The 288358-nt window shown below is 44.5% G+C and overlaps 1 protein-coding gene across 1 annotated transcript; it reads left to right on the top strand.

The window, feature by feature from the left end:
- Positions 1-103215: 103215 nt before the first annotated feature.
- PLCL2 (phospholipase C like 2) lies at positions 103216-265462 on the top strand (the record flags this gene model as incomplete). The annotated part of the gene is made up of 6 exons (XM_084247014.1): positions 103216-103832; positions 191733-194219; positions 196601-196804; positions 222515-222590; positions 251820-251929; positions 265283-265462. The coding sequence occupies exons 1-6, from the start codon at positions 103509-103511 to the stop codon at positions 265460-265462; spliced, it is 3381 nt and encodes a 1126-aa protein (XP_084103140.1). The 5' UTR covers positions 103216-103508.
- Positions 265463-288358: the final 22896 nt, after the last annotated feature.

Raw genomic sequence — 288358 nt, 5'->3', positions numbered from 1 at the left:
ACTTGCTGAGAGTATTGATAAAAGTGCTGGCACGGTGCCTGGCACCATGCTCAAGGAAGGCATCATCGCTGTTCTTAGAAGTGGAACAGGGAAACAAGATGAGAGGAAACCTGTGTCCCTCATTCCAGCCTCTTTCCCCCAACTACGATCATTTCTCAGTTTTAATTTAAAACTTCGCATTTAATCTGAAATTTGAATCTCGTTAGCTCTTTCTATAGCACTTTCCCACATTCTAAATAACGGTTGACTAACCACTGATTTTCTTGGTAATTCATAAGAGAAAAGATATTATAGGGGCACTTTGGAAAGAAAGTTTAGTTTTCCTCAAAGAGCACACAGACTTTTTTTTTAAAGGATGGGGCTGCACTTTCCACTTGGGTAGCCTCTGAACCCATGGGGTTCAGAGCCAGTGGCGCAGCGGTTGAGCTCTGGGCTGCGAAGCTGCCCGCAGCCTCTGCAGCGCCGGTTCGATCCCGGGCTGCTCCCTGGCCACTGGAGGAGGGTCCCACATGGTGCGCAGACCTCTCCTGCCGCCCGCTGCTCCCCTCAGCAGTGTACTTCGGTCCTTCTGCCTGCTCTGCTCCCTGCTCTGGCTCTGGTGAATTCTCTCACCCTCCCGCGCTTCTGACTGTACCCAGCGCTTGTATAAATAAATGAATAAATCGTTAAAAAAAAAAAAGAATTTAAAAAAAAAAAGAAAATTAATAAAATTAAAAATTCAGTCCCTCAGTTGTGCTAGTCACACTTGCAAGTGCTTCCGTGGGCCTGATGGAGACTGCACTGAGCCGTGACAGGAGGGGGCATTTCCAGTGTTCCACTGTGCACGTGCTACCTGGCTTATGAGTGCTCAGTAAACACGGGATAGAAAGTAAGGGATGAGATGCAGTGTTGAAGACAAGATGGGGAGGTAAAGAAGAGAAACTGTATCAGTTTCAAAAATTTGTGAAGAACTAGTCCTGCACTTTCCTGCACCGAAACCACTAAACAGTAAACAAAACTGCCCGTAAATTATCTGTGGAGAATGTGAGAAAGAAATCTCAATGAATATATTTTAGCTATTGAAAAAATTCCTGGTATACTTCTTTTTACGTGGATTGTAAAGAGTCTTCTGGATCCTGAGTTGAGAGGGTGGTGGCTTGGACCAGGCTGCTGTCAAGAAAGTTGGTGAGAAGTGTTAGTTTCGGGATAAACATTGAGACAGAAAGATGGTGCCACGTGTCCTGCAGACCAAATGCACAACGCAAGGAAAGTTACTTTGGGCTGCTCAGCCATGGGTGTAATGGGGTCAAACACACCCCAATGTGAAAGGGGTTGGCCTGACTGTGGGTCCTCACCCACATGCTTAAAAGGGACTTATGAGACTCAACCACAGGTACACTCAAAAAGGGTAATAAAGGGTTTCTTTACAAAAAGGGGAAATGAAGAAATGAATAACTCAGGGAGAACAGAGAGATAAATTGAATGCATCCTACTGTTATAGGACAGCCCTTTTCCCCCTAACACTACCAGTTCTGCTGATCTGGAACCCCAATGGCATGCTGAATGCCTGTGAAAAACCAAGCACCCCCAAGGCACACATGTCTGGTTTTATACCAAATCTGGCTGCTTAACTCCATCCTCAGTTCCCAGCAACCCTCCCTAAGGTGATGGTGACATTATGGGATTTGTAGTCCTTAGTGTGTTGGATCTCTTTGGTCTGGGGTCCAGGAGGGAGGATATAAAACCTGTTTGTGGAGTTTATTCAGGACATCCTCTCCCCCCAACAAGCCTATTAATCATCTAGTTATTTCTTTTTACCTTTTTAAATGTGACTACTAGAAACCTTACGATTACCAAGGTGGCCTGTACCGTATCTCTATGGAACAATGCCAGATAACTTGTCTTAGGAAGAAAGGAGTTTGCAGTGTTCCTCCCCATTGTTTTTTCCAAAGGTGATTCAGAAATCCTTAGTGATGTGGGCTGTATTCTTCAGGAGGCTTTCGCACTGTAGCAGGAGACTCTGAAACCCATCCTGATACAGAAGCCAGATTACAAGGCTTTTGATTGGTAGTTTTTCCCCCCAACTACCAGAGTAAAGGCAGTAATTATGTCCACATTGTCTGACTAAATGCTGCTGGCGTGTGGCATAAGAGCTTGTTTCAGGCGGCTCTGGGAGAGCTGAGTGCTGTCCTCCCTCAATAGATAATGAAGGTGGGGGCTGAGCCCTCACAGCTTTCCTGTGTGGCTGACACCTCCATGCCAGCTCTGCATTGCAAGATAAGAGGAAAGAATGAATCTGAGAACCCCTGGGAAGTGAGGGGGGACCCCTGCTGTTCTCTAAAAGGCATTCTAAGAAAAGACTTCACAGAAAATCAATTGCTATCACTTAAGACCTTTCCTTTAACTCACTCTGTTCCACCCTAGGCTTATTTTTTCTTAGAAGAGGACAAAGCAATGTGTGAAAAATTATATACCATTCCTGTGGTGTCTTTGAAACAAGTTTATAAATTCCTAATATGCATTCCTATTAGTTAGGAGACTCAAAGAAAAGAGGGTGTCAGTAAAAATCATCCACTAGGACAGGTGATGGTTTTGGAAGCAGGGTGCACGAGCATTGTTGGGGTAGGTGATCCAGGATCCCAGGATCGGGAAGAAATGAATCTGAAGAAAGGAAAAGCCTCGAGGTGAGACACAAATCCCCACCCCCCACCACCCACCCTGTGTGGATTCTGAATGAGGCTTCCAGACTCCCCTTCAGGCCTTCACTTCTCTGTGGGTGGAGGCTTTCATTCTCCATGGGAACCCAGGGAAGATTTGAGCTGAAATGACAGTATCCTGTTAGTTCATGGATTTCCCCCTTTGCGGTTTCTGCCCACAGCCCTTCTTATTTTTAGATCAGATGTTTTAAGTATGTCAGCTTCTTTTACCCCAGCATGCTGTGGGTGAACAGTGTGGGGTTGATCTCTCCAAAGTGTCAGAAACCTTTCTCATATGCCCAGAATAGCCTCTTCCTAAAGGTGTGACCTTGACACGGAGAATTGAAGGTCAGCGGACACCCTGTATGCCACAGGAGGCCTATTCTGTTACTTAAAGAATGTAGGTTATTTTACATTAAGAACAGCGAGGCCCCTGGGAGCTTTTTGTCCTTTTGCCTTTTCTTAGTTGATTAAGAAGTCACTGCTTCCCCTTTTATGACCTGGAAATAATGTAATTTGGAGGGTGTCATCCAGGTGTTGGTTTATCAGTGAGTGTGTCCCCTCTGTCTGAGGAGCTCATCTTTACTGTCCTCTCCTTGTCTGTCATTTGATGTCTCCCCCTCTCTCTTCTTAGCACCCAGATCCCTAAACACAGGATAAGTAGCTCTGGTCTGCTCTATTAGTCTTGAGAATTTACTGTGTAAATTGTCCATCCAAGTTACTAAGTCTTGACACGTTGGGCGCCAAATCTGTTATAGGACAGGGAGAGGGGCAGCCCAAACCCCGCAAACCTGCCTATTCTACATGGGTTCTGCCATCCGCCGCATCAACACAAAACACATGAGACTAATGGGAAGGATTTTTAATGCAACTAGGAAACAATACAGGTAAGGCAAAGAGTCTAGTTTCTAAATGAAGCACCCAAAGTTACCCGTCCCCTCGTGGGTAAAAGTCCATCCATATGGGATCGACCCAGAACAAGGCCCCAAAACCTGCTACAAGTCTAAAGCATCTTCCAGTGGGGACCCACAGCAAAGGGTCACAAACAACCGGACAAGCCCAGAAGGAAAAGAGCAAAATCAACATCAAGATAAAAGCTGCCATTGTCCCTTCCCCATGGGTCTCACCCACATCTGTGTCACCCAGTCCACAACCAAAAGACAAGCGCAGTTTCTTCACGTGTCTCTAGGCTCCATGCGCCTCCTCCAGGTCTCCTTCTGGCTCCATCCTGCTTCCTTCCTCAGTCTCTTCTGCAGCTTCTCCTCTTCCTGCTCAGCTCCACCCTCCCTTGGGTGGGGCAGGGAACCTCCCCCTTTCCTGGGGACCACCCTGTTACACTTTTCTTGTACTAATCTGCCTGAAGAAAAATTGTCCATTCAGCCTCAGAAGAACTCAAATTCGGGTAGGTGGAGTTTTTCCCAGCGCTGTGATAACAGCGTTGATCCTAGAGACAAACAAAGCCTGGGGTTGTACCCAAGTCTGTTGTTACATCCCAGTTGTGTCATCTCAGGCTGTCTGATCTCTGGGTGCCTCCCTGTCCCCCTCTAACTGAGAGCACTGATAACTGCTGCCCAGCGGCCATGGTAGAGAATGAGGTGCCGTGTGTGCTGGAGTAAGGGTCTGGCACAGGGGAAGTGCTCAGAAATGCTCACTATAATAATAATTAGCTATAATTCTAAGGAACAAGCTACAGGTAAAATAAGCATGGCTGAAGTCCACAGATACTAGAATTTCACATTACTCAATTGGTCTTATTTTGTCATAAGGGACTGTATAGTCTATTGGTTACGTGGCTTAGAGGCCACCAATTCGTCATTTCCTTGGTGTGCATAACTAAGAACAAGAACAGTATGCTGCTTTGACACACACACACACACAATTCTTCTTTTAAAACAGTTAAGTATTTAGTAAATTAAAGCAGTAATTTCCAATTTTGTATACATTACAAATGTAGCTAGAAGCTGCCAGTTGGTTTTAAAAACATGTCCCCTGCATAGCTGGGTGTGGGGGTGAGGAAATATGGAACCATGCTGAATAAGGTCCTCTTTCTTCTTCTGTAAAAATGCTGTTATGGAAGTTATTGCAGGTAAACCTTAGCTTAGTAGCTGGCATGTGTTACCCATTATTCTTACATTCTCAATTATCACAAATCCTTGGCTGACTGTAACTGGTGCTTTCCAGAGCCACCAGCTGCAAAGACTGAAGAGACTCTGGCATGAGCATTTTTGGTGTTGAGGTATTAATAGTCCTTGGCCCCAAATCACCCATGGGACCATAGATCTAAAAATTGCATAAAATCTGTACCTGCTTCTAGGCTCCCAGAGTGTTTGCGCTGGGGGAACCTGAGATTGTTCCCACTGATCTATTCAGGCTGGTAAAGCTGTTGGAGGTTGCACTGCCTGCCTGTGCCTGCTCAGCTCAGGTCTAGAATACAGTGGAGTCCATTACAGTTGTGCCCATTAGAATATTTACTCTGACTTTCCAGGGATCTTCCTTGTTGCAATATAAGAGTTTAGCAGGAAGTTTGCAATGGGGCATGTGGGAGCAAAGCCAGGCTAAAATCTCAAGGCTTTGGCTGGAACATTGCAGACAAGAGAGAGAGGAGCCCTTGGTTGCTGGTGGCTCCTGGGAAAGAGAGCAGGTAGTAATGGAAATAAACGGAGTTGTTGGGAGGATCTCAGGCTGCTCAGTGGCAGCTGGCATCAGGGCATGAGTGTGGCCCTGATCAGGTGTGGCCCACGGAAGTCAAAGAGCATGCTCTTTGGATCCAGATGAAAGCCGTCCACGCTCCAGACCAGAGAACTGCAAATTGAAATAACTGAGATTAAAACTAGGCTGCCCCAGGGGCTTGCCCATGTCACTGTCTTTTGCATCTGATCTTTCCCCTCCTTAGAGGGCACAGTGGGAGCCCGGAGAAGGCGCAGGAAAGGAGCTGGAGGTGTGGCCTCAGCTGCATTAGCTGGCAATTCTGTGGGTATAGAGAAATTCAGGGGGATGCTGGGGACTTGAAGTATGGGTAAGTAAGGCAGTCTGGAATAATAATGGTCAATTATTGAGTCATTTCTTGGGGGACTCAATAGGCAAAGTATTTTCTGTGTATTTTCTTGCTCTCAGGGGACAGGTGCCTGGTTATCCCATTACTCAAATGAATGAGAGACTCAGAGCTCCCAGCACTTTCCCGAGTCACAGTCTCGCAAGGTTAGAGAGCCAGGATTCAGACCAAAGCCAGTCAGTCTCCAAAGCCATGGTGAGCTCCAGCTCACGGTCCTTGGTCCCCACGCCCCTGTACAGATCCTTGATGTACAGAATCTTGATGCCGTCCTTTCCTCCCCATTGTAGCATGTATTACAAGCATAATTAAATAATTCCATGGGTAGTCATTTGTCTACTTTCTAGAAGATTGGAAGCTCCATGAGGCTGGGGGAGGACTCTGCTCCCTACTGCTGTAACTCTGGCCCTTTTGTGCTTCTGGCCACATGTTGGATGCTCTTACTTTCTGTGGAAGGAATGAGTGGAGTAGTTTGGGGTAGAGTATATGATAAGATTCAAGCACTGGGGCCTCCCTGGTGGCGCAGGCAGTTGAGTGCCACACTATGAAGCTGTCCACAGCCTTTGCAGTGTGGGTTCGATCCCAGCCGGCCGGCGAGAATCCCACATGGCGCAGCAGACCTCTGCTGTCTCACCTGCTGCTCCCCTCAGCAGTGGATTTCATCAGGCTGCCTGTTCTCTTCCCTACTCTGTCTCTGGTGAATCCTCTCACCCTCCCATGCCTCTAGCCTGTACCCTGGTTCTTGTATAAATAAATAAATCTTAAAAAAAAAGATTCAAGCACTAAGGTATAAGATATATATTTCGCTGGATGTGGCAACTGATAGACTGTGCAAGGGAGGGAAGAAGGTAGACAGTGCCAAGGGATAGAACCCATGGGTTTTTCCTGTGACTAAATTCAGTAGAATGGAGAAAGAAAGAAAAAGGGGCTCAATGGGACTATAATAAGTTCGTTTTCTAAAATAACATACTAAGGATAAACCAGGTATAAGTGGATAGGAGACATTTAGAAATAGAAACCCAGAAACTGAGAGAAATCTGGGGTACAATTAGGGCTTGTAGATGTGAGGCTGCTCCTCTGGTCTGGGTTCTCCTTTCCTGCTTTCAGTGGCATAACTGGGCATGTGGGAAGGCTGCACCCCCTTACCCCAAATCAGCCACAGCCATGTGACTGGATTTGGCTGATGATATGTGAGCGAAATACATGTGTTATTTCTAGGTGGAAGCATTTGACAGCTAGTGTGAGCTCCTCCATATGCTCACTTACTTCTTCTGTCCACCAGCTGCATTCCAAATGGTGCAGGTTGTCAGGCAGGGTTCTGCAGCGAGGACGAGGAGGAGAGCACCCTGCCAGCATGTGGTGGGCACCCAGTATAAGTGAAGTAATCCTCTGATGTTTGAATCCACCAAGATTTGGGCAGTGTTTGTTATAGCAGCTTAACCTAGTCTACCCTGACTGATCAAAAGCCATGTACATTCAGTCAGTTCCATACTTATTTATGAGGTACTGTGTTAGGTGCTGGGGATACCATGGTGAGCAAGACAGGTATGTTCCTAGAGGGGAGAATGTGGAGAAGAAAAGAGAAAAAGAACAGGAGTTGGGGGTAGGGCTCAGAAGAGGACCAGATGGAGCTAGGTGGCAGGAAGGCACTCAGAACAGGAGGAAGCAGCAGGATCCATAGGAGACACAGCCTGTACCCAGCCTCGGGCCCTCATGAGGACTAAAAGGGCAGGAGGAAGTCGGTGCTGGGGTGACTTTTCCCAGACTTGCTTCCCTAATGCAGTCGATCTTGAAGCATGGCTGAACTGTAGCTGCCTTATGTGGGAACTTGTTAGGAAGGCAGGATCTCAAGCTCCACAGCAGAGCTTCTGAAGCAGGGATGGACCACGCCCTCCGGGGGTTCTGAGCTGCGCTTTAGTCAGGGAGCCTCTGCTCTGCTGCAGCTCCAAACACATGACCAACTTCCTTCCAAGAGCAGGAAGGGCTCCTGGGACCACCAGAAACCCTAAGTTTTCCAGAAACTCCTCTAGTGACTCTGGTGAGAATTAACTGAGTGATGAGGTCCCTGTGGTCACCTGGGAGGATAGGACACCAGAGGCCAGGACGGGAGGGGATGGACGCGCTGTCACATGACAGCACAGCACCTGAGGAGCAGCAGCTGAGCTGCCTTGGAAATGGGTGTCTCCTGGGATTGTGCTGGAAGCCAGACAGCACGCGTCAGGCTGGGAGCCCTGGTCCCTTTGTGTTTTCTGCCTCTGTCCCATAGAGGCAGAGGGACAGGGATGGTGACAGACTGCAAGGCCCCTGCAGTGTGACAGGCACTGCCAGGTTTGCTCTTGTCAGGGTTTCAGCTCATCCTCACAATTACTTGAGGGAGGTAGGTGGGTGTTCTTGCACCGAATCAGATGATGAAAGGAGGCTTAGTGAGTTAAGGAACATGCCCACCGGGGACAGCAGGTGAATGGTGGACAGGGTTCACCAGGCCCCCCAGAGTCACTATTGTTCATTCATTGCCCATTTGCCTCTGGAGTCCTCCAGTCTGTGGTTATCCACATACTCCGGTAGGCGCTAAGCTGTGTTCTGAAGGATGTGTGGATATTAGCAAAGGGAAGAGAAGACAGAAAATTCTAGGCAGATAAGTGGCTGTGAAGAATGCAAAGTATCAAACACATGAGGCTAACTTGTGCTTGCCACTCAGAGCATAGGTTGTGTGTGAGAAAAGGTGGCAGCAGCTAGGGAGAGACTGGATCTTGCAGGCCACATGTGACATACAGGGATCAGAGGTAACACCTGTGAAAATGGGTGACAACCAGTGTTCCTATCTCAGATAAGAGTGTCTGGTGCAATCAGACATGAGTTTCCTCTTTCTCTTTCCTCTTTCTGTCCAAACCAATTTTAAGGTGGACCTCATAATCCCAGCTAATTAATTCCCTATGAATAAAATTTCATCCTAAGATATCATGGTAAAATCAACAGCAATGACAAAGAAATGTCATAGCCTACAGCAAATAAAAAGCCCCAGATCACATAAAAAGCCATTTTCAAAGCGGTAATTGCTGTCATTTATTGAAATCCGACTGCAAGACAGGCAGTACTTACTAAGTGCAGGCAATTTACATGTAATATTTCATTTATTCTTTATAACCACTCTATGAGGTAGATGGTAATTTCCATATTTTAAAGACAGGAAAGTGAAACCCAGAGAGGTTAAGTCACTGGCTCCATCATACAGAAAATGGCAAGGCACAGAGACAGAAACAGCCTTGGATGCTGGCACCCACGCTTAACCTTTTGTCTCAGATGATCTGTGGAAGTCAACGGCCTGTGGGCTGGGAATCAGCAGGAGCATGAATGGAGGCAGTGCCCTGGTGTGGGACAGGACCGAGCCCCCCCCACACTGGCAGTGCTTCTGTTTTAGATCCCATCAACCTACAAGAACTTAACCCAGGGTCTTCCATTGCAACTTTTTAATTATGAGCACACCTTTACAAAATTGAAAGGCTTCAAAAACACCAAATGATTCTTTTCATAAGAGGGGCTCAATTGCAGAGAATTTAATATTTTACAAATGTGAAAGGCTCTTTCATTCCTTTGGGCTTTCCTGGGTAGTAATATTCTCTCAGAATAATCTGGGGCTGCCCAAGACAAGCAGAGAAATAATTTGCTGTGCAGAAGCTAAAGTCTTACTTCATCAGTGAGTGTCACAGGGATAGACAGCAGGTGCCATCTCTCTTGGGCTGCTCCGTGTTTGCCCATTTTCTTGGCTTCATGTCTATGTTCTTGCTCTTCCTCTACCAAGGGAGCGAAATTCTTTCCTCTTGTCCCAGACACAGTCATCATATCTATACCCAGCCCCCAGAGTCTCCTCCTCTACCTTAAGGTCTGACCTCAGTTAGGATGGGCTAGGTTATGCTACAGTAATAAACATCAGAGGTTAGAAACTATTAGAAACCATTAGAGGCTAGAAACTACAAAGATCATTCCTGGCTTACCACATAGTTACCCAGAGTCAGCTGGGGACTTGCATTTCACCTGTGTTGTGTTGTCTCCCTTAACTCTGACAACAAGGCCAGTATTTTAAATTCCAGTTCATAATAAGAAAGCAGTGACACAAGGGTTAAGAGTGTGGTGAGAAATTCATCTCAACCAAATCGATTTGGACTTTGTTTCCAGCTGCTGACAAAATGGTGACACCATTTTGGATGCCCTGGTTGCTTCAGAGCTTTGATTTCAAAACTGCAACCAAGATTTAGTCATTCAAAAGTCTTTTTTTCCCCCTTAGAAAGCACAGCTTTGGTAAATTAGAACCCTTGTTTGACAGTTATGAATTTCAAAGGCCTGCTTAGAAACGCAGAAAACCAAGAATCATAACTGTAAATTCTCTGCAGTAAGCCTTCTCAAGTAGAAACCCACAGGCCTCCTGAAGCAGTAAGGAGGAAGGTGTGGAGCGAGACAGAGATGTGTCTGGGCATGGAAAACAACAGCAGCTAGTGTACTAAGACAACACACTTTCCATCCGTATCAGAAAATATTCCAAAGGAGCCAGTTTTCCCCACATCTTCCAGGCTTTGTGTGTCTATTGAGATCTACAAGATGACAAACTTTCAACCCAGGAAGTCACATCCAGAGATTTTCTCATAATTACACTTCTGAGGGCCTCCCCTGGTGGCGCAGCAGCTGAGCGCTGGGCTGCGAAGCTGCCCGCAGCCTCTGCAGCGCCAGTTTGATCTCCGGCCACCAGCGAGGGTCCCACATGGCGCGCAGACCTCTCCTGCTGCACCTGCTGCTCCCCTCAGCAGTGTATTTCGTCAGTCTGCCTGTTCTGTTCTCTGCTCTGGCTCTGGTGAATTCTCTCACCCTCCCGCGCTTCTGACTGTAACCAGTGCTTGTATAAATAAATAAATAAATCTTAAAAAAAAATAATATCACTCCCTAACAGATGAAGTGGCATATAGATGCTACTATTTTCATAATTGCCCCATAGTATTCCTTGTGAAAATGAGAAATTTCCTATCAAGGTGGGAATTGGATATAATTCTTCTTGAGGTAACATCTTTTTATTTTCTCTCCAGGATATTTTTCCCATTGATGTAAGGATCGTGATCAAGTTTTAGAGTACCTGCTGAAATAGTTCGGTTTGATAAGTCGATTCATTTGCAAATCCTCATGTTAGCCTTCCACGGGGCTAAATATTTTTTCCCTTGGGCTAGTTAACCCAGTTGATTACTGCTTTTGCTACTGATGTCAAGATTAAGTCTGCAGTCTTCACGGGGTCTAGTTACCTGAGATGTGTTTCAGCCCTTTCTAAAATACATGCACTTAGTTGCCAGGAGAACCATGCAATGTAAATAGGTAGAAATACATAACTTCTAGAGACATTCAAGGTCTTTGTGAGGAAAGAGGGAGAAGTGTTTTTCCTTTCTGGAAGCCAAATAAAAATTTGGAAAAATAATAATATTTATCTTTTGTGGGTTTTTTTTTTCTTTTCCCAAACATTTTATTTTTTTAAATTTCAAATATATAGAAAAGTTGAAAGAATTTTAATTTATCTCAGTAGTAGTAGTTATCTCACTACCATTTATATTTTGCTATCTTTGCTTTATCACATGTTGAAGTGTCTATCTGTTCCTGTATCTAGCCAGTAAACTTTCTGTTTTTGATGCACATCAAAGAAAGTTTCAGACATCAGTGTAATTCAATTCAAAATACTTTTATTACTATTTTTTTTTTTGCCCTTAAAAGATAAATTTATTGTCTTACAATTCTGGAAACTGGAAGTCTGGACTGGGTCTTTTGGGGACTAAAATCAAGGTGTTGGCAGAGCCTCATTCCTTCCTTGGCTTTAGAAGCCCACCCATTTCATTGTCTTCTGCAAATTAAAGAGACCACCTCACTCCTTGGCTCATGGCCCCTTCCTCCATCTTCAAAGCAAGAACTGTAGCATCTCCAAATTTTCTGAACTCTGCTTCTACCATCACATCTTCTCTGACTGTGACATTCTCCCTCCCCATTTCCTTCTTATAAGGTACCTTGTGATAACATTGGGCCCATTTGGTTAATCCAGGACAACCTATCTATCTCCAGATCCTTATCACATTCCCAAGTTCCCTTTGCCATGTAAATTAACTTTATTAGTGGAATTGGGTTGTAGTAACAAAATGTCATACTGGGTGGCTTAAACAACAGAAATTTATTTTTTCAGTTTTAGAGGCTGGGAAGTTCAAGATCAAAATGCTGATCCATTGGGTTCCTGGCGAGGGTTCACTTCCTGACTTATGGAAGAGACAGCCTTCTTGCTGTGACCTTGCACGGCTGAGCTTGTGAGGACTCTCGTGTCTCTTCTTATAAAGATACTAATCCTGTCAGATCAGGGTGCCACTCTTATGACTCATATCCTCTTTTAAAACTTAATTACCTCCTTATAGATCCTAGCCCCATATGTAGCTACACTGGAGGTTAGGAGTCAAATCTATGAATTTTGGAGAAAGAGATAAAATTCAGTCCATAGTAGTAACATATTTATTAATAGGCTCTGAGCATTAGGACATGGACATCTTCATGGAGGTTGGGGGATGGGGCATTGTCTGATCTACTAGGGCATAAAAAACTTTTTCCTGTTTAAATCTCTCTAGAGACTTAGGGAGCCAACCTACAGATGACATGTTCAAGGACTACCTCCTGGGGCACTCCTGCAAGTCAAGGATATGAAGAGGAGCTAGAGAAGGCACCCTCAGAAGGAACAGTCAGTGAGGCAGGAAAGGAGGAAACCTAGCAAGTCTCCAATAGGAGAGCATGTTTCTGGAAGAGACTGGCTATCACTGCTGCTGACAGATCAAAGGGATGAAGAAGGAGGCTTGGCCACTGGTGGGTTTATCAAAGTGAAGACCATGGGGCACCTGTTCTGGTGATATGGTGGGGTTGAGTGCCCGGGTAGAGTAACTTCGTGACAGAGGGGAGGAGAGGAAGTGGGTACAGTGGGTACAGTGGTGAATGGAGGGGACAAGACCATTTCAATGAGCTTTTTCAGGGAATTCTGGTAAGAAGCGGAACAAGGAAAGGAGTAGTGACTTTTGTGGGCGTCATCATCACCAAATTGCAATATTTGAAAATATTGGCTGACTCCATTCCCAAGCTCCAAAAAGTAAAAGTAGAGGAATAAGAGAAGGAGAAAGCAAGAGTCTGCAGTGTAGACTGTCCACCACGGTTCAGCACTAAAGGAAATCACATGAAGCCGATGTCTACATTCAACAGTACCACACTCTTTCCTCCTTCCTCTGGACTCTCTTCTATTTTATCTTACTGTTCTCTTCATACATTTCTTATTCATTCCTTCCTTCATTTCACAAACACATAAGTCCCCATACCATTGAAATTTGCCTCTACAACAGGGATTAGCATGAATCGGTTAATGATTAAGTTCCCATGGGCACTTGGTGTATGTATGTGCCATCACAGCCTGGTCAGGAGAAGTGAATATTCATCACTAGTCTCTAGAAAGGCGTTTCACATTGTGGGTATTATATCCTTACCTTGTTCTATATAGAAAAATAAACTTTAGGTGAATTAAACTCTAAATATAAAAGACAAAGACATAGCTCGATTAGAAGAAAATGCAGAATGTATTTTCGTGTGGTGTTGGAATGGAAAACGATTTCTTAAGGTACCAAAAAGTGAAAACCATACAGGAGATAACTGATAGACTTAATGATACCACAAAGATTTCTGATGCCATCAGCAAAGTTAACCAGTAATAGATTTGGAGGGGACCAAGTGGCAACAGCTAACAAATATTTCAAATATACAGAGAACTCCTGTGAAGCAGTTACATGAAAGGAAAGAAGATTATTGTCACAGATCCTGTTAATAACCTGCCCACATCCCTTGGTCCACTTCTGAGCTCACCTGCTGCTGTGATGGATCTTTGGTTTCCTGCATCACATGGCTTCCCACCTCAGGTCAGGAAACCTCTCTCTGTCTTATGGCCTGAAGACCCTCTCCGGTAGAGAAGCATGCTCCACTAGGTGCAGTCCAAACAGGAAGTGCTGTCGTTGAATCCCCCAGGGGTGGCGTACTACCAGTAAAGACTGAGGGGAGACTATAAATAGCCCAGCTTCTCTATTTCTTAGCAAGACAATTCTGGGGTATTGAACACAGTTCCTCTGAGGATCCTTTGCAAGACTGAGCCTCGATTGCCCACAGTGGTATCCTGCTCATAACCCACCCTTCATTGGTTTTGCTTCCTTCTTTGTCTCAGTACTGACTCTCTCCCTTGTGCTTCCTAATAAATAATCTGCATTCACATCCTTGTCTGAGGATCTGCTTTCAGGGGAACCCAAATTGAAAAGCTGACTGGATGCCAAGTGGATAGAATCTGGAAACCAGATTAAGACAGATATAAATAAGCATTTCACAGAAGGGGAAATAAGGAAGGTTAATAAGCGTGGGAAGAGATGTTCAACTCCAGTAATCAGAGAAATGAAAGCTATATAGGGAACTATCACCTCACCCCCACCCCAAAATAGGGCAGACATTAAAAATCTGAATTTTATTAAGTGCTTGTGAAGATGTGGAGAAACCAAAAGAACAACTAGTACAGCCACGGAGGGAAACATTGCCAGTGCTGAGTGGATTTGCATATCTGCACACTCTAGGGTCCCATGAAGCCCCCCTCCCCAATCCATGTGTGCGTGACCCACACAAACATTCACACCCATCCTGCCTTGTGTACTCATCAAGTCGGTCTTCTGTGCTCCTGGTAATCCGACATTTCCCAAGCACATCTTGCTCCTTGTCAACTTCTCCTTCCTAACCCGACGACTTCGCTTCTTACTGAATTGAGGATATAGAAGTAAAAAGAAAGATGTTCCCGTGTGCTCCTGTCAACAGATCCACCAACCTGCCAGTAAATGTGCCCTGTCGCATACTGCCCTCCCTTCCCAAAGCAAACTCCTCCATGTTTCTTGCCGCCTCAAGAAACCTTGCTCCTGAACCTTTAGGGCCATTTACATCTGCACTGTGTTATCTTCATCTAGAAGGAGGCAGAGAAGGAGGAAGAGGAGAAAGGAAAAGGAAAGATAATGTCTCTCTTTTACCCATCCTTCTCCATGTTTTGTTCCATTTTTCTCCTCCCCTCTGCAGTAAAATTTCTCTAAGGAATTGTTTGTAATTCTCTGTCTCCCCCAGAATGAGTCCATCAACATCATTTCACATTTTGATGGTGTCGTCCTTCTGAAGCCTTTCTTCACTGCTCCAAGGACGTTTCTCTCTGGCTTGACTCTTCTGTCTCATACCCGCTACTTTTTAATAAAACAAATACGGTAAGAGAAAATAACGGCTCTTCCATAGAGCAATGATGATGTTAAGAACTGAGGGTTTTCTTTAGTTCAGTTGTTGGAGAAAAAAAAATTAATTGTTCTTAGAAAGGATTTAAGTGGGGACTCTGGGACAGGCCTCCTAAGAGCTACAGGTAAGGCTGAATGGGCTGATCCTAGCAGGAAAGCTTTGTGGAAGCAGTGTTACCTTCACACACCCTAAAGGATGGAGAAGAGCAGTAGGAGGACATCCCAGTGGGGCAGAAAGGGAAGAGCAGGGAGCAGGAAGGTGGAAGATCCAGGCCAGACCTCCTAGTCTTAGCAGATGGTTCGTGAGGTGGGAGCTGGGGTGGAAGAGAAGATAAAAATACTAAGATCAGATGGTAGATGCCTTGGGTAAGATTAAGGAATTTGGAGTTGGTTCCAACACTAATAATATTAGTAATTTCTGGCATTTATTGAATACTTACTCTATGTCAAAATGCTTTTTCTAAGTACTTTATATTTATTTCACTTCATTTTCTCAGTAAGTCTATAATATATCCTATTCTACTGATGAGAAAAATAAGTCAAACAAAGCTCAAGTTGGCTGCCCAGTGTCACACAACTATTGACGTGGAAGCCAAGATTTGACCTCAGGAAGTCTGACTCCAGATCACCCACTTTTATAATTACTACTGCGTTGTATCTTCAGTAAGGATCACTTAAGTGTTCTGAGCAATATCGCAACATAATGGACAGGATTTGTGAGGCAGGTTTACCAGCAGTATGCACAGTCACTTGCAGAGCACAGACACTGGAAATAGGTGGTCCATGAGGAAGGGGTGTGGCAGTAATGTGGGTGGGAGTTGGCAGGGAGCTGACAAGCATGCTACCAGTGAGATGACACAAGAGGGGGCCCATGAGGTAGCGAGTCAGCCTGGCCTCAGGGTGGTCTTGGGACATTGCCTGTGCTAGTCCTTGGGCTAGGCTCAGAGGACAGTATGGTGAAAGGGATGGACAGGTAATTAGCTAATAGTAAGTGCACTCATTACTACAGGAGGAAAGGAATGTAGTGATCCAACCTAAAACAGGAGGGGGGGAAGTGTTCTCTGCAAGTAATTATAGCTCCTTACTAAGATAATAGATACTATGCATCAAGTAGCTAATATTTCATAACCTTGAAAAAATAATTTTGGAAAAAAAGCAGTTTAGAATATCTCTCCAGAACCCAAAGATAAAATATTTGTCTTTAGAAAACAGATGCCCTTTTCAAGTTAATCATCTTTTACCTGGAAAATCAAAGGAGGCAGTTTAATGATCACCTAATTGGCAGATGTAACTAGAACTATCAGAGATAATTTGGTTCTCTGATGCACGGTTACATAGAAAAATAAGGTCTGTGCTTGTGGATAATGAATATGTTCTCTTCAAGTAGGTTTTTAGAAGTCAGAATGAAAACACATTTTAACTGGAAGATCAAGATACAAATCAAGAAAATTCATCTCCAGGGAGAGGTTGCCGAAGGTGTAGCAATTTTTATGAGTTTTATGAATATTTATATATTCACATGGAACATACTTTATTTGCCTGACTTAGTGGGTTATTTGACTCCCTTAGACATCCTTTTATTCATAAAATGTAATTGCATTGCTATCAAAATGACTGTAATATCTGATACCTGTGCAGACATCTATCTTCTCTTTTTTAATGCAGGGATGCTTATGAAATAGATGTCTTCCTAGAAAGTTGTGCTTAAATGACATGTTAGTAATGAGAATCAAATGTTCCCAGCCACCTTCTTTTATTCCCCTGGGAGATTACAGAATCTCTCCCTGGCTCTTTTAATGTCCCTCCTTGCTCCTTCCTAGCACATCCAGAATGAGCTTTCAAAGTAGGTCTGATTGTATCACTACCACCTTCATATTCTCTACTGGTGCTGCTCCTCACCATCACCTGGGAGATGCCTGAGGGTCAACATTATAACCATCGATCAGCACTGACCGAAACCACAGATTACATGAGTCTGTCTGATTCTGGGATATAGTTTGGAAAGTTACTTTAAACAAATGTGTTTAACATGAGCTTTTTTTTTTTTTTTTTCTCAATTGCCTCTTTCTCCCAATGGTAGTTTGCCAAAAATTCTAGTGTTTATGTTTTCTGGTTGATGGGGATTTATTTTATGTGGGAATTGTCACTCTTGTTTTGAAAGAAAAAATAACTTTCCAAAAAAAAGTGTCAGTCACATGTTGGGGCTGTGAGTGGCAATCACTTTTGAATTCAGCAATTCTTTCTTTAATACAGCAAAAGGAAAATAGCATTATTTCTTGTTTTCCTGATCTTTAAATATCAGCAGCTAGAGTCAACATGAAGGAGCGAGGCCAGGAAGAAGGAGGCCGGTCTTTGGAATACCCAGAGTTCCAGTAATAGCCCACAAGCTTATAGAATATCTTGATTTAGGAATTTAAGTTGTTTCAAAAGCTGTGGGTCTCACTTTTCTTGGGGTGTGAGACTTAAATGGACGAGGAAACAGAATCATCACATATGTTATAGGTTCCTCAAACTGCAGTATATTTTTGATACCTCTCCAATATTTTAATTTAATAAGGCATGTTTTATATTTTAAAAGTTTATCAATTTAAACATTTTCTTTTAATTCCCTGAAGCCAAAAAAATGGGCATTTTCTTTCCAACCATTTAGAGTGACATTTACCTGTTCTATATTTCCTTGAGGTCAGAGGCTCCTGTCTTCCCCTCCCCCAACCTTGAAATACGAAATTAACAAATCTTGGAGCTAAAAGTAGTCGATGAAAGGCTGTGGAAGCAAAATGTATGGTGGTGACAAGCTTTAATCTGAATAGAAGCCAGTTCTATTCCCAAACTCTTCCCAAAATAATTTATCCTTTAGAAAAATTTAGTCATTAAAGTCTAAACATTAACCAGGAGTAAAGGCTAAATTTTCACCCATTTAAAAATGCTACTTCACAGTGTATGTTAACAATTAACACTTCACATGGGATTGGTCTTGTTTAAAACATGCAGTAACTCTTCTAGTTAAGAAAAGTGCCTGTGGACCTGATCTTAGTAGCTTTCAGGGAAATTAGAATGGATGGGGATAACAACTAGGCTTTCACATAACTGTCAATCAAGGGATGTTCTGACAATTGATATTCAGTGTGATATGATCAAATAAGAATGCAATCAATTAAGTGGGGGCAGAGCAGAGGGTTGGGGAGTAGTTCCCAGGGCGATGAGAGGGTATAGCAATGCCATATGGGGCTATGGTGTTTCTGCCCAGTGGGGAGACTTATGTGGATGCCAAGGAGGAAGTGATGCTTCCTGTTACAAAGATGTTAAATAGTACCTTCCTTCACCCTGGGTATGGCAGGTGCCACCCAAAAGTAGGCAGAGTGCTCAGAATAAAAGAGTGAGTCTTGCAAGATATTGCCATTCCTATCAGGGCAGGTTAAGGAGGGAGCCAGCATCTGGGCAGGCAGAGCTTCTCAAGGGAATCAGTCTCCTTAACAATCTTAGGATGAATGTTCAGTTCTGCTTTGCAGAGAGAAATATGAAAGCAATCAGAGGGCGAGAGAGGAATATCACAAGGAACACACAAAAGAAAACCAACATGCTTTGGGAAATAAAGAAGGGGGATGTCGTTTTCTAATAGTAGGCTGGTGCCTCTCTCGGGCTGTCGGTTACTGGCCCCCGAGGTGCAATCCACAGAGAGATTTAGAGAGAGCACTTAGAAAAGCTGCTGGGGAGTTCATATTGCTGCAACAAGTGTGATTCTGGATTCTTGTCATTTATCTTGTACTGGAGTTTTCTTTGTGTTGGGTTGGAGGCAACAAGAGAATGTGAGAAACATACCCCAAAGAGTACTCCGGCTATATACAAAGGCTTGAGAGAATGGCTGAGTAGGTGGATAGTTGGAGTTAAACTAAGGACAGACATGAGCCTGGAGGAGCAGAGGCAGAGTAGGGGAGCCCTGGACTTCTCTGACTGAACAGGATATAGCGCAATTGATTCCTGGTCACAGTCACATGCTAAGTCATGGGTGGTATGATAGTTAATTTGTCAATTTTAACATAAATGTATCCAGCATCTAGAATACCATTGTCCACTTCATATTTATGATTTAAATGGTTAAATAATTAGAACTGGCTGCAAATGAATAATGAGGGGATGACAACATCTTTTGTTTAATAGTGATTCTTGATATGAATCACCTACACACATCTTTCTAAAGAAGTGTGTGAATGATTTTTGTAGTTCTTTTCTTTTCTTGCTGGATATATTTGCCAGACAACTGTCTGAGCCATGTGGCCCTGTGGACCATTTCTGACAAAATGCTATGCTTGGAATGGCCACCCCTGGATGTGTTGAATCCTTCTAGAGTATTTCTTTAACCATTGAGACCTAATTCTAAAGGGGTGTGCTACAAATAAATCTTCCTCTGAACCTGACAGGCTTATATATTTCTACTTCAATAAATTATAGTTAATAAAAAACAACCACCTACAGTATCAGAATTTATGGCTTTGTTCCTGGGTTCTTATCATTTATCTTATATGAGAGCTATATGGTTTTTTGGTTGAAGACAAGAAAAACATGAAGATAGATGCCTAAATTACTCATGTCATATAAAAGCTATGTATCTATTTGAGGGAGGCTCTTGCCTGAGTGAATGGGGGCTGAGTATTTAAACTAAGGATAGACATAATGGAATCCAAGAGAGCTGAGGCTTGAGTGGAAGAAGTACATAGACTTAAAGTCGGATGGGGTGGGTTTGAGCCTTGTGTTTGCCTTTTAACTGACTGTATAATGCTGAGCAATTCAGTTAATTTCTTTCTGTCTTAATTTTCTCATCTATAAAATGGGGAAATGTACATGCTTTTCTGGATTCCTTTAAGTCTAAATAAGGGACTGTCTGTGAGATGATATTGTGGCTCTATTGTGTGAGTTAGGAATTGGGGGAAAACAGAATAATCCATGGCCTTCAGCAGAGCAAACATTTTCTGTGACGGACCAGGAAGTAAATATTTTGATTTAATGAACAATACCGTCTCTGTTGGTGCAACTCAGATCTGCTGCAGTAGTGAGAAAGAGGCTGTTTGTAATATGTGAATGGATGCCCTAATAAAAGTTGGCAGTGGACTGGATTTGACCCAAGAGTCGAAGTTTATCAACCTCTGAAGTAGAGGCCTAGACACTTAGATTCTCATTCTAGATCTGCTTTGACCTAGCCTGGGGGCTACTGTGTACATGATTTCTAGACTTTTACATATGCTCTTCTTTCTGCCTGCAAGACTCATCCCCATCATGTTGCCTGGCTCTCACACACACCTGAGATTTCAACTTCCATATCATATCCTGTAGGAAATCTTTCCTGATCACTCATATAACATTCTAAGTATCTGTTCGTATAAAGCTCTTGAGTGCCCTGTTCTAACACCATCATTGCATGTATAAAGTCGTATACTATTGATTGACTATGAAATGTCAGGGTCATAGCTTTATATATCTTTATCTCCAGTGCCTAGTACAGGAACTTGGTGATCAATAAATATTTGCTGATAAATGAACACTGCTTAATAGATGGAAGACCCATTGCAGAGCTCCACAGAAGTTTATAGACCAACTTAAGGGAGATGATGCCTGGTAAGATTAATATTTATTTTGATAGCTCACCTAACCGTCTTCAGAGGCCCCGGCCCAAAGTTCCTAAGGACAAGAATAGCAATGCCACAAGTTGGTGAGTGACCTGACAGTCTTCAAAATCCAAAAGGAGTTACTGTCTATCCACCCATCCACTCAGCCTGACAGCCGTTCCCTTTATCTGCTCATTCATCAAACAGTTATTAAGTTCTTGTTCTCTTTCAGGTATTCTGTGAACCACTGGGGACACAAAGATACCTAATCCCTGACCTTTAGAAGTTAAAAGCCAGTTCAATTGAACATATAATTAAAAGTTATTGCAATAAAATGAATCAATAGAGTTATGAACTATTTGAGGAACGTGGGGCAGGAGCAGATAATTTATGCTGGTTGTCTTTATCTTAATTCCCCAGCAATTACAAAATGTTTACAAATAGATAATGTGGCTCCAGGTGGTGGGGTTACCTCTCCCCAATGTTTAAATGTTGCTTCCCACATAGATTCCATTCCCATTTGCCCTCCTCTTTATTAGGAGCTTATCTCTTGAGGCCCAGAATCTAATTTGTAACTGAAGATTAGAGCAGGGTATATGGAGGAGTGTGAGTTTATCCTGCCACCAATGTGAGGAGAAGCTACTTGTGCCTCCAGAATAATTCCACTTCTTGCCTGGACTCTCAATTACCCACCAGTTTCTATTAAGCCTCTTGTTGTTGGGCCCCCAGGTTAGGCATTAATGATAATGCATACCATCTGCAGTGTTTTACACTTTTCTAAAAACTTCTTCATAGAATTTCAGGATTAAACATTAAAAGTCCTCATCCATCTAGCCACTCTCTGATGTCCAGATCTTTTTAACATGTGCTGAAGTCTAGCTACTGCCATATAAGATAATCTCTGATCTGGAGCTACGTATTTTGGCAAGACAAAGCAGGCTTTTAGTAAATACCTACTCACGACATGCCTAGAGTATCCCACTTCTGAGATTTAGTTCCCAAATCCCCTGATCCCATACATTGCTCTTTACTCTCTTGACACCCTTGCTTTTCTCTTGACATCCTGACTCCATCCTTCCAGATCACCTCTTCACTTGGGCTCTTTTTACCTTCCTCCTAGTAGGGGGCCACAGCAGTCCTTGGGAATGCCCCCTCTGCTAAAGTTAATTTGGTTGCTTTATTCCAAAGTGGAGTAGCATAAAAAAATACCATTATATACTCATTGGTTCTGTAGGTCAGGAGTCCAGTAGAATTGGTTGGCCTCTGCTCATAATGTCTGGGGCTTCAACTGAAAAGTCTTAAAGGATGAGAGATGGAATCATCTCAAGCTTCGTTCACTCAAATGTGTAGTGGTCGAGGCTGCCTGTTAGCTCGGAAAGCTATTTATGGTTGGGAGGACCTCAGTGGTAGCTGGAGTGTTTACATGTGGCCTTTCTATGTGGCTGGTTGACTTCTTTACTGCATGGTGACTGAGTTGCACTGGCAGACTACCAACAAAGAAGGAGCCCAACAGAAGATGTAAACTTTTTCTGACCTATCTTCAGAAGTTACACAGGGTAATTTTCTCCACTGGGCAAGGTAGCTACAAATACCTGCCCAGATTCAAGGGGAAAGAATATTGACATTTGTTCCTGGATGGAGACAAGGCAACATGACATTGTGCATATGGGATGGCAAATATTTTGGTGTGATAGCCTGGAAATACAGTCTGCCATGTCCTTCTAGTGTCAAGAGCTCTCTTCCTATGCCCTTCCCAAGGGAAGTGCCACCACTAGAGAGCATCATGGACACAGTTCTGTAGTAATCAATATTCCTTTGGCATAAATTAACATGATTGCCCTGGGACTCAAACTTTGACCTTAATTATCTGTACTTGGGGCCACAAACAATGATTATATTCTAGTGCATTTAAGAAAGTCTATCTGGTACTCTGGGTGGGAGGAGAAGGGGAGATTGATCCCTTAGAATAACCATTCTAAATTGTGATCTCTCATTCCAGCTATCAAAAGTATAATCTTCTCTGAACAGACATTATTTTTTTTTGATTAATAAATTGTTGGGATGCCCAAGTGAATACATAATCCAGATGTGGTTCTCCATTCCACGTTAGAAAGGGATGAGCACCCCTCCTCATCTAGATATGGACTCCTTTTAATTAGTCTGAGTCTTCCTGGGATTTATTATTGTGATTTTTTTGTGGTCATATGGTACTGATGACTCACACCCAGCCTGCAGTCAACGAAAACTCCGACGTCATTTCACATGTGCTGCTACTAATTTCTGTTCCTCCTCATGCTCTTGGGTTGAGATTGTTTATTTTTAGGTCAAAGTTCAAAAATTTGAATTTCTGTTAGACATCATCTCATTAAATGTATTCCGTCTTTCCAGCTACTAAATATTTTTGGAATTTGAGCATTATTTGGTGGATTATCTCTCGCTCCAAAGCTTCACATGGCCTCTGCCATCAGGTCTTGCATCCAAATCATTGATAAAAATGTTGAATAAACCTGTAATTTTTCATCTGAAGTGCACAACCACCATCAGAAAACTGGTAACATCATCTCTGCTTTTGAGTTGAGGGAACTAGAACTCAGAGTGGTTCAGGGATTTGTCCAAAGTTTCATTACTCATAGATGTGATAAAGGAGGAACTTGAAACTGTATTTTCTGCTCTTTCTGCTACATTCAGAGATTCCTGCAGCCCTGGATACTTGGCTAAGGAGGGGTAAGGGAAAAAGCAAACAACATGTAAACCATGTGGAATCATAGAAATACATATATACCCTTAGAATGATACAAAAGGGTAAGTTCTGACAATGACTTGTGGGGCATTTCTTTCTTAGCCTCCATTTTCTACCGTGATGCATTTTTCCCCTCCTTATTTGCAAATACTTACTTTGCAATTGCAATTTCAGAAAGCCATCTCAGACTGTCTTCTTGAACTATAACACATGCAAGGTGAAGGTGAATCAAGAATGAGGCTGAGTGAGTAAGGTAACCTATTGACTGTGTCTGTCTGAAATGATCTCAGCTTTAACCCTAAAAGTCCCAGGAAATTCCTAAGTCCTGGGAAAGTCAGATCGCTTGTCATCCTATGAGTCAGATAGGGTAATGCTCTCCAGTCTTTTTCTTTTAATGCTGTGGCAAGAAAGAGATGACCACAGGTTGTTTGACGCTGCTGAGTAGGCAGCTCTGTGTCTGAATACAGGGGAAGTGCTGGTTTCCCAGCTCAGATCTTAAGATAGAAGCTTCCCCTTCTCTTAGAAATCCTTCTCTTGAGCCCTGAGCCTTCATATAAGAATCCCAATGACTCCAAGACTGCCATGCAAGAGAGTCATTGATGGACACTGCAGTCACTAGTCCAGGCTGAACACAACCGTCTCTTCTACCACCTCCCTGATGAGTGAGACCAACCCCTACAACAGCTGACACCACCTGTGAACTCTCCAAGTGATCTCAGTTGCTGGAAGAAGAATTTCCCTATTGAGTCTTATTTTCAAAATCATGAAATGTAAATAAGATGGCTGTTTCTTTAAGTGGCTACAATTATGCAGCTAGAGATATCTAGGGTGAATGCCAAAACTGACCTAAGTAAGCCATACCTAATCTTTTCACTTGCTGTTATAAGAGTGGCTAATCTCCAAACAACTACTCTGTATTAGGTCTATGCCAGCCTTGCCTGACCTCAGCAGGCCTCTTCTGGTTGGGCAATGGTGCAAGGTGAACTGAGAGGTTGGCTTTGATGCTCTACATTCATTCTTCCTGCATCGCCTTGGCAGGCACACTCCCTTCCCTGTGAGCTGGTTCATCTCTGTGCCATATGCTCCAAAGACTCCTTTATGATGAAACTACAGCTTTCATCCCAGTCTTTGGGATTTTGTTGGCAATAACAGACTGCGTCCCTGAAGGCTACAATCTCCACCAAGTGAAATCTCACACAGGTGCCCATTTATCTGGAGCAGTAAACACTTGACTGCTCTTCTCCAATTTGGCTCCATGCTTGCAAATCTGATTGATGAGACTGTAGGTTCCTGGAGGGCAAGGACTGTGTTTTAAGTGTCCTTGGGTCCCTAGTAGCGTCTCTTTGGATGAGCAAATACATACGCACCATTTTGGCAGCACCAGTAAGCTCTGATTCTGCTACTTCCCTGACCTTGTGTTTTTTACCTAAGCCTCTTTAAGTGCCTCCACATTCCTAGAAAGGATAGGTTTCAACAAAGAGCAGCGTCCACTGCTGTTAGCAGGGAGAGGGGTGAAAGGATTTTGCATCATTTTAAGACTCCTCAATTCTCATTGAATAATTTGCTTCTGATTTTCTTCCTGTTTGAAATCTTTAAAGGTCCTTGGATCATGGGAAGAAGGTGGCAAACATGTTCATTTGGGATGCACTGGGGTGACTGGAAGCATGTCAGGGATAAGGCTCACAGAGTCAGCCGGTGAGTATCAGCTCTATGGGAGAGTGTTCCTGAAAGAAAAATCTCAGGATGTTGGAGCTGCAAGAAACTGATGGGGAAAAGCAGTGTAAGAACTCAGTGGTGTTGATGGTAAGAGGGTTAGAAAGAGGACTTTAGTTTTCAGCCTCTCTATCCAGTACCCTTAACACTACGCTGGGTGGGGATAATGTATTGGTAGGTTTCCAGGTCAAGGTGAAGGGACCACCTGCCATGTTCTCCCCATGTGCTCTCCAAATCCCATTAAAATGATGACACATAAATTTCAAAGGAAATACACCCCCAACAGTGTGGCGAGGGGGAGCAGGGTGATCCTTACATGAACAGTATTATTAACGAATGTCTGAAAGGCAGATGGGGCAGGAACACATTGACAGGTAAACATGCAGAGGAAGCCACCCCTGCTCAGTGGAGATTGCAGCTCAGCCTGGAGCCCTTCTCCCGGAGGAGTCCAGGAATGCTGGAAGCCTGGCGTCACCAGGTAGAGTGAGTGAGCGTGGGAGGTGGGATAGTAAACTGTGGAGGGAGTGTTCATTGGAAAACTGCTGTGCAGAACTGTGCAGTTTGCTTCCCCTCACCACTCATAAGCATGAGGACTTGCCTCGCCCACATGGGGGTGCATTCTGCAGGGGAGCTGGCTGCCACGGGTTCAAGCCACCCCTGGGAGTGTTGTTGACTAAAGGTGGTCGTTGGCTAAAGGGATGCAGCGAGGCCTTGAGAGTGGAGGGCCAGAGATCCAGGGGACAGCCCTCTTGATTCTGGCATTTTGATGGGATTCTCAGAGCTCAGCTCCCAGTCTCACATGCTTGCCCTGTGCTCTCGTGATATTTCCTCTGTGTGCTCACACCTCCTCTAGTGTCTCTTCCTCTTGTTATGACAACACCAGTGCTGCTGGGTAAAGCACCATCCTTATGATCTCATTTAACCTTAATTAGCTAAATATAGTTACCTCTCATAGGTGGTTAAGGTGCCAGTGGTTAAGGCTGCAGCATATGAATTTGGGGGGCATAATTCAGTGCATAGTACCTCTCCATAGATAGTTGTTGACTAGACCATGAAAGAGCTACAAGGTGGAGTTCCATACAGGTGTAAAAAATTTGAGGAAACTTGCTGAACTGATATGGACCAATAACCAGGATGCATTCTTGACTAATAAAAAAAGCAAGGTGCAAAAAACTTTATATTTTATCTCGGAAAATATGTTCATGCTTGCATCTATGCAATATAATCTTTGAATATGTAAGAGTTAACTTCTTAGCAACCAAACTGTGCAGTCCTGTGCTGATACTGCTAGTCCTGTGCTGATAGTACAACCCTTCAATCTTAGTTCTTCCTACTTCCTTAATCAACTAATTACCATACTCTGCAGCTTAACAAACTTGGATTTGTGGGTCTACTCAAAACTTAGTTAAATTTTAATAACCAAGATTTATTATCTAATGATGCTTCTAATTAGTTGTCACAGTCACAGAGTCAAATATACTGTTTTTCTTTTTAAGGGCTCAGGGACTTAACTTGACAGGTAATATTTCAGGCTACAAGTAGCAGAAAACTCAATCATAAGTTGCTTAAACAAATGGAGGTTTCTTTTTCTCTGCAACAAATGCTACACATATAAGCAGCCCAGAATACTGCTTGATGCAGGCTCTCTCCTTTCTGCCCACTCTCCTTTCTGCATCCTCAGTGTATTGCTTATTGTCTCATGGTGGCAAGATGCCTGCTGCAGCTCCAGGCATCACATCCGCATTTATTAAGTCACACATAAGAAAGGAGGATGGAATGGTGAGAGCCTATTTTGTCCTTTTTTTTTATTTAATCAGGAAAGCAGAAACCTTCTTAGAATATCTTCACCCCAACCCCTTGAGATCTCTCTTACATTTCATTGGCTGGAACTATTCACATGGCAACATGAAGCTGCTCAGGATGAGTCATGAGGAGACAGAATTGTCACAATTGACTTAAATCAGTCCAGCGTCATCACTTGTGGCTGAACACATTACACCTAACAAAGATGAGGTTTTATCAGCAAGGGAAGGTGACTGACATATCTGTTGTACTTATAGAACAGGGGAAACAAGAGACTGTTCTTTTCTTAGTGCAAATCCATCTTTATTTATCTCTGCCCATCACTTTTTTTCCTGCCATTTTTTAGAGAGTGATATTTTTAGATAACCACAGCTAGTGTTTAATCTGCACTAAATAAACACATCTTTACTTCTAGCAAGGCCACTGAAGACAATAGTTGTTGCATGAAAAGCTGAGCACATCAGGTCACCATGTGACCGGTTTGCTCAAACACCAAAAGAGGCAGGCAGGGCACCTCTGGAATCCTGGGATTGTGAGGACTAACCCTGGCCTTGGTACATATTTCTGTTTAATAATGCCACACCTGTGATTACTCACATGGAGAGCAGGACTTGAGGGAACGGATTTTGATAAGGGTCCCATGATTTCATTATGCTGTAGCAGAACAATTTCATCTTTGACCCACTCTGCATGTAGGATCTGCTCCTGCAGCCCCCTGGAGGGCCTCCCTGCACTGCCAGCTGCCTCAGCCATCAGCCAGCCCTGTGCTCAGCAACTGGCATATTCCAGACTCCAGATGTCCCTCTGGCCTCCGTGCCTTTGCCTCTCTGTGTGCCTTGTGTAGGCCTTTCCATTCCCCACCTGCTGAAAGCCTGTCTTTCAAGATCTTTCTCAAAAGCCCACTTTTCCTTCCCCATCTCTAATTTCTTTAAGTTTGAGCATCCTCAAAAACAAGTCTTGTGACAGGGCTTGGGCACAGATACAGATACTATATTTGGACAAGTGAAAGAGTGGAGAAAATGAGATGCGGAAGTGAAAAAAATCCAGTGAGTGTGTCTGTTGGTGGGTTGCTGCTGTGTGTAAAACCTGCTTTGGAACTGGCCTGCTGCAGACTGGCAAAGCTGGGTATTCGCCAGCCCTCCATCCCTCATTGGCCGAAGGTTCCCGCTGGGGGCAGTAAATCCCACCACTTCCAAGCTGGAGTAAGACTGGCCCTGGGGTCATTGAAGGCTCTTCCTCTGACCAAGACCAAAAAGGCTCAAGGGCTTAAGGGCGGGAGCTGTCAGACTGCAAAGTAAAGGTCCGTCACAGCTTCAGGTGGACTTCAGGGATCCAGAGGGGGTCTGGGGCTGCCCGGCTGTGTGATGCATGCCGCTCTTGCCATCTTCCGTTAATTCCTCCTTTCAGGTGCCCATTGATGCTGTATGAATTCTTCCATAATAGTCTCAAGTGCTCCATATTTGTTTCTCTAGTATATATTAAGCACATTTTATGTTTCTGTTTTACCTTGAACACAAGAGGCAGGTACTGTCACTATTCCCATGGAATAATGAGACTGCAAAGTCATGGGGAGATTAACTCATTTTTTCTTAATGCTCCTGTCACCTGTTTGCCCTTCTAGACTGAGCGCAGAAGGGCTCTCGGCCATTGCGCGGTTGCTGTTTGTGCACTCACATCCCACACCAACTGGCATGTAGTAGCTACTTGATAAATGTCACTTGAATCTGATTATTCCAAATCACTATGGAAAGTGCAACAGACGCGAGGCATTGAACACTCATTTTGAGAACAGCTTGTCAATAATCAACAAAGCAGCCCTGGGCATAGCTGGAATGATCAGGTACTGAGTCTATCAGGAAGTCCTTGGGAAGAAGGATGTGTGGGGCCACTCAGATGCAAACTCTGCTTTCCGGTGTCTCGGGATTAACCATGAGTCTCAGTGATTCTATTTACACCTGCATTTTTTGTTTTATAATTCCAAACAGAATTAATCCTTAGCCCTTACCCTCTGATGCAATGCTAAGAGATTGTTTTGAACACAGTTTAGTCTCTGTCCAGCATATATTGAAAATAACCCAAAGTAGCTGTCAAGGCATAAACAACTCAGGAGGAAAGCATTGCTGTGGTTTTACTGAACAGATGGTCTGATGACGTCGGTGTCTCCAAATTACCTGCAGCCAAAACAGATGGAAAAATTAACATCACAGCCCAAGTTTGATGGCAGGCAGGGAGCCACAGAGAACTTCAGGGGAGAAGAGCCACATGGGAGGCTTTCTCTGCTTTGTTTTCAAGTTCTATTGGGATCTTGTCCTCTTCACAAATTCCTGCAATAAAATAGTAAGAATGATCACAGCTGATCCCACACATAGCCACCATAAATGCAGGAGTAGAAGACAAGGCGTTCAGTAATGCCACATAAAAAGTGAGATTGACTGAAAAGAGGCTCTCCATGTGCAAAAGTATGGAATCCATGAAAAGAAACATCTCAGAGGTGCAGTTGAATAGCATGGATCGCTGAACACCATCACGTGACTGCATGGTCAGCCCTGGACACATTGTCTTCTGGAGGATTTTCCTCCACTCCCACTCCAAGAGGCAGATTCTAATTAACATCTTCACCTGGACCTACGGCCCAGCCCTTCCTCTCTGCCCATCTTATTTTCTTGTTGAGTATCATGTTTTTACCTTTTCCTGCCTCCCATTGTCCTGGGCCCATGTTACCTTTATGCAAAAATGTCAGATGCATAAAGTGATGTCACTGTGGGTTGGCTAATTTCTGCCGGATTCCCTTTCATTCAAGATCTGAAACCTCAGAGTCAAAAACAAAGCGCTCAGTTTACCAAGGAAGAAGTGGCCTCTAGAGTGTGCCCGCTAGTCTGAGGGCACAGGCGTGGGTGAAGACAGAACAAGAACCCCAGAGGTCCTTGCTTCTCTGCTCCTAGGAAACCATGTGGCCTTCACAGCTCACAGAACCCCTAGTGGCCTAACTCATCTCTGTCACCCAGTGCTGACCTCGTGATACTGGCTTATGTGCGTCACTCCAGGCGAACTCAGTAAGACCTGAAAAACAATCTTTTAAAATTAATTAATTGGGGCCTCCCTGGTGGCACAAGGGGTTAAAGCACCACACTATGAAGCAATCCGCAGCCTCTGCAGCACAAGTTCGATCCCTGGCCGGCCAGGGAGCTACCCACATGGCGCAGCAGACCTCTCCTGTCTCGCCTGCTGCTCCCCTCAGCAGTGTATTTCAGTCAATCTGCCTGTTCTGTTCCCCACTCTGTCTCTGGTGAGTCCTCTCACCCCCCATATCTCTGGCCTGTACCCCAGTTCTTGTATGCATAAATAAATAAATCTTTACAAAATTAATTAATTTTCTTATATCATTGTTAATTATTGCACAGTATTTGCTTTCTCCCCTCAGGTGTGTTCCCCGCAGTTCTTCCTGCACCACAACACCCGTGACCCATCCCCACAGTCCCTTGTGCTCATCCCTCCTGTTTTGGCCGCTCGCCCTCCCCATGCCCTGCTGTATGCCTCAGATATATGATCGGCTTGCACGTTTTGACTTTTGAAAAACAATTTTTAAATGTGTTTTTCTGTGACATTCCTGACAGTTGTCATGGTGTTAGGGCATTTTGGCTTAAGTTCAGGGAAGCAGAGACAGAAAAGTACAACTAAGAAAATCTCAGCCTGGCTGCTGGGAAACCCCAACACCGAAATGCCCCAGTTCCCGTAGTTCTACCATGCTCAGTCACTGGACACAGACCTAGGAGAGCGTGGCCCTGCGGGGCTGGTGCAGATCCACGCATGTGGCAGGTGGAGGCCATGAGCTCAGTGCCCTGGCCTGAGTGTGTTCTTTCTTATAGGGAGATTGGAGTGCTGGAGGCCACCCACCTGCCAGCAGTCAGATTAGCTGGTTTCAGCTGAGCCCTGAGAAAGTGAAAAACTATCTTGCGTACGCCGCACGACTCAGCCAACTACCTGGTTATACAAATGTATGAGGGAGGGTTTTTATTGTAAGCTACAGAACCCTCTTTAACTGTTGAAGCAGAAATGGCTCTCACAGGTGCTCTAGGAGGTCTGGAGGGTCTCCCTCGGGGAGCATGCAGCCTGATCAGTCAGCATTGCTCCAGTGGAAATCGCCCTGTACACAGACACCACAGACCACACCACTCGTTTCTAGAATTTCCATCCCTGCTGGCTCTGGCAACCCAGCATCTCTGTCTCCTAGTAAACATTCTGCCTCCTCTGGGTCATTAGTTTACAACTTGAAGTCTGAGAGGGGGACTCAGCTTAGGGAAGCCTGGCTCATGTGCCTTTAGCTTGAAATCAAGGCTGGGCAATCAAGTCTCAGCCTTATTTGTCACCACCTCATATCACAGTCTCTTAATTTCTAAAAATCTTCACACCAGGTTAAATCCTCAAAGTTACAGATTTTCTTTTAGTCATATTTTACGCTGCTTCCTTTTTATTCCAATGGGACTGTGTGACTGCATAAGGAAAGCACCTGCAAATTTCTAGATTTGTATCATTTCAGAGAAAGTACATGACCCCAACCATGGAGCATGGATTCTTGTTAGCTTATCTCTTGGAAGGAGGCTCTTGCTGAATTTGCTCCTAGGTTAGAGTGTCTGCCTTACTTTGGGACACAGGTTCTTTGTTCACAGACCTACGACATGATTCTCCAGTAGGCACTAGCAACATGACATATTCATGACTGGAAGATTTGTGGAAGCAGGAAGATTTGTGAAGTGGGTCAAGGATGGGGAAATCCAGCCCAAGAAGAGGGACATGAGTTGAGGTAAAGGGATATTATAGTAAATTGTGTTGTACACAGCTAAATCATCTTATGCATGGTCTTCTGCAATGTATCTTTGCTTTTCACCTGTCCAGAGGTGAGTCAATGTCCTTTTAAAACTGGGCTGCTCCTGTGACTTGCTTCGACCAATGGAATGTCATGAAGCTGACATTGTACAAATTGCAAAGCCTAGACCTCAGGGGTCCTTGCAACCACGCCCTTGTACATTTGAAGCACTGCCCTGGGGCCACTATGACCTGAAGAAGCCCAGATGAAAAACCACCTGGAGAGGGAGGCCAGTAGCTGGATGCTCCTCCTGGGTCTAATCCCAGCTGACTATACGTGCAAGAACCCAGGTAAGACCAGCAGAAGAACACCGGTCAACCCCAGAATCATTTTAAAAAAGGGAAAAGAAAGAATTCTTATTGTTTTGCCCCACTGAATTTTGGAGTGGTTTTTTAAGCTTCAGTAGACACCTGAAATGATATAGTGGAGGTCTTGAATGCATTCTGATAAGAGAATAACATGATAATAAGTTAATAGAGAGTTAGTGTTTTTAACATTTAGTGAGCATCTAGTGTATGCCAGGCACTTGATGTATCAAATTTAATCTTCCTAATAACCATATGAGATAGATACTACTATACAAAAGAGGAAACCAAGACATAGAAAAGTTAAATAACTGGCCCCAGGTCACATGACTGGCAAGTGACAGGTGATAGACTTGACTTTGGGTCTGCTTGATTCTAGAAACCTTGCTCATGACCAGACCCCTACACTGCCACTGGCATTTACAATGAACACAGATCCAAATAATAAGGGATAAGCAGAGACAAGGATATAGCACTCAAGTTATATAACTCTTGATTTCTGCATTTATTTCTTAGCTAATGATGGCTTTTTTCAAGAAGGGAAGAATGATTTTCAAAAGGGTGATTTTCTTCCCTATTCAGGTTCTGTTTCAACCATTCTTTCCTTGAATTTTTTATTGTATGAAAGATGGGTGTTCTAAGACTGACTCTGGCTATAAAAAACAGGGACAGGAAAATTTGAACACTCTTGTGAGAAATAAATAGATCTGCATTTACTAATAGTTCCTATCAAGGCAGAATGCTATGAAATCAGTCATTGACATTGATTCACTCAACACAAATATCTCCAGTGATTATGAAGTTCCAGGCATCGTGCTAAGTGCCAGGAAGACAAATGTGATTTTCCTAACACTCAAGTGCTGGGTAATCCGGTCAGAATAGAAAACTAATCAAAAGCCTAACACGTCAATTTTCTGGTAATTTTTTCCAAAATTAAAGAAAAAATATCAGAGAATTAAAAGTTGCTTTGAGTTGATTTCCTAGTTACAGTGATAGAGCTGTAGCAATTAAGTTGTTCTCAACAATCTCCTGTAGAATCAAAGCTTACATGTTAACATACCACATGTTTATTCATTTCCAGTAAATGCTAACTGCTGTCCCAAGTTTATAATCCAGAATTTGGTAGGAATTCATTTCTTCATGGAACCATAAAGAATACTCAAATTATGAATGACTACATAAGACAATAATCGAGAAACTCCTGTAAGGCAATGCATTTCCCTCTACTCCGTCTTTGTTGCCTCTTAGAATACACATAAACAAAAAAGATATACTCATGCCATTCACAGAAACATGGATGGAGCTGGAAGGGATCATGCTCAGTGAAATAAGCCAGAAAGTAAAAGAAAAATACTGGTGATTTCAATTATAGGAGGAATGTAGGGGATCCAAATAAGGGATCAGGAAAAAAGTAATTATAATAAAGTAAAAATCAAAATCAATAGGCAACTATAAACCAGAGACATTCTGCAGGGGAAGGAGAGGGAGCAGGATCAAAATGGGAGGAAGAGCGCAAGGGACTCTGGTGAGGGTATATGGGTGAATTGACGGAATTCCAGAGGATCTATTCCCGAGATGATAAATCATACATTGTATAAAAATAAAGAATCATGTAAAAAATATATAAATAATTTAAGAAATACATTACAATATGGTAGCAGTATTTCCTGCTTAGAATTGAGTTTACGGGTAAAAGCAGGCAGACATTTTCTTACCTGCAAACCTTTTATACTGTTCAAGTTTGTTATTTTGTGTATGTTTCTTAAATAAAAATACTCAAGAAAAACAAACAAACAAAAAGAATGCACATAAACACTCCAGCTTAGAACTATATTTATATTTGATGACTGTCTTTATTTATTTTTGAGAACTCTACTAGAAATGAGAACTCTACTAGAAAACTGGCTTCCAGGGAATGTTTCGAAGTAATGGGCAGGGAATGTTCTGACCTCTGCTGAGCAGACTAGTACAGTTCCTTGTCTTCCTGTGCCTTGGTCTCATCTGTAAAGTAAGCCTGTTGGGTGAGGTGGTACCTAAAATCTTTCCCAGCTGTAAACTTGTTCTTTAAAGACCTCTTGTTGGTTATTGGCTGTTTTCTGTAACTCCTTATGGCATCTTCTTAAAAAGTCAGAGACAAAATTCCTCAGGATTCTTAGTATAAGCTTGATCACACTTTTTCCTCTTGATCTTCACCTGGAATTTGAAAAGGGTTTTAAAGCTGAATTTCCTATATTGTTTTCCAGGATCTGGAATATAGGAACATGGGGGGGGTGTAGTATAGTGTGTATGTGTTTGTGTATAGTACTGCGCTTACCCTTTGGGGGCTACATGAGAAGATGGACACAGTTCACTGTAATGAGACTGATGTTTACTAGGATGCAGGAATTTTGAGAGAATTCTGGCTTTAATGCTAGCCACCTGCTAGCCGTATTTATTCTACCGCAGAACATGGGGTCCTCCATATGTTTCTCTCTGCCACTGGGAAAGGGAGTTATGGGGTAGGAGTTCAGAGATCTGTGTTTCAGTCCTGATTTGGCACTTCAGTGGTTAAAAGAGATCAAAAGAGAAGCTACTTGTCCAGGAATCATCACAATGGCCATGAAGTTACCGGGCATGCTCCACGCTGCCCTAACTGAATGTCCTTTCACACTTACAGCTGCTGGAGCCACATTGTCTCCATACCCCAGGAAAGAGCGCCGCTATTACCCCAAGCAGAAGAGTTGCTGAGATGGATGACCTGGATGGCTTTTCTCTGTGAGCGCATCCTCAAGAGGAGACCTTTCTACAGTTTCTGAGATCATGAAGTGAGCTGACGGTGTAACAGGATGGTCCCCAGGAAAGGGGGAGGTTCCCTGCCCCACCCAAGGGAGGGTGGAGCTGAGCAGGAAGAGGGGAAGCAGAAGAAGAGACTGAGGAAAGAAGCAAGATGGAGCAAGGAGACCTGGAGGAGGCGCATGGAGCCTAGAGACAGGTGAAGAAACTGCGCTTGTCTTTTGGTCGTGGACTAGGTGACACAGATGTGGGTGAGACCTGTGGGGAGGTGACAATGGCAGCTTTTATCTTGATGTTGATTTTGTTCTTTTCCTTCCAGGCTTGTCCAGTTGTTTGTGACCCTTTTCTGTGTGTCCCCACTGGAAGATGCTTTAGACTCATGGCAGGCTTTGGGGCCTTGTTCTGGGCCAATCCCATTTGGATGGACTTTTACCCACGAGGGGACGGGTAACTCTGGATGCTTCATTTAGAAACTAGACTCTTTGCCTTTCCTGTATTGTTTCCTAGTTGTATTAAAGTTCCTTCCCATTAAAGTCTCCTATGTTTTGTGTTAATGCGGCGGATGGCAGAACCCATTTAGAATAGGCAGGTTTGTGGGGGTTGGGCTGCCCCTCTCCCTGTCCTATAACAGATTTGGCGTCCAATAGGACGCCAAACAACTGGACACAAACAACTGGACAAGCCCAGAAGGAAAAGAGCAAAATCAACATCAAGATAAAAGCTGCCATTGTCACCTCCCCACGGGTCTCACCCACATCTGTGTCACCTAGTCCACGACCAAAAGACAAGCGCAGTTTCTTCACGTGTCTCTAGGCTCCATGCGCCTCCTCCAGGTCTCCTTGCTCCATCCTGCTTCTTTCCTCAGTCTCTTCTTCTGCTTCCCCTCTTCCTGCTCAGCTCCACCCTCCCTTGGGTGGGGCAGGGAACCTCCCCCTTTCCTGGGGACCACCCTGTTACAACAGCACGAGACATGCGAGCCCCTCTCCCTGCTACAGCAGGCCTCCCGCCCTCAACACTACCGCGTGGTAGGCAGGGCTGTGGGAGCCTTTCCTACATACTGCAGGATATTTAGCAGCACCCCTGGTCTTGACTCATTGCATGCGAGTAGCACCTTCTCCTCAAGTTATGATAATCAAAGACACCTCCAGATTTTGCCAGATGCCCTGTGGGTGCACAACCAGCTCCAGCTGAGACCCAATCCTCTGAAGGGAGTGCCTTTGAGGTATGGCTCACCACATTGTCCAAAGCAGTCCTTGAGAAAAAGAATCGATGTGAGTAGTTTAATTGGGAGGTGATCTCAAGGAACATCGTGAGAGATTGTGGTAGTGAGTCAGGAAAGGGAGGAAAACCAATAAAGGGGGTACTCATGAACAGATCACTGCTGTGGGTGACAAGGCCTCTGGAACCTAAAATTGTCTCAGTGGGGAGCACAGAAGCTGAGGTGTTCATTCTCCATCCAACCATGGGCAGTATGTCACCCTTCTGTCCTGACTCATCCATCCTCAGACTTTTCCCTTTAATTCAGATCCTCTTTAAGCCCTATGATACCAATACATGCATTTTTTGAATGCCTGGTTAATAAAACTGTTTGTGTTGAATAATTCTATTTTTTCAATGCTTAGATCCTGTACTAGAGCTAAGCTAGAAAATGTCCTGAAGTCCTCCCCAGCACCAACATTCGAGGACGCTCCCTGGTGATTTGAGGCCAACCCTGAGGAAGCTGATGAATAAATAGAATGAGCACAGCCTCTTCCAGAGGTGTGGGGTGGGTGGAAAGGCACTCATCTTTTATCTTGCAAATTGAATACGGAAATAATTGCAAGAGAACAGGTAAGGCTTCCCACATTGTCAGTTTTCACTAAACGCACTTTTGTAACCATGACTTCACTTCTGAATTGACATTGCATTGGCTCCTCTGACAGCCTTAAAGAGATACCATCAAGACTTTGTCACATAAATTGAACAATTGAGACAGAGCTTAGGCGACAATAGAATGAACTTCAACTGGAACATGGTGGGGCAGAGAAATTAACTCTGTGCCAACTCAGCCTTCCTGAATCTCCTTATCACCTGCCTTAAACCTGTTATTGAACTGTTTATCCATTTGGAGCATAAGGAAGACTTGTTGGGAAAGTCAACATTGTAGCCTAGAAGGGAGAAATAGCTGCTAATCATCTCAGCAAATGATACACTGGTGAGTCTTCCTTCCTTTTTTTGGTAATGGCATTTGTTTTCTTAACACTAAGACAGTTTAAGATAACTCCTGTGAATCAGAAGATTGTATTGCTTTTTGGCAATGAAAGCTTCAATCTACAAACGCTGACTTGGCCATGGCTCTAGGTTTTTCTCCCAGGAGTTCAAAGCACTAGCACTTAAAGTGCTATCTTATTGAGCTGTGTAATACCGAAGCTAAAGATGAGAGGGAGGGTGAGCACATGTGTGTTTTTATGACGAATGGGGACATGAGCGTACAGAAGATAAGAGGCTTGACCAAAGCTACCCAGAGCTATGAGCACTGTGATAGGAGTCCCCCAAATCCTAGGGCTATATACACTCCACACATCTGGTTCCTGATCCTGTGTGGATTTGCTCTTTAAAAATGCAGGAAAATAGGTTCAGTAATCTAAGCACCATGGGCCAGATTTGAGGTCTGTGGTGTGATCTTTCTCCTGACCCGAACAAAGAGCAAGGATTTAACACCAGCTGAGGCCTTTTCTCTTCTTTTAAATATTAAGAAACAAAATAATCAGCCCCTTTCCTGCCAAGCATGGCAATGCAAAGACCAGCCAAGCCCACCTTTCTTGAAAACCCATGATCTGCTTTTCAAGGGGAAGATGAAAGCGCCAGGAATAGACAATGGTTCAGAAACACTGGCTGACTTTTGAATATTCATGACTATTCTGATGCAAATGAATATTTCAAATTGAGCTGTTTTTGCAGAGGTGCTGTTGGAAATGTATATGCTTATGAAATTGCTTTTCTGGTTCTGCAGATCCCCAAGAATGACTTCCTTTTCTTATTTATAATCCTCCCAGATGATTTCCCAGGTGTCAGCCCTGGGCTGGAGTTTTAAGTGGTATCTTTTCGCCAAAACCTAGGGCCACAGTTCAGCTTACCCTGCTGGGCAGGCCCAGCTTTGTTTTACCGGAGCTGGGTCTGATAGGCCCTCCTCATTCTGCCAACGGCCAAAGAGGCTTATCACACATCAGATTGTTTTTCCCTTAGAGGTAACCTCAAACCAAAGCTCACTGTTCCCTGAAGAACAAAGAGAGTAAGAACGTTTTGCCACTGCTCCCTCGGAGCTGGGTGCTCAGGTGATCAGGAAGCCAGGAAGCCAGGAGGCCTGTCGGAATTTGCTGACTTTGCATCAAAGGGTCTCACCCTGATGGGCGTTGGGCTTGGTGTGCGGACTTGAAGAAGATCCCTAGGCTGGTGGGCTGATGGAGACTTAGAGGCCTCTAAAACACAGTGAGTGTTCAATCTCCTCCAGGGGAGTCCTGGGATCTCCCGTCCCTTCAGGCTACATTCAGGAATAGTGGCGGAATAGTGGTGGGCCCAGGGAAAGATGGGGAATGAGAGGGAAGAATTCACTGTTGGAGGGAAGAAAAGGGTCCTGGCGAAGCCAAGGGCAGTTTCCGGAGAGAAAGGGCAGTCGCTGAGCTCTGTCCAAGACCACTGAAGGAAGCCTCCGTGGCGCTTCTTGCTGCCAGTCCCAGGCTGCTGGGGTGCTATCTCTGGCACCATGAATTTGCCTGGACTCCTTGCACCACGTCCAGCACCCTTCCTGAAAGACCACGGGCATGGCCTCTGGCTCTATTCTTTGGAGAGTCCCTGGAAGTATACCTTCTCACCGCCCAGAGTTCCTTTCTGATTCAGCCTTCCACCACGTATACTTCATGGGCCACACTTTGTCTGATTCGTGTTTATTCAGTAAGTGCTGTTCTTAATGTGTCCCGGGCCCTGTAGTGGGCTGGGAATAAGAGGTGCATCCATTATGGTCCCTGTCTGTTCAGTGCCTCTGGCTATGGATCCAAACTTATTTCCTACCCCCAAACTGTCTCTGCGGTAGGAATACCCTCACCATATCTTCTAGAATATTTCCTTTATCTTGAGTGCCTTCTCCTCTTAGCTCCAATGTTGCAAAACTTATGTTCACTTCTGAGGCATGTAAGAGTCGCCTTTTCCATTCAGCATCTCCAGGTTTTTTCCTTATCCTCCCAATTTCTGTAACATACTGGCTCTGTGTAATTTAGCTTATAATTTAAAGGGCCTTACTTTATTGAGTGACTGTTCCGGGGTGTGAGCTAATCTTTGAGTATTGGGGTCATGTTTTACCCTGATATCGAATCTCTTCTTAACCTTCCATTCCCACCCCAGCACACAGCACAAAAATGAGTACATACTAAATCTCCAATAAATACTACTGATGATTAGTCAGGTGGCTCTGGTGGGGACAGTGTTCTGACAGATCCCACAAGTGGAGATGGAGAGGTGAAAGGAGAGTGAGGAGGTTTGTTGCAGCCCAAGCTTCTGGCCTGGTAGACATTCTAGTCATATTTGTGGCAAAAGACCTTGAACGTGATATGAGCAAAGATATCAGCATTTCATACCTAAAAGGTAGAAAATGCATTTATATAGAGATTAGATCTTACTTACTTCTGGATCAAGAAAAGTTTCTATTCCATAAAACAAGTTGTAAGAAACATCAAAAATAACCCTCAGGAGACCTTTGGCAAATCACTGAACCTTCTGAGCAACACTCTCCTCACCTCTGAAATGAGAATAAGAACAGCTCCTACCTGATAAGGATGTTGGGAGGATTAAATTAGAACATGAATATATAAACCATTTAGCACAGAATCTAGAGATGACTAGATATTGCATTGATGATTACGCTTATACTTGTTATTGTTGTCCCATTAAACCAGTATTTGCTCAAGTCTGAGAAGTGAATGATCGGTGGAATATAAGATTATTTTAGGTGGTGCATTGATTGACTTTAAAAAAAAAACTTAACATTAGTAGGAAAAATGTTTTTGTCACATTTATGATTTCATGGACATTATTTCTCTTTTAATTATTTATTGCTACAAAACAAACCAACCCTAAACTTGGTGTCTTTAAAGAACAGCAATTTATCTTTTTTTTTTTTTTTTTTTTGTGCCTTGTGAACTGGGCTAAAAGGTCAGTTCTGCTCTTTCTCACTCACATGTCTGGCACCTCCGCTAGGATGACGGGAACAGTTGGGATTAGCTAGGAATCTCTCTCGCTTTCCATGCGAACGCTTCAGCCAGACAGCTGGACCTCTTTCCACGGGGTCAGGGCTCTAAGAGCAAGCATTCCAAAAAGACAAGTCCTCTTGTGCAAGGTCTTATCAAGTCTCTGCTTGGATCTCACTTGCTCATGTCTCTGTGGCCAAAGCAAGTGACACAGCCAAGTCCAAAGCCAGCGTAGGCGGGATTGCACAAGAGTACGAATCCTGGGAGCTGATGTTCATTGGGGGCATCAGTGTAACAGTCAGACTTCAGGCTTCATGCACACTGAGTGATGCTGGGATCTAGAACCATCTGCATCCAGAATATAATCTTAACCACCCCTTATATCTCCTCAAGCAAAATGTTTAGATTATCTCCATTGTCAGTGACTTAAAACAACAAGCATCTTATTGTGCTCATTGACTTTCTGGGCCATGGCTTCATATTGGTCACATCAAAGATCACTAATCTGCACTTCGTGGTGTTCAGGCATACTGAGAACTGGGTGACGTGCTTCAACTGGGGTCATATGTCTGGGGTCATGGCTCTTCCTGTCTGCTCGTTTCCTTAGGGATCCTCCATAGACCTCCCCCAGACTTCTGTACAGCATGGTGGTTTCCAAGTAGTCAGGTTTCTTGTATAGTCGCAGGCTTCTCTTCAGAGAGCAAGGTAGAAGTTTCCAGGCCTCTTAGAGATTAGGCTCGGCACTGTCGCTGCTTACCTCTGCCATGCTGTGCTGGTCAAAGTACAGGCCAGTCTTATTCAAAGGAAGGAGAATGGACCCCGCCTCTTGATGAGAAAAGCAGCCTGATTGTGCAGGAAGGGAAGGAATTGATGGCAATCGGGTTCACAGACTTTATACTATGGTCTGCTTAGGGACTATAATATGCATCTCTTTTTTTTAATAGAATATTACTTAGAGCATTTTTAGGCTCACAGTAAAATCAAAAGAAAGAGACAGAATTCCCTTATGCCTACTGCCTGCCATGTGCAGAGCCTCTTCCACCACCAGTATCCCCCACCAGGTTCACTGCCATGAACCTACAATGATAGATCACAATTACCCAAAGATCATAGTGTACATTGGGGTCCATCCTGGGTGTTGTGCATTCTACAGGCTTGAGCAGATGAGTCATGATGTGGAACCATCATTATAGCGTACCCATGTCTTCATTGCCCTGCCGATTCCCCACACTCTGTCTAGTCTTCCTTCTGTCTTCCAAACCTCTGGCAATTTTTATCATCGTCGCAGTTTTACCTTTTCCAAAATACCATGTAGTTGGAATCATCAGTATGTAGACTTTTCAGATAACATTCCTTTGTCTGGATGTGCTACCATTTGGGGAGTTTGTTTTGTTTTTTTCATTCACCAACTGAAGGACAGCTTTCAAGTTTGGGCAGCTATGAATGGAGCTGCTATAGGTGGGCATCCTTGCGCCGGTTTGTATGTGAACATAAGTTTTCAACTTATACCTGGTTGCTGGATGGAATTTAAGGTTTTGAAGTTAGCCAGTCTGAAGAAAAACCATGATATGCAAATAACCACAGTTTGGAAAACACCTTTGAACTGGAATATTTCACCTGCTAGTGAAGTTCATTTCCTCATTTGTCTTTGTTTACCCCAAACACAGAGGATCCTCATTTGTCTGTTTGCTTTGTCATTGCTGGGGGTGGACTTGGTTTGGAGGCTGCGATGTGCCAGGTGCTCTGGAACATCCTCATTCGCGTCTGGTCCCCAAGCACCACAAACTCCTGGGATTGTGGCCAAATCAGACACCTGAGCCACCTGCCAGGCTTTGAGCTTCTAGGGAGAACATCTTTGATTCTGTTTTGATTCCCAATAGTATTTTCCACATTATCAGATATTTCAACAGAAATCCCATCAGCATGGTGCAACTTTAAGGCCAATTTCTGGCAGGAGTTGGTACAAGAAATTAGAAAATGAATCATTGGAACATTTGGCTATACAGTGTGTGCATCTGGGGAGATTGTTCTTCCAATCTGCCCCACAATCAAAGAGACTTGGTCTTAACCTGGATTCTTACAATTAATCAGAACCATAGCAATGTTGAGAGACTGATTTAGACTCTTTGCAGAATTTTACTTTGTATTTAGTTCTAACAGATTAATGTGCATTTCCCCATTGTCCTTTTTCAGCCTGGCAGCCTAGTGTTGTGGCAAGATTGTAACCAAATTGGGTAATGTGCTGTGGGTCTCAAAAAAAAAATTCCAATGTTGTTTGAGGGTTTAGAATTGGTAGAATAATTTTAGGGTTCTTTTCTTTCAACTCTGTGAGTGAAATTTGTTGGAGGAAATTTTTATTCAAAAATAGCATCCAAAAGATTTAAATGTTCCGAATGGAGTCAGCACCAAGTCCAAAACACCAAACAAAATGAAAATCCCTAACCATTTTCCAATAGCATTTCCTGAAGAAACACTTCAGAAAGGTCCGGATATATTTAGGATTAAGTTGGCTTAAATCACATGCTGCCCATAAACCTCAATGTACTAGCTTCTCCAGTTACTGGCTGCTCAGCCATGACAGTTAAATCAAATCTTGATGAGAAAAAGGCTCCATTATATATATGAATGTACTTTATTCCACTAATCAGCGAACGGCAGACTGGGAGGCATTCAGAGGCCCAGAAGAATAACGTCAAGGCTGATTCAATCCCTCACAGATCAGAGCGCGTGGCCATGACTCCAGCTTTTGTCACACAGACAAATACAGAGCACCTCTGTAAGTGTCCTTTATGCACATAAAATCACAACTTCAGATGAGCGGACATTGATTTCTCTCAGCCCCATTGCATTTATCTCGGGTTCTTTTTTTGCAGAGCATGTGGTCTGGTCAGCAACTCCAACACAGCTCTTTCTCCTACAACTAGAAATTCACAAACCAGGGCCACACTTTCTATTACACACTTCCTACTCAGTAGTGATCAGCTGCATTTTAATATCACATTATTTTTCTCTGACATGAACACCCCTCAATAACAGTGTCTCGATTAAAGGGGCTTTTTAGGAACCTAAGTTCATACTTATATTTTGGATCCAGTTATTCTTAATTTTTCTCATTCTTGATATAAGCTAAAGTGAGAACAATGTTGTGATAATTCCTTTGTACCATTAAAATAGTCTTAGTTTAACAATGACACTCAGACATCCATAAAGCCAAAGCAAGAGTATGCAGGGCCACAGTAATATCGAGGTTTCCTCAGAAATTGCACACAACTAAATTTTTTCTCAGAAAATGGCAAGAAGAACTAAAATTGCATAGTGGTTTTTCTCTGTCGTAGCCTTCCTTGTTAAATCTTGAGATCCTGGCAAAGAAAATTGTCTATAATTTCTTATTATAAACCTATAAGGTGGAGTGACCTTGCATGCTAAATTTCCAATTAAGAGATATGAATAAAGAGTCACATCAAGTTTCACAATACTGACCATCTGTTCCCAAAGCCTGCAGGTTCTTCTCAGTGCAAGAAGCAGTTCAGTGAATGAGGCATCTAATGCAGATTTTAGATTTTATTACCAGGACTGGATTAGAAATCATACCACATATACTTTAATAGATAGTATTTTATTGCCTTAAAATTGTTTTATTGCTTTTAAAAAATGATTGCAAAAAGTTCTTTAATACTCAGAAATCATAAAGTAGAAAGTGAGTGTACCCTAGAATTTCTCCATTTCTACCCCACCTCAGAGATCACCACCTTAGACATATATGCACACAAGCATATTTATTATCCATTGTGCTCTTATGTGAATTCATTATCTCCATTGTTCGTTTGAAAAGATAAATCGTACTTTTGTCCTTATCGATTTCTAAAAGTTCTTTATATGTAATATTTAACTGCATTAAATTTGTAGGTGAGAGTGAGGCTGAGTGTTGTGAGCAGTAACCAAGTCTTGTATAAATAGTTGAATAAGAACAAGCCCTCTACCAAGCAAAGCCCATTGTACCAGGTGCTTTATGTCAGCTGCTTTTATAGACCATTGTATGCTCATTGTTAGGAAATGCCCCTTTCAAAGATTGGATTGCGTTTCACCAGTGTCTCATCTTGGTTTTTTAGGGGCAATAAGGTTTATAGCTGGAATCTGTTCCTTAGTAGAAATCTTCTGTCTGGTTGTACATTACAAAAGTGCATCAAGGAGAATAGTATGGGAAAGCTGGCAGGTGAACTTTCAGCAGTTTATGTCAAACACAACCTCTGCCATGCATTAAGAAAATTTTATCAACAGTGACACATCATGTTGATAGTTTGCACCCTGGGCATGATGTGGCGAATGTCACACTCTTCCATATACAATTCAATGGCGGTAACTATTTCTTCCTTTCTGTGTTCTGCCCTTCAGGAAAAAAACTGATAACCACCATCTACCATGCACAATATCACCAGGCAAACCCAAATTGAGGGATGTTTTACAGATTGTCCAGTTAGCATTCCTCAAAACTGTCAAAGTCTTTAAAAAAAAAGAATGAAAATCTGAGGAAGTCTCACAGTTTAAAGGATCCCAGAGAAAACTGTCTTGTAAATATAATTAAGTTTGCTCAGGAAAAAAAAAAAGAATGCAAATATTTGAATGGGATTATTTCCCTAATAAAGTCAGGAAAATGCTCACATGAGTTAGGGTGGTGACAGCAGCACTTTGAACCTTGTTCATCTAAAGAACTTTGTTAGTCTAACAAGTCTGAGTTTTGTTAGTCTCTGTTGCAGAAGCAACAAAGCAAAATCTCACTTAGGGTGATCTTCCAGGGAGGCTGAATTTAGACTTTCAGGCTGTTGGGCCAGACAAGAAGAAATAATGGCTGGTAGAGATCACAGAGATGACTTCTGCAAACCCTAGGTTGTGCAGATGAGGAAACTGAGGTCCAGGGAAAACAAGCCATTGACCTCAGGGCCTACATGTACCGACCTGGGACCATATCTCTTTCCAACTTCAGTGCTCATTCTTCTCCCTCTGCTTCTTCCTGTTTCCACTTCACACAAAGGCCTCTTTGGTTGCTGTCATTCTTTTGTTCCCCAGCAGCCCTCATTTGGGAATGCCCCATATCTTAAACACTCAACTTGGTGTGAAAGATAGAAGAACACGTGAAATTTGGGATCAGGTGGAGCTGGGTCTGAATTCCAACTTCCTTATTATCTCTGGGCCTCAGTTTTCCTTCATTACAAGTCTCATCTCTCAGGATTAGGTGAGATCCTATACATGAATCTATAGTGTGGTCCTGGGGGGCCTCAGTAATTGAGTTTCTTGTCATAGCATATGGCTTTGTATATACAAAAGGCAGTAGCCGAGAGGCCATGGGCCCTTAAGTAGCATTATATGAATTGTGTAATAATTATATTCATGAAGCTTTTCCCAACCACAGCTCTTCCTGGGAGCCTGCTATTTCTGTGGGCCTTCTTCCTCACTACAAATTTTTCTGCATTTGAGTCAGGGATAGCCGGTGGGGAGAGACTGCTTTTACATGGCAAATTAGTTCATGGGACTCCTCCTGTGGCAACCTGGAAGGCATAGCCTGAATGAATGCATCATCATTAGGGTACATTTTTTAAATTGCAGACGGGGAAGAATGCACTTTGGAGCCTTGAAGTATGTAGCTTGGTCTCTAAATATTACTTTGAAATTAAATTATCTCTTTTTCAGAGTTGATAAAAACTGAGATAGAGTTTCAGATGGTATTTAGTAAGGAGACCGCCTTTTGTTTGCATTTAAGTAAAATGCAGGTCCTGCCATCTGTGAGTGCTTTTATGACCTGCCTTGAATACCAGCCCCGATTTCCCGCACCTATCTCGGAAGCAGGATGAGAAGTGTGGGAAGGCTAGCCACTATGAGATGCTTAATCAAAGTCTAAAAGATCTTTTCCTAAGAGTAATGAATCAAAAGCTTTTATTGTGAGGTTATTAAGAAATAAGTGCCACTTCATCTTAGTCTGGATTCCTTCTAAAGCTCTGAAGCCTTCTAATGTCACCAGGACTTGGGTGCAGGTAGCTTATTGGGAGACTCCCCTGAAAGCAGAACTAAGGGATCCAGATAAAGGCCAAAGAGGGCATGTGAATGAGTGGGTTGATTTCTGCCAGTCTTTCTAAGATAACTGTGTCAAGCCCATGTCAAAGGTGTCTCAATGTTTTGTTTTGTTTTTTTAAGATTTATTTAAATATACAAGAACTGGGCCTCCCCGGTGGCTCAGCGGTTGAATTCTGGGCTGTGAAGCTGCCCGCAGCCTCTGCAGCGCCGTTTCTATCCCCGGCCACCGGCGAGGGTCCCACATGGCGCATAGACCTCTCCTGCCACGCCTGCTGCTCCCCTCAGCAGTGTACTTCATCAGTCTGCCTGCTCTGTTCCCCATTCTGTCTCTGGTGAATTCTCTCACCCTCCTGCGCTTCTGACTGTCCCCAGTGCTTATATAAATAAATAAATCTTAAAAATATATATATATAAGAACTGGAGTGAAGGCCAGAGGTATGTGTGGTAGTAGTGGTAGGGTGGGAGTAAGAGGATTCACCAGAGACAGAGTAGGGAGCAGAACAGACGGATTGACTGAAATACACTGCTGAGGAAAGCAGCGGGCCAGACAGGAGAGGTCTATTGTGCCATGTGGGTCAGCAACCTGACCAGGGATTGAACTCCTGCTGCAGTGGCTACCTGTAGCTTCACAGTGCTGCGACTTAACGCCTTGTGCCACCAGGGGTACCCAATTGTCTCATTGTTGAACAGGGAAGTGGAAGCATCTAGATCATCACCTGTGGCATCAGCACCCCTCCATTCTTTGTTGTGTGACTGTCGAGCTTCCACAGTGTGTGACTGTCGAGCTCCCTTCTCAAGGGAGGTGGACCACAGACACTGCAAAGTGTGCTCAGTGCAGCTCGGGAGGTGGGCCTGGAACTCCTCACAGTTGCACTGAAATCCCATAGCAGGAGGGGCTGTGGCATAGTGCCTTAGACCATGTGCTGCTGCCACACGTTCTTGACTGTGCTGTCCAGTACAGTGACCTCTACCCAATCACATTTAAACGAATTAGCATAAAAATGCAGAGTTCTCAGATGCACTGGCCACGTTTCAGGTTATCAGTAATCACTTGTGACTCATGGCTCTTGCATTGGACAGAGTACATGTGGAGCATGCTGTCATTCAGAAAGTTCGTTCAGTTATTCTAGAGGATGACTTCCTGGGTCTCTTCCATTCTGAAGTCTCCTGACCAAGCTGTATGGCCGAATATCTATTCATCAGCTTAGGAGTTGTCTGCAAAATGCAAGTTTGTTAAATCCCAGTTTTCAATGATAGGCTATCTTCTTCTTACTTTTCCTCATTTCAACCCATTCATTCAAAATAGACATGGTGGTTCATTTCTCATTTCAGTATATACGTTCAAAAATAGTTTGGTGCTGAGTACATGGGCTGTAGGGTCAGACTTCCTGAGTTTATCCCAACTCTGCTTCAGGGCAATATATTTAATGCCTCAATTTGTCATTTGTAAAATGGGGGTAAAATGGTACCTATTTCAGTGGTTGATGGGAGGATGCATGATAAGTAATTGTAAGTGCCTAGGAAGGTGCTGGAAACATGCCCTCAGATGAGCTGTTGTGTTATTAACGTGCTGTCATTATTGTTATCAGGGGCTGCAGTGCTCAGCAGTACAATTTTGTGTTAGGGCTGGGGAGATACGAAGTCATTCAAGCAGGTGTGGAGCATGGTGGGTAAGGGACCAAGCTCTGTGGCATCAAATGTGGGCTCAGTTGCTGAGCTTGGTCTTGGCTATGAGACTTTGGGTAAGTGATAAAACTCTCTGGTCATCTGTCAAAGGTGGGATGACAGCCATGGTTTATGCCGGGACTGGCTGAGATGATGCAGGTACCTCAGTTTAGCTCTGAGTGAACACTAACTACAATCTGACAGTAGAAGTAGTTAGAGAGAGAGAGGAAGACATTTAATGGTTGGCAGAGCAGAGAAGACAAGACATGGTAGGTGGCTATGTGTGAAAAGTGCTGGAGAGTGTAGAGACCTTAGTAGGGAAGCAGGGGTTTGAGAAAGGGCAATCTCAGAAGGTTCTTTGTAGTAGGCTTCATGGACCTCTGGCCTGAAAAGATGGGCAGGGACTGATCTGGCAGGGATGGAGGGAGGAAGCTTTCCAGATAGAGGAAGGGACAGGCCTTGAACACCAAGCTGTGCCATCTTATTGGGTGGACAATGGGGACTCATTGAAGGATATTGAGTTGGAGAATAATCTGATCACTGAGAATCGAAGAAGGAAGTGAGAAGGTAACTTCGCAAAGCGATAGAGCTGAGTGAAATGTATCTTTAATGCAAGCCTGGCTCTGTCCTAAGCACTTGCTTAGATGAACTCATTTTAATCTTCATAGCAATTCCAGTGGATGGGTACGGTTATCCTACCTGGGTTATAGATGGCACAGAGAGGTTAAGTCACTTGCCAGAGATCACACAGGGATAAAGTCCAGGTCTAGAATTCAAACCCAGAAAACTTGGCTCTGAGCTTGCACTGTTCATTTGAGCTTTTTGAGATGCTTGCACTTCTCTGAGCATTGGGAAGGAGAGAGAGAAACTGAATGTATATAACTTGAGAAATGGTGCTCCTCTGGAAAGGAATGACGTGGGGATTTAAAGCATAGCTGGCCCCTCTGAAACATCAGAGAAAGGGGGGCTGTGAGATGAGGGCCCTCAGGGAATGTTAGACATTGTCACACAGAAGAGCTGAGCCGGATCTTGCAGAGGGATGGTGCTCACCAGGCTTATAAGGGGGAAGTGGGCTTTTGAAAAGGTGTGCCTGACCACAGGACCTAACAAAGGATTCGGTGTCCAGCCTGGCTCTCTCAGGGAAGGCAACGCAGCTGGAATTGGAGTGGCTGGATTCTATTCCATGCTGCCAGTCCTTAGCTTTGTGGCTTTGGATATGTCACTTAACTTCTCTGTGCTTCAGTTTCCTGATTTGAAAACCTGGGTTATCCACCTCATAGGCCTTTTGTGGTGATTGAGCCTGTTGGTTTATGGAGAAGGATTAGGGCTTAGGGTAGTCAGCCCAGGGCTTTGCAGGTTTTAGCTCTATAGTGAAAAACAGTAAACTAATTGCAAAAGAACTTATTTTTCCAGCAATCCCAGAAATCTTGACAGCTTGGGACAGGGTAAAAGGAATGATAGTGGCTGGTGGATTAGGCCACTCAGGATGATCCCACAGCCAGTGGCAGGGGTGTCAGGGCATTCATTTGACTTCTGGTTGTACATGTATAAAGAATGAATCTACCTTTGGTCAACTAACTCCCTCGTGTTTCTGGTGGTAAATTCCAGAGTCAACAAGGAAAACTTCGGACTCAGCAGCTTCCTATCGTGAGAACAGCCATAACCAGCTGAGTGCTTACTAACAAGATACCGAGTCCGGGGGAAATATGTGGGCTTATAAAAAAATGCCAGACATGCAGACAAGGGAACTTGGCCAATCTGTACTTCCAACCACAGAGGCTACTAGCCCCTCATCAAGGTTTTGGTTGGTTTAAAAAACCTTTCCAGCAGATTTCCCATTTCAAGACACATTCTGTCACATAGAAGTCTCTACCCTCCCTTGCTCCCACGCCCACTTCCGTTTTTGATCAGGTAACTCACAAATCAGCTTTCCTTATTAGAGGAAGTTGAAATGTTTCTATTTAAGAGCATACGGGGGCCTCCCCGGTGGCGCAGCGGTTGAGCGCTGGGTTGCGAAGCTGCCCGCGGCCTCTGCGGCGCCGGTTCGATCCCCGGCTGCTCCCCGGCCACCGGAGGAGGGTCCCACATGGCGCGCAGACCTCTCCTGCCGCCCGCTGCTCCCCTCAGCAGTGTACTTCGGTCCTTCTGCCTGCTCTGCTCCCCGCTCTGGCTCTGGTGAATTCTCTCACCCTCCTGCGCTTCTGACTGTACCCAGTGCATGTATAAACAAAACAAACAAACAGACCAGCAAACAAATAAATAAAGCATGCCTCTATACAAAAAAAAAAAAAAAAAAAAAAAAAAAAATATTAAGAGCATACGGTGCTGCAGTTTCAGGATGGAACATACTCAATTAATAATAATTCAGCATATCAGCAATATTTCTGATTCAATCCTCCAGCATCTCAGAGGAGATGAGTTTCAGAGGTACATCTTTTAATGTTGGGTAACTAGGTTAGAGGACCCCATTCTCCCACGGGTCTGGGTAATTGGAACTGATAAGGTTCTGGGAAATGGCGAAGGCATTACCCCCCCCCCCCCGCCCCCGCAGATTTCCAGTGTATATCCGCACACCCCCATACCGCTACAGGCTTATTCCACTCATTAAAGATCATTTGGACGTGCAGATCCCTCTTTTAAATTTGCATACCTCTTATAAGAATTCTTGCCCTTTTGTCTCCCCCACCTAGCTGAATCAGAACCCCCAGGGGCCTCTTAAATTCCCTGCAGAGGAATGAAAGGCCTGTAGAGGAGAGGGGAAGTTTTGCATCTTCTTTGCATATGTGCTCAGGATCTTGTGACCCTCCAAGCTGAATAGTACTGAAAGGTGATCACTTGGGAAACCTCATAAACAGGTTGCAAAATAGGTGTGTAAATGAAGGAGAGAGCATGTTAGTGTTTCCAAAGTCAGCCAGCGATGCCTCTGCCAACCAATAAGGCCTGACAGTCTCTGTTTAAGCAAGGATGAGACAGGGCAGGGTTCCTCCCTGGGTATTTCAGAGGGAGTGTGGTTCTACTCCAGACCTGGGAGACAAAACATTTCTATTGTTTCATGTCAAAAAGAAATCAATCATTTATTTAACAAGCACTTATATCAGAGGTTCTTGAGCTTGGCTGCATATTGAAATCAGCTGGGGAAACTTAAAAACTCTGTGAATCCCAAGCCACAGTACAGACCAGTTCAACAGGATCCCTGGGGATCCCTGGGGCTGTGCCCCAAGCATCAGGAGTTTTGGAAAGTAGACACATCCACGGTACTCGTACACGGTACACGTCACGCGTGTCTCGGACCCTGTGCATGTTAACACCTTTAATCCTTGCAACTCTCTCCTAAAAGAGGTGAAGACATGCTGCTCACTTTACAGATGAGGAGGTAGAGGCATTGTGAAGTCCTACGTTTTGTCCAGGATCGCACAGTGACTTTCCAGGGTGTGGATTTAACCTGGCCCATCTAGCTCCTTGGCCCATGCTCTTAGCCAACTGGTCTGTTTCCTCTCACAACAAAGGCAACTCAAGCCCCATCCTGAACAGTTGCGTGGACCAGAGGATGGATGGAGACCTGTATCTATTTCCTGGGAAGCCAAAGAAAAGATCTTCCCAAGCAATACCATGTTTGCACTTAGTGATTTAAAACGTTTCTACGAGAAAGTGCAGACATTGCTGTTCCTCCCACAGACTGTCTGAGGGTAGAATTTCCAACCTTTTCTTCCCCATATCCACCCAAAAAGGTTGAGAGCTAAACTCCAGCCAGAATTAAGTGGAGAGTGGGTGTCATTTGTCAGCTGGGCCTTCTATTTGTGGGGAAGGTCCAACCCGTCAGGTTGAAGGCTCACTGATGTGTGTGGCGGAAGACTCCCCATATGCCTGTCTAAAATTAGTCAGCTGCTTTATTAGAGGAACTGAAAGGCTGAGGAAAGAGGATGGGATTGGAAGGTACATTATGTTTGGATCTGGTTCCTTTCCCAAACCAGCCCTGGGACCCAGCTCGAGTGACTTCACTCCTCTCTGGGCCTCTGAGGCCGCTTCTGTACAATGAAGAGAGTTGGGCTCAGTTTTAGGTCCTATCTCGGTTCAGCCAAGACACATGTTTTCTTTGGTCCTGACAGTGTTATCAATTTTTTTTAAAGTTGATTGCCAACATTTAAAAAAAAAAAAAGGAATCATTTACATACAATTTAAGATTTCCAGCTTCTCTTGAAAAATTCAAAGACACCCTTTTTTTTTTTTTTTGCCACACTGATCCCTCTCAGCGCACTGGGGCGGGAGTTGAGAGAGAGACCTCTCTTTTGTTTTGTTTTGTTTTGTTTTTATAATAAATTTTATTTTTATATTCCCCATACAATTGCAACCTCCCCATTCTGACCCCAATCCCTCCCCTCCCACCCCTCACCCCCCAAAAAGTGTCTCTGGTTCATAGTTTTTTGTTGATTTTGATTTTCACTTTCTTATAGTTATTCATTTTCCTGGTCCCTTATTTAAGTTTTCTAGATTCCTGCTATGAGTGAGACCATCCGGTATTTTTCTTTGAGACCTCTCTTTTGAAGGGACAGTCTCTCACCTGGGTTCTTCATCCCCATGCTCCCTAAAATCTCTTTTTCCTTACTTGTCTGACCCCTACAGACACTGAAAGACAAAGGGTCTCCAAATTCTCTTCCAAAAGTTGAGATTCCTTCACTCCTGAGATCTTGAGTGAGGGACTCTTAGGCTCAGTTAATATTTTTATGCAAAGATAGAGATGATCAAAGTCAAATTAATAAATGGCAATGTTGTCTGTGAGATATTGACCTCAGATATCTTTAACCATGACACACATAATTTACAATGCCCGGCCTGCTCCCTCTGCATTTTTATATTCTGGCTCACTGTTTGAAGGCATTCTCAGAAAGGAATCAAAACCCATAAAAGGCCAAAGAAACTGTGTGGTCAAGAAAAGAAAGGACACAGAATAGTGTGTTCTCAGAAAGACAGTCTGAAATTACTGAGGAACTACCTGTTCTTCAAAACAAGATAATCTGAAATAAATTCCAGGAAAATATGTCAGGCGGGTGCTGTATTCCATGTCATCTTTGCACAGATCACGTTCATTAAAACTCCTGCTCTTGTCAGGAGGTGATGTTCTTGGGAGCTGGGCTGTTTATATGGGAACTTTCAGAGGCCCACATAGTCACTTGAAATCAACATAGATTTAAGTATCATTGACTCTCAGAGCTGTTCATGTGGGATGCAGTTGATAAGTGATTTTTAGTTCCTCTGATCACTCACAACTTTCTCTTATGCATTTCCTTATTTCTTACAGGACTATATACAAAAATAAAGTATATGTGCAAACATCAAATGGAGAAGAAATACAGGAAATGAGAAATAAATATCTCTTCTCCCTTATCTGAATTTTTCTTTTTTTTATTGTGCTAAAATACATGTAATATAAAACCTACCATTTTAGCTACTTTAAAGTATACAATTCATTAACTTAAATTCAGTAACATTGTTTGCTTTCTTCTGTATTGTCATCACAATATTAACCAGGTTTTTTTTAATATCCTCTCAGAAAAATATGTGCTCTTCTTTCGTTATTTATGCAGATTAGTTTCCCATGTCTTGCAAAGTTTTCAACATCACCATGGAGCAATCTATCTTGTTCTTTTTGTGCCTGCAAATATTCCATTTTTATGGAGAGGTCATAATTTACTTAACCAATTCTCTGTCAATGAATCCTTGCATTTTCTTGATATTTTGGCTATTTCCAAAAAAGAAAAAAATAAACTTTAATGAACATATCTGGTATTTATATCTTGATCTTTGGCCTATACACAAGTCATGTCTTGTGGATAAATTCTTACTAGCTCGTAAACTGGAACATTTGTTTGGTTGTTATTTCTCTACCTGAAAATCAAATAGTTTGATTACTAAGAGTTTTCAGATTGGAGAGAATATTTGTCATAAACTATAATAGCATAGGCAATAAATTGCAGCAGTAGCTCAAACTATGGAATTAGATGACCTAAATCCAAATTTAGGCCCTGCCAGTCTGACTGGGAGGCCTTGGGCAACTTGCTTATCACATAAATTTGTTCAATTTCTTCATCTGGAAAATGGAATTAATAATAGTACCTGCCTTTTCATATTGCTGGGAGGACTAAATGAACAGTACTTGGCATAACTTATTTATTTTGTCCCAATCATAAATTTGAACCTGACATTTCAAGAAATACAGCTTACAAGATATTTGCAATTTGGGGATATTAATCCATACATTTTATTCTATAATTCAATGGCCAAGTGTCTTGTAAATAGACAAAACCCATCAATATACCAAAACTATCCTATGAAAGGCCTTCTTCACATGTATCCAATCAATTTTTGTTTTTCTGTTTTCTTAGGGAAACTTTGGATTTCCCTCGTTTTTCCCTTATACTGGCACCGTAATCACACATGCTTTCCCTGAACTTACTCTGGGTCAAGGCCAAGGAATACTCTTTTGGGAGCATAATTCTTCACACATTCTAAACATATGCACATCTCTCTTGTACTTCACATATAACCTTGACTTTGCTTTGTTGAGTTAGTTGACATGACTCATTTTCTTTTAATAAATGAAAGAGTGAAAAAAAAAATCCCTCTAACATCCTTCTCCCTCGGCTGTGCTGCCTTGGGTGAGCCCATCTCCTCGAGTAACCACTAGGGACTGGCTTGGATCCCAAAGATCTTTGTGTCACAGAGCCCAAACCACTCACTCTTTGTTCCAGCCTAGTTCTTCCTTTTTGTAGTCTTATAGAAATCTCCCATCTCTCTTTATTGCTCTGATTAATCTTTTTCAAATATTGATAAATGATGGTTCAGGTAGAGGAACGGAAACACTGCCCAGGCAGAGGTTGTCAGCAGGAGAGAGGATAGGGGTGGTATGTGCAGGTAAAATCCATTCAGTGTGGTGGCGGTAGTAACTTTTGATCAAACCCTCATCCTGGGGACTCTTCCCAAAGGATAATATTAAGAAGTCTTTTAGCAGTAGTCACTGCTTTGTGGCCACAAGAGGTCCCCTGTGCCCAGGATTGTCAGGTGGTAGGAAACGATGCAGTGACTATGGTCAGGGAAACAGTAAGGACTCCTGTAGAACCTCATCTTGGAGCCTGAGATTTAAGTTGATTTCCTGTTAGAGATGGAGAAGGATTTTGTGGTGGTGGTTTATTTATGCAGTGCTTTGCACTGATTCCTGGAAATGTTTGCATCCTGGTACAGGAACTCTGGATACCCTGAACTGTTCCCAGTATGGCCTGAACCCACATCCACATGTTACAAATTCATTGCATAAGGAGGTGTTTGATGTTTATCTCCCCCATAAGGTGGGGAACTTCTCGGTAGCTCAGCCACATCCATGTGTGCTCTGCTGTATCTCTGGTGTCTAGAACAGGGTCTGGCATGAAGTAGCTTCTCAAAATATTCATTGAATGAATCAATGAATGAGCAGTATCTTCAATCATCTTGTCCCTTGTGGCTTCCTGAGGTGGTGGAGACTAGTGACTACCACACCTGTGCCCTCCTCTGCTTTCCCAGCTTCCTTCGCAATTAGTCATGGCCACATGACTGCTTTTGGCCAGTGGAAAGTGAGCAGAAATAACATGTACGAAGGCAATTCAAGGATGGGCATGTATTTTTCATCACTTCATTCTGCTAGCAGGTTGAGGAATGCCATAGGTTCCAGAAGGCATCCTACAAGAAGGATATGGCACATCCATTATATGGCTGGCAGGCCCCGAATCTGATTTATGTAAGACTCACAAAAGTAAGAAACCTCATTAAGTTAATAAGAGTTAGCTCTTGTAGCAGCAAGTGTTACCACTCTATCTCACGGTGCTTTTCTTGACTTTTCACAAGTATAGAGCTTAGCTATACCTACATGGTGTTAGGCCATTTTGGGTAATGATTGTTGGAAATTGAATATTGTCCCTCAAGTTTAATTTTCCTTGCATCCTGCCTCCTCCTTTTGGGGTGACTAGATTATGCATTTTAATAATTTTTTTATTTTTTAAAGATTTATTTTTATGCAAGAACCGGGGTACAGACCGGATGCGCGGGAGGGTGAGAGGATTCACCAGAGATAGAGCAGGGAACAGAACAGGCAGACTTAAGAAATACACTGCTGAGGAGAGCAGCGGGCAAGACAGGAGAGGCCTTCTTTGCTGTGTGGGATTCTCGCTGGTCAGCCAGGATCGAACCGGCACTGCAGAAGCTGCGGACAGCTTCACAGTGCGGTGCTCAACCACCTGTACCACCAGGGAGATGCTTTTTCAAATATTCCCATTGCATTGGATGCACGGTGGGGAAAAGTGGCACATTTCATCTTTTTCAGAAGGCACTCAGCGCAGCTGGACCCGCAGCCCTCCTGACAGTAATGGAGGTGACCTAGTCAAGTTCTAATAAATTGGCAGGACCTTCTCCTATAACTCTTTCAGTGGTTAGAGACAAAAATGTGAAATCTTTATTCAGCTGGAAAAGGGGTGTTTGTCAGCTATTTGGCAGAGAAGAACGTTGTCAGGGTTCTGTCTAAAATGTTCCTGATTTGATTTATTCATTTCATCCTTTAATCTGCCCACTCATCTCTCATCTCACATTCTTGCTGGCCAGAAACTAGTCTGTAGATCTAGAAATAAAGTGGGGAGAAAGATGGTTAGGATAATTAAGACCATGTTTTATTTTTAACACAAAGCCAGCAAACCTACTATTTTTACCCATTATATCCTGATTAAAAGAATATACTTAGAAAATCAATAAAAATAGTTAAAATAAAATGTCTAAATAGCTAAAATAAAAATAGCTAAAATAAAATTTTAGTAGGAAAATGAACCCCAGGCTGGACAATTTAGCCCTAGAGAGCATGTGTAGGGTTCAATGCTAACCTTAGCATCTGTTTACCCTGTACTGACTCAAATACTGTGTAAGACTTTGTAATAATAGCAGTAGCTAACACTGAAAACACATATGCCTTCCCCTTCCCACAGAATAATTAACTCATTTAGTTGCCCAGGGGCAAGTGTTGCTCAGGTCAATTGGACACAGAGGTACTTGTGGTAGGCCCAGGACTATACCTAGGCACAGAGGATCACCCCAGGCTGCAGTAACTCTCCATTCCCTAGTGCTCTGCTGGGATGCTGTTACCCCTCACATTCCTGGGGGATTCTAAGAAGGTCTTGGAGGTCCCAGAGGATGCTCTGAGTCTTGGAGGGACCCATGAAAGTGGAGCCCAGAAGCTTAAGTTTCATTAGCTTCAAGGTACATCCACCACTGCTTTTAACATGTATCATCATCCTTCTGTGGTCCAGAGAGTTAGGCGTTAGGAAGACCATTTTACAGGTCAAGAAACTGATGCTCAAACTAAGGAACAAGTTGCTTTGCCCAAGTCCTATAGGTGGCCAGTAGGTGGGAGTCAAGATTCCTGCCAGTTCTGCCCCTCACACATATTTTTAGCTGATCGTGCTTTGGTCTTTCTGTCCAAGAGAGGACATATGACATAAGACAGCAGAGGAAGAGGTTTGGCAGATGATTAAAGTTCATAATCAGTTGACTCTAAGCCAGGAGGATATCCTCAATAATCCAGCTAGGCTTGAATCAGTTGAAAAGTCCTAGAAGTAAAACTGAGGCCTCCCCGAAGAAGAAATTCCACCTGAGAATTACACCTGCTCGTGCCAGCCCCTCCCGACAGCCTGCCTTGTGGATTTCATCATTACCTGGCCAGCCCTTATAACCACCTGAGGCAATTCATTGTAATAATTTTTAATTTTTTTTTTTAAAGAGGCACGTATTTTATTTATTTATTTATTTGTTTCTTTGTTTGTTTATACATGCACTGGGTACAGTCAGAAACGCGGGAGGGTGAGAGAATTCACCAGAGCCAGAGCAGGGAGCAGAGCAGGCAGAAGGACCGAAGTACACTGCTGAGGGGAGCAGCGGGCGGCAGGAGAGGTCTGCGCGCCATGTGGGACCCTCCTCCGGTGGCTGGGGAGCAGCCGGGGATCGAACCTGTGCCGCAGAGGCCGCGGGCAGCTTTGCAACCCAGCGCTCAACCGCTGTGCCACCAGGGAGGCCCTGTAATAATTTTTTACTCTCTCTCTCCCACTTGTCCTGATACTCTGGTTAGCCCTGACTGACACACACTCCTTCCTGCCTATGAAGTAATCTGTTTCCATCTTATGCATTTTTGCCAAGTTTCAATGTGCAAAGAAAGACTCAAGTAACATCAAAATTAGCAAAGCAAATTGGGGAGTCCCACCCATACTGAAATCTGAGACAGGCTCGCCTTTGGAAATGACTTCAAAGTTTCTGGGAATGGGTAGAAAGCAGGACTAAAGCTCAGATGGGAAGATGAGGTGCCATCCGACTGGCTGGTCCTGGTTTGATAACAGACCAAGAGGCCTGGGATAGCAATTCTAGCAGAGTCACCCGCTCCTATCAGCAGGATTATATCTATGAGGCCTTTTGTTGCTCTTAGGTAAGCAGTGTTTCCCTTTCAGGCATCAGAGGTGGTGTCTGGCTCTTATCAAAAAAGCCTTCTTGGAAACAACTGAGAAACAGCATTATCAGTATCTGTTCTGGGCTTCAGTCTCTGCCCAGGTTTCCATTTCCTGGTTTATAAAGTTTGAGGAGTGGACTTCCCCAAGGTTTTTTCCATTGCGTGATTTTTGTTGAAGAGTCCAACTGCTTGCACTGTGAATTCGAGTGGTCTTCAAAGTAAAGCATGTTTGGTCATGGGTTTGGGTGGGTTCTAGTTAGAGACCTTGAATTGTGGAAAACCAGCCTTGTTAAGAGGCCTACCCCAGAGTATAGGGGATGCAACCCCCCAACATTCTGCAGGCCTACCTTCTGAGAAACATTTGTATAATTAGGGGAATTCTTTTGAAGCCAAAAACTCTGCCAACTGTTTATCACAGTTTCTTGATTTGGTTTTTGAGCACCAGATTGTGAGGAAAAATACCTTCACTGCTAATGTAATATTGGTTTTCTCAGATTTTCAGTGAGTGAGCAGCAACCTGAGACCTCCGGGGTCAGTGTATGCAAAATATTCTGGGAAAGGAAGACCCTATAAAGGAAAGGAGCAAGGGATCCTCCAAATTTGGATTAAGATTAGTTTGAGTTTAAAAATTCACCAGGAAAACTGAAAAACGATTTTTTTCCAAATTCCACCATGGAAGTTTGTGCCTATAGAAAAAAATCAGACCACCTGAAACCAAGGCAAGGACCAGAAAGAGGCTGGACACGTCTAACCCCACAGAACTCCCATGGAGGCCTTCTGTGGAACATGCTGCAGTTTCTAATCAAGCTGTCAGCCCCAGTCAATTACAGGATCGAATGTTCTGTCTGCACTTTGGAATGGCCAGGGGCCTGCCCGTCACTCACAGACCAAAGAACAACTTGTTTCACAGGATTTTTATGACTTGGTCCTGAAACTGTATAGATGACATAATGAGGAGCAACATACACATTATTACTTTTTTATATGGAATTTTATCCATCTGCTGTTTGTTTATAAAATGATCATTTGGAGAGTATAGCTTCACACTTCCCCATGAGCACATGCTTCACTCTTCTTCCACCAAAGCTCCAGCACCACTACCCTGTCCCATAGCCCTTTCTGGCCCCCCCAATCCCCTTCACCTCCTCTCTCTCCCTCCCCTCCTACCCCCCCCCCCCCCAGGTAATCTAGGCTATTGTTCACCGAATCTAGAGTTATTTTTGTTGTGTTTTGCCAGTTCATTTTCTTTGGTCCTCTATATTCCACAAATGAGTGAAACCATCAATAATTGTCTTTTGCTTTCTGGCTTATTTCACTTAATATGATCACCTTAAGAGTCACCCACTTTGTCCCCAAAAGGAACTGTTTTATCTTTTTTAAAAAAGATTTATTTATTTATGCATACAAGAGCTGTCTGGGGTATAGGCCGGAGATGTGGGGGGTGAGAGGATTCACCAGAGACAGAGTAGGGAGCAGAACAGGCAGATTGACTGAAAGACACTGCTGAGGGGAGTAGTGGGTGAGACAGGAGAGGTCTGCTATGCCATGTGGGTAGCTCCCTGGCCGGCTGGGGATCAAACTTGTGCTGCAGAGGCTGCGGACAGCTTCATAGTGTGGTGTTTAACCCCTGGCACCACCAGGGAGGCCCTATTTTATCTTTTTTTAATAACTGAGTGGTATGTCATTGAGTGTACATACACCACAATTTCTTTATCTAGTCATCTGTTGATGGGCATTTGAATTGATTCCACATCTTGGCTATGGTGAATAACGCTGCTGTGAACACAGGAAGGCCTCAATCCTTTTGTATTAGTGTATTCTTGGGGTAAATACCTAAGAGTGGGATTATGGACCATAGGAGTTCACTATTTTTAATATTTTGAGAAGCCTCCAGGCTGTATTCCACAGGGGCTAGGCCATTCTCCATTGCAAGCAACAGTCATACGACGGTTCTTCTTCCACATCATCAACAGCACTTGCTATTACCAGTGATGTGGGCCATTCTCACAGGGGTGAGGTGGTATCTCGTTGTGGTTTTGATTTGTATGTCCATTCTACATGATGTTGAGTGTATTTTCATATGCCCGTGGGCCATCTCTATGTCTTATTTGGAGAAGTGTCTGTGTAGGTATTTTGTCCATGTTTCGACAGGGTTGTGTGTAGTCATTGCGTTGTATGAGTTCTTCATATATACTTTGGAAATTAAACCTGTGTGCACCAATTACTCTTAAAAACCTTATAGTTTTGAAAATCCTAATAGCGCTCATTCAGACCACTCCAGGTGTATGTAACTGCTTGCACACAGGTATCCTCAGCACTGCTTTTGACTTTGAAGGAGAGTCCTCTGAGCACAAGGGTTGGATCCATTGCTCTAGTCTCTGCAATCCTCTGCCCAGGCAGTATCCTTTGGGAACAGGGAAAGAACAGGCTGTGCAATGCCAGACCCTGCCCAGCCTCTGCCCTCAGCGTCATGGAGTCCCGCCAGGCCCACAGTTGGTTGGCCACACACTCCACCGCCCCAGTTGTCAGCAGTAAAGACATCTCCAGCTGTCCCGGACGAGGGGGATACAGAGAAAGGAGCCGGGCCTGGCGGAACATATGCCTGAACCCTACACATGGCCCTGTGCGGCCTCATGGTTTACTGAAAAGCTCTCTGGAGCTGTCTCAGCAGTTTTCTTTTCTCATGTTTTTCATCCTGGCTGCTTTTTCCTTTCTTGCTGGTTAGTGTTTGCATTTCCTCCAGAATGCACGGTTCCCATCTTATCCAGCAGAATTAAGGTAATCTAACTTTTGTTTCCAAAAATGGCATTTTTGCCACCCTCCCCTCTCCGCTCCCACCACCTCTGTCTTTTGTCTTTGGGAAATATGGGTATTTAGTCACATAACATAGAGATTTGTGTACCACTGCTTTCTTTTAGAGTCACCCGGTCCAGCTCTGACTCAACAAAATACTCACCTCTCAGTTGGTAGTTCTAAAGTAGCAGGAATTTAGAAAACCTAAATAAGGGACCAGGAAAAAGACTAATTATAATAAAGTAAAAAAATCAACAAGCAACTATAAACCAGAGACATGCTACGGGGGCGGGGGGGGGGGAGCGGAGGGAATAGGATCAAAACAAGAGGGGGTGGGATTGTATGGGGAACATAACCAAGATGAAAATGTATACATCGTGAAAAAATGAAAAATGATGTAAAAAATACATAAAATTTAAAAAAAATAATGAAATAAAAATAAAAAATACAGTTATAAAAAAGATACATTAAGTAAAGCAGAATGGCAAGGCACTGCAATTTTTTTTGTTTTTTGCCAACCTGTCTTGATGTAGGACAAGCGTGACACAGGGTCTTAGATCTGCTGCCCTGTTTTCTGAAGCAGACTCTAAAGTTGATATCTGTCCAGCTCATGGCACTTCAAACACTGATACAGCATGTTTTCAATATGATTATCTACATAATCTGGAACTATCCTAGTCTCCATTTCATAAAAGCACACCCGTTGCTCCTTGCTGCAGGTGTCTCAGTATTAGAGAGATCTTTTATTAGACATGTGTTTCCTTTCTCAAGTGTTCCTAAAACTAGCTCAGTGCATTAAGCCGGTTGTGTTGCTTTTAGATGGATTTCCTGAACTGCTGGAATCAAGTACTTTGCTCTCTTTTCTTGACACCCAGCTCCTATTTATAACCAACAGATGACCAGAAGCCAGGGTCAGGGGCAGTTGTTGTTTGGTCAGACCCAGCTGTTGATTGCTGATTGGTAACTGGCAAGGTGTGGCAAGTGCCATCTGGCATGCCAGGGTCCTGATAGCCCTGCCAGCATTTGTTTAATCCTGGCAGAAGCAGTTAGCTTCAGTTTGCTTTGCAGAAGCAAACCTGGCTAATTTGTTTGGGACACACCAGGTAGTCAAATCGGTCGCCTAGTTTAGATACAAGTTGAAAATCGAAAATTGCACTCTCTGAAATCTTTGTCATTCGCCAAGACACATCTCACCTTTCCCTCATATTTAGGATTCAGAGATGAAGTGTGTCCAAATCCCTTTCTGACAAATAGCTTTGAGTACTTTCATAGAACATAAGCGAGAAAACTGGTTACTGTGGCTTAGAGGAATGAATATTTCCATTGCTTTCCAAGCTCTGGAAGAGAGAGATATATTACATCACTCACATGAATTAACATGGCTTCATGGATAGATCAGTATCTTCCAGAAATTAGGTCAACCCTAAAAGAAACCATGCTTTGTATATGTTAAATATTGTTTCAGTATGGGAGCTGGTGGGGGGCCGGGCGTTGAGGGGAATTAGGAGCACAAACTTGTTTTTAAATTGTGGATTATAGGTAATGGACATGATATTGTATGTCCCTGCATTGTAGGGATTGAAGAGCTGGTGGGGATAAAAATGCCTCTTTGGTGTTTAAACCTTTACTGGAATTGATATTCAGGACTCTTGGCAAAGACTTAGGGAGATCCTGCTTTGTACTTGCAAATTACTTTCTCCATAATTTCTATCATCATTAATCAGCAGGCATTGTGTGCATGACATGCTATACAATATCTAGGAAGCAGTCCTCAGGAATGATATTCTAGTCATTTCCCCACCCAGGGACTGACAAAGCCCAGCATCTTCGCTAGCTTTCTGAGAGAGGCTGGAATGGATCCCCTTTGTCAGAAGAGGAAACCAGTCACAGTAAGAATAAGTTTCTCTCCTCTCCTGCACTGCTGGTGGGAGTGCAAAATGGTCCAACCACTATGGAAAGCTGTGTGGAGATTCCTCAACCTACTAAAGATAGAGCTTCCATATGATCCAGCAATTCCAAATTCCTAGGTATTTACCCAAATGACACAGAAACATCAATTCCAAAGAGCACCTGCACCCCTATGTTTATAGCAGCACTGTTTACAATAGCTAAGCTCTGGAAACAACCCAAATGCCTAAAAATAGATGACTGGATCAAGAAGATGTGGTACATTTACACCATGGAATATTACTCAGCAATCAAAAAGATAAACACATGCAATTTGCAGCAACATGGATGGAGCTGGAAGGGACCATGCTCAGGGAATAAGCCAGAAAGAAAAAGAAAATACCAGATGGTCTCACTCATAGCAGGAATTTAGAAAACCTAAATAAGGGGCCAAGAAAAAGACTAATTATAATAAAGAAAAAATCAAAATCAACAAGCAACTATAGACCAGAGACATACTACAGGGAAGTGGGGAGCAGGAGAGGAGGGATTAGGGTCAAAATAAGGAGGGTGGAATTGTATGGGGAATATAACCAAGGTGAAAATGCATACATTGTGCAAAGATGAAAAATGATGTAAGAATTATATAAAATAAAATATATTAAATAAAAAAAAAGAATAAGTGCCTCTCTGGGAATCAGGATAACCCTTGACTTCAGTTTCTCTCTTGGAAGCACAGGATCCAGGCAGGTCATTCCTTAGGGGAGGGCACAGGAGGTCCTTTCCAGGAGACAATTATTTTACAACTGAGAATAAAAATTAGTCAGTTACCTTGCTCATGAGTTTTCCTTGACACTCTCAGAATGTAAACTTTGATAGCTTCATGTTCGGAGACCCAGTTTTTAAGGGAAGGTACATGATTTTGTGGCTTAGAGCATCCACATCAGGGTCTCCTAGGCCGAAGATTGAATTCTAGCTCCCCCACTGACTTCTTCAAAACAGTTTCCTCATCTGTAAAATGGAGTTGGTGGGATGTGGGGGTATGAGGTGGTACATGCTCCATCATGTCCCACTCATGTGGATTAGCTACTTCACAGCGTGCCTCTGGGGGAGCCGGTATGTCACCTCTAATCCTGGCATAGCTCAGATGCTCCCTGGGCGCAGAGCACTGAAGAGAAGGGCTGCCGGCTGCCCGACCTTGGGCTGTTGCCCTACTACCCACCCCATTATTTCTGGACAGATTCTGTGTGAAAGACCATTGTACAGAACAGAACAGGCAGACTGATGAAATACACTGCTGAGGGGAGCAGCGGGTGAGACAGGAGAGGTCTGCCGCACCATGTGGGACCCTCGCTGGCTGGCTGGGATCGAACCAGCGCTGCAGAGGCTGCGGACAGCTTCATAGCGTGGCGCTCCACCCTCTGCACCACTGGGAGGCCCTCGGGGTGAGTTTTGATATGAGAAACATCACACGCAAAAAGAAAACTCAAACCAATAGTCTATTTGGTCAATAAAATGTGTTTTACTGTCAGATTCTTAAAGAGAGAAATCAGAAGAGTCACTATAAATGGTTAGTGAACATGAAAGAATATTTGGATTTCATTGGTAACTTTAAGAAATGAAAAATCAAAGGACAATGGAATCTAATTTTCACCTATCAAATTGGTAGATTGAAAACCAAGAAAAGATACTGCTTGTGAGAATTCAGAAAGATAGCAATCCACTCACAGCTGCTGGGAAATTTGGTGCAATTGTGGGAATTTATTTGCTACCATGTGATAAGAAGGCTCTAAAATGGTCAGGTCTTCCACTGTAGTTACCCATTTTAAAGAAATAAATCTTTAAAAAATGAACAAAAATGTTCACAGTGCCTACAATTTTTTTTAAGATTATTTATTTATGCATGTAAGAACTGGGGTGCAGGCCAGAGATACAAGGGCTGAGAGGATTCGCCAGAGACAGAATGGGGAGCAGTACAGGTGGATCTACTGAAATCCATTGCTGAGGGGAGCGGTGGGCGAGACAGGAGAGATCTGCTGCGTCATGTGGGTTAGCTCCCTGGCCAGGGATCAAACTCAGGCTGCAGAGGGTGGCAATAGCTTGATAGTGCTGAGACTTTAACCCCTGCGCCACCAGGGAGGCCCCAAAAGCTACAATTTTAAACAGGAAAAATTAGAAACAAGCTCTTTGCAATGAAAGGGTAGCTAAATGTGCTACTTAGAATTATGTTAATATCAAAATGAGATTTTAGCAATAATTTATGGCCACACCTATTATTTCTGAAGAATTTACTATCAATATATACAAAGCCCCATGCTAAGCAGCTTGATTATATATTCTCTCATATGTATGTTCATCCCTTACTAGGACAGATTAGTAATCTATTAACTTCTCACAATTTTATTTATCATCTAATTCAAACCTATTTGACAAATTGGAAAATTGAAAAGATGTTCACTTGGGAGAATATGCTTGATATTCTCTTAAGCAAAAAGGAAGAAGTTGCATATATGGTTGAGTTTTAGCTCAACTGTATGAATACAGTAAATAACCCATAGTGTTATGTGTAAGAACCACAATTCCAAATTGCTTCAAAGGCAGGTTGACTTTGTTACAGAGTTCCTCAGGTGGAAGGGGCTGGGCAGTGGGGGACAGCCAGCCTCTAGTCATCTTTCATCTGGGTTCACATGATCACAGGGCTGTGAATATTTAGCGAGAAATGTACCAAAACATCAAGAGTGGTTTTCTCTGCATTACGTTTTTATTAGTAATTTATGCTATTCTGTCTTTTCCAAATTTTCTACAAGCCTGTGAAAGACTTGTTTAGAAAATAAAATGCTTCTGAAAGTTCAAAAAAAATGAAAAAGCAATTTGCTTTACTAATTTTTTTCTATAAGTTGGCATTTCCTTCTTTGCTATAGTCCCTTTAGTTCTGACAGCTCAGTAATTTAAGCAGGAAAGGGAAAAGGCTAAGCCCAGCCAGTGGTGAGAGAGAAATGAGAGGCAGGGCTCCTGGCTTGAGGGAGAGCCTCGTGATGCTTGTGGTGGCATCTGCGGTTTATTTGCATGTGTTACAAGTGAAAAAAAATATCACAATGAGGTTGGTAAAGCCTTGAGCGTTACCCAATCTCACACAGCTAACCAACCAAGTGCTTAAAACAAAGAAAACAAAGCAAAAACTACTTGCACAAAGAAGGCAAGTTCAGGGGTAAAGCCCCTTCCCCCTGTTTTCTCAGGTACTCCCCCAGTTTGGAATGAAACTAATAAGGGGACAGTCACTCTCTGAAGAGAAGCAAGAAACGGGACTCTGAGCTTCCTGGGCCTCCTTGTTCCGCCTGCAGGATCAAGACCTCTGAGATTCTGATGTTGCCCCCAGAGCAGGGTGTGCCCGTATCACCTGAAGAAACCCAAGCAACAGAGGAAAGTCTTCGGAGTCCTGAGCACGGGGGAACCCCCAGTGGGGTGGGATGTCAGACTGGGCTGGGTCCAACAGGAAGCGCCCCACTTTTGTTGAGGTGATGTGCTCAGCAGCAGAGGGCCCGCCCTTGTTTGCTAAGGCTTTCCTGCTGGGTTTTGTGATGGGGTGGCTAAAAGCAGAAGGTTTAGAGAGTCCCCCTCACTGGCTCAGGCCTGAAGGCTGAAGTTAGTGTGGTCAGATATGTCCTCTGGACCTGTGCTTCCACTCCGGAGGCAGCCCGGGCAGGAACAGGGCAGGAGGAAATGCCAAATACACCAGGGTTACAGATGGGCTCCTGGCAGCCAGACACTAACTTTGCAAATAGTGCCTTCCCATTCTTCAGTCACCAATTCATTCTTTTAACTGACACTTGGAATTGTTGTAGGCACCGGAGATACCAAGAGAAATAAAATAGCATGGGTGCCCTCCAGGAGCTAGGAAGGAGGCAGTCTACAAGCCCCCTGGTGGTGGGCACTATGGCGGACAAAAGGCCAGGGCATTTGGGGTACTCCCCAGAGAGAACCTCAGTTAAGCCAGGGGGCTTGAGGAAGTGGCAGTGCTGCACTTGGTGACAGTGTCTTACCTTGGTGCTTCTCAGATTTTAACAGGCAAAAGAATCAGCTTTGGATCTTGCTAAAGTACTTGCAGATTATTCTCCAATAGATCTGGGGTACAGCCTGAGAGTCCACATCGCTAACACTAACAAGCTCCAGGTGATGCTGATGGCGCTGGCCCGGGGTCTGCACTCTGAGTGGCAAACCCTAAGTGAGGTCTAGGAAATGGAAAGGACATTCCCAAGAGAGGGAGTACCCCCAGTGGGCCCTTTAAGGAGTGGGGAGGCTGACTCTTGAGAAAAGTTGAGGTTTTACTGGATGGCCTTGAAATAGCTGTAGTCTTGCTTTTTAATTCTAGTAGGGATTTAATTCATTCTTTAAAACTAGCCCCAGATCCGATAACCTAAGGATCATATTTTCTCATCTGACAGATGCCTTTGTGCTAATGGTCTTGTTTCTTAGTAGTCTTTTCCTGCCACGTAGGTGATAAGATCTTGGAGCAAGCCAGTGGTGAATGACCAGGGTTCAAGTCCCAGGCTCCATGAGCGAGGCCATGACTTTCCCACTAATACACCGCCTGATCCAAGTAGCAGCTAGCACTCATTACATATTGAATTTGAACTGAATGAGTGAATATTAATACTTCAGACTGGGCTCCACAGGAGAATTGCAGAGTGGTTAAGAGCACAGGCACAGGAACTACAACGCCTGGGTACAAATCCTTGCTCTGCTCTGTGCTATCTGCATTAATCTGGGCATACCCTGTGGCCTCACTGAGCCTCAGTTTCTTGCTCTGTAAAATGAGGGTGATAATAGTACCTGCCTCAAAGAGTTTTATGAGCATATGACATAACACAGTACATATAAATCACTATCGGCATTTCTATGCCTACAAAAAATGTGTTCTGTTATTTCTGTTAAGATAGAAATGTTCTGGTAGAAGAGTGTGGTGCCTTGATGGGGGTGTGGTATGGTAATCTACATCTGAAGGGGGGGATCCTGTACCTCTGGATCATGTACATACACTGTAGGCCACTGTTACCTCAAAAAAAAAAAAAAAAGGAAAGAAAACGAAGACCTGAAGTTGACATTAGGCAGCTTGATCATGAATTGAGTAGTATAGTTTGGTGTATTTTGACTTATATAGTTTGAGCGTGTTTGTCGCATGTAGAGTTTAAGAGTGACTGTTATTTAAAAGATAGTCATTTAAAGACATTTAAAGAGTGGCTGTCATTTATTAAAAATAAATACTGTTAATATACTTATTACATAATGACAGTGACTTGTATTATTTTTCCTGAAACTGAAATAGGAAAACCTACCTCATCACAGAAATAAGGGTCCTGGCAGGATACTTCAAGTGGAGCCCCTACATAGGAACCGATTTCATGAGGTGACTTCTAAATGTCTTTTTTTTTTTTTAAGAGGCATGTTTATTTATTTATTTATTTGTTTGTTTGTTTGTTTATACAAGCACTGGGTATAGTCAGAAGCGCGGGAGGGTGAGAGAATTCACCAGAGCCAGAGCGGGGAGCAGAGCAGGCAGAAGGACCGAAGTACACTGCTGAGGGGAGCAGCGGGCGGCAGGAGAGGTCTGCGCGCCATGTGGGACCCTCCTCCGGTGGCCGGGGAGCAGCCGGGGATCGAACCGGCGCTGCAGAGGCTGCGGGCAGCTTCGCAACCCAGCGCTCAACCGCTGCACCACTGGGGAGGCCCATGAGGTGACTTCTAGTTAAGAGAATTTTAATCTGTCTCTCTATGAAACAGGCTGAACTGGGCTTCAGAATTCCAGGTGGACCATAAAAATAGGAATATTGGCCAATAGCAGCCAGTAGAAACAGTTACACGAGTGTGAAGACCAGGCACCTCACGGCCTCACTGCTCAGTGCTGTTGTGGATTATTTACAGTTTCAAGTGACTATTGAAAAGTTCAGGGGCTAATACTGTCTTTTCTTTTTCTCTGTGAATGCTTAGACCTGCACTGTTTAACTCATTGCACATGTGACTATTTACATGATTGAAGGTGAAAAAAAATTAAAACCCACTTGTGCTACCCATTTTCCGCGTGCTCAATAGTCACATGTGTCTAGGAGTTAACTAACCGAGATACAGGTATAGAACATTCCACTGGACAGCCCTGACTTAGAGTGTGTAAAATTTTACCTTAAGAGTTGCAGATTGTAGGGCCTCCCTGGTGGCACAAGGGTTAAGATGCAAACTATAAAGCAATCTGCAGCCACTGCAGCAAGAGTTCGATTCCTGGCCAGCCAGGGAGCAACCCACATGGAGCAGCAGACCTCTCCTGACTCGCCCGCTGCTCCCCTCAGCAGTGTACTTCGGTCAATCTTCCTGTTCTGTTCCCCAATCTGTCTGGTGAATCTTTTAACCCTCTACACCACTGGCCTGTACACCAGCTCTTGTATGCATAAATAAATAAATCTTTAAAAAAAAAAAAGAGTTGCAGATTGTATTGGAGCTATCCATAGATGGCAACATTCAGAACTCAGGCAATGAGGATGTTACAGAACTGAATGCAACAATTAGGCAACCTAAAGGGTAAATTTGGTGTTAGACAAAATTTGAGTCTACATTGTTTTTGTTCAATGGCTATTAAATAACTAGCTATTTTCTGTATATAAAGTACTAAACTAGGGGTTTTGAAAAAGTTAGCAAAATCCAGGAGATAAAATCACTAACCCATCTTCTAGCAGTTGAGTTGCATAGGTACTGAGTGTGTAGATGAAGATTAACTAACAGTTCAAGGAGTTAAAGAAATCTAGTTAAATGCAGTGAGACTGGCATGGCTTTAATAACGGAGGTGATATTTTGACTTTGACACAGCAGGAAGCACAGATGGATACTCTGAGCCCAGATTATAACATGCTAAAAACCAGGTACTCTAGGTGAACTAAAAATATTAGGCAGTCAGGTTGGAAATAGGGCTGGGCCGTAGTTGAGAAGGATTTGAATGCCAATCTAAAATGGTTCAACTTTATCCTGCAGACCATGGGAGTTATAGAAGGGTTGTGAGTCAAAGAACACTATTACACAGGTAATATTTTACCAGCATGAGTCTGACAGGGGTTAAAAAACTGAGCTAGAGGAACCAGACAGTTTTGCAACCAGCCCAGAGGTTGTGCCAAAAACCCAAGCAACACATAATAAGGTCCTGAAATAGGTCAGTGAAAGGGGAAATAGAAAGAGACAGTAAAAAGGAAAACTGAATGGGTTTTGACTGACAAGGAAAGAGAAATTCGGACAAAGAGACTTACTTGCTTTGAATGTTTCTGACCTAGGAAATAAGTACCTGTTGATTTGGAATTTGGGAGGGAGCTTCCAGATGTCACTTCCTTGGATACTATCACATACCGTCTTGAAGGGCTATTGAATGTTATTTGCATTTAGTCAATGATTGAATCCTCCAAGCATCACCTTCTTCCCCAGAACTCCTGGTGTAGTACCATGCATGGGCAAAGTGCCCAGTCATTGAACAGCTATTCTGCAATTAACTCTAGAGTCAAACTCTGTTGTCTAAACCTACCATTTAAATTTACTGAAGTAAAGAGAAGCAGGAATTACATGTTTGTTTTCAAATTAAAGTACTGAGAAAATGTTCCTTTATTTTGGTGAGTAGAGATCAATACCTACACAATGCCAGTTGTCTGCAAAATGGGAATGCAAATACCTAATTCATAAAGTGCTGAGGATTAACATCTGATTAGCTGTCAATAAATGTCATATGGTTCTAACCTAGTGGGATTGGAAAAAATCCACACATAATTTTATGGCTCCCACTGTCCCCTCTCTCACACGTTGGATGCCATAAAAGGAGGGAAGTCCTGAGCCCATTCCAGATCACACGGGAAGAACTGTTGAAGGTCTTGTTTGCTCAGGGAGTATGAAGCTCAGGAAGGACCAGAGAGATAATTACACCCTCGGTTTCTGGTTCCCCCTTCATCCATCCCGGCCTCATTTGCACTTTAGGACTGGAACCATTTTCAGTGGAGCATGAGAAGAGAAGAGAAGAAGCATAACAATATTAAAGGAAAAATTCCAGGAGGGCATGATGCAGCCCTCTGTATGCCATGTGACTCATTTTCATCAGCACAAGATCAGTGAGGCTTCATGAAGTTCAGCATAGCAGCTGGTGTGAGAACCCACCACAGGAGGGGCATGGCACCTTGGGGTGAAGCCCGCAGTTTTTTCCCTGCCTGCCTTCCATTTAGCCCTCCTTTCTGTGCCTCACCCAGCATATCGCAATTAGATAAAGCTGTTTAATGGACTAGTTTCATCTTGTCAAGGACCCACAGGGAACTCCTTTTGCCTGAAGAGAAAGTCTAAACTCTACTGCTGGGCTTCCTTCTAGAAACCTCATCCACCATGTTGATTCAGCCATATATTCTTCTTTTCCTTCGTCCACTGAGGAAGATACGCACTGTTGCTGGACTGCGAGAGCCCATGCATACTTCCCTTCTGTGCTTTGACCTCTGCCCTTATCCAGGGTGACTTCACTCTTGCCATCTGCTTTGCTAAATTGTTTCATTCATCAAGATACGGCCTAGATACGAAGCCCTTTCTGATTATTCCAACCTGTAGACATGTCTCTTTTTTTTTTTTTCTGGACACCTACTGCGCTTACTTACAGTGACAAAAAATTGACTAACTCTAATCATCGCATGTTTCTTATTTGTGCTTTTCCAACCAGATTGAAGTCAGGGTTTATGTCTTACATACACATCATATCTTCAAGATTGAAGGCAAGGGCTCTGTGGCTTTAACAGCCTTAACTTTGCTTTAGGGTTTTCAAAGTGAAGTCAGAGAGATTTGACTAACAGCAGATGCTTCCATCTTTTCCCTCCTGCTTTCACCTGTTCCCAATCTTGGCTCCCATTACAGAATCCTGATTTTAAATGCTTTATAGATTGAGTACCAGAGTAAACTTGTTTGAAGAAAACATCCCTTAGCTAAAGTTTGAGAATCGCAGGTCCCACCCATAGGGGGTGAGCTGACCCATTGTGGAACGTATTCTAGACAGACTGTAAGGGCAGGAATGGCCACTGAGCAGGTTTTTATTGGGATTACCAGGTACACGGCAGGTAGAGGCTCTGGGGGACCGGGAGGCTGGCAGGCCTCCCAGCCCCCAGCAGGTGTTCACTCTGGGCTCTCAGGCCTTCTCTCAGCTTCTGCTTCTCTAGCTTCTCTCTTGGCTTCTGCTGCTTCTTTTTCGGCTTCTCTTTTGGCTTCTGCTGGTGTCCCTGTGACGCCGCCCTTAAAAAAAATCCCAGTCTCAGCCCAGGTGAATCCCATCTACCTATGCCCACACCCTATTCCAGGTGCCCGCCATCAGGCGTGCATTCAGGACCGCAAGGATCCATCATCTATCCTGATGGCAGGAGGGCAGAAAAGCCTGATACCTTTCACCTTACCCTACACAGACCCTTTCTCATTCATGACTCACGAAAAGCTGAATTCCTTGGGGCAAGTAGAGGGTGGAGCTCAGCCCTTGGGAGATACACCCCTTCCCCACGCATAGAAAAAGTAATTTATTCCTTCGGGAGATTTGAAATGCACTGAAAAGTATAAAGAAAATAAAAGTCATCTCTGTTCCTACCACCCAGCAAGAACTATTGTTAATCTTGGTTCACTTTTCCAGTCTTCAGTCATACACTCACATGGATGCAGTTTGTCATAGTTGAGATCATCCCATGTGTCGAGTTGGGTAACCTCTGCATCTCACATTCTGTGATCACTGAAGAGCCTCTTAAATATATTTGTCATGGTTCATTCTGGCAAGCTTGTGCCCCAGGAAGCTGACTCTGGGGTGCAGTTTGGCATGCAGGGTGTTTCTTAGGGGGAGCCCTGGGAATCACCTGCTGCAAAAGGCAGAGAGGAAGGGGGGATGGACAGAGGGAGAGGCTGAGCTGTGATGTCAGTCTAGCCTTAGCCAGCTGTAAGGGCAGGAATGGCCACTGAGCAGGTTTTCTAGGATCCAGCAGACCGGGTAAAGGAGGAGTCAGAGTCCTCAGTGGTTTTACAGGGTTTTATTGGGATTACCAGGTACACAGCAGGCAGGGGTGCTGGGGGGCCAGGAGGCTGGCAGGCCTCCCAGCCCCCAGCAAGTCTTCACTCTCTCTGGGCTCTCCTCTCTCCCCTCCCCTCTCCCCTTCTGCTGCTTCTTTCTCGGCTTCTCCTTCGGCTTCTGTTCTCTGCTTCTGCTGGCGTCCCCATGATGCCGCCCTTAAAAGCCCCATCTCAGCCCAGGTGAATCCCATCTACTGCTGCCCACACCCTACTCCAGGTGCCCGCCATCAGGAATGCATTCAGGACCTCAAGGATCCATCATCTATCCTGATGGCGGGAGGGCAGAAAAGCCTGATACATTTTTCCTTACCCTACACCAGCTCTTGGGGAAAGTCTGGGGCAAGGATGGCTCCTGAAGGAAGACCTGAACCTTTCTTGGCCCAGTGTACTCACTGGTGTCAGGCCACCCCTAGGAGGATGCCTGGCCTGAGGCTTAGCGGCGTTCTTCTGCCAAGGCAGGCCTCAAAGAGGGCTGACAGACGAAGGCTTTGTGGGGCAGCCTCCCAGGAAGCTAGGAGAATAACTCACCCCTCAGCGGGCTTCTGGGCAGCCTGCACTACGCTCCTCACACCACACACATCACAGTGCCTGCCGGCTGAAGCTGGGGTTAGCTGACCTCACTTTGCCCACAGTGGCTCAAGGAGGTGATTTATTTTTTATTTTCTTTATTTTTATATCATTTTTCATTTTTGCACAATGTATGCATTTTCATCTTGTCCCCATACAATTCCCACCCACCTTGTTTTCATCCTATTCTTTCCGCCCCCCCCACCCCCATAGTGTGTCTCTGGTTTATAGTTGCTTATTGATTTTGATTTTTACTTTATTATAATTTATCTTTTTCCTGGTCTCTTGTTTAGGTTTTCTAGATTCCTGCTATGAGTGAGACCATCTGGTATTTTTCTTTTTCTTTCTGGCTTATTTCGCTGAGCATGATCCCTTCCAGCTCCATCCATGTTGCTGCAAATTGTATGAGTTTATCTTTTTGGATTGCTGAGTAATAGTCCATGGTGTATATGGACCACATCTTCTCGATCCAGTCCTCTATTTTTAGGCATTTGGGTTGTTTCCAAAGCTTAGCTATTGTAAACAGTGCTGCTATAAACATAGGGGTGCAGGTGCCCTTTTGAATTAATGTTTCTGTGTCCTTAGGGTAAATACCTAGGAGTGAAATTGCTGGATCATACGGAAGCTCCAATTTTAGCAGGTTGAGGAATATCCACACAGCTCTCCATGGTTTTGGACCAGTTTGCACTCCCACCAGAGGTGCAGGAGAGTTCCTTTTTCTCCACATCCTCGCCAACATTTGCTGTTGCTAGTTTTTTTAATATGTGCCCTTCTTACTGGTGTGAGATGGTATCTCCTGGTAGTTTTGATTTGCATTTCCCTGATTACAAGTGATGTTGAACATTTTTTCATATGCCTGTTGGCCATTTGCATTTCAAGGAGGTGATTTTTAATGATATCCTCACTACCAGTAAGGAAATGAAGTATGAGGTCCCACAGCAGATTAGTGGGGGAACCAGAGTCTAAACCCTAAGTTCTTACTTTGTTTTAGTAGACATAAAAGAAGTGTTTCCAGGTAATAATTTAAGTGTAATTTAATTTAAGGCAATATCTTACCACATTTTGAAGTGATGAGAGAGGTGGATTCCCTTTACATCTTCAGGATGCACTAGAAAGGCGATTATTTCCCTCCATTCCTATTTACTTATTGATTGATTGACTCACTTGTGTATTTTCTTTATCGAAGTAACACTGGTTTACGACAGTTACATATGATTTAGGGCAACAGACTCACACCTCCTCACCACCAAAGCACGGATCATCTGTTAAAGTTACGCTTTAAAGTTGTAAATAATGGACAGCAGAGGCTGTGAGGGGTTACTTATAACAGGTTTGACTGCAACTTTTTATTCAGAGCACAGAGCATCCACTGGTGTTGCTGTGCAGCCCCCTGTCCTGCCTGGCCCTAATTTCCTGCACGGGGCAGAGCCTCGGTTTCTGCTACACATGGGCTGGACAGTGACGCAGGGCGCAGTGGGGCTCTCCCCGGTCCGTCTGCATGTTCCACTTTTCTCTGAAAATGTATTCCAATTAAGGAATGATAACAGCCAACCTTTCCTCCATTATACTGTTACAGATGTTAGTTTTGCTTTTTATGTGGTTTTTCTTTGGTTAAAATCATTTTCCATTCTTACCTTCATACAACCATTGTAGTAATTCCCCCCCCCACAAACCTTCCCAGGTTTTCCATATTTTTTTAAACAAAGTCATTCCCCAAAGAGAAAAGCTTCCCCAGGTTTTTGTATGGCTCTATTCGCCATCCTTTACTCTCTTACACATGCTGCTTATTAGTGAAAATGAGTATCTGGGGGAGATCTTTCTCCTGTATTGATTGTCTGTATGTACGTATCCCACTTAAGCATCAGCACAAAAATTAAAATTCACGGTCAGTTAATGCTGGGGAGTGTTCCCTGCTCGGTAAGCGGTTGCCAGGCAACCGTGGGCCTGCCTTCCAGAGAGGCGGAGAAAGCTCCATCAGCCGCACTTCAATAGCTGCATTGGCCTTCATTTCAAACGTGCTGAATAATAGGACCGTGCAATTTGCCTCCTTTCGCCCAAGTTGCTTACTTTTCTTCTCGAATACAAAATGTATCTTGTTTAGCACCTAGTAACATTTGCAACCATATTTCTCTGCCAGGCATTAAAAAAAGAAAAGGTGTTTCCCACTTTGGGAAATAAGGAAGTTCTGATTTTTTTTCTTCGTATTTTACAATTTTCCTTTTCGTTCTCTTCCCTTCCTTTTTTTTTCCTGGTTAAGAAGACACATTATTTATAGTCTGCTAACCCAACATCAAGGCAAGCGATAGAAAGGCTCAGGAAAAAAGAGTTCAGTTTATGAAACACCCTCACCCATTTAGAAAAACATCTTTCATAGTTTTAATTAGCTACCTACGATTCTTGAGCTTCTCAAACACACACTCACACACACACACACACACGTTGATGAGTCAGAATTTCTACAAATATCTTGTGCCTCAAGTAAATGAAAGAGGATGGTTCTGAGGTGTAGGGTGGGCTGGGCATTGCAGAAGGTGTCCGGGGCCTGAGGAACAGATGCCAGAACTGATCTAAGCAATAGGCAGTGCCTGAGGGACTTGGCAAGAGGTCAAAGGGGACAATGTTATTGTTGACTTGGAGAGAGCAGCTTCCCACTCAGGGCCTGCTCACACACAGGGCTGAAGTTAGACCTCTGGACACATCTTCACGCATACAGGGACTCTCTTGGAACAGCTGCACTCAGCCTTGGGGTTTCTGGGAGTGCATTTTTGGTCTCACATCATTTCCTGTCTTAGGGATAAAGAAAATGGACTAGCAGCCAAGACTGGCAAGCTGTTTCTGGCTGTGTGTGAACCAGGCTTCAGGTCTGCAGCATCAAAAACTCCCATGCTTTCCCCCCTCTTTGAGTCAATTAATTTTCATCTGCCTATTCTAAGTTTGCAAGAGCTATTGAGAGATTGAGAATTATCTTTAGAATAGATTTAACAGGGTTCCGGTCCCTTTGCAGATTTATAAAACATAGACCAATCTAAGGATACCAGCCTCCAACTTGAGGTTCTGAATGCTCTTCCTTGGAAAACACCTCTTCGCTCCTGTCTTCCTTTTTGTTACTCTAGGTCATTTAATCCTTAACTGTCCTGAGGCTGGGCACCAACCCTGCCTGCTAACTGGACTTCCTGCTGGCAGACTGCATTTACCCCGTCTACTCATTGTATCCTCACAACCCTCTTCCTTCCATAGCTGTCATTTGCAAATCTTCTCCAGTTGTTTGTGCTTTCTCTTGAGTACCACGTGTCTACTGTTACTTCAGAGGGTCCTATCAGCTCTCTTCACACTCACAGACAACAGACTGCCCAGGTCAGCATATCTGAAAATGGAAGCCAAGCCCCCTTGGTAGTCTTCAGAAGGTTTTGTTTTTTCAGATGTGGAAACTCTCAAAATGTGCCAAGCAGTGCCCGTATAATTTTTTCAACTGAACAGCACTCCCTCCATTGTGCTCGTGCATTTGAATTTTTGAAGCCAGCACAGTTTTACATGGAAGTTGTAATGCCCCATCCCAGGGAAGAAGCATAACCAGGAGAAAGGGAAGAAGAAATCAAGGCAAAGGGAGAGTTAAACACCCAAGGGAAAGGAGAAAATGGAGGAGGAGTCATCAGTAGGAAGATGGAGAAAAGATCAGAAGTGAAAGAAGCTAGTCAGGGTCCTCAGGAGAGAACTTCGTGATCTTTGAGGAAAAAAAAAAGTGAATTAGAGAATCAGGATGATGGGAAAAATGAAGGCCCAGAGTAGGGAAACTTGGGTAAGGCTTTTGGGATGAGAAAAGTGCACATTGGAGGTAGTAGGCAGCAGCCAGGACAAGAACTGTTGTAGGCTCTGGGATCCTCTCACTTTTTTTTCCCCGCTTCCAACATTTGCCATCCTCTCCCTTTACTCTTGGATGTGTTGTTTCTTTTTCCCTTTCCTGAATCTATCTATCTATCTGTCTGTCTATCTATCTATCTATCTATCTATCTATCTATCTATCTATCTATCTATCTCCCTCTTTCTCTCCTCCCCCTTTGATGACATAGTACTCCTGTCCCCCTCTCTTATCTTAAAAGTGTTTTCCCTCTTGACCTATTAATAGGCTGTGAAATCAGTGTTGTGGTTTATAACAAACATTTCAAAACATTGAAATAGAATAGAGAGGTTTCCACTTCAATTCCTTTGGCTTGGAGAATAACAGGTCATGATTCAATTTTTTGATTTTTTTTTAATATATTTAGGTTGAAAAATGCACAAATGAGCTCTAATAAAGGAGCTCTGGACAAAGTAGTCAGGACATACCTGGTGAACTTGAGGGAAGGCTCAAAATTGATGGGTGTATTAGTCAGTTTTGTGTGTCACTTGCTCAGGCTACAGTGCCCAGTGCATCAATTAAATATTAATCTACATGTTGCTGTGAAGGTGTTTTGTATATGTACAATCAATGAAAGTAAAGGGAAATATCTCTGATAATCTGGGTGGGCTTCATCCAATCAGTTGAAAAACCTTAAGAGGGGTAACTAAAGTTTCCCTGTAGAAAAAAATCTAGCCTGCCAGTTTGGTCTATAGAGTTTGGATTGCCAGCTTCAACAATTGTATAAATCAATTCCTTGAAAATGCTCTTTTGAGAGCTATCTCTATCTGTATCTATACTGCATGTTAACTAACATCATGGAAGAATGTCACAAAAGATTCACCATAGGGGAAAGTCATAAAACAAAAATGAATAATTATAGCTTGATAGCCATAGAATCTTGGCTACAATGGAATCAGTCGTGGAACAACATAATTATGAAGTTCATTTTAAAAAAGTAAAGACCATATATTCTTTAGAAAATGTAAGGAAAGAAAGGTTGGGCTTAACTGAGAATGCCAGAGAGGCAGCAATTTTAATTTTTTATATACGACAACAAAATTGATATGTTTTTAATGATGCATTACAAGTATAAGTTCTCTTCCTGAAAAGCAGTCTTTAAAGAAAACAACTAACGGACCTGGTTTATTTCGGTGCAGTGCTGGATGTGGTGTTCCATAAAGATTGCGTCCTACAGCTGTGTTGGCTTTGAAAAAAAATCAACTTTGTTGATGAGTATCAGGTTTATGGTATTACTAAAAGCATGTAGTTAATAAGTCAATAAAACTGCTGGGTATTAGTCATGCAGTTTTGATCCAGAAAAACTCCATAAAGATAATATACAGGCACACAGTCTGGTTTAATGAACACACTGACTTCCAGCTTTTCTGATGTCTTAAGATTTTGTGTCATGTTCAATAGTTAGCATGTGAACATCTCTCAAAGAAGACTATTTTTTAAAAAAGATTTATTTATTTATTCATACAAGAACCAGGGTACAGATCAGATGCGGGGGAGAGTGAGAGGATTCACCAGAGACAGAGCAGGGAGCAGAACAGGCAGACTGATGAAATACACTGCTGAGGGGAGCAGCAGGCAAGACAGGAGAGGTCTGCTGCGCCATGTGGGACCCTTGCCGGCTGGCCGGGATCGAACCAGGCGCTGCAGAGGCTGTGGACAGCTTCACAGTGTGGCGCTCAACTGCCTGCACCACCAGGGGAGGCCCACAAAGAAGACTATTTTAATGGGTTACTTATCTTATATCCTAAGTGTGCTTTTGCTATTTTCTAGATTTATCTTTCAGGAGGAATAGGGAAAACAGGAACTACATATGGAAGAAGCCCTTTAGAAGGGCTAAGTAAACTATCATTAGTACAGTTAGATTAAATGGATGTCAGTGACTTAAATATTGCTGCTGCTGATATATTTTAATTATGACAATTGCAGTGGAAATAAATAACATAGATCAAGTCACAACATTATGTAAAACTTTAATTTTTAAAATTTTTTAACAGAAAAAGTAGAACTTATGACATTCTTGATGGTAGGGATGTTGGCCTACCATCTTTCTATTATCACCATCAGCATAGGAGCTGTTACATAGTAGGCATTCAAAAATGTCTGATAAATAAACTCACCAATCAAGTAATTAATTGGAATGATTGGCTGAGGAATATTCACTATGTTCTGGCTTTGGACCTAATAAACAGTTATTAATTAAGGTGATGGGTTAAAATGAACTCTGGTTCTTCAGTGAATAACTGACTCTGACTCAGAAGCCAGATTAAAATTAAATGTGATGGAAAATTAGTGATCTGCTCTAAGGTGGTGAGAACTCCTTTGTGGCAGTATATGGAGATAGAGTGATTAAATGAGAGAAAACTCATTGTCACCATCTAGTCCTCCTCGTACCAGAATACAGGGAATTTATAAACTATGTGTACATTTTCTCTTGAGGAAGATATTTATATTGTCTGACAGATGAATATTTTGTACATATGATCATCTCATTCTTTAACTTTGCAAGAAGCAGATATTGTTATTGATAAATACTGTAAAGATCTTCTACTTTCATCAGTCACTCTTCTGTCAGTAATACCTATGCTCTCAATTCTAGCCCTCAAAATGGGTAGCTCACAGTAGGTTTTATTGTTTTTTATGAAAGGCATTAAAGACTTAGCAAGATTTGTCATCTTTTCATTTGGTACCTTTATATACATATATTTAGGCAAATTATTGTACACAGTCCTCTAATTGTTAGTCACAGCGAACTCAAATTCTAAAATCTTCTTGAAATATGTTTTTCTAGAAGCTATTCACTTTCAGTTGTCAGCCTCCAAAAGTTGTGTTTGAAGAGCAGTCAGGATGCATTTCTAGTACATAAGAATTAATTTGTAGTAAAACACTCCATTTCTAGAAAATTGGCCCTTTTACTCAACAAGTAGAAACTGCAAGAATGCCCTGGGTAAGTCCAAAAGGAAATACAAAGTATAAGAAATAATTCCTTCCCTGGGCCTTCCTGGTAGTGCGAGGGGTTAAGACACAACCTATGAAGCTATCTGCCGGCATTACAGCATGAGTTCGATCCCCGGCCAGGGAGCAACCCACACGGTGAGGCAGACCTCTCCTGTTTTGTCTACTGCTCCCCTCAGCAGTGTATTGTAGTCAGTCTGCCTGTTCTGTTCCCCGCTCTGTCTCTGGTGGATCCTCTCACTCCCCCACACCTCTGGCCTGTAACCCAGTTCTTCTTTGCATAAACAAATAAATCTTTAAAAAAAAAAAGAAAAGAAATAATTCCTTCCTTTAAATAATCAGGTCTAATTGGTTGATTTCTCTGACCTGAAGAAAAGAGTATATTTTGGCAAAGACTAGCAAAAGAAGTATAATTTAAAAATGAGACAAAAACTGGGACTAATTAAGAATAATTCAAGAATATTTATTATGGCTAATTTCATTGTTCTAGTGGTGCAAGCCAATGTAGTAAGATAAGAAAAATATATAATTCATTTTTCTAAAATAAGCAAAACCAGAAATGTATATGTATCTCTCAGTGTGAATATAACTCAATCTGAACTGTTAAAAGTGATTGTTTTGAGAAGTGAATAATGAAGTGTAGAAGAAGTTGACTTTTACTTTTACTTCTCTACATTTCAGTGTAACTAGAATTCTGTATTTTACCACAAATATGCATTGAAATTTGTTGTGTTGTATTTTTAAGTTAAAAAATGAAATAACCAACAAAATTGTGAAACATGATCTCAATAAGCAGAAAGAGAAACTAAATTGGGTTATTAAAACAGAAATGTCAGAAGCATATTTCAGATTTTAACAACCAGAGGATGGAGACATACAACTGGAAAGCTGATAAGATGATAGCTTGAAATAATGAATAACATAGATGAAACTTTCACTGGGGGGACTATGTGTTACAAAACTAAAAATGAGCTTTTGCATGCACTAGGAAGTGGCTGTATGATTAAATGGTTATTATAGGATTGAAAATGTAAATATATACATTTTTACATTTACAGATAAGTACATTTAAACACTGCTTTTTAGTGTTTAATATTTAATATTTAAGGAAGGAGCTGATATGATCTAATTGACATTTCCTCGATGTTTTTATTTGACAAAATTAAAAAGTACCAAAAAATTGGAAAAAAGATACAATGAACATCTATATTCTTATCCTCTAATATCATTAGGTGTTAACATTGCATTCCTCTCTCTCCCTCTTTCTCTCTCTCTCTCTTTCTCTCTCTCTTTCCCTCTCTCTTTCCACCTCTTTCTCACCATTTGAAAGTAACTGGCAAATAGAACACTTCACCTCTAACCATTTCAGCAGGAATATAACACTGAGCCATCAAATTGTAATAATAGTACTGGTTTTATAACTCTTAATGTGTGCAGGCCCCGTGCTAAGTACTTGACAAACACTACCTTATTAATCTCACAAACCTTTGTTTATTCTGTTTTATTGATGAAGAGTAAGATGAGGCTTAAACTTGTCTGACTGATGCCGAAGTCCATGCTTAAAAACACAAGACAGGGTATTGTTAAGTGCGAAGATGAATGAAACATCAAGAATCCACTGAACTTCAGAGGAGGAAGCAATCATGCGGATGAGAGTGGTTTAGAAATGTTTTGTAGAAATGGATATCCTTGAACTAGACTGACAGTTTTCTCTCTTTTACTATTGTTGGGACGATATGTTCCACTAACACATTTATAAACTAATTTGCCTTTTAATTTCCAACAGTAAAACTAACTGTATGTCAATTCCTACTTCTCATCAATTCTTCCTTATATCTATACATACCACAATGACATACTCTCATTTTTTTTAAAGATTTATTTATTTATGTATACAAAAACTGGGGTACGGGCCAGAGGTGCGGGGGGTGTGTGTGTGTGTGAGAGGATTCACCAGAGACAGAGTGGGGAACAGAACAGGCAGATTGAATGAAACATACTGCTGAGGGGAGCAGCAGGCAAGGCAGGAGAGATCTGCTGAGCGATGTGGGCAGCTCCTTGGCCAGCCGGGGATCAAACTCGCGCTGCAGAGGCTGTGGACAGCTTCACAGCACTATGCTCAACCCCTTGAGCCACCAGGGAGGCCCCACATACTCTTAAATAAAGTGTATTACAATATATATAGTAATATATACAAATGTATATATTACAATATATATTGTATAACTTTGATGACATTAATTATCTTCATGATGGAAAGTAATATATTGCTATACAAGAAATTCTGTGAGTAATTTTATAGGCAATTTTAAATCATAGGAGTTGTCATAGCAGGTCTATTTCTAATGTATGTAGAGATGTTCTGTGGGCAAATATACCATCCAGAAAGCACAAGATCAAAAGCGTGAAACTAAACACAGTTCGTAACTCAACAAAACAAGAGTGAAGTTGTGCCAAAACAACTTTGCTCTTCATGTTTCCCATTGCAGCAACATTTAAAAAAGGATTATTTCTGAAAGTGAGCATGAGTCAGAATTGGGGAATGAGTAATACTGTGCTTTGGACTGTATGAATGTTTTACTGCTAACAGGACATCATCTAGTTATATTTCAGTAAGGCATTGAGTTATTGCCTCATCTTCAGTTTCCTAAACTGACTTCTTTGGAAAAACGTGAACATAATTTGAACGACTTAGTTCTGGCATCCTCTGAATTCAGCACTAGTTTTCTTAAAATATTCTATTTCAATGAATCATAGTTTAATCTCACTTTTACCTGGGTGGATGTCACAGTTAGAGTCTGAGGGTTGTGACAACCTTAGAACAGGTCAACAGTATTCTTTAGCAAGTGGAAAACAAGGTTAGATAGGTTCATTGAAAATCAATATATGCATGAAAATATATTAGATGGGGTACTGCTATTTCAACTTTCTTTGTGTATTTAAATACTACCATGCTGAAAATAGTCATGAGGCCAATGATAAGGATGAATTTTGTCTTAAAATTTGTACATTCCAAGGGGATTTGGGAGTCTCTACATTTTATTCCTATGTATTTTCCTTGTCCTTATTCTTAGATGTCCCCCATTGAGTATAACACTTTTGACTCTCATTATGACTGGGAGTTTTATTAAAAGTCAAGTTGTATTAGAAAGTCAAGGAACTTTTTAATATAATTATTTTTAAGTGTACCTCAGAAATTTTCTTACTAAATTATTTTTTATTAAGTAATGTTGGTTTACAACACTGTTTATGACTTAGGACTACAGGTTCTTAAGAGACAATCAGAGGAATTGAGTATATTTAACCTGGAAGTAAGTAAGTAAGAGGAGTGGGTGTCTTTCAAAACCTGAAGGATGATGGATATCTGGTATTACTCAAGAAAGCAGAACTAATATCAATGGGTGGAGGTTATTGGTAACAACTAAAGTTACCAACAATGGAACAGGCTTTTTCTCTGGCAGTGAGTCCTCTATCCTTCAAGTTTTATAAGCGGAAGCTGAATCACCACATGTCTGAGATGTCATAGAAAGGATGTCTACAAAACTGGGAGACACCTTCATCCAGATGATCTCCAATGACTCTTCTGGGTCTAAAATCCCATGATTCCTTGATCCCGATAAAAAGCCAAGCTATACAAGTGAGCTTTCAGAGACATAGACTAGTATCTCTTTTAAGAGAATTCTTGAGGGCCTCCCTGGTGGTTTTGCAGCTAAGTCTCAGCGCTATCACTTATATGGCCTGAGTTTGATTTGTGGCCAGGGAGCTAACTTATATATGGCGCAGCAGACCTCTCCTGTCTCTCCTGCTGCTCCCCTTACCAGTGTATTTCTGTAAATCCACCTGTTCTGCTCCCCACTCTTGTCTCTGGTGAATCTTCTCCCTCTACCCCCACAGCTCTGTCCTACACCCCAGTTCTATGCAATCAATCAATCAATCAATCAATCAATCAAAGTATTCTTGAGGTACCCCTCCAAAATAGAGAAAGGTATAACAAATTGACTTTGGTGAGGTCAAGCACTACTATACTCTCAGTGCTTTTTAAGACAAAAATTTTGTTTGTTCTCATTTATGGAGTGAAGATTTCTAATTTTTTGACATTGGAAAATCTTCCAGGAATAGAATTATATATCATCTTGCTAGTCTTGTTCTCATGTATCCAAGTCTCGTGCTTGACACATAGTTGATACTCCACAATTATTTGTTATGACCCCTGTTCCCTTAGCTGTTGGGAGTGCTGTCAGCAGATGGTCCTTCACCCTCAGGACTGCCCCTGGCTGGACAGAGGTCATGCCATCTTTCCAGGGCAGCCCATATCTGATAACGAGTCAGTGGGATAGTACAAAGCCTGGCTCCTTGTATGTCCAATCTGGTCAGCTCTGAAGGATCACCCCAGATCCAGAGCACTACCAGGGGCTGCCTGCAACTGTAGGATTGCCCAACTTCTCCCTCAGCCTAATCCTGCTTCTTTCCCTTCCTTTTTGCACATATTGATCCAAAGACTAGTTCTTACAAGCCTTCTATACATTAATCTCCATCCTAGAGTCATTTTCCCAGGGAATCAACTTCAGGAAATGCCCATGCAAATGAGAATCCTTTCAAATTTTGACAGAATTTTCTAGAATACAGAATGACAGCTTTGATAATACTTCTGTGCTCACCTTCTTTGTAGGAATTTCTATTTTACTCAAGCTTATGTGAATGAAAACATTTTTATGAAGTGATGCTGCCTACCCCGCTCTCTCCCTCACCTACCTCCAGTTTTCTTATGTTTTTCAAAAAACACTGACTGCTATTTGATGTAAGATCCAAAGCTGAACTTTTAGAGAGCTTTCAGCATGTTCATCTGGGCCTTGACTTACTGCTCTTTGGCCTTAATTGGTTTCCTTTTCATTTTGGATGATCATTAATCTTCCTGGGAAAGCCTCCAGAGGCTGATAGTGTCCTGCTCTTCACCGATAGAAGCAGAATATTGAGAACTTCATGTATCATCCCTTCTTCTGACAATCTCTATCCTCTTAATTCCCCAGATGTGCAGTATTTAGAGGGAGAGAAAATATGGGAGGGCAAAGATGTAATAGAGCTTTACCCAAGAGATATAACTGGGGCGACAGCTGGTTTGTTAGTGAAATTATAGAGGTACCGAGCTCTGGTTTATCAGCAGTCGATGACCTAAAGCTGGAGAAATACTTCACAGAGGGTGTTGGAATTGTTCAACATTGAAAAAACCCACCATTCCCTGAGGTCCCACTAGTTTGTTGGTGCGTGGACACTAGAACCTTATAGATGCCGCTTTCATCTCTAGGCTTTGCCCAAGTGGACTCACTTATACCTCCACGTTACTTCAGCTCTAGAGGCACACTAGAAATCTGGAACGGATTAGTGGGACCACCATATACTGAGTGTGGGGGAACAGCAAAGCACATACCTTGGAGCCAGGTTCAAATCCTGGCTCTGCCATTTGCTACCTGTGTGACCTTGGACAAGTTATTTAACCTCACTGGGCTTCAGTTTCCTCATCTGTAAAATGAGGATGATAATAATAGTGTATAATTCACAAGATTGTTGTGGGATTATATGAGTTAATATATACCTAGTGTTTAGAACAGTAATGAGGACATACTAAACACTGTATGAATTTTGAAAAGTTAATAGAAATCTGTGGAGTGACAGCATAGAGCAACATGCCATGAAGAGGGGACCTTAACATTGACTCCAACAAAGTGTCTAGAAATCTCCACTAACAATTATAACAACAAAATATAGAGCCACAAGTAGAATGTGAACTTAAATATTCAGAAGCTCTCCTAGTAGCATTTATGTTGCAAAATAGGAATCAAATAATTCTCATGGAATGGTAGATGCATGGAGCATACTAATGTGGGCAAAATGGCCAAATCTATGTAGTACTAAAGGTTTGATTTTTTTTTTTATAGCCCAGAAATACAAAGACATCCAAAGGGGATCAGAATTTTCATAGCCATCAGAAAGATTAATTTTAGTATATCTCAAACTTCCTTAGATTAACATCTGTCTACTCTCGTTAATGGTGCAATTAAATGCATGGCACAGATCACTTATCCATGAAGTAAGTGCATCCTAGCTAGCAGGTATGACCTGGACAGTCATCAAAAATATGTTTAATATATATGCCCCCATTATGTTTCCAGACAAAGGGAGGGAAACCAAACATAATTTTCTCGGTATCAAGGCAGCATTAAGCATAAATACAGAATGCTCAAAATGTCTGGGCTTACAAGACATAAATATGGCAAGAAATGTTCAGGCAACAAGCATTTTCAAAACTGAATCCCAAGAAGAATGGATTTTTTGGTGTGTTATCCACCCTTGCTTAATAGTCGACCTCCAGTCACTTTGTAAAAGAAGCGTGTACAATAAGTGCTGCTACTAGTTGTTTTAAATCTTTGAAGCTGTGTGGGTGTTGGCCAACAATGGAATTAAAAATATGTTCAGGATTGTTTTGATAGTTTTATTTATCAAACAAAAGTAGAAGAATTGGATTTCTGTTCAAGGAAAACTCATGTGTGTCACCTATTCCAGACATGTTAAATATTTGTTTATAGTCTTTGCTTGCTGTGCATTCAAGTTTAAGAAAAAACAACACAAAAGTAATGGGTGAACGGATATGAAACTTTGAGACTAAAGTTAGTAATAAAATGTAAATAAAATTGGAAAGTGTCCTTAGAAGAATAATAACAAACTGCGAGGAAGTCATTGGAGACTTCCAATTACCCTAAATAATGGTGTGGGTCTCCTTCTTCTTATTCACTATATTGAATACGTCCCCAGTAATGATAACAATTTTTATCTGCTAAAAATTAAGAGGATTTTAATGATTTTGCCATGAAAACTTGTTTTTCCCTTTTCATAGCTTTAAACCATTCATTCATTCATTCACTCATTTTATATCTGAACCATTTTCTGTAGCCTTTACAAAACATGTAGTGTTTGGACATTGAGTCTAAGGAATAAAACAACCCCGTTATTGGTTTTGGATCTCAGTTTTTATCTATGAAGGAAGTGTTTGCCAAGCTGAATTACTAAGATTTAAATTCTCTACTGTGGACTCTTTTTTTTGTTAAAAGATTTATTTATTTTATGAATACAAAAGCTGGGATGTAGGCCAGAGGTGCAGGGGGGTGAGAGAACTCACCAGAGACAGAGTGGAGAGCAGGACAGGTGGATCCACTGAAATACATTGCTGAGGGGAGCATGGTCAAGACAGGAGAGGTCTGCTGTGCCATGTCGGTCACCTCCCTGGCTGGCCGGGGAATCGAACTCAGGCTGCGACAGCTTTACAGCACTGTCTTTAACCCCTGTGCCACCAGGGAGGCCTCATCATGACTCTTGATGAGGAGTGGGATTGTGGGAATGAGGAGTAGAGTTGAGTGGGAATGAATTGAATTGGAATCATGTCTTCTGAGGAAGGGTCTGATGTAGAATTTGCCCTTAGTGAAGATGTCTCTAGGACTCTGCTGTAGGCAACATTTTCTGGAACAGTTTCCAGGAGGTCAGTTCATTCCTGAGTAAGTCTCTTTAGGCACAATTCTTGCATTTGCCGGACTTGCATTGCTGTCCAATATGGTAGCCACTCGTCACTTTCACCTACTTAAATTTGTGTTAATTAAAATTAAGTAAAATTAAAGAAATTCAGCTCCTCCTCCACACCAGGCAAATTTCAAGTGATAAATAGCTACACATGGCCAGTAACTGCTATATAGGAAAACAGATGTTGAATATTCCCATTGCTGCAAAAAGTTCTACTGGACAAAATTTTCTAGCCTTATTGTCTATTTTTCTTTCAAACCACTTGCTTGTTCAATAACCAAATAGTTGTTTTTTTAAAAAAACTTTATTAAAATATAATTTATGTACCCTAAAATTCACCCATTTTTAAGTGTACAATTCAGTGATTTTTAATAAATTTACTAAGATTTCTGAAGCACAAAATACAGATTATGATTGGCACGACTATTTTTTCAATTTTGCCAAGGATAGAACATAGCTAACATAATTCCAGACGCCAGGGAGAGAAGTTAATCCATTGTATACTATAAATGGGTGTCCAAGGATATTGGGACTTAATTTTCTCAGAGACCCTTAAGATAAGTGATATAAAACATAATTTGGCAGTGTTTCTGATACCCTCAAAGAGAGATGTAAGTATAGCCGAATATTTCTGAGTCAAGTGTGGTGCAATTCCCTCAGATAACCAAAATTTGGTAACTATCATGGCCATGTTGCAATTAGGCCAGAGTTTCCTTTCCTTCCTTCATAAGCCCAAGTATCTTTATAAGAGAAGCATCTCCCATCCACTGAAATATGATTAGTGTAAAACACACACTGTACTAGTATGACCACTTTAACAATGCATTCCTCACAATTCAGGTATTTTCTTTGTTGTTGCACAAGAACGATTTTTAGTATAGTTGGAAGGAACATTGCATATTGTTTTGTTTGACCTTTGTCCAGTTCATGCAATTTTACATTCCTTTTTTTTTTTTTTTGCACATTGTCAGTATCTATAGAGTTGTTACTGACATTTCATAATGTTGGTTTCATTCTGTTTTCTTAGCCTGCTCCCTATTTTGTGCCATTTGGTGGTTTCCAATGCACTGATGCTATAAATAATGCTGTGATGAAAATGCTTGTTGGGATGGATCTGAATGTTCGTGTCCCATCCAGATGCACATGTGGAAGTCCTAGCACCCAATGTGGTAGTGTTAGAAGGCAGGGCCTCTGGGGGGTGATTAGTCCTGAGGGTGGAGCCCTCATGAATGGGATTAGTGCTCTTATAAATAAGACATTACAGAGACCCCTGACCCCTTCTACCACATGAGGACACACAGGAACCAGGGTCCTCACTGAAAAATGAACATGCTAATCCTTTGATCTGGGACTTCTCAGCCTCCAGAACTGTGAGAAATAAATTTCTGTTGCTTCTAAGTCACCTAGTCTACAGCATTTCATTATAGCAGCTCAACCCAAACAGACTAAGAAGCTTGTATTCATTTTTCCCTTTAGAGTCATTTATGCATATACACATACAATATAGAAACAGCTGATATTCACTATAGAAACAGTCAAGTATTATCATCATCTATATTGTTTTGTCCAATGAGGTAGCCCCATACATTGTGGATAGTCCAAATTGAAATGAGCCACGATCATGTAGGCATAAAACACAATGTAAAAGACATCATTAATTTTCATATTGATTACATGTTGAAATTAATTACATGTTAAAACATTATTAAAATTAATTTCACCTGCCTCTTTGTACATTTTAAAATGTGGCTACTGGGAAAATTTTAATTACCTATATAGCTCACATTATATCTCTTTTGGACAGCACTGATGTAATATCTTGAATTTATTTCTGGATTTTCTATTTGATCAGTTTCTCTTAACTATTTATACCTCGTCCCTTTGTTTTTGATAATTATTTTAATGATGTTAAGTATACTTGAAATATAACATGATTACAATCACAGATCTAAAATAGTGTTTAATATTATTGATTACTTATATATTTATATGATGTGGACTATCAATTATAAATTCCTGTATATTGTGGGCATTTTGACTTCATAATGCATTGCATTTTTTTTTTTTTTTTTTTTTATAGAGGCATGCTTTATTTTTATTTGTTTGCTGGTTTGTTTGTTTTGTTTTTGTTTATACATGCACTGGGTACAGTCAGAAGCGCGGGAGGGTGAGAGAATTCACCAGAGCCAGAGCGGGGAGCAGAGCAGGCAGAAGGACCGAAGTACACTGCTGAGGGGAGCAGCGGGCGGCAGGAGAGGTCTGCGCGCCATGTGGGACCCTCCTCCCGTGGCCAGGGAGCAGCCGGGGATCGAACCGGCGCCGCAGAGGTCGCGGGCAGCTTCGCAACCCAGCGCTCAACCGCTGCGCCACCGGGGAGGCCCTGCATTGCATTTTTTTACGAACTTAAAAATATTGTCATCTTTTCAGTTTTAATTTCCCCAAAGATTTCTGCTTTATTTATTATATAGTCCTTCATTTTTCCATATGGGTTTTATAATTTCTTTCAAACCAAATTATTCTGAGTTACTTCATTAACCTTTTTTCATTGTTTGAATGGCAACTCTTACGGTATTTTTCGACTGCTGTGTCATCAGCATAAAGGAATGGCATTGAATATTATGACTCTTAATTCCTCTGATCTTCTCTTAATTATCTTTAATACTATCGTGGCATGTTTACTTTTACTTTCTACATATAGCTTTATTAACTCGCAAAGACAAAATTTAAAATTTCATTCTTCCCTGTATGTATATATCTTTCTTTCTTATGGAATACATTGTGTTAACATTGGTATTTGGCTTTCACTATTGAAGTATCCTTATTTTTTATATGCAGACAATGAACCAGTGTGCTTATTTTTATGATTAATTATATTAAATATTTTACCATAATATACCAACTTTATATTCTTGAGGTAAATCCTGCCTTTCCTATTTGACACATTTTTAACCTATTACATTTTGTTTGCTAAGGTTTTGTGTCTTTGTTTCATTAATGAGGTTTGCTATTCCAACAATAAAGGTTCACAAATTTATTTAGGAAATATTGTTCCCTAGGGAAAATATTATAGTTTAGAAAAATTTGGGAGCAATTTCAGTAGTATAAGAGGTTATTTACTTTTGAAAAGCTTAGAAAATCCTTCAATTAATGAATCAGGGTCATCACGCCTAACTTTCTATTTATAGATCATGAATTAATAATATTTTCTATTTCTTCATATTTTTATTACATGTTTTTGAGAAGTTATATAAACATAATTATTAAATCAAGTAACAGTATACATACTAAGAACAATTTTTTTAACATTTAACTAAATGTACACTATTTTAATTATTTCTTGATTACATTAATTTGTAATTTCTCCTTTTTCATCAAAACAGTGGTTTATCAACTTTGTCCATTTTGTCAGACTGCAAACTCTTCTGTTGGCTTATCTCTATTCTGTCCCCTTTATCTTTAAAATTTCTGTTGTGCTTTTACTTTTGTTTTGGTTCATTACATTATTCTATTTTAAAGTGCTTTAGTCACAGGCTTATTTAATAATGTTTCTATTATCATTTTATTGATGTATATTTAGAGAGAAAAATTTTCTTCCTACCACACTTTTGCCAGCATCTCAAAGATAATGATGTGTTGAACTTACATGCTTGCTATTTTATAAAAAGATTTTACTATAACTTTCCTTTATGTAAGTTAATATGTAAGTTGAATTTTAATTTCCATTGACTTGTTTCTGTAGAATTGTGTTTTTCTATTTAATTATAATTGTTTTCTTATGTTGTGATGTGAGAATATGGTTTCATGGATTTCATGCTATTGTTTTTTGCATTAATTTTAGTGCTTTTTTTCTGTCCCAGTGTGTGATTCATTTGTATAACTAAAAAGATTCTTTACAGTCCTTTGCCCTATGATTCAGTACTTTCCACATGTCTGTTAGCTCGACTTTATTCCTTGCATTTTTCAGTTATATTGCTTCTCTTCTATTTTTCCATAGATTCTACTGTGTTCTGTTATTCCTGAGATCTACAATTATAGTTACATTTGTACGAGTTTCTTTTTGCATTTGGCCAGCTTCTGTATATATACCTTGACCAGGACTGGTTTCAGGGGCATTTCAACCCATCCAGGCACACAGAATCTTGCTCTCAGAGGGCCCCTGTACTTGTTTTAATGCTCTGCTGTCAATGTCTTAAAATTCTTAGTAATTTCTGAACAAAAGTCCCTGCTTTTTCATTTTGCAATGGCTGCTACAAATTATGTACCAGCCCTGCTTGTTCCTTGTGTTCAATGACTGATGAAATTATTTTTTTTTTATCACAACTGGTGATGATTTGTTGGATTTTCTAAATAAGCCATCCCATCATCTGAGTGAAGTCCACTTCTAGCTAGGGAGCTTCTGGAAAGTCCTCTGGTAGCTCTACCCCGTACGCAGTATGAAATCACTGCTTAAAGTTCTCTCCTTGTGATTCCTTCACTTAATGTCAAGTGTTCTTTTATAACTTGCAGAGGAGCTGGTGGTCAGGTGTCCAACAGATGAAACCCAGGTCTGGCCCCACCAGGCCTTTTTCTGGAAGTGACAGCAGGAGTGAAAGTATGCTCCATCCCTAACCTCCCTTGCTCCCATTTGGCCCAGGAAGCTGCCTTCCTCAACCTCTTAACACAAAGGGGACCGGGCTTGCTCCCTTGGGACTTTAGGCATCTGATTCTTTTGTGCCCTACTCCTTTCTGCCTTAGCTGTGCACATCATTCTGAAAGGGGCAAAACTCACTTTCCCTCAAGCACAGCCCATTGCTGGAGGAGTGAAGGAAGTAGTTGAACCCTCTCAATGCATGCCGGGAAATAGAGCTGCTCTTGTTCCCAAGCAAACTCCCTCACTTTGGATGTGCCTTTGTAGCCTCCTCTGTGAGTGGAAATAAATGTGTCCAACTCGTCCCTTCCTGATGTCAGCATGGAGCACTCTAACCTAACAAATGTGTCTTCTATTTTGATACTTAGGAATATTCCTGTGCCCCACGACTTGTCCACCTTTCTTGATGAGATGGCAGTTTAGCAGGACCCAATTTTTGTCCCCTCCTTGTTTTATGTTTCTGTTTTCTTCGGAATTAATAGCGTGGTAGGCGCTCTAGGAGACTGACACATCTGACACTCTGTGTGCTGATGGGTGAGTGGGCAGGCAAGCTCTCCCTGAGTCAACCTCATGAACAGGACTCGGTCGTTAATAGCCCTGCAAAGGGAATGCAGACCGTGTTCCAACAAATACTCATGCTCGGTGAGTATTGAGCAAACATTTTATTGTATTCATAATGAAAATGAAGGGCACTGGCTGGGGCTCTGGAATTTGGAGACTTGGACATACTGACTGTGAAATGTTTATTGCACCCCAGACTCACCGTTGTCGGGATCAGCGAGAGGGGAGGCATGTTAAATAGAAGATGGGCTGAGACTTCAGGACGTGCCAGAGAAATCTTGTGGGTCTAATTAACCTTTTGGGGAAATGACTTGTGAGCTCAAGTTGTTACCTTTCAACCGGTGTTCATAGCATACTGTAGCGCTTGCAAATGTTAGTCCCCATCCACCCCAGGAGGCAGGTCAGCATTTTATTCCCATGTGACCAAGTCGGGAAATGAAATCTCCAGGGTTTAAAGGATTTGTCTTATGTCGAGCAGTGACCAAATGGGGAGGTTCTTATCCGCCAGGGAGCCTCAGGTCTGGGGGCTGAGACACAGAGCAGGCTGCATCTTCACATCCTGTATTAAATAGAAGCTTTGAATTTCCCTACAAGTGAGATTGAGAACAGCAGACCGGGGGATGAAGTATTGACACACCATTGCAGAGAAAAGAGCTTATGCAAGACTTTGGATTTAAGCTATGTGTTTAAAAGAAAAAGGGGGGTGAAGTGGGGATGGTTGGGACCATATGGCTGATAGTGTCTTCGTGGGGAAACAGATGGATAAAAGAGCATAGAGGTGACTCGGGGTACAAAGTGGCAGTGGAGGCCAGCAAGGCTTGTTTGACCTTGGAGATTATGGTGATGCAATTTTTTATTTTAGATACAACACAGAGTTAAAAATCCAAGGTACCCATTTTCAGAACTAGAAATTGAGGATGATTTAAAATGACTCCACATACCCTAATTGCATTAACATTGTACTTTACTAGACACTTTAATTGCCTCTCACTGATACTAACACAGCAAGTCCTCAGCATCAAAGAAGTTACCATGTTAGGAAAAGGACTGTCGTATAATTCACCAAGTGAAGAATCCACACGGAGGAGAAGTTGTCCTGGGATTTTTGGCTGAGTGATAAGGGGAAACTAGGGAACCTAATTTAAAAGGTAGGAAAAAGGCCAATTATGTGAAAATCTTGAGCTCAGACTGTGGGGAGATAAGATTCCCCAGGTATTTGATTTTATAGCAGGAAATGATAGGGGGTCAGACATTTGGAGAGAGATCCACGTGATTAGAAGAGACCGAAACATTTTCTGTCACACCAAATAGTGATCCCACAAAAATGGAAACTACCAAGAATGGAAACAAACCAACCCTCAACATCTCATTTGACTTTTTTTTTTTTTTTTAAGATTTATTTATTTATTTATACAAGCACTGGGTACAGTCAGAAGCACGGGAGGGTGAGAGGATTCACCAGAGCCAGAGCAGGGAACAGAACAGGCAGACTGATGAAACACACTGCTGAGGGGACCAGTGGGCGCAGCAGGAGAGGTCTGCGCGCCACGTGGGACCCTCGCCAGTGGCTGGGGATCGAACCAGTGCTGCAGAGGCTGTGGGCAGCTTCACAGCCCAGCGCTCAACCACTATGCCACCAGGGGAGGCCCTCATTTGACTTTTTAAAAAGTTAACAAACAAAACTCCTGAGATTAAACACCTAGAATCAGCAGGTCAAAGGAGTTTGCACAGGAACAAGGAGAGGGCTTGGATGTGTCTTATCCTGTATCCTGGCTCCCCCAGAATTACCTCTGACCCCTGTTGAGCAAGCCAGCTCCGTGGTCCTTCTGGGTCTAGGTCCACTCCAGCTTCCCTCCCTGTTGAAGCCCCATCTTGGGGCTTCGTGTCTGTACCCAGGCAGACACGGAGCCACATTCTCATCAACACGGGGCTCGTGATCTGTCTTCACTTGCCTGAAGCCCCCTCTCTATGACTTTTTTGGAGGGTGGCTAATGTTGTCTTGTTCACCCCACCCGCTTCTGGGTAACAAGATTAACCTGTCTGGTCTTTCACATTTGGTCTCCCTGCATCTCTGCAGAAAATCACAAGGTGACATTTGGCTAATTTTTCGCTAATGTGCATCAGTGAAGCTGTCTAGGGAAGCTGCCTTTTGCCAGGTAATTTGTACATCTTAACAGCAGCCTTCTGGAGATTTGGTCCTCTCTTGTGTTATGTACTGCTAAGGGTGAGAATTTCTAACTAATTAAGAAAGAATTTGGGCAGCGGGCCAAGCAGGAGGGGTAATGGTTTTGGTCTGGCCAGCTTTGCTATATTCTACCTGTCAGAGCTAGGTCAGAATTTTTTACTGATCTAAGGCAGGACTGGGACTACTCCTTTAATTTGTTATTTTTAACTACTTTTAAAATTGGAAGGTAATGCATGCAAATGGAAAATAAACCTCCTTCCTACCCTAAAGGCCCAGCCACCTCCCCCAATGGTATCCAATAGTCTTTTCCACACAGCACACATATATTTAGCAGATGTCAGTGACATGAGTACATTTATTTATTACTAATTATAATAAAGAAATGTAGGAAGAAAAATTGGATGGCTTGGAATAAAACATACTCAGCACATCTAAAGAAAGAGGTCTTATGAAATAAGAATGGATGGTATAAGCATATGAGGGACAAAGATGGATTTCAAAAAAAGACTTATTAATTAAAATCAAATTTATATAAATTGTATGTGAGGTCCTAGGTTAGTCAGAGAGTTTAAAGGCAGATCCTATGTAGTGTCAAACTGATAAGCTCAATTAATACAGACCTATAAATTGTGATCTGTTGATTTCAACACATATGGGGAGAAGACTTATAAACAAATTAATATAATATAATATAATATAATATAATATAATATAATATAATATAATATAAGTTAGTGGGACAGGTGGTACAGGGAGCGGAGGCTGGTGCAGAGCTCTCCAGCTAGGCTACTGTGTGCACAGGGCACCCCTGAGAGTAACATGGAGAGAGGTGAACAGACGTGTGCCCCACATAGTCAGTGACTAAACCCAAGGCACGTTGAGTTGGAGATTCTTTTTTTTTTTCCTAAAGATTTATTTTTTACAAGAGCTGGGGTACAGGCCAGAGGCACGGGAGGGTGAGAGAATTCACCAGAGACAGAGTGGGGAACAGAACAGGCTGATTGACCGAAATACACTGCTGAGGGGAGCAGCAGGCGAGACAGGAGAGGTCTGCCGTGCCATGTGGGTAGCTCCCTGGCCAGCTGGGAATCGAACCAGTGCCCAAAGGCTGTGGACATCTTCACAGCACTGCACTTAACCCGCTGTGCCACCAGGGAGGCCTGAGTTGGAGATTCTTGTAGGGTAATCAGACCAAGAATGTCAGGAGAGGAAGGGAGAGTTTCCATGGCACCAGGAGAGTTAGCAATAGCAAATGTTCCACAAAGGTCAAGAAAGGTAAAGATTCAAAAGTAGCAACTGGGTTTGTTAACTAGGATGTCAACCATGACCTTGGAAAGGGCAGTTTCAGTAGAAGAGGAAAGAGCCAGTTACAATGGGCTGGTAAGTACAAAACTTTTAGGAAGTCATGTTTAGAATAAACCTTCTAATGGAGAACTAGTGGGGAGAGAGATGGATGAAGAGATGCGACTAAGAAGGCAGGAGACAGGACAAGGACGAACAGCACCCACCTCTGCCTCAGTGACTGACTTTCCCGCAGAATGTCACTGGCTGTGGGTTGTGGGGAGTGGCTCCTCTTTTCCTTCACAGACCAGCTGTCCTCGTATCCACGCTGGTACAGCTGGGAGAAGCTGCAGTACCTGCGCCTCTGTACTAGCAGCTTGGGAGAATTACCCCATGTAAAGCAACTTTCAACGCGCTACACCACTTTGCTGTCCTGGTAAGGCCCAGCTAATGAAGGCAGGACCTTCCCTCCCGGCTCCAGGAGATCCTATTTGCCTCTGTAGTGCCCTAGAGCACCCAGGAAGACCTGGGACATGGGCCTGAGAGAGGTGGCCCAGGAGGAGAAGTCATTTCCTTTCTTTTTGGGCTAAGGCTGCTATTTAAACCCTTGCATGACAGACACTGAGACTAACCTCTCCTTCGGAGAGGAACCTGCTACATCCTCTGCCACACAGAGTTACAGAAATCTTCTGGTCCAAAAGAACAATCATGGCAGAAGAGTAGAGTCCAGTAGTCACAAAGGACAGATGGCCCCTGCTTTGGGGTTAGTCTAAGACAGCAGAGGTGGTAGGTAAGGAAGAATGCACGGGATGGGGAAGAAGTTGAAGATGTATTTTATAGTCCGTGTGAAATGAAATCCTAGGACTACTGATGAGATGCAGGGTTGTGGATCAGTTGGAATATGGAGAGGAATAGTTGGGACAATGGAAATTGGAACCAATTAGAAAAGCATAACATATTGTCTGACAGCACCAAAAGCCCCACTGATCACAGAAATTGTACACTAGCCAGTGTGGCCATGTGGTTTTTTTATTTTTTTTTCTCCAGCAAGCAGGGAGTTGGGGGGCTGGATGGAGAAAGTCCTGGTTGGATTTATGGGAAGCTGTAGACTGTCACACTAGACACAATTGAAGGACAATGATATGATGCATCCAGGAAGAGAGTGAGAATGTGGTTGAAAGTTTGCCCATGAGGTCCAGGCTGGGTAGGGTAGAAAAGCAGGAGCAGTGATGGAGAGGGTTGGGGTGGAGGTATAAGTCTTTCTAAGGTTGGCAGAGGGGCCTAGGGGGAAATGAAGGCATGGGAGGGGTGAAAGGATAGTTTCTGAGTTTCAGACTTCAGAGATGACATAGTTCTTGAGCTTGGGATGTGGGAATGTTACAGAAGGGAAGTTGGTTGGGAGTTCCCCATTACACACTGGGATATATAAAATGTTGCAGTCATCAGACTACTAAACTCTTTAAAATAAATTTGCCCTTGAAAACCAGATTGATGAGACACACATAACTGCAAATTTTGGAAGGCATTTGCTACCCTTTTCTTATCACGCAGTTAGGAGGTAGGATAGAAAAAAATAGGCCTCCCTATAGATCTTATAAAGAACAATGTGTGGGTGTCCTTCTCTTAAAAGAAAGAACTAACACAATAGCAAGTTTTGTATTTCAGATTTTTTACTTCTCTTGGAAAAAATAAGATGATCCTGCCAGCATTGGGCCAGGATTCCTTCCTCACTAGGTTAACTGAGCCCCCACCTCCGACTGCTGCCCCATATGAAACTGTCAGTTGCTATTTATTATCATGTTCACACTGTCTTTCTTAGAGTTAAGAAGAAAGTGACATTTCTTATAAGCAAAGCTCTTTCAAAATTGGAAAGCTAAAGGTAAATTACCTAGAGTATTTCTCTCTATTTGATATGTAAATGTCACTGTTGAAAACTGTAGGTGACTGTGCTATTATGAACAAATTCTTCTAGCTTTACTCATTACATTACCTGGCTCCTACAGGCATCTAAATATGCAGAGATGCCTATAGAAGAAATACAATCAAAATACCTGAGTATTTACAAAAATAGTGTTGATATAAAACAGTAATTCTTAGAGCCAATCATATTGCTTTTGCTGATAGAATAATCTTATCAAACCCCCAGTAATTAACAGATTCTCTTAAAGCACTACCTAACTCAATAGCCACTGAGAACAATTTAATGAATCCACACAGTAGTTCTTCAGTGGCTGGAAAACATCAATGTAATCCCCCAAGTACCGAACTTCTTGATAGTCATGTTCACTTGCAGAAGATGGAAAGGAAAATAGGTGAAGGATCTTTAGTGTCAGAGGGGAGGAAGAATAAGAAAATGAAAATTTGGGAGAGGTCTGATTTGTCTCCCTGATGCTCATAAAGAAAGGCCTTGCTCAATCTTGTTGAGGGTTACGATAAACATAATCCAAGCTTTAGGAGCAAAACAGTTAATCTAATAATCTTGGATTATTAAGGCAGGAAGCAAGGGCTAGCCAAGGTGGACCAGTGCATTGACATGATCTATTCCTTAAAGCATTTTGGGCACCTGCTTTCTGCTCTAGTTTTCCTTTACATTAAGTCTCGGGAGCAGCCGACTCCAAAGGCTCAGAGGTGGAACCGTGTCTTTAGAGAAATACAGGAAATAAAATGAGATTGGGATTTGGGAAATGAAAATGGCCATAATACATTGAGAGAAAAAAAAATCTGAGAGCCAAGTGCTCAGTGAGTCAGAAAAACTTCGAGAGTTATGATGTTAGAGCTTGCGAACTGGAAACCAGATAGGAATTGGTAACCAACAAGGGTCTCACTGACGGCAAGAAGTCAATAAAAGCGTCAGTGTTATTTCGGGAAAATAAAAGAAAGATATTATGGACCAGGGAGCCTGACTAGCTCATGCCTGACCAGGCATTGAATTAAAGATACAAATAGAAGGCAGTTTAGTGAGTGGTGGCAACGATGATTAAGCTGAGATGGACTGGAATATGAAGAAAACTGAAAAGACAAAGTTGTGTATTGCTAGCACGACAAGATAATGAGATTTAAGGATATCTGTTGACTTTAAACATTTCAAACAAATTATCCATCTGACTCTAACCAGTTGTCTATAAAGAGGTACTAAATTGGTGTAAGTACCCCGGAGGAATCCAGAATGAGCATTTTATTAATGTCTCGCCCATCTCTTATTATCCTGCTCTGAAAATTTGTCTGCAGGACATATTAAACAGTATTTGCTGAGGAATCACTAGGATATTTTGGCTCTTTTCCTAACTTTAACTTCCATGAATTTTACAATGCCACGAAAACACTTGAGCAAGAATTTTGGCAAAATATTTACAATTTCTTCAATAACATTGCTCACGGAATAGGAGAAATGGAAAGCAATCATTTAGTAACTGCAGAGAGACAAGCAACAAGGAGGAGAAACAATTGCTTACTCTGCTGTTTGTGATGAAAAAAATCTGAGTTTAGCTATTAAAAAGCCTGTCGGGAGCCGAGAATTGCACATGTCAGAGGAACACGCTGCTTCGCCTCACTGGAGGAGAAACGGTACCTCCAGTCTGGCTGATTGTGTGATGAAGGAGAACAGCTATAACATCAGCAGGCTTGTGACCAGCGCCTTGTGGGAGACAAGCATTTAGGGGGATAAAAAGGAACCTGGCAGAGGGCTTGGGCTCCTGGCATCGGTAGTTACAGGGCTGCCAAGATGCTTTGGGAAATGCTTTAATTTAAATGCCAAGTCTGTTTCAATGAAGGCTTCCTGGTTTGACCTGTTGGGAGTCCAGAGTGAGATGGATAGGTGCTCATTTTGGAAAGCGTTAGATGAATTTGATGGGGGTTTTATAAAAACCATCCTGGAGGTTTAAATCTCTGTAGGTCCCACTCACCCCGGAGCCTTATGATACCATCAGCAGAATATATGGCTCTCAGCATTTTCCTAGTGATTGCAGGAAAGGGCAAAAGATACCTCCAGGCAGTTAGTCAGAAAACATCAAAATTAGAGAACTTTGAATAAAGGCTTGCACCCTCTTTCCTCCTGGCAACACACTGATACGACTATAAATTTGATAAGGCAGATTAAGAATCTGATTTCAATTGTTCCATTATTTTCCTGCAAAACTATAAAAGACAGAAAAAAAAAAAAACAAAAAAAAACCTTTGATCCCAAAGCCGGGGGAAACAGGAATAGGGGTGATGGGACAGAATAAAATATTAAGATGTTGTCCATCGATGTGAAAATATTTGTTAGCCTGTAGGCCCAGGTTGACAAGAGACGGATGTAAGCATGTCCGATGGTCTGCAAAAGCATGGCTCCAGAAGATCACAAGAATGAAAACGCCCCCAAGAATAACACGAAGGTATTTGAAGTTGCTCGGTGGCAAGGGCAGGAATGTTTATGTATGGAAAGCCCATTTCCTTAGAGGCTACTTGGCAGTTTGCTACAACATCATGCTAATGAAAGCAAAGTCTTTAAGTTCACCCCCCAGTGGACTATCAGGTTCTCCTCCGCGCCCGCCCAGTGGGAAGCGCGTTCCCAGAGTAGGAAACCCTAGCCAGAGAAGAGTTGGGGAGCCAGAGGAGGGCAGGAGGCTGAGCTTGGGAGACTGGGATGGGCAGGTGGGTGGGTCCAGGCTGGGTGGAGCCTCCTCGGGTACCAAAGCTGCGGAGTTTGGGCCCAGTGTGGCTCGAGGGATGGAGATCCAGGGGAGGTATTGGGTTTGGGGTCCGGTCACTCCCCGAGCGTCGTAGGGAGCTGGGGTGGGGGGCGGGCAGCAGACCAGAATGCGAAGGGCCGGCTGTAGTGGCCGGGGTAGGATGCTGCCCCGAAAGACAAGCCTGACCTCGGGCGGGGTCCGCTGGCATCCCTGGTGGCGGGATCGGGAAGGACACGGGGAGCGGGGACCCGGGCGATAAATCCCTGCAGGGCGATCCAGAGGGCACGGCATAGGCTCAGCGAGGGCCTGCGCTCCTCGCTTCGCGCCAGCGCCCCCCACCCCCGCTCCGACCTCCTTGCACCCCGTTGAATTAACCCGCAGCTCTGGAGCCCAAGGGCACCGAACTGGCTCCTGCATGTGAAGTGGGTCTGGTCTGGCCCGCGGGGGACAGCCGGAGGGGGGGGGTCCGGGGGGCCTTCTCCGGAGAGGGCTGCGAGGGGATGAGCCCCGCGCGCCCGGCGGGGGCTGGAGGGAGGCGCCGCGGCCGAGCCCCCGAGCCCGGGGACCTTCGCCCCGGGCCCGCGGCCTGCGCGGTCGTTGCCCCTGCGGGCGCCCGGCTGCCGACTGGCGGTTGCCGCAGCTCCGGGGTGCGGGGGGCGACCCGCACCCCCGCCCGCCCGGCAGCGAGGCTCCCGCAGCCCGATGCCCCGGCTCGGGAGCGCAGCCGCGACGGCGGCGACCTCGAGCGGGAGCCGGGCGGCTCGCGGTGGGTCGAGGGGCGGCCGGGAGGGGCCCCGCGGCCTGCAGGGGGCAGCGCGGAGCGGCAGGAGCCGGGGCGGGCGCGCGGGGGCGGGAGGCGCTGGGCTGCCCCCTGCAGGCGCAGCCCCGGCCGCGCGGCGACGGTGCGGGCCCGGCCGCCCCTGCCCGCGGGGCGCTTCCTCCGGGCGCCGAGGCCACAGCGGGGACCCGGGGGACGTGGCGGGGCCCGGCACGCGGCGGCCTCCGGGGAGTTGGGCTCCGGGCGACCCCGGCGTCACCTCCACCCGCCGGGGCCGGGAGCCCCCCGGGCGGCGCCTCCGCGTGGCCAGAGAGCGTCGGGGCGCGCGCGCTTCCCCGCGCCCTGCGCCCCAGGTGGGCGCCCGGGCCCGCGCGCCCTGAGCCTCTGGGGGGAGCCCCGGAGCCTGAGGGGGCGCCCCGTTACTTCAGGGTTGGGGGTGGCCGGAGCTCCCGAGCCTGAGGGGGCGCCCTGTACCTCAGGGTGGGGGTGTGGCCAGAGCCCCCAAGCCTGAGGGGGCACCCCGTTCCTCAGGGTGGGGGGGTGGCCATAGCCCCAGAGCCTGAGGGGGCGCCATGTACCTCAGGGTGGGGGGGTGGCCAGAGCCCCAGAGCCTGAGGGGGCGCCATGTACCTCAGGGTGGGGGGGTGGCCAGAGCCCCAGAGCCTGAGGGGGCGCCATGTACCTCAGGGTGGGGGGGTGGCCAGAGCCCCCGGGCCTGAGGGGGCGCCCCGTTCCTCAGGGTGGGGGGTGGCCGGGGCCCCCGGGCCTGAGGGGGCGCCCCGTTCCTCAGGGTGGGGGGTGGCCGGGGCCCCCGGGCCTGAGGGGGCGCCCCGTTCCTCAGGGTGGGGGGTGGCCGGGGCCCCCGGGCCTGAGGGGGCGCCCCGTTCCTCAGGGTGGGGGGTGGCCGGGGCCCCCGGGCCTGAGGGGGCGCCCCGTTCCTCAGGGCGCGGGGTGGCCGGGGCCCCCGAGCCGGCGCCCCGCGGCCGGGGTGAGCGCCGGGCCGGGGTTATTTGCGGCGCCCGCGGCGGCGCGTGTGCCGGGGCGTGTCTGCCCCCGGGTGCCGGGAGCGGGGCCGCGGCCGCCGGCGCTGACTGGGTGTCTCTGTCGCCCCTGCAGGGATCTTCTGCTCTTCCTGCCGCCCGGACTCCAGGCGCGCGCGAGGCGAGCCCGAAACAAACATCACAGCTAAATTAAAAAAAAAAAAAAAAAAAGAAGCGGAAGAAGCGGCCGCGGCGGCGGGAGCGGCGGGAGGAGGGGCCGCGCGCGGCGGCCCGAGGCGGCGGCGGGGACGCGGGGACGCGGGGACGCGGCTTTGTGCTGGCGGGTCGCGGGGCGCCCATGGCGGAGTGCGGCCGGGGGGGCGCCGCCGGCGGGGCCCTGCCCACCTCCCCGGGCCCGGCCCTCGGCGCCAAGGGCGTCCTGAAAGCCGGAGCCGCGGAGGGCGGCGGCGGAGGGCGCCTCGGCCACGGGCGGGCGCGCTGTGACAGCGGCGGGGTGTCCAACGGAGACTGCAGCCTCGGCGTGTCCGGGGACGAAGCCCGGGCCAGCCCCGCCAAGGCGCCCCCCGGCGCGGCGCTCGCCGCGACTCCCAGCCCGGCCGCCTGCCCTCTCCCCCGGGAGAGCAAACCCGGCGGCCTGCCCCGGCGGAGCAGCATCATCAAGGTAGGGGGGAGAAGGGCGCGCTCCTCGCGGGTCCCCGGCGGCCCTTGGGGGGTCCGTTCCCCTGGGGGGAAGCGGCGGTGGGAGGAGGGGGTGCAAAGGGGAGCTCTGGGCTAACGGGAACCCCTGGTGCATGGGTGCTTGGCATGGTGTGAGCAGACGCTGGATGCAAATGGCAATTGCAGAGAGGGAGAGGTGATCGGTGCAAGGGGGAGCTGTACTCACACATCCCCAGTTGAACTTGGGGCTGTCACCTTCCCCAGGATTGGCCCGGATTTATGGCCTGTACCTGCCCGGGCAGGGCATGTCCTTCGGTGGTAGCCTCGGCTGCTGACCCACTCCTGGGAGGTTTCTGTCGGATTTTAAGACAGTGATGATGTGAAGACATTTTCTTGAAAATCCCAGGCAGCGAACAGACATTATTTAATCGGTCCTTGGCAGTCTGTCTGGTTGCCTCTTGCGAATGGAGACTCTTTAAGGATGCAGAATCGCCTGTCGTGCAGTCACACGCAGAAATGGACTAGGTTCCTGAACGTATTTCTGCTTTCTGAGGCTCAGAAGCGCTGAGAAATTACAGTTCTGCTCGATTTAATCTTTTCCTTGCTGCAGCAGGCAGGCCTCCAGTTCTGTGGAAGTTCTTTTGGGCAGTTTGCTTGGTTTTGCTATCTTTTGCACAGTGTTATTTAGTAGAAGAAAGCCGGCGATTAGTCTGTGCATTTTAAAACTCAAGCAGTATATTAGGAATTCCTCAGTGTGTGGTGGTTTCAGTCTCATGTTACATTTTGGTTTGCACTGTAAAAATATTTCTCATGTCATGAGGTGAAAAAAATAGTTGATGAGCTAAGAAAAGCTGAGCTTTAGGCAAGACTGGCTCATTCTACTCAAGTTGGAAGCCGATAAGCAAATGTTGCTTTCTGAAATCAAGGGGTTACCAGGACAGTGAGCTGCTAAGCACATTGACAAGGGTGCATCCTCCCTTCCTGTGACTGCTAACTGGGCGAGACAGGGCAGAACCAGTCACGGGAAGCAGGTGGGCACTGGTGGTATTTGGAATTTAATGGGACCTACAGAAGTCTTCTAAGTACCGTGTACTGTGTCTGGCGGTGTTACCAACTTTCGCAGTTATCTAGTGAAATATACCACCTTGCTAGTGGCTGTAACAGGCAGTTGTGAAACTGCTTTTCGCTTTGTCATCTGTTTGCACAGTTTATGTCTAGGCAAGGGGGCATTTGAAGGGCTTAAAGATCAAGTGTATTAACCACCAGGCGCATGCTTTGAGAGTTTAAGGAAAGGGAAGTATCTTTTCGCTGTGTGCCTAGCTTTTAGTGACTTACATTTTCTTTTCCTCTGTAGTTTAAGTAGAATAGACGTTGCTTTCGGCGGTGGGTGATGATCTTATTGACCCATCAGAAGACAAGTGTGTGTCTTATGTTTTGTTTTTTTTGATGCCAGATATTTTGGGTGACTTTCCATTGTGTCATTAATGAAATCTAAGGTGAAAATTCCAGAGAAAATACCAGCTTACCTAATTTTAACTTCTCTTTTTCTTTTCTTTTCTTTTTTTTTTTTTTTGCAAGTGGGACCTAGATTTTGTGTACTTTAAAAAAATTAAAACTTTATTGGTGTCTATAGTAGGGTTCACAGGTAATTGTGACAATGATTTAATTACAGCCACATCAGTTTTGATTTTACCTTTGTGGGAGATTAGAAAGAAGGTTGGTTTGCCAGTTTTTCTGCTATCTGGAATTGAGAACTTTTTGGTGGTTGTTATTTCATTATTGAAGATTCTAGAAGCATATGGGGAAACGAATCATTGGTTTTTGAACTCTGAAACTTTCAGATATCTTTTTCATTTTCATTCTAAAGAAGGAAGTTGATTTCTTGTTCGTAGTTTCATTAGATTGCTTCCTGGATCAATGGAGGAATGACAGAGGACATACATGTTTTCTTTAACTTCTGTTCATTGCTAAAATGAGTGGTTTTGGATTTACCTGTCTCATTTCTTGTTTATTACCTTACACCACCTAAGCCCACTTAATTGACTCCTTCCTCATGCAAGTTTCCAACTTGCATTTACTTAAACATCCATCAAAACTATGGAAACAGTGTTGAAAGTTAATCGATCCTGAGTAAAGGACATCGGCATGCTGTATTTAACAAGGTGACCACTTGGTACGCTTTTCTTTAAGTGGAAAGATCAAGATTTTAGACATTTAGCATATTTTCTAAAGACATAATAGCGTTAAGTCAATACCCCTATACAATAAAGAGATCTTTAACATCGAATTTCACAGAACAGTGAAGAGCACATGAACATTTTTGTCACATGAATGGCAGAAATTATATTTCATTCTTGCTGAAAAATAATAAGCTTAGCAGAAGCCCATGAAAAAAGGCAGTGGTGACATCTTTCTTTGGGCTCCTTAGGTCTTTCTGAATCTGAGGGATAAGTGCGGTCAGGTGATGCGAGGTAGAAGGCGTGGACTAGTGAGCAAGGCCAATTGCAGCTGGCAGGGACAGTCAGGGGGTGGCTGCCAGCTCAGGAGCAGAGTGCAGTGTCTAGAGGGTTGTTTTAGCAGAAATGTTGGGACTATGAGATATGCCTGTCTCCTAGCTTCCATTTTCATTACAGCCTTGACATCCCTCTTAGTAGGGATCCTCAAATCAGGGGGAGCAAGAGCAGCCTCAATGTGATGGGCAAAGGAAGGGGGTCGTGCTGAGAGGCAGGGCATGCGCAGAAGTACACTGTAGGCTGACCAGACTTCTATTTCTCATTTGAAATAATTTCTTGGGAACTCCATCTGTTTTGTAAATATGGTGTTGAGTAAGAAATTGTTGTAAAACTATATTTTCTGCCAAGATAGAGGCACAGATCTATACAAAAAGAGCTCCTTGGTTATGCTAACAGTGTTGATGAAAATTCAGAGAGAGCCGCCTTGGAGAAACTCTTGCAGATATCTTGTGAAGATAAATAAATTATGGACCTCATTACCAGAATTTTCTACTTTTCCTTAGCTTCTTGAAGATAGCATTCTGCTTTCTAGAGTCTTTACAAAGACCTCGATTTTCAGTGAAGGAACCATTATGTTTATCATCTTTAGCCATCCAGTAAATGAAAACATCACTTTCATTTTCTCTTTTCATATTTCATTTCATCTCACCATTCACTATGATCCACACTTTATTTTGAAAGCATTATTTTGATTAATTGTTCGGATGGCATCCATTTTTTCCTGAGTCGCTCAATCCTTTAAATTCAAGAGCTCAGACTCAGGAAATAGTGTTTTAGGCCTTAGGTTTCTTTTGCATTTTAGGAAAATGAATGAAGTTAATATGTCCAGTAGTTTATTATTAGCTTATTTTAATCAAAACTAATTGAATATTTTGGTTTGGTATGTTAAAAAATGCGGTATAATTGGTGTAAAGTAAAATTCACTCTCTGTCCATTGATACAACATTTCACAAATACACACAGTCTGGTAACCACTCCCACCATCAAGAGAGGGGACAGTTCTGTTGTTTCAAAGAATTCCTGCAGTCCCTATCCATCCCCAGACCAGGGGACGGCAGGTGCTCCAATTTTGTTCTAAGTGGGATTATTTTGGTATTTGACAGCACCCACCGTCTGGGTCATCAAACACGCACTGTGTACAAAGCACACGGAAAGGGCTTCACTCTGTTGTGCCTCCACCGCGTTGGCAGCTTACAATTCTGGCATCATAAAGGTCGCACTGGTGTTTTGGGACACCGGATTTGATATTCACATGTCGGAAGGGAACAAGGAACCTCTGTTTTTGCTGGCAGAAGCAGCTGACAGATAATATCGCAAGGCAGCTGTTTACTTGCTGTTGTGGCTTCTTGACCAAAGCCCTGGCTTCGCCGGGACCAATAGTTTGTGACCTTGCCCAAGGTGGCGGTTCTTATTAGCCCTCAGTCTTAGTCACCCCATTTTTGTCGTAAGCACAGTGTCATGGCATGTGGGGGAAACCGTCACTACCCCAATGCCAAATCTCATCCTCTCTTGACACGGAGCACCCCACGGCGAGAGACAGGCCAGCTTCTCCCATCTATCATGCACTTTGAATGAAACAGTAAAAATGTGCATGTGGACGTTATGTTGGCCCATGGTTTAAATAAATAGGCTCCTTGCTGGCAAAAGCTGGGTTGGCTCTCAGTAACCATTTTTTGAATTGGATCTTAAAAATAATGTCTGCACTTGACCTTAGATTTTTCCCCCCATTGGGTGAAAAAAGAAACAACTGCATGCCCAGTAAGTTTGTAAGCAGACAGAAATAGGAAACAGTGGCTGATCACAGTGCATTTGTCTGCACGGATAGGCAGCCCAGACCATGCAGGTCAGAAGCATCTAATGGCCCATCAGCATCTCCCTGCTTTGTGTCGTACTAATGCACTCGAGGCCACGCAAGATAAAAGTTAAAAAACCAGGACGTGGGTGCTGGCTTCAGCCTGCTCGGAGAGCTTGTGTCCCAATTCAGAGTTGTTTTCAGAAATGATCAGAGGATATTAATTAATCAGGCGAGCAGAAGACTTACCCCCTCTTCGTTTCTCCCTTCCCTGTTTTCCAGCCTCTCCTCCAAACCGCTGGGTTTGACTTGCGGTGCTTTTCACCAAATCTGAGTAGACAACTGACAGGAAATTGTTTATTTTATTAATTGCTGATCTCGGCCACTCAAGTTATTTTCTTAGAATGTTCTCTCCCAGAATCTGTTCAGTTCCTTTTATAGTCTGTGTGCTCTGCAAGGGGTCTAAGCCGACTGTTCTTTTATTTTTTAAAATACTTAAGTTACCCACGCCTTAGTATTCAACAGATTAGGGCAATGCTATTTACAGCCCAAGTGCAGATATAAATGAAGTGTGAACATGGCATATTTTCCCATCAGACAGTATCTCCCACATGTGTGCCTGGGAGGACCAAGACACCCTCTTCCTTGCTCCTGCGGTTGGGGTGCTAGTACTTCCTCATCCACCAGGCCCTTGGAGGAGGTTAGCTTCCTTTTTATTCTGTGTGACTGGGCATTCTGAGTGCAGGGGGGAGTCAAAAGTCTTTACCTGTGGTCTGTAGGATCTGAGACTAGCTTTTTTTTTTTCTGCTGATAATGATGAACTGAAAGTGTTGTGCTTACTTAATAGTCATGACTCAAACTCAGGTCAGAGCTCCCTGGGCAGGTTTGTGGTGCCTATTTTAATGATCCTATAGCTTTGGACAGCTCAAAATCTATAATTAATGACAGAACTTCACCACAATAATGCAAAAGTCCAACCTCCTGGCAGGACACTCGGTACCTGCCTGTTTCCAAGTGGCAGAGGAGGGTAGGAGGCGGGCCCTGCTGCCTCCCAGGGCTTGGTCGCCTGGCAGAGGCAATTAGGGGAGATGTGTTGTCACTGATGGTCTCAGCTGGCCCTGCCCCTGGGCTCCCAGGCTGCACTCGGGCCACGTGTTGCCAGGTCTGTTGTATTCAGGGGGCAGAATAGTGGTGAGAAAAAGATGGTGGGGTTGGGTCTTGCATGGGATTCTGCCCTCCCTCTCTTCCGGGTGACCTTAGGCAAGCTGTTGAAGTCTGTGCGTCTAGTTACCCCGTCTCTGAGACCAGCAGGGTGAAATCCCCACTCCTAGCACAGTGAAGGTTAATAAGATGATGTGTGTGAAATTTGCAGAGCAGGTGTGGCAGGTGAGCACTCACTGAGCAGTCCCCGGTCTGTTTTCCTGATTCCTCTTCATTTATATTCACTTTTTAAAGTATTTCCCTATTAAAAATTCTTCCAAAGCTATGATTGACATTTTTCTTTTTTAAATCTGCCCTCCTGTGTGTTCTCTATCGTCTGTCTGTCTGTCTATCTAATTCCCCCCGCCCCCATCATGGTTTCTCTTATTTAGCGTTTACCTTGAAATGAGCAAGCTCCTTTAGCTGCGCTCCCGATGGAGGGCTCCGACAGGGCCATACCCGTTTGGAATATGCAGCCTGTAAGCAGAGAAGTTTCTCAGGCGTGTCCTAGAGAGGACTTCAGGAATGATTTGCTTTTGGTGCCTTTCTAAACCTGCTGCCTCAGCATGCACACAGCCGGGCTGTGTCTGCAGAGCCCAGCTCTGCCACGAGCGGGGTTGGACCACAGTTTCGTGGAACGCAGCTCCGCATGGCTCAGTTTGTCCAGGCCTGTCCGTACTGAGCCCTGTGCCCCGATAAAATTACTGATGGTGTGTCCTTTCCCTCTCAAAGACACCCCGTTTTGGATAATAAATACTCTGGTCACCCTCCTTATCTGCTTTTCACAAACTCTTAGAACCTACTCCAGAGCCCTGGAGGTGCTCTTTATGCTGAACTGGCTGTTATGTTCACACCTCTCTTTGCAGTGCTCCTCTCAGCCACCTCGAGGTCTTCCCAGGTCACCCCCTCTCAGAATGAATTGTGTCTTTCTCTACCTTCCAACCCTGTTTCTTTTTGCCTCAGCGGCAACTTCACCTGTTCACCTTGAACTTATGGAAACATGTAGTTCAGTATCTTTTTTTAAAATATTTTTACATAGAAGAACTAGGGTATAGGCCAGAGGGGTTGGGGGTGAGAGGATTCATCAGAGACAGAGTGGGGAGCAGAACAGGAGGGTCTACTGGAATACACTGCTGAGGGAAGCAGCAGGCGAAGCAGGAGAGGTCTGCTGTGCCATGTGGGTAGCTTCCTGGCCGGGGATCGAACTTGTGCTGCAGAGGCTGCAGATAGCTTCATAGTGCGGTGCTTAACTCCTTGCGCCACCAGGGAGGCCCTAGTTCAGTATCTTGTAGAAAGCAGGTATTTGTATGTATTTGTTGAGTTAATGTCTAATGAATAGCTGAACATGAATGATGTAACTTAGGAATTTGATGAAGATGTTACTCAGCCTTAACGCCAGCTGGTTTTGATTGGAATATAAAATTCAGTGAGCTGTGTACTTCAAAGAAGAAACTTATTTCATGTACATAATTTTGGAAACTATTAATAATAGGAAATACCTTCATTTAAGTTGGATCCAGGAATAGTGTTGGTTCCAGAATTGTTCTGCAAGATGCTAATGTAAATGATCTGTCCCTTTCTGTGCCCCTGAAATAAGAGTAGACCTTTGAAAATTTCTTTTGATTTATGTTCTGCTATCAAAGTTTAAAAAGCATGGCAAGAGAATTTTACTGTTTAATGTTTCTTAAGGCATTTAATCTCTTTCCTGGTGTTTGGTTTCTCCAAGTGTTGTCTAAGTTTTTGCTGAGTTTTTGTTTATTTTTAATGCACTGAATTACTTTCATCATCATTAGTATTATATTATGCTGTCAAAAAGGCTTTAAGAGTGAGTGCTACAGAATTAATAAAAAAAGAAAGTGCAGAAGAATGTAGAATACTGCTAGGCAGGGTTGTAGAAGTGGGGTTTTTAATCCTTCAGTTCGTTTGGTAGAAATTCCATCTTTTCCTGCTTTTCCTTCTGTGAAGGAAAGAGATACTAAGAAGAGATGAACAGGTGAAGAAGAGATACTAAGAAGTGTTCTTTCTATGCATCATCAGCTCTCAAGGAGACAGGATTGTTTACTTTTTAGAGAAAAGGGGCCACTTCTTCAAGGCTTGGGAATTTCCAAGTGAGGTCTGAGCCATCAGAAGTCTGAGCGATCAGACCTCATGAGAATCACTCGAAAGCCTGTACTTTGACTGCTCCAGCTCTTCTCCACTCACCTTCTGAAATATGCTTTGACTTTTTCCTTTTTCCTCCCCCCTACCCCAGCAGCACAGCTTCTTCCTCTCCTTTCTCCTTTGATGGGAGCGACAACTTTTTAGGTGCAGGCGGCGGCGTGGGGACATTTTCTACCTTGGTTTCTTTTTTTTAACAAAAAGTTGAATTGCAGCTGCATACTTCTCAGGGTCTTGGAAGGGGAGAGCAGATACTAATTTACGACACCTTGTTATTTAGAGCTTCTCATGATGTTGTTTATCCCCATTATTATTTTGAAATTCCCAAATAATTACAGGTTTCTAGATGATGGAACACTCGCGTTACTCTGAAATTGGCTTTCAGTTATCTTCTCGGAGTACGCTGAGTAAACGGACTGGCAGCTAGCAGGTATTAACATCCCAGGAACCAAGCAGCTGCATTTAATAGTGAATCTTAATGTCAGTCTGTGGGATTTTTAGGACAGAAGGAGGTCATGTAAAATTCTCCTGTAGTTAGAGATGCACAAGGCCATACTGATTAGTACATTTAGCTCCTAGCTATGGTTGAGTTCATTTATTTGCATATTAGCATAACAGAATTGGAAAAAAAATTGTTATGCAATACTGCAGTATGTGAGTATTAATAGAACAAGATGTGGTCTTCCAAACAGCTATTTTCGAGAATTTGTTTTTTTGCTATAGATAGCTGCATGTGTACTCGGCTACTTGTGTGTGCGTATACGCCGGAGATTCTGCTTCCAGATAGCGAAGATGGGAAGCAAACTGAGTGATGCAGTGGTAGGTTGACAGGTGCCCTCGCGAGCCCTCAGTCTTGCGAGGCACCCAGGGGTGGCAGGTGCCTCCTCTCTTAATTGAAAATGCCCAGGCAGGCGAGGCTGTTTATGGGCATCGCCGATGAAGCCTCTGTTGCTCTTGACCAATTAGTGTGGCCACAGAGGGGTAAGTGACCTCGTTTGCAGCTACCATTAGAATCGCAAACAATATGACTCTCTCCATATGGTTTCCTGCTCCGTTTTCTTTTTCCTCTTCCTTCTGAGCTCTGATGTCCTGTGGGCACAGTAGATGTAATTTTTTAAATAGTTAACATGGTTTAATGTTTGTTCTTGAAGGAAATACAGCAAATTGGTTAGCTTTTGTTTCTGTCAACCCCGGCTTAATAGATGCATTCAATACTAATAAAACCATTCTGATGTTTTCATGCTGGGATGTTTTCATCATGGAATTCCTGATTTAGTACTGATTTTAAAGCGGTCTTTATCTCTGGAGTTTCTGATGGTTTGTTGAAAGAGAGCTGTATGCTTTTCCAAGGCTTCCCCTCCTGTGTGTAAGGTCCCATAAATCACTTCCTATAAATTAAAGCTATATTAGAAGTATGACTTCCACATCGTGGGGTAGGTCTGTATGTGCGGCTTTAGTAGACGCCGTCATGACCTTTTTCTGACTAGTTGAACCAGTGACATAGCCAGCAGGTTTGCGGGGCCTTCCTTGCCCCCAGTGGTACTGACATTTGGTTTTGTGGTTGGTTTTAATTGTGTCTGTTTGCGATGGTTATGTAAAGGTCCCTTACTGTGGCCCTCGGGCCACACTTCCCTGCTGACTAGTGAGCAGTGTTGCCCGCCTTTCCGTTGTGTTCCGGCAGTTTGGATGTTCTCCTTGGTAAAGTGCCTGTTCTTGTCTCCTGTCCTTTTTAACAAATGGGGTTTTGTCTTTCAAATTGATTGGGCGGCCTTCTGATATTTTCTGGCTATGTCTTGTATCTTATTATATTGTATGTATATATCCAAAAATGTCTGGTATTGACTTGTCTTTTCCCGGTCTTAAAGGGCATCTTTTAATGAATAACAGTTTTTAATTTTAGTGAAATCCCAAGTTATCTTTTCAGGTTATTATTTTTGTGTCCTGTTGAGGAAATACTTAGGTTACGATCATGAAGATACTCAGTTATCTAACTTCTGGAACCTTTATTTTTTACATTTAGGCCTACAATCTCTCTGTAATTTATTTTTGTAGATGGTGTGAAGTAGCAATCAAGATTTTCTTTCCTTGTAAATATCCAATTAATTAATTCTACGGTTTATTTTTCTCCACTTCACTGCTTTGGCCCCTTATCATGGGCCAGGTGACTGACCGTGTGCAAGTCTGTTTTCTTCTTGGGCTTACTTGCCTGTTCTTGTGTCCACACCACACTGTCTTAGTAGGTGTGCACCCAGCAGGTATTAACTAGTACAGTTGCATATTAAAAGACACAGACAAAAATGTTCTATGGTAGCATTGACAGTAATAACTCCAAACTGAACTCAAACAGTATCTACCCACCTTATAAAATAACATGCACTGGGGTACTGTACATTAAACAGAAGCGGGGGGCAGAAGGAGGGTGGGAGGACCAGAGGACCAAGAGCAGATCACTGCTTCATGCCCCCTCCAGTCTCCAGCAAATGTTGGGGAGACACCAGACACTCAGGACTATAGATCATCTGATTATATTTACACAGAGTTCAAAACCAGGCAGACTAGTGCTGACAGCAGTCAGAGCGGGGGTGACAGGGGCTGATGGCTGGCGGGCAGAACCAGGGGGGGCTTCTGGGAGCCAGTAATTTTCAGATTCTGGGTGGTGCCGAGTGGGCATTTTGCGAAAACCCGTTGAGCTCACACGCACCCTCTTTCTGGATGTCTGTTGTGCTTCAGTAAATAAGTTGATTCAAACATTAAATTGTGGAAATTTCGAAGTCACATGCTCACTAGGTGCCTCCCCTGCCTGCTTGCCGTCCCCGGGAGACCTGCCACATGCCGGTGAAGCCTGGGTGGTGTGCGGTCTCCAGCCTGGGGAGCAGGGTAGCCAGGGCGGGATGGGGTGGGGGGAGGTGTCACCCGCAGCCACAGCCTTGCTGACACGGTCTTGAGAACCCCTAAGGAGGTGGTCTGGGTGGGCAGGTGACCCAGCAGTGAGGATGCTGCTGTGAGCTTTTGCAATAGTTTGGGGTGGTTTTGAGCTTTTTAATCCCTTCAGGTGCACCCAGGTTTAATATTAGAAAGGGTGCTGCTTATACAAAAACTTCAAGAATCACTCACTTGTGGAGCACCTGTGCTTGGCGTGACGGTTTTCCGGAGAGCACTTTTGGTCTCAAAAGCAGTTGACGACAGAAATCAGTTATTGGGCTCCATAGATAGAAGCGGGAGCGGTTTTATCACCGCTGCAGAGCACTGCGCAGGGTCCTGGGTGGTGGCCGGGGGCTCTAGCTCCTGTCCATCTACACATTCTTTCAGGTGGGGCAATGCCAGGTCTCCCCGTGGGTCATGTTAGGATACACTGGAATTCTTGGATTCTGAAATATGCTCACGTGTAGCTCCATTTCAGTCCAGCTGGATCAGAATCTCTGGGGGTTTCCTAGAGTACCCAAGGGGGAGTTCGAGGTGTAAACCAGGGCTAAGAACAACTGTGAAACCTCGCTCCTCATTGGGAACTTTATTGCCCGTTTAGCTCTGTTTAGTGTGAGAGAACAAGCTGCCCCAGAGTCCTGCAGGTGACCTCAGCTGGTGGGGGGCACCTGGGCTAACTCTGCAGCTGCCTCGGTGGAGCAGTTCCTTCGAGGATTGAGCTGCCTGCTTTCTAAGGGGGCAGGCGACACTGGTGAAGGGAACCATTCCTCAGTCCAGTTTGGAGTCATTTTACATGTGAGGATGACAACTGCCCTGTGTGTGTGGCTCTTGGCCACATGTGAGAATGTAGTTTTGCTCCATGAGAGTGTATTTTTGCTCAAATGAAAGACTAAGTTGTGTCAGTTCCCAAGGCCCTGGGTTGTTCTGGAGTCTTCGTCTACTTGGATTAGTTGTCACTGCACTCCCTGTTTCCTGGTCCACCTCTCAGCATCTTTCCGTCTCTCCTAAGAGAAAAGACATCTGTGTCTCCTCGACATTCTGCATTGTGGGGGAAACTCCCCAGGAGGGATTTTTTATTTTAAGAAAGTAATTTGACTGAGACCTGAGCGCACTTTCCAGAGAGAGGTGATTGCACTTTGCAAACTGGGCTGAAGTGAGCCCGCTGTTTCCGTACACCATCTCATATGGGGCCAGGTGGGACACGTGGGACCCCAGGGGTGTCGCCATGTATGGTGTCAGACACCCTTGCTGTGGTCTCTAGACTGGAGGCCTGTGGGAAAATTCTATTTGCACATAGATTCCAACTGACCCTTGTCATGCAGGTGCCTGTTTGTTCGGGCCATCGTGCTGGAGGAGGAGAACCCCCTGGCGCTGCTGCCTCACACCTCGGCATGGTGGGCTGGCGGTCCAGGGGGCCTGGCCTGGCCTTTGGGGGAGTGTCTGCTTCCTGGACACTGGAGCGCTGCCCTGTCGTCATACAGACCCAGTGGTCAGGGGCATCGCCATTGCACTCAGCGTCTCTCAGATTTGTGTCATCGGCCTTGAGGCAGGAAGGTGAAATTATGGGCGTTTCTAGTTCCTGGCCTTCTTGACTTTCCTGCACGCTTGTCCTCCTCGACTTGCTAGCTCCCTAGCAGGTCACCATGATGGCTTTTGTTTCTTAGGTGCACTTTTTCTCTTCCAGCGAGCATGGGTGGGCCTCGCGGCAGAGCAGCTAGTGCACATCACCTGTGAACTCGGTGGGCGCCGAGGGGGAGGCACACGGGGGGAGGCTGAGTCCTGGGAGACTCTGGCCTCTAGAGCTTGGATGATGGCCGGTTTGGCAGCAGCCAAGTGTCCTCGAGCTCTGCTGATCGTGCTTGGGACCCACTTATGAGTGCCTCTGTCTTCAGGCAGATGACTCTCCTTATTTCGAAGTGGTGGGCACTGTAGCCATGAACGGTGATGTTCCTCGGAGGAGGAAGCCTGCGCTCTTTTTTTGTGAAACTTCGGTTCTCCGTGATACTCACCGAGCCAAGAATGGGAGAGGCCCCTTTTCCTACAGCATAGTCGTCTCCCCCATCTTCTTCCTTAGGAAAGAAAGTGTTATTGCAGAATATTTTTCAATAGTTAAATAGCCCTTTTGTCCCAAAGCATAGCTACCCGTGATGAGTGTGCCCTGAGGGGCCTGGAAGCAAGAACATGAAACAAAGTGAGAGAAATAGGATGAAAACCGCTCTCCTGGGTGCCTTTCTTGGAGGCGGATGAGAGGGGTCCTCTCTGGCTGCGCCCCAGCCTCAGGGCCTTTATTACCCTGTTGTCCTCATCTGTGGCCAGACAGCAAGGTCAGACAGGAGGAAGGTAAATTAGAGGATGTTACCAAAAGTAAGGGGCGAGAAAAAGCTCCCGTGCCCAGGTGGGGTTTGGCAACTCTCAACCCCCTACCCACTCCCCCATTCCTAGGACCGTTAGAGCGCTGGCTCCATCAGTTATGCTCCTGAAGAGCGCCCTGCGTCTCCACCAGACCCCAGATAGAAAGCGAGAGAGCTGCATGGCTCAGTGTTAGGAGCTTGCTGGGAAGGGTGGGGGCAGGCATGGGTGCCTCATCGTGTCCTGCCTCAGCCCTGGGGTGCGTGACTCAGGCTGAGCTTGCAGTACGATGCTGGAGACAGACCCCAGGCGTAAGGATAGGGCTCCCAGTCGGCCCCAGTGCTCTGCTCCTGTTGCTGTCGGGTGCTGCTTCCCGTCACGCCACCTCAGCAGCAGACTCACCTGAGTGCTGGATGGAGCCAGCCTGACACAGCCACTGCGCGGGGCAGCCTGGCTGGGGAAACTGCGGGCCATCAGGAGGGAGCACCTGGGGAGTGGGGACAGCTGAACACCTGCATTTGCCAGGGGCTGGTTTCCACGGGGAGAGGACTGTTGACTGGCCCTGGGCTTTTCTGCTGTGCCCGCACAGAGCAGAACACTGGCACGGAGTGTGCCAGCCAGTGGAAGGCTGAATTCCCTGAGCGTCTCTGCAGAGGGTCAGAGCCAAGCCTGGACTCCAGTCCCTGGGCTCTGGGGAGCTTGCCCAGCTGGAGACCGGGAGCTGCACACGTGAGTTCTGCGCTCCGATTCTCTGATTTAGTGTGTGAGCCTCGGCTTGCTTGAAAGGGTGAATATATCAAGGGGACTCTTCTCCTTTTGCGCTAAGTGAATTCTCAACTACCAGATTTCTCACCTGTCTTTTGGGCACCTGGGTAAGTACTTTCAGCATGACTGATGTGTTCCGTGAAGCCTCTGTAGATCTCAGGAAGATACTGTTCAACTGATGCAGTTTCTGCTGTTTTACTCTTGATTCGATTCTTTACATGTGAGTGATCTTTGCTGTTACTGTAAATTTGCTAATAAATCTTTCCCACTCCGCTCTCCCCCACCACAAACCCCACTAAAAGATTCTACCCTGTTTAGAAGGTCACATCTAGTTCTGTCCACCATGCCCCCGTCCATGCCATATTGTCCATAATTAAAAATGTTGTTTTCGAGACTCCCTGTTACACCTTATTTGAATGTTATGTTTTGGTTTCATATTTTTAATTTAGTTCACTCTGGCTTCGGTTTACTTACTGTTTCAAATTGAAACACTTAACCCCAGGCCCTGTGCAGTGCCCTGGTTCATCATTTTGATTATTTCCCACACCATGAGCTGGTGGCTGGCCTGCTTGTTTTAGTCTGTCAGGATGGAACCGGTCAGGTCTTAATCTCTCACTCAACAGAGCTTCTGTTATGAGGTAGCCACAGTTGTGAAACCAGAGAAAATAACCTTCATTTCTGCCCTGGCAAAAAAAGAAAAGTTCAGAGAAGTCAGGAGGTCTAAGGTAATAATAATTTAAATACAGGTGTTTCTGTGTATGTGCATATTTTCCGTGAACCTGAAGAGAGAATACATTTTTTATTAAATGAAATTATAAAATCACACTTTTTTTTTCTCACAGAGTTGTCAGTTGACGATGGGGACTTTATATCTAGCACCTATTTTAACTTCTAAGAAAACCAGTTCAACTTCATACCTCATTGTGTTCTCTGCAAATGGAAACAAAGCTGTTTGTTGATCTGGTTATTGCATCGGGATAATCACCCCAATGGCTTGAAAGAAGCTTAAAACTCCTGAAGCAGGATGTTAGGAAACCATAAAGTGGTGGTAGCAATAACAACAAAAAACCTGGGCAGATACGTTTATATGATAATAACACCTCATATTTGCATAGTTCTTTAATCTCCAGAAGGCACTTTCCACATTTCATTTTGCTCTCGAGAGGCTCATGCTGGGAACATCATGGATGGCCCTCGCCTAGATCCAGGGGGGGTGGGCGACCAGGTGACATGGCCACACAGGGCTCTGGACCCAGGTCCCTGACCTGCAGTTGCTGCTCCTCTCACCCTCCCGCTGCTCAGATCCCTTCCCACGTTTTCTGCATGTCAGTGGGGAAGGTGGACCTTTATTCCTCACCCACTTAATGAACAAAAATAGAAACTCAGCCTCATCAAAAGCTAATTTCAAGGCAGCGCCCATTTGGGGTGACAACTCTTTGCTGGTTGAGAAACCCAACAGTTGTTTTCTGCTGTGAAAGGAACCAAAGTTCAGTGTCTCACTCGTGGGTCTCTGGCCTGCTGAGATGTACAAATTAACAGCTCCGCTGCTTATCCTGATCAAGAGGGCATCTCTGTCCTTGAGTTTTCAAAATTATAATCATGCAGTGCATATATTTGGCAAGTCAGATCTTTCTGTCATTTCCAGAAAGCAACACTGTCACACAGGCTATTCTGGAAGCCACCTGTTGTTTCAAGAGTTCCATGAAAGGTTCTGCTCCTTCGGGGACCCAAGGCCCTTCAGAGTGTGGGGGCTGCTTCGTGCCAGCTGCATGGGGGAGTCTTTTTCCCACGGCCATCTCCCATGTGCCCCAGGGTGGAGATGATGCTGAGGAGGCCACAGTCATCAGCTTCCCTCTGAGCCAGGGAGCTTCATGGACAGACTTACACCACTCCATACCCAACCCTCCTCCCCTATCTGGGTGGGCAGTGCCACACCAGTGGCCAGAGACTATGTGGGTGTCCATCCCGTCACTTCCTTCCCCCCTTCTTGGCGTGTGGTCTTGCCTCCTCCTGGAGAAAACTCACAGCCTGAGTGTGGTCCCTGTGTCCAAGGCCTCTCTCGGGTGCAGAGAGCAGCTCCCACTCTTCCGCGCTGTCTGTCCCTGCTCTCTGACCCCATCCGCTCCCGCCCCTGTATCTTTAACTTCTGCTTCTCTCGCCCCCATCAGCTGGTAAACATGCTCAGGGTTTAAACAACAAGAGCAGTAGCACTCACCTTCCCATCTTGCGCGCCAGCTCTCTCCAGCTGTATCTCGAGAGGTTACCTGTGATCGACTCCATTTCCTTTCCCTCTATATCATCCTCCACCCACTCCCACCAGTGCAGGTCATGCCACACAGCCGCTGGTCTCCTTCCACAGCCTTTCCATAGCCAGGGCTGCAGCTAACCATATAGTCTCTGGTGGTTCCCAAACCCTGTCTTTAGCTGAGCCTTGGCACTCATGAAGCAACACTGGCCACCTCCAGTGCTGTCTCCCCTCCTTCCCCTGTGCCCAGCCTCCTCTCTGCTCCTTTTTTGCAGCTGTTTAGTTTGGCAGGTGACACCACCGTCCACTTCCTTTCTTTATGGTCAAAGAACCAGCCTGGATGGAAGATGAGTGGTTTTTAAAAGGAGTTGGAAAATTTCAAAATTATAGCAAATGCTTGCATTTACCTTTTTTTTTTTTATGTATAAGGAAATGATTAGTCTGGTATGTATTCAATGGAAATTAAGTAAGTGCATGACTTCTATAGCAAGAGGATGGGCTGAATTGAATCACAGTGGTTTAACTCTGAAGTATAACTTTATAGCTGTCATTCTAAAATGGTTTGGCGAGAATCATATAAGTTTCTAGGTTTCTCATCTACTTCTGTCCTCTATTAACCTTTACAAGTCAGGTATTATTTGACATGCATTGTTTTACTTAAATTTGCAAAGGAAAATTTAATGGCTATCTGCTTCAGAAATGATTTTGTACAGAAAAGGTACGTAAGTGTCCCGGTGAAGACCTCATGCGGTCTCACTTTGGATTCTACTCATCGTGACAGGAAGGCAGCAGCTCTTATTCTGGGACCCATAATTTATAGCTTTCCCTGCTGATTTCTGTTGCTTTGAAATTTGCTTCAGTGAAAGGATTTTTTTTTTTTTTTTTTTTTTTTGGTGCAAAGACATTACTGAGCTGTTTTACTGCAGGGAGCATCGGGCAGGCCGTCATGATGTAACTGCGTGCTCTGGAAGTCATGGGCGTGACCCTCATGTTGTGGAGTTAGGTCTGTCCTGCTTTGGGAGGCACTTAAGTGGCCCCATCGCACCACAGGATCATGCTCATCTGTGTCTTCTTATACTGGAAAATGCTAAAGACAGCAAAGTACACTGGAGCTCCAGCCCTTTCATTTGTGGTGAGACTCTAGTCCCCGCCTGCTCTACAGCGAGGCCCTGGCCCGTGAAAGTGTGGCATCAATAGGAGCTCTGGGTGGTGCCGGGCATTCAGCTGCGCGAGGGGATAGAGCTCTGAAGGTCCAGACAGATCGGGTCTCCTGTGACCAAGTGCGGGGAGAAGCCACACCCAGTGGGAGAGACCTGGCAAAGCAGTGATTCTGGGAAGTGGTCAGCTGGGTTTCATGGCTGAGTGTAGAAGAAAAGAACAGAGGCCGTTTCTTCAACACGACACAAGGGGCTCCCGGGGCTGATGTGTCCTTAGCCTCTACAGCAGAGTTTGGCAGGGGCAGGTGCCTCCTGCCTGCTGGTGGGGGATCCTGGGGTGCTCTTTATCACAACCTCCTGATAGTTTTCATCCGGCAAGCATGTCTGGAATGTCAAAGAATTCTTCTCTTGTCACCTCTTTTTTTGGGAAGTGCAGTGACCACGGACATTTCTGAAATGTAGACTGGGATGATACGGGAACCTTGAGCCCCTGCGAGGGGGCCTCTGCTGGCGGGGCCGCTCATCTTGCTTTTTGTTGAAAAAAGCTCCCAGTGTCCCAGGAGCTGGTGGCTGCCGGCCAGTCCCTCAGAAATGCATTTGATCTCCTGACTGCCAGCCAAGCTGGTAATTTGGCCAGAGCCAGGGCCTTGACCTTCACCCCTTGAACTTTTCAGCTGCTCATGACCAAAAAAATGGGAGCAGACTGTGGTGAACTCTGAGGACAAGGGCAAAAAGGTGTGCAGGCAGGTGCACATGTGTTTCAAGGAAGGAATACCCTGTTTGCACAGGGAGGAGTCACGGGTGGGTCCCCTTATTTGAGGTCCATCTGCAGTGGGAGGGAAGCTGCTCAGAACCAGGAACACGTCTGTCCTGCTGCCATCCTGGGAGCAGATACTCAAGCACATCTACTGGCCAGAGGCAGTGGCACAGCCCGGGCAGCCTCCCTGCAGGCAGAGAAGCCCCGTTGGCTCCAGGAAAAACTACAGACGACCTTTGAAGGTTATTTTGGTTCTGACAGCCTTGTGTTGACATGCAGACTGATGCCTCCCTCTGGATGCAGACGGCATCCGTTGCTCTCCGTGCTCCAGAAATCCCGTGTGTAGGCCCTGGGGATAGTGTAGAGTGAATGGAACGGGAGAGGCTTGGGGATGTTCACTCTCCTTCCCACACTGGATTCCGCCTGGTACTACGTGTCTCCATCCTGCAAGCTGATGATGGACTGTCTGGGACCAGGCCCCCCCCCACCCCCAGCCCCTGCGTCAAGCCAGAGTCGCTGTGTTCTGATGGCAGTTGTTGTTTAGTGTACAGTGTGCTTTCTGTTTTATCTGTACTCTCTAGATCTCTCTGGAAGCGGTTAACTTCTGTGTCTAAAATGAGAGTGAAAAGTATTATTACTTACAAAATCTAAAAATCTGTTATGTGACGGAAATCAGTGTGCAGTGATGAAATTAATTGTATGAAGAATCCTGTGGGTGTGTGCATATGTTTCAGAGAAGTTTTTGTCAGATTTCCAAAGGCATCTGAAATTAAAACAGCAACCAGACCACTCAGAGCAAGGCTGGGCTACGGCAGCAGCCCCAGTGTCCTCTCAGAACTGCCTGGGAATGCCAGGGTACAGCCTACAGGCCTGGAGCCTGCAGAGGGGGGGCACTGATGGGAGGGTTCCTGCAGATGCAGGAGAAGCTCTCCAGGCCCGGCGAAGCACCGCCAACCACCTTCTGCTCTGCTGAGCGCGGTGCAGATCTACCTGGAGAGGCCACTGAGGAGGAAGATCTGTGGGGTAGCCGGCTACATGATGATGCCTGCACCAAGGTACTCTCCTCTCCTCTTCGAGGGCTCCTTCTTCTGTTTAAAAAAAAAAAAAAAAAAAAAAGATATTTTGTAACTGTTAGTATAAAGACAAATATGTTAATATAAATAGCATAAGGTATTTTTCAACTTCAAGGTTTTTTTTTCCCCCCTGCTGATTTTAGGGGACAGTGAAGGCTTTTGGGGGCCCCTGCGCATTGTGCCTGCTGTTTGGTGGCTGCCTGTGCACACTGGTCCCTGATTTTCTGAAATGTGTGAGGAATACAAATAAACACGTACTTTTTACAGCCAATCTGTCACTCTCGAGTAAAATCGAGAGGCCTCACTGAGCATATTGTGAGATTACATTTGGGAGAGAATTTTGCATTAGTGTTGGACTTCTTTCTTGCTCTGTGAACTTTTGCAAAGAAGTTGTTCTTAAAAATTTTAATAAACTTTGAGTTTTTAAATGAAAAAAATTACAGCATTTGCATCCATTAATATCCCACTAAGTTTGACAAGGCTTACTCTTGAGTGTGTGCAATAGGAAAAAGTTTGAGCATTCTTTCTAATTGATGGATGCGTTATATATATAATGCCTTTTATAGAAATTATCTTCTAAAATAAATCAGCTTTATAGAGAGATGTATGCCTGTCTCCTGATTCTGAGAAGTTTTCTATGAATTCTTTCAGGAAAAGTCTACTTTTAAAGATAGCAGGCAATCCTTTGTGACTCGGAAATTTCAGAGTGGCCAGGAAGAGGGTGCTGAAAATAGAAGCTGTGTTTATTTACTCTGTCCCACCCAGTCTAAAACACAGCCCGTGGTGGCAGGCTTGGGGAAGCTGACGGTGACTTGGAGGGTGTTTTTTTTCTTTTTCCCCCTGTTGCAGAGTTGAAGGAAGAGATTGTCCTTTTAATTTCTGAATCCTATTTCCTTTCTTTGGCAACTCAGAGAGAATCATTTTCACATGCCATTACCCAAAAGTCAGCTTGACCAGGTTACTTTACTTGTCAGTTCCTTGTCGCCCCCCCTTTTACCAACATATTTAATCTAAGCTCTGTCCCATGGAAGGAAATTTTGCAGTTGTGAGTTTCACTAATGACCGTACTTTCAAAAATTGGAAGTTTACAGTGTTAAGTTTTGCCATGTTTTTCACCATAGTCTATCATGACAGGTACCTACTGGGTCATTGTATTAAAAGGAGCATAGACTGAGTGCAGTTCTCATAGAAGTTTATCACCTAGAAGAGACACAACTTCATGGGCCTGAACACGAACCATGTGTGTTCAGGAGAGCCCTGGGGAGACGTGCCCAGCTAGCTCCGTGCAACGCCCTGGCCCCCCAGGGATCTGGCGCTACATCGCCCACATGTTTTGCTCATCCGGTACTTGAAGCATCTACCACTCTTGGGATGTTTTGCCCAAAAGTCATTGCTCTGTGACCCCTGTGACCAGGCATCAGGGTGTGGATTGTGCCAGTTCCACAGATGCTGCCCTGGCAGGAGGGACTTGGAGTCCACTGACTTGGTGTGTGTCTCGGCTGGGGTCACCTACCAGCCTTAATTTCCTTACCTCTAAAATGGGTATAATTGATTGACTTCATTGTTTTGCTTTTTTTTTTTTTTTAAGTTGAGACATTGATAGAATTGACATGTAACACTACATCTCCTCCTCAAGTTAGGAAGGGGTTATGTCCTGACAAACTCATTGCTACATTGAAAATATCCTAATGCGTTTAATACCTGTCACCTAGCAAGCATCATAGCTTTGCATAGCTTCCCTCAGATATGCTCAGACCACTGATATCAGCCTGCAGTTGGGCAAAATCACCTCACACAAAGCCTGTTTTATAAAAGTGTTGAACAGCTCATGTAATTTATTGAATACTGTATCAAAGTGCCAAAGGGCTGCCCTAGTTCCAGGTTTGAAGTACAGGTTCTGCTGAGTGCATATTGCTTTGTTCCACTGGAAAGTCAAAACATGGTTCAGCTGAGCTGTTCTAAGTCAGAGACCACCTGCATATTAGTTTCAGGTGTTAACATAAAGCTGTGATATTTGTGTAAGTGACAAAAGGACTGTCATGGTCAGTCTCGTTTGGGAGAACTCTCTGAAGTCATACATGTAAAGCACAACCTTCAGCAAATAGCAGGGAAGGCTTTTGTACTCACAGAGGAGGCTGACACTTGCTATTTCAGGCTGGGCGCTCTCCAGGTGGGAGCTGGCTAGTTTCTTCATCCCCCTTCATGACTGCAGGACAGAACCTCCACGTTTCAGTATATTTCAAAACATACTTAATACATCTTCACATTTTTATTCTAATGATGTCTATTCATTCCAACACGTTACCTCAAATAATGTTTAGCAAATATAAATGAAAATGTAATTTCATGGGCTGATTTGACACTGCTAGGTTGTCATTCTGGGTGTATATTTAACCTCTCCTCTCCATTCCATGGGTTCTCTCTCTCTCTAAACATTTTATTGTGGAAAATAAACATGGAGTGAACACCATGTCTACCTTCAGCAGTTTTCACCTCACAGCTAATCCTGTTTCCTCCATAATCTACCCCCTTTTTCCCATCCTCTTAATTTAAAGCAAACCCCCAGACACTCTGTTATCCATGAGTATATTATACAAATCATAATATCTTTATAATACCTACAATTAGCAACAATTCCTAAAATCAAATACTCAGGGTTTTTAGATCTGTAATCATCTTAAAAAGTCATAGCTTAAAAATATGTATTTAATTGCTTTAAGTTAGGGTCCAAATAAGCTCCCACATACTACAATTTGTTGATGTATCTCTTAAGTCCTTTCTAATCCACCTCCTGTCTGCTCACTCATTCCAGTGGGCAGGGGCAGGGGAAGGTAACATCCCAGGCTTAGCTGAGCTACCTGCGAGCAACACTCAGAGCTGGTGGGGGATTTGGGCAGGTACCAGTGGGTGGGAGTGCTCAGCACTGGCTGTTTGTGTGTGGGCAGCCTCACAAGGTGATGTTGGGGATTGAAGCGGTGTCCCAGGATGTGGTTCACTGCACATTTCTGAGGCTGGGCTTAAAAATAGCTTGATTATCCAGATGATGAAATTAATAAAAATGTGGTCTTAGTAGAGACCATTGGAAATATGTAGGGTGTCACCTCTTTTGATGATGCCTAGGTGGGAATGTTAGGGTAACAGGTGAGAAGCATCCCCACACCTAAGGTAGCCAGGTATTTAGAACAAAGTATGCTTCAGCCTCCTTTCTCGTTTTCCTCTTATTATAAAAATAATGTTTGTATGTGATGCCATCCCAGAGGGCGGGCCGTGGTTATCACTGAGGCCCAGGAGTAATCTAGAAGGGTGTGTTTACCCACCTGCTGAACTTGGTTTGTGAAAGTAGAAATACTTTGCCAACTGAAGAGATAAGCATTTTTATGTTTTTGCTTAATACATTTTAAAAGTTGCTGTCCATGTTGATGTTCTTGACTTGAGTCCTGATGTGGTAACATAAATGTACTCTTCCAACATCCAGGGTTGTGCAGTGTCTTGACAGCGAGGGCTGGGGTTTGAGCTCTCACTCTGTCATTTACTAGTGGACAAGTTCTGTCATTTCTCTATGCCCCAGCTTCCTCGTCTGTGAACAGGGAATAATAGTGGAGCTTCCTTCAGAGGACTGCTGTGCCAATTTAATGAGAATAGGTATGTATATACAGACAGTAGAACCCTCAGTGGTTTTAAATGTCATTCCTATTCCATTACTGTTTTTGTGTTAAATATCTTTTGGGACCATTGAATTAAGTAGCACTATGCAGACAACGATCAATGAAGAGGATTAGGAACAAGAATATTAACTTTTAATGTGTCTGGCATTGAAATTTGTGCATGACGACTAGGGAATTCAGGTCTGCTTCTTTTAAGTTCTGTAACTTCCTTTATAGTCTAGTACTGATTTCATACTGTTCTGGAGTCCTCATGCCTGCTCAGCAAAAGGACGAATATATCAAAAACAACGGTCTTTTCTGATTTAAAACAGACTGTACTGGGTTAAATAGTCTTTCAGTAGTCCAAAAAATTAAAGGTGAGGATGTTTCTTCTTCCAAGTGGAAGATCCCTTCCCTTCCCGTGCCTCAGAAACAAGAGAATGGACCTGGCTGATAATAACTTTGGTTATTTGGTCCAGAGCCACTGGGATATCTACCCCTTTACCAGGTTTGCATCACTTTCTGCTTTCCCTGTTGTTGCCAAGATGAACCAGCTTGGGTCCTGCCCAAAGCCAGTCTCTCCATTCAGGTGGAAAGGTCTTAATCCCTCTTTTCTGCTGACTGGCTCCTATAGCATTCTCCTCCCCTGTCTGAGGAGAGGTTTCCCCTCTCTCCTCGGTCATCCCATCAGCATCAGACATTCTGATGTTTCTGCCATATTCTCTCGATGCCGCTACTCCACTGCCACGGCCCAATTTCTTGATTCTTTTTACAGCAAAACAACTTGAGGGATTGTGTGCCTTCACGCTCTGCATTCCTTGCTCCCATGTTTTCTTAAACCCGCTCGCGCCAGGCTCACCAGAGCTGTTCTCCAGCTTCTGCTGATGGTCCTCAGTTGGGCAGTTGGTCTCTGACCCCTCTTGACTTTACCTGTCAGCGGCATTGGACTTGGGCGATTGCTTCCTTGCTGAACACACAGACTTCACTCCATTTCCATGACTCCCTTCTCTTCCCACTTTCCCCATCCCATTATTCAGGGACTTTTCAACCCCCCATACTGATTCTTCCTCTCCTCTTCAACCACAAAATCTTGTTGTGGTCTTAGTCTTTTTCATCCGTTCTTTCCCCTATTCTCATCCCCTGATGATCTCACCCTGTCTCACGGCTCTGAGTGCCATCTCCATGTCAGCCACTCCCACATGTATATATCCAGCCCAGTGTCTCATCTCTCTGCCTGCTAGATTTCCCCACCTCTGTGCCTCAAACACAGCTCCCCTTCTTTACCCGACCCGCTCCGTCTTCAGCTCCTTGTCTCAGTTGGAGGGTGACCTTCTAGTTATTCAGGCCTTGGAGTCTCTTTGACTTTTGAGTCTTCTTTTTTTTCTCTCTCATAGATTACATCCTGTCCATATGTCTGTCTACGAATCCTTTTGGCTCCATCTTCAAGATATATCTGGAATCTGAGAGTGTGAGGGAGGTATTATCCCCATTGTGGAGTTAGTAATAGACACAGCTGTGATGTGAACACAGGTCTGCCAGCCTCCAAAGCCTGTACTGTTATTTTGCATTAATATATCTTTTTTTATTTGCATAACTTTAAAAATATCATGGCTTAGTGGGAGAGTAGGAGACCATTTAGGACTGAGGAGCAAAAAAAAGAAAATCCCAGAGTATCTTTAGAGTTCACTTATCTTCCTAGTTCTAGGACATTTCAGTCTAACTCATATATTAGAATATATTTCTTCTGTTTGCCCCCCAATTTTATTGGTTTGCCTGTTGTTTACATAAACATGTCATTTTGGGATTTTCACCCCTCCCTGTGTGCACACTCCCCCCAACCCCCACCAGGCTCCCCTGCCAGCATCATCACCCTCCTCTGTCCCCTCCCCACATCACCTCTGGCGTCCATGATCATTTCATAGAGCGACTGTGTTTTCTTCTGAGAAACTCAGGTCTTTTTTTTTTTTTAAAAGATTTATTTTTTTATGTATACAAGAGCTGGGGTACAGGCCAGAGGTGCAGGAGGTAAGAGGATTCACGAGAGACAGAGTGGGGAACAGAACAGGGAGATCTACTGAAATATTTCTAGGTGCCAGGTCAGGCTTCATGAGGTGGCAACTGGAATGGACGTGTTCATGACCGTCAGGCGCTCCTTGGGGTCCCTCTTCATGGACAAGGAGACTGACCAGTGGTCTGCCCCTTTGTTGTCCTAGTGGGTGAACGCCTTGCTTTCTCAAGCCTCCTCATCGGATTAGCCCGACAGTTATTATTGATGTAAAATACCTGAGTTGGATTTGAACGTATGGAAATATTTTGCTGTCTGTTTTTAAAAACAGCCACAGAGTGCTTTAAAATTGTGGTGGACCGTCAGCCGCAGTGACCTGCTTGAACTCAGATGTGAAAAGCAGATATGGCAGGACAGACACACACAGGTAAATGGTGAATTCTGAGACTGATGTGCGTGGATGTCAGCGTCCTCAAAACAAAAACCGCATTCAGTTTGGTAAAACCGCAGTCCAGTCCCCGCCCCCCGGCTGGCTACCCTCTGTCTGGCAGTTGTGCTACCGGGAAAGTGCTGTCATAGGTTGAGTTTGTCTCTTTCTGCTGGAGTCCTTCGTGCGTCGGTCTGTTTGCACTGTTTTTCTGTGAAAGGAACTGAGACCTATTCTGTTGTGCAAGGTGATGAGCAGTGCAGCTCAAAAAGCCAAAAATAGATATGTGGGCTCTGACTGTGAGACCAGGTGCTCATCACTGGTGATTCTGCTTTCTTTCCTGTAAGAAATAGCCCCACAATGCTGGGCCACTGTCGAGTGTGAGATGAATCCTGGTTACAGCATGAACTAAACCACACCAGCCATCCAAATGGAACAGAGCCCTGGAAATTGCTGTAGAATTGAGGCTACCTGAGGGGGCGGGTGGAGAGCAAAGTGGGGAGGGGCCGAGTGGACTGTGGTGGAGGACTCTGGGGTCCTTGGAGTGGGCTGGGGTGGGGTGGTGACAAACCTCTGAAGAGGTGGGAGCCTGTCTTTCTGAATCTTTCAGTGTAGTAAACCAAATCAGTATTACCTTAATTCAGAAAATGATTGAAAGAACAAACCCTCCTTGAGATGTTGGTCGTAGAAGAGGGCCTCCTCTCTCACCTGCTATGTCCCCGGTGTCCCCCACATCTGTCCCATGGTTTCTGGTGCTGGTGCCAGGCTCTCACCACCATATCCTTGGGTCACTACAAGTTAACTTCCCTTCCTCCTGCTCCCCTTTCTCCCCACCTCACCCCCACCTTCATTTTCCACATGGTTTTCAGATTAATGCCCTCTCGTGCTCACTTTTAAACTTCTTCACCCAGAAGGTCAGTGATGCCCTTTGCTTTTCGGCTGGAACGCTGGCCTTTGTCTTGGTTTAAAGCACATGACCCATCTGCCCTCACTGCTTCTCCAGCATCTTCTCCTGCCTCTCACCACCCTGTGGTTCTGGCCAGGTTGGGCCACATGTTGTGTCCTGTGCCCTCTGTGCCTTCTGTGTTGTGTCCTGTGCCCTCCCCCTCCTGTGGAGAGCAAGCCCAGTCCTGCGCTCAAGACCTCTCACTCTTTCGCTGAAATTTTGATTGCAGGTGTGTCCTACAGCCTTTAGCTTGTAGATCTCTGCTGAGGGCTCACTTATGTGGGATATGGTGTAAAATTTTTCTGAATCATAGTGTCAGATATTACTGGAATGTTATGAGTAGTAAACAGATAAATGAGTATTTTCATGGTTTACCACTTGTGATAATTTTATTTCAAATGGTATTTTAAATTTGGCTGTAAGGAAATGAAATGTTTGCGTTTAGTCAAAGATTTGTGAAATGTAACATGACCTTGATTTGAGGAAGGGAAGTTGAATCAGATTGCTTAAAGGATGTGAATATATAAATAAGTAAATCTATTTGTATACATGTGTAAAACTTAGCTTTCATGCAGTTGCTTTTATGACTTTGTTACTAGACAAAGCTCCATCATGTTAATAGATGGGCCGGATTTAAAGATTCATGATTTTGTGGAAGCAAAAATGATCTGCCTGTCAGTTTTGTTCCTGTTATTACAAAAATACTCTAGTTCATGTTTTGAAGTTCAGAGACTGTCGCACTAATGTAGCACCTACCAGAGTTTCTTTTTCAAATATTTTCATCAACCCCTTATCATACATGACCTACAGGGTTCCTCTGTTACCAGGACTCTCTAGCAGGTATGGAATGCGTTGTCATAAGGCTTTAAATTTGGTAACTACAAATCCAGTCCAATTGTGTTTTTTCGGTGTTCACCTTTTTCTTCCCTCTCGTTTAAAGTAGAACTCAGTCTCTCTCTCAAGAAATTGTTTTAGTTGTGGGTTGGAGAGAAAAGGTAACTAACATATCTTAGTATATAGTCTGTAAAGTTTTCATGAGCAAAGTAAAATGCATTTTGTGTATGGAGAAAAAAAATATATAGAAATACATATATAGGAGTATATAACAGTGAGGGAAAGAATCAGAAGCTTACCAAATTTAATTTTCTTAAACAGTAGTATAATCCAATAGAAAAATGAGATTTCCTATGGTCATTAAATTTTCCCATCATTGAAAATGGCACGTTGAATTTAATTCTGAGCCTATGAATTAAAATTTTAACATGCATCCGTGATAAATTTGAATTGTCAAGTTCATCCGACTTTACTGGAGTGAAGCTGGTGTCTGTCTTTATCTTTTTGAATGGATTTTGGCAGATTTTCATGATATTCCATTGATACCCAATTGGAAACACAGTAGAAATGAGGATTGAAACTTCTTGTCAAGTTTGCTAGAGTCTTCCTGTTACAGAATTTAGAGAGTTTGTGTACTTTAAGATTTGAAGATAAATTCATAACATAGCACCTAGAATTGTATAACAGTACTTTCAGATCAGAGATTTTATTTGCTCATAAAGCCATATGAGAGTATGTTAGAATAAATGAATTAAGGCATATTTTTTATAATGTGGTAAAGAAAAACATACATAGGGCCTCCCTGGTGGCGCAGCGGTTGAGTGCTGGGTTGCGAAGCTGCCTGCAGTCTCTGCAGCGCCGGTTCGATCCCCAGCTGCTCCCTGGCCACCGGAGGAGGGTCCCACATGGCGCGCAGACCTCTCCTGCCGCCCGTTGCTCCCCTCAGCAGTGTACTTCGGTCCTTCTATCTGCTCTGCTCCCTGCTCTGGCTCTGGTGAATTCTCTCACCCTCCCATGCTTCTGACTGTACCCAGTGCTTGCATAAATAAATAAATAAATAAATCTTTAAAAAAAAGAAAAACATACATAGACCACCCAACACAAAACATTTGTGAACCTCCCTGTCTATGAGGTTAATGCTTTTGATTCAAGACCTAGAAGTTGTTTAAGATGTTATTGTTTATTCTCACCTTTTTTTTTTTTTTTTGGCGAGTTCCAAGTATTCGTGTTTGCACATTTGCTGTATGGTAATATTAAGCCAACACCTGACACCAAGAAAGTCAGCGTTTACGTGCTGTTCTGATGCCTGAAAACTTCCAGTATGTATTTGATGTTAGAGTTACCTGCACTCCTGTTGATGGGTTGTCATGGCTTTGCAGTTCTTTCCCCAGAGGTTAGACACTTGCTCTGGTTTAGAGGCAGGTGTCACGGCTCTTCTGACTAATATATTTTCCTTGAGGATATGACTTTTCCCTCTTTTTATTTAGTGTCTCATCTCTGCTATTAGAAAATTGCTTCCCATTGATTTATTCTGCTTATGCTCGTCTTCCTTCCAGAAACAGCATTTTGAGCCCTGGGAAACTAATTATCTCTTAAGAAGGTTATTTTGAACTGATTTGGGTCAAGCCAGGTTTGATGTGTGAGAAAGGACCATATGAGTCCTGTGCTCACCCACTCGCCCCTCACAGCTTTGTGGCAGGGACAGAGTAGGGGCAGAGAGAGAGGTCAGGGGCGGAAGCAGGACTCCATGCAGCTTACGTCCAGAGCCCGGAGTGGAATAAATATGAAGGAACTCCAAGCTCAACTTACTCATACCTCAGGAAGTGATTCACAGGCATCTAAAATAGTCTGCTATGATTTCCATTATTTTTAATTAATTGCATCAAAGCGTACTTAAAATTAGTAAGGACCAAGAATCTTAAAAAACATTCTGTGTTTTGATCTGACTGAAATTTTTTGTTTTGTTTTATTTTTGCTTTTTAGTAGATTGCAGCTGATTTGAATACCGTAGCACCAGAATTAACTGACGTCCAGTAGACTCAGCCAACCCCTAGGGCACGCGCACGTGCACACGTGAGGAAGGAGTAGAAAATCACCCAGCTCTTACAAACAGTGAATAGCCACAATATTTTGCTTTTTAAACTAGTTGTTTCTCACTTGTTTCAATCAAGAAAATGTAATATCCCTTGCTGGTTATAGGTTTGCTGACACTGATGGGTTTCTATAGTGAACTCATGTCGTTCATCTCCTGAAAGTACTTTTCCTGAAGCACTGAAGAAAAGAAATAAGAAAATGGTCCCCTGGGGTGGAAAAATGGTCGAGGGAAGTTATGTCTCTCAGAACTATTTCTGATGAGAAAGATATTCTACAGTTTGGCATTCAAATTTGTTAATGTCCAAGTGCCAGGAATCATTGATTGCCAGAGAGCAACCAGCATGTTAAAGGGAACAGTGTAAATGAAGTAAACTGACACCGGATGATTTCCTAGAACTTTATCACATTTTTTATTTTGAGGGGAAAAAATCCAGATAATTGATGACTTTTTGACACAAATTACTTGTGGAGACTTAAAATAAATAGCAACAGCATTCTGAAGTATAAGAAATAAAGATAGTAAAGACACTTAACTTTTCCTCTTGGTGTTCACGTCTGCATACATTTTGCTCTCTTCTCTGTTAGGGTCATACATGATCTGGGTGTCATCTTGCACTTTCAAAGGTGAAGGAGTAACGTGTGTCTTCTGTATCTCCCCCTCGCCCCTTGCGTGTGTTCTTCTTTGTCTTATGAGCCCCGTGGAGACTTCCAGTTTCCTTAATAGGTTGCCTGGCAGGGGCTGGGGAATGAGATAGCTGTGCTATAAAAGGCTCTTCCTTCCCCGGCCCAGCCCTTTCCTGCTCCTTAGCCCTTTTCTGTCCTTTATGATCGGATGTGCCTCGGGTGCAGCCCCACTTTGTTAGGGACGGACATCCTCTGTGCACCAGTGGGCTAATCTTCCTTTCGGTTGGGGGCCGGTCTGAAGGGTCCCGCCTATCTGGCTAGAATTAGTCCTATAGTGAGGTTCAGCTATAATGTGAAGTTTAAGGTTGGTTGGGGTTTTTTTGGGGGCCAATACACGCTCGTCTAGTCATCCCCAAAGTGTAGCATATGCAGCGTAGAACAGCGGCCACTTTATTATAATCCCAGGGTCTTTGGGTTGGTAATTTGGACAAACACATCAGAGATGACTAGTATTTGCTCCCTGAGGCTTGGGGCCTCAACTGGGAAGACTCTAGTGCCTGGGGGCTCACACAACTGAGGCTGATATTTTGATTCCGTAATGCCAGATTTCCCTTCTGAATCACGCAAATGTTTCATCACCTCAAAATTTAGTATCATGTAAGAAAAAAAGGATGATTACCTGAATATCTCCATTTCACCTGTATGTGTTGCACCTTTTGTATAGCTGCAGAATCAAAGGAGGTCCCCCAACCAGTCTTCATTCATGCCCTCAGTCTGAGAAGCTGAAATAATGCTGGAAGATTGTGCCAGGTCATCATGAGGCAGAGCAAGGCATCATCAAAAGATGATGTTAAACACTGTGGAAATATTTTTGGTTGGAAAATGGGCTTTTACATATTGAAAGCACCCGTTAAAACTAATGACCATGCTTGCTCTGAATAGTTTGCTACAGATAGATGCATGCTGGGGTTTTAGCCGTAGCCTCAGAGCACTGAACTCTGTCCACAGCTACAGAATCATCCTGACTTTCTGTGATGGAGGAAATTTCCAGACCAAACTGATAGAACAAATAACCTGGGCAAGTTACGTCACCTCGTGGGGTCTCAGCTTTCTCATTGTAGAGTAAGGAGTTGAAATTTATTGATATGTAATGCACCAACTTTATTGTGCTTGTACTTTTGTAGCACCGGAATGAGGCAGTTATATGGCAGCTCAAAGTTCATATTAAACACAGAAGTCCAAGGGTCATGCGGTTACGTTTCAGAAAGTTATTTACTTCTAATCACTTTATGTCTGGCAACTACATATATATATATAAAAAAGTGTGTTAACTAACCCCCAAAGTTAAATAAATACTATTGAGAAACTGTGAATTAAGTAAAATTCTAAAAAAAGGATACAGACATTATTCTTAAATTTAGAACATTTACAAATTATAATACTTAGATATGAGCTATTTTAGTTAGCATTTTTAGTTGTATTCCTTTGGGCTAAAAACCCAAACTCACTCATTTGGAGACATAGTGTAGGTTACTAAAGGACAATTTAATAGAAATAGAGCAGTCTAGGTGCTGGGGCTTGGTTTAGCAGAACTTTAGTAGCAAGTTCAAGTCTAGACATTGCCGTTGTTTTTATACTGTTTGGGTATAAGATTTTAGGAATTTGTCCTTTTTGTGTAAATTTTCATATTTATTGACATGTTTGTCATGTTCTCTCATCTTACTGTAATCCACTGCACATGTAATTGTGTCCACTTGTCATTACATTTCCGACTATGAATGAGCGGTTTGCTGTAAAGATAACCACTACTGAAGGACAGATAGTACAGTGTCAACTCTCAGTACCAAACCATAACCTAGAAATATGTTTTGGCTATTCCACATGTGTAGTTTTTCTTTATTCCTGCCATTTAGAAGAAATTTACTATGGTAACTGCTATTAAAATTATATCGCACCTTCAAGTAAAGTGTGAGTTAGGAGTTTCAGGCAGAAGAACTGATCAAAGCTTTTTGTTTTAAAGGAGCTTAACGTTACATTTTGATTTAAAAGCTTTTGTAAGTATTGGATATTATATTTGCGGACCAGCCCACACATTAAGTTTTTCCAAGGGCAGGGAGCCAGGATCTGCTTCTTATGTATGTGTTTATAGCAACAAAACCCCTCTACCTGGTAGGTAGAGAGATCTTAGTCATCTAATTTAATCTTATCTTTTAAGATGGACTGTTCCAGAATAAAGTTATATTTGTAGTGAATTTCTCTTTTAAACAATCAGTGCCAAGTAGATGGTTTTATTTTTAATTGACTCATGGGCCTTGATCATATAAGAGAGCTTTATCGATTGGAAATGTGGCCTACCTGCTCTCTGGAGCATTGAGTGGGCAGCGGTCATGCCCACTCCTGGCAAGACTGTAGACTTTCTAGTGAATGGTAAGATCATTGAGCACTGGAGCCGAGAAAAATCTTTTGAGGAAAACGGCATCCGGATTTCCCTAAGACGAGATCCTATTTCACCAGACTTTCAGGATTCTTCAAAGGCTGGTAAGGAGGTGGATGAGAAAAACAGGAGACGCACTGCTGCCTGGACTGTAGAAAAGTGTGAAATCAAAGTGTGGCAGGCTTTGGGAGAACAAGGTTTTAAATTTCCAGAATATTACCATCATTTTCATGTACAAGTGCAGGACTGTTTCCTCAGGCAGGTGCATATCATTTTAGCATGAACTTAACTATTTTTCCTTTCTATTAATCAGGTAGTCATCAAGAAAGTATTTGACTATGAAGGGTTCAGATAGAATCTATTTAGGTGAGTTCATGGGAAATATTAAGATAGCTGAGTGGAAGAATCCCATTTAAGAAACTATGGGAAAAAGAAGTTGGAGAGGGTTAGATTTTAGTAGGTTGGTTGAATTGTTTATGTATTTAGCAGGACCAAAAGGGAGTGTTGCATGCAACTCCTTAAAAAGAATATGATACAACAAAAGCTATTTTGAATCTATGGCAGGGTGGAGAAAAACTCATACTTCTTAAGAGTTAATGAACTTTAAAAAATGAATTCCTGCAAAGCAGATTCTTTACTGTTAGGAGAATTTGCCTCTGCAATTTTTATTATGGTAAATCTTATTCAGAGAGAATTTTAGTATTCAGAATTCACCTTTGTGATTTAGAGTTTGTGATAAAAATGCTAAGTCAAAACCTATATTAAGCCATATAAGCCCCCCTCAAAACTTCAAAACAATTCTGATATTTTGTAAAGGACTAAACATGGTAACTTTAAAGATTTGAGCTCTCTACTTGTTTTTTTTTTTTTTTTTCAAACTGGATGGCGCTTTCTTTGATAATGCCCTGTGTCTCAACAGCTCATTAAATATTACTTCCTAAGATCTCATAATTTCACCAGATATAGCTATGAAGAAGACCAAATTTGGGTAACTAATCTTCCTATACACATATTTGTTAGTAGTCTAATATGTGTAGTGGAGGTTTTAGAAACTTTGATATTAGGTGCTATTAAAATACATCCTGCAGGTAGATTTCTGCTGGCAGAAAATCATAGTTGGCAGCAGGCAAATGGAACAGTTTTCTAAACTGGCATGAAATCCTTTCTTAGCTCACAATAATTAAAATGAAAATAATGTTTTAGCAAAAAATAACCCTTTGGGAACAGCTAAACATGCTCCCTCAAAAGGGAATAAACAGGGTGTGGAGTTTAATAAAAGATCGCCTCTCCCTCTTCCATCACAGCTTCCATTAAAACTTCCAGAGACAAAGTTTTGAATGTGGAACCCTGATTTCCCAATTGATAACTGGCTCTAAAAGTGGAAAGGCACTCGTTGGAGAAAACTTTAATAACCTTCTTCTATAATAAATATTTAAAATTTAGCAACCTCTAAGAATGTCTTATGAAAGATCACCAAGTATAAGAAGATACTCTTTGTGCTCTGCCCCCCTCTTCCCACCAGTGGCTAGAATGTGAAATGTGATTCATGTGGGACTCCTAAACTGTCAGGGTGGGTGAGACTCACTGCAGCAGCTAGGGTAGGTATCTCTACCCTTTGCCCCTTGCTAGTGGGATGAACAGACCTTCATCCAGAACAGTGGCTGTTCATGACCCTGGAGATTGGAAGGCAGGTGCAGGCGGCTGGTCCTCTGGAGGGGGTGTCACATCGGGTGGTCTGGTGGTGAGGAATGGGGAGACCAGGGAGTTAGCGGCTGACAGCTGCGAAAGAAGATGTGTAGCAAGAACACAGAAATATAAAGGTCAGGGAGAGTGGCCAGGGCTACATGGATGGAGGCCTGGATTTCTTTCTACTGCACCCTCTTGTTGTCTTGAGGATCTTTAGCATGAAGTGCAGCCAAACTTTCCATAGCACTCAGCTCTAGTTGGACTTTCCTCACAAGGGAATTCTTTTCTATTCAAGTCTCTCTTCTGGTGTCAGAAGCACCCAGTGGCACAGGGCTTAGTTCACTGGCCGTACATACCTTTTCTATTAGTTCTGCCTTTAAGTAAACATCAGGTCTCATTTTTCATTAAATTTGGGAAGTTTTCAACCATTATTTCTTAAAATACTCTGTTCCTCCCTTATTTCTCTGGGTTTTGCACTATGCATGGGTTGGTATGATTGATGGTGTCCCAGAGGTCTGAGACTCTTCATTTCTTTCATTCTTCCCACTTTTCTACTCCTCACGTAGGATGCTATCAACTGCCCTGTCTTCAGGCTGGCTGATTCTTTCTTCAGTCTGCTCAGATTTGCTCTTGACCCACTCTTGTGAAAATGCCATGTTACTGCACTTTGCAAATCTGGAATTTCTATGTGGCTCTTTAAAAATATATACATTTCTATGTATTTATTGATAATATCTACTTGATGGGACATCATCCTCATGATTCTCTAGTGCTTTGTACATGGTTTCCTTTAGCAATTTGAGCATATTTAAAATAGCTGACTTACAGTTTTTGTCTAGAAAATGGGCTTCCTCAGAGATAATTACTGTTAACTGCCTTCTTTTTCTTGAATTCTTTTTTGTTTCTTTGCATGCCGTATAATTTTTTTGTTGAAAACTGGGCATTTTCAATATTATGTGGCAACTCTGGAAAATCAGCTTCTGTCCACTCCCCAGGGTTTGTTGCTTCTGTATCTGCTGCTGTTTATTTCATGGCTTTTCTGTACCAGTTTTGTGAAGTCTGGATTCCTTGTCATGGTGTGGTCGTCGACATGTCTGTTCTGTTAGCTTAGTGGTCAGCTAGCGGTGGGATATTACAGCTCTGCCTTAGCCTTCACTTTCTGATTTGCACAGAACCTGAAAGTCCATGGAAGGTGAGAGTCCCAGGCTGTTCTGGGCTTTCCCAAGCAAGCCCTTGGCCATGCATGCAGGCCTGTGCCTGTCTTGATTCTGTGCCCAGGAATATGGCTGGCATTTTTAAAGTCCTTTTACCCCATAGCATCTTACTCCCTGGTTTCCTTTTTGGTTAGTGTATTGTTTATCTCTCCTTATCTGTGGCCCAAGCTTAGCAATTAATACAAGTGTTTTTGACAAAAGCCCCCTGGGGGGCCCCCTCTGCACTGGTGGAGTTCCAAGAGAGGTGAGATTAAGACATGCTCCTTGCACTGGGCCACCTGGCAGATCAAAACAAACATCCACAGTCCTTTACTGATAAACTCTGCTCTGCCCCCCGTGGTGATGAGAGGTAAGGGAATGTGAGCTGTTGGCCCCCAGCTGAGGTGTAGCATGGGGATGGACCAGGTTAAAGTATTACTTGGAGCTGGCTGTCCTTACTGAGAATCAGTTGGATGTTTTTTGTTTTGTTTTGTTTTGTTTTTTACCGAAGTAAGTGAGTATTTTCCAGTTGAGGATCCATAATATAATGTTACAAATATAGTGCAAATAAAATATAACATAGAAAAGATAAAAATAAATGTGTGAAATAGACATTTGAAGACAAAAATGAAAATGATTAGGAATGATCAGTGAATGAATACCTGGATCAAATCCTCCTTGTTATTTTATTTTATTTTATTTTTTTAAACTATTTTCTTTTTCTTTTTCTTTTTTTAAGATTTATTTATTTATACAAGCACTGGGTACAGTCAGAGGCGCGGGAGGGTGAGAGAATTCACCAGAGCCAGAGCAGGGAACAGAACAGGCAGACTGACGAAATACACTGCTGAGGGGAGCAGCGGGCAGCAGGAGAGGTCTGCGCGCCATGTGGGACCCTCCTCTGGTGGCCCCGGGAGCAGCCGGGGATCGAACCGGCTCTGCAGAGGCTGCGGGCAGCTTTGCAACCCAGCGCTCAACCCGCTGCGCCACCAGGGAAGCCCCCTCCTTGTTAGTTCAAAAGGAAGGTGTCTTTGCTCTGCCTTTGATCTAAATGAGATGTCCCATTGTCTACTTTGAGCATTTTGGTAAATTTTTGTGACTTGAGAGCCACCAAATTTTAGAGCAGAAGGGACCTTGATAATGAGGATCAGCATCGCTCAGAGTTTCTCAGACTGAACACTGTTGACATCTGGGTGAGAATTTAGTATTGTGGGGTTGTTGTGGACATTGTGGAATGTTGAGCAGCACCCCTGGTGTCTCCCCATAGATGTCAGTGACACCTTTCCCCTCTATCCTCCTCTTTGTGACAATTGAAAATATTCCCAGACTTTGCAAATGTCCTCTGGGGGCAAAATTGCCTCCCCCTGAGAACCACTGGTTTAGTGTCGGCTGGAGTGTGCACCCAGGGAGCACCCACTCTGGACAGCCTAGGAAGCACTGAGTAAAGGAGTCTCTGGGGTCTAATAAGTTTGGGAGACCCTTTTTAAAACAACATCACAATAGCAGCAACAGAAAGCTGTCGGAGCTTTACTGTCAGGACAGGAACAGAAGCCTCCATGTACTTACTTGACTACAGAACCTTTCTCAGAGGTCATTTGACAGGATGTAACACACTTTATTCCCCTGAGTCGGGTCTTCAGGTCTGGGGAGGGGACCTGGCCACACAGGTGCCACAATAATCATTTGCACAGTTGCTGGGTGAGCACCTGCCACATACTAGCTCTGCGCTGGGCACTGAGGACAGTGACTGCACAGGACAGGTGGCCCAGGACCTCCAACGCAGGGCGGCTTGTGTGGGAAAGGCCTTCAAGGAAGCAGAGAGCACACTGGGAAGAACACCTCACCCAATTGATCCCAAGGAGCTGAGGTCCCTCTGGGGGAAGATGTTGCTGGAGGGTTTTGGGTTTCGAGGACAGGCTTAAAGGGAAAGATGGGAGAGGCTTGCGCACAGCTCAGCGCAGAGGCCATGAGAGCAAGATGGTCATGGGCGAGGAGTGGAGGTCACGAGATCATGAGGAGTTTAGGATGGGAACTTGGGGCAGGAGAGCAAGTGCCCTTTACCAGGATCTGCCTCGGCGATGCTGCTGGGGTGGCGGCTTGCAGGTTCTGAAGCCAGGGTCGGTGTAACGTTTTGCTGTTTTCAGGTCCTGAAGAAGCAGCCGAGAAGACAGGCAAGAATCCGAGGCTCTTGGAGAATTTTCCAACGCCCTGGTGCTTGCCAGGGGGCACAGCCTCCTTGAGGTCATTCTTAACTTGATAAAACCCTCCCAGGTCTCCTCGACTTAGCGGCAGCCGCTGACCCTTGTCCTGATTTCTCCATGTGAGCATCCTCCGGCCACCATGTCCTCCTTCTCTGGTGGCCATTGGGTGTTGTTTTTCTGACCATGCACAGCAAACCCTTCTCTTTCCCCATCTCTAGCACTGGGAAGGAGGAATTCCCACAAATCCCAACTTGGAGGATTGGGGAAGCCTATTCCTCCCCCGAAAAAAGAGAAGATATAAGACTCATTTGAATTTGAGGGGCTACTTTGTTCTGGAATCCAAAAGGAGCGACTGGACTGTCTTTCAAACACCATGTGGGGTCCAACCAGTAACCCTGACCTCCTGGGCTCTGTTGCCCACGTCTCTCTCGCATGTTACCTCACGCAGGCCGGGGATTCTCAGGAAGGCAGAAGGCAGAGGCTTCTCTATGTGGTGGGAGGTTACTTGCCCAGAACAGGGAGGAGTCCTGGGACTCTTGATTTCATGCATTGTCCTTCCAGCGAGCGATGGTCTGGCGGGCCTTCTCTCTCAGAGCCCAGCGCAGGATTGTTCTATGGTAAACACTGGTAGCTTCTTCCCTTTCCTTCAGCCTGAAAAATATGTAACATGGTTTACAGTGTCCTTTTTTAAAAAAAAAAAAAAGATTTATTTATGCATTTAAGAGCTGGAGTATAGGCCAGAGGTGTGGGGGGTGAGAGGATTCACCAGAGACAGAGCGGGGAACAGAACAGGCAGATTGACTGAAATACACTGCTGAGGGGAGCAGTGGGCAAGACAGGAGAGGTCTGCTGCTCCATGAGGGTAGCTCCCTGGCCGGCCGGGGATCAAACTCATGCTGTAGAGGCTGCGGACAGTTTCATGGTGTGGTGCTTAACCCCTTGTGCCACCAGGGAGGCCCTACTGTGTCCTTTTAATTGTTTCTCCATTTAAGTTGAGGAAGTAAGCTTGTGTGTGCCTATTTTTGTTCCCCTCATTTTGAAGACAGGCAAGATTTCACGGGTAGATGGAAGAACTCCCAAATGCGAGGGAGTGTGCCTTGCGCGTAAATTCTTGCGGCTGAGAGAAAACAATGGCTCTCCCCCAGAGCCAGTATTGGGAACAGCTGTGTTTGAAAGTCTTCTAATTGTTATTTATTCTATCTGTAGATCTATAGTCCAACAAATGTATGAATAGGACCTTTGCTGATCATCTCTCTTTGTTTTGATCAGAACAGCTATAAATAAAAGAGCTGTGGTGTACTGTTTTCTTAAACTTCTAGGGCTTTTACCATAATTCAGTGTTTTTCCCTATGATAGAGCCTTGCTCAGCCTCTATTCATTCTAAGAAACTGAACCTAGAAAAGTAAACAAATAACTTCACAACCCCCTGGGGGACTTCTCAGCTCTGTCAGCCCTGTCACCTCTCCTGAACTTTAGTCACTCATGGGCACCTCAAGTCCAGTAGGTCCCCAGTGTTTTTCATGATTTTCTCCTCAAGTCTGCTTTTCCTCCAACAGCCCCTAAGTCATTAATGGCTTTTTTATTTTTAATGGTGCAACCTAGAAATCCTGGAACTAGTTCTATCTCCCTTTTTGTTTACCTCCATTGTACATTTGTCTATGCTATTTTCTGAGCAGATATTCTAGCCATGTCAATTGTACTTTTTCCTCTATAAATTCAGGTGGCATGGAAGGGCCATAGCCTTCCATTAATGCTTCTGCATGAAATTCTCTTGCTCCTGGCCAGTTTCTATTCCTCCGCCCGAACACAGCCTCACTCCATGAGCTACCCCATGAGTATCCTTCACAGGAAGATACATTCCCTTCTGACAACCCCTTTTTTCTTAACTGTAATACTCATGACATTTTCTGGTACTTCTTGTATTTGCAGATCTTGTTTTTCTGATAGATTATGACATCTTTGCAGGGTAAGAGCCCATATTGTGCTTAGATCCAGGCCTGACCTGTATGTGTCCAAATTTAATCAGGAGTATTTAGAAAAGGTAGTATAGTGGGCCTCCCCGGTGGCACAGCGGTAGAGCGCTGGGTTGCGAAGCTGCCCGCGGCCTCTGCGGCGCCGGTTCAATCCCCGGCTGCTCCCCGGCCACCGGAGGAGGGTCCCACATGGCGCGCAGACCTCTCCTGCCACCCGCTGCTCCCCTCAGCAGTGTACTTCGGCCCTTCTGCCTGCTCTGCTCCCCGCTCTGGCTCTGGTGAATTCTCTCACCCTCCCGCGCCTCTGACTGTACCCAGTGCATGTATAAACAAAACAAAAACAAACAAGCAAACAAATAAAGAAAAACATGCCTCTATTAAAAAAAAAAATCTTAAAAAAAAAAAAAGGTAGTATAGAAAAGAACACATTTGATGCATATTATTTCTCATTTGATCTTTTTGGACTTTTCCCACCTCTTTTCTCTCATTTGTTTCTCTCACTTAGTAAAAAAGTGCCTAAAAAGTTCTGTTCCTGTAGAGACAATTTAAATATAGACTTTGTATCCGCACACAACACACCTGGCTCCGTTATCAGTATTCTGTCAAAATGTAGTTAAGATCTATCTGTGGACATGAAGGAATAAAAAAGAAAATCTCATCAATGGTGTTCATGAGGAAAGGCATTGGTTTTAGGGTCTGAGGGTTCAGAGTCCAGTCCTGTGAATGACCCCAGGCAGGTCTCCCTTCACAAAATGAGAATATAATACATACCTGGCAAAGTTACCTTAAGGTTTGATGAGAAATTGAATATGGAAAGATCTGGTGTAGTGTTAGACACAGAGTAAGTTCTGACATAGAATAAATTTTCTCAATTTTTAGTTGAATCTGAATCTGTATATATTTGTTAGTCCGGGTTTTGATTATCGTTTTACTAGTTAGTTTGTGTAGTATAGATGCAAGCATATGTGAAGTCTTAAGGACTAGGTTTTCACAATCTATTTTTATATCAGGTTAGCAACATCCTTTTTTGGTAATAAAAACTTATGTTATTTCAGCTGATCGTTTCATAAGACAACGGGACTGAATTTTTTCTGTGCATATAAGAATTTTTGGAATACTCTATTTCTCTCCCATGTTTTGGATACTATTGTAATTAACGGTGTCTTTAAAAAAGACAACTTGGTAATTAAATCTAGCAGTTTTGTTTTGGAGGCGTTTACTTTCATCTTAGTATGAGAGAAAGAAGTTAAGATGTTTTGCGGTTGTCATTATTTTGTTTGGAATTTCTGTTGAATTTTCTCTCCAGTAAATTGTCCTTTGGGAAGGTCCTTCCTCTGGTAACCATATGTCTGTTTATACGGGAGCACATGTTACCTGTTTGGCACCTGGAAATTATGGCTGTAGCTTTAAGATGTAGGAAATACAAATTTAAGGCATGACTTGCAATTATGACTTGTAGACAGTTTATAACCCAATGCTTGTCCTGCGTTCTTGCCTCTGTCATGTTAAAGGAAGAATCCGTTTGAGCGAAGGTTTTTTTTTCCCTCTCCCTTTTTACCCCCTTCTCTTCCCCTTCTTGTTTTTTTGTAGTCTGTTCAGTCTAAATAGGACAATATGGGCCTGAAAAGCAGTTTCTCCAGTTAGTGCTGTTTGAGCAGATTCATAGTTTTGCTTTCTCTTGAAATCTGACATCAGCCCCACTTCTGGGAGAAACCTTCCGAACTGCACACTTCCTCCAAGAAAGTGCACCTAAGGTGGTTGGATGACAGCTGGGGTATCTGTAGTGGCTGCTGCTCAGGACATTCTAGGGTGACGCACTGAGAACGGGAACAGAGCGGACACCAGAGAGAAGGCGGCAGCCCCACGACAGACACTGTAAGCGGCTGCAGTGAAGAGGGGCTGGGACTGCACCTGACTGCCTGAAGCTGGAAGGTGGGAGGAGCAGGGTGGTAAAATGAACCTTTGCTCCTGTCACATGAGTTTTATGAAACATTCATACCTATTTACTTATATGAAAGTCCAAAGTGAGCTATCGTTGAAATATGAAATATGTAGCATATTAACAAGCCTGGACAGTTAATGATTATTTGGGAAGACTCTCCACCCCCATCCTGGCTCCTGTCTCTCAGTTTCCCTTATCACCAGTGTGTTCTCCTACAGATGTTTGAGGTATAGGCCGCCGCCACCACACACACACACACATACACACACACTTTCTCTCTCTCTCTCTCTCTCTCTCACTAACATTGCTAATCTCCTCCCTTCCACTCCTGGGCAATATACAGTTTTTCATTCCTGTTGCCCCACAGCGCTCCTTTGTATTGATGTATCATTTATTTAATCACTTTCCTCTTGAGGTGCATTTAGGTTGCTTTTCATCTTCGATTATTATCAAAGGTGCCGGAATGAAAAAACTATTTTAATAACACTCTTCTTAACTTGTAAAAGCACCCCTATTGTAATGTGCTCTACTAATTTGTCCTAGAAAGAAGAATAAATGGAACTATGAGAATCTGTTTGCAAAACAACAAAAAACACATCTGATAAGGCTTAAAGGGACCAATAGGATCTAAGAGCCACAGAGTTTACCTATATAGTGTGGGAGTTTCAGTAATCTGCCCAGAGTCCTGGGGAGTATGTTTCTGGAATATCTGGGCACGTGTGCAGGAAGTGTCGGTGTTGTGGACCTAGAAGGACTTGGTGCACAAATGTAGGAGGCAGAGACTTCTGTGTCCTCTGAAAAGGCCAAGCCAAGATAGCGGTGACCTGACCCGCATGCTAACTAAGTGGCCCAGTTAGACCCTTAATTCCAGGACAGCCTGGGTAAGTGATTGGTCAAGTGCATGTTGCTATGGACAGTGTGGCCCTGGAGCTTCTGTAACCCAGAGGTGGGCCAGGAAGGAGAGATTTACCTGGACAAGGTGCCTGCTAAACTGAGCTGTAGGGAATGTGTTTGAGGAGTATAGATTAGTACAGATTAGCTAAGGTGTGGAATAAGGTGGGGACCCATGTTCCTGCCCAGAGACTAGATGGTCCATTGGAGAAACTTCACGTGGGCTGGAGTGGAAAGAAAAGAATGGCCAGGTCCTCAGAGGTCAGGCCATCCTTGCTCTCTGCAAGTGTGTGGGAGTTCAGACTTGGCCTGTGGGAGGCCTTTGAAGACTTTCACCAGGTCTCTGAAATTTTGAAGGTTTCATTCTGACTGCCAGCTGGAGAATGAACTGGAAGGGATAGGATGCTACTTAGGAAGCTGTTGCAATAGTTCAAGTAAGGAGTGATGATGGGCTGAGCCAGGCCATGACGGGGCGGGTCAAAAGACAGACATCGGAGAGCACTTTGGACAGTGGACTAACAAGAATTATTGGTTGCAGGACACAGAGACACCCAACCTCTGGTTGTTCATTCCACAAGCAAGTATATAAACAGTGCATTAAATACATGCATCTTTATGAACCGTCCACTTTTTTTTTTTTTATGAACCATGCAAGTGGAATTGCTGAGTCAAAGGAAACAAGATTTTTCAATCTTTTGCTATTGTAGTCAAATTATCTCTATAAAGACTGTCCCACTGTATAGATTCACCAGCCATCCGGATGCTGCTTGTTCCCACACTGAGAGCTGGCCCCAGTCTAATAGGCAGAGAGGACGTATCTTTTTGTTTGTTGTTGTTTTGATTTGTGTTTCTCTGAGGGCTGGTGAGGTAAAGTTTTTTTTTCACATTTATTTAGTAATTGTATTTCCACAAGTTCCATGTTCTTGTTTGTGCTTTATTTTTTTTTCCCTCTGCATCTGTTTGTGCTTTTGATTTCTAGGGACTCTGTAAATATTTAGTCCTGTACCTTTGTCTTTTATGTTTGTTGTAGTGTTTCCCCAGTTTGTTGTAGCATTTCTGTAGTTTGTTATGGTGTTTACTTTTGTTTATGTTGTTTTGCTGATCAGCAAGTTTTTTTTAATGTAATAAAATGTTTATACTTTCCACTTTTGTTTAATGTTAAAAAAGTCCTTCCTCCAACCTGGGTTATATAAATATTGGAATTTGTGTACAGATTCATATTTCTTTTCATTTCCTACCTTTAGATCTTTCATCAGGATTTTTCCGGTGTAAGATGTGTTACAGAATCTGCCCTCATAGTTCCCAAGAGTTAAAAAAAGGAAAAAAAAAATCTTCCCTGAGCCAGGATACCTAGTCTAACTGAGAATTTTAATGCAGTGTGTGTTTGGGGAGGCGGTGGGGGCGGGGGGCACTGTGAGAGATTAGATGTAGGACTATTGCAATTTTTGAGGCATTCAATGTGGTTAAGGGAATAGAATGTTCACAACTAGGAGTGTTTGGGAAAAGTTCAGATCATAAACTATCACCATGGTTCATGCGGTTGCACCTGCATTTCACTGAAATCGCTCCATTTTCCTAGAAACAGTAATTAGTGTTAAAAAGGTTCTAATCTTTTCGTAGTCACAGACTCCTTTCCATACAGAAAGGAACTGCACGGTCTGGGTTTTCCAGGACACCCCAATCTCTTGGCGATGGGAGAGAAAATGGGAACAAAACCAGACTGTTGATTCTTGACCCCCTAGTGCAAAAGTAAAGCCTCAGAATGACTCAAGGAATCTTAGGAAATAAAATGCCACAGTCTCTGACATTCATTACTTTGGCAGGAAGATAAGTATTTCCTAAACTTTTAGAAATTAATATTTCAATGCCTAATGAATGGAACATAATTTAAAAAAAAAATTCTGCAGCTTGATAGTTTTTTCCTGAGAGAAAGCACTGCCTTGTGACTGTTTGGAAGGAGAGTTGGAGATCCGTCTGGGGCTGGGGCTGTTTGTGTGTGTGTGGCTCCCGGGGGCTGTGTTGTCCTCTTAGTGTGTCTCACTGGCTGTCCAGTGAAGCCTTGCTGCCCACTTGACTGTGTTTGCAAGAGTCTGAGGTGGGGTCCGGCTCTCAGGCCACCCAGGCTGCCATGTGTATCTATTTGATAAACTGTAGTTTGTCTGTTCTCTGTGTTTTTGCCAACTTGTTTAAAAAAAAAAAAAAAAAGGAAAGGGAAGAAAGGAGGCTAGCAAACGTGATGTTAAATGTTTATCACTCTACATGAATTTGTGGGAAATTTAAATGTAATTGCGTTTCTGAAAGAACAAAAGATTATTTCCTTGGGAGAATTTTTAAGGGGAAATTGTTTTTTTTTTTTTTAAAAGGCTATGAATTTCAACAATGAAAATGAATATATGTACACATATATATATCTGACTTTATAAAATTTTTTTTCAGCAGGCTACATAATATTTTTTTAAAAAGCAAGAAAGACTGGGCACATCAGAGTTCAGGAAAAGGGTGCTGGAAGTCATCTGTGTTTGTGTTTTGGTGTGGCACAGGTTTTCTGACACTGACCTGGTTTAGCTGTTAACCCTGAAATCTTATTTTTATAATTTGGGGTTTCTAGCTTCAGCACTATTGATTCTTGGGCTGGGTAGTGCCGTGTTGTGGGGGATGCCCTTGTATTTCAGGTGATCAGCAGCATCACCACATGCCGGCAGCGCGCCTCCCCGTGAGCCATGCCAATTGAAAAAAACCCCCAGACTTCGTGCGGCATCCCCTTGGGGACACAGAGGCCCTGCGAGGTCAGTGAGAAGGGGCGAGGGCCTGGCCAGGGTTTGTGTTGGGCTCTCCGCTGGGCCGTGTTCTGCTGGGGACTGTATGGAGGGCGAGAGCCGGTCACGGGCAAGGGACCCTCGCCCTGGATATCAGCGGAAATACACTGAAACTAAGATGGTTTTGTGGAGTCTGCTTGGAGCGTCTGCGAGGTTCTCTCCTTGGAGGCAGAGCTGACTCAGGTCTCAGTCTACTCTGGGCGTGGGGCAGGGCCCGTGCGGCCCTTCTGTGCCTAGTCAACTGTGGTCCTTAAACCTGTTACCTGTGGTGCTATCACATCTGTCAAAGAAAAGGCTGTGTGTTCCCCAGATGCCCGCCCGCCCTTCTGGCTGTGTTGGTGGTACAGGCTGCGGCCTTCCAAGGACGGGACCTGTTCACATGAAACAGCCACCCGCTCCGGAGAATCTGGAAAATCAACTAGCGCTGATCACAGAGTCCTCATGGCCTTTAATGACTATAAGTTATCCACTTGGCTGGAAACGAGTGGTGTGTGTTTCCCTCACATATGGCTCAGTTCCCCCTCCCTGTTGCTGATTTTTAAAGATGCTTCCTTTTCATTAGCTCTGGCCTCACAGATCAAACAGCAGACAAAAGATTGCACAGATTCAGTCTCAAGCCGAGACAGTTGTCCTTGCATTACTTTTGGGTAACAGCCTGCAGTATTATATTAGATTTCTAAAATAATGCAGTGGAAATTACCTTATAAAAAATGAGTTCTGAAAAGTGTCTATTGATTGTGTAATTTGATGTTCCATATTAAAATTTGCCTTACATCATTTTTAGGACTGCTGTCAAGCATAACTGTCTGGCTAATGCAATTAGTTATTCATTCATCGTTGAATGTATTTTTATTAATTATTTAACTGGAGGAACGGTACATCTGCCAAAAAGCATTGCTTCTGCTGGACAAGCAATTGATCATGTTTGGGTCTGCCTTTGAAAAAAAGTTCGACGGTTTTATAAAGCTTTTAGATGATTACATTAAGATGAACACATTAGGATAGATTAAGATGAATTGTTTCTGCATGGTATAAATGCATTGTAAAGGACGGTGAAATAATTAGAACTGTAGTCACCTTTCAGTGATCACTGCTGATAGAGAGAAGAGGTATTACAGAAAACAAAAAACCTTTGGGGAAGGATTACAGAAGTCTCCACCATCCTCAGTCTTTGTCCAGCCTGAATGTTTCTTCGGCATTAGTTCTTGACTGATGAGTATAGGGGGACGCCAGGCCTCAGCGCCACCCACGCTGAAGATCGCGTGTAGTAACAGTTCTCTTCCTAGCAAATTCCTGGCCTTTGTCTGAATGCCTTTCCTGAAAATAAAGCCAGGAAATAATAAACCATTTTTTGGCATTGCAGATACAATGCAAAGGTAGTAGTTAGTTATAGCTGCAAGCCTCCTTGGAGACGCTGGGAACACAGGGGTGCCTCCAAGGCCCCCTCTCTTAGCCCTCCTCTCCTTTTCCTAATGCGCTTTGAGTTCCTCGCCTCCAGATGTGCATTCAGTTTACTGTGCTCTAAAAATTAGAGCAAGGGAAATCCGAAGTGCAAGGTCCTATCTCTAGCTTTTATTCAAGTTTTAAAACTTAGCAGCTAGCCGTGTAGTGTCTTGGGGTCATCTGACCTTGTCTCTGTCTAAGTACAGACATGTCTTGGAATATCGTGAGTCCATGCTTCATGTTTTGGCTTCTTGAAAATCAACTAAAACCCTTACGTGTTTGTGCAAATGTCGAAAATAGAGTCCTCGCTGCAGATAGCACCAAGGGTGAGCGGATAACCACCCGCTGGTCCTTGTCATGTTTTCTTTTCAGGCAGCAGTCTAATAGCTGTTGGAATTTGGGGAGCTCCAGCCTAGTAGTGTTTAGTCTTCTAGATCTGTTGATGTAGAAACAAATAAAGATTTTTTTTTTTAGCCTGTGGATTTTATTTTTGAAGTGCTTATTATAGAGAGGTCTGTTGGTTGGGTGTATTGGGATATAGAACTAATAGGGCTGAAGTCTTAGGGTGCACTCAGCTTCTAGCTCTTGGCTTTGCCAGACTCCATCATCATTTTGTACTGCCTCTAACACGGTGGTCTTCAGGGGGCCAGCTGTTTGTGAGTGTCTCCCATGCATGGCACACACTGATAAACAGACAAACCAGAAACACAAATAAATGAGGCCGGTGTCAAATAAGTGCATGCAGATTATTAAAATGGGTGGGGCAACCAGAAGGTAGCAATTTCCAGAATAAAGTCAATGAGGACAGATCAGGCTGTAGTGGAACAAAAATGTCAATAGGGTTAGACATCTTTTGCTCATAGTAAAGTCTAGGGTCACCTTCCATTCACATGCAACAGTCACAGAGCATTGGGGACCCCTTTTGTTGGCGTTTTACCTTGGTTATTTTCACTCTGTTTCTCTGCAAAGTAACATATTTTTAAAAATCGCCCAAAAATGTTTGCTTCCAGTCAATATAAAGAAGTCGAGAGAAGCTATTCCCATTCAGCAGGGCAGTGAGGGAGCAGAGCGAATTCCCAAGTCTGGGTGCTGGGTGGTACCTGAGGCCTTCAGCTCTAAAGTAGAAGAGTCAGGCTAGAAAAACAAAAAACTCATACTTGAGACAAAGGACCAGCGGCTAAGCTACCGGAAAGGATGACAGGGAAGGGTAGGATCATCTGCACGTGCAGAGTCCCGACGGCGCACCGCGGGGGTGAGCTGCTCTCTCTCGTGTCCCCGCTGACCCCTCGCCCACCTCCAGATGCTCCCTGGCTGGCTCTCCTGTCTGCACACGTCCGCCTCATGTCCTAAGCAGTCCTCCTGGGTGGCAAGCACTCTTTGTCAATTTTATTGCAAGAGAATTCAGCTCTCTTTCCACTGTCTCTCTTCCTATGTCCCCAACTATGTAATCCTGTGCTTGCTTTTGCAAAAGCCGCAACAAAGTTCCCTATTGCAAAACCTAGTGCTTTTAAAATAGGCCTTGGTCAGAGGTAGAAGGGGGTCTGCATCCTAAACTGCTGCAAGGAGTCAGTGATATGCCATCAAGTTATTTCATTCTCTGAGCCTTAGGTCATAAAATGGCTTGAGAATAGCTTCTTCCAGTGTGAAGACTGAATGTGATCAAGTTCGTGATAGAGCGTGCAGCCCATGCCACCGTGCCAGCCCACAGGAAGTGTTTTGCGCAGCTGCCGTTGCTCTTGATCTGGGAAGCCTGCAGTATCCTCACAGTCCCACCCTTGCTGTCCACCTTTCTGCTCGTAGGTTTGCCTCCCACCTGCCTGCAGCTTTCTGTCTCCTTCACGGCCTCCCTGGCTGCCAGGAGCAGAGTCCTTGGCCTCCTATGCTCACATGGTCTGGTGCTTGCAGGCACCCCCATGCATGCTCACACTCTGCTCTCAGGGTTTCTCTGTCGGCTGCTGACTTCACCCCCAGGACGCCCTCAGGCCCCTTCATGCCTAACAAGTGCAAAACCCCACCACCTCTTCCTCTTAATTCTTCCTTTTCCTCCCTGCTGTCCTTAAATCTACTTACAGAGTGATTTCTGGAAGAGGCATATGAGATTATTCCTGTTAACAGCCCTTCCCCCAAGCCCCTGACCTGGTCTGCTAAGCAGCTGGCCTGTTGCCTCCCCTTGTCTCCCCTTTGCCCCCATTGGCACCCCCACCCCCCAGCGGAAAATGTCTGCTGCCTTCCCCTCCCTGCTGAACCACAGCGCAGTTTTTTGCCTCTGGCATCACGATGTTTGCTCTACCTGGAAAGCTCTTTCCTCTTTCTTTGCTCAGCTCCCTTTGCTTGTCTTCAGTGCTCATTCACCGCCCTGAGAGCTGACAGCCCCCCCGCCCTCTGCTCTCCCACAGCCTGCCATCCATTTCTCAGGCTGAGTGGTGATCCATTTTCTAAAAATGTTAAGTAAAGCTGAACAGAACGACCTGGACGAGGCAGTGCTGTTCACATGCCCGCGTGTCAGTGTAAACTGTAGGCTTTATTTAGGGTCACGATACACAATGTTTGGAAAACACACACTTGCCTGGCTGACTGCAGTTGAGTCTGTCTCCCCAGGGTTTGTAAACTCCAGAGCAAGGACTGTGCTGGTCTTCTTGGCCCTGATGTTTTAACAAAGCATGTGGTCCAGTAAAGAGCCTGTTCCTTACAGTCTGCTGGTCCTCCGAGAGGCAGAGGGGAGGGAGATCGCGGAGTGCGTGAACTGGGATGGAGTAAGTGACTGTGTGGGAAGTTGCTTTTTGAGTCCAAGTGAGTTACTGACTCTGGACCCCCAGAATGAAGCCGCGTGGGCCTGTAGGCCAGTTGGATCCTATGCAGGAAACAACAGGGCAGGATCTGCTGAGGGGAGTGTCTTGTTCTTGTGCAGATAGATGCCTTGGAGCACATTCTGTGATTTTTTAAAAAAGATTTATTTATTTATTTATGCATACAAGAGCTGGGGTACAGGCCAGAGATGCAGGGGTGGGGTATGTGTGAGAGGATTCACCAGAGACAGCGGGGAACAGAACAGGCAGATTGACTGAAATACACTGCTGAGGGGAGCAGTGGGCAAGACAGAAGAGGTCTGTGCGCCATGTGGGATGCTCCCTGCCAGCCAGGGATTGAACTCGTGCTGCAGAGGCTGCGGATTGCTTCATAGTGCAGTGCTTAACCCCTTGCGCCACCGGGGAGGCCCAAATTCTGTGATTGTTTAGGGACAGAGCAGCGCTTTTATTTCTTCAGAGCGGCTGAGCTCCTGCCCCATTGGACTGTGAACTGGCTTTCCTGCAGCGGGGAGCAGAGGAAGGAAAGGGCGGGCAGGTGGAAGGTTCCATGGAACCTTCCTTGTGTGTTTTCCTGTGGGGGCCACGGCCTTCCCATCCCGGGACTGATGGGTGCCACTCTCGGGAAGAGCTGAAGTGCCACCAGCGCCCTGGGTTCCTCCCAGCCTCCCTCCTGCCCTGGGGCGGTGAGGCAGCCCCCTCCCTGCACCCCCCCCCCCCCCGCCAGACTTCCACTCTTCTGAGTCTGTCCAGCTTCTCATTCAGTCACCTGTTCTCCCAAATCCAGTATTTGTTCTCATCCTTTCACTGCTACCTTTCTTCCTTTTACCACCTGTCTTCTCACTGTGCCCTCTTCTTCCTCGTGTGTACCCCATCCCTCCCTCCACCCCCTCAAAGGCAAAGAGTAGAAGCAGCCTTGTGCAAAAGTCCCAGAAGCACCTGCAACCCCATGACCCAGCTGCCCTGGGCGCCTCGCTCGCCGCAGGAAGGAGTCTGCAGCAGAAGGAGTCTGCAGCATCACGGATGTCACCTCACGCAGGGCCGGTGGTCCAAGGCCAGCCTCGTCTTTATCTGTGCAGGCCCAGCACATGGCCAGCCCTCAAGGCGTGAGTGGGGCATCGTTTACTGCTCAGCTGGATTGAAGGGGCGAATACCGAGCAGGACGCTGAGGCCACCTCCGGGTGCCTTGCCCCCGAGCATCCCCCTGCTCGTTCCTTCATGTCCTCATCTGCCTCCTCCTTTCAAACGTTGTCATCAGCACTTTATTTTATAATCCTGACACAAATCACAATCTTGACAGAGATGAGATCATTAAAAATACCAGCCAGATAACGTGCCCGCCTTCTTGAGGTCGGATGCCTCACTTGTGAAAAGCTGATTTTCCGAGTCTAAGTGGGTTAGTTCCTGTGGGCAGCTAACTCTGAAATTCCTTTGTGGGCAACTGTCCTGAGGAGGCCACCCCAGAGAAGGGACTCCCAGAGGCCAGAATGCCCGCCCGCAGCCCGCTCTGGGCTCAGGCTTGGCTTGATACATCATTCAGTCGCCTTTTGAATGTGGCTGCTTCTCTAACAGATAGAGGTGAACCAAGGGATCTCTTGGGTTCCAAACTTCAGGTTATTTTTAACACCATTATGGTTTCATGCTTGTAGCTTGTGGCTGGCTGTGGCAGGGCCAGAGTAGAAGTGACTAAGGTATGAATGCTATAGTCAGTCTGTGCTTCCAAATCCCTTGTGCTCCACTCCGTAGCGGTGTAACTGGGCAGGTCTGTAACCTCGTTAAGCCTTGACTCCCTGACTTGTGCCCAGAGCTGATATCCTGACGTTGCAGTGCTGGGTAAGGACGAAGCATGGAGAGTGTGGAGCTGAGGATCGTGACGGTGTGGGGGCAGGGTGAAGTAAGCTCGTGGACTTGCTTACTTAAGGCGTGGTGCCTTATGGATAGCAAGCACTCAGTGCAGGTTAGCTGATCTTTGACGCTATGATTTCTACTTCTAATGTCCTCCATGTGTCAGAAGCCTCCCCAGGAAGCTCAGACAGCTCTTCGTCTTTCCACTTGGTCAGGTCAGAAGCACTTGGCATCACCCTTGACACCTGTTCTGGCATTCACTGTCTCCCCAGGATTCCCGTGTTGAAGTCTTCATTCACTAGCTTTGGACTGTGACTATATCTGGATTCAGGGTCTTTAAAGAGGTGATTCAGATTAGATGAGGTCCTGGGGTGAGCCTTCATGCCCTCTGACTGGTGCCCTTATAGAGATTAGGGTACAGACTTACAGAGAAAAAGGCCACGTGAAGAAGAAGGGAGAAGACAGCCAATTAGGGGGCACAGGAGAAACCCACGAAGACACATCCTGTTAACACCTTGACCTCAGCCTCCCAGCTTTCAGAATTGCAAGAAAAGGAATTTCTGTTGTTTGAGCCGCAGCAGCCCTAGAAGGCTGACGGGAAGCACCTCTCTCGTACCCTGTGTCCAGTCCATTAGAAAGTCCTGTCCGCTCCCCCTTCAACATGTGCCCAGCATCTGACTTTTTACCACTTCACCGCTGTCACCAGGGTCCAGCCAGCATCACCTGCAGCCTGGATTATTACAACAGCAGACAGCATGATGGGGGTCAGACCACACTGCTCTTTTCCCTAAACCCCAGCTTGCATGGACGCAAAGCCTCAGTCTTTATTGCGGTCCTTGAGTCACTGTATGATCTGTTACCTTGTTACCTCCATCTTCGTCCCTTGCCATGTGCTCAGCCAGCGCAGCGCCTGCGGCTCCTGTTCCAGGCACATCACTTGCTTGCCGTTCCCTCTGCCTGACACACTGTTCCTGGTGCTCAGTTTCGCCCCTTTCTGTTCTTTATTCAAATATCTTCTCGGTGGCACACACACACAGACACACAGTCTTCTCGTTTTCCATGCCATGCGCTGTACTTGTATTTTTATGTTTTGGGTTGTGGTTTATTGTAAGTGCTGCCAGGGCTGAAGCCTTGTTGTTTCACACTTGTTTAGCCGCAGGTCTCAGAACACCGCAGGTCTCAGAACACGTCTTGGACCTGCCGTCAGCAGTTGCTGAATGAGTGGATGTTCTTTTTGGCTCTCTCCCAGGCTCCCACTCCCTTTGTGTCCTGCGGTGTTAGGCTTCTGTGATCTTAATATAACTGGGTTTACTACCACTCGTGTGCTGCCCCCGGCCCCAGCCTGTCAACTCCTGGAGTAGAGGCAATTTCCCCATTTTGGACCAGGGTGTCCAGCATAGTCTCCTGTCTGCTGGGCGCACAGTAGGCAGTTAGTGAATGAACGTGCACAGACACTGACCGCAGCAGTGTCCAGACAGCCCCCCACCACCCATTCCCCTCTCCTGGCCTGTCCCGGGGAGCTCATGCTTCACTGTGAGGCTGGCGCCCGGACCCTCTCCCCCTCCACTTCCCTTGGCTCCGCAGCTGAAGACATGCCACCCTTCTCTCTGCCTTTCTCGCTCTCTTAGCACCCTTTCCCGGGTACCTCAGCAGGGCTTCCCTCCTAACATTTTTTCCATCCCCACACCGGATCCCCTGTGAGCCAGCAGATGACGGCACCATCAAGAGCGAGGACAGTGCTGGCCCAGAACGTGCACCGCCTTCGGGCCACCCGTGAGAGCCGCAGGCCTTTCAGCCCAGGTCAAGAGCCTTTCAGGCTGAGGTGGCCTTTGTGGAAATGTAAGGACTTAATTTGGAGATAGAAAATTGGCAGCCGTTGGGTAGAAGAGAGAAAGGGGAGGTGGCTGAAGTGGAGGGGAATAATGAGAAGCAGAAGGGGGAGTTGAGAGCCGCCTCCTGCTCCCCAGCTCTCCCATGAGCCTCACGGACCCTCGGGAATGTCAGCAGAAGTGGGGACATTGTTTGTGCTCCTCAGTTAGCTTAGCTGTCCTTCCTGGGGGTTGTGTAGAGAAAGCAAATGCTTCAAAATTATATTTTATTGAATTTAAATTGTTTGCTTTAATTACTAATATTTCAATAGTAATTTCCCTTTTTTTTTTAAATGTTGCCTGTGCACATTATTTCAGCGACTTTATGGATTAAAGACATTTTTCTGGGCTGGCTTGAAGTTGAAGTGCTGTTTACATTGTGTGCTTCTGGGAGGGTGAATGTGGAATTGTAAACAACTAACATTGCTAGAAACTTTTGGAATGTGACTCAGCGGTGAACCAATTTCTTGCAACCGCTTTTCATATTTTTTGGTTTGGGTTTCACATTTGGCTTATCTTCTCTGTAAGAGGAATCCACCATGACTTCTCCTGTGAGCCCAGACTTACTCTGTGCAGCTAATCAAACAGTTGAGCAGCTGATAAGTCCTGTCATAAACAGTTTGATTTCAAATTTCTTATTATTATAATACTGAATATTAAAAAGACTGATGTTTCTTTTCCACTGCCTTTTAACCGGATAATAATTGGTCAAGCCTTTCTATTCACTTCGCACATTAGAGGAGAAAGTGGTAATGAATAGAAGAGGGAGTCTTGAGTCATTATTAGTTTGTATGGGAGCCCGAACAAAACTGCTGGAATAGTAGACACGTTCTTAGACTCTCACCTTTGTAGGATTGAACCAGGTAAGGCGTGGGTTCCACGGCAGAAGGGATGGCACCTTTGTCCCTAGCACTACATTCAGTCGGTGGGGCTGGCACAGCAAGAGTTTATTTTGAGACAGAAAGGACGGACCATCTGCAGAGGCTGTGGATGGACACATGTCACCTGCCTGGTGCTTCTGCACTTTTGAAGTGTGATTTGTTGCATCTGTGAGCTAGAAGTAGTTTCAAAAACAGATTATCTTCTGCTCTTCAATAGTTTGGTCTCCAGTTTTTTTTTTTTTTTTTAAGATTTATTTATTTATTTATACAAGCACTGGGTACAGTCAGAAGCGTGGGAGGGTGAGAGAATTCACCAGAGCCAGAGCAGATTGCAGAACAGGCAGACTGACAAAGTACACTGCTGAGGGGAGCAGCAGGCGCAGCAGGAGAGGTCTGCGCGCCCTGTGGGACCCTTGCCAGTGCCCGGGGATCAAACCGGTGGCGCTGCAGAGGCTGCGGGCAGCTTCGCAGCCCAGGACTCTACCACTGTGCCACTGGGGAGGCCCTCCAGTTTGTTTTTTAATGTTGCCAGTGAAATTATTTCAATGACTTTATGGATTAAAGACATTTTTCTGGGTTGGCTTGAAATTTAAGTGCTATTTACATTGTGTATTCACTCTAGAGTCCAAAGTATCTTTGCGACTAAAGTATTCAACTACTCCAGTGCTTGGAAAAATTTCTCCCCACCCTTCCTGCCACTTTCCAGAAAGCCCTTTCATTCTTTTTCCTTCAGAAAATTCTAGTCAGTAAAGTAATTGCTGGTCAAGGATATTCCTCCAGTTAAAAAAACTCATTTTGTACAATTTAGCATTTAAGAGAAGGTTCATTTAGAAGTTAATTGTGGTTACTACGTTGTCCCCTGTTTGTTATTTTTATAAAATGCTTCATTTGATTCATTAAGGAACAATTGTCAGGAGTGAATAAAGAAAACATGTATTATAATTGTCCTTTCCAATCATCCAGCACACATTTACAGAAAATTGTTTGGCTTAAAAAAAGCATTAAACTTATATGCAACTATTTATAACAGCATCATTCATGACATCCAGAAAAGTGGAAACAAGCAAAGTACCTGTCAGCTGGTGGATGGGTAGATAGATCGTGGTACATCCACATCAAGGACTATTGCTTGGCAATAAAAAGAAATGAAATGCTCACACCTGCTACATCACAGACGCAGCTCAAGAACATTAATGGTCATTGAAAGAAGCCAGACCCCAGAGGCTCCATAGCTATGCTTTCTCTTGTATGAACAATTGGGGAGGAGGGATCTAGGGAGACCAGGTGTAGATTAGCTGTTGCCTGGGTGGGTTGTGGGTGTTGGAGGGCAAGGGCAGTGACAGCTAATGGGTGTGGAGTTGTTTTTTTAGAACAATGAAAATGTCCCCTAATCAACTATGTTGATGGCTGCGTGGCTCTGTGTGTCCCTCAAAGTCACTGAATTGTCCACTTTACATCATTCAACTATATGGTATGTGCATTAGCAATATATCTCCATGACTGTCATTAAAAAAGATTGTTAGGGGCCTTCCCTGGTGGTGCAACAGTTGAGTGCTGGGCTGCGAGGCTACCCGCAGCCTCTGCAGCGCTGGTTCGATTCCCGGCCATCAGCGAGGGTCCCACATGGCGCGCGACAGACCTCTCCTGCTGCGCCCGCTGCTCCCCTCAGCAGTGTGTTTTGTCAGTCTGCCTGCTCTGCTCCCCGCTCTGTCTCTGGTGAATTCTCTCACCCTCCTGCGCTTCTGACTGCACCCAGTGTTTGTATAAATAAATAAATAAATCTTTAAATAAAAAAATTAATAAAAAAATAAAAAAGATTGTTAGTAATTCATTCACTGATTTCATATAATGTACAGGTACAACGCATGTTTAAAGAGGAAAATATAATGCGTAGTGAGTAAATGAATGTAATATCTGTTGCGGAAAATTCTCAATATCTCCTTGAAATTCTATTTGGGTGAAAACACATTCCGTATTCTGTGGATTACATACTCAAGAGTTTACATATCCTGAGAGTTTTGTTTGAAGCCTGAACAACTATTTGAAATAGTCCGCTGTGCTTCATGAAGGCACTTGCAATATTTCTGCTGTCTGCTTTAGCAGGGACTTCAATCTGTGGTGTCTTCAGGTCAATTGTAATATCTTAGCTAACATAAAAGGCATTTGAGCAGTGCAATTGTTGTGTAGGTTTGGAATGTTAAAATCACTTAATAATTAATTCTGCTTAGTATGTAGGCGAAATGAAGAATAGTAGGCTACAGAGAAATCTCAAGAAGACATTGGGACATCATTTCTTCCTCTCTTGAGGTGGAAGAAACATTCTTGGCATGGGAGATTGAAACTTATTCCGTGCGGTCCGGGTGGAGTGTCTGAGATAAAACCCATCTTTGTGGGTGGTGTTTGCCTGACACATCCTACACACTGAACCGCTTATGTTTTCCTTATTGATTGATTGTAGGCACTCTCTCTATATTGTCAGTATTAATCTCTGTCTCATGTGAAATGTTTTCTTCCAGTGGCTTAGCTTTAAATTTTGTTTATGGTACATTTTACATGGCAGAAGCTTTAAATTTATATGTGGTTGTATTTACCTTTCCTTGTACTGGTTTCAACCTCCATACTCAGTTAAACTCTGCTGTTGCCATCTTGAAAATGTAGCATTTTCATTTTGTACTGAGTCCCACAAATTATGGAGTTGGCCCTACTTAAATGTTATTTTAGGTTTAAGTCTTTAATTACTCTGTGTGTGTGTGTGTGTGTGTGTTTATGAATTGTTTAACAAGAGGTTTTGTTATTTTTTATTTTATGCTTTTTGCTAATGGACAATTATTGCAGCACCATTTCTTGAGTAGTTAGCCCTCCTTCCTTGATATGAGATGTCACTTTTATTATATTATGAATTCCCTTGAATCCATTGTGCTGTCTTTGGAATTTGTGCTCTGTTACATTAGTCTGGCCTTCTGTCCCTGCCGCAATGCTGTGCTGTTTGAAATAGGACATTTTCATAGTGATTTTTGCTATCTGATAGGGTAAGACCTTTGTTCTTTCTTTGTAAGGATTGCTCAACTATCTTATATATTAATTCATTCACTTCAAGTTTTTCTTGTATCAGCCTGTCAAATTCCTTTCAGATTCCATTTGGTATTAGAGGTTAGAGGTTGCATTAAATTTATAAATTAATTTGGGGAAAATAAAATCTTTAAAATATTGAATCTTCCTACCTAGGGACAAGCAATGTCTCTTCTTTAATTACTTTATGTACTGCAGAAAAGTTTTACGTGTGTTTTCAAATTGTTATTTGAGATTTGTTTCTATTTAAGTTTTTCAAACTGATTATTCTGATGTATATAAAGTCCTGTAATTTCTGGTTTTGATCTTTGCTGATATTCTTATAGACCTCCTAGTTTGCCAGTGGGTTTTCTTAGTCCTCCATATAAACAATTAAAAAATCATTTATGTGCTTTGCTTGCTAGTTAACATAAAATTAAGCTATAATTTTCACTTAGTGGTATTTAAATTTCCTGAGTAGTTCTGCTATCCTGTCTTCAAATGCCTAACTACCATAAAATGTAACTAAAAGCCAAGTTTAGGAAAGGATGAACAACAAATCATTAATTACAGGTAATTATGATTTTTAAACAAAGTTTGTAGATATGTCATGTCAACACAGCTTACACATTGTGCCTGTATGCTTCCACATCCTATTTCTGGTCTCTGAAAATGTACTTTTTATACAGTAAATGAGAGTATGATGCTCAAAGCAAAGCTGTAATACAGCAAATTAAAAGTGCAAGCAAAAGAAGAAAAATACATCTATAATGTATTCCCTAAAACTCAGTTGATGGGCGAAGCCATTATTTTCTTTATTTTCACTGGCAGATAATTGAAATGAGTGACACTTTGAATAACTGAGCTAAAGCTCTGACACAAAAGATTAGAAAGAAGAGAAAATGAAACTACTAGCTTAAAATAATGTCAAACCCATGAAGGGTAAAGTTGCTGTGGGTAACTGCAGACTCGATGGGTGGTAATTGGTGCAGCAATGTCCTTTGAGGGCCTAGAGGAGGGAGTAGGAGCCAGAGCTGGGGGGCATTGAGGGCGCAGGAGGACCAGGAACCGAGGAGGCATTCCATCTGACGCCTTCTGTTTTCTGGGTGAAGGAGTTGAAGTCACTGGGTGAGACTGAGGGTGCTGGAATAGGGAGGAAGATGAATATTTTTGGACACCACCCCCCATCCTTTTGGAAATGCATGAGTCTTGGCCTCCCCAGAAATGTAGGGATAATGTCATCTGTTGCCCAAGAAGAGTAATATGATGATGGAGGGGAAAAGGCCTGAGGCAGGCCTAGCAGAGGCCCCGAGAGGCTCAGCACTAGGTGAGGAGGGGGCTTTGCTTGGCAGGAGCAAAGCCCCTGCAGTGTTTGCAGTGCACTGTGCCCCCGCCTGAGCAGGAGCTGGGACAACTCGTGAGGCAGTGGAGATTGTGAAGGAGTGATCTGAGATCCTTGAGGGCTGTGGCCAGCCCTGAGTGCATGCGAGCCCGGGAGAAGCAAGCCAGCGCTGACCACATGATACTCAGACGTTTTCTTGTCGTGGCAGTTGACATTTATGGAGTAGGAAGGGGGTTGAAGGGATGAAGGGGCAGGGGCATTGGAGAAGCCATGATTTTTAAAGACATTTATTTTGAGAGGTCATTATCAGCTGATTGGGTCCTAAGTGGAGATGAGGTCTCGTCCAGACGGGCGTCCTTCCCCGCAGTGATGGGGGCCAGGCCGCTGGCTCCGGGTCCCCATCCCAAGCGGAGACGCCCCATCTAGGATCTGTTTTTCTGCCCCAGGACCTTTCATGCTTGATCTTTCTGCTATTATAGTTCTTCAGTGTAAATAATTCAGAGCCAATTGTTTTTAATAACCCAACTATAAATAATTAGTGAAGAGAATTAAAGGAATGGATATACTCATTGATATTTTCATAAGCCTTACCCTGCCCTGAGGCATTGCCTATTACTGATAAAACTTGACATGGTAAAAATTTTATGCAATGAAATTCAAATGTGAATGGAGCCAAAGCAATTAAAACCGCTTTGAAAAGTAAAACCAGGAGCAACTGATATGAAAAGGGAATTACTAGGGCCTTTCTAGACCAAAAAACTTTTTTAAAATTCGTGAATAAAAGATTTGAAAAAAAAAGTTTCAATGTATTAAAATCTTCCTTTTCTTGATTCCTGAAGATAATTGAATCTAGTAGTAAAAAGTAAAGAAAACGTGTTTACACATACACATATTTACGTATGCAGACATGCTAGGTAAGTATCTGAGGCAATAGATCTTATCAAACTTTAAAAAAAGCAACAGACCATCCTGTTCATGAAGGGAAAAAACAACTTATCTTCAGAGAAGAGTAAATTGCATATTAATAATTCATGAATTGATAATAAAATCAGATAATAAAGCTGCATGTTCTGAGTCTGGGCCAACAACCTAGGCACCCCTGAGTATAGCACTTTATGGCTCTGTGTTAAAATTGTTTGTTTATTAATCATTTTCTTGCCCTTCTAACTGTAAATTCTTTGAACAAGAGAGCACTCTTAGTTGTGTATCTCCAGCATTTACAAAAGTACGCAGAAGGCCTTCTGATAGTAATAGCACAGAATGTCAGGTCTTCGAATAACCTGTGACATTTATCATCATCATCACCACCGTCAGTGTCCCCATTCTCCAGTGAGTAGCTATAGCCTGAGCAGTTAAAACAGTCCTTAAAACTTGTCTTGGGTGGCACACTGCTCCTGAGGGAGGGCCGGGAACTCGGATCTGGGTGCCGAGACTCAACAGCCTCCATGGTCACCATAGACAGGGCGCTGCACACTCTCATCTTCCAACACCCAGGAGTCAGCAATGCAAAGCGATTGAAATGCAGGTCATACTGAAGTCGCCCCAATCCAGTGGATGAATTTTTAATTATATAAATAACCAGAAAATTCTGTATTTTCAAATTACGTGTAAGACAGGGAAAGTTTCACTGAATATTGTTTCTGGAAACAGAGAATCCCAGGAGTGATCAGGGAGGGACGGGAGCCCCAGATCAGCCCCTCCTGCTGCGGCAGCTGCCCCCTGCTATGTCTGCTTTGACCCTGGCCCATGGTCTCATGGATGCTTTTAGTCAACAGGTTTTTATTTAGGGCCTGCCAAGTTTCCAACCCCCTGCTAGACACTAGCAAGTCAGGATCTTACTTCAAGGAACCTGATTAGGAAAGACAGGCAGTCATCAGGCCATGAGAGAAAGAAATCTGAAGTTTTGATAATGACAAGTGTTGGGCTGGAGAAGCGGCGAGAATATATAATGGATTTGTGTGAGACATAATTTCAGAGATCCATGAAGTGACAGTTGTTTTGAAATCTGAAGACTGATTAAGAATTTAACTCAGTAAGAAGAGAGAAGGAGGGAAGAGCATTCTAAGGAGATGAAACAGCCAAGGCAGTGACCCTGTAGATGATGGAGCTTGAAAAGTACCAAAGAGAAGGGTGGGGAAGTTGAGACAGAACTGGGATGTAGGAGTAGGGGCCAGTGGACCACCTGTGAGAGTTTTATCTCTTTGGAGAGGGAAGTGAAAAACATTACAGTTTTCAGCAAGTGGACATCAAGACCACATGCCCCACCTCCAACGGACAGGAGGGCAGAACTAAAGGTCAGTAGCCAGCCAGTGTAGGAACCCAGAGATCCAGCGATGGTCGTGGGGAGGAAAGAAGTAGCTGGGTTGGAGCCTGATTTAGGAGGTAATGTCAGCAGGCAGAGCAGAAGAAAGGGCGAGTGGGTAAGAGATGCTCCTGGGCTTCTGACCTGCGGATAGCCAAGTCCTTGCTGAGGTGGGCGCATGGCCTGGGGACCAGCTCAGTCCAGTTTTTCGCATGCCAAAATCAAGGTGCCTTCATGACTACTAGGAAGAAATGGCTGGGAGGCAGCTGGACATGCAGGTCAGGTGCTCTTGAGAGCTCCCTGCTGTCCCCCACTGGCCACAATCCCTCTTGCCTCTCAGCTCTGGGTGTTCCTCTTGCTGGTGCCGCGAATGGTGCCTGGTCAGTGATCCAGCTCTCTCTGTGCCTGATGGAGCTTGCTCAGGCCACAGGGCTTTGCCCGATAGCACTCGACTCAATAACCTCTGAAAATGCAGTTATTTCTCTCTTTCTCTCTCTCTCTCTCTCTCTCTCTCTCTCTCTCTCTCTCTCTCTGTATGTGTGTGTGTGTGTGTGTGTGTGTGAGAGAGAGAGAGCATGTGTATGGGTAGGGGAAACAGGAGGGAAGGAAGGACAGGCACAGAGAACACAAGGGTGACTTTAAGGAACTGACTCAGGTGGCACGTCTGGCGGCAGCCTGGACATTCAGGTAGAGTTGAGGTTGCTGTCTTGAGTCTGAAGCTTTTTATAAACCTCTCTAGGATACTTGGCATTTCCTTTATTCTCTGTGTTGAAGACAAAGCTTCCCAGGGCAGGTCTGTGCCCCAGTCCACACTGACCCTCTGCAGGACTGGCTCTTTGCAGGGTTAGTGAAGTCATACCCCATGGCCATACCCCGTGGTCCCCCAGGCGGCCCTTGAGCTGTGTCTGGTGCATGTGTCAGGAACCTGTGCACCACGACTTCATTACTTTTAGGTGATGATCCAAGCTTTGCTTTGCTTTTTTGTTTTTGGAATATAGTCAGGGGACAGGAGAAGGAATGAAGATCCTGTCTCTTTTATTATTGATAAGAGCAGTTAAAAAAAATCCTACATAATCATTTGAAGGCTTAAAACAAATGGCTGTAAGAGAGATTAAAAATCACATGGACTTATTTCTCAACACGCCTTGTTTTCATCAACACTCCCAGGATGGCTAGAGAGGCTTTGCTCTGGAAGCTGGTGACAGCAACCCGAGACTACATTTTTCTTATTACCACTTAGATGCCACGCAGGGACTCTTAATCCAGTAAGATGAGAGAACAATATAATGGGATGTATAATAAAATAAAAAGGAGGGGGGCAGGAGCCTGTCTTTGTGCCTTTTGCAGAGTTGGGCCTCGCCTAGATAGCGCCACGGGAAGGGGGGCTGTGCTCTCTCTGAGGGGAGATGTGGGCGGTGGGTGCTCCTGGCACAGTGGTGTCAGGGCCTGAGCTCACGCTCACTGGCCCCTCCTGGCAGAGGCGCAGGCACACTAAGATGCCAGGTGGCACTGTGTCCACGCAGCAAGCATGAATCCAGGCAACAACTGTAAAGGTGGCAAACTTAATGAAAATGGCTCTTTTCTCATTAGGGAGGTTCCTTGGTAGAGAGGAAAGCAAATCTTGCACTTTGCCAAAGCCCAGGAGAACCCCTGGATGCGTTACTTCTGCTCAGCCCTTGCGGTTCTGTTAGACTTCTTTTTTTTTAAAGATTCCTTTTTGATTTAAAGATTTATTTATTTATGCATACAAGAACTGGGGTACAGGCCAGAGGTGGGGCGGGATTCACCAGAGAGGATTCACTAGAGACAGAGTGGGGAATAGAGCAGGCAGACTGACTGAAATACACTGCTGAGGGGCGCAGTGGACGAGTCAGGAGAGGTCTGCTGTGCCATGTGCGTAGCTCCCTGGCCAGGGATCAAACTCATGCTGCAGTGGCTGCAGATAGCTTCACAGTGCTGAGACTTAACCCCTTGCGCCACCAGGGAGGCCCTCAGTTAGACTTTTTAGCTAAGGCAGAGACGCTTGCCCCAAAAGGGTATTGGTCAAGGAAAGACCATCCTACGGGATAGTGAAGTGCTGCTTTTGTTGGAGTGTTTATTCTGTCACAGCAGCAATTGTTTCTGTTGTTGTCTCGTTCACTTTGGGCGTGCTATCTGGCACCGTTACTGACACAAACAGGAATCTTCCAACTTGACTGATATTTCAGAATCATCTGATGATGTGGCTTGCACACAGTAGGGGCACAAGCCACATTTATTTTGTGATCCAAAGCCTCAGTGCAGGCTAAGGCATGAACTCTCGCGTTTTGCATATATGAGCTGAATTTGCAGTTTAGTTTGATTTGAGCTACCACTTTGAAAAAGCAAAGCTTATCAAACTTTTCCTAGCTACATTTATTGTAATTTGCATTTGCTGGAAGTTTATTTTGATAATATAATGTTGGTAACATATTGATCAAAGAGCATAGAATGATAAAAGCCTAATTTGCCCTGATTTGCATTCCATTTTATTTTACTTTTGACTTTTTTTTTTAGGTAACACGGGTTTTAAATACCGTGTGATTCAGAGGTATTACATATTCCATTTTGACTTAAATATATTTTTATCCTTTTAAAAATACCATGTTTTATATTGAGGGGAAAAGAAAGCTTTTCATAAGTTGATATGTTGGAAAAAGAAAACTAACAGTATCTCTAATTGTGAATTCATCTTCATTTTCACTCTGAAAAACAAGTAATTCCCACATGAGTGGGGGCTTTAAAATCCTGCGGAAGCTCCCTGACTTTGGCTATTGGGTTTGCGTGTAGGGACATCGCCTGAAGACTCCTATTTTGTTTGCAGCCTGGCCGGAGACTGTCCTCAAAGGTTAATTTAATTAACTTTCGCTTCTTGGGATTTCTCTTTCCTGAGTAGAAACGCAGCTGCCACCCGCTTCCCTTCCCAACGCTCTTCGCACGCACGGCCCGTGATGGGTTGCGCGGCCTTGCTTCCCTTCCGTTGGGCGTGAAAGCTGTGCAGCCGGGTGTTGTCACTGTGCCTCTGCTGTCTCAGACGTGTGGCATCTAAATGGCAGTTGATTTGCCTCAGGTGTGCGATGACATTTTATCCTAAAGCTTCTTTTAGATCTTCTGTTTTCTTCACCCCAAATGATCCTCTTTTATATCATGTTGTAACCAGATGCCACTTTGGATTCTTTGTAAGTAGGCAAGATGCGCTGTTCTGGGACGCGTTTCCCAGTGGCTGGTTCCAGCCCTCTGGAAGGGGTGCCCGAGGGCGCACGTGAGGCAGAGACACGCCGCTTCGTGCACGGACAGAGCATGTTAGAGACACCCCTGAAGCCTAGGAGGGTCTCCCCACACCTCGGACGAATTGAATGGCTGTTGGCAGGTCCTGGAATAATGGCGTTTCCTTCAACAAAAGGAGACATTTCCTTATAACGCTGATGAGAAGAAGACATCGATTCCGGTGGGGATCCCCTGCTGGTGGGGTCTGCACCTTCTCCCAGGTCTGCATGGCTTTTCTCTGGGTTCTCCACTTCCTCCCATTCCCCCAAGATGTGTATGTGAGGATGGGGGGGGGGGTCTTCCCATGCCTCGGTTGTCCCAGGGGAGTGAGCGCAGATGGGTGTGTGAGCCTGTCCTGAGAAGGGCCATCCCGGCCGGGGCTGCTTCTCACCTCACCCCCTGAGCTGCCAGCATGGGCTCGGGCCACCCTGACCCTGAGCCGGAGCAAGTGAGCTGCAAAATAAAGGAAGTTGAGGGAGGTTCTTTCGTGACCAGAAATACGCTGGAGGAGCTTGACTCCTGTTTATATATCAGTTAGCCTGCGGTCCACATGTTTTCCTTCTATGCCGTTTTGCTTAAAATTACCATTTCCAAGAACCCGTTCACATTGAGTGAGGACTTCCTGTCCTGCATATATCTTTCCCCAAACCGTAAAATTAAGATCTGTTCTCCACTGGTGTCTTTTTTCTTCATCCAACCTCTAGCCTGTCTTTCATTTTACAAATTTATTTAGGCTTTTGCAAGTTTTATGGAGCTATTGTTTATCCCCCTGAGAATTTCCTAAGAGCTTCTGAGCTCTCGCATCCACACCGTTTGCCATTTTTGTTTTCTTTCCCTGCCCCGGGTGTGTATGTGTCTGGGGTAGAGGGGATAGTTTATCACCGTAAAGGCAGCAGCTGGGACCTACTACATTTATCAGAACTCAGGAAGGTGGCCCAAAGCCAAACACACACGTCTGGGTTGAGGGTTTTCTAGCCATTTTGAATTGAAAAGCAATTGTCAGATGCAGAGCCTGGGATGGACGGTTTGATTTAGTGTGGGCCCAGCCGTTTAGTGATGGGGTCTTCCCCCTGTGGCGGGAGCCCCTTGGTGTGGCAGGAGGTGACTCCCCCTTAGCAGCAGCCAGCACTCCTGTGCCAGCCCCGGGTTTCCTCCCACTTCCTTTATTCGGAAGTGAGAAGCTGTTACAGAGCCCCCTGATTTCTTACCAGAAAATAGAAAGAGAAAAGTCGAGTTGGAGGTTCCTAAAAGGGAAATCCATCCTTCCTTATTTAATGACAAAACAAACTTTCTTGAATCCGCAAGCATGTTTTTTATTTCTCTGGGACTGCCTTCACCCACATCTGTCTGTCTGCCAAGTACTGATCTGTTAACCTGCTATTAGTGTGCTTTTGCTTTGAGTTGTTTTTCCAGCATTGCTGTATTTTTCAATATCTTTGATTTGGGGGGATCGATTTTAAAATGATGTAAATGACATATTGAAGAGCATCTTGAGGGGGAAGAAATTCCCTCTAGGATGTAGACGATGAATGGGAGAGATCCTGGGGCTGGAGCTTGGGTGGAGGGTGAGTGAAGGATGTGCACGTTTGGAGGGGTGAGGTTGTACTCCCAAAATCATGTCGTTATGTAAATGGTGGCAAATCAACAAATTTGAAGAGGAAAAAAAAAATCCCTCCAGATCTCATCTGTCCCATACAGCTGTTTCCCCAGCGTGCATATCCGGTCTTGCGCGTATCTGGCATCTAGCACCAGTGCTGTCAGGGGAACATTCTGTTTTGTTCAGGGGTTGCTTTTCATAATCGGGCTACAGTCTCAGATTCTCTCTCCTTTGGATTTATAAGCTGCCCAGCCAAGTTTAAAAGTCTAGGATTTGTGCCCATGGTCCAAAGCAGAACTAAGTGACTCCTGTGGGAATAAAATAATCCCCATAGGAGAAGAGCTTTGGTGTGTGCTGAACCATGGTCTAAACAAACACGGTGGCCACAGTTGCCAACCACTGACTCACTCGTTTATCACTGTAATGCTGATGTGACTGACTTGAACTGAGATGGTTCTAGTAGAGACAGAAATTTTCATGGTAAAAACTCTTTCTCCTTTATCCAGAAAAGTGTTCCAAAACACACTTAGGCAATGTCACTTAAACTAAATGTCAATCAGGCCTCCCCGCTGGCGCCGCAGGTTGCGCTCAGCGCTGTGAAGCTGTCCCCAGTCTCTGCAGCGTGGGTTCGATTCCCAGCCGGCCAGGGAGATACCCATATGGTGCGGCAGACCTCATCTGCCTCGCCCACTGCTACTCTCAGCAGTGTCTTAGGTTTCTCTGCCTGTTCTACTCCACACTCTGTCTCTGGTGAATCTTCTCACCCTTTTGCACCTCTGGCCTGTACCCCAGTTCTTGTATAAATAAAAATAAATCTTTTTTAAAAAAGTCAATCAATGCGGCATCTAGCGCAGACATATTCTGGCATTTTGGAGTCACAGTTTCAAATATAATGAGTTGGGACCTCATTGCAGATCAGCCGCTTGCTACATTTTCCTGTATATTGTGAAGACACTTAGACAAAATAGGAAAGCCGTTTATTTTCAGCTGTTTAGGTAAATTATTATTTACAATCTAGACAGGAAGTGAATTCTACAGTTGGCTGTGTTATTATGTCTTTTTATTCTCAAATATGTGATGAGTTTTTCATCTCTGATACGCAGTTTAAATAAGGCCCCAAAACAAGTGTTGACACTTGTTTTTTTGTTTTTAAATGAGAAATTATATAAACAATCAATTTGGGTTTAAAGATTATGATTTCTTGAAGAGAAAATAGGGTCTAATAATTCTGAAATTAAAAATAACCTATGACTTAGCTACCTTCACTGACTCTTCCTACTATTTCACTTGCAGGTTTTGCTTGGTAGACTTGTAATTGCTTGTAAAGTTCTGGAATTTGGGGAAGACAGATTTTTATTAAGTAATAAATCATCTCCTTGGCCCTCTGATTAGAAGGCTCTTGTGTGGGCTGTAGCATTCGAGTTTGTAGCTTCTAGTGAGTCTTTTCAGGGTTCACCTCTTTGGGTGATCTACCTGGCTTCTAGTCTCCATAAATTAAAAAAGAGAGTCATGATAATTCATAATTAACATGGAAACTCAGAAAGGTGTCACTAATAAGAAGAAAAAATGGTTATAATTTAAGAATTGCCCTTTTGTAGCAGTTTCAGATGTAAATAGATTACATAAAAGAAACTAAGATCGATTGCTTTCATTAAATACAAACGCAAGTAGGTTTATTGCTGATTTGAGAGCATAGGTTTGTGTCATTTGCAAAGGAAATTATTATAGAATTCCTTTAATTCTTCTCTTCAGCAGAGCTTGTAGTAACTTGACCTTCATGTATTTTAGTTATTTTAAGGAAGGCTCCGGAGCCCCTAAGAAGTGCTCTCTTAACCTTTATTCCAGGAATGGAGGCTCCAGTCTGGGTGCCACACCTCCAGTGTTAGTGTCTAATCAGGTACTTTTGAAATCATTGATTTCTTCTATCTCCTCTAAAAATGGAGGCTCTCTAGTACTGTCATTGAACTTGACTCTCCCAGCTTAATATTTATTCATTGCATTAAACTAAACATCCAAATATAAAAAAGAGCTGTTTTATGCTTGAATTTAACTATATATTTTATGAGTATATTCTCCAAGAAGCCGAAACAGGACTTTCTGCTCTGCTGGGGCTGGGGACAGATGAAGGGAGCTGTTGGTGTAGGAAGGAGCCAGCCTGACTCGTAAAAAACTAGGGAGTCTAGTGATCCCACAAGTCACAAGAAAACCTGTGAGGAAGTGTGTGATGTTTCTCGCATCTTTATGCCTGTGGACAGCTGTCCTAGCTGCCCCGAGGAATGTAAGGGAGAGGACAGTAATGTCCACGTCTGGGGGAGTCATGGGGGTCTGCTCGTGACTGGCTCGGCCTCCTGGCCCACTGTCATTGTGCTGTCCCTCCCCTCTTGGCCTGATTGCGGCTCTTTTACTCCTGTCCGGGCACCATAAAACGTTTTTTTTAAAGCTCTAATGGAGGAAGAGCCATTGGTAACCTAATGGTGGACCCAAACAGTCACCTGTCAGAGAAGCTAGGATAGGACCATGCCAGTGATAGGTTCTGACCAGTGATAGGCCAGCAAGAGCCCCATTACATGTAACTGTTGAAGACAGGACACCCCAAATACATGCTTAGGACTTGTAGTTCTCGTGTGTCTTTACTTTAAAAATAGGAAGTTTAGAATAGCTCGTTACATGTTTCTAAAGGGAATCAGGGGAAGGAGTCTGACATTTATCGGGCCTCTATGTGCCAGATTGATTCCCTGCATTCAACTATGCATCTTACTCCTTCAGTAACCCTATAACATATGTTACTATGCTTGTGTATGGATGCAGAAATTGAGGTCAAGACAGAGAATGCATCTAGTAGCCTGAGATCTTTAGCCACCTGCAGCCAGAGTCAGTGTTTAGACGCATCTGTCTGGTGTTTGCCAGCGCTTTGTCCTTCCATGTTTGCTGAAATGCAGGAAGACCTCCTGGAAGGAGGTTTCAAAGACAGACCCAATAGTCCTTCTCCATGTTTTGCGTGCCTGGAAGGCCAGGTCTGCGCTCTGCTTGGTGAGTCTGGGGCTCAGCAGAGGCTGGCACGTGGCAGGCTCTCAGGAAATGTCTGCTGAGTGAGGAAAGGTCACAAGTTCTAATAGAAAACTTATTATTTCAGCAAGTGGCAGGTTTGTCAACAATATGAAATTTAGCAATGTTATGCAATTACTAGAAAATGTGACATTTATTTAACACTCTGAAACTGGACATTACGGCCAGGCCCCAGATAGTTCAATGTTGTTTTATTTTTAACATTAATGAGAAAAACGAATCACTACCAACACTTTACAAAACCATGTTATTTTGGAGCCTGCTTGCTTTATATGTCATTTTGTTTAAAGTCAGTTTCCAGGAACCTACCTGTGACGTTAAGTGAGGACTTACTGTGTGTGAGGAAATGATACAAACTGAAATTCAGGAGATGTCAACAATCTTTAGCAATGGCTAAAGAGGCCAGTGCTGCCTCTGGAGAAAGGTACATGATAAGCCTAGAGCTGCCTAAAGTAATGAGTGCTCATTTGTGCATTTTCCACTTCCCTTCCCATAAAGTTTAAATGTTGAAAAACGACCATTATGGAGATTTTCATAAGCTTTATTTTTTTATATAAAGGACAACAAACACGACCTTCAGTCACATTCAGAGTTAAAAATGAATATATTCAAGGCATATACTGTGTAATTCTTAGCAAAAGAAGTGAAGTTATCATCAACATGTTCTGTAAAAACATGATAAAAATATGAAGGACAAGATAAACACTGGTATTTTATTACTAACCATAGAACCATGGATTAGTCAAGCCTGGGGTCTGATGGGAATTCCATGAGTTTGAATAAATCAAGTTGAAGTTAAAGGGGGATTTTTTTCCCTTAAGGGTGAAAAGACCCATGGCCGCCTCGGGGCCTCTGTTCTCTGCCTCTTATACTGCAGCCCTTGGATCTCCACCTTCCCCACCCATCTGGCCTTTCACCAGAGAGCACAGGCATTGAGATGCCTGTCCATTTGGAAAAGTATATTTAGAACCAGCAGAAACCAGTCCTACCACTGTAAAGGAAAAGGCTTGTTTCCCCCAGAGAAATCTCCCTTCAAGAAAATGCGGCTGTGCTAGCTGCTTTTCCTTAGCGGTTCACTTCACAGTGAGGGTAACACCGCAAATGCTGTGATTTCCTGCAACTTTTGTGGAGACTGGCCAGTTTCCTTTTCCCGAGGGGAGAGTCGGGGAGTGGCTGCCCTGAGATTTTGTGGAGAGGCCGGCCCCAGGGACAGTGGCTGCGGTGGCTGCAGCCCCCTTGGGGTTTGGGCATCAGAGGTTGCAAGGAGCTGCCGTTTTCCTCTGGCCCTGTCTGTGTTACAGTTCTATGAACAGTGGGATTTCGTGGCCTGAAATTATTTTTAAGTGGTTATCCTGACTGAACTGTTGATTTGTATCAACTAGGTGAAAGCCAGTTATAATTTGCATTTATTAAAGCCTCTAAACGTTCAAGTCTGCTTTCAGTGACACTGAAGGGATAAAAGATATTCATCATGTTTATATGTGACCTGCTCGTAATACTAATTTTTAATTCATTTGAAAGTTATGTCTGTGTCCTCGCTCATATTACAGCTTCTTATGTAATGTCAGACATGAGGTCATTTAATTAGTATTTGATGGTTCCTTGTGGTCATTTATTATGGACATGTAATGGGAGACATTTTTTAATTTTTCCCTTCCACCTCCCTCTTCCCCCCTCCCTCTCTGAGGACAGTTATCCTCGCTTTCTCTTTATGTGTAGTGTGGCTTTTGGGGTGATATGAGTGACCACCTTGGGAATTTTTTTTTAGGATTTATTTATTTATGCATACAAGAACTGGGGTACAGGCCAGAGATGCAGGGGGATGAGAGGATTAACCAGAAACACAGCGGGGACCCAAACAGGCAGACTGACTGAAACACACTGCTGAGGGGAGCAGCGGGCGAGTCAGGAGAGGTCTGCTGCGCCATGTGGGTAGCTCCCTGGCCGGCCCGGGATCGAACTCGTGCTGCAGAGGCTGCGGATTGCTTCATAGTGTGGTGCTTAACCCCTTGTGCCACTAGGGAGGCCCCACTGTGGGATTTTTAATATTGGTATTTGTTTGTAATTTTTTAAAGCATAAGACTCACAAATCATAATTTCTTCCAGAAAGTTTACACCAGCCTAGCTTAAATGTTTGACCGCCAGCCCTTCTTTTCAAACATTTGTTTCTGAGTTTAAAGATGAAATGTGCTGAGTGCTTGCTTTGGGCAAAGCACCACGCTTCAATGTAAGGGGGGTTCAGAATCACAGTGCAAATAAGCCCTTCCTGAAGGAGCTTGTCCCCTAGATATGTACCTGCTGACATTCTAGCCCAACCCTGGTAGTGACTGAGCAGAAGCGGCTGGTTAGTCCAAATTGAGACACACGTGTTGGAACTAGATAGGATCTCACAGATGTGTTTAAACAGAAGGCAAGGTAGCCCAATAACTTTTATATTGATGACCTGTTGAAATGACAGTATTTTGGGCTAAGTGCAATACATTACTCAAGTTTATATCATCTGTTTCGTTTTACATTTCAACGTGACCACTAGACATTTTAATTCTCATGTGTGACTTACCTTTTGTGCACACACACTTCTGCAGTGTTGCTGCTTCCTTGCAGAGCATCACTTAGGGAAATTCTCCATCTGCCCAAAGGCCGCTCAGTGTTTTCCTCCTGAATACTCCTGTGCAGAACCACAAACCAGCAAACAGTAACGAAGGGTAACAGGACAGGAAGTCAGAGTATATGTTTCTTATTAGTCCTTTAACTAGCCCATTATTATGTAAATAGGTGACTAGCTAGCGTGCTTTCTTCTTATAAGATATGATTAAAAAATGAAAAATGGTAGTAAACCTCAGGTTCCTGGGTACCTAGAATAGAAATGAAAGGAAAGGAGAGAGGTGGGGGACGAGGGCCGTCCAGCGTCCGGATGACTGTACGAAGTACATGAGGATGTTGGGAAGTATATCTAGGCCATTTGTCAGGGATGATGCAGGCAGAGGAGAAAGTGCAATCAAACACTCCAAAATGCTTGTTAGAGGAGAGAATGGTGTTGATGGCAGTAGTGATGAGATCCACTGCATTAACTGTACATCAAGAACATTCTCCAGCACTTCTGCATGAATGCTCCAGCTGCTTTGGGAGGCAGGTGCTCTTATCACAGCCCATGTTTCAAAAGCATCAGGCCAGGAAGTGAGGGCGCAGAGGTCAGCCTCAGACCCCACTGGTCAGGTGGTGGAAGGCTCCCCCCAAGGCGGCCCACTTCCTTTCTGTTACAAAGGAACAGGCATCCATCAGCTCAGCTCACTGGGTGCTTAGATGGCAGCTCTATGTGCTTTTTAACCATTTGGATCCTTGAGATTAACTTGGGCGTAATTTCAGGTGATCTCCTTCTTCACTGTCCAGTAATCCCAGTAAACAAGACTTGAGGATGTGTGATGTGAAAGTCTCAGTTAAGCCCCGCTTCACTGTGCTTTCACATTTATTGCACGTTTATTATCTCACCCGTGCCTTACCAAGCCCTTTGAGAAATTAAGGGCAAGCAATTACTTTGCTCATTTTATAAAATTAGCAGCTGAGGTTTCAAGAGGTTTATTGACCTTTGCAAGGCTACAGAGCCAGTAACTGGGCTTCTAGAAGGAGAATGCAGCCCTAGTGGCCAGAGTGGCTGCCCAGGGCAGTGAGGGGCCACGCCAAGCCAGCCTCGGGACCTGGCTTTGCACTTAGCAGCCGGAACTTTGAGCACTGACTCACACAGCGTCCAGCCAGAGAAGCAGTATTTCCCTCGAGCATTTCATCGAGGGACCTGTTACAGGAGGTGGGGAACCCAGGAGGCCCATTGGGGAACTGGTAATGCCTCCCAGAGATGAGCCCAGCAAAAAACCATGCCTGAACCCAGGAGCTGTGGCCCCTTAGAAGAGAGATACCCTCCTTTGCCCTGCAAAGAGAGGGGCAGCAACCGCCCAGCTTCACCCTGCCTCCTGCACAGCCTCCGGTCTCTGCCAGAGCCTCAGGGCCACGCTGAGCAGGTCTGCAGAGGCCACCTCCCCCATGGAGCAGAGAGCGAGGGAGCCAGCCGCTTGCCTGGTCAGCTGTTCAGCCTCTCGAATGGAGGTGATAGGTCCTGCCTTATGGAGGTGAGGATTCAAAGAGATGATGTTTAGAAAATGCCTGTGCCTACTAGACGCTCATCAAAGGTAGCCTCCCCCCTCCCCTTTGCTTCATGGGAACAGCCCTTGAGACCGGAGCATCTTAGGTGTGTGACGGCAACATTTGCCTCCGAGCCAAGTTGTGATTCTGGTATATGTCACATTTCACTTCCTTCATTCTTTTTGGCATTTTCTTCTTTCTCAATTCAAAGACATTCCATACATTATTTAAATCTAAGACACTCCCCATTTTGTCCAGGGGGTAGTCGGCTGCAGGGGCCAGGACTTCTTAGAGGGAGCCGATACAGGCCCCATAGAGGGCTGATCCCCATGTTCCTCGTCCCATCTTATTTTGAAAAGTCTTTGGTCTCAAGTTTTAGTCTAATTAAATTAAAAACTACTTTCCAATAATGCCTTCAAAATCAAGACTAAATTACTCAGAAAGCAAATTTATTATTGGAATAAACATGGTTCAGCTCTAACTCCAGCTTTTTTCAGAGAACAAAATGTGATTTCTGTGTGGCCATTATAATTTCCAGTAAACCCAAGTCAATTTTATATCATATTTGGGTTAGGGAAGGAAGGGAGATGCATCAAAGCAGATCAAAATTATAAACTTTTCGCTAATCTAATTTTGGATGCATTTCATAAAGACCGTGAGCCACAGACTCAACTCCGCAATTTTATAAACATTTCTCAACGTGGAGAGCGCATTTTGAGGTGGTGTGGGATAGAGTCCTGGATTGTTAATGGTGACACATGACAGTGATGATATAATGCATTTGTGTTTTGATTTAAATGAAAACGACAATATACATGCATATTGGGGGGGTGCGGAGGCGGATGGTCTGATCCATGGACAAATGCATGCATGGTCTGTTAAGGTGATCAGCGGCCTCACTCCTTGGTACAGTTCCAAGAACTCACACTCCGCCTCCAGTAGCTCCCTAAAAACTGTGTCCCCTCTGTGAGAGGCTCCCACACCTCTGTACCACACCCAGCCGCTGTCACCCCCATTTGTGTATTGTTTTCCCTTAGGTAGGCTGCACAGGCATTGCTCTGAGATTTGCAGGAAGGCCATACAGGAGAGGCCTGAATTGAGAAGGGAAATCTGGATCACAGCATTCGAGGGTGTGTGGTGTGCCCAGGCTGGTGCCTGCGGAGCCCCATTTCACGGGAATTATGGGAGATCAGGACCCTGCACAGCCAAGCTGGTGGTTGCGTCGTGTTCCCAGTGACATCCATGCAGACCAGAGGGGAGCTCCAGCTGGACAAGGACCCAGTTCTAGCCAGACAAGCTAAGGCCCCATCCCATTAAGGGAAGGAGGGTAGGGAAAGCTGTCCCCGCCTCAGGCAGTAAATGAGCAGCCTGAGGTCCCTGCCCAAACCAGACCTTACACACTGGTAGAGCTGGGTCCAAGGGACCATCATGCTGGACAAGGTGTCACCTGCAAGTTGGAGGTGTCCAGATCGACCTCCTGGCAGTCAGGAAAGTAATGTGCCTGTCGCTGTGATTTAACCTTGGTCATGTCTGAATTTCCAGTGCTTAAAACTCAGTAAGGACTTAACACATTATTGATGAATAAGGTCACTTTCAAGTAGAGGGACCATATGTTTCAGTTTGCCCAGGACAGTCCCTGTCTGGTGGCATTATTATTAATAACCACTTTCATGTCCCAGTTTATCTTTTTTTTCCTTGAAGACACTTGAATTTACTAATAAAGACAACCAACATTCTCCTTGTACTTTTATTTACATTTATTAAGCATTTGCTTCTTCACTTTTTCTGGGGTAGCTTTTCTTCAGCGTGACCTCCTCTTCTGGTTTAGAGCAATCTGCTTGTTTCAGCCAGTGTCATCCCTGTGGGGGGGGCTCCCACGGGGCTACCTCCCACCAGGCGCCCTGGCAGCTCTGTGACCCATCCCAGGGCTCTGTTCTCCAGCATGTGCCAGTGACCCAGAAACCACGCCTCAACCTTCACATCCAGCGCTTCTCTCTGTGGGTTCGAGTGTGTGCAATGGAGGTTCAGCGCTCCTTTTGGGAGCCTGCTGTGGCCTGGTCCTCTGGACAGTGACAGCCTCCCGGTACTTGGCTTTTCAGATGTGATCCCCTTGGTGGCCTGGGCAGTTCCCTGAGTGTTGAGGGAGATTTGCAAGACTTTGTAGAGTCAAGTCAAGGGTCAAGTGAGTAGGGAAACCATTTTCAGAGATCACCTGAGGCCACTTTGGGAAGTAGAGTGGTGGGACTGGGGAAATTCTTGCGAATTCTGAAATATCCCAGGTTCAGTGTCTGCCTTGGGGGAAGGTAGTCCCCCGTTGCTGCGGGCTGTGGGGGCTGCAGGCTGTGGGGGCTGCGGGGCTGTGGGCTGCGGGCCTTCTGCCTGGGGCGCTGCTTCAGTGCCCAGTGCGCTCTCTCTGAGCAGCTCCTCTCAGAAGCCTGGGCCTTAGCGAGTCAGTGCCGGTTGCATAATGGGCCAAAGGGTCAGCTTTAAAATGCTCAGGAGTCAAATCCCTCTTTAAAAGTGCTGCTTGGTGGGCCTCCCCTGGTGGTGCAGCGGTTGAGCGCTGGGCTGTGCAGCCTCTGCAGCACTGGTTTGTTCCCAGGCCTCCGACGAGGGTCCCACAAAAAAAAAAAAAAAAAAAAAAAGTGCTGCATGGTGTAGCTGACAGAGTCTTGGAACTTGGAATAAGGTCAGTTCCCTGCTTAGTAAGGGATTTTGGTGATTAGTTTGCAAGTAGACAGAGAATTGGCCCTTGTTTTTTTTTAACCCTTGGATAACTTGAATGAAATAAGATACAGTGTAATTAAATACACCCTTTTAGGCTTAGGTGATAACACCTTTATATAAAATCTAAGCATGCCTTATCAATGCATATACTGGGTTCTCATACCAGTAGCCTGCAGCATGTTAATAAAAAGCCTTCTTTCTAGTTCTAAGTCTCAAAAGTTTGCAGGGTTTGCTTTGTGGGATTGCCTGACCTTCTTGGCTTTATATTCCCAGTTCAGAAAGTTCTGTTTGGAATGAGTTTCATTCCTGCTGGAGGGAGTCAGGACTTACAGCAGTGAGGGCTGGAAATGATGGCCCAGGATTTCATCGAAGCAGTTAAGGTTGCTTGAGTCCCTGGCAGCATAGACTACTTAAAATGCATTAATGATGAGATTTTACTGGTTTTTAAAACTGCTTTTCATTTTAGTTTGATGAGACAATTAATTTGCAGGGGACTTGTGGTTTTAAAAGGGTATACAAGGATTCAAGACGATGGCAGAACCGGACTTTCTGTAGTCCAAGTTGGCACGGCTCTGCCTTGCAACGGCTTGGGAGTAACAGCTCCAGTCTTATGGATTCCTGCCATGCAGCCTTTGTCATTTCTATCGATTTCTTATCCCAAGTGTGGCTTTTAATAAAAAAGTCGGGTTTACTGTGGGTGTAGCACAAAGTGTGTTGGTGTTATTGAGGTAAGTAAAGTGGACACACAGATTATGATGGTCACCTGGGCTACTTAAGGTATGCACAGTGGCTGTGTTAGAAAAATTCTTTATTTGCATATAACGCCTGTAAGTAGGAAAGCAGTGGTTTTGGAATTGACTGACTTTAAATTTTTTCAACAATTGGAAAAAAAAATGGAAGGCAACAATATGTGCTGTGCTATTTGGAGATAATTGTAACTGTTTAAAAAGTTGTTTTAAAGCACACAGGTTCCTATCTGTGTTTGAAATGATGGTGCTTTCAGTGATAATCTTTGAAGTTCATTTTTTCATTCATTCAGGGAGGGGGATAAACAATATAACATTTAAATATGTCATAAACTCTAGTTCCATCTCATTGAATTGTTAAGGCAGAAAAAATAGCCACCCAGATGGGCTGTTGAGTCTCAAAGTTGGAGTAAAAGTGAGGCCTTTTTCATTTCTTGACCTTTTAAACAAGGTGAGTTGTGGTGAGTTGTGCCGTGGGGGGAAATCATGTGGTTATCAGTCTTATGCTTACTCGTACTTTTTCTGTCTGTGGCACAGGAGCGTGCACTTGCCAGGCAACAGAGGGTTTCCGGGCAGAAGGGCTGACTCCTTTCCCACAGCAGCTGGGGCCTCACCCTGCAGTGTAGCCTGCAGGCTTACATCAGGCCTCCTGCCTGCCTCCCCTTATCCTGTCCCATACCCTATGAACGGCTTCAGACATTGCAGGCCTTTTCCTGTCTCATGTCTGTGCATATGCTGTTCCCTCTGCTCACCAATTCCCTTCTTTTCATTTTCCATCAGGATCCAGCTAAAAGTCACCCGCTAAGGAAGAGGTCATGATGACCCTATCTCCTCTTGCTCTCCCAAGAATTTTGTTCCTTCAGAAATATGTCCCCTCTTCCCTGCCTCATTAATTTTTCCTTCTGTATTGGATAAATCCCTTCAGCCCAGAAACCTGCTCTCGTATCTCCCATCTGAACAAACACACACTTTCCATCCCATTCATTTCCCTGGCTCCTTCTTCACAGAATTATCTACACTCGCTGTCTCCATTCTTCACTTCCCTTTCAGTCTCAGCTCATTCCAGAAGTCCTTCGAACTTGCCAAGGTCACCAAAGAACTCTGCTGGCAAGTCTTACGCATACCTCGCTAACATAATATCTAAAGGCAGTAAAGGCGCGTGGGACATGCAGAAAGGAAAAAGTAAAACGGCAGATGTGAATCCAGCTATATAAAAATAATGTTAAACGTGAATGGAATAAATTATCCAAGAAAAGACAGAGATTGTCATCCTAGATTTAAAAACAAAAGGTCTAGCAAGTATTGTCTACCCTTTTGATTCAAAGATACAAAGAAGCTCAAAGGATAGGACAACCATACATAGCTGGAGAGGCTACGCCAATATTGAGCGTATGTCATTTTCCTGACCTCCCCTTTCAGAAGCATTGACTGTCCTCCTGTTATTTAAACATTTTATTCTTGGCTGTAATACCATAGGCTCCTGGAGTCCCTGTGAATCCCTCACTTCCGTTTTCTTCCTCTTTTATTGGTCCCTCTTTCTCCACACAACCTAAAATATTGGAATGCACCAAATTCCATCCGGGCTCATCTTCTCTTCTGTCCCTGCTCCTTCACTAGATAATCTCATGCGGCCACCAGCATGCTGTGGCTTCCAAATTTCCATGTGTAGCTTGACCTCTCTCCTGATTTCCAAATTCATATATTAAACTGCATATTTGACATTTCCACTTGGATATCTGTAGGCATCTCAAATGTACCATGTGCAAAACAAACCTACTGATTTTTCACCAGAAAACTATTCCTTAATCTTCCTCATCTCAATAAGCAGCACCTTTGTGCACCATTTAAGCAAGCTGGAAACAATTTCCATTAGAGTCCTCCTTTTCTCTCATATGCTACCTCCAGTCAATCTGCAAGCATTGTCAGCACTGTCTTTTCAGTTATCCTGACCATCCCTCTCCACCTCTGTTGTCACCCCCATGGCCCTGGCTGCCATCATCCTAGGTCTGGGATGCTCTCTCCCTACCTCCGCTCTTAGCCACTCTGATCCACTCTCTACTTGGTACTGTTTTAAAAGGGCCCATCAGACCACAGCATCCTCCTTCAAGGAGTGGCCTCTAAGCTCAAATCCAAATGCCTTCTCTATGGTTCTATAGGATTTGACCTGTGCCTGAATCTGCAATTTCATTTTCTTCCAGTCGCACCCAGCTCACTGCACTTGAACCAGGGTAGTGTCCTATTAACCCTGGAGTGCTCCCGGGTCACCAGAGGGACTACTCCACTGACTGCTGGCATTACTTTAGCCAGGGGCATAGAATATAGACTTGGCCCAGTCCCTTAAAAAGTTCACTTTCTACTTGAGAAGATAAGCTTAACCCACATCAAACAATTAGAGTACAGAATACACTATAATTAAGTGTTAAATTACAGGGTAGAGACTTTAAATACTGTATAAGCTTGGGGAAGAGAAGACATTAAGGGCTGGACGCCTGTAGACTCATGAATGGCTTGGAACTTGAAAGAATATTTTGTAAAAAGCTGAGTTTCCCTTCCATATGATTCATTAATTTCTTTCTTTTTCTGATTTAATGGTTCCCCCTATAGTCACGCTAATTTCATATGCAAGCCATTGGATTAAAGAAAGGCCCCATGAAGAAAATAATAAAATGATTGCATAATAAATTGTCAGTGAAGGAATTTTCCTTACAGTTTAATTTTGAAATAGTTGGGGCGGTATTAAAATTTCTGGCTGAAACCACTCCTGTTCTTTTGCTGGGCCGGATGTACCTCAAGGCAGTAGGTCTGCCTGCACATGGGTTTCTGTGGAACTTTTCCTTCCAACTCCTTACTACCCCTGATGGGTTTTTCTCCTTAACCCCCAGCAATGCCACACCTAAGCATAAAAAATGAAGAAAATAATTGCCTCCTGAAATAATCCTGAAATAGTGAAGAACAAGTCCAGTTTAGGGAGAGAAATTGTAATTGAGCAGTTACTCTTAGAACTGATCACATTCCGTGATATGACTTGCAGATATTTTAAAAATATTTTAAAATTCAGTACAATTTACCAGTTATTAACAGTAACAGTTTTGTAACCACATCTTGATATAACTTCGTAGTGAACGAAGTCAGCACGCTTTACGATGTGTTAAAGAAGGAATTACAGTATACACAGTTGAGAAACACCGACAGTTTTCACACCAAAGTGGGCCACTTAAGTGCCATTATTATAGATCATAAATTAAAATTCATTAGCATCAATATTTTCACTGGAATGCAAAGTATCTCTCGAGTCGTTTATAGGAGCTCAGCGCTCACCATTAACTTTTTCATTACTGGAGAAAGCCAATGAATTTTATTGCAGTTTACATTGGACACAGATGTACATTATGGTTTTGTAAATTTATTTAGAATACATCTCTCAGTAGTAATGCAAGTGTTTTACCAGAAGAGTGTTGTCGTAAAAGTCTCTCCTTCATAATAATCCTCATATTTTGTAATGAAAGTGACTGTTGTTTTAAGACAGGTGTGACCCCTTACACTGATGAACTGGGAGCTTTAACCCGACCTTGAAAGCTTCATTTTACAGGAAACGGGATTTGTTTTCTTTATAAGGAGCTGTTTGGAACACTATAGGAAATAACCTGGGAGGAGGAATCACCTGAGTAATTCAGCTGTGCTTGCATCAGAATCATTTATTTTTTGAAGAGAATCGTAATGGGATCATTGCTTCATTTTTTTCCTTTTCATATATGATTTCTTATATGTGAGTTAAATTGTAACTTTAACCAAATGGGCGGGGTTTAAAATTAACCAAAGACTAAGAAATGGTTTACTTATTTGTGGCCTACAGATGTAGCGCTGCAACCTTCTGAAGCTTTATTTTGAGAGGGCATCTGGCTGTCTTTGATATTTCTCCAATGTATTTTGGACATCCCACCCATCTAGTTAGACCCAAAACGCTTACAATAGCATTAAATAGTTAAATAAGACCCAGAGAAAGTGCTGTTCATTCTGTTTCTTTTAGGATGGGAAAAACTTTCAACAACCCCCTCAGTGATCAGCATTGAAATTACACTTTTATGATGGTGGTTCTTTTTATTTTTCTTTCATAAAGAAATCTTTTCAGCCCAGAATGTATTTATTAAACGGAGTCTAAGGCAGAGTGTACATAATTTCAGGCATCGCTTAGACCACTTTCCAAATACAAACTTATTTCATCATTATAACAGCCCTATGAATAGATACTATGCATACATAGTACATGGGGGGAGGTTAGGTGTTATTTTGGTGTCTATTTTATAGGTGGGGAAACTGTAGCACAGACAACTCACATCCCGTGGACCATCATATTTCAGTGGGTGATTCCTAAACCAGAATAGAAACTATTGGACTATTTCATTCTGCCTTTGTGTAAAGAAAACCATTGTGTAGCTACAAATAAGAGCTCTTTCTATGATTGATTTTGCTGTTTTTATTATTAAAATGCTATTACCTATATCCAGAAAGCATATAGCTTCCTTTCCCTTTCCTGTCTCTGTTTTGCATTTCTCACTTGGGTAATCTTAAAATTTCCTTTACAACCCTGTAAAATATTTGTTCTTTGCCTTAAACTTTTATGGCCCGCATTCCCTCATAGGAAACGATCATCTTTTTCTTTGTTTTCTACAGTTTATGTTAATAAGCCATGATGTTAAGCTTTGTAGAGGAAGCGAGTGGGTTGGCAGATCACTCTCAGAATCCATCTGAAACCCTCCTGCGATCCCTCACAGAGCTAGCTTGGGGATAGTTTTGTCTTTGGAAGAACAGGGAAAATTAAAGGCTATAGCTCTTTAGAAGACAAACGTTTCTTGTAAAAGTATCGTACATATATTACATTTGCTTGCAATGTGGGTTGAGTAGACAATCTGTGGCTACATATAAGTAGGTCACCTGTAATCCACCACTGTGAGTCTTACCTGTCGATAACTCGCTTTTTCACTCTGGCTGCCTTGAAACGTTTCTCTCGTACTTGTTTTTCAGCAGTGTCTGCTCTGTCTAGGGATGTGTATGTGAGTGACCCTGCTTGAGTTTCTTGGATGTGACTTTAGAAAGTCCTAGGACATTATTTCTTGAAAGATTTCTTCTGCCATATTCATTCTCTCTCTCTTTTCCTGCCAGGACTCTATTTCCATGTTAGTCAACAGCTCTCAGATTCACTATTTTGTATTTTTTTTAATCTCCTATCTTCTAGTTCATTGATTCTCTGCTTGAGTAAGCACATGAGTAAATATGCTTGGAAGTCTATTAAAGGAATTCATTATCTATGATATATGGGGTTTTTAGACAACATTTCCATCAGATTGTTCTTTATACTCTCTGTCTTTCTGCTGAAAGGTCCCATCTGATTGTGAATATTGTCCAGTAGATTCTCTCATATATGAATGACAATTATTTTAAAGTTCCTGTCTCGTGCCAACATCCTGGCACCTCTGAGTCTGGCTGGTGATTATCGTTGGACAGTGGGTTTTCCCCAGTCTACTTCTGCATCTCTATAACTTTTACTGAATGTTTGATAGCATATTTAACAGAGACTGAGTTAGATAATATTTATGCTCAGAAGCATAAATGGTCCTGCCTCCTCTTCCAGGTCACTAGTGCTGGAGAAATGAGTCTGTATAGTCAATAATTGGGCTGAACCTGTGTTGTCTGATGCCTTTGTCACCTTCCCCATAGCTCAGCTTCACATTCCTCTCCTGGGGGCCACCATGGCCTGTGTCCAGGTGGGGGCTAGGCCCCTCGAGGGCCCGCTTACTGTCCTGCTCTCCCTCAGCTTCCATCTAGAATGCTGGTGTCAGAGAGGTCTCCCCATCCCTTGCCCCTCCTCCACAGTAGACCTCTTGCTCGTTGGCACTTGCCTTCTGGTGGAGTCAGGGAGAACCCTTAGTCCTTTGGTCTAGATTTGGTCTTAGGCAGCCCATGGACCTGGGCCTCAGCATTCCTGCCCTGCTCCCCAAAACACCCTAGCATCCTTTTTCTGCCTCTCTCCTGATGGTAGCACAGAGTTCTGCTTTTGTTGGTGCAGGGTCCTGAGTGCAAGAGGCCCTTCTGCCCCTTGGGAGTTAGATCTTTGTTTGGCTGCAGAAGTAGATGAGTTTTGCTCCTTCCCTTCCCCATGTCCCTGGGAGGAAGAGGGTCTGTTACCCTCCCCCGGTGGTTTAAGGCTTTTGCTTCATATTAGAGGATGGGTGTGGGACAGAGCTACATGCTGACCCCCAGTGGGAACTACCCTACTCAGGTGGGGGCTCCCTGCCCTGTTCTGTCCCCAGCCTTTCTCACGAGCCCCCACAAGGAGCACTTAACAAATGAGAGCAAGGGCCTCCCCGATGGCGCAGCAGTTGAGCTCCGGGTTGTGAGGGTCTCACATGGTGCGCGACCTCTCCTGACGCCCGCTGCTACCCTCAGCAGTGTGTTTCGTCAGTTTGCCTGTTCTGTTCTCTGCTCTGGCTCTGGTGAATTCTCTCACCCTCCCGCGCTTCTGACTGCACCCAGTGCTTGTAAAAATAAATAAATAAAAATCTTAAAAAAAAAAACCACCAAAAATAAACAAATGAGGACACACTCTCCCTGTGTCTGGGCTCCCAGTTACGCTCAACTGATAGACTCACCTGCACTTAGCCTTGAGGAATTCCTTAAAATTTTAGATGATTTACTTTTCCCTGCTTCCTCCCATGCGGTGCCAGAACACGAGGCCGCTTCTGTGGCTTGTGTCTTCCGGGAGGGGCTGGTCACTTTCTGCAATCCAGTTCCTGTGGTTGCCTTGTGGCCACAGTTCTCCAGTGGGAAAAACTGCGATTTGGTAGCTTCCCTCTTTCTCATTTGAGTAGGAGTAAAGCTCTCCTTGGCTTTCTGCATTCCCAGTCAGCGCGGGGACACCTCTGGCCTTCACTTCCTGACTTGTAAGCACCTGTCTGTTCCCAAGCCATTGGCGAATCTGTATCCTCGTAAGCTCCTTGCCAGACTTGCCCAGGGCGAGCTGCTGGCCAGTGTGGGGGGCAGCCTGGGCCGTTCAGGCCTCCCTGTGAGCGCCAGTGGCTTTTGATCAACTCGGTTTTTCTTCAAGTTACTTTATTCTATTTCAGTTCATCTTATAAGATGACCTTCGGAACCATCTTTTCCTCCTTCGGAGCCTCCCTCTTTTTTTACTTACCTTGGAGAACTCAGCAAGGTTTTAAGGATGTGAAAAGCCTTGCAAGGTAACCCCAACATGCCCGCATGGCCAACTCCTCCAGTTTTCAGTTCAGAGTTATTGTTACTGAACTGAAGCAAGGTTGACGTTGTGCACATTCAATGGGTCTCTAGCTGTTGGGGGTGATGGTGGGGGGGGGGCTGTTGTTTTGTTTTCATGAAGGACAGAGATTTTTTTTTTTTATAATTTTTTTTTCCCCAAAGATTTATTTATTTATTTATTTATACAAGCACTGGGTACAGTCAGAAACGCGGGAGGGTGAGAGAATTCACCAGAGCCAGAGCGGGGAGCAGAACAGGCTGAAGGACCGAAGTACACTGCTGAGGGGAGCAGCGGGCGGCAGGAGAGGTCTGCGCGCCGTGTGGGACCCTCCTCCGGTGGCCAGGGAGCAGCCGGGGATCGAACCGGCGCCGCAGAGGCTGCAGGCAGCTTCGCAACCCAGCGCTCAACCGCTGCGCCACCGGGGAGGCCTGGACAGAGATTTCTTTAACCTGGTGTTTCTCAACTCTGTAATCCTAGGCTCACTTTGATAAGCATAAAAACCCCATGCCCTTTTTCGGTGCTATTTATGTATCAAATTAAATCACTTGGCTGAGAATAAAGCCGAATCACTTGGCTGAGGTAAGCCACTACTGGGTCTCCTTCCATCTCCCTCCACTGCTGCTCCCCTCACTTGCCAGCATCCCAGCCTAGGCCCTTCACTGTTTCAGTCCATGTATTGAATCTGGATATTGATTCATCATTTTTTCATGATGTTTCCTGAAAAATAATCAAACCGCATATGAAAACAAATCAATTTTGAAATACAAGAGAGAGGGAGTGGGGCCCAGGAGGCTGTCTTCCTATTCCAGCAGGGCATAGGCTAGCTCTGTGCCCCAACTCCAGACTGACTCCTCCAGCGCGTCTCCTGTTCCCCAGAACCAGCTAGATCAATGGACCCCTGCCAAGCACTTTGTTGCCAGCAAAGGAAACAAGGCCTATCTATTTGTTACCTCATTTCAGGATGAGAATTTGTGGAATGGCCTGTGCTCATTTATGAAATTGCCACTGCTTAAGCGTCCCAGCTGGTAGTTTCAGTGGCAAACTTCCCTTAAATTAGGTAGGCAGTGCGGTTAGGAATATGCATGTCTCTCCATAGGACTCAGTATGGCTATTTCCGTTTTCTTAATGTTAACTATGAATTCTGTAAACATTTTTTTTAAAGATTTATTTATTTATTTATTTATACAAGCACTGGGTACAGTCAGAAGCGCGGGAGGGTGAGAGAATTCACCAGAGCCAGAGCGGGGAGCAGAGCAGGCAGAAGGACTGAAGTACACTGCTGAGGGGAGCAGCAGGCGGCAGGTGAGGTCTGCGTACCATGTGGGACCCTCCTTCAGTGGCCGGGGAGCAGCCAGGGATCGAACCGGCCCTGAAGAGGCTGCAGGCAGCTTCGCAACCCAGCACTCAACCGCTGCGCCACCGGGGAGGCCCTCTGTAAACACTTTTACTCTTCCTGAATTTGCTGTGGTAATGAGAAGTTGGTCTAGTCTCTTTAAGTTCTCCGCATTACTTGTATAATTATTTGTGCTATAGAATTATTATTCCGTAAATAAGTGTTGGTTAATGTATAAATGGACCTTTAAGTTTCTTTCCAGGTCTAAATTTTATGATTCTTTAAACCTGTGGGAGCAGGTTCCCTTTCATACTGGGCACTTGCTTTATTCTCCTCCTCTTGATGTTAATAGGAGCTGATGTTAAAAATATGTTAATAAATTTGTCCACTGGTGTTAACCCACTGGCTCTTAGCCTGTGGGCAAGTTTGCATATTGTTCTATTCCCCCTCAGAAGTTTTAGGTGACAATGTAACAGACAGCCCTGAAATATCATTTATCCCATTTAAAGATATTTTGAGGAATCTTCATCTCTGTAAAAATCTGTGCTGTTTTTTTCCCAGCTTTCAAGTGCTCAGTGCATATAAGTTAAATGTATCTAGTTTTCCTTCAGTTAAAAAAAAAAAAAAAAGCTATAGCATCTACAGTTTGATCACTCTTCATTGTTACATTTAAGCCAGTTGACATTGAAACTGCATAGCAAATAGATACCAACTGTGCTGCTGACCTGCTGCTTAGCTGACCCAGTTCCTGGCCACTGCTGGGCTAAAAAGCAAAACCTGAGAGAATCGAGTAGAATCAGGTAGAGATTGTGGAATCAGGCAGGTTGGCAGCCCAGATCTCCTGCGCTTGAACCTTGCTTCTTCACTCCCACACGAGTGCTTCCGCCCTCCTCTGCCTTCAAATCCACCAGTGAACTCTGAAGCCAGCTCCCCTTCTGTCTTGAGGCAAGTGCCCTCCTTTATTGTTGGTCCCTAACAGCAGGGAGGGAGATACAGACCTTTCATGCAGCCCTCCATGTGCGATGGCCAGGATGGCTCTGGGTTAACAGCAGAGCGGAAAGAAGAGAGGGGAATCGTCTGCTGTCGTGACAGTAACCGCGCATGGGTGGCTGTCCTCCTGGTGTGTCTGCAGTCAGTGAGCGGAAGGCACGATTGAGACCTGAGCTGCTTGTGAGAAGCAAGGCAGTGATCTTGAAGCTGCAAGTATGGCGTGTAAGATGCTGTGCGTGTGTGAGCGTGTGTTTGCTACTCACCTACCTCCCAGTTCAGCTTTTTCCCTCTTAATAGCAAAGAAACCTTTGAATTGGAAGCTAATCAGCTGCAGTAAATGAGAATGTGGTGGTAGAATATTAATCAATATGCTCAAACGACAGAATAAAAGATTGCAATATTGTGAATATGTTTTAATGGATAAACGCCTCCATTTATCTTTGTGACTTCTTACTAGTGGCATCCTTGAGACACAATTTATAAGAATTAGAAAATTCCTTTACTTACTTAGGACATTGTCTTTAATAAAGGCAAATTGTGCCTTTTTGAAAGGTAAAGACAGCCTCTGTCCTGAAAAATAGGAAATTTATACATTCGTTTCACACCCTTATGTGTGGCTGATTACAAATTCAGTTTCATGCCAACTCACTGGAGTAGACAGAGCACAGTTCTTGCACTAGGGATTTGGAGCAGCTATAATACAACCTAGCTTTTGGATGCCAGTCGCCACTGTTCTTGCGTCTTTTGCACTTCATTGTTCTAAGGATGCACTTTAAAGACATACCCTGCCTGTGGCTTTTATGTTTTATCTTAGCATTCAGATCACAAAAGCCTCTGTGGTTCACTTTGAAACTTTGAGGGAAATGATGCCCACATGATTTAAAGTTTAAGTTTAATTACCTTCTGCAAATTGCTTTGGGAAGTATAGGTAGTCAAAGAGTAAAAGTGGTTTTCAATTTCAGACAGAGAATATCATAATCGCTTTTTGAAATAGAAAGGTTTTATTCAAAATAGATTCTCTCCAGAGCAGGAAAGTCAGAATTACCTTTCTATAACATTTGGCACGTCCTTTTCCTTATTGCCATGAAAGCTGTACAACCCACACTGTCATCTCCTTCTTTATTTATGAGTATAATGACTTATTGAGAATTTTCACATTCTCTTAGCCTTCTTAAAAGACAACGTCATGTTTTAGGTTAAAATTATAGAAGATGTCATGAGGTCTTCTGTATGGGGAAAGAGGACTTAAACCTACACAGTCTGCCACCTAAGGTGGGCACACGTTATATTATATAGGAAAGTGGAGGAATGAGTTATTGGTGCAGAAAACTTCTTTGGAAATAGGCACTGACTGAAGTTTTGCAGTTGGTACTATTGTCCTGGAGAGCTCTGGAATACTGGCATTAGGTGACAGTGTTCTTTAGCGCTGATCAATAATGTTAATAAATGCACCTCTGGCTGTAATCTAGAGCCCTTACCCAGATGTCATACAACTGCAGCAGTAAAATCATATCTTTTTTTAAAAAAAGATTTATGTATTTATGCATATAGGAACTGGGGTCTAGGCCAGAGGTAAGTGGATTCACCAGAGACAGAATGGGGAGCAAAACAGTTTCACTGAAATACACTGCTGAGGGGAGCAGCGGGTGAGACAGAAGAGGTCTTTTGCACCATGTGGGTGAGCTCCCTGGCCGGGGATTGAATTTGTGCCACAGTGGCTGGTGATAGCTTCATAGTGCTGAGTCTTTAACCCCTGCACCACAGGGGGGCCCTATCTGAGGTATTTTGGATCATGATTCATGTAACTTGAGACTCTGAAGAGTCAGGAGTTTCTACTGGATTCTAGTATCTACTCATTTACATACGTTAGTGGTTTGTACTTAGCTGTCTGGTCATTTGGTAGATATGGTTTCTAGAAATAGCCCAGATCCTAATGAATCCCCAGTGGTCTGAAAGTGATTTACACACTTTAATATACCCCATCACCTACAGCATTGCCTAAATGCCAGGTCCTGGGCACCACTCCCTGGAGATCTGTTCCACCAGCCTGGGATCTGCATCCAGCAACCTAGGTGATTCTGAGGCATGAGGCACCGTGGTCTATGCCTTGAGGAGCACTGGTGTGGGGGATGTGTGTCCAGGCAGGGCTCGTCTCCTGGTGTGGCTGTGCAGGCCTCGCGCTCAGGATGGCTTTGTATTTGCCATGATGTTCTTCTGTTCATTGCCTTCTTGAAATTCATAATTTTTGAATGGGGAACTCTGCACTTTGATTCCCCTGAGCACTGCAAATTATGTAGCCAGTTCTCTGTGCAAGATTTTATTGTGTGTTACTGAAATTGTTTTCTCTTGACATTCATGGATTGCAATTATTTCATAATGATTTCTTACCTGTTTATGTTAGCCTGCAAAGTACAAGCCCCTGCCAAGCTTTAGATGTGAAGGAGCATCATTCATCACAGGACACAGATAAGGGATTCCCAAGGAAATTAAATGCTTATTCCTAAACTGAACATCAAGACTTAACATATTACATATCATACCACTTTTCTGTTATTCTAATACACTTTTTATTTTCCTGCCCAGGATGGCACAAAACAGAAAAGAGAACGGAAGAAGACCGTCTCCTTTAGCAGCATGCCCACGGAGAAGAAGATCAGCAGTGCCAGTGACTGTATCAACTCAATGGTCGAGGGCTCAGAACTCAAAAAGGTTCGCTCCAACTCTAGAATTTACCATAGGTATTTTTTACTGGACGCCGACATGCAGAGCCTGAGGTGGGAACCATCTAAGAAGGATTCTGAGAAAGCCAAGATTGACATCAAGTCCATCAAGGAAGTGAGGACAGGGAAGAACACAGACATTTTCCGCAGCAATGGCATCTCTGACCAGATCTCCGAAGACTGTGCGTTCTCTGTCATCTATGGGGAGAATTATGAGTCCCTGGATCTGGTCGCCCACTCGGCTGATGTTGCGAACATCTGGGTTACGGGGCTGCGGTATCTCATTTCTTACGGAAAACACACACTTGACATGTTAGAAAGTAGCCAAGACAACATGAGGACTTCTTGGATTTCACAGATGTTTTGTGAGATCGATGTAGATAATCTGGGACATATCACTCTGTGCAACGCCGTGCAGTGTATCAGAAACCTCAATCCTGGCTTAAAAATTAGCAAAATCGAGCTTAAGTTCAAAGAATTGCACAAATCCAAGGACAAAGGTGGCACTGAAGTCACGAAGGATGAGTTTGTGGAGGTTTACCATGAGCTTTGTACGAGGCCTGAAATTTATTTCCTTTTAGTTCAGTTTTCAAGCAATAAAGAATTCCTTGACACCAAGGACCTTATGATGTTCCTCGAGGCGGAGCAAGGGGTGGCGCATATCAATGAGGAAATAAGCCTTGAAATCATTCACAAATACGAGCCGTCCAAAGAGGGTCAGGAGAAGGGCTGGCTCTCCATAGACGGCTTCACCAATTACCTGATGTCGCCTGACTGTCTCATATTCGACCCGGAACATAAAAAGGTGTGTCAGGACATGAAGCAGCCTTTGTCTCATTACTTCATAAACTCATCTCATAACACGTACTTAATAGAGGATCAATTCCGAGGCCCCTCTGATATCACGGGCTACATCCGAGCTCTTAAGATGGGCTGCCGGAGTGTGGAGTTAGACGTCTGGGACGGGCCAGACAATGAGCCCGTGATTTACACGGGCCACACCATGACCTCGCAGATCGTGTTCCGCAGTGTCATCGATATCATCAACAAGTATGCCTTCTTCGCCTCAGAGTACCCACTTATTTTGTGTCTAGAGAACCACTGTTCTATCAAGCAGCAGAAGGCCATGGTCCAACACATGAAGAAGATTCTGGGGGACAAGCTGTATACCACATCTCCCAACGTGGAGGAGTCTTATCTGCCCTCCCCCGATGTCCTGAAAGGGAAGATCCTCATCAAAGCCAAGAAGCTGTCCTCCAGCTGTTCCGGGGTAGAAGGGGATGTGACGGACGAGGACGAGGGGGCAGAGATGTCCCAGAGGGTGGGCAAGGAGAATGTGGAGCAGGCCAACAACGTGCCGGTGAAACGGTTCCAGCTCTGCAAGGAGCTGTCCGAGCTGGTCAGCATCTGCAAGTCTGTCCAGTTCAAGGAATTCCAGGTGTCCTTTCAGGTTCAGAAGTACTGGGAGGTCTGCTCCTTCAACGAAGTGCTGGCTAGCAAGTACGCCAACGAAAACCCGGGGGACTTTGTCAATTACAACAAACGCTTCCTGGCCAGGGTTTTCCCCAGCCCCATGAGAATTGATTCCAGTAACATGAACCCCCAGGATTTCTGGAAGTGCGGTTGTCAGATCGTAGCCATGAACTTCCAGACTCCAGGGCTGATGATGGACCTGAATATTGGCTGGTTCCGGCAGAATGGGAACTGTGGCTACGTCCTGCGGCCGGCCATCATGCGGGAGGAGGTCTCCTTCTTCAGCGCCAACACCAAGGACTCCGTCCCGGGCGTCTCACCGCAGCTCCTGCACATTAAGATCATCAGCGGGCAGAACTTCCCCAAACCCAAAGGCTCAGGTGCCAAAGGTGACGTGGTGGACCCCTACGTCTACGTGGAAATCCACGGCATCCCTGCCGACTGTGCGGAGCAGAGGACGAAAACGGTGCACCAGAACGGAGACACGCCCATCTTCGACGAGAGCTTCGAGTTCCAAATCAACCTGCCGGAGCTGGCCATGGTACGCTTCGTCGCGCTGGACGACGACTACATCGGGGACGAGTTCATCGGCCAGTACACCATCCCCTTCGAGTGTCTGCAGACGGGCTACCGCCACGTGCCACTGCAGTCCCTGACCGGGGAGGTGCTGGCCCACGCGTCCCTGTTTGTCCATGTGGCCATCACTAACCGAAGAGGGGGAGGGAAACCTCACAAACGGGGCCTCTCTGTGAGGAAAGGGAAGAAATCCAGGGAATATGCATCTTTGAGAACACTGTGGATTAAAACGGTGGACGAGGTGTTCAAGAACGCCCAGCCTCCCATCCGGGATGCCACGGACCTGCGGGAGAACATGCAGGTAGGTTCCTGAGTCTGTTGACTGTCCAGGATTCCCCCGTGCCTGTGCAGGGTTCATGAATATGCAGGGGTGTGTGTGTGTGTGTGCGTGTGTGTGTGTGTCCACGCACATGTATTTTGCAGTGGTGGATTTGATTTTAAATCATTGGTAAATTCCAGCCGGTCATTAGAATGTTTACAGCTCGCCTCATTTTTTAATCATTTACATTTCCAGAACTAGTGGATCCTGGAAGAGTTGATAATGTGTTCGAATACAGTAGTCTGTATGCTGTGCAAATGCTGCCTCTTGGTCCCATTAATGACTCCTCGACAGTCCTCCGACGTGCAACTCTCAGGCTTTTCTGGCCATCCCTCAGCTGGAACGCACATCAGCAGCCTGTAAAATAACAGCCACACGCACCCGTCCTTCCCGTTGGCGCGGCAGTGGTGGGAAGTCGCGAGCTCTTAAATGAGCCAGCATGTTTGCATATTGAGTCCTTGATTTTAGAGGACAGCTATTTAATTGTTTAAGTAAAAGACATGTGGTGTGTTTATTAGAAGTCTAAGATAATAATTACCTCTGAACTCCATAATGACTAAAAGCACTCAGTTAGGAATTATGTGTGTAATTAAGGATCGTTTGCGAGTCTAGCAGTCTGCCCGTGGCCGTGGCTGCTGCAGAGCTGGGCAGCGAGGGCCAGCCTCACCCGACCATGCCTGTGGGTGCAGGATCCACCAGTCAGTGGAGTCTGAGAACAGTCAACGTGTTTCACCCATCTACCTGGCCTGTGGATATTGTATTAATAAAAGAGAAATTTTATTTCTTTCTTGCAAAGTAAAAGCATAGCAGAAATGTGAGGGCTTGTTCCTTAAGGTAGGGGTGGTATGGTAAACCCTCAGCTCTGAGCAAGCAGTCATGTCCTGCCCCAAGGCTGCTGTGTGTGTGACACCGAATTCCTTGGAGGAGATTCCAGAGCACCAGTGTCATCTTTCCTAGAGCTGGGAGTTTGTGCTGAACCCCACAGAACCAGTGGGGAGAGGTGGTGCACCTAGTGCAGAAAGTGCCTGCCACTCACAGGCAGCCTGGGCCAGAGGGGGCAGCAGTGACCCAGCAGGACATCCTGTCCGCAGTGGGAGGGAGCTTGTGCTTGGGTTGGGGGAAAGGGAAACCGACAACAGGTACAGGCGAATCAGCAGGTTGGGCCTCTGCAGATGCCAGCCCATACTGGGGAGAAAATTAAACAGAGAGGTGGGATAGTGACTGGGGGGCCCACTTTGGCTACCCCACTGATGTTATAAGCCATCAATGTCCAAGTGACTTTGAGCAAAATGATATATATAGTTTGATGTTCAAAGCAACATTAATGAAAAGAAAATGTTTATACTTGAAACTAAAATGTTGTTCCTTTCCAAGAGCCTGGGTCTTGGACAGTAGAAGGCATGGAACTCGGGGGACTTGATCCCTCCCTACCTGAGGACAGCTGTGCTCAGCCCAGGTGGGCCTGGAATAACATGCCGGACTCCTGTTTAGAGTACAGTTCACCTGCTTTTATACCAGAGTCCACAACAGTAGCAGATTTCAGTGAAACCCTGACTCCCTCGCCTACTAGCTGTATGATCTCAGACAGAGAGAAGTCACGCAGGCCCAGTGTCCAAATCCACCAGCAAGCCTTGCTGAGAGGTTTACATGTGCTCCTGTGTAGTTAACAGGCCTGCTGTAGCCAAGCGCTTGGAGAATGCCAGCTCACGCACTCGAGGATCCAAGCCTTTTCTTTAATGGAAATGTTCATGGCATACCTCTGGTGATTAGCAAGATAGAGGAGGAGGAACATTGAGATCTAGGGCAAGACACTGGGGAAGGTGGTGGGTAACCATGGTAACCATGGCCCATCATGGGTAACCCGGGTCTCCTGCTGGGCAGAGCCCACCAACAAACAGCAGGGTCCTCCAGAGTGCCTTTAGATTTGGAACCAGTGGGTGCAAGCAGGTGAGAGACTGGGAGCTCCAGCTCACAAATGTGCCCCTCCTTTCTGGAACGCTGGCCTGCTTGATAGTTATTTTAAAGCTGACATCTCGAAGGCAGAGCCATTCTTTCTGCTTGCTCAACTGCATAGCCACATTAGTGCTGCTCTGAACTTTGATCTGAAAGGAGCCTTAGCCTTCAGAAGAATTTAACTTATTTGCATTTTCTGTACTGTTGATAAATCAGGTTTGCAAATGTCTATAACTATGTTTACTTTGGAAAATAACCCTTTCTCCCAGGCTAAAATAAGCACTAGCCAACTCTGATAATACGGCTAATGACTGTTGTGCTGGGCAGTTGAAGGATGATCAAGTGTAATAGCCCAGGGCAGTGAAAACCCCCGGTTAACTGCAGAGGGCCCCTCTTTTTCCATTTAACAGAATGCAGTGGTGTCGTTCAAGGAGCTCTGTGGCCTCTCCTCTGTGGCCAACCTCAAGCAGTGCATGCTGGCTGTGTCTCCCCGCTTCCTGGGGCCTGACAACACACCCCTGGTGGTCCTGAACCTCAGCGAGCAGTACCCCACCATGGAGCTGCAGGGGATCGTGCCCGAGGTTCTGAAGAAGATCGTGACGACTTACGACACGGTGAGTGGTTCTTCGTGCCCTGACGTGGCCTGGTGAGGAAGGGATCTTGGGACGGTACCTGTGGTACAACCATCCCAGGCCTGGCAGGTTCACTGTTGATGTGGGAAGAGAATCTCGGAGCCTCAGACATACCTGAGGTGCCTTTAATGCTGAAGCAGGGAATGCAGGCAGACCAGCAGGCAGGGGGCCGGAGCAAGCCTTCTAATCTCCGCGATCTCCCTGCAATCTCTCTCATGACCCCCGCGCGTTCTCCCCCTTCTGGCCCAGGTGTCCGTAATCATAGGTGCATGTGCCTCCTGCTCATACTCCTAAGCATGTTCTTACAATAACACGGTGTCGCCTGTGGGTGACAAAACCTGGGAGGAAAACAAAGCCGCAAGTGGCGGGAGGCGAAAAGGAGGCTGAGTTACTCCATGTTCCTTACGGTACCCAGAAAAATCCAGGACCGCTGGCCAAGCTGTGCGGTCCTATCTCATGCTTCTCTCACGTATGTTGGAAAAGTCCCTCCCCTGACCTTGCTGTATTTGAAGGAGTGTGGTCTGTGGTGGTGGTTTTAGAATGCGGGGTGCGGACACACTTGCCTCCGTTGGATTCAGTAGCAGTTAGTTAGCTTTTCAAGGGCTCTATCCAAATTGGTTTCTAAAGGATTCCCCATTCTCCACACATAGGGAGTAAAGAGCTTTCTTTCCTTCCCCTGCAACCAACCATTGATTTCCTATTTTTCTTTCCTTTTCACTTTTCAAGCTGGTGAAGGTGAGAAATTTCATTTTTTTAAACAATAACTTTTAAGTCCTGTAAGGGGCAGGTGCCACCATCCTGCGGTCCACCTTGGGCCACGTTCCTCCCAGCAGCTGCGCAGAGATGTGATGACTACTGATCAGCCTGACAGTGTCAAGGGCTGCTTGGGGTGCCTAGAATAGCTCCTCTTTGCACTTATGGTGTACCCTGCAGTCTGCTAACTGCTTCAGCTCTTACTGTATTTTTGGATCCGTCATAATGCTAAGGGAGAAATCTGAGGTTGAACAGCACCCATTTCAAGTTCGTGAGCTGTTTGTGTATTTGAGTCCCTCCCCAGCCTGTTGGGGTTCAGCGGGGGTTTGGGGGGTAGGGTGTGCACCCTTACTCTGCAGGTGCCCAGGGCCGGGGGCCTCGCCTACCACCTCTTCCTCACTGATGTGGGCTGAGACCACGGGCACGAGGCCTCTTCTCTGTCGCCTGTGTGGTCAGAGACAAACAGGACTGGCCTCATGAGCCTTCACAGAAACCCTTTGGACTACTGTGAAACCTGCACTCGAGGGGGATTTAGTCAACTCAAGGAAAAGATACGCTCGGTCAGCATTTCCCACCCTGTGTGCTGAGGAACCTCGGTTTCTAGGGATATTGGTAACTGTCACATGGGAGAAATGGGTTCCTGGTGAAATAGTAATTTGGGGAAATGCTGGTTAGAACAAAATTAATCAGACATCTGTACCGCAGGACTGCTCAGGGCCTTTCATTTGCTGGTACAGTGAGTTCTCGAGAGGGAGAGGGAGAGGGAGAGTGTGCCAGTCCCACGGACCAGCTTCCCTGGGGGTGCTGTTCCCTGAGTTCTCCAGAACTTGATCTTCGCTTCTTGGTTGTATGGATCCAAGTCCTCAAGTGAATAATATCTGGAATTACAAGTCAAAAGAATGTGATGCTTTGGACAGCTGATCGATTCATAACTTAAAAAGGTAGTTACTGCTCTTGTCCCTAGGCCCCTGGGTGGTAGCTGCACATTCTAGCAAATGCTGCCTCTTCCCTGAGGTTCCCCACTTAGAAATCACGGTAACATCGGTGACGGGAAGGGTAGACATCTACACTGCAGGGAAGCTGCAGAGACAGCAGGAAAGAGGAAGGCCAGGGCCAGGTGTATCTGAGGAGCACTGGGGAGGATGAGGTGGGAGCTGAAGGGGCACCGTGAAGAGGATGGAGGACAGTGTCCTAGGGAGCCACCCAGTCTGCTAGCGCTAGCGCAGGCCGCCGAGGACAGGCTGCTTCTTCCCTTGAAGAAGAAAAATTTAATAGAAGACATGTACTTTGCCCATAGACATTTAGACAGATGCATGGATATTTAAAGCTATAGAAATAAATGATTTGGATGTTCATGGGAGAAAATGGTTGAGAAATTGGGAAGACTGCCAGCACACACTGACCTTTGAGCTAGACCTTTGAGAATGAGTCAAATTTCAACCGGTAAAGATAAGAAGGAGCAGGGCATCCCTGGTGGCGCAGGCAGTTGAGCACAGTGCTGTGAAGCTCTCCGTAGCCTCTGCAGTCCTGGTTCAATCATCTGGCCATTGAGCAACCCACATGGCACGGCAGACCTCTCCTATCTCACCCACTGCTCCCCTCAGCAGTGTATTTCGGACATTCTGCCCTTTCTGTTCGTCTCTGGTGAATCCTCTCACTCTCCCACACATCTGGCCTGTACTCCAATTCTTGTATAAATAAAATAAATCTTTTAAAAAAAATATTGATTAAAATAGCTCTTAAAAAAAAAAAAGACAAAAAGGAGCAGCTGCAAGCTCAGTACACAGGATGAAACACGCTCAGAAATGGGCCATATCTGTTCTGACAAATCCCAGCGCAGATCCTGGGAGTTCTTGCACACTGTTTGAGCAGTAAAGGGTAATGTGAAATACCAGGCATATGAACTGGGAGAGACTTGGAGTAAAAGAACTCAGAGACCACCTGTCAAGTACCTGTGTTTCACAGGTGAAACACTGGAAGCCCTGTGACACATATTGGAGCCCGAGTCGTCTCTCTGTTCAGTTTTCCCCTGCACTGCAGATCTGGAACCGTGGCGGTATGGGTTATGTGGATGAGTGAAGTTAGCGACGAGGCCCAATGTGTTCAATAATAGCAACTGAAAGTTGTTCTTGTGGAGCTTTTGAAGTTACAGGTAATTTGTTTTAGATTCTTGCTCCCCATAACGGGAGAAAAGAATTCATTGTGCATATGTTGGCATGTATTACAAGACAGATTTGATGAGCTTAAATTAGGAAGGGTATAATCAATAGATCAAATTCCACTCAAAGAAATCTGATTATAAATATCTGAACATATCTTTCATATTATTCAGAAAATATAAAATTTTAATATTTTACTTAATATTTATGTAAATGAACTTGAATACATCCGTTGTTTGCAATCAAATATCAAGATTGAACTTGTTCGCTTGTGTAATTAAAGGCTGCTGGGAGAAAATAAGGATTTCTTCGCATGCAAGAAGAGAGGAATTGCTTCCTATATTTCCATCAAATTCCATGTCGAATATTATCAGGCTCTCGTAGCCTGAGTTTAAGAGGTTTCAGTGGGTAACTGGATACTCGTGATAATACACAGTGCTCTTAAGACTGGATCTGACATTGCTTCTCCCCTATCCTAGGAGAATGATAGAATTTATCATCTTTTTAAACTAAAAGTGAATTTTATCATCCTTTTAATGCTGATGAAAATAACGATTCAGCTCTTCAACTGCTGATGTTTATTAGATTTACCATCTATTTTAGACTTGAATTTTAAACTTTTTTTTTCCTGAGATTTGTACTAATACACAGAGACCCAAGAGTCAATATTGTCCTTCTACGAGAGAAAATGTTAGACATGTAAATACGTTATAAGTTGCTTTAATTATTACAAGGAAGTTTTCTTTAAAGGCTTGTTTTTACTGGGCCTGAGGACCTTATTCTAAGAGAAATAAGCCAGACACAGAAAAGCCAAGTCCTCCATGATTCCACTTATATGAGGCATCTAATTCATAAAGTCAAAGATTAGCATGGTAGTTACCAGGGAATGGGAAACAGGGGCAGAAATGGGGATTTATCCATCTCGGGGCATCAAGATTCAGTGAGGGAAGAGAAATAAGCTCCAGAGAGCACTGCACAGCCATGCCCCGTGGTGACCCACCAGAGTGTTGCGTGCTTCAGAGTTGTTAAGAGACTCAATCTCATGTTAAGAGGCTCAATCTCAATCTCAAGTTTTTTTTTTTCATTGATTTTGTTCCATCTTTAATATGGAGTATGGGTCTGCCATGGTAGTTAGAGTTAAGATGAAGTCGTAGGGAATGAAGAAAACAAGGTGAAAGAGCCCAGCCTCTGTGGTGGGTCACATCCTCAGCCGGGGGTGCGGGGTTGGGGGGCAGCATCGCAGTTCCGTCTTATCATCGCTGTTCCTTTGTTTCCCCTTCCTATCTGACATTAATTTGTTTCCATCTTTTGCAACTCCATGAAAATCTTGATTTTAATTGCCTTCATATTTAATTAAGTCTGCTCTGGGGAACCCACTTCCCTGGGGCAGAGAGCTGTACTTTCTTCGTGTTAAAAGGGAGGAACAAGATGCTTTGTCAAGGAGGATGAATTTTTCCCCTCTGTGGATATTTTTATATAAGTTACTGGAATAGACACTTTGAACACATCACTCTAAATATTCTCAGATAAAACAAGGTTCGTTAAGTAAAAATGCGAGATGAGGGATTTTCCGCAGATGCATGGACAGTCGGCCTGCCCCACCAGGAGTGCTCTGGGAGGCTGACGTGTGTTTTCCTTGCCCCTGCTCCATCCAGTGACGAGCGCGATCACGCTCAGGACAAATGCAGTCTGCCCATCTGCACCTGGCCAGGTGTGACCTGTAATGAGGGTGCTGCTGCACCCCATCTCTATTGAGAACTTGACATTAAAAGCATCTTTTAATTGCAGGTATCAACTTTCCTAACTTTTGTTAGTGTAGAATCCCAAAGGCTGTTGGTTAATTTGCTGACGGGGAAGGTCCAGCCAATAGTTCCCAAAGGCATTTCCTCCAGTCATCACCCCCTGACAGCTGATCTACTCTGGGGCAGCTCCAGTGGCCAGGCCAGCAGTGCGGGGAGAAATGCTTCAATGCTGGAGTGTGAACGTGGCCCCACACATCTCATCACACCAGGGGTGGGTGCCAGTCAGACACAGGGGGACTTGCAAGATAGTCCTTCAGCATGTGCCCATGCTGACTGTATTCTGCTCACAGAAACCATTGAGGAACACATTCTTACACACACACACACACACACACACACACACACACACACACACATCCCAATATTGTACAATGGACAACTGAGGAGAGAGTAGCATTTTTGGGACTAATGATCCCCTTGAAAGGTATTTCCTCATTTAACAGTTTTTGTCAATCAAATTCCACAATGAGCTTCAGACTCTGGGAGCACAGAGGTGAAAACCCTAGTAGAGTTTGGTGTGTTGTCGGATGTTGTCCCTGGACCAGCCCTGTGTCGTGTGACACACTCAGTCTGCTGTAAGATTTCTGAGAAAGCTAGGAAACAGTCACTTGGGTGCTGTCCAAACCATATTGGTAAGTGAGAATGGGGCGCCTGCTGCTGGCGTCACCCCATTTCTTACGCAGATTTCCCTTGAACCAGAACTATCTCCGGTGCTGTGGGATGTGGTGGTTTGGGGCCAAGTATTGGGTGGGGTCTCTACTGTTTTATGTCTTTATTTAAAGTCTTTCTGTTGCTTTTTAAAGGACACAAAGCAAGACTGCTTATTTTTCAGTTGACTCTCATCGAAAATACTTGTGTAAAATATATCTGAAGCCTAAAGCTCAAGAAAAGTTAAGGAACTTTTTCCTAAGCTTATGCTTTATGCAAGAGAACACTACTGCATTTTTGATAAACCCAAGACCATGAAGGATCAAAAAGTGTATCTTTTTCTTCCCAAGCTAGAACAGAGAAGCTACTTCCTATGATCCTGTCAATTCCACATAGACTGTCAGATTTTGCTCCTGCACCATTCCTTCAAAGCTTATTTTTGACATATTCTCATAAAGTATTTTATGCCTTGAGCCTGCATTGGCTCAAGGTACCTCCTTAAGTTGTTTGCTAACTTCTTTTCAAGAACCCCCTGCATTTTTTTTAATTAAAAATTTAAATTTAAAAAAATTAGGTTTAAAAAATTAAAATGTATACATCTGTAAACTCAGCACTTCTTTTATAAATGACATGCACAGTTCTTACGGTCAGTTGTCACTTTTCGAAGTTGTGAGGATGTGTAGCTTCCTTCTCCTGGTGTATCCACTGGACCGTTCATCTCCATTAGCCTTTAAATCACTTTGAATTGGTAGATTAACTGAGCAGAGGAGGAGTCGGTGCTGCTGTCTTCCCATTTCCGTGCCCTTCAGTCTAGTTGGGACCCATTACCTTGTGCCCGTGTGGCAGAGTTTCAAGATGTCACACAGCTCAAATGGAGAAGAAAAAGTAGTTTCCTGTCTCTCGGGGAGATGCCTGCTCCTACATTGTATTGCAGTGCAGTCAGCTTGATCATAGCGTGAATGTGCATGATCCAGTTTGAACTATACTCAGCTCTTTGAGCAAAATGCTCCATCTCTTACACTTGCTCTCCTTCCCTTGGGCCTCTGAGAGCTGGCCCCTGGTTGCCTGGAGGAGAACGCTTGCAGAAGTCTTCTCTTGAGTCTTACTGAAGAGCATCTTGCTGAAGCTCCCGCCCCTCCGCCCACTCCCCCAGTTTGGTGTATGCAGCAGGAGGGTTGCTGAGCTCCCCCTGCTCTCACTCAGGCCCACAGGGGTCGACTTCCTTCCTTCCACTCTCCTTCCCTCCAAACCTTCTGCCCTGGCCAGGTAGGTGGAAGGGCAGTCTCCCCTGCCCTCCAGGATGATGCTCTAGCACCTATGGCTTGTTTCTTGATATGGTAAATTGATTGAGAAAGTTGTCGCTCCATGACAAATGCTGGTTCTCAAGTGTGTTGTTTTGGTGGGAACACAAATTAAAATCTAACTTGACTTCTAAAGCTGAGGCGATTCTTTATTGTTGGAAGCCAGCTGCTCTTCACACAAGCCCTGAAAGTCGCTATTTGAATAGGTGGAAAGCCCCAGGGCAGTGCGATCTGTGCAATATGGCAGCAGAACAGGGAGATAATAACTGGGCTGTCCTCATCCTGCCTCAGGTTAGTGTTCCTGCCCACTGCGACTTCCGGATTCCTGGACAGTGCTCCTGAAGCATCTCCTAGACAGTGACCTGCGTGTTTGCAGGGAGGAGCTAAGTGAGGTGATGGCTTTCAGGAGAGCAGCTCATGGGATGATATTATGATCATCAAGAGGAAATGAGCTAAGCTGCTGTCTGTTACTTTGACTAATATCATGAGATCAGTAACATTCTTTTTAGAGCATCTTGGGAAAGTAGCACGCCTTGGTCATGTTTGGATTGATGAAGAACATATGTTAAACTAGTCATTGCTAAGAGAGAAAAGAAGGGTGGGGGATAAGTCTAAGGACTTGCCCCTTATGCCTATAAGCTTCTAGCAACTGAAACATTCCAAAAATTTTTCTTTGCTATTTAACCGTGCACCAAACACTGTCAGTAGTGTATAGGCCTTAAACACACCAGAGTCTGTTTGACATTTAAAGTTTGTAATTATTTCTGCAGTGTTCACAGAATGGTGTCTCTACTCCCAGTGTTGTAGAGGCGATGGTCCTCATCTGTGGAAATCCTTTTCAAACAGGAAAACGATGGTCAAAGAAACAAAGAACCAAATTGGCTTTCAGCATACGATAATTTGTATGTCTGTATGCAGCTCATGATCCCCAAATCCTTCCAGATTCACAAAAATGAAGATTAGCTGACTTAGAATATGCCCTGTGCAGCCGCTGGTACATCCAGCCCTCTCCTCCCCTTGCGTGTAGAGCCCTCTGGCTCCTTCCTGCCCTGGCCCAGAGGCGCGCAACCTCTCTCCCTGCCCTCCAGACCAAGCCATTAGCCCTGAGTTGCTGTGCCAGCCGTGCTGGCTGCTTGAGATGAGAAATTCGATGTCCATGTCATCGAATGCTCAGAGAACCTACAGTGGCCACCCTGATGTGCCCAGGTCTGGGCTCCACTTTGAAACACTAAGCACTCTCTGGGCCACCCTGTCTGGGAAATGTCCCTTGGCCACTGGGTTCAGTGGTGGCAGTCTCTGGTCGGGCGGGGAGAGGGGCCTTTGAGCCCATGGTGGCTCTTCTTCCACCTGGGAGGCAGCCTGTGGTCGAGCCTGGCGGCTGGTCCACGTGGGGGTCAGTGTTCTTTGCTGGTTAAATGGGGCTGTTTTGCTCTGTCCATGCTGGTCCAAGTGCTGGCTATGACTGACCTGTCAGCATCACGCGAGTTTCTTTTCAGAAGTGTTTTCCTTTGTTAGGTTCATCAGCAAGATAAATCATTCATGTTTGGTCCCATCCAGGTGTTGTCCACATGCAGGGCAGAGTTTAGAGAGCCAATAAGTTGCAGCTACAGTAGAATTTTATTGAGGCTCTTGACGTTCTCCACATCATTCCCTGACTTCATAAAAAAAAAGAAGCTGTATCCGTGATAAGTTATCACCGCCCATTACAATGTAGCTTAGAGTAACACATGCTTCTCCATTTAAAAATTGGACATTGTTGGAGGTGAGTCAGAAAGATTGAAGTTACATCAGATGCTTGTATAAAATTGTCAGTGGCGATACGTAGATTTGTTTGTGAATTCAGTGATGAGTTCTGTCTGTGGACACATGTTCAGTCATACTTTAAAAGACAGCTCTCAAAGAAACAGCATAGGCTGGATGGAATCTGCCCCATAAAAATGAAGCTATTGAAATAACCAGTTTATATGAAGCATCATATATTTCAGATTTTTTCTGGGTTTTTTTGAGTCAGTTTAACTGTTGACATGTGGGCAGAAGGTGGCACAGGTAAGTGTCAGCAGCTACCTTTACCACTGCCCATCCCTGTGGGGGGGGCGGATGTACCACTCACTGCTGACCTTCTTCTGTCTGTTATGTCCCTACTCAAGAATTGGAAAACAGAATTTAAAGGTGTTTTTCACGACGTTCGAATACCAAGGTAGTGACATTTCCGCAGGTACAAATAAAACCGGGTACTTTAAAACCTTTGAAGCCTACATTTTGCTACCATGTTACGTTTGAGTTCATGTTCATAGAAGTTAATTCAGCACTGCCTGAGGGTCTGGGGGGACGCCCTCAACCCTACCCACCCTCTCAGCACACAGGTCTGCTCGGTGACTGCCCTCTGCACATGGGGGACTGAGCACTGAGCACTGTCTCTGGTTAGTCTATGCCCATGGCTCCTGCTTCTCATTCTAGTCACTTCTATTTCCCCAGATTGCTGTGCAATAATTAATGCTACTCACCCCACAAAAATAACCACCCTTAATACCAGAAATCTGATTTTACTACCACACACATTTATCAGGAATAAAAATAGCATGTAATAATGGTTTTAACATCTTTTCTAACTTAATTAGGACATTTTAAATTCCGAACCATAAGAAAATTACTCTCACAGTAAATTCAGTGGGTGGACAATATAACGTGTTAAGAGTTAAGTTTAACTTTACACGCTTAATTACCAATTAACTTAAAAAATAACATGTTAAGCAGTTTCAAATATTTATTTCCTCACTACATTTAGTTTTAGTTAAACTTTAGGGCTAAATGTTTCAGATTTTTATATGGAGATTTTACTTAGTGGAGCCTCTCTCTCTGCCTTTGGAAATCTTCAAGTATTTTCTTTGAAATCAATAGTAGTCTTCCTAGTTCTCCCGTCCTTTTAATAATTATTATACTCCTACACTGGAGAAAAATCAAATGGAGTTCTACCATCATTTGTCTTTATGTGGCACAAAATAATTTTAGTTTTAAAATTGCTTACCTGATGCCAGGAGGAAAAAAAATATTCTATCTTTGTGAGGAGAAATGGCTATTTGAGCATTTACATGTAGTCGAGGTGGCACTTACTGATTTTCAGTTCACCTTTAAGCTCTAGCTTTGTTGTGGATCTGTGTCTGTGAAAGTCGTTACCAATGCTGCAACCCGCCATGACCAAACTTTTTCTTTGCCTATGTTTAGCATGCATAACCCATGTTCATCCTTTTAAAATACTAACAGTATTTGTTTTTTTTTTCATGTTCTTTTGTAAAATGCATATATATCATATCAAACTACTGTCTTCTGGGTACTTTTAGGCCAGTGTGGCTGCATAATGCATCATGTGCTGAGTTAGAGCCGGGAGGGGGCACAGGCCTGGGGCCTACTAATGCCCCCACATTTTCATATGGTCTGTAAGCTAAGAATGGCGTTGTTAAATGACTAAAAAAATAATGTTTAGTGGCATGTGCAAGCCATGTGAAATTCAAATCCCACTCACACCCCAAGAGTTATTAGCCACACATCCCCCCTCCCTGTTGCTCCTTTGGTCCTGCAGGGCTCAGCAGCAAATGGTGACAATCAGATGTGTGTCATTATCTGATAAAATTGTAACGAACTTCACACTTATTTAGTGAGATATGTAATCATGATCTGCTGCTTGGTAATGAGGCATTAAAATGTGTTAACGAGTCATTAAAAAAATTCATATGTGGACTATAAAGAAGCAAAACAAAGGAACAGATGAAAGAGACCTTTAGAAATCTGACTGCAGAGCTCAGGCTACAAGAGGGGGAAAGTGGAGGGTGGGGAGCAAACTGGGGGAGGGGGTCTAGTGGACTAGGGTGGAGGATCATCTGGTGGTGGGTGGGGTGTGGTGACATCCATCTGAAGAGGTGTGAACTTGTAATGCTAAATCATGTCATTGTCATAAACCATTGTTACTTAATAAAAACAATACACTTCAAAACAAAACAAAACACCAAGTAGGTCAAAGAATTGACTTTGAGTATTGTTCCTTTTCTCAGTCAAATCAAGCATTTCTTCTTTGGGCCGTGAAGGCTTGGGTGGAGAAAGGGGAATTGGGTGGAGTTAGTAAGCAGGGGCTGAATCTTCTCTGAAAACCCCTAGTTTCCTTTGGCCCACCCCTAGAGTAGGGAGGAGGGCTTTCTCTCAATCAATCTAGACAATCCAGGCTGTGCTAACCACATTCTACTTAAAGTGGTCTCCGAAGGGAAGGGCTGAGGAAGGGTGCTGAAGTTGGGGAGCAGACCCATGACACCCTCTCCCACCACGGGGAGCAGGGAAGTGGCTCTGAAGCCCAGTGTGGACTGTACATGCTACTGTTCCTTATGCCACTCACCCCTTCCACGCTGCAACTTGTATCAGCTATACACTCACCCCTCCCCCACACCGAGGCTCCAGCTGGCAGGTCCTCTTCCCTGTGACATCACAGCAGAGCAGGCCCTGGAGATATACTTAGGAATGAATGAGTGACAGTGACCTTGATCTTTAGGACACAGATGCCCCCTCTACCCTGATGCTCTGTCTCAGAGTGCCCACCTTGTCCCGAACTTGATTGATTGCTGTGCTCATGGAACACCTTCCTTGTTGGGTTAGGTTTGGGGCTGTCGAAGGGATAGAAGCTGGAGCTGCTCTACTCTGAGTCCTAAGTGGCTGCATCCATGTCCTGAGGCAGCGAGTGGTGCCTTTGCTGGTCCAGGGATAGGAGCATGCCTGAGCTTGTGAGGAAGCTGAGACCAAAGGCAGGCCTTGAGCAGGTGGAAAACAGGCAGGTCCTTTACCTCTTGTTCAGACTCTCCCCTTTACCAGAGGATTCCTTGCTGTATCTGAAACTCCCTTTGAAAGATGCACGTATCCTAAAAAGACAACGTGGCCGAGTTGAGGTCAGGTGACAGAAGGAGGAAGAGGGTGAGTTCCCAGGTGTTCACCTGGCCAGGACAGGAGCTGAGTGAGTGAAGCCACCCTGAGGTGAGAGTGTTGCTTCCTTAGGGAGAGGGCTTTGTGATTTCCCAGCTCCTACTCACAAATCCATTGTCATGTTGCACATGGAATGGGGGCAGAGGCGGGAGGCCTTGGGACGGCACAGGTGGGCTCCTAGCGGGCCCATCAGAGAAGTCGTTGAATAGCAGACGGCCACCTGCCTCCTGTGCACCCCTCACCTCCCGCGCCTCTTGGCCCTGGTGAGTGAGCCCTGCCACACCATTGTGCTCCTGGGGAAGACACCTTGACCCCCCACCCCCATTCTCTGCCAGCCTGACCCTACCCTGGGAATATTTTCTTGGTCCTCCTCTCACTTGCCTTCCTGTGCTCACTCCTAAGGCAGCAGGCACCTGACAGAAGACATGCCCCAGTGAGTTCTGCTAAAGGGCACAGCATTGCAAGTGACATGGGGTTCACAGGCCATCTGGGGAGGGTGTATGGGGTATGACACGTGCACCCTCATAGAAACTGGGGGATAAAGAGGAGGCCACCTGCACCCTAGGAAGCAGATGAGTGGGTTTGGGGACGGGCTGTGTCCTGTTCTGTCACGGTGGGCACATCCACTTCTTCATCCATAAAATGGGCACGATGTGGCCACCTCTGAGGGGCTGGGGTTTCCACGTCAGTATCCCAGAACAGTCAGTCTCAATAAGGGTCGTCATTATCATTGTCGTTATCAGTTTCCAAAAGCTAGAAACGTGCAGCTCTGAAGTGTTAAGAGCTTCAAAGGTGTGTGTGTGTGTGTGTGTGTGTGTGTGTGTGTGTGTGTGTGTGTCAGTCACCATCACTCCAGCCTGCAGTGTGTGTGTTACCATCACTCCAGCCTGCAGAGAGCGGCTTTGCAGTGTGGGGAACACGCGGTCATCTCACCTCATGAAGGCAGCATGAAAGGCGGGCTTAAAATCACAAAGTGAAAAGCAGAAGGTAAGGTTTCCCACAGCCTTGCTAGTCCTCGCCCCTGTGCTGTGAAAAGGGGAAGATGCAGGAACACGTGAGTCATGTGGTCAAGACCAGGAAGAAGGGGGCTCCTACAGTAAACCCCCTAGTAGCTGGGCACTGCCCTGCGCCTTCTGCCTGCCCTGCCTTTCCTGGACACTTCGCTGTGCCCACAGAGGTTGCTTTTCATTACAGGGACGTTGCCACTCACGCTTCTCTTTTAACTAACACCCATACTTGCTTACCACAGACCTGAGAGAAACTAACTCTACCTTACAGTAGGCCTGTAATTGAATTACCTTCTGTTAATTAGGAGTTTCTAAATCACCTCATCCCCCGGGGGGAGAAAAGGCTTGCTATAAATAGTAATATAAGCAGTAAGATGTTTAATTCAAATTGTATCTTTTGAAATTTAATTAATTTAGTAATAATAGTTTTAAACAAGCACGTCAGAGCTCTGAATGGTCCTCAGTGACTTGAAAGAGTTAACGTAGCATCCAGAAGCTTCCCAGTCTGCTCTCCTGAATAACCCGGTGTGACAGCAGCTCAAGGCCTCCTTCCTCCTGCGGGGAGGATTCGGCCATGCTCAAGCTGCCTCTGTGGTATGGAGACTCCACACCTCCAAGGTGGAGCCTGCCGGCACTCTCGTTTTATGGCAACTTTCAAAACCCGACAGCAGGGTCACCACAGCAGTGGGCCCTGGCCCTCAGTCCACTTTCCAGGCTTTTCCTGAGGGCAGAAGCAGTGGCCTGCTGTGGACACCCCGCTGGACCAGTGTGGCGGAATGTCCCCCCCCCACCCCGGTTGCTCAGCCACTGGCCTCTAGCCAAGGCACCCCAGCCCGCGGGGTGCCCTGCACACACCACAGTCACCGCGTGAGGTGGACAAGGGCGCAGCCAGTGCTTGCGCCCCTGAGGGTCCGGCCTGCGGCCTTCTAAGTGAGGTGGCACGAGAGGACATCAAGTCCTCACTGGCCAGACCTCTGAGGTCGAAGGTCAGCGAAGTGACCGCCGAGGTATGAAGGCCATCGTAAAAGAGAGGTGAGAGGATTGTCATGCGTTCAGGGCGTAGGGACTGACTGTGCCCTCCGCATGGGAAAGCCGGCATGCTCTGCTGCTGGTACCAGCACTGTAACAAATCACTTTCGTTTTTCTGGGGCTTTCTGTCTTCGCTGGGCTGTTCCTCTTCCGGAGGGTTAGCTTCAGGGTGCGTTGCACCGTGTGCTCGGTTTCAGTTGTTGCTCAATTTCCAACAGGTTTTGTTTTCTCTGAATCTCCTGTTGCACAGGCCCAGAAGCAGCACAAGATCAAAACCACAATGCTTCTCAATTTGGAAATCCCGTGTACTCCTTGAAACTAAAACTCGGCAGAAATTTTTAAACTTTGCCAACCACTTGTAGTGGGATGAGCACACTTCACATCTGCACACTGACTTTGCAAGTGAGCTTTGGGACTACTGGAACCCCTGGTTTTTCCAGAGCAGTTTTCTGTGTACCCCAAGCTATTTTGCAAAATGGAGACTCTCCAGCCCCTGGACTAATTAAATATGTTGGGGACCAGGGCCTCCCAGGTGGCGCAGTGGGTTGAGCGCTGCTGCGCTATGAAGCTGTCGGCAGCCTTTGATGTGCGGCCTTGATTCCCAGCCAGCCAGGGAGAAACCCACATGGCGCAGCAGACCTCTCCTGTCTCTAACGCTGCTCCCCTCAGCAGTGTCTTCAGTCTGTCTGCCTGTTATGCTCCCTACTCTGTCTCAGGTGAATTCTATCACCCTCCCGTGCCTCTGACTATACCCCAGTTCTTGTATAAATAAATAAATAAAACTTTTAAAAAAATTCATAAAATCAACAAATAAATATGTTGGGAACCATATGGAGGATTCTAGTAATGCTAAATCCCAACTAACCTGGAAATCTGAGAGCAGTCCTTTTATTAGTTTGTTTAAAAAAAATCTTTATTTTGAAATAGCTTCAAGAAGAGTTTTGTGAAATTACAAAGAACCACTGAATACCCTTTCCACAGATTCACTGATTTTGAATATTTTGCCACATTTACTTTTTTATTTCCTCACTGTGTTCACACGGGTACACACATGTATGCACACCAAGGACCTTTCGCTAAACCCTAGGAGAGCAGCTTGCCTACGTTATGATTTTTTGGTCACTTAATGCTTCAGTGTGTATCTCCCAAGAACATTCCCATAGTCTAGTTACCAAATTCTGGTGATGCAAATTCCAATTAACCTAAAAATGTGAGTGAATTCCTTTTTAATAAAGCCCAGTTGTGACTTTATAGTTGATTTAGTTGCCTAATGCAGTACCAATTTCATATCTGATTTAAATTATGTTTTTTGATGACAGAAATCATCCAGGTACAGTCAGTCTTTTAACTCCCCTAAGCTCTACCTCTGATTTTGCCTTTTAATTTTCTTTTAGTTCTCTGCATAGGGTTTCCACCCCCAGTTTCCTCTTTGTGGTGTTTCTCTATCTTTGCTTTTCTCTCCTCTCCTCCCAGCCTAGCAAATGTGTATTACTAAGGACTTCTAGTGGCTGACACTGGAAGTGCCTCCCAGAAATACCCACAAGTATGCATGGTACCAAGTAAGAGCCTAGAGCATCAATCGGTGGCTTTTGACTACAAAATACTATTTATTTTCATGAGTTTGAATGGTTGTGTGGGTGAGTAAGGAGAAACCTCTGTTACACTGTGTATGACAAGCATGATAGTGAGTCACTGCAGAAACTGCAGTTTAATTAAACTTTGAAATTTAATCTGAATTGCAGCCCCTTCCAAATGTGTAAATTTGGTTATTAGTCTGGACTGATTGATAGATGGAGCTGGTGATTGTGGCAGAGGAGTTTTTTTGTTCTTTTTTTCTAAATCAGGTTGAAAATTCAACTAGATACCTATTTAGGAGGTGGGATGTCAGTTTACAAAATTCAATCTGACGTTTAGTGCATAAGAGATTCAGGCCATACCAGAGTTTAGATAAACGACTGTAAATAGGTTTGGACCACCCGGGGTACAACCCACCCCGCCACCTGGGTGATCAAAGGCTCTGCCTAGTCAGATCCCAGGGGTCAGCGTGGTAGAAAGCCCATCACTGCCCCTTCTCAGCCCTTCCGCAACCCCAGGTTAGTGTTCAACATTGTGGAGGCAGAAATAACAATGTTATCATCCTCAAGTCTGTGCTTTTTGCTCATTTTCCTCTCAATGGCAAATTCCCCAAACTCCTGTCTTTTAGCTGTTTTGGATACACATTTAGAATTAATAAAATGTCGACTTAAAAAAAAATTCTGAAGGAACTTTCCAAAAAAGTTAGAGCATATTGCAAAGCTGGGGAATTTTGGCTAACTGAGTGTGGGTCCTGGGTCACTCTGAACTCATAATCCACGCCAGACTTATGTAGCATTTGGCATCTATTCTCTGGCAAGAAAGGATTGTTAAAATAGTTGAGAGCAGTGTCGAGGCAGGCTCACGTGATGCCAAAACCATACTAAGGTTGAATGTGATAGAAACTGAATGTTTAACCCATACTTCACAATAGAATGGCAGAGAAAAATGGGTAAAAACAACTTTCAGAAAGACTTTTGAAGATACTTTCCCTTTTACAAGCAGTTCTGTTAGAATACTTGTTTTAAGATGCAGATTTATTTGACTGTGATTGAGACTCAAGGGAGCAGTTTTAACCCATAGTGAATTTTGTGTTTGCTTGTGTACCATTCTGTCTGCGAGAAACCCCGGATGAACTGAATGCACGCACGCCTTCCAGCCCCACTGTGCACCGAGGTTACTCCGAGCCACTCCGTCCACGTCCTGGGTTACCACCTTCTAACAGATTTCAGATCACCCCGTTTTCCACCACTTCACAGTCACACACAAGCTGCAGCTCTTGCAGTGCTCACTCCCACCAGCAATTTCAGGTCTTTCTCAAGGTCAAGGGATACAGTCACCGCAGCGTTTTTTAGTCCTTAACCATTTAACACTGGCAGCACTGGGCTATTTTCTTTATTTGGCTCCTGTCCTTTTCTGAAGTGACACTGCACAAGTTTTGAGTTAGGCTCCTTCCCCCATTGTCCCCACAAGTCTTGTGGGTTTTATTGCACAATTTTGCATCATGTAGCGATTTTAGGAGCGCATGTGTCACCTTAGGCCAGAACTGTCGGTACTACAGCTCTATTCCAGTTACCAAATAATCAGATCCAGAGCTCCTCAAACCGTAATGCTCCTCACACGCCTGTCAGTGGTCAGTGTCCCTGTCCTCTGCCCTCCCCTCCGACCTCTCCTGCTGTGGTTCTTGTACTAGTTGTTCTCTCTGCTTATTCATTGGCATGCTTGGGGCATCACTGTGGTGTTCCCTTCTCGTTTGTCTTGAAAATGCCTCCCTTGGAGAGGAGAGGTAGATGTGCTCTAGCCTCATTACTCGCTCTGGACAGAAAACCCCACTCTCCCAGGCCCAGCACCAAGCTTTCACAGTTCCGGACTGCAAATTTCCATGGGTCTGCCCGGTGTACCCAACAGCTCGGCTCACCTGGAACTCCACACCCTGACCAAGTGAGCATGCATATTCAAGGCACTTCAAAAGCTGGGACTGCTGACAGCTGAAGGGTGTGTTATGGTGCTTCTCCTCCAGCCAGCTTATCCTTTCTGTCATCTTTGGCTCATTCTTCTGTGCCCACAGCAAGTTGGTCACTGAGTCCTGCTCCGTCCCTCTCTACACGATCTCTCCACGTCATCCTTCCCTTGATGTGAGGCCCTCAGGGGCCTCCAGTGTCCCTCCTTTACTGGGGCCCCCTGCCTGCTCCTCATCCTTACTCTCAGACCCCCGAGGATCCCCGTTTCTTCCTTCAAAACTTTGCTCATAGTTCTGAAATTGCTCTTGGATCCCAGTACGTTTGTGTTTAGAGTCGTGATTTCAGATTCCATCCACCCTGGCTCTTTGCTTCTTCTTTAACCATGTTCCCGTCTTCCTCAGCATGAAGGAAAATGCCAGAGAGCTCGGCACTGTTTCCTGCCTTCTCCTGTCACACCTGTCACAGGGCCTCATAGGCAGCAGCACCCAAATATGCTCTTCTCTCCACTTGCTAGCAATTCAGTCATGCTTTTTATCTGGCAGAGTGTTAGATGGTTTCTATAATTTTTCTGTTATATAGGTTTTCTTCTGTAATTTGCATAATGAAAAATGTGGGTAAAAGTGAGGTTTCATGAGCAAACTGGGATAAGCAGCTGTGGAAAAGGTTTGTTATTTAGAAAGTGTTTCTGTGGTGACCTGGCGGGAGGGATGTTGACCTCGGCAGGCCAGCTCTGCCCTCTCCCCAGGCAGGACTCGGGGACAGAGAAGGAGGCTTGGCTTTATTGTTGCCCTGCTGGGCAAAGACCTCCACAGCAATAACATTTTTGCACCCAGGGCAAATATATGATACTTCTGTTATCTTCAAGTATTATAAGCTGTGCTGTTTTTCAACAGTAACTTCATAAACAGTTTCTCTTCCATGAGTTCAACTTCATGGCATTTTGCTGCACTTGGCAGCTTGAGTGACCAAAAATTTGGCCTCTAAGTATCAGTTCAGAAGTCTCAAATCCCAGCATTCCCGCATTTGACTCTCAAATTCTTCACCCCCATCATAATAATTATGACAGAACATTAAAAATCATATTGTTAACTCAGAGAGATGTTACATTCAGAAGCACAGAAAAAAGCACACAGATTCTGGAGGGAATCTGCTGCTTATTTTCTGTCCCAGTCACAGCGTCAGTAACCCCTTTGTACCCGGCTGTCACCTGTGGCACGTGGTGGTAATCCCCAGACACTGAGCCTCAGAGACTGTGAGCCACAGATCTCAGATCAGAGGAGAATCCTGCTTTGGATTGACTCGGTGGGTATTCCAAAGACCTCAGTCTGGGACTCACATTTGCTATTTTGCTCTTTATCCCTGGAGCCTGGCCCGCGTTGGGCCAGGCTTCCCAGGATCTTTCCTGAGCCTGGTGGTGCCTGAAAACCACATCTGCTACCTGGATATTCACTGTCCCCCAGCAGCCATGGCCCCCAAGACAGCCTGGGAACTCTAGGGGCATTCGGCAGTGGGGCTGAGTGTGTCATTTTTCTAAGTTCCTTGGCATGTTTGAGAGTGACACAGTTAAGGAGTCCCTGGAAAAGAACAAGCCTTTCTGCTGTCTAGCTGTTGTACTTGGTGACCTTAGCACTTCTCGGACTTTGTAACTCCCTGAGACGCAGCAGCAGCAGCAGCCGTGTGTGTGTGTGTGTGTGTGTGTGTGTGTGTGTGTGTGTGTGTGTACTTGGAATAAGCGATGGAAGACAGGGACATGTGATTAGAAATGGAGCATCAAAGCAAGATGAAGGGGAATAAAATCTAAAACTCAGAAGATGTGACTACAGTTCTTTCACCTAAGAACAAAATCATTGACAAGTTCCTTCTGCAATTATCTGTGTTCATGGGATGAAATAAAATTCAGTGAATTGTCCAAAATCAGACATAAGATACTTACATGAAATCACAGACTTGCTGATTCTGAAAGCAGCATTTTTCTAGTTGAGATGTAAGTTTCAAAACAAAATAAAGCAGCTGTCTGCAGATAGGAGCGCACACCATGTTAATCGAGCAGCAGTCCTCCTGGCCTGTCTGTCCACAGAGAAGCTGGCCTTGGGCTCACATGGGGAGTTCCTTTCAGAACAAAGCTCCCCTACAAAAGGCATTTCTGGGTTCGTTCCAGCTTAGGAAAACAAATGTAAAATTTTACTTAGTTGAAACTTTCTGCTTTTCATCTACTGAGTCCTGTATTAAAACCTTATATGGGAGCGGAACAAATTTATGAAATGGATTTCTGGGCTATGTTAAATCCATAGATTTTCCTAATGCATTAGTTTTAGAAATTTAGGAGGTGCTGGTAACTGGACACTAATATAAAATCCATTAGCAACAACTACATAAAAGCATCGTGCGTGTGACACATAATCTGAGCGTCCATTTGAATAGTCGCTGCAGCGGGACGACCGCTCGCTGTGCCGAGACTCACACCTGCGCAGGTAACAGGCGCCTGCGCTAGTGCAAATAGTGCAATGGAGCTGTCCCTCTGAGGGCCTCGCATTCCTCATACCGACACTTTTGTGTAACGTATACAGAGAACGAGATCACAGAAGGCAGTTTTTCCCTTTGCCTCACATCTTGACGTTCCTCCCTACTTACCTGCCTTTGCCTAGTCCGAGATGCTTATTCTAGTAGTTTCACATCAAATACAATTTCTTTTTTAATAGTATATGTATCAGTGAGAACCAGTAAATTGTTTATTGTTCCCATTTTAAAATACATAATGTTCTCAAGCAGGCTTTTTTTAGAAAAAGGATTTTGAGTGAATGTCACAGTGGAGGTGATACTGCTGCACAGTTGATAGTGCCTGTCGGGAGTCACTAAATCTCCTGGTTTGTACTACCTTCTGGTAAGAATTCCTTTCTTCCGCTCTACTTGTGCCATTGCAGCTCATATGTCCAGGCCTGCCGTGGTATTGTGGAGAAAGCAGAAGCCTTGAGGTCAAACAGAATACCAGCCCTATCATTCATTACAATTCCGCTAAGCCCGGATGACCTGGGGGAAGTTGCTTATTAAGTCTCAGGTCTTCAGTGTTCACATCTGCAAAACTATGTCATAAATACCCACCCCACATGAACTGGTGAACATTAAATGAAATAGAAAGCACCGTGAACTTACACCTGATGCAGAGGAGGTGTTGAAATTACTTTCATCTTGATTCATTCAGTCAACACTTGTGCTATTTATAACCTCAGCTTGTTATTAAAGCTGCAGGCCCAGACAGAAATCGGTTCCTGCAAAATCTAGTGCCGCCCCATGTAATCCCTGCTGTGTCCTCAGGCCACGTGCTCTCCATTTGATTGTAAGTGTCCAGTGTGTGACTGTGAGATACCCGCCAGCTGGACAGGCAGGCAGAAGGCCCATTGCTTGCCCCTGTCCCCTAACCTGCTGGACTTTTTACCTGGGGCTCGGGTCAGGGCTCACAGCCCAGAGAGCTTCCTCAAGAACACCTAGAGGAGCTCTTCTGCTCAAAGAGAATTCATGCAGATACTGGAGCTGAGGATTAACGAGCTCACACTGCGTACAAGAACTATGAGTTGTCTACTGTGCACGCATTACAAGATGCATCCTAGTGATAAACACATATCCTAAAACTATGAAAAGGTATAAACTGCCAGTTCCTCCTCCCAAAATTAAGTGGTGAAAACATTTAGTAACAGGTGTAAACAAGTGAGTCACCTCTGCTGTGGTCTGGATGTGTTTTCTTCTTCCTTGTCTTAAGTTCACTGAGTGTGCCCCGCATGCCCACCCTCTCCTAGGCGGGCTCCCTCCGGGATTCCCCTGCACTGTGGCCTGCACACACCTGTTGCTGTTTACTTCCAGGCCTGGAAGGAATGGCTTTTCACTGTGCCTGCATCCTCCATCCTGGTGTATTAGCCTTCAGATTTTATAAACCACTCAGTGGTGGGGAGTGGGGAGCACATAACTCCCTTCATCAGGAGAACTTCCATACTGAAGTCCAAGCCACGAGTGGACCCTTCTGTGGCTGTGGGCATGGAGGCCAGTACAGCACAATTAAATAGGCCACCAAACTGCCGTGGCTTAGGTATCTCTCATGGGGTTGCACCCGATAGCGTGAGGGCTACAACAGCAATGGCACGTTGTATTGTGATGGTTGTCTGCTTAGAGTACCAGGTGAGAAGCCATTCCTTATTCCATTCTCAGTGCCTGTCTCAGGGTGCTCCTTACAGGCATTCAGTAAGTGACTGTCTCAAGAACAAGTGGAGGAGCCTCCACCTATCTATTTTGGAGCACGAGAGGCTGGCGAGCCTTCCCTGGGCCCTGGAGATAGAGGTGCATGTCTTGATCCTTGTGTGTATCCAATAACCGACAGGTACAAACCAGCTTTACCTCTGCTGATACTTTAACTTAGAAGATGCTTCTGAGAATAATGACTTGATTTGTTTCTCAGATTCATCACACCAGGCTTTTCAGGCAAAACTAAAATTGGCAATGGGTATCTGAACTGTTGCCAGCGAGCATATGTCAGGAAGACACATTCAGCTAATTTTGGGCCAGAAAATGCTGTGCCAGACCCCCTGGATAAATGGGGAGTCAACTGTGACGTCCAGCCTTTGTGTTACCAGGTCCTGGGGTCTTGAGTCTCCAAGAAATAGAAATCGTGAAGACTCTCGTCCCGCAGGCACCAAGAAAGTACTTAGTCCAGTGTATGCAGTTCAGCCTAAGGGGGCAGCATCAGGGACAGGGTCTGTGTGCTGCTCCCAGGAAACAGGTGGAGGCTCTGTGGAAGCAGTCTGAACCCAGCTTAATTAAGGGGCTAGAGTCCCGCCTCTGTTCTTTCTGTGAGGTCATTCCATCTCTTGAACTTGTGATCTCTTCTCTCTTCATTCCTATAACCTCTTCATGATGGATCCCCTATCATTAGCCCAGAAGGTTAATCCCCTCAAGGATTTGTCCATGGTGGAAACTATTTCATCTAAAGTAGCACTGGGGTTCCTTCTTAGTGACAGGGACCATCACTATCAGGGTGCGGGGAGCTGACCTTCTCTCGCATCTCCAGTGGAGAAAGTGCTACTTTCTGCTCCACAGTGACCTGGTCAGCCTCACCTGAGTGAATGTCCAGAACAGTGGAGCTTCCCGAGGCTCACCCGACCCTGTCTCCTGCCTGACACTTGCGAATGCCTTAATTGTGCCAGTCCCAAGCATCCTTTCACTCAGCCCTCACACCATCGAGGTAGTCTTTTCTTAAACTCACGCAGGTGGGAAATTATGGCTCCATGAGGTTTAGTATCTTGCCCCAGGGGACAAAGCTAATGAAGAAGAGGCCCAGCATTTGAACCCATATCCCTCTGCGCCCTTCCTGTCCACACAGCACGAGTCAGCTGTGACGGCCTTTTTCTCAGTCTCTCTGTAAGTGAGCCCGTGCTGACTGCTGCCGATTCCTCCTACACCCTCATTATGGCTCCCGTCCAGCCCTCTGCTCCATGAACAGGCTCATCGCATGGCTTGTATTCTTTCTTCCTGTGATTGAGGCATGGCTGGCTAGTTCTTTGCTACTGAACTGTGACAGCCACCATCCTCGCCTGAAGAAGTCCTTGCTCCTTCACGGCCCTCACTTGGCTTGACATCAAAGCGATGAAAGGTTACAGATGACGGCATGAACCTTTTCAGTATGCAAATTATATAATGGTACAAATGACTTTATAGCAGTATAATCAAGCTCTAAACTCTTCATTTTTATCACTGCCTGTTCAGTATGTCAAGCTGTAAAATAGAATATCTTCATTGACAAGAATGACTCATATCTTGAAGATTAAATGCGAAAATAATGAATTCCAAAGTTTAAGCTCCACCACCAGCCTGTGGATTTCTTGGGAACGGGTTAAATCCTGTAGGTCACTGTGACCCCAGATCCTACCTAGGAGCTGTCTTGGTAACCTTCTGTGAATGATGAATGAAGACACAAAGCACACCAGCCTAGGTTGTCAACCTTCCAAGGCTGGCTGTAAATTCCCTGGAACGTGGAAGTTGATCAGCACTGTGTGACTCACTTCAAGAATCTGCTGTACCTCTGAAACAGCATGCTGATTATACCTCAGTTTAAATAAGTTTAACTGATCACAATAGAGTGTCCTTTCAATTATGCAAGTAATCCAACCTACATATGTTTATTTGCTGTAAAAGCATCCCTAAGGCAGTTAGTGATAAATACCACAAGGAAAAACAAAGCAAAATTTAAAGAACTGGAGGATGAAGGGTTGGAGTTTCTTATTTAAAAGAGAATGGCCACCTACAGCAGGTGAGTAATATTACAATGCAAAATACCTGGACTTTGAAATACCACTAGTTGGAGTCTACACTAAGGCAAGCAGCACAGCGGACCCCATTTGAAGTATGAAAACAAATTGGCTTTCCCATTTCGGTGATTTTAGAGGCGAGAGGATGACTATAGCAGACATTGTCCCCTAGCATTTGGTGAGGAAAATAACTGATCAGCTGTGCCCGATACTTTTTCTTATTCAGGTGTGACTCTTCACACAAGCATGAGCCACTTGGAACCAGAACTCAAAATGAATTTTTTTTTTTTAATTTTATACAAGCACTGGGTACAGTCAGAAGCACGGGAGGGTGAGAGAATTCACCAGAGCCAGAGCAGGGAACAGAACAGGCAGACCAACGAAACACACTTGTAAGGTCAGGACTGGACGCGGTGCAGGTTTTCTGATCCCATGCAGACCGGGTAAAGGAGGAGTCAGAGTCCTCAGTAGTTTTGCAGGTTTTTTATTTGGGTTCACCAGGCATATGGCAGGCAGGGGTGCTGGCTGGGGGGCTGGGAGGCTGGCAGACCTCCCAGCCCCCAGCAAGTCTTCACTCTATCTGGGCTCTCTGGTGTTCTCTGCTTCTGCTTCAGCTTCTCCTTCAGCTTCTGCTGCTGCTGCTGCTGCTGCTGGCGTCCCCGAGACGCCGCCCTTAAAAGCACAGTCTTAGCTCAGCTGAATCCCATCTACCTATGCCCACACCCTATTCCAGGTGCCCGCCATCAGGCATGCATTCAGGACCGCAAGGATCCATCATCTATCCTGATGGCGGAAGGGCAGAAAAGCCTGACATTTTCTTTACCCTACAACACTGCTGAGGGGAGGAGCGGGCACAGCAGGAGAGGTCTGTCGTGCCATGTGGGACCCTCGCCTGCCGGGGATTGAACCGGCACCGCAGAGGCTGCGGGCAGCCTCGCAGCCCCTCGCTCAACCGCTGCGCCACCAGGGTAGGCCCTCAAAATGAAATATTTTTAAGTCGTTTACAGAAACATTAAAGCAATTAGTTTGTTAGTGATAGATCAAATAAATGCCATTTTTTGATCCTCATTGTATGTTTTAAACTTTGGCTGAAATAGGTGAGGGGTCTTTTCTCTAAGATTGTTAAAATGAATGACTGTGTTATATTATCTATAACACAGCTCAGATGTGCACACACATTTATTTGTAACTTTTCACACTGAAGCAAACTCATTTCATTACTGACCCCATGTTCAAACTCTGTGTTCTGCTAGTCTGTCTATGCCTGAAACATTTGCAGGCCTCAGAGTATTGTTTAAACTGTTAATAGGGGTGCAGTTTTATCATCTTTCACATACACATTTGAACTTGGAGTGGAGAGCTGTGATCTTCTGCTTTATAAGAAATACATATGACCAAAATGTTTCGCATACGTTTTTAGTTTAGCTGACTCACAGCTCCCAAAAGCCTTGGAATCTCCTAAATGGGGAGAGTGGAAAAGGTGTCTCTTGTTACATTAATGAAGGCAACTTTGGAAAACTCCTGAGGATGGGGCTGGTTGCCAGGGAAACCAACACGCATGGAGGGTGGGACTTTCAGTCCTGCCCCCAGGTTTCCTGTGAGGGGGAGAGAGTGTAGGTTGAGCTCATCACAAGGGCCAGTGATTTCATCAATCACGCCCATGATAGGAAGCCACCACGAAACCCCAAAAGGACAACCCCATAAGAGCTTCCAGCTTGGTGAGCATGTGGAGCTTTGGGGAGAATGTGCAACAGAGAGGGCTGGACGCTCGAGCCCATCCATGACCCTGCCCTCGGGGTGCTCTTCCTACTGGCTGGCCTGAGTTTCAGTCCTTCCTAATAAGCCAGTCATCTCAGGAGCAGACGGTGTCCTGAGGTCTGCGTCCCGCTCGAGCAAATTCCTACAAACCAATTTACAGCCAGTCGGTGAGAAGAGCAGGGAGCAGCCAGGGCTTGTGGCTGGGGATGTCTTGGGAGACTGAGCCTGATGGTGGCCAGACGCTGTCTCAGGTGGACAGCAGCAGAGTGGAGGGGGTTTGTGACACCCAGCTGGAGTCTGAGACACTCCCCTGGAACTGGGTCCAGGAACTCAGAGAAGCCACATTAAAAGTACTTTGCCTGTCACCTCAGCCTGCGCTGTGGCAGAGCCTCATGCAACGGGCCTGGTGTCTGGTTGTCCAGGTCAGCTCACGGCTCGATGTTCTCTTTGTAGATGCTCCAGTCCCTTAAGGCTCTGATAGAAAACGCAGACGCCGTGTACGACAAGATCGTCCATTGTCAGAAGGCGGGTAAGTGAAAGTTTCTTGTCTTTCAGGTATCATCAGAGGCATCGTGTGTGTTGCCCTTATTTTGTTTCATCTTTTTCATACTACATAGAGAATATCAAACATGAAAAAAATGTTTTTGTGTGGCTAAAGGAAATGACTAATTCACTGGTTCTCAAGTCTGGGTAACGCGCTTACACGGGGAGCGGGAAGGGGCGGGCATGGAGGGGTGTCCATGAACAGGGGGCTGTTCATGGCTCCCGGGTGTTTCTAATGAGTGGCCAAGCTCCAGACACTCTGAACTGACCCTTCTCTCAGTGTCTCCTGTGCTGCGAGCCCTGCAGTCGTAGTGACTTGCTAGTACACGCAGGAAAGGAGGAGCCTGAGCAGGCAGAAAGAAGGGGCCCTCAGAAGGGAGAGGGGCACAGTCACCACCTCCTGCCACTGGCTGCGCTGGCATCTTCGTGCTGGTGAATGCATTCGTGGAGTGTCCAAATGTTACACTCGGTGGTAGGATCCTCTCTCATAAACAACCATCTAATGAATTTTAGCTGTGATAACACCAAAGCCCGAGTGCTCTGCATGGTACTAAGGACAGACAATGGAGTTGTTTTGTTTTTTTCCATTTTCAAATTGTGGGCACTGATACGGAAGAATAATTGTAAGCTCTACATAAGTAAGACTATCTGTCCTTAATTAGTAAGGTTTTTTTGGTTGCTGTCCTCTAAAATTAAAAGACAGCTATTTCATGCCTGAAAAAAAGAATCTCTCATCTCAGAAATGAACTCACTTGAAGTAGATTGAGGACAAGGATGTACGTGACACTTTTCTTTTTTTTTTTTTTTTTTAGTGTTCATTGAAAGAATCACACTAGTGACTAATCCACAGACTCAAATCCTTATCTTGTTACCAAAATTTTTATTACCAAAGTCATCTTTCTACTTCTAGTCATTTCTGGGCCAGGAGTCCCTACAACCACAACTAAGTTATTTCAGACACCATTTTCCCCCTATCACCATCCTACACAAAGCCATCCACTAGCTTATTATACAGTCTATAGGGTTATCTACCAACAGGCCCGCCCATCTTGTCAATATTCTGTAAAATCTGTTAATTAAATCATCCATTTTATAAAAGTTTTGACCCGGAGGGGCGGAGCAACATGGCGGTGAGGAGACGCTGCGAGTAAGATCTCCCATTAAAAAAAGTTAATAGGGGGGAAAAGCGGCAGGTCCCAGTGAGAACTGGGACACGGAAGATAAACGGACGACTCCAGCAAACTGCCCAAAGAAGAAAGTTGCCATAAAAGAGGACCAGAAGGGAGGGAAGCGCAGAACCCTGCTCCCCTCCCCCGCCCACAGAGGCGGCACTCTCCGACCGGCAGAGAGGAGGGAAACAACAAACCAAAACGGCCACCAAGAACAAAGGACGCAGCAAGCGGGACTGTGAGTGGAAAGGAACTATTGCAGCCACCACACCCCGTGAACGGGAGCTGAGGCGAACCCTGCAGGATCCGCCGCGGAGGTGAGCTCCAGGCGCCATTAAAGAGAGCCCTGCCCCCCAGGAGGAGACCAGCACCAGCACACAGCCCCGGCTGCCCAGTAAGCTTCCGCGGAAAGCGGCGCGCTGATCCAGATCGGATCGCAGCTGCCCAGGTCCCCGCGCCTGCGACCTAGGCTTGTGGGGAGACCGCGGAGGCCCTCCCTGAGTGAGCAGGAACAAGGCGCCCAGGCAGGGAAGCGGGATTCAAAAGGCGCCATTCCCGCGCCACTGATCTGGGCTACAGCCCGCGTCCTGGAACTGAAGGCTTTGGAACTGAGACCCGGGGCACGAAATTAGGGGCGTGGGTTTCCCACGACGGTGGGGCACAAGGCAGACACAGCACCCCAAAGCCCTTGAGGTGTACCCTACCATCCCCGCTCTGTTCCCTGTCCCACGGGGTGGAAAATCAGCTCCCCAAGGGCTCTAGGAGAGATCTCTGGCGCCACCTAGCGACTTGAAGCCAGCAGAGGCTCCTGAAGGAGCTAGTGGCCAGCTGGGGAGTTAGCCCACACTGGGCCCCTTCCGAACAAGTAGTCTGAGCCCACAGGGAGAGCGAGCACCCACAGCCGGGGCAGTCCAGGCGCGCAGAAGAGTGTGCCTGACACCGTGCAGGGAGTGTGTCCCACATCACCATTTTAGAACAGGGACATTTCTTCAGTAAAGACTACCTGCAGAAGGCTTCCTCAGGAGCCAGAGGTGAGCGGGGGAAGTTCGCCCACACCAGACCCCCTCTGGCCTGCAGTCCAAGCCCAGAGGGGGAGCAGGAACCCACCGCCGGGGCAGACCAGGCGCACAGGGGAGTGTGTCCCCACATCGGCATTTTAGAACAGGGACCTTTCTCCAGTAAAGACTGCTTGAAACTGACAGATGACTCCTGGAGGAACCAGAGGGGAGCAGAGAAGCCCACCCAAGATGCCGGCCAGTCCCAACAACACGGTGTCCCAACGCATACGGCAAATTAGAAAACAGACAGTAGGGAGGAGAAGAACCACACGCAACCTAGCAACTCTCCAGAGAAAAAGCACACCACAAAAAGAAAACCAGCCCCCAGATTGCAACGACAATAACTTGGAAGAATTTCTGAGCCTTCCAGAAAGAGAATTTAAAATTGCCATGATTAAAAAACTGACAGAAGTCATAAAGGAAAACAATGATAAGGGAAAAATAATCAACGATCAGAAGAATGCAATTGAGTCCCTAGAGAGGGAAAACAATGGTCAGAAGAAAGAAATTGAGTCCCTAAAGAGGGAAGTAAAAGAAATGCAGGAGATCAAAGAATTAATGGAAGAACTAAAGAATTCTGGGAAAAGCAATGAAAGCAGAATAGATGAAATGGAAGAACGAATAAGTAATCTTGAAGACACAGAAATAAAAAGAACCAAAACAGAAAAGGAAAGAGAAGTACGAAGGAAAAAGAACGAGGAAAGACTTCGGGAACTATCTGACTCCATGAGGAAAGGAAATATAAGAGTTATAGGAATACCAGAAGGAGAGGAGAGAGATGTAGGAACAGAGAAAATATTCAAAGAGATAATTGAAGAGAACTTCCCAAATGTGAAGAAGGAGCTGAAAATTGATATACAAGAAGCAAGAAGAACACCAAACTTCCACGACGAAAGGAAAAATACAGCAAGACACATAATAGTAAAGCTCCCAAGAATCCAGGACAAGGAAAAAATAATGAAGCTGGCAAGAGGGAAGAAACAGATAACATTCAAAGGAAAACCAATCAGGCTGACATCAGACTTCTCCAAAGAAACACTACGGGCAAGGAGAGAGTGGAGGGACATAGTCAACAGACTCCAAGAAAACAGATGCCAACCAAGAATACTCTATCCCGCAAAGCTCTCCTTCCTCTTTGAAGAAAGAATATGGACCTTCCCAGACAAACAGAAACTCCGGAATTTCATTGCAACTAAACCCCCACTCCAAAAAATACTACAAGGAGTCCTAAAGCCAGAACCTCAGAGGGACGAATAACAATGAAAGAAGGCCAAAAAAAAAAAAAGTTATTAAAAGAATAAATAAATAAAATCAAAGGAAAGACAAACACAATGGCAAATACAGATGTTAACATATCAATATTTAAATGTAAATGGACTAAACTCTTCAATAAAAAGACACAGAGTTGCAGCCTGGATTAAGAAACAAAACCCAACCTTTTGCTGTCTCCAGGAAACACATTTAGCTACAAAAGATAAAAATAGGCTCAAAGTTAAAGGATGGAAAGCAATCCTACAAGCAAATGGACCAAAAAAGAAAGCAGGAACAGCTATACTTATATCAGATAAAACAGATTTCAAACTCAAAAAGATAAAAAGAGACCCCAATGGTCACTACATTATGATCAAGGGGACAATACTTCAAGAAGAAATAACACTCATTAACATATACTCACCAAACGAAGGAGCACCAAAATATATCAACAACTGTTGTCCTCTCTGAAAACAGACATCAGAGAAAACACATACGTAGTGGGAGACTTCAACACACCACTATCAACAATGGATAGATCAACAAGACAAAAAATAAGTAAAGAAACCAAAGCTCTAAATAAAGACCTAGAGCAATTGGGCTTAACAGACATCTATAGAACACTAAACCCCAAAAAAACGGAGTACACATTTTTCTCAAGCGCACACGGATCATTCTCCAGGATCGATCACATACTGGGGCACAAGACAAACATCAGCAGATACACCAGGATTGAAATCATATCAACCATCTTTTCTGACCATGAAGGCATCAAACTAGAAATAAACCATAAAAGGAAGGCAAGGAACTTTCCTACCTCATGGAGATTAAAAACCACACTACTGGAAGACCATTGGACTAATGAGGAGATCAAAGAAGAAATTAAAAAATTTTTTGAATTGAACGACAAGGAGGACACCAATATCCTAAATGTATGGGATGCAGCAAAAGCAGTAATAAGAGGAAAATATATAGCAATAGAAGCTCACATCAAGAAACAAGAAAGAACGCAAAGAAACAACCTAATCTCGAAGCTCAAAGATCTAGAAAAAGAACAACAAAAAAACCCCAAAACCAGTAGAAGAAAAGAAATAATAAAAACCAAAGCAGAAATAAATGAAATTGAAACTAAAAAAAACAATCCAAAAGATCAATGAGGATGTGAGGGCGATCTGGCTGCGACATCTGTCACCCCATTGATCGCCAGGGTTGATTCGGCTGATCTGGCTGGCTAGGCGGGTGTCCCCTTCCTCCCTCACCGCTCCATGTGCGTCCCTCCCGAAGCTGCGCGCTCGGTCGAAGAGGACGGCCTTCCCCGAATAGAGACGGACCGGTCTTCGGTCGAGGGTATACGAGTAGCTGCGCTCCCCTGCTAGAACCTCCAAACAAGCTCTCAAAAGATCAATGAAACCAAGAGCTGGTTCTTTGAAAAAATCAATAAAATAGACAAACCCCTAGCCAGGCTCACAAAGGAAAAAAGGGAGAAAGCACAAATAAACAGGATCATCAATGAAAGAGGAGAAATCACAACGGACACAGCAGAAATCAAAAGAATAATCAGTAACTACTATGAACAGTTATATGGAAACAAGTTTAACAATCTAGAGGAGATGGACAAATTCCTACAACTCTACAATCACCCAAAGCTAGATAAAGAAGAAATAGAACACCTAAACAGACCAATTACAATTAGCGAAATTGAAATGGTAATCAAAAACCTCCCCAAAAACAAAAGCCCAGGACCTGATGGATTTACAAATGAATTCTACCAAACATTCAGAGACGAATTAGTGCCTATCCTTCACAAACTCTTCCAAAAAATTGAGAAGGAAGGGACAATACCAAACACGTTTTATGAAGCCAACATTACACTAATACCAAAACCGAACAAGGACAACACAAAAAAGGAAAACTACAGGCCAATCTCCTTAATGAACACTGATGCAAAAATCCTCAATAAAATTTTAGCTATCAGAATCCAACAATGTATCCATAAGATAATTCACCACGACCAAGTAGGATTCATTCCAGGGACACAAGGATGGTTTAACATCCGAAAATCAATCAACGTTATCCAACACATCAACAAAAAGAAATATAAAAACCATATGATAATATCAATAGATGCTGAGAAAGCTTTTGACAAAGTGCAACACCCATTCATGATAAAAGCCCTTGAAATTCTTGGGATACAAGGAACATACCTCAACATCATAAAGGCCATCTATGACAAGCCAACAGCCAGTATCATTCTCAATGGTGAAAAGCTGAAAGCAATTCCATTAAGATCTGGAACAAGACAAGGATGTCCACTCTCACCACTGCTTTTCAATATAATACTGGAAGTCCTAGCCAGGGCAATAAGACAAGAGAAAGACATCCAAGGAATCCAAATAGGAAAAGAAGAAGTCAAACTATCACTATTTGCAGACGATATGATATTATACATAGAGAACCCCAAAAACTCCACAGAAAAGCTAATTCAACTCATCAATCAGTTCAGTAAAGTGGCAGGATACAAAATCAACACGCAAAAGTCAGTAGCCTTCCTATACACAAACAATAAATCTGAAGAAGAAGAAATCAAAAAAACCATCCCTTTTGTTATTGAAACAAAAAAAATCAAATATTTGGGAATAAATCTAACAAAAGAGGTAAAGGACCTATACAAAGAAAACTATAAAACACTGTTAAAAGAAATAGAAGAAGACACAAAGAAATGGAGAGACATCCCCTGCTCATGGATTGGAAGAATAAACATTATTAAAATGGCCATCCTTCCAAAAGCAATATACAGATTCAATGCTATTCCAATCAAAATTTCAATGTCATTCTTCAAAGAAATAGAACAATTATTGATGAAATTCATATGGAATCACAAAAAACCCCGAATAGCCAAAGCTCTCCTGAAAAAAAAAGAAGGGAATGGAGGCATCAGACTCCCAGACTTCAAACTATACTACAAAGCCATAATCATCAAAACTGCATGGTATTGGAACAAGAACAGACATACAGACCAATGGAATCGAATAGAAAATCCAGAAATAAACCCACAGATTTATGGTCAACTAATCTTTGACAAAGGAGCAAAGACTATGCATTGGAGCAATGAAAGTTTGTTCAATAAATGGTGCTGGGAAAACTGGGTCGCTACATGCAAAAGAATGAAGCTTGACCACCACCTCACACCATACACAAAAATCAACTCAAAATGGATTAAAGAACTAGACATAAGACCTGAAACCATAAAATATATAGAAGGAAATATAGGCAAAACACTACGTGATTTGCACATCAAAGACATCTTTACAGACACATCACCCAAAGCAGTGATAGTGAAGGCAAAGATAAACAGCTGGGACTACATCAAATTAAAGAGCTTCTGCACAGCAAAAGAGACAATAACAAAAACAAAGAGAAACCCCACCGACTGGGAGAACATTTTTGCACCCAACACTAATGATAAAGGACTGATCACAAAAATCTGCAAAGAGCTGATGAGACTCAACAACAACAAAGAAAATAATCCAGTCAAAAAATGGGCAGAAGAGCTAAAAAGAAACTTCTCTGAAGAGGAAATGCAAATGGCCAACAGGCATATGAAAAAATGTTCAACATCACTTGTCATCAGGGAAATGCAAATCAAAACTACCATGAGATACCATCTTACACCAGTGAGAATGGCACATATTAAAAAAACTAGCAACAACAAATGTTGGCGAGGGTGTGGAGAAAAAGGAACTCTTCTGCACTGTTGGTGGGAGTGCAAACTGGTCCAACCACTGTGGAAAGCTGTGTGGAGATTTCTGGACCTGCTAAACATAGAGCTTCCATATGATCCAGCAATTCCACTCCTAGGTATTTACCCAAAGGACACAGAAACATCCATTCCAAAGAACACCTGCACCCCTATGTTTATAGCAGCACTGTTTACAATAGCTAAGCTTTGGAAACAACCCAAATGCCCAAAAATAGATGACTGGATCAAGAAGATGTGGTACATATATACCATGGAATATTACTCAGCATTCAAAAAAGATAAACACATGCAATTTGCAGCAACATGGATGGCGCTGGAAGGGATCATGCTCAGCGAAATAAGCCAAAAAGAAAAAGAAAAATACCGGATGGTCTCACTCATAGCAGGAATCTAGAAAACTTAAATAAGGGACCAGGAAAATGAATATAAGAAAGTGAAAATCAAAATCAACAAAAAACTATGAACCAGAGACACTTTTAGGGGGGCGGGGGCGGGAGGGGAGGGATTGGGGTCAGAATGGGGTGGGGCTGCAATTGTATGGGGAATATAACAATAAAATTTTCTTTATATAATGAAAAATAAAATTAAAAAAAAAGAAAAAAAAATAAAGTAATAATTAAAAAAAAGACTATTAATACATACATCTTTCCAAGGGTATTACAATTAATTCTTTCAGCATATCTTTTCTGAATATTTGATATAAATTTTATCTGTGTTTATACTTTGAAATAAATGATTTTGCATAAAAAGGCAAAAAAAAAAAGTTTTGACCCACTTTTATGCATAATGTACTTGTTAGAGCTATTACATACTAAAAGTTAAAAAATAAACAGGATTGGTTTTGGCCTTCTAGAATCTTCCAATCAAACAGGAGATAAGGAAGGAAGCATGGACAGTAAATGTTCTGAGTGCTTACTGGGCTGGGAGTTGCTAGGCTGCCTGGGAGGGTTTGGGAGTGGGGAGTAGTGGGGAGCTATTGCTTTTATGCAGAACAGGGAGGGATTGAGCCTGCAGGTGATAAGCACTGTAGCTGGTAGCTATGTGCAGAGAACATTCCTGGGCAGGCTGAGAGGCTACTGAGAGTGAGGAAGGAAAGGAAGTGACACTGGCTATCGCCTTGCCTGGGCTGCCTGGCCTGTGTGCTTCTACTTAGGCAGAGGCTTGCAAGTTTCCCTCTGGCCGGACAGCCTCCTCCCTCCTCTCTGCCAGTCTGTGCTGCTTTTCATCTCAACAGGCTTTCAGGAGGTTTTATCATTCCAGGATTTATGTTATCTGCCATTCTTTTCAGCTCTGCAAACCATCATGTATTTGCTTCAGCTGATAGGGCTGCTGGAGTTTCTGTGTGTTTTATTACCAAACAGGATGGTAAGCTCCTCCCGCATGGAGACCGCCTGGGTTACCCTGATGTCTGTCCTGACATCTATACACACAGGCTCTCAAACATGAACTGACTAAATATGATGTGACTTTTCTTACATATTCGGTGTTGTGAAGCACGTATATCACTGAGAACTGCAAGCGATTAGAATCTGAAACTACATTTATCGGAGAACTGTTTGTTAATTTAGCAGTTTGAGTTATTGTCAGTTCTTTGCAACTTCATTGGTGTGTGAAACTTGATCATTTCTAGCCTAATGCAGCTTTACGTTGTTCTACTATTTGACTTTAGTAAGGGCTGTACTTGTTTGTATTTAAAAAGCTGAAGGATCCTGTCTGTTAAGGGTTTCATTTGGGGGGAAGAAAGAATAACCACTGTGTAATGGTTCAGGTCGCTCTGGGTTTAAAGTTCTTTAGAAGCAAATAATGATTGTCTTTTGGTTTCAGTTACTGCTGACGCCTGCACAGCCTTCTGTTATCCCAAGCACTTATTTTAGAGTCCCTTGATCTTTTTGTTTCTCATGTTTGCAGTTATCGGTAGGGCAGATAGCCTTTAGTCATATGGAGAGTTGCTAATTGGTAATGGGCTCAACAACATTTGCATAAAGATTTTACTCTGATAAGCAGTTGTTATTCTGCCTGCAGAACTTGAATCTGGCAGTGACAAAACTAAGATGTATGTCACCCCAGGGCTGCAAGAAGGGATCACTGTAGAAGTATTTTAGACTTTTAAACAAAGACTTGTATTCTTTTTAGATAAACCTTCAATTAAGGTTTAAGCAATGAAGTAAAAACTAGGAGTTACACTTCCACCTGGAGTCATGTTTTCAAGAGGGCACCCCATTTGGACAGGTTCCAGTGGGCAGGAGAGGGATGCTGAGACAAGGTCCTACAGAGAGGTGGGAAGCAGGGGGATGGCCTTTGGGGCAGGCTGCCTAGCCCACTCTTAGGAAGAGTGCGTGGCAGCCCAGAGGGCTGGCGGGGTAAAGGGAAACTTAAATAAGAAAGCCATGTACCTAGGCTATGAACAGAGCCAGTGCAGAGAAGGAAGGACAGTAAATGTGAGATAGGGATTGAGGGCAAAAGAATTGAGGAAGTAGGGAGCAAGTATAGCCATGAAATATTTGACCCGCAAAAAAGGGAAGGGCCCTTTCTTCCAAGGTAACGCAGAATGCTGTTGCAGTTGGAGAAACTCAGGAGAGGAGTGTTTTCCACTGAACAGCTGGGCACGGAAGTTGTGTCATGGAGAACCCAGCTTTGGGGTGAGGAAGTGAAAGGGTGCTGAGGACAGGGCAGGAGTCAGAGGTCAGTAGTTCAGCAAAATGGACAGTCATTCAGGAGCAAGGTGGGGTGAGTGGGTCTCGTAAGTTGTATACATCGGAAAGATGAGTAGTGGGCCTCTCTAGTGCAAGGGGTTAAATATCAGCACTATCAACTATTGGCAGCCACTGCAACAGGAGTTCGATCCCCCGGCCCAGCAGGCCGGCCAGGAAGCCACCCACATGGCAACAGACCTCTCCTGCCTTACCTACTGCTCCCCTCAGCAGTGTATTCTGTACAGCAACTGACAGAATAAAAGTTAACTTTTAAGCAAAAGGAGTCATCTCTTGTTAGCCACCAAGCAGGCACTCCTTGGGTTTCCTGGAATAGAACCTGAAAAAGCAAAATCAAAATATCAGTAATTAACTTTCAATTAAAAGGAGTCATCTCCTTACTTCTGTTAGCCACTCTGGGACAGAAGCTGAAAGAGCAAATTAAACATCTAAGCACAAATTACACCTCCCCCACACTAGGGAGGGACAACAACAACAACACAGGTATGAAAACCTGGTGGGGCAGATGCACCCAGACCCTCAGAGTATCCCCATGCTGGCTCTCTGTCAAGGAATGGCAGGTGATGGGGAAGGAGCACTGGCAGGAATCTGCAGAGAGAAGCATCCTAACAGACGTCAGTTTTTATATGAAGTGACACTGCAGCGGGACAGCGTGTGAGTTGCAGATTCAGCGTATGTATATACCGCATTAACGTCGCTGCCTGAAGCCCCATCCTGCCCTTCACCAAACAGTTGACCCTTGTTACCTGACATCCCCGCCGTCTTTTCCTCCCTTTTCCTGGCCCTTCTGGTAGCCCCTAAATTGGTCTTACAGTCTGAAAATTTATGCTTGTTTTTGTGTTTGTTTGATTTCTGTGCATGCCGCACACGAATGAAATTACACAGGGTTTGTCCTCTGGGTCTGGCTTATTTCACTAAGCATGATACTCCTGGGTCTGTGCTGCTGACCACAGCAGGGTTTCAGCTTGTTTTTAGAGCTGAGCAGCATTCTGTTGTGTGTACGCTCACATCTTCTTTATCTAATCATCTGTTGATGGGCAACTTAGGTTCTTTCCAGATGTGGGCTAGTGTAGATAGTGCTGCGGCAAGCGTGGGGGCACAGATATCACTTCAAATTAGTGTTTTTGTATTTGAGGGGTAAATAACCCAGAAGTGGGGTAACTGCTTCACATGGAATTTCTATTTTCAATTTTCATAAGGGCTCTCCATCCTGCTTTTCTCTAAAGCCTGCACCGATGCGCCGGGCCCCCCTCCCCTGCTCTCCACCACGGGCGTTTCTCACCGTAGCACAGGTGGGAGGTGAGACCTCGTTGTTTTGATTTGCTTTTCCCTAATAGGAGACGAGGAGCATCTCCTCCCATGCCTGTTGTCCATACGTATGTCATCTTTGGAGAAGCGTCTCTCAAATCCTCTGCCCAGTTTAAACTCAGGTGGTTTTTATGAGCTTTGTGTATTTTTTTATACCCTTGGGATATTAGCCCCTTGTCAGACACGTGAGGTACAGAGACCCTCCGTTCACTAGGAAGTCATCTTGCTTTGGTGCATGTTTCTTTCACTGTGTGGGGCTTTTTAGTTTGATGTGGTCCCATTTGTTTGTTTTTGCTTTTGTTTTGCTGTTGGAGTTGAGTCCCTGACCCTTCTCCAAGGCCCGGTGTGAAGGAGCTAAGGAGTTTAGCACCTGTTTTGTCCTGTACATGTTATGGTTTCGGGTCTTATAATGAAGTCTTTAATCCATTCTGGATTATTTTTTGCATATGGTGTGAGATAGTGGTCTGGTTTCATTCTTTTGCATGTGGCTGACCAGCTTTCCCAACACTGCTTATTTGAACTTGCCTTGCTCCAGTGTTGCTTTGGGCTCGAAAGTTCTTTTTTTAAAAGTTGATAAAAGGTGAGATTCTTTCAGGGGAAAGCCCTTTTCCACTTTCTGATATCTCTCTTTCAGCGGCAAAAATGGCATGCTGTCTTTGAATTTTAATTTCCTTTCTAGTCACTGAATTGATCTGCTTCAGAAATGATAGGAAACCCAAGCCCCTTAGCTTCCTGGAGCTGGTCGTTTTTATCAGGTGATTTAAAAAGGAAAATAATTTGTTCTCTGGAAAGGAGAAAAATCAATGACATACTTCCTGTCAAAGACAGTGAATTAACACATGCATTTAATCTCTATTGCCTTCCGAAGCCTCATTTAAAATGACAGTTAAAATGACAGTAAGGGCTTTTGGTAAAGGCATAAACCCATAAGGGCAAAGAAAAAAATGGGAACAACATCATTTTGGAAACTGAAAAACCAGCTGAACTGTGATGATTGAAGTAGATGACGCCAGAGATTGGAACCTGCAGCCAGTGGGCGTGTGGGAACCAATCGGCAATGTAGGTAACACTGCAATCGCCCCACCCCACTTCCCAGCTGGGTGGTTTCATGTGCTCTCGAAGTTGGGGTGAAGATAGGGATGAAAGAGAACCATCTGAAAGCTGGACTCAAAAAGTTAAACCCCAAATGGCCACGAGATTACATGTGCCTTCATGGTGGAAGGTTAAAAATAGTAAAATTCTTCTCCTTCATATGCGGAGTTCAGTAGGTAATGCTTGAAAAATCGCCTCCACAATATAAGCATGTCCTTGGAAAAATCCATACAAACACTGAACAAGGAAATAAGCTCAGCTGAAGGAGTTGAAAGTAACTGCCCTGGAGACAGGGAATTGGTGACAACTACACAGAATCCTGATAAAAGTCAAATTGCTGCTAAATTTAAATTTAACTTAAAATGCGAAATTAATGACAAGTAAGAGGAAGGAACGAATCAAGATATTTCGGGGGACTCCTTGCTGGAGGCTGCCCCTCAGGGGGCCGGGACAGTGTTAGGTGAGGGCAGGTCCAGTGCAGAGATGGGCATACCTGCACGCCCCGAGGGGGCGGAAGAATTGGCTCTACACTCTTTGGGATCAGGCCCCATATGAAAGAAAACCCTGGCCACGCCAGACCTATTTAAACAGAAGCCACTTTTCTGGAAGCGCTGAGGGATTCCCGCACACAGCAGAGTCGTGTCGTTCCTGCACAAAGGGAGATGAGTAAGATGACTTTCCAAAGGATGAGAGCTTTCCATACCCTTCATTTAATCAGTTTAATGGACAATTTTCTATAATGGATGCTATACATCCCTGTGTGCTTAAATTTGGGTTGCCGGTAATAACTTGCACCTTTGACGGCCGAGGGTCATCTTGAGAGGTGTTTATTATGACGCTGCAGTTCAGTGAGGTGATTCCCCAAGAGCCTTAAAGTCTGGAGGACCCTTAACTTGCACACTTGATGGCCTTGCTCTGCCTGCTCAGATCCCCTTCCCAGGGTTAACAGTTTAATTCTACCTCCTTTCTATCAACTTCACTTCCTACTGCTAATGCGTACTGTATTTTTGACTGTATATTTGTACACTTTTTTTCCCCCTCTTAATTTGCTGCCTCTAGTCTGCTGAGCAGTTGGCATCTCCCCTGTGGCCAGGCTTGATAGATTTATCTTACCTACAAGCAGACGAGAGCCTGCAGCGCTCCCATATGGGGAGAAACAGCAGAATGTCAGCCCCGACCCGCATGACCTGGATTTGATTGTTCAAATTGCCAAGACGTTTTTTGATTTTGCAAACTTGTCCGATGTCAGAGTGTTCTCAGGAGGTGCAGTGAGCAGATAAAGAGCCCGTCACTATCCATCACTGGGTTCTCCACATCATTACCTTGCCCAAGACAGTCAACACAGGTTCACTGTAAACTTCATTCTGAGAGCACTTCACAGTGTTCTGCTTGAAAATGTTTGCAAAAGGAACCTGGGAGCCTGTAACTTCCATTTCCATTCATGTCAGGATATTTCCTCTCTGTTCAGAGGTGTTCCTTGGGGGTCCTGATGCTCGGGTGCTTGTTGCAGGTCTTGCTGTGTGACCGTGGCTTAGTTACTTGACCCCGCTTGGCCTCATTTTCCTCCTGCTAAGTAACAGGGGATCACATCATTCCCTGATGGCCCCATGGGTGATTTTAAACGGAAAAGTGCTGTGACCGAAGATCAATGGCATAAGTAGGAATTCTGGAATGGCTTGAATGATGAGGCCGCCATCATTCAGTTATTTTAAAAGATTACAAAATTAAACTTGGAGCCTCCTATAATGCCAGGCCATGCACCCAGGCCCCTGTGACTGATTGAGAGCGCACGCTGCCCCCACTGTGTGCCTTCCTCCTGAGGTGGCTTTGACTGGTGAAACTTCCCCAGTATCATGAATGAAGGGGCAGGAAACTGGAGTGCATGCCTGGCCTTCCTGCTGCACCTGCTCTGTAGGCAAACTCCAAAACTGCTTTCCCATCACTTCCTCCTTCCCCTTCTGTAAACTCACAGAATCTCAAAGTATTGCTTTTCATTAAACAACAACTCTTGGGGCCTCCCTAGTGGTGCAGGGGTTAAAGACAATGGTATCAATCTATCACCAGCCACTGTGGCAGGAGTTCGATTCTCTGGCCAGCCAGGGAGCTACCCACATGGCACAGCAAACTTCTCCTGTCTTGCCCCCTGCTCCCCTAAGTAGTGTATTTCGGTCAGTCAGATTGCCTGTTCTGCTCCCCGCTCTGTCTGTGGTGAATCCTCTTGCCCCCTGCACCTTTGGCCTACATCCTAGCTCTTGTATGCATAGATAAATAAATTTTTTTTTAACTGTTAAAAAAATTAAAAAAATAAACAATGGCTCTCAAGGTCATTTCTGCAGGTGCCCTGCCTGGGAGGAGTCTGGCTTCTTCCAATTCTGGCACCCCATAAAAAAGAACTTCACTATTATCACTTTTATTATATTGTTTATTAAAACTGAGAACCATAATTCAATGACAACCCATTTATCCTCACCATAGGGAAACCTTTGCTTCAGGAAGCAGAGAAATAAGGGGTAGAAATACCGATTGGGTCAAATGATGGAGGCCTTGTCATTCAAGGATCAGGGCTTGGGGTCGATTTTCCAGACCAATACTTTCTGCATTCTGATTCGACACTGTCATGCGAAGGATTTCAGCAGGTTTTCATGACACCACTTACTCTCCTTTGGAGATTCCCAGGCCACACTCACATGCTAACTCCTCCAGCTTAACTTAGCATTTCCCAAACTCCTTCCCCTATAAAGCCTTTGTTTCAAGTTGTGCCGACGTCTTGATCACTGTAGGTAGTGGGATCATGAAATAGTTGGGGACAGGCACCTCTCTCCTTTGCCCTCCAGGTTGAACTGCTAGTCCCAGCAATGGTGGGTGAATGCCTGAAATTTCAGAATAGGCAGAAGGTGATTTTGAAGGTGGTGAGCAGGAGATCACAGTAGATGGCATCTTAGTCCTTTTTGGGCACCTCTGGCACAATCCACAGGCTGGACAGCTTAATAAACAACAGAATTTTATCCCTCATATTTCTAAAAGCCGTGCATTGCCAGAGAACGGTGCCAACAGTTTGATGTGGTGCCTGGGGAGGGTCCACTTCCTGGTACATGAAGAGGGTGTCGCTCTGCCCTCACATGGCAGAGGGGCTAAGGAACACTCTGGAGTCTCTTCCGTAAGAGCACTGATACACACACACACACACACACACACACACACACACACACACACACACACACACACACACACACACACACACACCCCCCAAGCGCCTCCTGCTGCTCTTGAGGGATAAGGGGAGGAATAAGTCTGAGTGGGAAGATCAGAGATTTGGTTTGGGACATGTTGTTTATTTATGTACCTAGTTGACTTCCAAGTGTAAAGTTTGGAAGAGAGTTCCGGACTGGAAGGAAGGAATCGAGACGTTGTAAGCACAAGGGTGGTCTGTCCAGCTGGGAGACTGAGACCATGTAAGAAGTGATGGAGAAGACATGCCCCGCCCATGCCCCGCTTTGGACCTCAGGGAGATGCTTGAGAAAAAGCAAGCCCTGGAGGTTAAGATGCAGCTAGAGAAGCAGGACCCTGTAATCTTCTAGAAGTCAAGTAAATGTGGCATTTTAAGGAAATGACATTTTTTTTCATGTATGTATCAGGCCCAAACATTTGTGTCTAAAAGACCCATAGTTGCATCCCACACAGGCATGATGGATTGGTGAGAATTAGGAGAAACTGACACCACGCACGATGGGCAGGTGAAACTGGCTCCTCCATTGGGATGGCCATGACAGCAAATTTCAGAATTCAAAATTATATCTTTGAACCAGGAATTCCTTTTTTTTTTATCTTCAGGGTTTATTCTACAGATATGATCACATAATTGGGAAAATTCTTATGAGCAGAGTTTTTTTTTTTTTTTTTTTTTGTAACACTGATCACAACCTACGTGGTCAGCAGGCGTGCCCTTGTCAAAAACATTGTGATAGATTCACATAACAGAACTTGGAAGTATTTTGAAAATTTTATTTGCTTCTAAAATATTTTAGCCATGGGCCTCCCTGGTGGCACAGGGGGTTAAGCACAGCTCTATGAAGCTGTCCGGAACCTTTGCAACACTAGTTCAATCCCTGGCCGGCCAGGGAGCTACTCACATGGCGCAGCAGACCTCTCCTGTCTCACCTGCTGCTCCCCTCAGCAGTGTATTTCAGTCAGTCCACCTGTTCTGTTCCCCACTCTGTCTCTGGTGAATCCTCTCACCTTCCTGCACCTCTGGCCTATACCCCAGCTCTTGTGTGCATATATAGATAAATCTTTAAAAAAAATATTGCGGCCATGTGCTACATGGTATATTTTAAATCCATATCATCGAGATTGCTGGAGTAATATCCTAACCAGTGTTTGAAATAGTACCACAAAGAATTAAGCAGTGTACTAACCTCCCTACACACACGCTGCACACACACACACAGCCACAAGGAAGAGCTTGTATGTGCACAAAGGTGCTGTGTGTCTGCTAAGGCTTCTTTTAAAAGGTGTGTGGGTGGGAGAGCGGGGCTTGTGAGCCACTCTCTGGAAGGGTACCCCAGGAGTAACAGCAGTTGCCTGAGAAGAGAGGAGCAAGGAGACTGGGAGATGGGAAGGGGAAGATAATTCTCTGCATAACACTTTCGACTTTTTCAGTTGTCAGCCATGTGACCATATTATCTATTCAAAACTTGAAATAAGAAGAGTTGTGAAAGGAAATGGGATTGAGGACAAGGTGAGTCACAAGGGCCCAGTGTCTTAGGGTGGTCAGGTTAAGAGGGGCAATGCAGAGGGCCCCGGGTATAACAGGCTCACCTGTGAGTATAACTGGGATGAGCATAGTTATCAATGAAGCAAGCAGGGTCCTGGCGCACGCCTACCCCCAGCACGTGGCGTGGCTTGGAGGCATGGCAGGTGGAGCCCACAGAGGACACCAAGTCGCACAGCTTCAGCTCACCTGGACTGACCCAGATGGAGCGTGCTGGCGGCTGAAGGAAAACCTCCTTCCCATAATCCATTCACAGTTTGCACTGCTGTGGATCTGGCTTCGTGGGGATCTTGTCATCCATCTGGGTTTCGTGGATATATTTAAGAGACCTGGTTTATCTCTTCCACCTCATGTGGAATGGGATTTAACAGCTCAAATCTATCTTAAAATAATTTGGCTTTTCTTAATGCCAAGCTTGTTTGGGAAGAAGGCCAGGAGAGAGACTACCAGCTGGAACTATGTGAGAGTAATTAGACATTTCCATGTCTCCACAGGGATGGTGGTGACACCTAAAGTTCAGACCTCGGGAGCTTTTGGGGCAAAGAGTATGTTTCCCAAGGCTGTGTATTTTAACAGGTTCCCCTAGAAATCAGCTAGAGGAGATGATGATCATACTTTATTCTCGAAGTATTTATGACGTCTTACCACAAGACTCGTGCAGACCATATTGTACTTATCACTTTGGATAAATCAGTCCTCAGTGGGTTCCCAAACAGACCTGTGTTATATGCAGTTCCAGCCTCCAAGAAATATCTCGTTACATCTAATTTGGGAATTGCAAAATAAGTTAAAATTATAAACATATATATTAAATATAAAAATGTGACATCATTCTTTCATCACCATTTGAAAAATTTTACTCTGTTTCAATAAAAACCATTTTGACACCAGTTGTGTATAAGAGATTTTTAGGACAGGAAAGTAAATTTCAGTTGAAAAACTAATGTTTAATCCGTTTAAGATCAGTATGTCTCTCTTGTATTTTCAAAAATTTCGTTTCTAAAATTTTTTAGCCATGTGCTACATGGTATATTTTAGATTCATATCATTAAGATCGATAGAGAAAAATCCCAACCAGAATGTTTGAAAGGTCATCTCTTTTCTGTTTGGCAAGAATAAATGGCATTTGTTTCATTCAAACAGGAATTGACGCCATGTGTCGACTTGGGTCCCCTCCCTTCCCAGCACAAGCCTCTTTTTCCATATCTTAGTATTGTATACATCACATAGTTTTCATTTTATTTTCATAGCTGTTTGGTTTTCATCTAAATTTGTCTATGATAGGGGGGAAGGCAACTTGATAGAAATGGAAATTTCTCTTCACTTCATTCCATTATATGTAGCTGTGCTTATGTCCTTAAGTTTTATAAGGACATGGAATCTTTACATTCATTTATAAAGTTCATAAGATCTGATACGCAATCCATCAGAATTACATTTCATTTTTGTCATTAAACTTTCAGGCACTTTAAAATATATGTTAAATATTTTTAAAAACACTGTATAGCAAGTATTTTAAAGTATTTTTTCAAGTGTATTTTTAGCTCATTCATAGAACTCCATATGGAAGGTTTATTTTTTTCCCCCACCACCATCCTGTGTTCCCTTATTTCTTTCCTCTCCCTGCCTCTCAACCTCAGGGCCCTCAGGATGTTTGTTGATGTCCACTAGGTTGTTTTTTTTTTTTTTAAAGTCATTTTACACTATCAGATTCTTGTTCTATAAATTTCCAGTATTTGTTTTCACTGTGCTGACTTACTTTGCTGCACATAATTCTCTCAAATCCTCTCCACTTTGTTGAAAATGGCAGCATTTCATCCTTTACGTGGCTGTATAATATTCCATGGAGTGTATATATCACATCATCCTGACCCAACTGTCCATGGGTGGACAGTTGCCTGCTTCCATGCCTAGCTCTGGTAAATATGTTGCTGTGAACACTGCACAACTTACAGGTTTTTGTGATGGCTTCTTCATATTCTGTGGCTATATGGCCAAGAGTGAGATGTCTGAGTCATACGATATTTCCATTTTTAATTTTTTAAGGTAAATTAAATTGCTTCCCGTAATAGTTGTACCAGTTCGCGTTCCCACTTTTTTCTCCACATCTTCTCGTGCCATTCTCATTGGCGTGAGATAACTCATGTGTGGTTTTAATCTACATTTCTCTTAATAAAGTTATGACAAATATTTTTCCATGTTTTTTCAGCCTTCTGGTGAATTGTCTGTTCATATCTGCTGCTCATTTATTAGTTGGGTCATTTGTTTTTTTATTGTGGAATTGTATGAGGTTTTTTAATATACCCTAGATGTTAATCTCAGCAATTATATATTATAAAATTATTTTCTCCCATTCAATAGAGTAGTTTTTTAATTGTCCTGTACTTTCTTTTGCTGTGCATAGGTTTTTTAACTTGAGGTAATTCCACTTGTGTTTGTTTTTAAATCTTAATCCCTTTGGAGATAAAGACCCAAAAAATATCTTTATTGTTGATATCATGGAATGATTTGCCAATGTTTTCTTCTATGCATTTTGTTGTTGAGGTCTTTTATTTTAAATCTTGATTTGTGTGGAGGTTTTTTTTTTTTTTTTTTTTTTTTTTGGTATGGGCTTAGCGAGTCATCCAACCTCATCATTTTATGTGTGATCTTCCAGTTTTCCCAACATGGTTTGTTATAGAGACTGTCCTGGCCCCATTTTATGTTCATAGCTGCTTTATCATCGAGTAGGTGCTGGGATATACATGGATTTATTTCTGGGATTCTGATTCTGTTTCACTGACATGTATGTTTTTTTTTTTTTTTTAAGATTTATTTATTTATTTATTTATTTATACAAGCACTGGGTACAGTCAGAAGCGCGGGAGGGTGAGAGAATTCACCAGAGCCAGAGTGGGGAGCAGAGCAGGCAGAAGGACCGAGTACACTGCTGAGGGGAGCAGTGGGCGGCAGGAGAGGTCTGCGCGCCATGTGGGACCCTCCTCTGGTGGCCAGGGAGCAGCCGAGGATCAAACCAGTGCTGCAGAGGCCGCGGTTCAACCGGCGCTGCTCAACCGCTGCACCGCCGGGGAGGCCCTAACATGTATGTTTTTGTGCCAGTATCACGCCGGTTTTAGTGCTGTTGTCTTATAGTAAAGTTTGATAACATGATAAACTGTTTTTCTCCTTTTTTTCTCAGGGTTACCTTTGGAGTTCAAATCCTTTTGCGGGTCCACATACATTTCGATGTTTTTGTTTTTTTTTTTTTGAAAAAATGTTACTGATATTTCAATGGGGACCGAATTAAAATTTGTCTATCATTTTGTTTCTCCTCCCCACCCATGAGCATGAGATTATCTTTCTATTTCCTTATGTTGCTATGTAAGTCCTCTAGTCCTCTTCTGCCTTATAGTTCTAATTATACTGGTCTTCCACCTCCTTTGTTAGGTTTATTGAGGTATTTGAAACAATTAATATCTCTTGCTTCTTAATAGTTGTTTGTACATGGAAAGGCTATGGATTTCTGTATGTTGGTTTTGTAACCTGCCTCTACTAAAAGTCTTTAGGATATCCTATCTGTAATATAATATCGTTTGGTAATAGTAATAGTTTCACTTCTTTTCCAACTTGAATTCTCTTTGTTTCTTGTTTGTCTGCTAGTACTAGAGCTTTTGGTAAGAGCGAAGTTAAACAGACGTAGTGACAATGGGCATCTTTGTCTTGCTCCTCCTCATCTTAACAGGGAAGATTTCAGATTTGCACAGTTGAGTATAATATCATGTGTTGGCTTGTGATAGACAGGAACAGAAGGAACCTACCTTCTATCCCCATCTTGTTAGTCTTTATTATAATGGGTGCTGAATCTTATTAAATGCTTTCTCTGTAACTGCTGATTTACTTTTGTGGATATAATGTATTACATTCATTGATGTCGATATATTAAACGTTCTTTGCATCCCTCAGCTGAATTCCACTTGGTCATGGTGTATACTCCTTGTGATATACTATTGAATTCAATTTGTCAGTATTGTGTTGAAGATTTTTGCATTGATGTTTATCAGAGAGATTGGTTTATAGTTTGCTGTCTTTGTCTGGTTTCAGTTTAGGTAATGTTGGCAATGTAAAATGCATTAGTGAGCATTTCTTCTTGTGTTTTGAAAAACTATTTAAGCAAGGTGGGTATTAAGTTCTTTAAAGGTTTGATAGCATTCATTTGTAAAACCGTCTGGTCCTGGGATTTTGTTTTTTGGAAGTTTTTTTTTTTTTTTTTTTTTTTTCTGTTTCAATTTAAATGCTTGTAATCTGTTCGTTTTATCTGTTTCTTCCTTGGTTAGCTTTGGTATACTGTATTGATCTAGAAGCTTATCCATTTCTTCAGGGTTATGGAATTATGGGCATACAGTTGTTCATAGTCTCGTCAAGATCTTTACCTCTGTGCTACCTGGCAATTTCTCCTCTTTTATTTGTGATTCTGTTGATTATTTTCTTTTTGTTTTTGTTTGTTTGTGTTGTCATTAGCATAGCTAGAATTTTATCTAATTTATCTTTTTAAAGAACCAGCTCTTAGTTTCATTGATTTTTGGGGGATAGTCTTTTTGATCTGTCTCATTTATTTCTACTCTTTATTTCTTATCTGTCTTGTTTCTCTTTTTCAAGTTGCTTAGGTGCGATATTAGAATATTTAGGGTTTTTTTTGCTGCTTAATGTGGGATTGCAGTTTTCCCCTTAAAATGTCCCATAGATTCTGGTAGTTTTGTACCATCATTTTCATTTGCCTCAGGGTACATTTTAATTTCTACTTTAATTTCCTCATTTATCCACTTGCTATTATCAGCATGCTGTTTACTATCTATACATTCATAGTTTTTCCTCATTGTTGATTTATAATTTTATGGCATGATGGGCAGAGAAACTACTAGGTACAATTTTGTTCTTTGTCGTGTTATTGACAATTGACATGTGTCTCAGTTTATGGTCCATTTTTTAAAATGTTCATGTACACTTGAAAACAAATGCATATGTAGTGGCTTTCTGGCGGAGTGTTCAGTAGAAATTTATTAGCTCTATTTGGTGTAGCTCATTCACAGATACTGTCTCTTTATTTATACTTTGTCTTGTTGATATGTCCATTGTTGTCAGTGAGGTAATAAAGTCCCCCAGTAATAGTGAGTTGTTACAATGTCTGTCTTGAGTTCTATTATTATCTTATATATCTTGGTGCTCCATCATTTGGTGAATATACATTGGTGAGTGTTACTCATTGTTGTATTAGAGCCTTAATACAGTGTCTGTCTATCATTACCTTTAACTGGAAGCCTGTTTTATCAGATGTAATTATAGCTGGTCCTGATTTTTTTTTGGGGGGGGGTGGGTTTGCCATTTGCTTGTATAACTGTCTTTCAGCCTTTAACTCTTAAGTCTAGCCTTGTCCTTGTTGGTGAGTTTCTTTTAAACAGCAGAATGTTGGACTTTGGTTTGAAATCCATTCAGCCACTTTACATCTTTTGACTATTGAGCCCAGGCCATTCACATTTAAGGTGATTCAGGAGGCGTAGGGCTCAATGCCATTTTTAAGGATTTTATAAGGGCTTGCCCTTTTGTTTAAGTTCCATTTCCACTGTCTCATGTGTCGCTTCTATTTTTCCTTTGAAAGTTCTACTGAGGTTAGTACTGGATGGAATGGGCCACGGTGCTACTTTCCGCTTCCTCCCACTCCATGTTAAGTGATTTAGGTGGAGCCCCCTCCGTGTTCCTTGTCTTTTTGCTTTATAATAACCCCTCTGATTTCTTCCATGTACAGCCTGGTGTTGATAAATTTCAGTGTTTCCTTTTCAGTGAAGCTGCTTGCTGGGTTAAGGATTCTGGGTCGGAAGTCTTTTTATCTCCTTCCACTCATTCATACTACTGAAAACTCCACTTATAATCTGATTGGTGTTGCCTTATGGGTTCTCTTGATGTTTTTAATATTCTTGCCTTGTCTTTGGTTTTCAACAGCTTTAATATAATGTACCTTGGTGTGTGTGTCTACTGTTACTCTTTTTTTTTTTTAAAGATTTATTTATTTATACAAGAACTGGGGCACATCCCAGATGCGCGGGAGGGTGAGAGGATCACCAGAGACAGCGTAGGGAACAGAACAGGCAGATTGGCTGACATACACTGCTGAGGGGAGCAGCGGGCGAGAAAGGAGAGATCTGTCAAGCCATGTGGGTTTCTCCCCAGCCAGCCAAGAATCCAATCGGCGCTGCAGAGGCTGCGGACAGCCTCACAGTGCTGCGCTCAACCCGCTGAGCCACCAGGGAGGCCCTATATTGTTATTCTTTTGTGCTCTTGAATCACAATGTCTAGTTCATTACCCAGATTAAGACAATTTTCAGTAATTATTTCTTCAAATAATTTTTCTATGCTTTTCTCTTTCTCTTCTCCTATTGAGACCCCCGTGATATGGCTGTTATTTCTTTGAAGTCCAAACAAGCTCTTAGACTACTTTATTTTGTAATTTTTTTCTCTATATTGTTCTAATCTTGTGTCCTCCTGCACTGTTTTTGAGCCTGTTAATTCTCTCCATTGCACTTGTGTTTATCTGCTGAGGCCCTCAATTGTATTTTAAATCAGTTCTAGTGTTTTCTTAACTCCATTATTTCTAATTATAGCTGCCTCCTATTTTTTCTTTATTCTGTTTTTAATAATTGGCCCCAAATGTTACATTTCACCTTTAGGGGGGAAAAACATGGGAGGCCATACTTTATTTGAGCCACTGATAATGCTGTAGGGGCAGGATGGGATGGAGCTGGATTTCTATGATCGAGCAGACCACATAAAGGAGAGTCCTGGAGCCCTCGGTGGCTTTCTCGGGCTTTTATTGAGCTTTTACATGTAGTGCAGCAGCCAGGTGGAGGTGGGGGTGTCATCCAAGCCCCCAGCAAGTCTTCACTCTGGGCTCTCTGGCATTCGTCTCCACTTCTCTCCTGCTTCTGCTTCTCCTGGCGAATATATCAATACTGCAGCCATGGCCTACAGAAGTAAACAACACAACTTATAACAATGTACAAAATGCAGGTGCCCCATCAGGCAGGGCAATCCTAATGGCAGGCGGGCAGAAAAGCCTGAAAACCATTTACCCTACAATGCCATATAAATAGACTAGTAGATGGTACATTGATAGAAAAAATATTTTTTCAACCAACTTCAAGTAATAGAAACATATGCACATGACTAAAATTTAGAAATGTATGAATGTGCTGGTACAGTATTTAGAAGTCACTGGAGACATAAACAATTTGTTTCTAAAAGAAAACCTCACTTCTTATTCCTCATTATTACTGGCCTGACTTCTATTTTTGAACTGATTGTTTTCACAGCAGGAACTCTTGTCACTAAGCAGCAGCAGTGACACAGTCAAGGACCTGCTTCTCCCCAGTGCCTGGAACACAGCCGCTAAGAGCATTGTTCTATAAGGACATCAGAACTCTGCGGACTTCAATTTCTAGTTTAGAAACTTCTGAATATTGATTTTACATAAGGTCATCACAAAAGAAATGTTTTCAGCATCAGTACTATTCTGATGATTCTGGTGTGTAGGTTTTTCTTACCTCTGAGTCGATGAAAAATATTTGTTTTAGAAGTGGAGAATCCCCATACTTTGCCCCCCATGTGTCACAGATGAAGACATGGAGGTGCCACAGAAAGCCTTCGTCCCTCAGCGCCTCTACGAGGGGTCTGCGCTCACCACTGAGGGAAGGATCGCAATGTCTCCTCCTGACTTGCTGAAGGAAGCAGCTGTGCGTAGTTCTCCTGAAGCCTCTAAACCAAACGTTAAAGGCTCCATTTAACAAGCCACTCTAAGGGCCTCCCTGGTTGGCCTAGGGGCTTAAGCTCAGCGTTTTGGCGCAGCGCTACCTCTGCGGCCTGAGTTCGATCCCCAGCGAGGGAGCTAACCCCGCACACTGCGCAGGAGACCTCTCCTCTCGCACCTGCTGCTCCACCTTGCAGTGTACTACCTCAAATTGACTCGCTCCACCCCCCCCCCTAGAAATTAGCCTTACAGTATGGTCATTGACAGGGAAAAATTGTGACCCACTATATAGTCCTTATAAGGCAGTTAGAACTAACCCTTTGGGCATTCTTAGTCTGTTTTATGTTCTGAAAATTATCAGTATTTGTTGTAAATTATAATACATATGGATTTCAGTGGCACGTACCTTTTTCCTAGTACAAAAATTCCAACTGTACAGTTTTGATTTTAAAAAAGCAATATACATATCCTCACATATCCTATCTTCTTTCCCTACTTGCTACTATACTAATGCCTGTTTTTTTCTTTAACTTAGCCATTTTATTCCAGAACATTACAAAGTTCCCTTACCACTCCCCCATCGCCCCCTCCTGTGTTTCTAGAAATCTGTAATGTTTTAAAGAATTCTCAGCATGCGCATGGTGTGTGATCAATAAATGTTATTGGCTGACCAATTATTCAAGCATCAAAAACTTTATTAAGTTTTCCATCTCAGTATTATGGATACTTACTGTTAAAAAAATTAGTTTAGATAATAAATTTTACCTGTTCAAGCAAATATATTTCTGATTGTTTCATGTTAAGACTCTTAATATATCCAGGTGATAATGGTTTACAGCACTTAGTTTCAGATATATACCTTCACACCCGAACAGTTGTATGTCCGCCTCTCCCTCATCCCAGCCAGCCTCTGGTAGCCCCATTCTGTTGTCAGAGTTGAAGGGTTTTTGTTTGCTTGCCTTGTTTCTGAGGTCAATGGACATGTGGAATATAATGTCCATCTTTGTTTTTAAAGTTTGTCTGCTAGGAGTAGAGCTGTATCTGCTTTCTTCTCAAATCTACTTGATGGAATAGTTTTTTCCATCCCTTCGCTTTTCATCTCTGGAAGGGCTTATTTCCTGCAGTGCAGGGGCTGCAGGAACTCATCCCTGCTGGAGCCCGGAGTTGGAATGGAAGGCATTGGGCACAGCCACTCCCCAGAGAATCTGCACCTTGCTGACACCCTGCCGTAGGGCTTCTTCCTTGGCAGGGACACATCACTGTCACCCCTGTCCATCCAGGGACTGCCTTTTCATCTATCTTTTGTAGCAGTAGTGCTATTCATTCAAATTTTGGGTGTACTTCTAGGTAAATTAATCCATATTTAGTTGAATTAATAGTTTGTAGGTGTTCTGAAATGCACCTCTGACACCTACCGGAGATGACTTCAGTCCCATCTCATCCTCCTAGTCCACCTCACAGTGGTCCCGGGCCCTCTTCCATGGAAAGCTTCTGGGATACTTGCTAAAAATCTCTCTCTGGGTCCACTCTGAACTTCTGAATCAATCTCAGGGGTGATGCAGAGAATCTGCATTTTAAACACTCCCCTCTGCATTGTACACTGAGTTTTGAGGTCTACTCCCTGGGTGAGACAGCCCCACCATCCTCTTACAGAAGCCTTCCCAGGTCCACTACCATGTTGCCTTTCCTCCAGGCGCTAATGACCAAGGCCACGGTGCTCTTCGGGACACTGGAACGGTCTCCTAACTGGCCCCACTGCCTTCTCCTGCCTGGTCACCTGCAGGCACAGAATGCAGCTCTGGCCTCCCAGCACTGGTAGCACCTGTACTTACCTGGCAGCAGGAGCTCACCCTCTTCCCTGTCTAGCTACTAGCCTGACCACCTTCCAAGTGTAATTAGTTCAATTTTAAAACAACACGGATCTTTTTATGGGTAGATGGAGGGGAGATGGTGACTTAGTCTCAAAACTTTTACTTACCTCATTTTCACCAACTCTTTAAAACTCACAATATTCCTTAAGCAGAGTAGTATGACTTACAGAAGGTATGACTTACGGAAGGGAGAGAGAGAAACTTAAAAGCAGTAATAACATAAGGACTTTTTCATTGGGTTCGTGTTTCTTTGCTGGAAATAATTTGAAATAGTAAGAAAACTACTTAACATCTAACCCAAACAAGTAAGAACCCTTTATACTCACTGTTGATGTAAACAGAAAAGATCTGGACTTATTAGGTCTTCTGGTAATTTACTATCAAAGATCCACTGCGAGCCATACATGAGCCCTACATATAACTACATTTCTGTGTTCTCTGTGGACTGCCCCAGTTCAAAGATGGAGCCTTTTGCTCCATATTCCCTCACGCCTTGGTCTGTGCCTGGCTGGCCACCCTTGCATGTCCACCTCACAGCAGCAGTAGACACAGAAGCATAGCATGAGTTGTCGAACAAAACTGCCACCTGCTCATGCTGGTTTAGTCTCTTGTGTGCTTAGTTGAGCACATGCAGTGAAACAGACTGAGGGGGTCCAGCCCACTGTGTGAGCCAGGTCACAGCAATGGGGTGCAGGGATGTAATCAGATTGGGGTGTTCTCTGGTGCCACTGTTGGCAAAAGAAGAGTGGTAAGTGTGGCAGTTTCCTAGACAATGTAATGACTTTTGCTACTGTTCTGTCTTGAAGCCAGTGAAGTTCTTACACCTTAGCAGCATGACAGGAGCTAGGAACATAATTCCTGTAAGGTGGGAGAAAAGAAAAAAGAATTGGTGGCTTATCACATGTGTCAGCTCTTGCTTACTCTTTAAACACAGGAGCAAGAGTGCTGTCAATCACTATAGCAAGAGTTGCTTTGAAGTGGTGCTAAAGTTAGGAATTACAAGTATTCCACATTATCTGTAATAGCAAAAAATGCGATATAACCTGATGTTCACGAGTAGGGCACTGGTTAAACATCCTGGTCATCCACATGGTGAGGCCTGTGTCCCTGTTAGAGTGAGCACGGTCTCTCAACACTGTCCAGGAGTGATCTCCATTAGCAGTTACTCGAGGAGAAAACTAAACCAAGGTACAGTACCATGCACCATAATGTGCCACCTTTTTACAAAAAAGGGAGGGTTCTGGGTGGATGTATACATTGCTTAAGTTTTCACCGAGAAACCATGCGATTAATGAAACATTGTTAAAAATTAATAAAAGAAGGTATCAAGGTAAGGAAGCAAGACTTACCTGAATACACCTTGATATATAGTTTGACTCTGGAATCAAGTGTAGGTTTGACATAACCTCAAGACAAATTACATCCACAAAAGCTCTCTCCTCGCCACAAAAAATCTTTTATATAAAAACCTTGTTGCACTTATATTTGAATTCAGAATATTAACCAGCTCTTATTTTTTTTTTAATGGAAGAATGTGTCCTACACTTGTCCCGTGAAAAGGCCTAGAAAACCATGAAAACTCAGCAGCAAGGAGCACTCCTTTTGCGCAGAGCATAGTCTTTCCATATCATTCCTCACTGCAAGAATCCAGCGGTCCCTGGAGAAATACCTGGTTCTAGGTGTGAGATGAGAAATGTAGTAAGTCTAGAACATTTTGTGGCAGAGAGCAAGGAAGGACTCTAAAGTTAACTGGTCATTTCAAAGGGAAGTAGTACCAGTCTGAAGAATTCGCAGTAGCCAGAGATGGGATAATTGACTACGGATCATTAAATATGTAAAAAGTCCCTGAGTCGTAATGGTAATTAAACCAGTAAAATTACGGTCACACTTACTCCTCCATTATTGCAGAGTTGCTGCTTGAAGAGCTTCTGAGAGGCGATTTGGATGACAGTATACTCTTTCCATTCTGTAAATTGTGGGGAAGAACTATAATATAGACACCAAGCAGGGTTCTTGATGTTTTCCTCATCCTCTCCTTTAGGCTGGCTTGGATCTGACCTCAGGTTGATTTTAATGTGACAGGAAAAACATTAGTTGGCATCATTCCATTGTGACAGTGGAGCTGAAGGAGTCCCCCAAGATCCCAAACACCTGGGCTCCAGTCCCAGCCCCTCCTCCACAACCTCAGTCTCCTACCTCACTGAGCCTCAGAATACTCAGGTCTAAACATGTGCCTTCCAAATCCACAGGGAACTGTCATGGCCCCAAGAGACCTGCATCTGTGGGTGCTGTGAATTTTTCAGTGTCTTCCCCATTATTTATTCTTCTAAATATAGATGCATTTATGCATTGGAGGCTGGAATCATTTTAGCTAGACGCAGAAAAGTAAGTATTGTTTGCTTATTACCATGGATTAGAAGGGGAAGTAATACACGCTTTCTTTCTTTCAGCCATGGAATTCCATGAACACTTGCACAGCATAGGCACCAAGGAAGGCTTGAAGGAAAGAAAACTACAAAAAGCAGTGGAGAGCTTTACCTGGAATATCACCATCTTAAAGGTATCTAGCCAGTGGGTTCTGGTGGTCTTGATTATCTTTTCTACCAGCTTCTTCCTTTCAGGGCCACACTTCCTGCGGGGTGCGCCACCAGCCACTGGCGAAAGCACAGCTCTGAGTCCAGTGAGAGCTCCGCCCGCAGGGGCATGTGCAGGGCACAGCTGGGCCCTGTGGCTTCGGGGAACGTGGCAACTTGAACAGTTGGCTCATTGTGGGTTCTAGAGAAGGGAGAGGACCTGGCCTTTTGTCCTTGACACCCTGTCAAGTTTATCAATGCCAGTTGCTGCCTGTGAAATGGAAAATATTGATTACAGAGGAATGCTTGGGAACTTAAAGATGTCAGTTACTTGGACATAATTAAAGTATGCTTAATATTTAAAGTATAGCCTTAATATTAATAGAATCCCAAGAGAAAATAAGAATATGAAATTTCCTTCAAGGGAGAAGACATCTATTTCTGTCTCTTCCTTGCTGTCTTAGCATGCCCATTTAAAAAGTAAAATATTTGCAAGGTCAGATGTGGGTCTGCTAATCCTAAGCAGCCTGTTCAGTCACCATTTTTGTTATCTGCAGTTCTGCATTCCTATACAAGGTCAGAACTGTCCATTCAATCAGTTATAGGAGCCTAATGTTACAAGGTGCCCTTCAAATCAATCAACAGCAGAAAGCTTGATCACCCTGAGAAGGGTATGCATCATGAGGTATGATTGGGAACACCCAGGGAGCTGTTGATTGATGTATAACCCCAGAAGCTGATCAGTGGAAAGCCTTGTTGATAAGACTGGAACCATGGCTGGGGGCCTGGGGTACGGTTTCAGCTACAACACTTGGTCATCACACAGATAAGAATTATCTGGTCAGCAGCCTCATGTCCCCCTGAAGCCCTAGATAATCTAAGCACATTTTCAGTTTCACCCTCTTTGACCTCCTACTCCATGTAACTGATGCTGCATGACTATCCTATCAATAAAAAGGCCAGGATCTTGCTCGTTCAGCAGCATCCTTCATTGTGCAGCCTGCTCCACAACTCCGTTTATCTGCATTGTGTTGCCGATGCAATAGCTGGAAATATCACAGTAGCAATAAGCAAAGGTAAACCTCGTCCTCCCACAGACTCTCCTCTAAATCACAGACAGGACTTTTTTCCTATAGTCCTGTGTCTATACCTTGAAACTTTTCTGAGTTTTCTCTCACTGGTCTTTGCTTTTCTTCTTGGTGGTTGCGAGCTTGACATATTTCACTCTGGATCTTGGACAGCTCAATGTAAAATTACTCTCTGGTATTCACCCTCCAAAGTTTCTGCTCGGTTGAATTCAAAACTGTAAAGACATTATCACAGCTGCCTCTTTTAATTTCCTTGTTCCCCTTCAAGTGAAAAGATCCATCCCCGAGGCTGACAACGGTTTTCTGACTTAATAAAAAATCGCCCTTCCAAAGCTAGCCAACTTGCATTTTCTCACGTTAAAGCCTGACTCCATTTTATAATTAAAATCATTTTCTTGACTTCTTCAAACATTCCCCTTCCTACCCACGTATTTTATCTTTAGATCTTCTGCTTAGAATTTAACTCTGATAATTTGCAGCTCAGTAAACAACAGCTATAGGAATTTGGCTCTATAACTTGCTGACTTATTCCCCTCCCCACCAGAGGCGGAGGTGAGCTACAGATTTCCTGCAACCCTCAGTGGAAAAGAACACAGCAGTTTAACACATATGATAGGGACAAATGCTTATTTTGTTTTTATTTCTTTATAGGAAAAAATAGACTTAGGGACCAAACTTTCACCAGTCAGCTACTTGTTGTGGTCCAGGAACCAGCAGCCTGGGCATGACCAGGGGGCTGGTAGGAATGCAGACTCTCAGCCTCACTCCAGGCCTGCACAGTCAGACTCTCTCGTCACAGGATCCCAGGAGATTCTTATGCCCATTAAGTTTGAGAAGCTCTGGGCGAAAAGCCACCAAAAATGGGGATCTGGTGTACATCCTAATGAAAAACAGCTGACATAAAGTCATAGACCAAATTTTAGAAATCAGTAACTAAACCAAATAACTATACTATGAAAACCTATTTTATTTTGAATTAGGCCAAGGAGAGAGAATTAGCACCTGAGCCTTATGCTCATGGAAATAAATGTTTTAAGACAGAATAATAGATCTTTTGAAGACCTCCAGGGTTATATTTGCTACAGTAGACATGAGTGTGGAAGAACCTAAGCTGGGAACGGGCAAGAGTTGGGGAGATCTGTGTGTGGTTTCTGCATGATGGAAGGAATTTTTTTCATTCCTGTGTATTTCACAGGTTTAAAATTTCCTGAGGAGAATCAATGTGGGTCTGACTTGAACTCCCAGCCCTTTCCTGGCAGGGAGAACTAGATCCCTCGCGTTCTTCTCACCACTTGTTTGTGGAGAGCTGGGTGAGACGGTATCCTCGGGGTCATCTGTGGTGTGCTGTGGACAGGGGCGCCCTCCTGAGGGGCATAGGCTGAGGGGAAGTTTCAGATGATGCTGAGGGTGCCCCAGAACTCTGAGACCAGGCATGGAATTACCTGAGGTGCTTATGCTCACTCTGTGCCCTCTGGTAGACATGCTGGAACAGTCTCCAGAGAGGGAGAGCAGTAATCTGCTTGCTCAAGTTTCTTGGGATGCTGAGGCACCCTCAAAATTATACCCCACTGCCATAGAACGAGATCCACTGTGTCCTTCCTTGTGTATCATGTCACTCATCTGAACAATGGAGTAGGCAGGGCGGCCAGTCACCCCAGGGAGGACGCCGGTGTGAAGACCAGGAGTGACCGCGCCCTACGAGGCCTCCAGGGGAAGCTCCTGTATCTAAGGATGTCCGTCCTGAGTTTTTTTTTAAACTTTTTTTTTTTTTTAAGATTTACTTATTCATGCATACAAAAACCAGGGTACAGGCCAGATGCGCGGTAGGGTGAGGGATTCACCAGAGACAGAGCGGGGAACGAAACAGGCAGACTGATGAAATACACTGCTGAGGGGAGCAGCGAGCGAGACAGGAGAGGTCTGGTGAGACAGGAGAGGTCTGCTGCACCATGTGGGTTGCTCCCTGGCTGGCCGTGATCGAACATGTGCTACAGAGGCTGTGGACAGCTTCACAGCGCTGCGCTCAACCCGCTGTGCCACTGGGGAGCCCCCATCCTGAGTTTTTACAAATACTTGCTTGTGTTATTTGTTCATTTCAAAATTAAAACACTAAGGAAGACATGTCACCCATGATTACCATACCCATGCCCACAAGGATCCACTATGGACATCTTGGTAATTTGTTTCCAGGCATTTTTCTCTTGGAATGAAAAGCACATTTTCCTAAATGTGCCTTCATTATAGTGAACTCTTTTAGTATAGAAAAAAGTTTCTAAATGGCATCGGCACCTCCCTCTGAGGAATAATTATTAAACAGAGGCGAGCTTGTTGCAGGCACGTTGTTGCGTGTGTGTGTCTGGGGGTGGACGCGTGGCTGCTAGAGGCGCATCTCACTGATTGATGATGGGTTGTCTTTTTCCCACATTTTTGACATCTGTGAAATTGGTATGTATCTCCCTCGTTACCCATAGCGTCTTTGCATCATATCCTAGTTCATTGGCAGTGATTGGTGGTCTATAAAAGCATGTTATAGCTCACGAGCACAGATATGAAATAAGGTGTATGGAATCTTAATTTTTTTAAAGCACTAAATTTAACAGAAGAAAAATGAGCCATGAAGAACCTAGATGAATTACTGAACAGGGTTTACAGTAAGAGATACTTATTTCCTACAAAATAAGAGAGCTTAGGGCGTGATGTCTACATTACTGTGACATGAGCCGCTTCTCTTGTCTCTCCCCATTCGATCTACGAGATACCCCTAACTTGACAAAGGTTCTTCAGCTCATCACACCCAATACCAGAGAGAGCCACCTGGTCTATATCAGGTGATGGATTAGGACTCGGGGCACAACCAGGAGACCAGCAATGGCAGCACCCACAAACCCAACCTGGGTGCAGCCTTCCAAGACTAAACCAGGAAGAAACAGGTATCAGAAAGCCTCCCAAAAAGCAAAATTCCAGGACCAGATGGCTTCCTTGGTGAATTCTACCACTCAAAGAAAAACCAATACCTACCCTCAGATTCTTCCAGAAGAGCCACATGTACCTCTATGTTCACAGCCTGGAATGCACCATGGTGGTACAATCTGTAGATGAAGCAGCTTCCCCTAGGACTGAAAATGAAAGTTGAAAGTCATTCGTGACTTCTCTTTAGAAACATAAGATTTCTGCAAATAAGTAAAGTGGACCGTTTTCACACCTGGCTAAGACATTAAACTTGATTTCCTTTGTTTGTGCCTAAGGTGCAGGGCGTACCTTCAAGGTCTAAAGACAAACACTGATTTCCTTTCAAGAATCACTACCGCACTCCAGGGCAGCTCCTCTTAGTCAATGCTGATCCCCTCTATTTATTTATTCCAGATGATTTATCTTGATGCTTGTTTTCCTGAAAAGCTGTAATTGACTCAAAGCCTTTTGTCAGCATATGGAAACTCCTCATAATGGCTCAAAATCCAAACTACAATGGTATTTGTCTTCAGGCAGACTGTATTTTCTGATCCATGTAAAATCTCAAGATATTTGGGTCCCACTAATAGGAGTTTGTGAGGAGTCAGCAAACATTCAATTATGCAAAAGAAATGCTTAGAAGACGCCCCTTGTGAGGGCAGGGCTTCCACCAGCAGCTTTTACTTGCGTTTCCAGGCGCTTTCACCAGGGGTCCTGGCCTTGCTCACACCCAGCAGCCCCTCACTTGCCAGGTCTCTGTGTGGACGGGCTCTGTCCCTCTGCACCTGGCGTTCTCTCTTGATCCCCTGCTTTTAGTGCTTAGATCGTATGTAGCTCACCTCCCCGCACTGCCCCCGAGCCCTCACCGCCCTCTGCCACCTGAGCGCCCAGCTCTGCCAAGCAGCACCCTTCCCACCACAGCCGGCACTGATGGCAGGGGTGTTAGCCCTTCCTGTGTCTGCGGTGGGTGGGAGGGGCCACTGTGGGGGCCAAGCTCTGTCGTGAGAAGCCACAAAGCTCGGGATGTGGAAGGCCACACACTGCACCCACTGCCAGGGAGCCCCTGCACTCCATCTTGGTTGAGTGAAACACAAAACTGTTTAGAAAGGAATTCATTCTGAATTTAATTCTTATATTTAAATTTTTCAGCTGTTAACTTTCATACAAACCTTTGAGCAATCATTGCTAAACTGAGGAGTAACTGCAAAAATGAGATGAGACAGCCGAAGGAGTAGACAAAGAGGGTGGGGGTGGGGAAGGGATGAGACTTGAGGATAATCCTCAGATCAACCCCCTGTCCTTGCATAAGATGTCCTTGCACCTTAGAGTTGAAAGGTCTCTTTGAATTAAGAGAAAAATCAAGGGGTAAGTGTTATTCTTTGCACCCTCACAGAGCCCGCATCCACCTTCCAGCACCCCTGAAACCTGGGGCTGGAAGTCAGGGGAGAGGGAAGGCGTCTTCCTGCTGCAGTGAGACAGGTTCATCTGCAGGTCACATTCTGCTCCTTTGAACTTGTGAATAAATGCAAGGGAAAGCCAAAAGCACAAGGAAAAAAATAAAATTATAAATGAACCTAACATCCTACAGAGAAGCATGAGTCGCCTTCCCTGTGGCTTTAGCTCTAGGTGACAGATGACCAACCATCTTTTTCAAGTGTGAGGCTTATTGAAATTTCAGTGGGAAGAGCAGGGAGGCTTCCTGCACGCTCATTAATGTGCCGTCATCTCGGCCTGCCACACAGGGCCACCCAGTGGGGGCTGTCGCAGCATGAGCAGTGGCAATTCAGAATCAGTAGCTGAGATTCCTATAGCCCATTCATTCCTTCCTCACTCACTCTTCATTCAACAAATAGGAATTGGAAATCTGTATTTCTGTTCCCTGTAGTTAATCACAGGAAAAGAGTGAATTGCCCGCACTATTGGTGATATGCTGAGTATATTAAAAATGTGGTGGGCATTCCACTTCACTCACATTATAGCGTCCGTGGAACATGTGAGACTCGAACTCTATGTGGTTTGAGCCCCATGGTTTGGTTTATCGAAAAAACACAGAAAAAGCTGTGTGTTAAAGTGCAATTTGCTACTGCTTGAGGCAAGTCTCTAAACTTAATTTCCCTCATCTATAAAATGGGGATATAGCAGCCATCTCCTCTCTCACAGAATCCAGAGATTCATGAAATAATCCTTGTAAAGAGCTTACCAGAGTGCCTCACACACAGTTGTCACTCAATAAATGGCAGCTGTTGTCTCTACAAGGCCGTGCTGGTGTACATCCCTACATATAGAGTTTTACACATATCATAGCGTCAGTGGTTTCACATTGAGAACGATAATATCCGCCCTCTTTAGAGTCAGTAGGAATTGTGATAGGTTATAAGAAATACAGTAGTTTCCATAGCAACCTTAGAGGTCTGTGCATTGACCATGATTTTGGAAACACGAAATATTAGATGGAAGTGAATTCAGTTTGTATAGGAATCTCACAGCACTCCAAACTATAACTAATCACAAAACATTTACTGAAACGCCATACTTAAAAGTACCATGCATGTAACCGCGTGCTATTAATATGCCACATAAATAACCATCGGGAAATTGTGACTTCCTGTCAACTTGATTTTTGTTTCCTGGTCACGCGATTGTGTTAGAGCTTTGCCGGTTCGGTTCTCAGGTTTGAACTGCAGAAGGCACTTGGGTGAGATGCAGCAGAGAAACCCTCAACGTGCACCTTTTTTTCTTAATTTATCTGTATTTGTTACCACCTTTGTAAGTAGTGTGTGAGTGAGAACTACATTTCCATTCACAAAACTTGTTCTGAGCTAATTTTCAAATGACTTTACAACACTCTCAGGTAGACTCGTAATTGTGATGCTGTGCCTTGTACTTACCTTTGAAAACAAGCCGTATGGGTAGTGTTCCCATCAAGTTTTTTCAGTTGAACATAGTGATTTCTAGAAGATCTAGAACATGCAAGTTGATCACTACAGGGGATAGAACATTTAAAAATAGGGCCTCCCCGGTGGCGCAGTGGTTGAGCGCTGGGTTGTGAAGCTGTCCGCAGCCTCTGCAGCATCGGTTCGATCCCCGGCCACCGGGCGAGGGTCCTACATGGCGCATGGACCTCTCCTGCCGTGCCCGCTGCTCCCCTCAGCAGTGTACTTCATCAGTCTGCCTGTTCTGCTCCCTGCTCTGGCTCTGGTGAATTCTCTCACCCTCCCATGCTTCTGACTGTACCCAGTGCTTGTATAAATAAGTAAATAAATCTTTAAAAAAATAAATAAAAAAACAACTATTTTTCAAAAAAAATATAGATCCTGGAAGATGGGAGTTGATTGAACAAAAATAATTTTCTTTTAAAAGTCAAGATATATTCATTGATAACAATAATTGGCCTACTAAGGAATCTGCTTGATAGCTAATCTTTAGACCACAAAGTTTGCATTCAGTTACATAGACCTTTCAATAGGTTACCATGATCTACTGGAATAAGTTAACATGTGAGAAAATATTTGCACATCATGCATCTGACAAGATCTACAAAGAACTCATCAACTCAGCAAAAAACAAAAAACCCAATCAAAAAATGGGCAGAAGGCCTAAATACACACTTTTCCAAAGCAGACACATAGATGGTCAATAGGCATGTGAAAAATGCTCATCATCACTTATCCGGGAAATACAAATCAAAACCACAATGTGATACCATCTCACATCTTTTGAGAATGCCCCATATCAAAAAGTCCAGCAACAGTAAGTATCGGCAAGGATGTACCTTAATAAAAGCACTGCACATGGGAATACAGACTGGTCCAGCCACGATGGGAAACAATATGAAGCTTCCTAGAATGCTAAAAAAAGGTCTACCATATATTCAGCAATTCCACTCAGAGGTCCCTAGCCAAAGAACAGAGTAACACTAATTCAAAGGGATGTGTGCAGTCCTGTATTCATTGCAGAACTTACTGACAATAGTCAAGTTATGGAAGCCACTAACTGCCCAAGGGCAGATGAGTGGACTAAGATGCGGTATAGCCATGCAATGGAATACTACTCAGCTATGAAAACAGATGAATTCTGTGCCATTTGCAACAACGTGGAACAGAAGGCAATTATGCCAAGCAAAATAAGCCAGAGGGAGAAAGACAAATACCAGATGGTTTCGCTCATATGGAATAGAGAGAAACTAGAGGCAGACAACACCAAACCCTAGGAATCTGACTAAAACTGATGCTTCCTAAAGACTGAGTGGGGGCCAGCGGACCACTGTAGAAGACTGGGGGGCCTTGGTGGCAGGTGTGGTGTGATAAAATGCACCTGAAGAGGTATTTCTCAATCATCTAGAGTGTTGTAAAGCAGTGTTACCTTAATAAAAATGAATTTAAAAATGCCAACGTGAAACTAAGAATAGCTAGCTGTGCCCTAATTCCTAAAGTATCCTACTTAGAAGTAGAAAGAATTTTAACGCGCAGATTTTCCCAGAGTCTAGTTACTGGCAGCTGATGCATGTCTCTCAGAGTGACAGAAAGGGCTCCTGAGGCCTCTTGGAGCCCTGCAGTGTGATGGAAAGACAGGACACAGCCCGTCAAATTGCTAAGCAGGGACCCGTGGGCTGGTGAGGATCTGGCTTCACGCTGGGCCTTAGTCTCTGCAGGCATCTTCCCCCACTTCTCTACCCAGAAATCAGTCGCATTTCTTGGGGGAGGAGAGGCAGCATAAGGTATAAATGACGATACCTAAAGTCTGCTGTGTTCTCGAGTGGATGAAGAAGTCAGCCTACGACACACCCGTCCAGGTGAATCTTCTCCGGTTGGGGCTTTGGCCCCAGAACACCCCAGAAGTCAGCATGTATATTTTGGAAGAAAAGGCGCGGCCAGCCCCAGGGAGAGGCCGGTGGCCCTCTAGCTCGCAGCATGTGGCCAGCGCAAGGATGAGGGACAGAGGCCAGGGGCAGCGGCCACATTGGATCACTACCTCGGAAATACGGCAACTCTGCTTTTCTCTAATAGATTACAAGAAAAAATTTTAAAGCTTTGAAAAAATTAACTGAAATATAGAGTCACTATTGCTTTAGCTCCAGGTTTAAATAAAAGCAGCGGTGGTTCATTTTGGTTTCAGAAAACCATGTAGCACTAATGCATGCCTTAAGGCATTTTTAATATATTACAAACTAGAACATCTTTTGTGGTCAGACAGAAGGTTTGGTGATTCACGAGTGCTGAGTATGGCCGGGCTCTGCTGAGTGTTGGCATCCGGCCGCACCCTGTCTGGGCCACGCCAGCCCCTGGTCCCGGCCCAGGGGGACCACGGCCGGAGGGAGCGGATTATCCAGACTCTCCGCAGGCGCCGTGGGCATCCAGCCTGCCCTCCACCACATCTTTTAAAGATTATTTCCTGAGCCTAAGTAAAAGCCCTGAATATTTGACCCAAAGTTGTTATAAATATTTCAAGATGAAAATCAAATAGAATAGATTATAAAATTCAAAACGAAATGTGTGAATCCAAATAAGGTTTGAGTTTCTCAGCAGTGAACACTTCGCAAGGTCAGTGCCAAGGAGTCCTCAAAACCAGGCTCCGAGGTCCGTGAGCAGTAGCCGTGTCAACAGCCCTTGCTTCTCCCTCCTCCTGAGGCAAAGCGCTCGAGCTCTGAAACCTCTTTCAGGATTGTTCTTTGCTGTGCTAGATGCCACCGCTCAAGAGGCGTCAGACATGTCATTTCAGGTTCACAGAACAAAGTGATGTGGACAGAGCTTGCAGCTCCCCAAGCCCAGGCTCATCACCTGTTTTTAAGTTCTTCCTGTCTCACATGGACAATGGACGAAGGCCCGGTGTAGTCAAGGTGCCAGAGGCTTTGTCTGAGCTTTGGAAACAAAAGAATTAGCAGGAGAACAAGTTCCGTTATTACTACATTAATTATCCGGCACCATCTGGGGATTTTTGTTTTAAATTCCCTGTCACTGTATGGTAGATCTATATGCACTGATGTGGAGTGGTCACCAAGACATGATTCTTGTTGGAAAATAAAAGGAAACTGAATAATATAGTTCATTTGAGTCCATGTATTTAAAAATAAAATACCTATTTGTAAGATTTATCGAAACAGAGAAGGTAGAACGCACCACACACCTACACCTACACACACCTACACACACCCACACACACACACACACACGGAAGATATGAGGAAGAATCTGGATGAAATGGACCAATCCCTTGAAGGACACGATCTGCCAAGACTCAAACAAAAAGGAAAACACTTTGAATGGATTCCTCTTACTTGAATCAATTATCAACAACCTTCTAAAACAGAAAGCACCAGCTCAGCTGTGTTCACTGGTGTAGTGTATGAAACATGAAAGGAAGAAATGACACCAGTCCTCAACTATCTCTTCCAGATGAGGAAGCAGAGAAGTGGGTACTTCCTAATATTGATACAGTCACCATGGTCAGCATCACCCTAACACCAAAACCAGATGTCGTAAGAAAGAAAATAACAATATTTCTCATGAGCACAGATGCGAAAGTTTTCAACAAAATATTGAGTCTAACAATGTATAGAAAGAATGTTATATACACCATGATCAAGTAAGGTTTATATCAGGTATGAAAAGTGGTTTCAACAATCAAAAATCAGTGTAATAATCCATCACAAACATCTAAATATGGAAAAAGCATTTGCCACAATCTAATAGCCATTTATGACAAAAACACTCAACTAACTAGGACTACAGACCTTTTTCAATCTCATAAACAACAACAGAAAACATACAACTCTCAATAGCATCATACTTAGTGGGGAGGAACTCAAAGCTTTGCAGCTAAGAGCTGGAATAAAGAGCTCAGGTCACCTGATATCAGTCCTGGCTGCTACAGTGAGACAAGCAACAGCATACAGATTAGGAAACAAGTAAAACTTTGTTTAATGATGGCATCATTTATGTAGAAATTCCAAGGAATCAGCCAGAAAAATCCTGCAACTATTAGGTGGTATTAGCAAGGTTGGCAGATACAAAGTTAAACACCTTATATGCCAGCATTGAACAAGTAGAATTTGAACTTAAAAACATGATACAACTTATATTAGTCCCCCCCCCAATAAAGTACCTAGGTATAAAACCTACAAGATCTATATGAAGAAAACTACAAGATTCTGATGAAAGATATCAAAGGAGAACTAAATAAATGACAGAGTACATGTTCATGGGTAGAAAGACTCAATATTTGCCAGACGTCATTTCTTTCCAACCTGATGTATAGATTCAGTCAAAACCCCAATAAGCTTTTTTGTAGATATTGACACATTCATTCTGGAGTTTATTTTGTTACTGTTGCTTATTTCATAATCATAAGCTTCACTGTACAATCCAGCTGGATTCAGAAGGGGTAAAGAAAATACCTAATTGAAGAGCTCGAGGGAGAGCATAATGTTCCCGGCAAATGAACATGAAGGGGTCCTCTTCTGAGCTACAGAAGGGATGGGCTGGTGGTTAAGATAAAACATAAATTTAGGTTTGTCCACAGTGACAATGGTGCCTTCTTGCTGGTCTCGCCAGTCCTGGACCAAAGTACCCCTGGCTGCCACAATGCTCATGCGCTCCTTCACCTCACCCAACACCCGTGCTCACCCTCCAACCGTGCGTTCTTGGCGGTAAAGATGAAAACCTGGGAACTATCTGTGTTGGGCCCAGCACTTTCCAGGGACAAGATACCGGGACCTGTGTGCTTCAGGATGAAACGCTCATCACCAGATTTCTCCCCATAGACGGACTTGCATCCAGGGCCACTGTGGTGTGTGACATCACCACCCACCACATGAATCTCGGAATAATTCTGTGAAAGCAGGAACCTTTATACCCAATATTTTCTTAGATGGAACCAGAACAAACGGAGGGTCTGAGGGAAAAGGGGAAATGTGAGTAAGGAGAATAGAAAGAAGAAATGGTGATAGTTTAAGCAGAAAGGCCTGTTGGTGGACAGTAATTGAAATATGGGGAGGCAAGATACAAAAGCAGCGTTTGCATTTACAGTGGAGCCGACACCACGTCCTTCCCCCCCAGTTGTCTAAATCACTGGCTGACACATGAGCTCAGTGGTTCTCAACCAGGGGCAGCTTCACCCCCAGGGGACATTTGGCGTTTGGGCTGGGTAAAGGCCAGGGATGCTGCTAAATACCCTGAGAGGCACAAGACGGCGCCCCCATGCCCCACCAAAAGAATTCTCTTGCCAAAACATCAAATTGACAAGCTTCATTGGCTGATTACCAGGCTATTCCGACTCTCAGTGGCCATGCTTCAGGCCCTGCCAGGGTTTTCTGACCCATATATGTGCCAGGCTGCATGTGTGTCAAGCTGCTGGTCACATCAAGTAAATCAAAATCTGGCTAGGGAAGTTGGTGCAGAGTGGAGAAGTCTGTCCGTCGTTCCTCCTCTTAGCAAGTGTGCGGCGCAGGCCTGGCGAGACCACACACTCCCGCTGCCGAAGCAGATCTTGACGTCTGCGAGCAGAGGAGCGGCTGTCCGGGGAGTCAGGGCTTGGGGGTGAGGGCGGCAGCTGTGGGCGCAAAGTGAGCTGGAGCGAGGGACAGGTGGGCCGGGTCAGTGGGTTCTGTGCTGTGGCCACAAACATACAGTCTTTCTCGCTGCATCCTGCACGTTCACACTGATTTCAGAATAAGAAGTCACTAAAAAGCATGACGGGGAGGGTGGGGGGGGGGCTCTCTGGTGGCGCAGCGGTTGAGCACTGGGTTGCAAAGCTGCCCGCAGCCTCTGCAGCGCTTGTTCGATCCCCGGCTGCTCCCCGGCCACCGGAGGAGGGTCCCACATGGCGCGCAGACCTCTCCTGCCGCCCGCTGCTCCCCTCAGCAGTGTGCTTCGGTCCTTCTGCCTGCTCTGCTCCCCGCTCTGGCTCTGGTGAATTCTCTCACCCTCCCGCGCTTCTGACTGTACCCAGTGCTTGTATATATAAATAAATAAATCTTTAAAAAAACAAAACAAAAGCATGACAGGGTGGGGGGAAAGGCTGGCTAAACAATTAGCAAAAGATACCATTTTAACCAGTATAAACAGTGGGGTCTACTCCGCATTAGGGTTATAAATGGAAAGGACTTTTGAAAAGTGAGAATCAAAAGGAGTTTAAACTTGGAGAACAGATTATTTTTTAATTAGAACTGACCTAGCGAGATGCAGTGTCATTAAGAAATGTGCCCTCGCGGCGGAATGAAAGTGTTTCATGGGAGACCTTTATTGTCCAAATGCAGGGGTGAGTCATGTCACATCTCATACTGTTTCACTGTTTGTTTTGTTACAGGGACAAGCAGATCTTTTGAAATATGCTAAAAATGAGACTCTGGAGAATCTGAAACAAATCCATTTTGCTGCTGTTTCGTGTGGGCTGAATAAGCCAGGTACAGAAAACACCGACGTTCCGAAGCCGCGCCGGAGCCTGGAAGCCATCCCTGAGAAAGCAAATGACGAAACTGGAGAATGAGAGAACTTTCTAGAAATCATTTTGGAGTTTATAACTCTAGGACCAATTGTAGTGAAATGGGACGTTTGCTTTGCACTCAATAATTAAAATAATATTTGGGGTTTTAAAGCACAACTGGAATAGCTAATTACTGTCTATTAAAACTGTGAATGTATGTAGCAAACTGGCGTGTGAAGGCAAATAAACTCTTTAACAAGAAATTATATTCCTGGCCAAAATACACTATATTTGTATACAAGGAAACTGTAGGTCAGATCAGTGTGAACCCCAGACTTTCCTCTCTAGTTCCATTGAGAAACAAATGTTTTCCTACGGGAAAACAACTTAAGCTGGAAATGGATCGTACTGTTGTCAAATTAGTATTTATTGGAGAAAAACGATATCTACGCAATTTACCTAAGTGTGAGTGTCAGAGTCTCCGGGTTGCAATGACTCTGCTGGCGTGCCTGCTGAGCCGTGATTACCAAGGAGGATGTGAGTGGACAGATTTCCTGTCTCCCCAAGGACCCTGGAGAACTGTGAAGGTCAAGGAGAGGAGACTGAAGCTCCCCAGCCAAAGCTACACTCCGTGTCTCCACAAGAAAGGAAAGCAGTCCATGGAAGCAACACATTGTAAATAAGTTTTCATTGTATGAAGTAGTGTTCACATTAAAAATGTTTTATGATACTTCGTGATGACAGTGCATGCATTTAATGAAAGTTGACATTTTTCTAATTCAAAATATTCTGCTCTTAAGAGTAGCTACTGGTTTGTTGAACAGCTTGGAAAGAAAGGAATCTGGTGGACGTTTGTGCTTTGCGGAAGGCACCAACAGCTGGACAGCTGACTAGGCCAACGTAGATGCCTCTTTCCCTTCGCGCTCACGCTGCGCGAGCTTGTGCTGGTAGGGGGCGGGGGCCTTCAGAGGCAGCTCCGGGCCGGAGCCGATGTCCCCTTCTCCTGGCCAGCAGGGTGTTGATTCCAAGCCTTTATTTTCCAAGCTTCATCCTATTTTTGAAACGACACTGCGCACTGCAGCCTCATTACTGTTTCTCACAAACCAAAATTGCTTTCAGATTTTGGAAGCACTGTCTAAATCTTGAACAGTTCCTCTTTGATTGGTCTATTTTCTTTCCAGGGATCCGGGTATGTGAGCCAGGTAAGTACATGTCATCTCCAGCTGGGTGTCCCATGAGTGATTTCCTCACCGCTAGGGAGATGTGCAGGCGGGTATCGTTCATTTCGGCCCAGACTCTTAAATATTTCCTTAAACAATCCCTTGGCTCTCTTCTTGTCATCTGCACTCGAGCAGTGCACTTCCATTAAGGCGGGCCTCCAGCCAGCTCTTCACTAGATGTCATTCCAGTTAGAAAATTAAACCTGCCTGTTGTGTGAATAACAGTGTGACTCGCTGCACACACCAGCTAACAAGCTGCCTGTAGCTTAGGCTCTAAGCTCTGAAATGAACCCCATACAGGGGGAAAAGAAAAAGAATAGAAAATAGCAAAGAATTAAAAGTAAATTTATAAGATGTGAAATAAAAGATGCCATTTAGTTGCCATTAACAATCCTGGAACTTAGCTGCCGAGTAAATGGCAATACAAACTCGACCTAAAATGAAAATCTAGAAATCATAAAAAATGACTTCAAATATAATGACGAAATCGGGAAATGACTCTTTGTAGTGCTGTGTGACTGGTGACTGGTATGACACCAGTCACTGGGTGACTGGTATGACAGAGCCAGGCACCTGTAATTCGCTGCAGTTCTACAGGCTTAGAAGCAGCAACTTGAGAACCGAAGGTGTCTCAAGCTGCTCTACATTGCACCTTCTTTTCCAGATGTAGAAGCTGCCGACAAGAACAATGAAGTGTGGGCCTCAGTGCAACAAAGTCTGTTGGGGTTATGCTGGCATTCAAACCGGTCTGGGGTTTGCTCCAAGGCTCCTCAAAAAAGATCATCAACCTCCTTTAGACCTGTCTCTTCCAAGGCATAAGCCAAGTGATGTGACTGGAGCTTTTCCCAAAGTCACAGAATTGCTCCTGTTTGTGTAGACCGCACCATCTCTACTGGGAGAAAGCGCCTCATCAGCCGAGTTTGCATTTGTGGCTGTGGGAGCTATTTGCTTGTCTTTCTCCTTCAAATGGAAGACATTTATCCAACAGGCTAGGGCCAAGGTTAGCACTTAGGACCTGTATAAACAATTTTGCAAAGGACTAGCTGACCAAGCTGCACTGAACTTGCGTTGGCCTTATTATAACCCCCGCTGGTCAAACTCAGGTGAGTTTCCTGCACCTGGGTTTGTAAGTTGTGACAGCAGGTGACTTGGCGTCCTCCCATCAACTACATCCCTAAAATGTGGGGATGCCCTTGGAGGTGACTGATTATGAGTGCAAATAGTGCTGTGGATTTGACTAGAGAGTACAAGTCTCACTGTCCACACACCGAGTGTCACTCCTCACTAACGCACACTTTGATCAAAAGTGGTGCAAACCGGTGAAGCTCGACCTGTGACACAGGAAGAGTTGCACAAAAATGCAGACTACAGCAGACACCTGGTCAGTTCAGTGAGAAGTGAAAAGACACATTTGTACTAGGCCCACAAGCTGTTCTGGGAAGAGGGGTGCAGTGCATGAGAGTATAGCAGGGGCTGCACCCATCCTGGGAAGGTGGGTCGAGTAGCTGCTGTTACAAACACAACCTAAAGCCAGTCTTCCCCTGTGGTTCTGTGGGTTGGCTTACTTCAGTGGTTCTTGCTTAGAGGTACCTCAGGCAGTTGCCTGCGGGTGCAAGGCAGCTTGTGTGGCTGCTGCCAGGAAGTTCGTGGAGTGGCCACTTGGGTGCCTGGACGCCGCCTCTCCATGTGGCTAGGACTTCCCATCATAGGCCCTGGGTTCCCAGCGGGGTCATCCCCAAACTGAGCATCAAAAAGACTCTGATGGAAGCTGCAAGTCCTTAAGGGGGTTTGAGGCCTGTTCTCTGAAGTCCCAGAATGCCACTTCGGCTGCTTTCTATTGTTCTGGCAAGTGGCTAAGCCTGCCCGGGCTCAAGGGGTGGAGAGAATCGACTCCTCTTAGAGAGGGAGTGGCAAAGTCACATTGCAGAAGAGGATATGGAAACTACAGCTGTCACCGATTTCCTGAGAAAGCACATTTGAGCCGAGACTGAGTGAGGTGGAAGCAATTGAGGCAGAGAAATGGCCTGTTGCACAGTGTTGGAAGCAAGGGTGGTGAGCTTGAGGGCCTCACGTGAGGCTGGCGTGCAGGCCACGAGAGGTGGAAGAGGCCCCCTCCAGGAGAGCTTTGTAGGCCTTCATGTTCTAAGCCAAAGCATCTAAATCCTTTGGGAATGGACTGCGGTGCTGCTGAGATGCGGAGAGTATTCTGGACACAGAACAAAATATGAGACAGATAAGGGACTATTCAAAGCATAAGGAGGGAAACTAGAGAGAGTAAGGCCCTCCTTTCACCTCCCTCCTAGCCTCAGCGCCCTTTGCTGTGCTTCACCCTCCTGGGTTAGATTCTTCTGATAATTGTCTCCCAACCTCTAGGCCAGTGCGACTCAACAGAACTTTCTATGGGGATCGAAAGTTGTCAGTGTGATAACCACCAGCCACATGTGGCTATAAATTTAAATTAATAAACCTGTAACAAAGTATAAAAAATTAAAAATCTCTTCCTTGGTCACAGCAGCTACATTTCACGAGAGCTGTTGTGGCCGGGGGCCAGCAGCACCATGACGAACGTGCTGCTCTGCTTCTGCAGGTCGGCTTTAGCAAGCCCTGTGGCTTCACACCAGCCTGGCTGGTTCTGCTGCGTCTCTCTCGCCCTCCCTCCATTCCCAAGCTCTGCTGGGGCATTTTAACTTCAGGTCAGTGAACAGCTACAGCTTTTACACATATATTTAAGACTGTTTCTTCATTCCTCAAGTTGTTCACTGTGACCCTCTGGCCCCCTGCAGTTTAGATCAGAGTGTCAGGGTCTCTGCCGCTGCCCTCCATGAAGTGTCCACCCTCAGGCCCCAGACACAGCACTACCTGCTGCACAGGCATGAGGTCTGGGGAGCATAAATCCTCTGTTAGTAGCTCTCAGCTCGTCAGGCTTTGTCTAAGATGGTTCTACCATTAAAAGGTACTAAGCAGCCTTTATACTGTTGCGATTGCATAAGAATTAATTTGCTACAGGAACAGTCTGACTAAAAGGAGAATTTGTGATTCCACAAAGCCTGTGCCATTCAAAGGTGAATCAGCTAACTTCTACTCCCAGCCAAGCAGAATAATGGGAAACAGATTTGCCTTCCTGCATGAAGGAACCAAAACCATATATATGGACGTGACTGATGGAGGCTCTGGTTGCAGGCACGGAGAAGGAAAACAAATGAGGTGAGTTCTAGGATCGCCCCAGCTGGTTACCTTGAGAGTTTCCAGGCCTTGGTGCCAGAAGGAACAAGCCAGCCAAGACACTGAGTGAAGGAAATAGAGCTGAGAGTCCTGCAAGAGCAGGTGGCTGGAGTGCTCAGGACAGGCTGGGGCAGCACAGAAAACAGATCTGTGGGGAGGCTGCTCAAGTGCGAGCGAAGCTGCCCGAGGCTCTCAAACTCATGAGTGCAATTCTCAACCTTCCAAAAACCATCATGCCTAGGAAGTCATTTTAGACATTTTTTTTTTTCATGATCACTCTCCAGGAAATTTTAATACCACAGATATCCAGATATCTGTATCACTATGTATAGGTGTGCATTATATATGTGTTGTGTGTATATGTGAAATATACATAAACATAGTAAAAAGTCATCTCCAAAAATTAAAGTTTTCCCCTTTGGGAGCAATATTACCCTCACTAAAAATGCCCAGAGAGGACAGGAGGGGACACCCAGTAAGGGCAGGGAACAGTGCTGAATGCCACCAGCCAGACTCGAATCCACACAATTCACAAAACAAGTACTAGCAGGGATCTCCCCTAAGTAGTGCCAAGTAATTAGCTCCAAACTATACACTACTCGGGCCCTGCCTGAAAATTTTAATTTCTAGGAAGTCCTGGAAAGATCAAACTTTTTTTTTATAGTGACTGATATCAAAGATCTACAAAGAGCATACACAGCTCAACAAAAACAAAATAAAGCAGTCAGTCAAAAAGTAGGCGGAAGAGCTAAAAAGTCACTTCTCTAAAGAGGAAATACAGATGGCGCACAGGCACATGAAAAAATGCTCAACATCACTTAAAATCAAGGAAATGCAAATCCAAACCACAAATGAGATATCACCTCACACCAGTAAGAATGGCCCATATTAAAAAAAAAAAAAAACTAACAACAACAAATGCTGGTGAGGATGTGGAGAAAAAGGAAATCTTTTACATTGCTGGTGGGAATGCAAATTGGTCCAACCACTATGGAAAGTTGTGTGGCGGACCCTCAAATTACTCAAAATGGATCTACCATATGACCCAGCAATTCCACTCCTAGGGATCTACCCAAAGGCCACAAAAACATTAATTCAAAAGAAAAACTTCACTCCTATGTACACTGCAGCACAATTTACAATAGGTAAGATATGGAAACAACCCAAATGCCCAAAAACAGATGACTGGATCAAGGAGATGTGGCATACATACACAATGGAATATTACTCAGCAATCAAAAAAGATAAACTCACGCCATTTGCAGCAACATGGATGGAGTGGAAGGTATTATGCTCAGTAAAATAAGTCAGAAAGAAAAAGAAAAATATCGAATGGTTTCACTTACCGCAGAATATAGGGGAACCAAACAAGAGATCAAAAAAAAAAAAAGAAAGAAAACTAGCAGGCAAACTATAAATTGGACACATCTCGAGGGAAGGGAGAATGATCAAAACGGGAGGAAAGAGCACAAGAGACTATGGTGATGGTTCACGGGCGTCTTGGTGGCAGTAATTTTACGGGGACTACACCTGAGAGGAGAAATCAAACATTGTGCAAAAATGAACAATGATGTATAAAATATATGAATAAAAATTTTTTTAAATGCCGAAGATAAAAAAACATCGATTTGCACAAGAATGAAGAGTCTTGGATGGTAAGTAGACTCATATATAAATATATAAGATTTTAAGTTATTATTTAAATCTCCTTAAGGAGATAACTGTTGCAGAAAGAGCAACGCAACAGCACAGGACTGACAGCCGAAGGTCAAACACATGACAACACTAGCACAAACCCTAGCAGAGAGGTGGAAGTAGGATATTGTTGGGTTCTTCTGCTTCATGGTGCTCTGCTGCAAGTTAATGATGTAGATTATAAGCCCTAAGAATCCGCCAGAATAACAAAACAAAGATGTATAACTAATTCACCGACAAATGAGGTAAAGCAGAATAAAAATACTCAAAAGAAGACAGAAAGAAGAAAGGGGGAGGAGGGATAATTACAGAATCATGGCAGATGAAATACAAAAATTCAGTAAGGTATACATTTGTTCCTCAAAAGACACTGGTAAGGGGATTAAAAAACACCAACCTAGGATAAAATAGCAGCTGATAAAATATCAGCAACACTATTTTTGGCAAAGGACTGGTTTCCAGAACATACAAAGAATTCTAACAATGCGTACATAGTTAAAAAACAAACAACAGGAGCCTCCCTGGTGGCTCAAGGGGTTAAGCACCGCACTATGAAGCTGTCCGCAGCAGCTGCAGCATGAGTTCGATCCCTGGCCAGCCAGCGAGATACCCACATGGTGCTGCAGACCTCTCCTGTCTCAATCGCTGCTCCCCTCAGCAGTGTATTTCGGTCCTTCTGCTTGTTCTGCTCCCTGCTCTGTCTCTGGTGGATCCTCTCACCCCCCCACATCTCTGGCCTGCACCCCAGCTCCTGTATGCATAAATAAATAAATCTTTAAAAAACAACAACAAAAGGCATGATCAAGGATGATTGACCAAGGTGACTACAATGACTAACAAGCCCCGGAAAAGATGCCCAACATCACTAGTCATCAGGGAGATGCAAATCAGCACCTCAGTGGGCATCACCCTCACCAGCTAAAATGGCCAGAATGAAACAGACAGACAACACTAAAGACTAGGAGAACACGGAGACACTCACTCTCTTACACTCACTGCCAGAGTTAAAATGGTGCCACCGCCTGGGAAAACAAGTGGCACTTTTTGATTTAGCTCAACAGACACCTAACCTACAATCTAGCGATTCCATTCCAAAATTTTTGGAAGAGAAATGAAGACGTACCCTCCATGAGGCCCTACACGCAGGCTGCGGCAGCTTTGTTCATGATACTCAAAAACCTTACACAAATGACCGTCCCTCACAAAATGGACAAGCACTTTTGTGTTACATTCATAAAATACCACACTCCTTAGCTATAAAAAGAACAGCTGGTCCCGCCAACAAACATGGGTAACTCTCAAAAACCTCAACCCAAGTGAAAAACCCAGACTTTCCCCAATGTCTGCTGCATAGGACTCCAGAGACAGGCAACGCTGAGATGCAGGAATAAAAGTCATCCTCACCGGGGCCTCCCCTGGTGGCGCAGCGGTTGAGCACTGGGCTGCAAAGCTGCCCGCAGCCTCTGCAGTGCTGGTTCGATCCCCGGCTGCAGACAAGGGTCACATATTGCTCAAAGACCTTTCCTGCCACACCCACTGCTTCCCTCAGCAGTGTACTTCGTCAGTCTGCCTGTTCTGCTCCCTGCTCTGGTGAATTCTCTCACTCTCCCGCGCTTCTGACTGTACCCAGTGCTTGTATAAATAAATAAATCAATCTTTAAAAAAAAAAAGTCATCCTTAGCGGTTGCCTGGGTGGGATGGGTGGTGGTGGGAGCTGACTGCAAAGAGAAATTTCTGAAGTGATGTAAGGAGATGTAAATCTATGCCTTCTCCTACTGGCTGTGGTTACGATGTACCAGACATTTGTTAAAACTCAGTGAATGGTTTATTTGAAACCTGTGCACTTTGGTGTGTACATTACACTTTGATAAAGTCAATAATGTGTTTTTTAAAAGGAGAATATAACTGATAAACTAGGAGAAAGGCAGTTGGGAGTTACAGCAGGAAGAGGGAATATGATATATTATTACTATCTCATGCTTTTCCTGTATCAGTAAAATCTTTCCTGTTTCTTAATCATATAATTTGTTACAGATTCTTTTTTCAAAGATTATTCTTTTACTCCAAGCCCTCTGATTTCTTGTTTTTAATTTAGACTAATCATTTGCCAAGCCCTGCTGTGCAGATTTAATCCTGGGACTCATGTTATTGATAATAATGTGGCTTGATTTTAGCTTGTACTGTTTTTTCTTGGGTTCTATATTTTGGGGTTTTTGTTTTGTTTTGTTTTTGTATTTTTGTTGCTGTTTTGGATAGATCTTAATTAAGAGAATATTAAAGGAAGGCAAATTCTAGTCTTGCTATATCAAAAATTCTTGTCTTTGTTCTTGTATTTGGTGAAGGTCTGGGTCTCTAATTCTGGATGCTATTTTCTCTCAGCACAGTGAAATGTCACTAGGTTCTCCTAGTACCAGAGGGCTGACACCATTCCTATTCTTACCCCTTTGTGGGTAACCTGCTTCATTCTCCTGGGAAATTTGAATTTCTTCTTTTTTTTTTTTTTTTGGTGTTCTAAAGTATTGTGAGGATACATATAACGGTGTCCATTCATTCAGCAAGTAGGTATTAGAGATACTGGGTCCATTTTGAAAATCCTAGGAGCCTCAAGAATTATTAGGAAGCAAGACAGCCACCCCAGCCCTCGGCAGCCATCCCCTGGCAGTGAGCACCATCCACACAGATAGGCCCCTCCTCGGGCAAAACGACAATGCACCAATGATGCAAAACTAAAGGCACCAATGATGGGGTTAAAGTTTTTAGTGAATTTTTAAAATTAAGTATGTACATTTCTTTTTTTTTATTATTAAAGATTTATTTATTTTATACAAGCACTGGGTACAGTCAGAAGCACGGGAGGGTGAGAGAATTCACCAGAGCCAGAGCGGGGAGCAGAGCAGGCAGAAGGACTGAAGTACACTGCTGAGGGGAGCAGTGGGCGGCAGGAGAGGTCTGTGCGCCATGTGGGACCCTCCTCTGGTGGCCGGGGAGCAGCCGGGGATCGAACTGGCGCTACAGAGGCTGCGGGCAGCTTCGCAACCCAGTGCTCAACCGCTGTGCCACCAGGGAGGCCCTGTACATTTCTTTTAAGACATAATGCCATTGTACACTTAATAGACTACACTGTTGTGTGAACATAACTTTTGTATGTATTGGGAAACCAAAAAATGTGTGTGATATTTTATTGCAACATCTGCTTCATGCAGTGATCTGGAAATGAACTCACGGTATCTCCGAGGTGTTCTGTTCGCTGAATTGAAAAGAAGATCAGATACCAGCTTATCTGTCAGGACCTGCCTATGGTCACTGGTGAACCCTGCACCCTCAGGTCAGCCCCCCTATTTAGGGACCAGACTTAATGAAACCCTCCCAGCCACTTTTGCCAAGCTAGTAATAATTTTATCCATAAAAGAAACAGAGTTCTAGGTGCCTCCTGACACTCAATGAAAACCTTACTACAAATGACAAGGCCCAAGACAAACAGAGCTGACCCCAACATCTTAGGGAAAGGAAGGGACTTAGGAAGAGCCCTCACTTACCAAGGATAGAGACCATAAAAAGGCAGCCATCATCGGAAAACAAGAAATAAGTCTGGACAATAAAAAAAAAAAAATCATCCAGCTTAAGTCACATGAATTAATGTGACAAGTAGCCAAAAAAGGAGTCAAGACCTCCTAAGACCTGAAACAAGAAGACAAAGAAATGCATAAAAGCAAACCGATACTGAGGGTGGCGCCAAGAACCTAAGTTTACATCCATCTAACAGGAATTCTGGAAACTCTGGCCCCAAACTCTCAATGTTCATGAGTAATAAAATAGAAACATGGAATGGAGAGGCTCTCATTAAATAAAATGGGAGGATAAAATTTCCAGAGTTGAAGACACACAAGATTTCCTACAGGTCAGGCCTATCCCTGATGGAAGCCGGTACCAGACACCCCTGCAGGCCCAGCACGGCTGCCTCTGTTGCATCGCCTGAGGTCTCCTGGCCTCTCAACAGCATGATTTTCTCCTTCAAGCCCACTACTCCCTTGTCAGTTAAGGGCTCACCATCCACCTAATCACCCTGGTGAAAACCCAAGAGTCACACTCGATTTCATTTTCTTCCCTGCTGCATCCCAATAAGACCCCAAATCTGATGCCTTCGTCCCCTCTCTACAGCTGCATTCCATCCCAAACCCCACCACCGCCTGCTGGAGTCACAGCCGTACTCTCTTAAGTGATCTCCCTAGTTCCCTCTTGACCCTCTATATGATCTCATTTTTCGTATGCAGCCAGTGTGATTTTTTTACATATAAATCAGGTCCTCTGACTCCCTGCATGATCTGTAACACAACGCAAGCTCCTGGCAGACTCAGCCAGGCCTCCGAGCCCAGGCCTCACCTCCTACGACTTTTACTTTACTCACTTGCCAGCCATGCTGGCTTATTTCTGGCCCCAAATTCTGAGTTATGCATCCATCTTCATTTAGGAATTTTAATAGCATATGTTTATGAATAATAAAATAGAAGCATATAATTTCTGAAAAATAACATCACTGAAGTGAAAACACATTATTGTCCCCTATGCCACTTAAACCAGAAGTAGAGATTTGGGCCTAAAAAATAAAACTTCATAAAACAATATACATACATTTCTACCATATAAAGGACAGCAACTCTTTTTTAAAAAAAATATTTATTTATTTATGCATACAAGAACTGGGGTACAGGCCAGAGATGTGAGGGTGAGAAGATCCACCGGAGACAGAGTGGGGAACAGAACAGGCACTGACTGAAATACACTGCTGAGGGGAGCAGCGGGTGAGACAGGAGAGGTCTGCTGCGCCATGTGGGTTGCTCCCTGGCCAGCCGAGGATTGAACTCTTGCTGCAGAGGCTATGGATGCTTCATAGTGCAGTGTTTAACCCCTTGTGCCACCAGGGAGGCCCCAAGGATATCTACTCTTAAAGTAACTTTAGGAAGCGTGAACTATACCTTACAGAAGAGCGAAGTTCAACTTCTGAATACAGCAAAAGGCAGCTGATAATACTGACAGGTCGACTACAGAGAGAAAGCACTCATAAAAATTCACCTTAGTAAAATGAACAGACAGATTTTCATCGGCATGTTTTACAAAGAACACAAAAAGCTTCCTATCTGTTACATAGCAAGTTCTCTCCAAAAACAAACCTGCATGCAAACTAGAGTTGGATAAAGAGCTTTTGTGAAGACAGGAGAGGGGATTTAGAAAATAAATCTCAAGGAATAAAGCACCAACAGAATGGCAGGACATTTATAACCAGCACCCATGTTGTGTGTTCAAGGGTCTACAGCACATAGCGACACCCCAATTTCTATGCACTAACAAGGTCACGTGAATGAACCTACCACTAATAAAGAAAAGGCATTTCAATTTGGTGATTTTCAATGGAAAATTGGAAAGTTGGGAGAAAACTGAGTGGATTTATGAGTATCTGACTGTTGTAATCACTATAGATTTATCATAAGTTTTTTGATTTACCATATATGCTCTCCATAATTTGTGATGAATCATGAGTAGATGCTCATTTGTATCCCAATTTTTTTCTAAGGGCAGAAAATCTTCACTTTTGGCTCCAGCGAGCAAGAGAAGCTGAGAGCAAGAGACGCTGCCCGCCACTGCCCCGCCCCGCCCCCCCCCCCATGCTTGGGGCCGGAGGAGGAGACATGGCCTCAGACTGGCCATGCGGAGGGGTTGACTGGAGTTGCCAACTGCAGGAATTCCTGGGGTTCCACAGATGTGACTCGGGGCTACCAGGAAGGCAGTGCAAATGGAAATACACCTCAGTTTTTAAAACTGGGATGCTTTAAATGGGAAGTTTGGAAACCACGGCCTTCATATGAAGACACTCTGGCCTAGGACGGTGAAGTGACCGCCCCAGTTGTCTTGCTCTCAAACCCTGTCCACACAGCCATGGCTTTTGCTACTATTTTAAAAGCACTGCCTCCTAGCACCATGCCTCTTAGGATGGAACCTGAAAGGGACCCAGCAGGCAGCCCCATCTTAGAACATGAGTCCAGGCTGCACTATTGATCTGTTACCCCCTTGCATTTTCTTAAATCCAAATAAAAACGAAACCCAGCAGTCAATCTGAATTAATTAGCTTTTCTGGCAGCTGCCATCTGAGAATTCAGAATTATCCTGAGCCAATAAATTCTAACCGATTCTTTTTTTGTGGTGTCAGATTGGATTAAAAGAAATGCTGTGGGTAAAATTAAATGCTACGCCTTTCTTATTGCTTCAGTTGCCTGAAGATAAATGCTTTTCATGATGATAAATATACCATAAATTCTCGTAACAATAACTGAAATTTAAATAAATAGGCTGTATAACCCCATGCGACTGTAATTTTCCTTTATAGTCAGCTTGTTTACTGTTTATTGAAGAGAAAAATCTGGTCCTTGCCTTTGAGGGATTTTAAATCTGGGGTTAGCCACAAGCTGGGAATCTATCTATGTCTTTGTGTCTCTTGATTAAGAGATTACAAGGTCACAAAGTCCTTGACCCAGAAAACTATTCTGAGCACAGGGGTGAAATGAGAAGGGAGCAGGAAACATTTAGGCTGGGAGTCAGGTGTCCCGGGCTCTGGCCCTCTGGCCATACACTTTGATCTTGATCAAGTTAATTCATGTCTTTATGTCTTCTCCTCTGTTAAATGAGGGCAATTAGTAACTGCCCTGCGTATACCATAAAGTGTTTTACCTACATTAGCTGTGAAATAAGTTAAGACAGGACTTGTTTACAAGGTTGATTCTTGGCATGACAAGTAAGTGGCTTAGCCAAGTGTCCAAAGGCCACTCTAGAGACAGATCACAAATTACAATAACAGTAATGAAGCAGACAACCCCAGGTACTGGCATTCACAAGTTAACTGATACCTGCATTGAGTGAAAGATAAAGGACAACCAACACACACATTTTCAGACATATAATGGTATATTAAGTTGGAAGTTTTGCCAGAGGTGCCATAATATAATCTTTATAAAATCCCAAAGATTCCATCTGCAATTTCAATGCAATCCCTATCAGAACTCCAAAGTCATTTTTCATGGAAATTGAAAAGCAATTGTAACGTTCACATGGCTCTACTAAAGACTCCAAATAGCCAAAGCCATCTTGAATAAGAACAAAAAGCTGCAGACATCATGTACCCTCATTTCAAAATATATTACAAAGCTACAATAATCAAGACAGTATGGTACTAGCATAAAAACAGACATATATAGACCAAATGAACAGATTAGAGGTCCCAGAAATAAATCCATATATTTACTCTCATCTGATACTTGACAAAAGTATCAAGAACATATAACGGAGAAAGAACAGCCTCTTCAATAGTGTTGGCAAAACTGGTATCCACACACAGAAGTCAAACTCCTTTCTCATGCTATATGCAAACATTAATTGAAAATGGATTAAACATATGACCTGGGGGCCTCCCTGGTGGCCTAGGGGTTAAGTCTCAGTGCTACCACCACTAAGGCCTGAGTTTGATACCCAGCAAGGGAGCTGACTCACAAATGGCACAGCAGACCTCTCCTGTCTCACCCGCTGCTCCCCTCAGCAGTGTATTTCATTAGATCCACCTGTTCTGCTGCTCAATCTGTCTCTTGTGAATCCTCTCTCCCTGCACCTCAGGCCTACACCTCAGTTCTACACAAAATCAAAACAAAAAAACATGCCCTGAACTGTATTCCTACTAGAAGAAAATATAAGGAAAATGCTTTTTGACGTTAATCTAAGCAATGATTTTTTTTTTTTTAGCCACAACCCCCCAACAGGCAGCAAAAAGCAAAAACAGGTAAGTGGGGCTGTACCAAACTACATGGCTTTTGTATGGCAAAGGAAACAATCAACAGAGGGAAGAGATGACCAACAGAATGGGAGAGAATATCTGTAAGTCTTACATCTGATAAGGTGTTAATACCCAAATCACATAAGGGAGCCAAAAACTCAATAGCAAAGAAATGATTTAAACATTTTAAAAATGAGCAAAGGACCTGTATAAATATTTTTCAAAAGCAAATGGCCAACAGGCATAGGAAAGAAAAGAAGCCATCATGAACCATCATGGAAATCCACGTCAAAACCACAATGAGGTATCCCCTCGCTACTGTTAGGATGGCTCTTCTCAAAAACAGAGATGACAAATCTCGGCAAACACACAAAGAGATCACAAGCGTTGGCACTTCTTTAGTTTGCAGGAGAAGTGGCTGATTAGCTAGTCTAGGATGGTCCTGTTTATGAATGTGTAGTCAATTGTTGGGTCAGCAAGTCAGTTCTGCTGATCTTGTCCGAACTCCCTCATGAGTCTGGGATAAACTGGATGATTCAGTTTTGCCCCGTGTTGCCTGTCATCCCTCAGCAGTCTGGACCGGACTGTTCACAAGGCAGGGACAGGGTCCCCTGGAGGAAGCACATGTTTACAAGCCTCTTCAGTGCATTGTTCCACCTCATTCTACTGGTCAAATCGAGTCACTAGACCAGGCCACATTCCGGAAAATCATCAAAGTCAAATTACAAAGGGGTGTGGCTACAGGGAGGGGTGGAGAATTGTGATTCATCTCAAAAGTCTTTGATGAGCTTGAAATGGTGCAGTATGGGGAGAGGGTGGGCATTGGCTTAACTTCTAGCACGAGACTAAGGGATGTTAAGGCTAGAGGGTATGGCTACCAAAGCGAGTCACTGGACAGAGACAGAGCAAGAGTCAAAAGCTGAGTTTGGACTGTGGAGAGCTGTGTGGAGATTTCTGGACCTACTAGACATAGAGCTTCCATATGATCCAGCAATTCCACTCCTAGGTATTTACCCAAAGGACACAGAAACATCAATTCCAAAGAGCACCCGCACCCCTATGTTTATAGCAGCACTGTTTACAATAGCTAAGCTTTGGAAACAACCCAAATGCCCAAAAATAGATGACTGGATCAAGAAGATGTGGTACATATACACCATGGAATATTACTCAGCATTCAAAAAAGATAAACACATGCAATTTGCAGCAACATGGATGGAGCTGGAAGGGATCATGCTCAGCGAAATGAGCCAAAAAGAAAAAGAAAAATACCGGATGGTCTCACTCATAGCAGGAATGTAGAAAACTTAAATAAGGGACCAGGAAAATGAGTAACTATAAGAAAGTGAAAATCAAAATCAACAAAAAACTATGAACCAGAGACACTTTTAGGGGGGCGGGGGCGGGAGGGGAGGGATTGGGGTCAGAATGGGGGGGGCTGCAATTGTATGGGGAATATAAAAATAAAATTTATTATTCAAAAAAAAAAAAAAAAGCTGAGTTTGGGAAGTCACTGCATTACCACCAAGAACATGATGAAGAATTTGCAAATGTTTCTCCTGAGTTACCTAAGTGAGAGGGGTGGCCTACAGCTGTCCAAGGGGACGGCCAGGAGGGCAAATGACTGCACCAGAGTTTCATGCCGAACAACCCTCTGGCAAAGCAGGAGTGGGGGCAGGGGAGCAACAGCTGAAGGGATGGGATGGCCCTGCTCCCGGGTTAGTGAGACGCAGCAGGGGCCTCTCTGGTCAGCCCACGTACGTCCACGTGAAAGAATGAGCTGTGACTGTGGCCAGACTCCCAAAGTAGGACAGAGAACCTCACTATGGTGTCAGGCAAGCAAGAACTTTCTCTACCCCTGGTCAAGGCACCTCCCTCAGCAAGCAGATAGGGAGGACGAGGAAGCGCAGCTCCATCCGGTCAGCGCTCGCTGGGGCAGCGAGAAGGCCACTCTACACCACGTTTGGGTTTGGATTATTCTGTGATTCTGGGCAATCCAATTAGCAAATGGAGCCCCTGTTTGGAAGTAATTGTAAGATTGTTTACATCCTACAAATGAGCAGAAAATAACCCCGGTATTCATCAGGGTGAAAACGTCCCCCAATGAATACATTTTTAAAAGAATGCATTTCCAAGAGGTTGTGTTTTTGTTTTTTGTTGTTTTTTTTTTTTAAAGATTTATTTATGCATACAAGAGCTGGGGTACAGGCCAGAGGTGTGGGGGGGTGAGAGGATTCACTAGAGACCAAGTGGGGAACAGAACAGGCAGACTGGCCAAAGTACACTGCTGAGGGGAGCAGCGGGTGAGACAGGAGAGGTCTGCCACACCACGTGGGTTGCTCCCTGGCCAACCGGGGATCGAACTTATGCTGCAGAGGCTTTGGGTTGCTTCATAGTGCTGTGCTTAACCCCTTGTGCCACCAGGGAAACCGAGGTTGCGTTTTTGTTAGCCGACATGCCAAATGGTCACCGTATCACTATGTAATATTTTCGTTTTTTTGCAGTGACAGAAATTCTACAGAGTACTTCATAGTACACCAGTGATGCGCAGTAATATACATATTTCCTAGCTAAAATTTGTGTGTTTTTAATTTATATTTCAGGATATTAGACGATGCTCATTCAGACTAGTGGCCTCCAACTTTTCTACGGAATAATGAAACATTATAAAATATATGTTCAATTAACATCACGAGTAATCCAGGAGAAATAAGATACCATTTTTTATCCAGGAAATTGGCAAAGATTAAAAGCAACAGTGCTTGGAGCTGGAGCAGGTGCTATGACAAAGGAACCTAACTTACTCCTGAAGGAGATGTGAGCTGTCACCGTAGTGCAGAAAAATAATTCATGGTCTTTATCCAGAACTTTAAAAATGTTCCTAACTCTCTGACCCAGACATCTCACTAGTAAAAAGCATCCCAGGAAATCATCGGAACTGCCCAGGAAATGTGCATCAGCAGAAAACTGGAAATGCCAGTGTCTATTAATGAGATTGCGGAAATACTTCATGAGCTAGAATGTCACACAGTTGCTAAAATGATGTCACAGAACATCACAGCATGACATACAAACATGCTTACGCTGCTTTTAAGGCAGGAGAACTTACTATGTTCTGGTGTTTATACACACATGAATAGAGCTGTGTTTTTCTTTTTGTTTTTTAAATCAAGTAAATTGGATGCAAGATGAAGGAGTAGGAGCTCCGTGGAGTCACGTCTTCCTGCACAGACATATCAGGGGCACCTGCATGGGCCCCAGGGCACCTGAAGACACCTGAAGTCGCTGTCACTGTTTCGCTGTATACACGCAGGACCCTGTGATGAGCACTGTCACCAATGCTCTGGCAGCTCAGGCCATCGAGAGGTGATGTGACCCGAAGACCTGTTCACTGGACTTGCACCCCAGGCTGAAGGATTCTGAACCCACAGAGGCTCCTCAAATCTTCCCAGGACCTCAGCCCCATTGCACATGCTCACCCGGCCCAGGATGCTCTGCCACCTGCCCTGTCCTCTCGCACCTTCTCCTGCCCCATGTCCCTCAATCTCAGCCCAGCGCCCCCTCCCAGCCACCGGCCACTGGCACGGGTCCCCCAGGGCTTCAAGCCGCCAGCTTGGGGTGTCACTACTTCTGCGGGGTCAAAAGAACTCAAGCCTTGTCATCAAAGTTCTGTCCAGACGGCGTGGCCGCTCACCTGGGTGACTCTACCTCTCCCAGCTATTTCTCTGTCACTTCAGAACCTTGATATGAGGACACAACTGCAGACAATCCCCAACTTATGATGGTTCCACTTACGATTTTTTGACCTCACGATGGTGTGAAAGCGACGTGAACTCAGTAGGAACCACAGGAAGAAAGACTCAGGCTGGGCTCCCAGGAGGCATTTTCGACTTAATAATAGTTTCATTTTGCTACAGGTGCACTGGATGTATCCCATCAAAAGCCAAGGAAGATCTGTAATAAATGTCAAAAATAGGCTTAGAAAATGTTTAATTTTATTCTTATGATAAAAGTCATATATTCTCAATTGCAAAAGACTGTAAACAAAGGGGAGCTAGAGAAAGGTGGAAATACAAATTACTCATAATTCTATGAGCCAAACGGCCTGAATTCTTCACATGTATTTCCTTCTAGCATTTCCCCCATATTATTGCAATCTGACTACAAAAACATGGACTTTTTCCAGTTAAATTTCCTGCATCATTTCACATTTCAAACATAACTGAAGCATCTCACCGCATGGCCATGCTGTGCTCCTTCGGTCTGTGCTGCCCTCACTTATGTGGGAAAAGGCGGAAGACGAAGGCCTGGAGACTGCAGGGACTGTGCTGTCTCTAAGGGTCTGGGTCTGGAAGTTTGCTGCGGGCTATTACGGCAGCAAAACCCTGTCCAACCTATAGATCCGGCAAGTCCATAGCATAACCTGCTCCCAGGGACCGTGATCAAGTCAAAGACAGAGCTATGGCATTTGCATTTGACACCCAGCATCTGACCCAGAAGCTGGTGCACTGGGCACTCAGGGGGGCCCTCCATGTCCCCCCTCCTGTTTCTTTCTGTCCGCAACTCAGCGTCTTGGACCTGGCAGCCCAGGAGGCTGAGGCAGTTCACTCTCCCATCTGCCAGCACCTTCCCTCACCCCATTTTCAGTTGGTGACCCATGACTCCTGGCACCTGCTCCAGGTGTGTTGTTGAGCCTTATACCGGCATTTAGACATCAGCGTGTTTTGGTTTTGTCTCATCACTATGAACACACTTGTGGATAAAAATTATTGGTGTGCATACACTCCATTTACTCCTCACATTGCTTAAGCTCCTTGTTCTTCTGCTTCCTCATCTGTAAAGTGGGGGTGCAATAGCTGTCCTCCAATATCCAGTCTTCATTTCATCCTTTTTCACAGACCTTCCACCATCACCCCCACTACCTCCGATGTTTACTGCACACATGGCTACTTAGGATAATGAGGACGTTTCCCAGGCCTCTGTGAGGCACATGACCAGGTTCTGGACAATGGGCTATGAGCAGAAATGGGATCTGCAGCTGCTGGAGAGTGAGTGTCCAAAGGGAACAAGTGTGCCCTCCTTCAATTATTCTCTCTTCCTGCCGGCTGCAATGTGGAGATGATGACTGGTCCTGGGCAGCCATCTTGTGCTAGGAGGAAGACACTAGTTGTTGAAGATGGCGGAGCAAAAGGGTGTCCTCATGACCTATGCCAGCCTAGGGCTGTTTCCCTTTAGACATCATCTACCTGGCAGAGCAGTTAATCACTATTTCATTTAAGCCTCTGATGCTTGATCAGCAGCATGCATATCATCTGGGATTTTGCTTGAAAGGCAGCCTCGCCATCACCCTCCCAACCCCCCGCTGAATCAGTTTGCAGTTTAACAGGCTGCCCAGGTGATTCAGGTATAAAAAGTTGGAAAAGCACTAGTTTGAGCCACTGTTACTGAGAAGGACCCATTACACGCTGAGCTAAATCCTAACTGAAGCACCACCCACAGCACCCCTCCCTAGGTGGTCTCTAAAGTAAAACCCCCAGCACCTGGCTCTGCCCAGCCTGGGAGCCAGAACTGATAGATTAAAATATCTTGGGGGTCTGTGTGTGGATTCTGTGGTAGAACACAGGCTTACGACCTTGTCATCTGCCCCTGACTGGGAAAACTGGGCACCTGCGCAAGGAGCGAGCAGTATTTGTTGATTAGAAACTTGACATGTTTTGGGCAGTGGAGAGGTTCTTGGAATGGGCCTTTCAGAGCCTGCCTCACAGCTTCACCCCAAAAGATGCTGACCTGGGAGGCAGGAGGAGGTTTTAGGACATCACTGCCCAAGACCTCTGCGCCTGTTGCTCCAGAAGGGCACAAAGACCCCTTGGCCCTGTGCACTTGGTCTCCTGAGAATCACATTCCTCAGACCAGCAACCTGGCTGCGGACTGAAAAGCCTCTGGATGGTGGTTTTGGCTGCTGTTCTTATCCCCAATTTTCCAACCCGTCAAGCTTCACCTCGCCTGTTACTGGGGCTCTCTGTGCCCCCTCATTATGGGCTGAAGGCACAGTGGCCTAGTGCATGGGGATACAGGGACCCTACCCACGCGGCCTGTGGTGTGGGCTGTGGGCGGGAAGGACCAAGGCCTCCGGGCCGGGGGGTCATGGAGGTGGCCCTGACGCAAGGGGCCCCGCAAAATTACCTGCACTGGGCCCATGCAGGATTCCGGAATCCGTGGGGATCAAGGGCGAATGCACAGTGCGGGGCTGCCTGTCCCCCCCGAGCGCCGCTGGCCTGGGGTGGCCGGACCCCGAGACCCCCCCACCCTGGTTCTGGTGGGCCCCATGGCTGGGGGCTCCTGAGTGACCAGCCAGGCTTGTGGGCTGTGCGCTTGCGGGTGCGCCAGTCTTTCTGTTCCACCTCCCCGGCCTGCGTCTCGGCGGCAGCCCCTTACCTGGCAGCGAAGCATGTACCTGTGCTGGCCCAGGTGCTCCAGTGCCGGGCCTGCTCTTTGCTGGTGCTGGATCGTGGACCAATTACTCGGTTTTGTTATAGAGCAGCCCCGATATTAAACGGGTTCCTGGCTGTGGGTCCTCACCCGCGCGCTTTAAAGAGACTTATGAATACTCTACTACAGACACACACAAAAGGGTTAATAAAAGGTTTATTTACAAGAGAAAAAGAAAATAAGGAAAAGGTACAACTCAGGGAGAAAATAGGGAAATAAAGTCTTTAATGCGTCCTACCCGATCCGACGACCTGGAAACCCAAAGTCACTCTCCGAGCTGACCGGACGCTGCAAGCTGGCCGCGAGCCCAAAATGGAGAGCCCCCCAAAGCCCACGTGTCTGCCTTTTGTATCCACCTGGCTGCTTAACCCCACCCTCAGGTCCCAGCCACCTTCCCTTTGGTGGTGATGGGATTTGGAGTTCCCAGTGTCTTTGGCTTTGACCTGGGGTGGGGGTGGAGTCCACAAAGCCTATATGGAATTTGCTTTGGGACATCCTTTTCCCCCTAACAGTTTGGCTCTGCCGCAGGTTGTGCACCTGAACCTGGGGCTCGCAGGGCGGTTGTGGGGGCTACCGGAGAGGTGGGCCTCCCGCGAGCCTCCAGGCGTCTAGTTGCAGTCATCAGCGTCCTGCAGCCCTCCTGGGCTGGCCCCCCACATCCGAGACCTCGAGCAGGGAGGCCCGCAGCACGCAGGTGTTCAGAATAAGTCGTCAGGAATCCCTTTTCTCGCGAAATCCCCTTAATTCCTTACACTTACAAAGGGGGGCCCATTCTCCAGAGCCACTGATCCCTTAATTAGCTTCCCCTGGAACATGATTCTTATTAAAGGTTACTTGACCGAGTCTCCTGCCCTCAAGGAAGCCATTTGCAGAGTTCCATGCCTGCCCACAGGCCAGCTCTGCACCAGCCTCTCATCTGATTTTCTGCTTAAACCATTGTTGACATGAGGACTCTGACATTTAGCTCAACTAAATGTCTCCCCGGGAGGCATCACCCTGTCTTTCACAGCAGGAATTCTTTTGGAGGGGTTTTGCGGGTAGAGAGGTGATAATGGGGGCACCCGGGGCCTCGGGCTGGAGTGTGTTCCCCAGGCAGAGAGTCGTGTGCCCCCAGTCCTGGGTGGAGTCCTGGAATGTCCGAGGCCAGGCCAGGAAGCAGAGTCTGGCCTGCCGGGATCCCTTCCCATCTTCTAACAGCACCCTGCTTTTCTGGGGCCCTATCTGGTTGGCAACCCCCAAAACCCGCTCTGAGACTAGGATTCAAGTACAAGTAGTTCATTTAGAAGAGCCTCTGAGCCCTGGAGCGGCCTGGGACAGAAAAGGGCCGAGATGGTGCTGGCCTCGCTCCCCAGGGCTGGCTGCCTCTCCTGCACCAGCTCCTCAGTTTGCCCCTTGCAGGAAACATGCCCTCAGGCCGAGCGTCTGGTTTGCAGTGAGCTGCTTCCCTGCAAGCACAGGTGGATGTCTCTGCCTTGGAGCCCACCTGATCGATAGGTGTGTCTGTGCCTGACTGAGACAGCTTCTCAGTGAAGCCAGTAGCAGAGGAAATCTGAGCGGAGACATTCTGATGGTGTTTAGTCCCTCATTAGAAAAAAGATTGTAGGGGCCTCCCTAGTGGTGCAGCGGGTTGAGCGCAGTACGGTGAAGCTGTCCGCAGCCTCTGCAGCACGGGTTCGATTCCTGGCTGGCCAGGGGGCAACCCACATGGCACGGCAGACCTCTCCTGTCTCGCCCGCTGCTCCCCTCAGCAGTGTCTTCGATCAATCTCCCCATTCTGTTCCCCACTCTGTCTCTGGTGAATCCTCTCACCCTCCCACAGCGGCTCTGACTATACCCCAGTTCTTGTATAAATAAATAAATCTTTTAAAAAAAATTGTTAAAAAGTTGTGTAAAATAAACACACCATAAAATGGATCATTTCAGTCCTTTTTGAGTGTGCAGTTCTGTGGCGTTCTGCGCGTTCATGTTGCTCTGCAGCATTTTTTGGTTTTGAATGTCTAGGGAAAGGCACAGCAACTGTGATCTATTTTCGGGGTCCGTTGGTGCATCTGTTTGCTGGACTGGTCAGCAGACAAAAAAATGTGTCCCCTGGCCGAGGCATTGAAGTTGACAAGGGACCACAGTCCCTCTGGACTGTGGGTGTCAGGTCAGCCGTGGCCACCCCCCCAGCGCCCCAGCAGCCTGGTCCGACCTGCTTTGTGACTTAGAGAAAAAACACTTAATCCCAGGCTTGAGGGAAGTGCTGGGGCCCGGGGTGGAATCTCTCTCTCACAGAGACCAGCATTTGTTCTCACCCCGAAATAGCTCCCGCCAGACGTCTCCTGCTCTGACCCCAAGTGGCCCCAGGATATTTATACCCATGGATTGAGGAACAGCCTTCCTGCTGGCACCTTGCGCCGGGGAACAGCTGTGGCCAGACAGACACGCGCACAGCCCATGCCCTGTCCCACCGCGACTCCGTCCTCCCTCTTTGGCCTCGGCCTTTTCTGCTGAGCCGGGGGGGCCTGGGCTGCTCCCCGG

Source organism: Talpa europaea (assembly GCF_964194135.1).
Source record: "Talpa europaea genome assembly, chromosome: 11".
NCBI lineage: Eukaryota > Metazoa > Chordata > Mammalia > Eulipotyphla > Talpidae > Talpa > Talpa europaea.
Note: the sequence above shows the minus strand (reverse complement) of the source record. Positions and strands in the feature narration are given on the sequence as shown.